The sequence below is a fragment of the Trachypithecus francoisi genome, unplaced genomic scaffold, assembly GCF_009764315.1.
Source record: "Trachypithecus francoisi isolate TF-2019V2 unplaced genomic scaffold, Tfra_2.0 Lachesis_group6, whole genome shotgun sequence".
Lineage (NCBI taxonomy): Eukaryota > Metazoa > Chordata > Mammalia > Primates > Cercopithecidae > Trachypithecus > Trachypithecus francoisi.
In genome coordinates, this window is record NW_022681471.1 from 305591 (window position 1) to 581497 (window position 275907).

Genomic DNA, 275907 nt, shown 5'->3' on the forward strand with positions numbered 1-275907 from the left:
CTGTAGGACGTGGGGCACGTCAGTGAACGCCTGGAACAATGGCATCCTCCTCAGTCGAAAAATAGGGGTAACAGAATGCCACCTAGCTCATAAGGTCCTAGTGAGGGTTCAATGCGGCAATGTCCGAGGAAGGACTTCACAAAGTACTTCAAATACGCATCGTTATGAAAGATACACTTAGTCATTTAGAGTCCTATTCTGATTTTTCTTTAAGCTCTGTTGGACGTGATCTATTCTGATTGTCAAAAAATTGTCAATTTTAGTTTACTGCTATAACTATTCAGCATTCTTAGAATGTACATATGTAAACAACATAATTTCCAACTGGCAATATTGTTTGAAGAATTTTAAAAATTCTTACCTAACGAGATGTCAACTATGGCTTATTTAACCAGTATCTTCACATCCCTTACTATCAACTGCTGTGTTCCCTATTCAGAGCCTGAAGTTTTGCATGTTCACTTTTGCAAAAGCCATCCTCCTAGACAGTTGTAACTCTTAAAATCTGCATTGTTAATGCACTTAAATGTCCAATCTTGCTGAAATTTTGGGAGAGCCCTGCAAGGTTGCCAGTGAGATAAAAAGTACATGAAGTAGACCCAGGAAAAGAAATCAGATGGCCACCATGCACATTTCCAACACATACACACTTACAGCTCTGAAAATAGTATTAGGTTTCAGTTAATACATTTATTACAGCAGGTCTTTAGTCATTATTGCCATTAAAAAGTTTTCATGAAATTTCACAAAATCTTTCAGGCTATTAGTATTAGCTTTCTTTTTATGGAGTGACACTTTGTTAATTTATGAAATATTTACAGCATTTACAAAAAGTAAGAGAATGTCTAATAAAATTTCTTATACTTACAAAATTCATACATTATACTACCGTATTTGAGATGTCTTACTTGGTAGACCAATTAAACTATGACATAAAATAATTTACAAAGATATATTTAATCTTTAATTCACTGAAAACAAAACCATATTAGTTATAAATAGTCCTTTACAAATCATTGTAAAACACTTAATTGTTTTAACTTGAGCCTCAGCTTTTACAATATACTTAATAAATGAATTAGTTCAGAGAGCAAATAGAACTGTGCATTTAAAATTTCACTTAATACTATAAAACAAAACAACCTGAAAAAGCAAACTGCCTGGTACTTCAAGTAAAAATTTGTAGAACCAGTTTTTATGCACGCGTAGGGTGGGGAGGGGAAGCCAACACCATTGAAATTGAAATGCATAAACACAATACTTTCAAGAATACGCTCAACACATGTACATCTGGGGCACTGATTTCTAAGGATGATGCTCTAGCAATAGCTCATGCATCCAAGACGGTAGCCCTACATTTTGGCAGATGAGCTGGATTGACTAGAGCAACATTTGTGAAAACATTCCCCTAAGCAGCAGGATGCTCCCAACATCCTTGGACAGTGCTCTCTTTGGGGTCTGCCACAACCCGAAAACCATTCCGAATTTTAGGCAAGCTCATGAAAGGATTTAGAAAATAAAACCGGCAAATTAAAAAAAAAGCAAATCATATTTAACTGGGCCCTGTCAGTTTTTTAAAAATATAAAAATAGGTTTCTCTGGAAAATTAGGGGAAAACATTTTCTATCCCTCAATTTCCAAATAATGAAAAACTCATCTATACAGCTATTTCTCCTTAAGTCACCACTTATGATGGTATAAAAGTTGGCAATTACTGAAACACCTTGCTTTTGGGTAATGCCTAAGAAGCTGAGCTCAATTTGGTTTTGGCAGTAACATGCATCTTTCACATTTGGATTCGTATTAAATAATCCAAAGCAACTGTTAAGCAGCTTCAGGAAAATGCATTTCATGAACATACTTCCCTTTGATTTTAAAATAATGTTGTTTCAATTAAGCCCACAAAATATATATTGTATATATAGTATTTCTCAAGAGGTAAATTAAATCTCAATTTTGTCTTTCAAAAACTGCTTTTTAAAGGTGTCAGCGTTTTCCAAAACCTCATCTCAGCTCCTTTCTTCTGATTGCCGTGTGGACCCTGTAGTTTTCTTGTAATATGTATTCTAGAAGGCACATATTCAAGAGTTTATTTAACGTTATGTTAGTTCAAGTTCTACATGGAGGCAAATACTTTAATCTACTTTTTACAAATGCCCCAAATGCAAGTCGGCTATTGCCTTTATTTCGAGCTCTAATGCAGTGCCAGGGTCCCCCTCAGAAGTGAGTTTGCACATGGGGCATCATTTGCGAAGGACTGGAAGGTGAAGTTGGGGGATCAGAAAGCTTGGCAGAGTTGGCGAGCTGCAGTTCCTCAAGCCGCTTTATGTATTCATCGCGCAAGGCTAAGAGTTCCATGTAACGCTGCTCCACTGGATTCGGCTGCTGGAGAGAACCAGAGACTTGAGTTACACTTTACGCCAGGCATGTCACGAGAACTCACCTGTTCCACCCATCTGCTGCGACTGCTGCTTTGTAAATAAGTATGTATTATGTAAACTCAAAGTTTAACATAATACATACTTTCCTTAACTACTGCCTCATTGACACATACAGGAAAGTACAACACACAGTACTAAACCCCCAAATACTAAGTATTTGTTCACCAAGAAATATCTAATGTACACATTTCCTCACACGTGTCACCATCTTTTAAAATTTCTCAGCCCAAACACAGCTCCAGTCTCGCGCGTTGCCCGTCCCAGGCCCACTGTTCTCTTTCACTCTGAGGGACAACTCTTCTCAAGTTGCCATGTGACCTTCCTTTTTGTGCAGATTTGTGACACTTTCCCTGTGAGTATCCAGCAACAAAAGACAGTATTACTTTGTATTTTATCAGAGTTTACATCACTGGTACCATCTGGCATTTATTAATTGACATTTTGACCCAACATGTTTTCTGAATTTCATCCTTGTTAAGTTGCATTGAAGGAATAAACCAGTTTCTCCACCCCTTCCCAGGCTGACGGGTAATCAGTGATTTCCAGGGTTCCTCGGTAGTGTGTGCGATGCTGTACTGAGTATCCTTGTACACATCTCCTCAAGCACATATGCGAGTGTTTCTCTAAGGAATTTTCCTAGGGGTGGAACTGCTGAGAAGTAGAATATGGTCTTTTCAACCTCACCGGATGCTGCCACATTGTCTGCAGAGAGGCCCCTGCTGGTAACACCTGGCAGTTCTCATTGTTCTGCATTCTCACCAGAACTTGGGGGTATACGATTATTATTAGTTTTTCCAATTTGAGGGCTGTAACATGGTATGTCACGGTAGTTTTTGTTTGTATTGCTCTTCTGGAACATCTTTTCATGTGAGTGTTGCCCATCTTAATACACGGCTGACAGCCAGAGCAGCTCTGCTATGCTCCGCCTTGGGTGTGAATGCTGGGTTTGCCCCTCACCTTCTGTGTGCCTCCATTTCCCTATCTGTAAAATGGGAATCAAAACAGCATAGCCCTCACATGGCATTGTTATGTGAGTGAAGTGAGTTAATAGCATCTTTTGCTACAATGGTGACTACTTTGATGAGTAAACAAGGGATTGATGTTGATACAAAGGCAGAAGTCAGGCTGGAGCATAACGCGATTCTCCCAGCATGTTAGGTTTTAAAAGTTTTGTACTGAGATATAAACCATGCACAGTGCAAAATCTTCAGATGTTCAGCTCAGTGAATCTTGACATACATACACACTTAAGTTATCACACCCAGGTCAAGATATACAACAGAACAGTACCCCAGAAAGTTAATGTTTTGAAGGGATCAGGGGCAAGCACTTTCTAGAAAGCTTAAGCAATATATGAAGACCTTAATGTAAAACCCTAAACCATGGAAACCCTAGAAGAAAACCTAGGCAATACCATTCAGGACATAGGCATGGGGAAAGACTTCACGACAAAAACATCAAATGCAATTGCAACAAAAGCCAAAACGGACAAATGGGATCTAATTAAACTGAAGAGCTTCTGCACAGCAAAAGAAACTAGCATCAAAGTGAACAGGCAATCTATAGAATAAGAGAAAATTTTTGCAATCTACCCATCTGACAAAGGTCTAATATCCAGAATTTACAAGGAACTTAAACAAATTTACAAAAAAAAAAAAAAGATAAACAACCCCATCAGAAAGTAGGCAAAGGATATGAAGACACTTCTCAAAAGAAGACATACATGCGGCCAACAAAGATATGAAAAAAAGCTCATCACTGATCATCAGAGAAACGCAAATCAAAACCACAACGAGATACCATCTCATACCAGTCAGAATGGCAATTATTAAAAAGTCAGGAAATGACAGATGCTGGCAAGGCTGTGGAGAAATAGAACACTTTTACACTGTTGGTGGGAGTGTAAATTAGTTCAACCATTGTGGAAGACAGTGTGGTGATTCCTCAAGGATCTAGAACCAGAAATACCATTAGACCCAGCAATCCCATTATACCCAAAGGAATATAAATCATTCTACTATAAAGACACATGCACACATGTTTATTGCAGCACTATTTACAATAGCAAAGACATAGAACCAACCCAAATGTCTGTCAGTGATAGACTGGATAAAGAAAATGTGGTTCATATACACCATGGAATACTATGCAGCCATAAAAAGGAATGAGATCATGTCCTTTGCAGGGACATGGATGAACTGGAAGCCATCATTCTCAGCAAACTAACACAGCAACAGAAAACCAAGCTCTGCATGTTCTCCCCCGTAAGTGGGAGCTGAACAATGAGAACACATGGACACAGAGGGGAACACACATACCACGGCCTGTTGGGGAGTGGGGGGTGAGGGGAGGGAACTCAGGATGGATCAACAGGTGCAGCAAACCACCATGGCACACGTATATCTATGTAACAAACCTGCACGTTCTGCACACGTATCCACCACCCCCTTTTTTTTTAAAGGAAAAAAAGGAAAAAAAAAAAAGAAAAAAGCCGAACATCTAACAAAAGTACCATCCACATGTAGTGGTTTCCAGAACCATCCTGCTTTCTACTATGTTGAACTATTTGCTGAAGCTGTGAGCACCAACAAGGAAGCTGTGAAGACAATACACTGATGAAGAATGCTGCAGTTGATTTTTTTTTTTTTTTAAGAGACAGGGTCTCACTTTGTTGCCAGGCTGGAGTGCAGTGCAATCAGCTCAGCAAAACCTTGAACACTGTGACCTTGAACTCCTGGGCTCAGGCGATCCTCCTGCCTCAGCCGGCCAAGTAGCTAGGACTACAAGCATGCACTGCCACGCCCAGCTACTTAAAACATTTTTTTTTTTGTAGAGATGGGGCAGGGGGTCTCACTATGTTGCTTAGGCTGGTGTTGAATTTCTGGGCTCAGGTGATCCTCCTGCCTTAGCCTCCCAAAGTACAGAGATTACAGATGTGAGCCACTATATCTGGTCTGGATCCAATTTTTAATGTTCAGGAGAATGGTCTCTATAGAAGCAGACACTTTCTAGAACCTGTATCCCAGAGAAGGGAGCATGAGCCATGAGGTTGCCCTAAAAAATTAACACAAAGTTGGGTGGCTTTTAAAACAACAGAAATTTATTCTCTGATGGTTCTGCAGGGCAGATGCCCCAAATTAGGACGTCGTCGGCAGGGCCATGCACCCTCTGGAAGCTTTAGGGGAGAATTCTTGCTCACCTCTTCCAGCTTCTAGTGGCTCCAGGTGTTCCTTGGCTTATGGCAGCATCGCTGCAATCTCTGCCTGTTTTCACATGGCCTTCTCTCCTCTATGTCTGGGTCTCAAATCTTCCCCTCCTTTCTCTTTTGAGGACATCTGTCATTGGATTTAGGGCTCACCCACCCTAAATCTAGGATGATCTCATCTTGAGATCCTAAACTTAATTACAACTGCAAAGATCTTTTTCCCAAATATGGTCACATTCACAGGTTCTGGGTCGCTGTCTTTTGGGGGACACACCATTCTACCCACTACAGGCAGCCAAGGTATGAATCAGCTCAGCCAGGTACAAATGCAGCAGAGCTGGAACCGTGCCCACATTGCTACTGGGACTGCTGCTTCCATGAGTGTTCCAGTTACAAAGCCCCACAGGATTGCAGAAGTCTCCTAATCCCCTTCTCCCTATGATCACTGTGACTTTTAGGGTGTGACCTGGCAGTGGGAAGTTTTTGAAAAATGCTTGCCAGAATGCCTAACACCCAGGAAGTGCTGTGGGATGCTTGCTAATATCCTTTGTCCATTTTTCTCTTAAAATGCAACTGAGGGCCAGACACTGTTCTAGGTGCTCAGGATCCGCCAGTGAACAAAGGAGGCCCAAATGACTGTTTTTATGGCCTTTATCTTCTAGCAGAGGGAGACGGACAAACAACGAACATAACCATCCTGGGAGTTTCACAGAATGTTTGAAGGTGATCAATTCTACAGAAGACTAGAGCAGGGTAAGAGGATTCCACTCTAAACTGGATGGTTGGAGTGAGCTGCATTGAAGAGGTAACTTTTGGGGAAAGACTTAAGGGAGATGAAGGAGGGCAACAAGTGGATACCTGAGTGTCTGAGGAAGAGCAGAGGCCAGTCTGGATGAAGCTGAGCATGTGAGAAAGAGTTGTTGGTGAGGATGCCAGGAGGTCACAGAGGTAAGGGGTGGGGTGGAGGTCACACGAGGCTTAAGAGGCCATTGTAAGGACTTGTGCCTGGACTCTGGGTGAGGTGAGCAGCTACCTGGCCAGTTTCCAGCAGGCGAGTGGCATGGTCTGCTTTGGCTGCCATGTTGAGAAGAGTAGAAAGAAGTAAAGGTAGCATCAGGAGCCCAGCTGGAAGGCTGTTGCTGCCACACACGGGAGAGGGCAGGCAACACACACCAGCGTGGTGGTGGGGGCTCGGTGAGAAGTGCTCGGACTCTACATGTGTTTTGAAGGCAGAGCCCAACAAGCTCTCCTGACAGATTGGACATGGGGTGTGGGAGAGAAAGGTGTCAAGGATGACTCTAAGGTTCCTGGCCAGGGCAACTAGGCTGAAGCTACCACGAACTGAAATGGGGAAGATGGCAGGAGGAAGAGGTTTTGGGGGAAACGGTAGCAGTTCTGTTTTCACATGTTAACTTTTATTTCCAGTCCAGCACCATTTACTGAACATTCCACTCATAGGGATGTGTTACATCACCACCTTCTTACTATTCCAAGTCTCCACATCGATGCAGGTCTGTTTCTGGGCTCTACTCTGTTCCAAATAAGTCTTGCTATACAGCAGGGCAGGTTCTTCCTTGATATTCTCCCCCAAAATTGTGGCTATTTTTAAAACCTCCCTTTGAAATATGAGTATTAGAATTTAGAATCACCTTGAATATTACAATGAGCATGTGCAATTAGATAAGAAAAAGAAATCAGGTAAGAGTAATTTTTGCAGATGGCATGACTGTATCATTAGAAAACTGAAGAGAGTACACAGAAAAACTGTTAGAAATAAAAAGATAATTCCGTCAAGTAATGGGTATAAAATATATAGAAGTTATTGGGCTACAGACAAACACACACCACTTAGAGGAGATAAAAGAAGAGTCCATTTGTGATAGAATACAAAGACAAACAACAAGAAATGAAAACTTCAAGCCAAGTGACAAAATATTACACCTCAACTTCTCACTTGGGAAATGAATTATAAAGTATGTCCCAGCTTGGCATGGCGTGGAAAAGAAGACAGGCAATCAGCTCATTATGGAAGTATTTTAGGCTTCAAACAATTTTCATATTCAGATCCCTTTTAATTTTTCTATCAAAAATGACTGAAACAAATGCCACACAGGTCAGCCTGCTAATATTTGTCCTGAATCTCATCAGTGACCACTAAACAAAATTTCAGTACATCCAGTGTAACCCTGATTAACAGCTGCACGTAATGCAGTGGTTCCTAGAGTACCCTATGATGCTCACTGGCAGCTGAAATTCCTACTCACGTTTGTAATGTGACTATGCTTTTGACATGAGTAATTTCCTCGTATTAAATAAAAGTACCAGATCTGCTTATTGATAGCTTTTCAAATGTAAGCATGGTCTTTCCATAAACTCTGCTGAGTTTTTATGTCACAGCAAGGGTTGGTGGCTTTTGCTTTTAAAAGCACACTAATCCTGCCTTCCTTGTGGCTAACAGCTCATTATGAGGCTATATATTCTTTTGTATCTTTCAACATTGATAGTATACCACCATAGTGCTGTGAATACTACAGGTGGCCAGTAATTGTTTGTATACCTTCTGGCTCACGCAACTGAATAACAATTTAACTTTTAAGTGGTTAAGTACATTCTTTTAGGTTTATATTATGTACTTTTAAAAGTCCTATGCGATTTGATTTAATCTATTTCTGTATGAAATAATGTTCTACATAAGCAGATCTTTAAGAAAACCTAATGTACTTAATTCATACTTTTATTCTTACACTTATCCCTGTGCATTATAATCATTGGCTTATGTTTCTGACCGCCCCTACCAGCTTGGGAGCTACTCACGGGCAGACACCGCCTCTTCTGAATCTTGGCATCCCCCTAGTGCCTGCATGAGAACATTCAAGATTTGGTAGATGAAAACACAAAGTGCCTAGGGAGATAAAGACGTGTATAGGATCCTTCACATTCAGAAAATCCACATAGAAAGGATAAGTTATTTCTTTTCTGAATTCATGCCAGTAGATCACAATATAGGTCAATTCCTGTCTCAAAGTAAAAACCCCTACCAGAGAATGAGCACTCCTCTCCAGGCCAGTTCCATTTGGCCAAGATCTATGAGAACAAGAGGGATAAATATATTCTAATAAGTTCTTCTAATGATATACCCTCAAACTTGACCTGTCACACAATTATCATTGTTACCTTTATGAATTCAGAATGAACTGCTCCAAATTCCTTGAATTTCAAGAATTTCTCCAAGTACATATGGGTGAGAAGAGATTACAGGACTTCTACAAAAACTACCCATACTTTCTTATTGCCAATATTTTAAAAACAAGCCATGACAAATATGGAGAAGGTTTATTTTATAGGACAAACACAGTGCCCATCTATAAAATATTTTTTAATAAGGAACACATCTCTTGTAAAAGCAGTTAGAATTCTGTAAGGATTATTATTTATTCTTTACTTGATATTCCAAAATGCTAGAACTACTGTTAAATAAACTCCCCCCATTTGCTTCTCAAATTCCAAACTAAAACAAGTGAATGTTCTCAAGCCCTGGAATCTGTCACTTTCCAAAAGAATACACATTTCAACCATTACCAAATTGCAAAAGCCTTTCACACGAGTAGCACAGACCTTGAAATGAGGGTGCCAGCTTGAAATGGGCACTTCTCCAATGAGGAGGCAGGGCACAGACTGGCATGTAGCCAACTGCCTGAGAGGAATGAACAATCTGAGAGAGAGGCCACAGCTATGGGACCCTGCTGTGGACAGCCTATTTCTGGCATTAAAGCTGGTGCTTATGCAAGACTGAACTGTGAGAACAGGTAGTCGACCACCCACACTGCAGGAAAATGTGCAAACCTTTACAAAGAACCATCACAAATACTGAATATTTATAATGCTTAGAAGAAATCAGCAAACTGAAGCACTGCTGAGCCTTTACAAACAGGCTGTTTTTCCTTCTGATTTTGGATGGAGTGGAGGTGGGAGAATGGAAAGCCCAAGTGTGTCTTTAACAAAATGTAGAGTCTTTCACTTCAAAACTCATTGTTTCCACTTTTGTTTGATAAATGGCCAACTGAATTTACTACCATTGACAGAGTAATTATCTTTATTTTAGAAGTAAATACACTCAGTGAAAAGCAATCTGATGTTAGCTGACCTAGTGCATACACCTGAATGAGAGTAGCAAACATTTTCTTAACAGGATCATCTAAGTCTAGTCAATGTAAAGAATGTTCTAACAATGTCTATATAATGAACAACTACTTCAAGTGATAAAAGGAAATCTCTGGCTATGAAAACTCAAATTTTCTAGAGCTTTAAATCAGCTTGCATTATAGTAAACAATTATATCACATTGGCAGAAGAATTGTAGCTTAACATCAAAACACATGGTTTAGTAATTAAAAAAAATTAAATTAAGGTTGAGTTTAACAATAACTGTGTTTTTAGAGTCTGATCTTTTTCTTCATGCTGTTAAAAAAAATCCATACCAAATAACATTATCTAAGGCAAGCAGTTGACATTGCTATCTTTTAACAGTGCTACTTCACTTACTTGTTGCTTGATCCTGGGGTTCCATCTAATGTAGTAATTCACCCAGAGTTCCAAGTGACGCATACTGGCAACTGGATATAAAACTCGATTGATTTCTTTAGTATAGAAGGGGTTTTTGAATTTTTCTTTATTGCTGTTTATCAGTGACCATAAAGAAACAGTTCTTTCTGTAACTTTCTACAGAGAGAGAGAGAAAGTGGAAAGCCTAAGTAAAAACACACATAAATCCACAAACCATTTTGCAGCCTGTAGCAATACAGTGCAGCATCAAATTGAATCATACATTTACATTATCCTCATAATAGCTCAAAAAGCCTCATGGGCCAGTGAGTGCTTGGCAGCCACTTATCGATATTTGCATAGGTAATGGCCTAGCTTGAGAGCCACTATTTCTGCCTGAAGACAGGGGTGCAGGATACTGTACCATTAAATGCAATTCACTGACCTAAGAAGAGTATTCCCGGCTAGGTAAAACATTTATGAACAGATAGGTAGTATACTCTTCTTAATTCAGTGAAAAGGAAAATTATCATAAGATCCCAATGACTTTTAAAACTTTTCTATTTGTTGGAAGTATGAAATCTTAATCTGTGTCTACTTGACAGTAGGCATCTGGACATAGTTATTTTAATCAACCATCCAGATGTTTAATCTACATCATGTCAACATCCATATCTTTGAAAACATCTGGATAACTGACTACACGAAGTCTTCACTTTTTAGCCTAGTGTTGCCATCTCATAAAGATATTCACATTTGCCTTGCTTTCTATTGCAGGCATTTACAAAATTCTGACCATAAACTAGAGAGAGAAAAACAAAACAAAACAAAACACCAGAGCTAGGGAAATAAAAATACAAGAATTAAAATTACCAAAGGTAGAATCTGAAATTCTTCCTAGAAATGACTTTAATAAGAAAAGAGCAATAAGCTAAAACTGGAAGCCTGAAAGAACATCCCAAAATAAGTGACTAAAGAAATTTCTTGGCCAGGCGCAGTGGCTCACACCTGTAATCCCAGCACTTTGGGAGGCTGAGGCAGGCAGATCACCTGAGGTCAGGAGTTTGAGATCAGCCTGGTCAACATGGTGAAGCCCCGTCTCTACCAAATATACAAAGATTAGCTGGGAGTGGTGGGGAGGCTGAGGCAAGAGAATCGCTTGAACCCGGGGGACAGAGGTTGCAGTGAGCCGTGATCATGCCACTGTACTCCAGCCTGGGTGACAAGAGTGAAACTCAATCTCAAAAGACAGGAAAAAAAAAAAAAGAAAAGAAATTTATTAAATATATGTATTTCATTTCATGAATGACAGCATAATTTTGCCTTTCTTTGAATCCACCTAAAACCTCAGTTGTACCTTTTTGATGCCAAAATCTATATACCACATTGTATTTATTTGCATGTTACTATTTTTATTTTTATATATGCACATAGTTTAAAAAACCAAATAGTTTGACAAGGTTATGAAAAAAAGTGCTCTCTCTCATCTCTTTTCCCGGAAACAATTGTGTTTTTCCCCCCAGTATTATTTACAACTGACAAATAAAAATTGTATATATTTAAGGTATACAATGTGATGTTTTGATATATGTATACATTATGAAATAATCACCGCAATCAAGCTAATTAACATGTCACCTCATCTAGTTACCAATTTTTTTTTTGTAGTGAGACTACTTGAGATCTATTAGTTTAGCAAATTTCAAATATACATTATTCTTAACTATAATTACCATACTGCACATTAGGTATTTAGTACTTATACTGAAGGTTTGTATCTTTTGACCACTATGTCCCCCTTTCCCTTACCCCTTCCCCAGCCCCTGGTAACTACCCTTCTACTCTCTGTTACTGTAGGTTCAAGTTTTCTTAGATTCCACACATAAGGGAAATCATGTGGTATTTGTCTTTCTGTGCCTGGTTTATTTCGCTTAGCATAATGTCCTCCAGATTTACTTATGTTGTTGCGAATGGTAGGATTTCCTTTTTTATGGCTGAGTAGTAGTCCACTGTATATAGGTACTATGTTTTCTTTATTCATCTGTTGATGGACACAGGTTGAGTCCATATCTTGGCTACTGTGAATAGTGCTGCAATATACATGATATTGCAGATAACCTCTTTGACATGATTATTTCATTTCCTTTAGATATGTACCCAATAGTGGAGTGCTGGATCATATGGTAGCTATATTTTTACTTTTGGGGGAAACCTCTGTCATAGTTTGAATATTTGTTCTCTCCAACCTCATGTTGAAATCTGATCACCAGGCTGGGCGCGGTGGCTCACACCTGTAATCCCAGCACTTTGGGAGGCTGAGGCGGGTGGATCACTTGAGCTCAGGAGTTCGAGACCAGTCCGGGTAACATGGCAAAACCCCATCTCTACTAAAAATACAAAAATTAGCCGGCTGTGGTGGCGTGCACCTGTGGTCCCAGCTACTCAGGAGGCTGAGGTGGGAGAATCTTGCTTGAGCCCGGGAGGCGGAGGTTACAGCGAGCCAAGATTGTGCCACTGTACTCCAGCCTGGGCAACAGTGAAACCCTGTCTCAAACAACAACAACAAAAACAAACAAACAAACAAAAAGAAAAAGAAATCTGATCCCCAGTTTTGGAGGTGGGGCCTAGTGGGAGGTGTTTGGGTCATGAGGACAGGGCCCTCATGAACGGATTGATGCTCTCTCTTAGGTGTTTGTTGTTACTCTATATTAGTTACCAAGAGAGCTGGGTTGTTACAAAGAGCCTGGCACCCTCTCCCCTCTCTCTTGCTTCCTCTTTCACCATGTGATCTCTACACACTGGCTCCCCTTTACCTTCTGCCATGAGTGGAAGCAGCCTGAGGCTCTCACCAGAAACTAAGCAGATGCCGGCACTATGCTTCTTGTACAGCCTGCAGAACTGTGAGCCAATTAAACCTCTTTTCTTTATAAGTTACCCAGCTCAGGTTTTCCTTTATAGAGCACAAAATGCATACATTTAATGTAATTCCTACTCTTTGAGGTCAAAGACAGTGTCTTACAAGCTAATCATATTTTTTATATTTCATGGCAGACTACATACATTTTGGCAAGCCTAATATATAACAACAACAAAAAATTAGCATTTTAACTCACCTGTCTTTCTCGAGCAGATTCACAGTTGAATAAGAAAGTACCAAATCGGCAACTATACAGATGATCCAAAATTGTAATCAAAAATTGTTCATTGAATTCAAAAGCTGTAGGGAACTAAACAAAAGCAAGCAAACAAAGCATGAAAAACTGGGACTGAAACTTTATAAAAGTAGAAAGATACACCATAGAAGTAAACAAATGCTGCCACATTGTAGGGCTCTAGGAAGGACAGCAGAGGCTGTAATCTGCACACATACTACAGTTGTTCTTTTTTGGCAGTTATAGGACTGAGCACTTTAAGTGTTAAATAAAGCAATAAAGAGGAAAAGGAGATAAACAGGCTGATTTTCTGGGTTCTCCTGCAGGTACAGTGTGGTTTAGTTATTTAAGGTATTATGAGATAGCAGACACAGCTATACAGAAGTGTCAGTGTAAAATATATATAAACGACAACTTGGTACTGTCAATTCCATTGATCTTCCACTAGTAAACAGTTAAATATTTAATTTTTTAAACTTTTTAAGGGAAAATCCCAGATATATCAACAGTAGCAGGAATAAAAAGGTAAACACTCATGTACCTGGCTTCTGCAATTACTCACACATGACCAGTCGTGCTTCATCTCTAGATCTACCCTGTATTATTTTGGGGTCAAATCCCAACCATTATATTAAAATGTTTAATTTAAACATTAAGTCGAATGTATTTTCATCCCACATATTCCTTACCTGTTTTGACATTTGCCACACACAATCAATAAACTGGAGAAAAATAGGAGAACGGTCAGCATCGGTGTGGTTTTTATCACCATGACCTATTCGCTGAAATAAATTGATGAAGATAATTTGTTTTAATTAATGGGTACAAAACTGAGAAAGCATATAACACAAAATGTGACAATACAATTCAGCAATCTGCCTTCTAAATGCCAAGTTTCTCAGAGACGAAATAATATATAGGCAATGTAAAGTTTCAAAATAATGGAAATTAAGTATATAAACGTCTGTAAAATACCAATAAAAATTGCCAAAGAATCATCATCCTAGGTGATTGTTACAATTATTTCATATGATTGGAATTTTGTATGAGTCCTAAACAGCTATAGATAGAATGGACATGATTATCCTACATAGTATGTTAGCAATACACTCAACCTAGTTCTTTCAGTTGCAAAGAGAACAATCCTAAAGTTTCAAGACTTAAAATCATGTCCAAAAGGTATGATTACTAGAATTAAATGTTCTTTCTCTCTTAAAAACAAGATAAAACCAAAAAATCTCACAATGTATTCATTTACTAAACAATGATTCTTTCTATGGCTGGGTGTGGTGGCTCACGCCTGTAATCCCAGCACTTTGGGAGGCTGAGGTGGGCGCATCACGAGGTCAAGAGTTTGAGACCAGCCTGGCTAACATGGTGAAACCCCATTTCTACTAAAAATACAAAAAATTAGCTGGGCATGGTGGTGCATGCCTGTAATCCCAGCTACTCGGGAGGCTGAGGCAGGAGAATCGCTTGAACTCAGGAGGTGGAGGTTGCAGTGAGCCTAGATCACGCCATTGCACTCCAGCTTGGGCAACAAGGGTGAAACTCTATCTCAAACAAACAAAACAAAACAAAAACACAATGATTCTTTCTACTTGAAAATGTATTCACACTATGAAACCTGGGTGAAGGCTAAAAGGATATAGCAGTGTTTCTGAAAGGGTAGCCTACGGATCTCCTTCATGAGAATCACCGGGGAGCTGGGTCAAAATGTGTATTCAAAGGGCATCTGGAAATAAGACCTAGGAATATGAATTATAATAGGTTCTTTTGATTATTTCATTTAAAAAAATTCTTGGGGGGTTATTTTTTAAAACTTATTTTTGAGAGAGAAATTTATATACATTGACTGTGTACAATATGTTTTGAAGTATATATACATTGTAGAATGACTGAATATACCAATTAGCATACACATTACCTCACAATTACCATTTTTGTGGTAAGAAAACTTTACATCCATTCTTTTAACATTGTTCAAGAATATATTAACTATAGTCACCATGTTATACAATAGTGCTTTTGAACTTACTCATCTCTTGATGATTTAAAAAATGCATATCAGGCCGGGCGTGGTGGCTCAAGCCTGTAATCCCAGCACTTTGGGAGGCCGAGACGGGCGGATCACGAGGTCAGGAGATCGAGACCATCCTGGCTAACACAGTGAAACCCCGTCTCTACTAAAAATACAAAAACTAGCTGGGCGAGGTGGCGGGCGCCTGTAGTCCCAGCTACTCGGGAGGCTGAGGCAGGAGAATGGCGTAAACCCGGGAGGCGGAGCTTGCAGTGAGCTGAGATCTGGCCACTGCACTCCAGTCCGGGTGACAGAGCGAGACTCCGCCTCAAAAAAAAAAAAAAAAAAAAAATGCATATCAGAAATAAAAGCCTCAACTAAAAGTCTATAAAATATATTTGACTCTAATAGCTATATTATTTGAGAAAGAATTGTATATCTTCCTTCTCTTAACGAAATTTCAACGTAAACATTTCCATGAAGATTTTTTGTATTACTTTCAAGTGAAACTGCGAACAGTGCAGATGGATAAACATGTCACTTTTTTTTTTTTTTTTTTTTTTTGAGACGGAGTCTCGCTCTGTCGTCCAGGCTGGAGTGCAGTGGCCGGATCTCAGCTCACTGCAAGCTCCGCCTCCCGGGTTTACGCCATTCTCCTGCCTCAGCTTCCCGAGTAGCTGGGACTACAGGCGCCCGCCACCTCGCCCGGCTAGTTGTTTTTTTTTTGTATTTTTTTTAGTAGAGACGGGGTTTCACCGTGTTAGCCAGGATGGTCTCGATCTCCTGACCTTGTGATCCACCCGTCTCGGCCTCCCAAAGTGCTGGGATTACAGGCTTGAGCCACCGTGCCCGGCCAACATGTCACTTTTTAAAAAGACTTTCACTACCCTAGGCATCATGCATTTTCAAACTCGTAAAGTTTTTATTACACTCCTCAGATTTTCATTGTAATATTGAATATGTAATTTAACAATTAGTTTTAAAATCACGAATGGTAGTGATCTACTTTTAGAAATTAGCTTTGCTTACTTACAGATGCAAATTTATGTCCAAAACTTATCCATTCTTTTTGCACCAATATTTCAAACCCTTCAATGCTCCTGTAGAAGCTATCCAACATCAGCATGGCCAAGGATGTCAGCTGAGCAGTCCTGTCCCATCCGTCACTGCAATGCACAAGCACCGAACTCTTCCCTGAAGAAACTTTGTCTGCTACTTGAATGGCTCCTGTCAAAACGAGCTGACAAAGAAAAATATGTGAGTCAGTAGGGAGCTATAAGATACTGCTTAAATTTGATAGTTTTTAAACTTAGAAAAAGCCATGCTTTAAAATATTAATGTCCAGAACAAAGATTTATCAAAATGAAACACTAAGAGCTGCAGGATCTGTTGATTATCCTCTACAGACACTGCATTTGAATGTGCGTAGGTATTAAAAAACAAACCCAAACAAACCAAAAGCCAAACTGCATCCCAAACTTATTTTCATGGATGCGACTGTGATAGTGTGCTAGGGCTGTCATAAAGTACCACAAACTATGAGGCTTAAACAACAAAAATATATTGTTTCACAGTTCTGGAGGTTAGAAGTTTGAGACCAAGGTGCTGGCAGTGCCACGCTAATCACTAAAGATCTTTTCCAGGTCACTCTTCTAGCTTCTGGTTGTTCCTTGGCTTGTGGCAGCATAACTTCAATCTTCACATGGCAGTCTCACTGTGTGTGTGTCTGTGTCCAGATTTCTTTTTATAAGGACACTAGTCATAACAAAGTAAGGGCCCACACTACTCCAGTAGAGTTTCATTTCAACTAAACATGTCTGCAAAGACCTCATTTTCAAATAGGGTCACACTCTGAGGTACGAGGGGTCAGGACTTCAACATATAAATTTTTGAGGGACAAAAATTCAACCCATAACAGTGATCAGATTTAAAAAATCACTGACCCAACAGGTCGCGTCTAGACTGTAAAAGTCTGATACAGTGAAATCCACCTTTTGACCTTTAAATTGGCAATATATCAACTCTTATTTGGCTCATACACAGTAGGGTACTTAAAGCATTCTAGTAAAAATTTGAGACTTAGAAGTATCAATAAATTTATGTATATAATGAGTTATTGCTATGATGTCATTTTTTGATGATTCATGCATTTACAGAAATATACTTTATAAACCATGGAATATACCCATCCTGAGTGTGAGTGCAATAAGATTTAGCAAATTTATACAGTTGTGCAATTATCACCATAATGTAGTTGTAGAACACCGACATGACCCAAAAAGTTTACCTATGCCCTCTAAGGTCAGTCCTTCTCCCACCTGGAGCCCCAGGCAACCATTGATTTGCTTCCTGTCTCTACAGTTTGCCTTTACTAGAAATTTTACATAAATAGAATAATGCAATAGGTGGCCTTTTGTGACTGGCTTCTTTCACTTAGCATCGTGTTTTCAAGGTTGATAATGTGTTGTAGCATGAATCAGTACTTCATTCCTTCTCATGGTCACATACCCTTCCATTGTATGTAGATAGACCACATGTTATTTATCCATTCATCAACTGACAGACATTTGGTTGTTTCTAGCATTTGGTTACTATGAATAGTGCTGGAGTGAACTTTTGCATACACATTTTTTGAAGGGACACAGTGTTTTTATTTCTCTTGGGTAAAATATCTTGGAGTGAAATGGTTGGATCATATGGTGAATGTATGTTTAATTCTTTAAAGAAACTGCCAAACTATTTTCAAAAGTGGTTGTACTATTTCACATTCCCACAAACAATGTATGAGAGTTCCATCTTTTCACATGTGTATCAACAATTTGTATATATTATGTTATTTTGGGTTGGTTTTTAAAAGACTTCTTCCATGGAGCTTCCAAAATTCTAGCAGCTATGCAACAGACATATATTACCAGTCATTTTACCCAATTCAAGGAAATGGAAATGGAAATTCGTTTATTTTAACTAATTCACGGAGAAGGTAGACCAAGTGAAAGATCTGATGTATGAAGGTTGAAAAATTACCTACTGGATACAATACTCACTACTCGGGTGATAGGTAAACTAGAAGCCCAAACCTCACTATGCAATATATCCATATGACAAACCTGTACATTTACCCCCGAATCTATAAAAATAAAGAAATGTAACTTCATTCGTTTTACATATACAATGTAACTAAAGATAAGTGGATAAAGTAATGCCAAGAAGGTAAGGTTAAGGGACCTGAGGATGCCCGGCACATCAATTAGCGGTACAAAATCCATTACTCCTAAAATAACTAGAGCAGTTTATTTCTTCAAGCATTTTAAGTATTCTCCTTGAAATCCTGTTTACAATTTTCATTTGAAGTACTTCTGAAGAAACGGCTGTTGAGAAGCAATGGTAATATACTAGATCACTTGAGTCCAATTTAATGAAGTTGGGGTTCTAATGCATTTTTACAGAGGGCAACTCTCACTCGAGATACTTCCCTCACTTATAATAAAAAAAGGATTCAATCTCAGCCAATTATTTTGAAAAATTAGTTGTGTTCCAATTAAGTATTAATTCCCACAATCACTTCTGACAGAAACAGCTATAATTATCTAATAAAACTAAACCAGAGTTTTAAAAACACATGACCAAAAACTTAAATAAACTGATGGACTTGTGACTGATGAAAGAAATGACAGCCATCAAGCAGTATACAATCACAGTAGTTAAGAGCACTGGCTCTATGGCTGAAGACCTGGGCCTGAAACCTCATTCCACTTTTGATATCTCGTGCTTTGGGCCAATTGAGTAACCATGGTTTCTTTCTCTCTACTGTGAAGAAATGAGCAATATCCCCACTAGCTTGTCTTGGACTAAACGATGCTCCCCATAAAGTGCTGACATTGAGCATAGGCTCAATGATGGCTAGCTGCCATCCAAGAAGGCCAAAATAATATGATACTTTAAAAGAAGAAGGACTATAGGGGAAGAGCACTGTATTGAAAAGGACAAAGAGAAAATACAAGCTCCAGACACTACAGAGTCCTCCTTCCACCCTGCTGGGGCTGTCAGTGAACTGGAATGATGATTTGAGAGGCATGCTAAGGATGGTGATTTCCTCATTGCAAAAGGCTTGCCTTGGTTTCATACACTGAGTGGTGACACCATTTCACCAGATTACAGGTGAGTGATGGCCACTCCACCTGTCAGCAGACCTAGGGCTATAAAATAGTATAGGAGGCTGAATAATGGTCATCAAAGATGTCCAGGTCCTAATCCCTGGAACCTGTGTATACTACCTCACATGGTAATAGGGACATTGTGGATGTGATCAAGTTAGTGATTTTGAGATGACAGGTAATTCCGGATTATCCAGGCGGGCCCTAAATTACATCACACAAATCCTGATATGAGAGAGGCAGAGGGAGATTTCATACAGACAGAAGAGGGGAAGGCAATGTGACCACAGAGGCAGAGGATGGAATGATGTGCTCACAAGAAGCTGGAAGAGGCAGGGAATGGATTTTCCCCTTGTTCCATCCAGTATTCTAGGTCCAACTCAAGGCTATCCGCAACTCTGCTCCACTGTTTGAATTGCTATGATGTGACTGATGCCTGAGAAGCCCCGAGTCAGATATCATTACAGGTTTCCACCTGGACTCCAGTCTCCTGGTACCTCCTTTGGCTTCCGTACAGAACAATGACAGTTTCTTTCATTTCTTTCGTATCCCCTTTGCTATAGACAAAACTATAAAACCTTAGAGAGGCCTCTTAAAACATTTCCCACATTGCTTAAGTGCTAGCGTCCATGCTTCATCTTTCGCAGATGGTCTTACCTCCTAACTTCCTCAGACATCTGAGCCATTGAACAAGACCTACTTTCACCCATCTCTCTTCCTTCTATCTAGCTCAGAGTAGCAGCTGAGCCACCTTGCCAATAACTCCTGTACCTGTGCTCTCTCTTTTTTAAAAAAATCTTTTCCTCTTATTTACAAAAGTAATATATTCCCTGGGAAAAAATGGAGAAAACATAGGCCTATTACTCAGAAATAATAATTATTCACATATTGGTGGATACTTTTCTAAACTCTGTATATGTGTGTGTTTAAAACTTTTCTTGTACATTTAGGTTGTTTCCAATGCTTATCCACTTTTTGTTTTTTTAAAGAGATGGGGACTTCTTCTGTCACCCAGGCTGGAATGCAGTGGTACAATCATATTAATAGGTCACTGCAGCCTGAAAATTCCTGGGCTCAAACAATCTTCCTGCCTCTGCCTCCTGAGTAGTTGGGACTACAGTTGTGCACCACCACAATTATTTTTTGTTTGTTTGTTTGTGTGAGTTTTGTAAGAAGCAGGGTCACACTATGTTGCCCAGGCTGGTCTCAAACTCCTGGGCTCAAGCGATCCTCCCGCTTTGACCTCCCAAAGCACTGGGACTACAGGCATGAGCCACCATGCTGGCTCTGTTTTTCCACTATCATAAGCATTCTAGTATATTCATATTTTCAGATCTGTGTGATTATTTCCCTTAAAAAAATTCCTGAAGTAAATCTTTTCTCTTTGTCTACAAAATAGGCTAAAGCTTCCCATGACTTGAAAAGCCCTTCTCATAGTCATATGATCCTCAACACTTCCCCCTTCCTTAACTCCCTCTCTTTTTAAAAGAACAGTCGATATTCATTACCTCTATTTTCTCACTCACGCCCACCACATCACTAGACAACCCCAAGGTCATAAAGGACCTCATTAATAAACCTCCTTCAAGTACCACTGACCCTTTCTTCTTAAGACCCTTTCTTTACCTTCCAATATCCTCCTTTGATGTCCATTTCTCTCATATGCCTCCTTCACTGAGCTCCACTTCTTACCTTCTGCCCTGAATACAAACAGGCCCAAAGCTCCACTCAAAGTCCTTTGATCTTTTCCCCACACATCCTCTCTCAGAAACTACATTAAAGGGCTTTGCTTGCATTTGTTGCCCAATAGCTGACTGCCCAACCGATATCTCAGTGTTAAGTCTCTATTTTGGGTTCTACTTTGCAGAAAGCCTGCCTGTTAGACACCAGCAGGTGGATGACCCACCACTACCCCAAATGCAAGGTGTTTCTCTTGACCAAGGTCCCAATCAAATCTTATTTTGATTTTGCCTGATTTTCATTTTTTAATGAATTTGTCATCCTCACTAATGAATTGTAAAAAAAAAAAAAAAACTAATTGTGACAACTAAATATGTGATACCTGGATGGGAGGGATCCTTGAACAGAAAAAGGACATTAGGCGAAAGCTGAGGAAATCCAAATAAAGTATGAACTGCATTAATAATGAGTTAATAATGTATAAATATTGGTTCATTAGTTGTGACAAATGTACCGTACAATGTGACATGCCATAGTTGTGAGCAGTGTAAGATGTCAATACAGAGAAAAACTGGGTTGGGTACATGCAAACTTTCTATAGTACTTTTACAATTTTTCTGTAAATTGAAAACTATTGTAAAATAAACAGTTTTATTTTGTTTTTTATGTTAGACCTTGTGAATGGGAAAATGGTGTAAGACTTTAAGGAGGTTCACATATGACTGAAGAGATGATAGGTATGTGTAAAAAGAGACAAAATGTATAGCAAAGTCAGTGGAAGGAACATTCCCTTTGAGATTCGGTGGGATTTGATCTGGTCCTTGAAGAAAATGGAAGGATGGGGGAATCCATTCTAGAGAAAGAGGACAACCTAGACAAAGGCCTAGAAACAGGCGTAAGTGAGACGGAATTAGGAAGAGGAAGGATTTCCGTAGTTGCAGGTTAATCTACAAACCTGCAGAAGCCAGATGAACGGGTGTGACTATCAGGTTAGGCTGTTGGTAGCCCCCAGAGGTTTTGGAATAGCAGGATATTTTAGGAAAATGTTCTGTCAGCTGCTTATAGGATAGGAGAGGGAAGGAAGAGAAAACAGAACCATTTTAAGAGTGCAAAGATAGGGGTAGTAATGGCCTAGTTTGAATAATGCCAGAGTGAGGGTAAGGGGACTATGAGAGTGACATAAATGTTTCCAAGGAAGGGCCTGTGGTACTTTATGATTAGCTAGGTGCAGGAGCTAAAGAAATGTAGGATGATACCAAGAGGTGAGCCTGGCTAGCTGAGAAAAGCATGCCACCATTTGCAGATGAAGGCTAAGTTGGAAAACAAAATTTGACTAGAGAATGTATCTTAATAATTCACCTATACATTAAAGCTGACTTTTTGTTTGTTTACAGAACTAAAGGGTTTCTAAAAGTGTTAGTTCCCTCAGATCGCTTCAAGTACTTTTTAAAAAGTGGAGGATTATTGATGCCTTTATCAGGATTGAAAATAATAAAACACAAAATCAATTCTTTAAAATAAGTCATGTGAGATTAGTTTCAAAAAAAAAAAGAAAAAAAAAAAAACTGACCACCTCTATCTAGGTCCAAAGACGTTATACCCAGTAATGGTTAGATAATAAATTGGCTATTCGTAAATAAACCTGCATGAAAGACTGAACGACTTAATACTGAAAGATGGAAAGAGATGTCTTTGCACACCCTAAATATATTCTGGAGTGATGATGTGAAATCTTTAATTTAGGTAAGCAAATTATAAAGCAACATAAAACTGTCAAATGTGGTCCTATACTACAAAGTTTCTCTCTCGATGTCCATTGTTTTTAAGGAATTTAAAAATATCTCCATTCCACCAAACAATTACATTCTTGTTTATATATGCAAATATTTTAACAAAATATACTTGCCTTGATATGTTCTAACCAATGAGTAGACTCCAAACTGGACAACCAATGAGATTCTTCTACATTAGGATAAACAATGTCCTTCACTTTTTTTAAAGATTCCCGCATAACATGAATATTATGAATGTCTAAGAAGAAAAGTTCGGCGTTATGATATGCATCATCACTTTCATATCCTCCTCCTGTTGCCTAAGAAACAACATGAAATACAAACAATCAGTTGAGTTTTCTATTTCATTAGAAACTTAACACAAATATTTCTAAAGTTATTTGTCCTCCAAATAACCCCAAATCCTCCAATTTAAATGAATAATTGATGTGACTTGACTTCCTAGCCAACAGTAAGTCTCAAAAACATTAGTCATACTTTGAGCTGAAAAAAAGACAGAAGGCTGGCAATTTCCTGGGGAATCTGTATTCCTAAGGAAAAATATCATCCTCAAAATGCTCTATAATTAATAGCTCTTCTTCCGGATCTGGAAAGGCAAAAGCAGGTTGTGAAAGGTCCTCGTTCTCCATTAGTTTTGTATCTCTAATAGTACTCTTCAGGGGGAATGGGGGAGGCAGCCAGACTGAGGCAGCAGCAGGCACCTCTGGCTCTGTAACAGCACTCACGTAGGACGTGATGCATTAGAGGAAAACAACAGGCCTTGGAGTCAGACCCAGGCTGATAGCTCAGCTTCAGCTTCTCCTTGCCATGTGATCTGAGACAAGGCACTTAACATTTCTGAGCCTCAACATCCTCTCCTGTAAAATAGGGGATAATATTACCTAGGTCTCATACTATTAAAGGAACCACACTCTATTATAATAGCTAATGCCAGCCACTATTTAATGAACTCCTATGACATCCCAGGTACTGTGACTCTTGCTTTACATAATTTTATCTCTTCAGCAGTGCTGCAAGATAGGTATTACTATCCCCATTTTGCCAATGAGAAAACAGAAACCCAGAGATGCTAGTTAACTATCCCCTAAGTCACATAGGTAGTAAGTGGCATTTAAATCTATGTCTGGCTTCAAAGCTCACACTTTTTCTACTAAACGATGACTATTTCTCTGCTATGCAAACACCAACGACAGAGCGCTGCACATAGTGAGCTCTGAAAGAATAAAAGATTTCAAGAGGAGACAAGATGGCTATCGCCTACTGCAGCACCTACAAGTATTAACTTGCCAGAGCAGGCTTTGGTTCATCTTCACAGCATGGTGAAGAGTGCCCATTTTCCACACTGACAAAGAGATGCTATGGTTTCATTCAGGAATCTGGCTGCATTCTGCTTAAATGTTTTGAAATGGCATAGAACACGTGGCCTTTGGCCCTTTAAGAAAAAGTTCAACAGTTCTGAGACTTGCAAAGAAAGCAATATTGTACTAACTCCAGAATGCCTGTAGGAACAGAACAGGGAAACATCTGCCTGGGGCTGAAGAGGAAAGGAGAAGTCACCAGACAAATGTGCCATAGCTACAATATGCCTATTTTCTCTTTATTAATAACAATGGAAGGAATATAAGCTTGTAGCCATGGATAGAAGGGCCAAAGAAACTTAGGTTTAGTTTTGTTTTGTTTTTCCCTGGAGTTAGTCACAGAGAAAGGTTTTCTGCAGAAGTAAGGCTACCATCCATTTAGGTTTCAAACCTAGAGACCTATGTTAAAAGCCAGAAATCTTGGTCTCCAAAGACTCTAGGCAAGAAAATATACCTAGGCAGAAATATTTCTTTAGAGTTTGCTCTGAATAGTATCACTAGTAAGTAGACAGTAAACATTCACAGTGTTGTTTTAAAAAAGTTATTAACTAATAAATAAGCAATTTATTATTTAAGTGGGCCACTTTCTCCTCTTCCTGCTTCTCTACACATGGGGTTTTTAAATAGTTGTGGTGATTTTCAAAGAGATTCTTGAAACTGGAGTTCTCTTCATAAATAACCGAAAATAAGTGAAAAAATAAAAGGAAAAATATACTTTATTACTCATCGCTAATGTTTCTGGTAAAAGCAGACATTAGCACAGTTCCACATTAATTCATCACGATGTACTGCCACAAAAATAGAAGCGGCTTGCTGCTAGATCTCACCGATCCTTGGATTTTGTTTAATTTAAAATGACGTGCTGTTGCTTGTTGCATCTGGGGATGTAAATTTCTAAATATCCGTAAGGGAGGAACAATTAGGTCCAAGGAGAACAGAAGGTCAGAAAGGGCAACAATCAATTAGTCAAGCACACACTGAGTTCCTGAAAGTTCAAATTCTACATCTCTGGTTACTTTTGAAGTATTCCTTCTGGTTTTCCTTTCTTCAACAAAAAAGAACAATGTAGATTACCTAGAACGATGATGTAAAGGTCTACGGGCCTGTTGCTATGGATACAGACGACTAGTGGAGAGACACAGCAGAGGGAGGAGGACACAAGTGAGCTTTTTAAAAGAATGACAGAGATCTGTAAAGCTTAGGCTTTTTCCCTGATATTTTCCTACCCTTGACTCCTAAGAGGACTAGAAATTGAGGCTTGTTTCCTGAGTGTTAAAAAGGCCTTCAGGAATTCTCTTTCTAGAATGAGCTTTAGAGTTAATTAGTGTATCCATTTCATGCATTTTAATATTCTAAAATATTCTTTGTAAATACTTCATTGTAGTGCTATATCATATCTATTTCAGGCTAAATATGTACATGAAAATATTGCATTAGATACATATGTATTCACTCTGAATTATATATGAAAGATAATAGTAACAGAGATATATAAAATTAAGGACAATCCAAGAAGACATTTAGATTTGGATTTTATTTCCTGAGTGTTTCACTTACGATTCCTAATTTACTTGTCAATTTAGCTTACTGATTGCTTCACATATAATTTCAAAATCATCTCTGGACCAAACAAAACCATAGTAACAAACAGCTGGTTCAAAAGCATGCATGGAGATGCGGAGGTGGCCCAGGATTAAACATGCAGGACAGAAGATCTGTGCGCAAATAATGAAGAGTTGAGCTGTGCATGCATGCAGTCTGATACATCCTAGTGCAGACAGACATCACAGATTCTATTGGGAAGCTGCTGCACCCATCTGAGCTGCTCAAGAACTTGTTTTGCTTTCTGGTTCTTATGTTCTGAATAATTGAAGATGCCAGACAAATAACCTCAAGATAAGCAATGTATTAAATATGATGAAATTTAAGCCTACAGCAGATGAGAAACAATAAATCTGAAAGCTGGAATAGGAGTGAGCAATTTAGGGCAGGCCCCTTGTGAGCATTTCAAAGTGACAGCAATGATGGGAGGAGAAGGAAAAGAAAAACAACAAAAAGGAGAAATAGAACATAAAATGCACACCAACCTGGGGCCATTTAGCATAGGAGCAAACAGCCATACACCTTGCAGCAGCTTCTGAAGGCAACACTGTGCAGTCACTGATGTTCATGATGACCCTAATCAATTTTAAGTGCATTCAGCATATTCTGTTTACAGCAAAAAGTCAATTGAGACAGACTTCTTTGAAAATGGTCAACTTTGTGTATATGTTTGTGCTCGGAAAACTCACATACGTGGATTTACTCATTTCTTGAATTATCTTATGTAAATGAGAATACACATATGTGAGTATATACGGGTATGGGGGAGGGAGTCTTTGGGTAAGCATACAAATTTAGTATTTTAATAATTACAGCTTCCCATAGCTCCTTACAGATGCCTCAATAGTGTACACAATGAGTGATCATCCACAGCTGAAAGGGCTTTAAAGAGAATCTAACTTTTTCCTGCCAAGGTCCTGGCCAAAACCCAACTTCATAGTCTAGACATGCCTATTTACCTAAAGTTTATTTGCATTTGATTTTGATGTATTCAATTTTGTTTAAGTTTTGTGATTACAACTACTTCATATCTAAGAGAACTGGTTTTCTTAACTATTAATTTAAACCATGTGTTTCTATACCATGGCAAAAACATTCACAGAAAACACTGCATTCCATATGTAAGCTAAGTGTCCAGCACATCACTAAGTCCACTCACCTTGTTGGCCACTGCATTTACGCTGGGTCTTGCATCATAGATGGTGAGTTTGGAAATCTGTTTATTAGTCTCCCTGATAACATCGAGATATTTCTCATCATCTTTATTTCGTTTCCCACTCATACCGACAAGAGGCTGACTGCAACGCACAATGACCGTCTTATTTTCTGGATGAATCCATGACAGCACCTATGGTTAGGTCAGAAAGTTTAAGCTCTCAAGAAAGCCAATCTCCAAGCAAACAATTAAAACTGCAAAACAGTAAAGCACTGATAGTTATCAAGAAGTGAATCTGATTGTGCTAAAATAGAATACTTGTTCACTTGCAATCTCACTGTGTGCGTGTGCCCAGAGACATGCATTTAATAATATAACTCAGAAACAAGTACAACTACCAGTCTTTTCTTAATTAGCACCACATCCAATAGAAATTAATTGTTTACCTAAAAATAGTAATATCACTTAAAGGAAATTGAAAGCTTGATCCCATTTTAATTATGTAGCTTGCACTGGATTTGTTATCATATAGAAGCAGCTTTGGCAAAAAGTGAGAGGTAAAGGAAATGGTCTGTGGTACAATATGTTTCTCATAATACCAACTCATGTCTACAGATCATTTTCCCGACAGTCTCAATTCTAGAATCTAACACAGGAAGGAAGAAAACCCAAGGGGAGCAAAACGAATCTCAGGACAGCCCAAAGAGCGAAGGTCTGCTTGTCTCCACAGTGCAATGTGGACATCCACTGCCTAGGAGAGCTCATCAAACCCTGATTCAGAACCTGCCTTCTCTAATTTTATACACAAGTCTAGTACATTTGCTCCCTGGTTTCCAAGCTCATAACATGTGAAAAGTAATACACATAAAAGGTAGCTAATAATGTAATATACCAAAAATGACAGAATTGTACACTTGAGATGGGAAATTGTTTGGTATGCGAAGTAGATCTCAATAAAGCTGTTAAAAATGGGGAGCTGGAGAACTGCAGCACAGTGAGTGACAATGTAGACTTTGGGGTCTAGTGCCATCTCTGCCACGGCTCTAACCTCAGGCATTTCACTCGCAGCTTCTCTGGCTTTCCTTTCCTCTTCATAAAATGGGGAGAATAATATAATCTCATAGGGTTGCTGGGTGGCCTGAAGAAGAATGCCTAGAAAGTCTGCAATAAACACTGGCTCGTGTTAGCTTATAGAGGCAGGCCCAGCAGCCAGGAAAGTCAGTTAACAAAAACTACAAAATGCAGACACAAAGAACTAAAGAAGCATAACCACGTGGGCTTACTCAACATAACACCACATTCCCTGATGTCTCTGAAGTTACCTACCTCACGATGGCAAATGACAAACATTGACGTTTATAAAAATGACTGTTTATCATGGCAACAGGTTATGGAGAAAAGATTATACGATAATATTTATTCATTCTCAGAACAAACATGGTCCTTGCACCATAACAGAGATCCATTAAAAACACCATTGTAACCCCTGCCTAAGAGTCTAAAGGCTCAGAACTGGGAGCCTTGGAGAAGGTACTAGTGGGACCTAAACCTCCACCTTCCAATCTATAATGCACAGCACATATGAGATCTGCCTTCCCTTCCCTCTATGGCCCTGGTATCAAGAGAGACAAGAGACATGAGATCACTTTAAAGAGTTATTTGCTACACATTTAAAAGATTTGTTATTTGAGAAAGACCCTCATCAAGTTGTAAATTTCAGTCAGACGTAGGCAATGGCTTCCCTCCTCCACCCCTCTTCTCTTTGTGGTGCCATGTTAGGAAATGCTATTCCTCTGAGTTGTTTCACCTCTTAATTTCTTTGCAGGAGGGGGATTCTTACTACTTTTTGAAAAGGATGCTTATTTCAGAGCTAAATAGGTACAAATAATGTTCATTTCACAGCTTCAACTACCATGAGTGCCTTTACAGTATATGGCACTGTATTATTCTTATTAAAATTAATATCTAGAAGCCATAATTAAGGAAGTACACAAATATCTAACCACTGAAAGATGTTTATTACAGCATTATTTATAATAGCAAAAGATTAAGCAGAAGCTGAATGTCTCACAATGGAAAACTGATTAAATAAATCTTGGTACACCTACACACCGGCATATGAGCGGATCATATTTAGCAACATGGGAAGCTGTTTACAAGATACTGCTAGATAGAAAAAGACACAAATTATAGAATAATTTCTATAGACAGAGACACAAATTATAGAATAATTTCATTTTTTTCAAATATATATATATTTAGAAGGAACATATATATATGTTTAGAAGGAAGTCTGAAAGGATATATACCAACAATGTTAACACTGGTTCTCACTAGGTGGCAGACTCCTTTTTGCTTATCAGTATTTTTTATAATGCTTAAAATGAACGTGCATTACTTGTACACTAAAGACTCATAAAATTAAGACAAATCTGTTTGAGAATAAGAGAATACATTAATGGAAACATTTAAAGCACATTGATTATTTCTCTACCCAGCGATATTTTATTATAGTTTGTATCTTTTTTTTTTTTTTTTTTTTTTTGAGACGGAGTCTCGCTCTGTCGCCCGGGCTGGAGTGCAGTGGCCGGATCTCAGCTCACTGCAAGCTCCGCCTCCCGGTTTACACCATTCTCCTGCCTCAGCCTCCCGAGTAGCTGGGACTACAGGCGCCCGCCACCTCGCCCGGCTAGTTTTTGTACTTTTTAGTAGAGACGGGGTTTCACCGTGTTAGCCAGGATGGTCTCGATCTCCTGACCTCGTGATCTGCCCGCCTCGGCCTCCCAAAGTGCTGGGATTACAGGCTTGAGCCACCGCGCCCGGCGTTGTATCTTATTAAATGCGAAATAAGATCTCTTTCCCATCACTTCCTTTTGTATATTTACAGGAGCTTTTATAAAAAGAACCGACTATCAGATATTAATGATTTCACATTAAAGGCACATATGTTTTCTGAGTGTAAGCAAAGCTCTGAGACTTAGCCAACAGCCGGGTGGTTAAAAAGTATACTGAAAAGAACATACTACCATGCTTAATAATACCTAATAGTAGATCTATAAATATGTAGAGGTGATGGGGAACTTAGTCTTTCCTATAAAATCTATTTTAGGAAAAATAAATATAAATTGGTGGCCACAATAAAGTAAGAAGGATCAATAACATGACTAAATAAAAAGTTAAGAAATTCCATCTGCTCTACAGCGGACACTCATTCATTCAGAATAATGGGGACTACTGGATCAAGATGGTAACCAAGCATGGTGGAAAGGGCACAGTTGTTTAATTTTCTCTGTTTCAAATCCCATGGAATACACCCACATACACAAATGACACAGTAGGTGCTCAATAAATATGAACTGAATGAATACATGAACAAAACTGAGCCAGGCGACCCTAGCCCAGTTGTCCTTGTGAGCAAGGCATGTATTATTAGCCAGACAGCCAGCCAGGGTAGGGGTGTAGTCTGTGGCTATGGTACAGAAGAGCATGTCCAAACAGAGCACAGGAAGACTGAACTTGTAACCCTAGCTTCATTAGTACCATGTTCTAACAACATGAGCTAAAGAACATATTTTCAAGTACAATTTATATCGTGAAGATATGGACACTAGTAACTAGAGAAGTAAATTTTAAAGAAATCATTAATAAGGCATTTATTAATTTTAATGGGTAAAATAATAGTGCTACAGTGGAAAAACATGACAGACACTGCCTTAGCAGAATAATCACAGTTAACATCACTAATAGGAGCAAGATGGCCGAATAGGAACAGCTCCAGTCTCCAACTCCCAGCGCGAGCGACACAGAAGACCGGTGATTTCTGCATTTTCAACTGAGGTACTGGGGTCATCTCACTAGGGAGTGCCGGACAATCGGTGCTGGTCAGCTGCTGCAGCCTGACCAGCGAGAGCTGAAGCAGGGCGAGGCATCGCCTCACCTGGAAGCGCAAGGGGGAAGGAAATCCCTTTTCCTAGCCAGGGGAACTGAGACACACAACACCTGGAAAATCGGGTAACTCCCACCCCAATACTGCGCTTTAAGGAAACAGGCACACCAGGAGAATATATCCCACACCTGGCGGGAGGGTCCCACGCCCACGGAGCCTCCCTCACTGCTAACACAGCAGTCTGCGGCGATCTATCCGCAAGGCAGCAGCGAGGCTGGGGGAGGGGCGCCCGCCATTGCTGAGGCTTAAGTAGGTAAACAAAGCCGCTGGGAAGCTCGAACTGGGTGGAGCTCACAGCAGCTCAAGGAAGCCTGCCTGTCTCTGTAGACGCCATCTCTGGGGACAGCACACAGCGGAAGTCCAACAGGGGAAGCAGCGGGGGCCGGTGCAGACGCGAACCACTCTGTCTGACAGCTTTGGGGAGAGCGGTGGATCTCCCAACGCGGAGGTTGAGATCTGAGAACGGACAGACTGCCTGCTCAGGTGGGTCCCTGACCCCTGAGTAGCCTAGCTGGGAGACATCCCCCACTAGGGGCAGTCTGACACCCCACACCTCACAGGGTGGAGTCACCCCTGAGAGGAAACTTCCAAAGGAAGAATCAGACAGGTACACTCGCTGTTCAGCAATATTCTATCTTCGGCAACCTCTGCTGCTGATACCCAGGCAAACAGGGTCTGGAGTGGACCTCAAGCAATCTCCAACAGACCAACAGACAGTCCTTCTGACTGTCAGACGGAAAACTAGCAAACAGGAAGGACACCTATACCAAAACCCCATCAGTACGTCACCATCATCAAAGACCAGAGACAGATAAAACCACAAAGATGGGGAAGAAGCAGGGCAGAAAAGCTGGAAATTCAAAAAATAAGAGCGCATCTCCCCCTGCAAAGGAGCGCAGCCCATCTCCAGCAACGGATCAAAGCTGGTCAGAGAATGACTTTGACGAGATGAGAGAAGAAGGCTTCAGTCCATCAAACTTCTCAGAGCTAAAGGAGGAATTACGTACCCAGCGCAAAGAAACTAAAAATCTTGAAAAAAAAGTGGAAGAATTGACAGCTAGACTAATTAATGCAGAGAAGATCATAAACGAAATGACAGAGATGAAAACCATGACACGAGAAATACGTGACAAATGCACAAGCTTCAGTAACCGACTCGATCAACTGGAAGAAAGAGTATCAGCGATTGAGGATCAAATGAATGAAATGAAGCGAGATGAGAAACCAAAAGAAAAAAGAAGAAAAAGAAATGAACAAAGCCTGCAAGAAGTATGGATTATGTAAAAAGACCAAATCTACGTCTGATTGGGGTGCCTGAAAGTGAGGGGGAAAATGGAACCAAGTTGGAAAACACTCTTCAGGATATCATCCAGGAGAACTTCCCCAACCTAGTAGGGCAGGCCAACATTCAAATTCAGGAAATACAGAGAATGCCACAAAGATACTCCTCCAGAAGAGCAACTCCAAGACACATAATTGCCAGATTCACCAAAGTTGAAATGAAGGAAAAAATCTTAAGGGCAGCCAGAGAGAAAGGTCGAGTTACCCACAAAGGGAAGCCCATCAGACTAACAGCAGATCTCTCGGCAGAAACTCTACAAGCCAGAAGAGAGTGGGGGCCAATATTCAACATTCTTAAAGAAAAGAATTTTCAACCCAGAATTTCATATCCAGCCAAACTAAGTTTCATCAGTGAAGGAGAAATAAAATCCTTTACAGATAAGCAAATGCTTAGAGATTTTGTCACCACCAGGCCTGCCTTACAAGAGACCCTGAAGGAAGCCCTAAACATGGAAAGGAACAACCGGTACCAGCCATTGCAAAAACATGCCAAAATGTAAAGACCATCGAGGCTAGGAAGAAACTGCATCAACTAACGAGCAAAATAACCAGTTAATATCATAATGACAGGATCAAGTTCACACATAACAATATTAACCTTAAATGTAAATGGACTAAATGCTCCAATGAAAAGACACAGACTGACAAACTGGATAAAGAGTCAAGACCCATCAGTCTGCTGTATTCAGGAGACCCATCTCACATGCAGAGACATACATAGGCTCAAAATAAAGGGATGGAGGAAGATCTACCAAGCAAATGGAGAACAAAAAAAAGCAGGGGTTGCAATCCTAGTCTCTGATAAAACAGACTTTAAACCATCAAAGATCAAAAGAGACAAAGAAGGCCATTACATAATGGTAAAGGGATCAATTCAACAGGAAGAGCTAACTCTCCTAAATATATGCACCCAATACAGGAGCACCCAGATTCATAAAGCAAGTCCTTAGAGACTTACAAAGAGACTTAGACTCCCATACAATAATAATGGGAGACTTCAACACTCCACTGTCAACATTAGACAGATCAACGAGACAGAAAGTTAACAAGGATATCCAGGAATTGAACTCATCTCTGCACCAAGCGGACCTAATAGACATCTATAGAACTCTCCACCCCAAATCAACAGAATATACATTCTTCTCAGCACCACATCGCACTTATTCCAAAATTGACCACATAATTGGAAGTAAAGCACTCCTCAGCAAATGTACAAGAACAGAAATTATAACAAACTGTCTCTCTGACCACAGTGCAATCAAACTAGAACTCAGGACTAAGAAACTCAATCAAAACGCTCAACTACATGGAAACTGAACAACCTGCTCCTGAATGACTACTGGGTACATAACGAAATGAAAGCAGAAATCAAGATGTCTTTGAAACCAATGAGAACAAAGATACAACATACCAGAATCTCTGGGACACATTTAAAGCAGTGTGTAGAGGGAAATTTATAGCACTAAATGCCCACAAGAGAAAGCAGGAGAGATCTAAAATTGACACTCTAACATCACAGTTAAAAGAACTAGAGAGGCAAGAGCAAACACATTCAAAAGCTAGCAGAAGGCAAGAAGTAACTAAGATCAGAGCAGAACTGAAGGAGATAGAGACACAAAAAACCCTCCAAAAAATCAATGAATCCAGGAGTTGGTTTTTTGAAAAGATCAACAAAATTGACAGACCGCTAGCGAGACTAATAAAGAAGAAAAGAGAGAGGAATCAAATAGATGCAATAAAAAGTGATAAAGGGGATATCACCACCGACCCCACAGAAATACAACCAACCATCAGAGAATACTATAAACGCCTCTACACAAATCAACTAGAAAATCTAGAAGAAATGGATAATTTCCTGGACACTTACACTCTTCCAAGACTAAACCAGGAAGAAGTTGAATCCCTGAATAGACCAATAGCAGGCTCTGAAATTGAGGCAATAATTAATAGCCTACCAACCAAAAAAAGTCCAGGACCAGATGGATTCACAGCTGAATTCTACCAGAGGTACAAGGAAGCGCTGGTACCATTCCTTTTGAAATTATTCCAATCAATAGAAAAAGAGGAGCTATTTCAGACGTAGAGAAAAGGATAATCCATATATAATATCTGATTTTTTTTTTTTTTTTTTTTTTTTTTTTTTGAGATGGAGTCTCGCTCTGTCGCCCAGGCTGGAGTGCAGTGGCGGACCTCAGCTCACTGAAAGCTCCGCCTCCCAGGTTTACGCCATTCTCCTGCCTCAGCCTCCGAGTAGCTGGGACTACAGGTGCCCGCCACCTCGCCCGGCTAGTTTTTGTATTTTTAGTAGAGACGGGGTTTCACCGTGTTAGCCAGGATGGTCTCGATCTCCTGACCTCGTGATCTGCCCGTCTCGGCCTCCCAAAGTGCTGGGATTACAGGCTTGAGCCACCGCGCCCGGCCTACAGTGTGTTCTTTCCAGCATGATTTATCTGACATTTATCAAGAGCCTATCATATAGTATCACGTATTGTGCCACAAAGACGAAAGTCATAAGGAGCCTGTCCTTCCTTGCTTCCTTCCACACAGCACTTGGTTCCTATTACGTGCAGCCCCTCTCTCGTAGAGAGGTCTTTACTTGCGTTCATTCTCGATCCTTAGTTGCAAGCTCCTAGAAGGCAGGTGACGGCAGACTTCTTCTCCAATCTGGTATGGTGCTTTGCACTCAGAAAGCACTGGTAAGTATTTTTAGGGATAGAATTCCAAAAGGAACGTTCTCTAAGTTATACGACTACCATTCTTATGGACTAAAAGGTGCTCTTCGAGAGAAATATTAATTGCAGTACTCACGGAATTCGATTTCGGGACCTGAAAGTTGCAACTCTCCGGAGGTCATCATCTGAGGCACGATACGGAACCACCAAAAGAGCAGGGTAAGTGTCACAGAGCTCATAGCACTTATTAATAAAAGTGATTCTCCAATGGTGATTGGGCAAGCCCTGTGAGGAAGAAAAGGAAATTCAAGTCAGTATTGCTTGACGTCATCTCTGGATTTGGCCTTGGGCCTCTTTTCTTCCTTCTAGCAATATGTGCACATGCCTCTTTGACCACAGGGTGATGGCGGTCTACCTATTTATAATAAGGTGCCAAATCAATAATCCAGACAACGTAAGAACACAAGACAAAACATTGGTGGTTTTTACAGTTCTAAACTATACTTTGTAAATACAGATTCTCTGGAATTCAAAGGAACTCATCTTCCTTTATTTTGTGTCCACATATTCTTTACTACCTGTACCACACAGATAAACCCAAGTTCATCCCCCGCCCATGCACCCCTCCCATCCCCTAAAAAATTACCCTGCTTCATCTTAATCTGGGTCTAACTGAGGGTAGAAAAGAGATCAGGCAACTTCCTCTCCCTGCTCAAAACAGAGTGAATGCTTCAGTCTGCTCCACAGTGGAAAGAGGCTGAGCTCATGAAGAAAATCACAGAGGGGAAGTAAAGGAAAACCCCTCTGGGGAGGCTCATTTCGCCACCTCCGATGAGTTTTTTTCAATCAAGTTGTTCGGAATCGAAGATCGCCCTATAGGTTGTGTTAGAAATATAGTCATTTGCATTTTAAGCAGACTGTTAATGTGACAGGGAGACACAGAAGACACCTCCCACCCTATCATCTCCCCACAAAATTGTATTTAGTATGGAAAAGATTCAGAGGTGGTGGAATATTCTCTCCCCATTCTCACAAATGCACAGATACACACATGAAAGTGAGCTATGTGGGTGTTTGCTTTGGGGACAGACATTGTACCTTTTCTTTAGGTCTGGCCCTAGAGACCACGGACCAAACAGATGTTGAGTCTGATGCTGAGTCCAATTAGACAGTTATAAGTCCCATCAGAAAGTTATAAGAAAAAAAGATTGAATATAATGGCAGTCTAGAACAAAATACCTTCAACAGTTCATATACGCATGCAATCTTAAAAACAGGAACTGTTTTATTTCAAGCTAGAAGCTTTGAACTAAAAAAAAAAAGTCTTAATGTTATCAATAACACTTCAAAAATAAGGTAAAAATATTTTAATACATCATTTACAGAGGCCTCCAAAACATGCAAAATGTTTTCATGGTTCTTCTGCCTCAATAGCTAGTCCAGAACAGAAGCCATTAAAATGGGAGGAGTGCAAAGCCTTAGAAAACTCAACAGTCTAAACGCGACTTATGGAAGCAACAGGATATACTATCTCACATGTGTTCTACAGCTAAACTCCTGCACCCAAATTCCAGAGTGTCAAATCTGTTCATGAATATGCAAACCGTTGATTAAGACTAAAAAAGGAAATCAATCCAGGTTTTTCATGGTGAAGGTGGTGACTAGATGGTTCTTCTCAAGTCTAGGGTTCTACGATTTTACTTTATATTCACTAACTTTTCATATAAAGCAAATGGGCTTGATCTGATTCTCAAATCTCATCCAACAAAACTTTTCAATTATCTAAGAGCTTTGTAGAACAAGAATTGTGAATAATCCCATTGTACAACTCTAGCTGTCTATAGATTTGGTTATACCAGAGGTCAAACTGTGGCTCTTGTTACATATTATGCACAGAATTCCCTTCACAAAAATACTGCAGGAGACTTTTGTTCCTGAACAGCAACATGAGACCAAGCCTCCTGCCTTTATTATAGCAAATAAACATGCAATTAGGTGACATTCATGTAAGAGAGCAGTAAAGGCAATTATAATGTACACTTATCAAAGCTTTCTTGAAAAAGACATCACTACAGGGAAACAGTTCTAATTCATTTGAATCTGCAAACTGAAATGAATATAATTTAAATCTAGCTGCAAGTAATAGTTAAGCTCCCAAACATGCATATACATAGCAACATCAAGTCCTAAAGTGTAACTTCTAAAATGTTTGACTTTTCTAAATCCTAAGTATTTAATTCATTTCATAAACAACACAAAATTGATGCTCTTCATATAGGGAAGGAAATAGAATTTAGTGATCCAGCCTTCAATGCAGCTTGCATATGGCAATGGAATGAGCTTATAAGTTATACAGTAACAGACAGAATGAGATATATTGTACAAAATGTGGATAATATCACCACCATGGAAAAGATATTTAGCAAGGATGTTGCTGATCTTCAGAAAGCATGGCTGATGACATACTGTCATAATGCATGTTTCAGGTTCATCACATAACAGACAATAGCATCTAACAACTTACCTGCCTCCTGTATTCTTCCACTGGACTGTAGACTGTCCATCCATCCACGTTAAACTTTTCTTCATTTAAAAATGCAAATAATGGCTAGAAAAGGCAAAAAATAAAGTTCAGTGTGAAAGAACAGTCTACTATTATAGTACATCCTTTGATTTCTCGCAAAATAAATTTTGCCAGATTTGCCGACCATGAAATTACAACCCAAACCAAGACTTATAACAAAACAACAACAACAAAAACAGTGGAAAACTCAGATCAGACTTACGCTAACTTCTATCTTGAGTAATAGAAAGAAGCCTCAATTTTCTATGGCTATAAATCTCCCAATTGTTCTTTTAACGATGTTCCACAAAAAAAGCAGATTACCAGACCAAAAAGTGCCTATCAATTTTAAACAGTATTAGCAATTGATCAGGTACAAGCCACTAAAAAGAAAGAAGGAAAGGAAGAAAAATAAAATTCAGGAATTATTGTTAAAACGGTGCAACTGTCTCAAAAGGGAACAATGACGTGTTTGTTTTTAAAAAGACAGGATATTAAGAAAACTCTGAGTTAACTGTTCTCTGTGAATTCTGAATCAATGCCCTGGTTTCTGTGAAATGGTAGGACTCAGACCTCTCACCTCTTCTCTATCTATACTCACCCTCAATGTGCTGTTGATACATTTGATAGCCCCAAATACCATCCATATTCTAGTGACTAGTAAGGACCTATCATTCTCCAGCATCCCCTCTGAATTCCAGACTTGGCTATCCAAGTGTCCACTCTACCACCCCACCAGACTGCCTAAGAGGCATCTGGAGAACTCTCAACACATCCAAAGCCAAACACCCTTGGCTTCCCCTACCCAGTCCTGCTCTTCCCACAGTCTCCCCATTTCAGTACATGACAGCGCCATCCTTCCAGCTGATTGAGCTGAAAACCTTGGATTCATCTTTGTCACCACATGGCTACTACCCTGGTCCAAGCCTCCATGATCTCTTACTTGGTTGATTACAAAAACCTAACTGCTCCCCTGCTTTCATCTTTGTACTTCTCAAATCAGGGTGACAGTGTCATAGGTCAGATCAAGTCCTTTCCTTGCCCCAAATCCTCCTGTAGCTTTCTACTTTGTGAGGAGTAAAGGTGGAAGTCCTTCCAATGGCTTATGCAGCTGTCTGCCATCTGCCCATCTCCCCTACCACATCTCTGCTCTCAGACTCACTCGCTCCACGGGAGTCAGACCTGCCTCCTGTGCCACTCCCTAAAGGCACCAAGCACATGCCATTCTCAGGGCCTTTGCGGCTACTATTCCATCTGCCTGGAATTCTTTTACCTCATAGCTTCTTGTCTTACTTCTCTCACATCTCTGATCCAATAATCTTAATCAGTAAGACCTCTGACACCCTACAGAAAAACATGTTACCCTCAAACAGCATTCCCTATTCCCATCTGATTTTCCCTATCGCTTATGATCAGTTGACATATTACATATGTACTTGTTCACTGTACATATATACTATCCCCTCCCCCAGAACATGGGCTCCATGAAAGTACACACGTGCTTCATTCCCATCCTTTATCCCCAGTAACTACAATGGCGCCTGGTCAGAGGGAGGCAGAACACAGGCTCGCTGACCGAATGAAGACATGAAGGCCCACACAGCCCCTGTACAACCACCTTCTCTGGAGGCGCTGCGTCTGGGCACTTTTCCTCTATGTAGCTCCCTCCCCATCCATTTTCCTCTGTCATCAGACTAATCACTTTGAACACCAGTGTTCCCTCCCCTACAACACAGTGTATTTCTGGAAAAGCATCTTTCAGCAGCAACAGTTTTCTGCATGTGAATGGCAGGAAGTTTAAGGTGAAAAATGCCCAAGAACATGCTCTCCAGAATGTCTTCTCAAACTTTTCCAAGCACGCAGCACGCTCTGCAGGTCTCAACTCTGGCAGCCCTAGGCCCGAGTGCTGTTTATTCTGGATGGCTGGCATGATAAGCACGCACTGATAATTACGCTGACCTAGCTAAGCATGCACTGAGGCTTTAACCTGACACTGAATCCACAGCAATGCTTAATTATTCAGTACCACTGGGGAAAATAAGTGATTTCTGTTAAGTGTAACTTAAAGACAGAGGGACTTTGGGTGAAAATAGCACTAAAATGTTTGATGCACTCCTTTATCCATAAACAGAATATATGGGACATGCCTAAGCATTCTCTTGGCAATATATCATTACTGTGAACATCTGATACTGCACTGGTCAGTACTTGGCACAGGTAACATTCAGGATTGTTGAACGATTTGAATGATGTGCTGTTAACATGGTTGTAGACGGTTTGAGACCTAAGGCTCTACTATCACTTTAGAACAAAACCTAGAACTTGCTTCTTGAAATAAGTTCCTGACCTCAACATGATTTTTGTTCATTTGTTTGTTTTTAGTTATTTGCATCTCTCCCATGAAGCTCAAGTGAATATGGCAGCTTTTAAAAACCAAAGAGAAAAATTCCTAAATTGAAGGCCCAGACAAAGCTTTCCTTCCAGAAAAAAATCATCATGTGTAGTAACGCTATCAGTATTAACTTTCAAGCAGCATTTTCAACCTAAGTTACTATTTTTTCAATCACTAATGTTAAGCACCTTCTTATTTCTGCTTCCAGTATTCCTATATCTTACATGAAAATTTCTTTTTTTTTTTTTTTGAGACAGAGTCTCGCTCTGTCGCCCAGCCTGGAGTGCAGTGGCCGGATCTCAGCTCACTGCAAGCTCTGCCTTCCAGATTTACGCCATTCTCCTGCCTCAGCCTCCGGAGTAGCTGGGACTACAGGCGCCCGCCACCACGCCTGGCTAGTTTTTTGTATTTTTTTAGTAGAGACGGGGTTTCACCGTGTTAGCCAGGATGGTCTCGATCTCCTGACCTCGTGATTCACCCGTCTCGGCCTCCCAAAGTGCTGGGATTACAGGCTTGAGCCACCGCACCCGGCCATGAAAATTTCTAAGTTTACAAAATTGTTATCAGAAGATCAAAGTTATATGGCCTAAACAAAAATTATCTACATAACTTCCTTAATATGTTTTATAAGAGAACCTGAACAGAAGCAACATCAAATTTTTTTTGTCATTAGTATGAGACTGAGACAATGTCCCCATGGTAACCACACATCAGGTGGCCTCTCTCGTGAGATCACTTCTACAATGACACTTCACATTCTGACTAATATCCAGAATGAGTCAACTAACTGGTATCCTTTAACCCGAAACATGCCTATTAGAATTGGTGACAAAAACAACTCCCAGTTTACTCTTGATGCTAAGAGCCAGGCTTGGACCCCAAATATTTCAGGAAGAATTATGAATCGCACAACAGCCAAATATTTCTCCTCATGAAGTACATAGCAACATATCTAATATTGCACTGGAGCTTAGGGTAGAAGAGACTGGGTGCTTAAACCAATATTTTCACCATTCAAATAAATTAGCTCACAAACACAAAAAAAACATTTTTCAAAAAGCATTACTAGGTAGTGTTTATGTGGTGTTTTTCTTTAAAAACTAAGTTTTCCATAAGCTACTTGGTTCAATTGAAGCGAGCAGTCTGAAAGAGCCAATGCCACCATTTTCTAAACTTGAAAGTACGAGGACTTACTTTTCAGACATATTTTCTTTTTGTCTTAAAGATTAAGAGAATATAGGCTCTCAGAGTAATATAAAGTTGGATTATTACAAAAACAAAAATAAGTAACAAAACACATTCATCTGTACCTCATTATCAAAAAGTATAAAATTCCCTACAAGTGGCAACTTGTTACAAACCTAATTAAAACTCCTATTTGAAAATTGTTAAAGCCTAAAGTGAATAGGTTATATGTCTTGAGGTTTTTAGCTGTCATTTACTTTCTCTTCCAGACAATGTATTCTTGAACACTTTATTAATGTGTTGACACTTTCAACTATTATTCTTAAATATAACCTTGGGTCAAATTTTGACCCTTAATTTGGGAACTCTAAATCACATGGAGAGAGCTGGCTCTAGAGTATTTTCCATTATAACCATCAAGCAGGGCGTCTTATTTGCTAAATGGGTAATGATAAAGCTTACTCAACGAACACGTCCAAGTACTGATTTCATCGCCTATGGAAAATTCAAGAACGATTCAGTCCCAGTTGAGCAAAGTCTTAGGCAGAGAAGATGTTTTGCTGAGCATCACCTTTCAGTTGATGATTCAGCAAGTCCTACATGGCTTTCTTCTAGGGCGCAGTCCTTATCTAGGGCTCTGCCTCAGAATCGGGGGTGAAGTGGGCTGCTTTTTCCAGATACTAAACCATGCCCTGTGCCCTGCCTCACCCCTACTGAACCAGAATCTCTAGGGGGTGACTTTCTACCTCCTTGGTCCTAGAAGGGCCATGTGGGATGTACCAGAACTCTCAGGAATGTAGCCTAAGGATTCTGTGTGGTCAAGCTCTTAGGGAGCTCTTTAGTTTGTTTCAGATTATTTTGAAATAATTATAGATTCACAAGAAGTAAATCTTCAGCCAGCCTCTCCAGGTGTTAACATCATGTATAACTTTTAGCACAATATCAAAATCAGGAAACTGACAGAAAATACTCTCAAATGGCCACCCTCACCTTCCTCAAGTGAGCAAGTCATATTTTCCTCAATTTTGCTCTGTATTAGTATTTGGGCATTTCATCAATTCACAATTCACTAGATCCCTACTAGTCAAGAGATACTGTACATGGAGACTTTTTTTTTTTTTTTAAGCAATCATGTGTATTGTTTCTGGATTAAAAATAGCACAATGTAACATTTGAAAAATGTTAAAGGACAAACTTGAGATGAAATTCTCTGATTTCACACCAGGAATAAAAAACAGCTCTGACATAGGGAATATAACTTGTCATTTTAATTTAGCTACATTTATCATTGTAACTTCTGGGGGTAAAGACTCTGAAATGACAATAGATTTTAGCTTTCACTTAATTAGCCATTATTTTTAAATGGCACCTATATAAAGATGCACTGATTTCCTTAAAACATCTAGATTGGATTTTTGTTTATTTAGCAGAATCTATAAATATTAAGCAACTCTTGAGTTTCCTTTGAGGATGGACAGCTGTCTGTCACTGTTATAAGCTCTCTCCAGCTCATAATCAGGGGAATAAATTGATAAACTATGAACATTTAAAAGTGTTTTCAAATGATGTTAACAGCACGCAATGGCACAATTGAGGAACATGATTTTTCAGGAAGATGACTCTTAATGACCTATGTCTCCAAATACCTAAACTTAAAACTTTAGGGAACCACTTACTAACTGCTTCTGTTTTGTTTGTTTGTTTGTTTGTTTTTGTTTTTGGAGACAGAGTCCTGGCTCTATCGCCCAGGCTGGAATGCAGTGGTGCCATCTTGGCTCACTGCAACCTCCGCCTCCTGGGTTCAAGCAATTCTCGTGCCTCAGCCTCCAGAGTAGCTGGGACTACAGGCACGCATCACCATGCCCGGCTAATTTTTTTTGTATTTTAGTACAGACAGGGTTTCACTACATTGCCCAGGCTGGCCTTGAACTCCTGAGCTCAGGCAATCTACTACCCTTGGCCTTTCAAAGTGCTTGGACTACAGGTGTGAGCCACCACATCTGGTCTAACTGCTTCTTTCTGGATTAAATTTTGCAATGTTTGAACAGGAATTGAAGCTAGCTTTTTTTTTTTTTTTTTTTCCAATTTGATTTCTGAAATGAAAGACACTCATCTTTTAAAAAGCTTCCATCTACCATTTAAGGATACAGTAATGTAAAATTACCTCATTTTCATCTTTTAAACTTTAGAAACAAGACTTGTTCATGTAAGAAAAAAATGCTTTCATTAAAATTGGAGGGAAAAGTCTAAAATTTTAAAGAACCATAGGACGTATTGATATTTGGTAAAGCTTATAATTCTAACGCCCTAATGCTAGATAATGCTTTCTGTGTATTTCACACGACTTGACACAGTAAGTTCATTTATATCAGTTTTGACGCAGTTATTCCAAAAACCTGACAAAAGTTTGACAAAACAGGTCAAAAGCAGCTAGCACATAAATTACCATTTATACTTCTGTTTGCATAAACAATTCTCCTCATCCTATTTCTACTACTGACTAAATCAGTACTCTGGGGGAAATGGCTTGATATTCCTGTGTCATCATTGTCTTCATATATAAACATACATGTTTATTTATTCAGGAAAGGACCACAAATGTACATTTGAAATGTCATTTGAAGCTATTTTGGAAAAAAGAATATTCTTTACAACTTGTCCACTATCGTAATCATTTAAGGTTGAGATTTCTGAGGGTTCATAAATTGTCCCTCTTCTCACTATAGTTCTCTCTCCTGGCAATTTTGGCCACATCTATGCAAATGCTAATGAGGTGATGTGGATGTGATCCAGGCCTACCAAGTAAAGCTCTCCCCAAGCCAGAGCTCTGGATCTATGTAGTCATCTGTCTCCCAGGTATCTCTGCCTGGCTGTCTCACAGACACTCTCAACTCAACATATCCAAAATGGAACTTGCCACCTCTTCCTCACTCCCTTCCTATAGTCCCCATCATAACCACTGGCCCCACCATCGGTCTGGTTATTCAGGGTGGATTCTTCCCTCTCTATCATCCCATCCTCCCTCATAACTACATTCAGTCAACCACCAAATTCTGATCTTACCATCTGAATCTTTCTCAAAAGCATCATCTGGAATCCCTGTCCATTGCCCCATTTCAAGCCCTCATCATCAAGGACTGAGGTGACGAACAAAAATCCCCAGAAATGGTCTTCCTCTCTCCTCCACTCCCGTCCCCTCTACCTACTCTGCACACACTGCAGCCCAGCAATCTTTTTGAAATGGAAATTTAATCATGCCACGTTACTGCTTGAAACCATTAAATGGCACCCTTCACCTTCAGATAAAAAGCAGATGTTCTGAGTGGGGAATGTTAGGCTCTGCAACCTTTGGCCCAGCCTCCTCTGCCCCCAGTACTATCTCCTGTTGGTACCCCCACATGCACGCTGTACTTCCGGACACCAAACTGCATGTGGGTTCAGCCTGCATCTGTGCGGCCTCTTTGCATGCCCACAGACTGTTCCTTCAGTATGGCATGTCAATTTCTGCCTGACAAATCCTCCTACTCATCTTTAAGAATCTGACTCCTCTAGGAAGCCCTCCTTTGTGTTCCTGTGACATCCTGTGCACCACTCACTGTATCATATGCATCTGTTTGTTTGCATTACCCAGGAAAACAGCACTCCTTGGGAACAGGAAGTGGGTATCAGTTCTAGATCCCTGAGCACAGCCACAATGTAGCATTCTGTAATTGCTTAAGCAACAGTAGAAAGGAAAAGAAAAAGAAGAGGAACAAGGGGAGGCTCGGTTTCTACCATACACTGCAGCATCTTATAAAGCTTCAATAGTTCAAAGAGCACACCTGGTACATGAATAGAATAATTAATGCAAGACAAGAACCTCTTAGAAATAAAATCAAACACACAGAGGAATTTAGTATGAGATAAGGACAGTACTTCAAATCAGCAAACTAGTCAACAAATGATATTGCAACAGGAGGGGAAGAAAAAGTTGGATTCATATCTTATACTTCAACTGCAAATAAATTCCAAATAGATGAAATACTTAAATCTTAAGGAAGAAACCAAATTACTAGAGGAATATGAGATAATTTATTTTATTTATTTTGTTATTTTTTTTGGAGATGGAGTCTCACTCATTCTGTCGCCCCAGCTTGGAGTGCAGTGAAGCAATCTCGGCTCACTACAAACTCTGCTTCCCAGGTTCAAGCGATTCTCCTGCCTCAGCCTCGCAAGTAGCTGGAATTACAGGCATGCACCACCACACCCAGCTAAGTTTTGTATTTTTAGTAGAGACAGGGTTTCGCCATGTTGGCCAGGTTGGTCTTGAATCCCTGACCTCAGGTGATCTGCCTGCCTCAACTTCCCAAAGTGCTGGGATTGCAAGGCATGACTCACCATACCTGGCTGAGATAATTCCTTTTAAGTCTGAGTAGGGAAGATCTTCCTCATTGGGATATAAAGCCGAGAAGCTATAAAAGAAAAGTGTGCAGAAGAATTAACATGGCAGGCCTGAGGCTGCTCTCCTTAGACAGGCCCGCTTACATGGCTGGCCCTTGCCAGACACTTGGTAATTTGGATTTCAGCAGAGTTCTCACCATTCCCTCACTGGTAAGGTTGGTTCACTGTGCCTAAACTGTTTGTATAAAAAATGTGGTTTACACTGAACTCCTGCTTTTCTTCTGGAAGCCTGGAATTTTGTTTTGTGCTAGGCAGTGGGTGTTTACATGGTCAGCCCTAATAAACACTGTGGATACAAAGTCTCTAATGAGCTTCCCAGGTGGGCAACATCTCATATGTGCTGCACAACTCATTGCTGGAGGAATTAAGTGCATCCTGTTTGATTCCACTGGACAAGAACTCTGGAAGCCTGTGCCGGGTTTCCTCCGAATTTCAACCCATGTGCCTTTTCTCTTTGCTGGTTTTGTTTTGCATCCTTGTGCTGTAATAAGCCATACCTGTGAGTACAATCATATGCTGAGTCCAGTGAGTCCTCTTATTGAGTCACCACACGTGGGGGTGGTTTTAGAGCCCCTCAACACACAGACTCTCAAATGCTACCAAATGAATAGAAAACAATTCTCCATAGCAAAATCCATCATAAAGTCAAAAAACATACAGGAAAAATATTAGTCACTCATATCAAACATCACTACAGCTATTACATATAAAGTACCTACAACTAACAAGAAAAAGACCAAACATCCAAACAAAAAATAGGTAGAAGATACAGAGAATGGAGAAATGCAAATACAGATAGCTCAAACCTAAAGATATTCAATTTTACTCAAACAAGATAAATACAAAATAAAACTTAAAACTACATTTTCACCTATTAGATTGAAAAAGATTAAAAGATCAGAAAACATACTGGGTTGCTATGGTAAGCAGAATAAAGATCTCCCAGTCGGGGCTGGGGCTCACACCTGTAATCCCAGCATGTTGGGAGGCCAAGGAGGGCAGATCACTTGAGGTCAGGGGTTCAAGACCAGCCTGGCCAACATGGCAAAACCCCACCTCTACTAAAAATACAAAAATTAGCCAGGTGTGGTGGCCCACGCCTGTAATCTCAGCTACTCGGGAGGCTGAGGCACGAAAATCGCTTGAACCTGTGAGGTGGAGGTTGCAGTGAGCTGAGATTGCGCCACTGCACTCCAGCCTGGGCAACAGAGCAAGACTCTATTTAAAAAAAATAAGAAGAAGAAGAAGAATGTCTTCCCAAAGATGTCTATGTCCTAATAATCCCTCAAACCTGTGTTACGTTACCATACATGGCAATGAGGATTTAAGGTAGCACATGGAATGAAGATCGTAGGGTGGAGAAGCACATTCACTGGGCAATGTCTATTGGTGGATGGAAATAGGTACATGACAGTGTATATAGCTCTCTACCATTAGTGTTAAGGGGGAGGGAATGTGAATCAGTTAAGTGTATAGGCCTAAACTATCACTGGGTGGAGATGCAATAAACTGAAACCTTGGTTGTCTATGAGGAGGGAAATGAGGTGGCTGAAGTGTGCTGGGAGGGAGATAATTTTTCTGTATACCCTTTTACAGTTCCTGAATTGACAATCATGAAATATATTATTTACAACTTAAATTAAAAAGTAAATACTTATTGAATAAATGCTCTTTCTAAAAAGCAGAATATTCTCATTGATGTCTTGGTTGCTACTGATTCCGATTAATTCGCTCTATTTACATTAGTATATCCACTCGATAAACATTTACTGAGGCTCTACTATGAACAAGGTATGAAGTGGAGAAAAAGGCAAGGAAGACACAGCTTCTGTCCTTAAGGAGTTAGAAGTTATCCAAAGGAGAGAGATGAGGAGGGCACACAGAGACGAAAGCAGCAAGTGCCACAGGTGGGAGAGAGAAAATACTATGAGGCCCAGAGAATGCCCACATTACTTCTTGACAGATGGGGCTTGAAGGGACATTGTTGGTATGTGAACTACCCTGTAGGATAAGACAACTCCGGACAGGACAACAACAAAAAGGCACAAACGGCAGCCAAACTCAGAGAATACATGGCCACTGGCGAACACCTCCGTCTGCACTCACTCCACTGAGTGAAGACGGTAACAAAAAATGGAGAGAGGTGGGCACACTGTGAAAGAGACAGAGGTCTGCCTGCACACCGACAGAGAGGGAGGAACCAGCTGAAGTTTGGGGGCAAGGGATAGGAGACAGAATAGAAGTAGAAAGACCTCCAAACAATGTTCCAACAGTTTAGAAGAGAGGAGATGAAGATATAAACTAAGTCAGGCTGGGGAGGCAGAATCCCCTGGATTTAGTACATGCTACGAAACAGGGGCCAGGTATGGTGGCTCATGCCTGTAGTCCCAGCACTTTAGGGGGCAGAGGCAGTAGGACTTCTTGAAGCCAAGAGTTTGAGACCAGCCTGGGCAACACAGTGAGACACCATCTAAAAGAAAAGAAAAATAAATTAGCCAGGTGTAGAGTCATGGACCTGTGGTCCCAGCTACTGAGGAAGCTGAGGTAGGAGGATTGCTCGAGTCCAAGAGGTCAAGGCTGCGGTGAGCTGTGATTGCACCACTGCACTCCATCCTGGGTGACAGAGCAAGACCCTGTCTCAAAAAAAAAAAAAAAAAAGAAAAGAAAAGAAAAGAAAAACAAGAAAAGGAAGAAATGAAAACCTCTGATGGCCTTGATTTCGAATGTTCAAATGTGAATGAACAAGAGGATGATGATATCATTAAGAATAACTGGGAACACAGAGGAGTGGGTTTCTGGGGCATATGAGAGTCATTTGAAACAGACCTTTGGTGTTGCTTGAAGTTCTATAACAGCTACAGGGAAACATAAAGCTATAGATTTGGAAGCCATGCTTAGAAAGGCAATGTTCGTGGACATGAGTTTGCCCAGGGCATAATTCAGAGCAAGGACAGACTTTTGTAGAAAACCCATGTCTAGATGGTAGAAGGATGCAGAGGAGCCAGAAAAGAAGTGAGAGGCAGAGAACTTAGATCTCAGAAGCTATGGGGAAAGTTAGGTTTCAAAAAAAAGAGGGAGAGAGATCTGCAAATGTGATGGTCTATATGCCATAATGGGACTTCTGATGAAAACACCTAAAAATGCTGGATATAACTGAGACTTTTTTTACTCAGAAGCCAAAAACAAACTGCAAACAGGAATGCAGACAGCAAGAGGAACACACCGGCTTTCACTTTTAGGCCACTTCCAGAACTGGTTTTCCTGGCCTCTTGGGGCACAGGAGATAGGGCCTGAAGACCTGGCCCACCCAAAATGAGGAGTCAAATTAGAAACCTCCTAAGTGCTATACTCAGGGAAGGATGAATGGGAAAGGACCACCTGGGGACTTCAGGCGAACCTTCCTGTCTAGATTATTGGTGCTGAGCAAGGGAGGAAACAAATCCCTACCACCATCCTCCACTAGAAATTTGTCGTCACAAGTCAGCCCTTAAGTAGTATGTGGACCAAACTCACAAAACTTGGATGGTTCCAAAAACATCCAACCTGAGAATTTAATTCATAAGCGTCCCAAACCAGTTGTGCTTCAAGATGCCTGGCAGAAAGAAACACAAATCCTCTCTTGGTAAAACTGCCTTCAGTCATAGCGCCTCAGAGTCTTCTCACAGATAAAGTTCCAAGGAATAGGAATCTGCAGGCAATAATCACAAGACACACCCACATCAGACACGAAGTGCCATGAGCCAGCAAACACACACACCTGTGGTAGAAAAAGGCCACACAGACTCCAGGTATTGTAATCATCAGATGCATATTATAAATTATATTTAATGTGCTTTCAGAAGTCAAAAAGAGGATGAGAAATCTGAGCACAGAAGAAGAGATTATAAATAATGGCCAATAAATCTGAAAAACAGTCAAATAGAACTTTTATAATTAAAAAAACATAACAATGGAAATTTTAGCAAACAAAAACTCAGATCAGGCACAGCCGAAATAGAAGATAAAACTGAAGAAATTACCCAGCTTACATTTCAGGAGAGACAAAGGAAAGTTCCATCCATCAGTATTCTTTAGATTTTATACATATTTTATAAATATCCTCTTGTATCTACTCAATATTTTAAAAGCACCACTTTGAAAGGAAGGGGTGGAGAGTTGAGAGTCAAACGATAGTGCAGTTGAAAAGCATATGGTCTAACAGACTACCAGGTTTTCTAACTTGTAGGGCCTTGGGCCATTTTCAGAAGAATCATTCCACTCCAGTGAGCGGGCTAGAAATCTGGTTGCAATGAGCTATGGAGTGAGTGGATGCGGGCGGGGAACTCTATGCTTCTGACCATAGACAGCAATGCTACAGGAGACCAGGTGAAATGTCAGTTCCAGAGGACAGGCAATACGGAGAAGAACCAAGCACATTTCAAGGCTGAGAGGGAGAAGGTGGTGGAGACAGAGAGATCAATGAGAATAGAGGACCAAGTCTTAGAGGAGGCAGGAAGGAAGGAGACTTAAAAGCGTAACTAGTATGTCAATTTGCCAAGTTAACTGTTGATTCAAGAAAAAAAAAGTCCTGCCCAAAAAGGAAACAAAACTAAGAAATAACTTTTAGTCATCAGGCCACATTTAGGCTAAAAGCATGTGTATATGCACTTCATTTCAGTGTCCCTGCGAAAATGAGCTGTTTCTCTTTATGTAGTAATTCCATAATCAGCCCAGAAAGTAAGGGTCCACTAAATTTAAGCCTCGTTTAAAATTGCAAAGCAATTTATAAAAATTTCCACATTTCTGAGGCACAAAATAAAACATCCTATGTGGGCTGGGCACGGTGGCTCACGCCTGTAATCCCAGCACTTTGGGAGCCCGAGGCGGGTGGATCACGAGGTCAAGAGATTGAGACCATCTTAACATGGTGAAACCCAGTCTCTACTAAAACTACAAAAATTAGCCGGGCCTGGTGGTATGCGCCTGTAGTTCCAGCTCCTCGGGAGACTGAGGCAGGAGAAGCACTTGAATCGGGGAGGTAGAGCTTGCAGTGAGCCGAGATCGTGCCTCATGCCACTGCACTCCAGCCTGGTGACAGAGCAAGACTCTGTCTAAAACAAACAAACAAAAAACCATCCTATGTCCTATGTTAATTCTCCATTCACAGGATCATTTATAGGATCATTTATACCTGTCGTTCAAATGATCATAAAAGATATATACCTCCATAATGTACTCTACTAACTTTTATGACAATTTTTTTATAAGTAAGCACAATTGGAGTAGAGCAAAAGAGGACACAGGGTAGATATGATAGTATTTAAGCCATATGGCAGGGCTTGATGTGGTTCACCAAAGTTAGGCAAAAATAAATAAGCAGCAAAGACTATGAAAACCAAAGGCAGCTGTAATAAACACCTGCAAATGCTGATGAGCCCTGCTCACAAAGGTGCTGCTGCTGTTTGGAAGACCTTGCTTCCATCCTTTGCATGCAATCTAATGCACTATGCCAGCAGTCCTCAGAAGCTGCTGGTCTCCACAGCAAGGTCGTGCAACCCAGCTGCTTCTCTCCTGAAATTAGAGCTAGCAAGAGCAAGTTCCCTCACCTGTGAATTTTCTGACTGACATAAGAAGGTCAAATATCTCCCACCACACACACGAAAACAAAAATTTCACAACTATATGACTGCTAATCAGTTCATAGAATAACAGAAATACTGTGATGCTAAAGAGCTTAATGCAGAATGTCAAAGAAGAGTGGCAAGTGCAGAAACATAAACTTGAATGAGCCATGTTTCCCTAAAAGTAGTAAGCCTGAGCAGGGTCAAAAGATGGAAAGAAAAACATGGAAAACCATTTCTGAAGAATTCTTTTCATACATATCACTGCCCCCCATATCTCACCCTTCTAGGTCAGCTGCTTTCTGGATTTAATGCTCTGACTTTCAAAGAGTCCTTTCTCAAGGTACAACCAATGGTTTGTTAATAAGAATACTAATCTATATACAGCATCTTTCTTTTAAAGAGCTTAAAGTGCCCCACATGTTATCATGTTCACTTTATTAATAGTCTTGGGCAAAAGTGTGCTGGGTAATCATCCTTATTCTCTACACCTGCTGGGAAAACAGCACACTAAGAACAGAACTGACATTTATTGGGTACTTATTGCATGCCAGGCAGCGTCGTAAGTACTTTACATTTAATCCTCACAAAACCCCAACGGGATAGAGACTGTTATTATCTCCATTACAGATGAGAACACAGAAGCGCATAAACATTATGTGACTTCCAAGGTCACCAAGCAGGTAAGTGACTGAGCTGGATTCAGACACAGACCACTGGACTCCAATGGCACATGCTTGTTACCACACCAGAAGGGCTCTGTAAACATGTGCCTTCACGGGGTCTCCCCAACAGTGGCTGCTATAAGCCTGGCACCTGGGTCTCAGGCTTCATTTCTTCTAGCCCTAGACTTCCTTTATGTGAGTCTATATCCCATGAGTTTATTCATAAACTCTAAACCTTCACTTAAAATTCAAGAAAATCTATGTGCGCCTATCGCTGTCAAGGTAGATTTAAGTGACTATATTAACACCTACAACAACTTAAAGTGCATGTTATTCTACATATTCTACCATTACCTAAAATGGTGTTTTTCAAACTTTTTGGACCATGATTAACGGAAAGCAGTGCACTTCAACACCATGCGCCAGTACACACATACACTGGAGAGAAATGTTTCACGAAGCCACACTCATCCATATTATGTGTTATGTTCTTAATATATTCTATTCTATTTTAAAATGCTGGCTGCAACCTAATGAATTGATTTTATGACTCACTGATAGGTCAGGACTGACAGTTTAAAAAACTCTCATCTAATATGTGTATTATCTCTGATTATCCCATCTGAGTAAAAAATGAGCAAACAAAGAAAATCAATAAAAGAACAACTTTGCCATTGAACATATCACCCCAACAACCAACTCTTTATCTTTCTGTAGCCCTATCAGGCTCTGTTCAGTTATACATGATTTTAATTTCTGCCTTAAAAAAAATCACCATACTATCAAAAACACTGACATTTCTTATTAAAATACATCATTTACCTATCTATTACTTATCTATTTTTGGCCAAAATAGAAATGTTACTTAAAAAAAAAAGTGTGCATCTTACCAGATTGACATAACACAGAAACAATGAAGTTAATGGTTTGGGGTGAACTCTGTGTGGCTGAACAGCTCAAGTTCAATTCAAAGTGTAAGCCATGACTTGAAAACATGGAGTGGTGAAAATACTAATGGGACAGAGGCCAGAGAGAGCCAAAGGGGTGGTCTGAAATGAAAAAGCCCACTCATGGTGTGTTCATGACCTGGCCAGAGTCAGGACCCAGCTTGCTTGGCCTCCAGACACCATTTCATAGATGCAACAGCAAGTTCACTTCTGACTTCAAATGCCAATAAAAATCACTAAGATAATCTGCAGCTGGCTGAACAGTTCCACTAATATTAACAAAGTAATCTTTTTCGAGCAGGGGTCCTTTGTATTGCTCAAGACAATCGGGCTTATGCTACCTCTAGGAAAGCCCTTTTTGGCACACTCCCACATTCCCCACTGTGACAGTTAGGAAACTTTTCTTCCCCTCCTGTCTCAGAGAAGTAACGGTCCCTTCTCCTTTCCCAAACTGCCCCACAAACTGGGCTGGGTCCCATCCCCCTCTGCCTTCTTCAGGATCCTGCTCAAGTAAAGATCCCTTCTCTCTTGTGCCTTAAAAAGAGACAAGATTGGCCGGGCGCGGTGGCCCAAGCCTGTAATCCCAGCACTCTGGGAGGCCGAGACGGGCGGATCACGAGGTCAGGAGATGGAGACCATACTAAAAAAAAAAAAAAAAAAAAACCAAAAACTAGCCGGGCGAGGTGGCAGGCGCCTGTAGTCCCAGCTACTCGGGAGGCTGAGGCAGGAGAATGGCGTAAACCCGGGAGGCGGAGCTTGCAGTGAGCTGAGATCCGGCCACTGCGCTCCAGCCTGGGCGACAGAGCCAGACTCCGTTTCAAAAAAAAAAAAGAGACAAGATTTCTTTCCACAAATATATTCATTTTCCTTTTTCAAATTCTAAGGTAAAAACATTCTTCCCTCAACATGCCTGCTACTCTTTTTTAAACCAAGTATGCTTCCTTTAACACCTGCAAACTGGTGTTTGTTCCCTTCACCCTGAGATCATTTTCTGAGATTCATAAAAGTTAAAAAAAAAAAAAAAGCCAGGCACTGGACCGGGCACTAGAGTTGCAAAGATAATAAAAGGAGGTCCCGACTTTTTAAGCAGGTCACAGTTAGGAGGTCAGCTCCCCCAGGGAGCTTGTGATCCATCTCCCTGGCTCTCCCAGCACTGACACCCATGACATCCTGTTAATCCTTTCCAGGCTCTTCCCTTGCCTCTGTAACCATTCAGTTTGCTGGCTCCTTTCCTATCTTCACTCCCTAAAAGGTGGCCTCTCCCAAGATTCTGGTTCGGGACTTCTCTATTACATACCAGGATTACTTTACCAGGGCCCCACAAAGGGGCTTCAGAGGGGCCCAAAGTCCTCTAAAATTTTAGGTAAGGTTTTGTATATGACTGCATTATTTGAGGGGAAGAGAAGCTATAATTTACTTCGTATTCTCAAAGGAGCCCATAACTTCAAATGACTTAAGAACCTATTCCAAATCTACATCTCTAGACTCTTTTCTGAGGGGCAGGCCTTCAGTGGCTTGCTGTCAATTCTGTCAAAATACATGAAATGCTGTGTGTCCAAAACAGAATTCATTGCTCCTTCCCCTTCCCCTTTCTTCCACCTGTTTCTGCAAATAAAATCTTTTTCTGACTTTCCTACTCTGTGCATAGTGCCCTACCCTCATCACTCAAGTTCCAGACCTCAGAAGTCCTTCACTGGAAATTGAATCCATCCTTCAAGGCCCTACACTAACAACTATCAATTCCATGCAGGCTTTTCCAATTTTGGTTACATGTGGTCTCTTCTTCCTGTGAGTCCCCAGTGGATTTCCTTTGCGTTTCTCTTGCACAACTGAATGTATACTATCATATTGGGGCTAACCATATTTGTCACATCACTACTGTTTGACTGCCACATCCCTCAATGGGACTAGGTACCACTCATCCTACACACTACTTATCCTTGAATGCCCCCACTGCATCGTGACACCATCCAACACAAGACATGAAATGAACCTGACTGATGAAACAGTTACACATGTGGACTTGAGTATCAGGGACTGCTATTCCAAAAGCAGGTTCAAGGGCTGATCTGTTTCAATCTGTATCTTGTATTGATGACTGGCAAACTGTTTTAAGGATGACTTTCAGTGATCAAAACCTAAGATAATGTCATTTTCCAAAACTTCAGATGAGCAACTCAGTTGACCTTTTTTTTTTTTTTTTTTTTTTTGGCAGTTTGTTACTTTATTGACTTCCTAAAACAAGAAGCAGGGATTCTCAGCACAGGTATGAAAAATATGGCCAAGTACCACAGACTTCAGAAATCAAGCACTCTGCGGATGACTCCAATAACAGCAACAGAGATTTCTAGGTTTTGGTGTTAGATTTGCAATATTCAGAAACATCCATCTCATTTGTTTCCATATAGTGATTTTTCCTTCCTTCTACTAAACCCGAGTTCAAGAAAAAAGCCATCATTGCAAAACTCCCATGCAGATGCCACTGTGCTGACAGTAGAGAGAGAAATAAAGGCTGATCCCTGCCTTGATAAGCTCATAATTTATCAGGCAGTGGTAGGGGGAGGTAGGAGGCAGTTATGACAAAATTATTCCATAAGGCACACTGAGATAAGTGCTCTGATAGAGGAACTTGCAAAGACTAACAATTGAGAGGTAAGATGAACTCTCACGGGGGGCACACACATATGGCCTGGAAAAGGACAGAGGACAGATTAAGATGTTGAAGGCTGAGTGTGTGGAAGATGGGTATGCAAGAGACGAGGGGATTGCAGGTAAAGGGGATAGCAAAATCTGAACCAAGAAGGTACTGTGTGTGCTAGGAGAGCATAGGGCAGCCTGGTGCAGCTGCAGTGTAGGGCACAAGCTATGAAAAGTAACTGGGGGTTTGTTTTTTGGGGAGTAGAGGGTGATACAGTAACATGATCATAATTAAAACAAAACAACAACTGACAGCATTGTGTAGGATTAGCTGGAAGGGGAAGAAACTGAAAGAAGGGAAGCCAGTTTGGAAGTATGGATTAAGGTAGGAAGCATAAGTGGAAATGACAGGAAATAGCTGGGTATTGCTACTAAGTAGAACTTACAGGATTCAGAATTGATGTGCCTATGGGAGGAATAGCAGGGGAGGAATTGAAAAGCTGACTTCAAGTTATCAAACCTAAACAACTGGGGATCCTCAAACTTGCGGGACGTATAGGATGAAAGGTGGGTCTAATGAACTGCAAAGAGGTTATGGCAACGACGAGTTTGTGATTCTATCTTTTTTTTTTTGAGATGGAGCTTTGCTTTTGTCACTCAGGCTGGAGTACAATGGCACGATCTCAGCTCACTGCAACCTCTGCCTCCGGGTTCAAGCGATTGTCCTGCCTCAGACTCCTGAGTTGCTGGGATTACAGGTGTCCAGCACCACACCCAGCTAATTTTTTAAAAATATTTTCAGTAGAACAGGGTTTCACCATGTTGGCCAGGATGGTCTCGAACTCCTTACCTCAAGTGATCCACCCACCTTGGCCTCCCAAAGTGCTGGGATTACAGGCGTGAGCCACCGTGCCGGCTGAGCTTGTGATTCTCAGACTCCCAGACGAAGGAATTTGAGGGTTAGACTCATTGGACTCACTCAAGGACAGTATCAGGGTTACATCTGAAGTCATCTACATAGCAGTGACGACTTTAAACTAAACGAAACCATCAAGGCAAAGTTAATAAGGCGAGAAGAGGGATAAGAGTGAAGAGATATTTACATTTAAGGAAAAGACAGAGGTAATGGAGACTGGAAAGGAACAATCAAGATGGTGCAGGAATACAGAAACCAAGACTTTCAAGAAGACAGTGGTCAAAATGGTTGAATACCAGAGAAGAGATCAAACAGAATGAGATGGAAATGAGCCACTAGATTTGGCCAGTAATGAGCTCCATACTGGAATGGGTTGGAGGAATGAATGCACTGGAGACGAGGATAGGCTAGAATATTCTTTCCAGAAGTTTGGCAATGAAGTGAAAGATGGGACAGTAGTATAAGGGGAAAGCCGGTCCAGCACTTGACTTTTTTAGGGGAGTATACCCTAGAAGAAACAGAAGATACCAGAGAAGGGGGATGGTCGATGAAGCAAGATCTTGCAGGAGACAGACTGGGGCTTCAGCTCCTTCAAACCTGCCATTCTGTCAATTTCTGATAATTTAGGGCCAGATATGCATAAATCAAGACAGAACACATTCCTAATTGAACTTTCATCAATTAGACTCACAGTCTCACTTTCATAATAATTAAGAAGATGTGTTCCCATCAGACTCTCTTTTTATCCTAATAGAATTAAAAACTCTAATATAGACATATTTTTAAAAATCACATATTTAATCAGAAACTTAGAAAAGGCTGAAAATAGATTCAATTATGAGATGAGCACATTTGTTCCCAAGCATGACAGTTTCATCTGTGTTCAACACATGCCTCTTTTACTTCAGGGTCCCTTCCATCACCTTGGGTTTAGTCTGCAGTATGATCATCCTATACTTAAGATAAAGGCATTTATACAGTATATGTTGTAAATAATTATTTCCTCACTCTCCCCTTAGCAGGTATTTGCATCTAAGTTCAAGTCAAACTGACGAGGAAGATAGGGGTTAGAAGATTCGAGCAAGGCACGGCAGTAAAAAAGGAGGTAAGGCTGAGGCAGGATATAAAGAAATATCATTCTAAGAGCAAAACTCATAGAAAGGCTTATTTCAGTCACGCAGTAGAGTAAGGTTACTCCAGTAGTTTGGTGAAGAGGAAGGAAAAATTTTAGGTACACATACTGAATCACCTTTGGACTAAGTCATAGATTACAACTAATTAAATGCACAATAAATTGGTCCTGCCAATTACATACTAAATGCGATCAAATGACATTTGAAAGGTTATTCTTTTCAAAAGTAAACCTGCCCCTATTCAGCTATTGGTGCAGTACCTACACCACACATCTATATTTGCTCAAATGGCATTTAGACTCAGAGTTTGTTCCCATTTACAACTGGAGCCACAAAAGCCTGACACTCATTGCTTATTAGCTCCAAAGGTGAAAGCAATGAACTCTGGGATATGACCTCACAGTGTCGCACTCAGCCACCGAGTCCGCCTCACTACCGCCTACATTTTCAGGCGGGATGCCCAAGACTGAGGGCACACTCGGGGTTGGAAGAGCACAAGGTGCCTTGGTGAAGCTCCAGGCTCATGCAGGGCTCTTGCTAGCCTCCAGGGCTTTCTGTTTCAGTCCCCTGGGGCAATCCATCCCACGCAGACTGACAGGGGAGAGACCTATTCCCTCTGGAAATGATGAAATTATTTAATAAACACCCCCACAGACACATCACACTGGGAAACACAACATAGACAGTAAAAGAAAGAGGATCCCAGCTCGCGGGCAGTTTTCACAGAGGAGGCACTGAGAACCTTCCCACGCTGAGGAGCACGCTGGAATTTACCAGACTGTGAGCCAGGGGAAACGCGTATCTCGTGAGGATCTCAAACATATCTCTTCTGCTGTGGCCTTCCTGTTTCAAAGCGAACCTCAGGTTTCTCATGTCCTGGGGGCAAAGGAGAAGTATGACAGTTCAGTCTTCAAAGAAAGTCATGTTAATTAGCAAGAAATCTTCCATTCAATTAAGGGAGAAATTCACTTAACCTAAAAGGGCAATTAATCTAAATTACAAAAATTGCTTTGTTTTATATGGTAATTTGATATATCTGGCTTAAGAACACCTGAAAATATTTCCATCATAGCCATGAATGTCAAGACAAGATAAAGCAACTAGCACTAAGGAGAAGATAGAGCTAAAATTCATTTTATAAAAGGAAAAAAAAACCAAACCTTGCCTTGCACAAGATCTATTATGATCCATTTACTTTCACTGGGTCTGAGTTATTTAACAGCTATTATGGTCCATCTACTTTCACTGGTTTCTGAGGTATTTTTTAATTTTTTAAAATTTATTTTATTTTATTTTACTTATTTTTTGAGACGTAGTCTCTTGTGGCCCAGGCTGGAGTGCAGTGGCATGATCTTGGCTCACTGCAACCTCCGCCTCCTGGGTTCAAGGGATTCTCGTGCCTCAGCCTCCTGAGTAGCTGGGACTACAGGCACACACCACCACGCCCAGCTAATATTTTGTATTTTTAGTAGAGATTGGGTTTCTCCATGTTGGCCAGGCTGGTCTGAAACTCCTGACCTCAGGTGATCTGCCTGCCTCGGCCTCCCAAAGTGCCAGGATTACAGGTGTCAGCCACCACACCCAGCCCTGATATTTTTTTAATTATAAAACTATTTTATTCAAACAGCCCTTCTAAAGAGTACCTGCTATCAAATATAATCTCAACATTGTCAAACATGTCATTAAAATAAAGAAGCTGTCTTCCTAAATGACATTTTAAGCTCTCCTGCAAGTAATATATTTTTATTCTACAATTTTACCTTCACAGAGTTCCATATAAGCCACATTAAAGTAGCCCATATTAGTAGTAACTATACTTCTGGGAACTAAAAATAAACAGTCAAAACCAGATTTTAAAGGTAGCTTCCAATACACATCTGTTCAATAAGCAGGAAAACTTTCTTTTAAACCAAATCCAGAACAAATAAGCTCCTTTAAATGTCAATTTGTATTATATATACAGATATAACATTCTATCTTATTTTCAAGACTGGAGTTTTTTTTAAGGTTGTCTCTTTAAAAAAAATCACTTACAGTGCTGTGACTGAGTGATAGCTCTGCATTGGAACCCTACACTCTGCAGTGCACTTTCAACTTTCATTGCAGACAAAGGAGTGCTATGCTGGACCACGGAGCCACTTCAGGAGCGGTACAGACCTAGTTGTTGCCCTCTTGGATATCACAATCTTCATTTTTTTTCTAGGTGCTTTTCCCTTCCTTATCTCAAGAGTACTCTTAACGCTTCCCAAGTCTTCAGTCTGAAGGACCAGCACAGGCTATGGCCTTCACAAGACATCTCCAAACACAAATAGCAGCAATAAAGTAGGAAGAACTAAAGTCTGAGACCACTCATAAAGAACTTGAGATTGAGCACTCTGTACACAGACGACATCTACTAGGCCTTGCCAGCTCCAAGATTCTGTGCTTTTTTAAAAAGCATGTCACAGAATAAAGTCCAACAATCCATTCATATCACCTCCCAAGAAAATTGGGATACTAGTTATTGGTTCATGATGCAATGAATAGTTAAATAAGGGGAATAATCATTTCAATGGGATGATATGCATTAAAAGGGTTTACGACCAGCCACAAGTGCAATACTAGAGAGTTGAGTACTCTCAGGGCTCAGGCCCTGTGAGGAACTTTCTTCTAACAGCCGCAAGTGGGATGGTAACTCTGTAACATCATTCTCTTCACTGCTTGGCAGAAATTAGACCATCTCTACATGAATATTTCTTCTGATCTATCAGTGATTCAAACAGCTACTTTTAATGTGCCAAAGCACAAGTGATTCAAGTAACTTCTTTTTGCCATCTGATTAAGATGCAATTAAAGACAGAATATTATTCTTGCCAACAAAACTGAAGTAGAAAAGGCAAATGACTCACAGGTGGCAGATCACCAAATCTGTAACAGAAATAGGAGCACAGACTAACTGTAAGTTCCACCTGGTCTCCTCAGAGTTTGAATCATCAGGGAAAGATCCACATGGGCTAAGAGTCTCCCAGTCAGACCCTCAGCCGTTTTAACAGCCGGGTCATATGGTGATGTTCCAAGCCTCACTATAGTAAGAGTTGAAGAATACATGCCCCTGCTGCAACGACTCTGAAGAATTGATTTATTGAGGCGTCATTCTTTTTTTTTTTTTTTTTATTATACTTAAGTTCTAGGGGTACATGTGCATGACGTTTATATCATGTATAACTCCCCAATGCAATCCCTCCCTCCTCCCCCCTCCCCATGATAGGCCCCAGTGTGATGTTCCCCTTCCCGAGTCCAAGTGATCTCATTGTTCAGTTCCCACCTATGAGTGAGAACATGCGGTGTTTGGTTTTCTCTTCTTGTGATAGTTTGCTAAGAATGATGGTTTCCAGCTGCTAAAGAAACAACACCATCACTGCTCACTTCAAAATGCCACACTATGTCTTTAAGGCGAGTACATGGGAGTGAGGTGGGGAAAGAAAGAGAAGGCTTGGTGGTGGTATGGTTTTACTTTACTTTTTTTGTTTGTTTGTTTGAAAGACTCCACACAGGCACCAGGGGCTAGTATGGGGCCTGCAGGGTAAGATTTGCATATTCAGAACTACCTTTCTCCTGTGCTGGACAACATCCTCTGGGACTTGTATCTACTGTGGGAAAGTTGCTACTGGCAAGCAGAAATCTCTATGTGCATTGCTGGCATAAACAAATCTACAGGAGTTGTAACTACTTGTTTCAGGAGAGAAATGCAGTTGTATCATGGTTATTGCATGCAGGCGAAAGTTGACCTATAAGAGACAGGACAGTGAGTCTTTTATCTCACTGCAGCAGATTTCTCTATATCAATGTCAGGTTTGTTACTGAGAAAATGGAATATGATTCTGTGACGTCAGTGTTTCTGGGGAGATCATTTAGTTAAAAGGTTGTGCTACAACATTGTTCTAAGCCATCACCTTTGGGCTCATGCTAACTCCAAATATATACATATGTAACATTTCAGAATTATGCTTGGTGAGTTGTTCCTACGCCTTTTGTTCTTAAATAGTCAAGGGTGAAAATGTGCTTTGTCTCATTCATTTTGGGGGGATTGATATTTAAGTACTAGTTTTTCCTATTATAAGGCAGAAAATAGGGTTTTTTCAACACTGTAAGAATGAAAGTCACCTCAAAACTGTCAATATAGCAACCCCATTTTCCCTTGAGTACTCTAATATTAAACACTCTACTCCCATAAATTCTTTTATGCAAAATACAAAAGCCTTCCTTCAAAGTAAATTCCCATGTTTCCAGGCCCCAAAGGGTAGACAGTAGTTGGGATAATGGATAAAGCATTAAGGTAGCTTGAATTAAAACACCACCAAAAAAAGCTGAGGTGGATGGTAGTGGTGAATTTCAGTTAAGATTTAATAATGGCATCATCCTTTAGTTTCTGATAGAAAAAACGAGTCTTGATCTTTTATAAACTGGAAAGAAAAACACCATATTGTAGCATAATCCAAATATAAGCACACAATGTTGGTTTTGAGAAATCGCAGTGTATGAGATTAGGAAAAGGAGACTTAGTGTTTGGTTCTGGCTCTTGCGCTGGCTCCCTAGGCAACCCAAGACAAGTAATCTCAGAGAGCAAAGGCCTCACTTCTCTATCAATAGAATGAACGACTTGGATTGGCTAAAGGCCAGCAAAATTCAGCCCAGGTCTTCAAATTAAGACTGTTGTTTTTTGTTGTTGTTGTTTTTGTTTTTAACACTTCAAAAGGGTTGAAAAAACAACACACAAAGAAGAATACACAACAGAAATCCGATGTGGCCCACAAAACCTAAAATATTTGCTACTGAGCCCTTCACAGAAAACGTCTGCAAAGCCCTGCACTGGACTGCTGGTTCACAGTCACCCACGACACCTGAACACATCCCCACCTTCTGGGTCCCAGCCTTCAGAAATGATCTTAGCAAAGTTACCCAACTCTTTGGAGCCTCAGGCTCCCCATCTACAATACGCCCATCTCAGAGGGCTGCACTTGAGGATCAAATGCAAAGCACCTAGCATGTGTTTGGATGGACACAAATCCTCAATACATGGTTACTATCATAGCAAAATGTTACCTAAGCAAAAGTTAGGTAGGTTATTAGAGGTAAGGACACATCCTGTTAACAGAGGGCAAAATCTCTTCTATTCCTTCTTCCTTCATGGTAACACATGACATGAAGGGGCACCAGGAGCAAGCTGGAGCAAAAACTAAAGTGGTTTAAGAAATTTTATCTATAAAGTTCTCCTCCCACTCAGTCAAGCTAACAAACTGACTAGTTCCTCGAGTCCTTGTATTTGGTGATTGCAGTGGGTCCTTCACATGGGCACTATTTCCCAGGCACTTTTGAAAAGCTTGTTCTTAAGGGAAGAACCACTTTCAGGGCCTTAGATGAACATGAGATCTTGATTTTTTTTTTTCAAATCCACATTAATTTTCTACTATCATTCAACATTAACGTGCCTTGTTCTTTGCATAAGAAAGTATCGAATCTCTTACTTTACAAGTAATATCTAGACCATAGGAATTTTCTCCTCTACTTGTTGCGCCTCCCATTTTTTCAATTCTTGAGATCACACCCAGAGGAACATCAAGTATTAGAGCAGAATCCTGTAATGGACAAAAATACAATAGTCAGTATTTCTGTCAGTATAATTAAAACATCAAAAAACATATAAAAACAACCATATGCTTTCAGGGTGATTTTACCTTGGCCCTTTTAGCACTTTATGAACAAAAATATGATACAGATCACACATGACAGAGCAAGCATTAAAACAGTCAATTATGCAATCAAAATGCATCCCCAAACATTTGCCATTGTGCACTGCCTCCGGAGTCAAGAGTAAACTCCTAGGTACACATTCCCAGGATATCTGTGATGTCACTTCTAGCCTGTTTCCGTAGGATTCTCTCCCACAATATTCTACACTCCAACTAAGTAAACTTCTTCAGTCTTCAGATGCTTCATCCACGATCAGGCCATGTGCTTTGCTCAGGGTGTTCCCTTTGCCTAGAATGATCTATCTTTCCCAACTACCAAAATTCTCCCCATGACTTTTGCCTTGGCTCAGCAAGCATCACCTCTAATGAGGCCTCGCTTCCCAATTAGATCAGGCAGAGTTCATCACTTTTTCCTCGGAAGTTCCACAGCACTTGATTCAGACTGCTGTTAATCACTTGCTTCACTCTGCCTTGTTACCACCCCCACTAGAAACCAAGCATCTGGAAATGGTGCTTGTCTCTGGCATGGGTGCACTTCCCAAAGCAGAAGCACAGCAAGGCTTCTCCATCATTTGCTATCCAACGCTGGGTGCAAGTGGTCTAGAAGACTGCTGGCATAATGGAATCATGTTAGTCAAGTAATAGCACAATCATCACCAGGAGATCATCACAGCAGCTGCCATGTAGGAAATACCTCTCTTCTGTGCCAGGTACTACAATAGGGGCTTTGCACGCATCATCTCATTTTATCCTCACAACCATTCCAGGACATAGGTGAAGTATCCCTGTTTCCTGAGTTTTTCAAAGCTTCAATAACTTATTTAGTAAGTATATGGCAGGGTGGACATTCAAGCAATGCTTGAAAACACACATTAAAAGCGCCATAAAAATCGTCCTACTCTTTGATCCAATAATTTTGCTACTAAGAACTTATGGCTATCGCTTAACAAAAGGAAGATGTTCAATGGAGCTAGAGGTAGATAACAGGGTAGAAAAAACTATAGTCAACTTGATGGAACAAGTATACACACAGCTATTAAAATAATTATGGTACATGGAAAAATAAGTTTAAGTGGGAAAAAGCAGCATACAACATACATGGTGACTACAATAACATGAAATATCTATCTACAGGGACAAAGACATGAAGGGCTATACCATTTTTAATCCAAAATTCTCTTTCATGCTGTGACAGATGAGTTCGAAAAATAAAGAAAAAAATTTTTAAGGGGTATTTGATTTTTTGTTCTTTAAAACCTTTTGGGGCTACAAATAAAGTTTTTCTTTTCTTTTCTTTTTTTTTTTTAAGAGATAGGTTCTTGCTCTGTTGCTCAAGCTGGAGTACAGTGGCTCACTGCAGCCTCGACGTCCCAGTCTCAAGGGATCCTCCCACCTCAGCCTCCCAAGTACCTGCGACCATAGGCACACACCACCAGCCACAGCGATTTTTTTTTTTTTTTTTTAAGATGGGGTCTCACTCTGTCACCCAGGCTGGAGTGCAGTGGCACGATCTCAGCTCACTGCAACCTCCACCTCCTGGTTCAAGCAATTCTCCTGCCTCAGCCTCCTGAGTAGCTGGGATTACAGGCATGTGCCACCATGCTGGCTAATTTTTGTATTTTTAGTAGAGACAGCATTTTGCCATGTTGGCCAGCTGGTCTCAAACCCTGACCTCAGGTGATCCACCTCAGCCTCCCAAAGTTCTAGGATTATAGGCATGAGCCACCATGCCCAGCCAAAATTTTTAAAAGTTTTTTGTAGAGACAAGGTCTTACTATGTTGTCCAGGCTGGTCTCAAACTCTTGGGCTCAAGTGATCCTCCCACATCAGCCTCCCGAGTAGCTGGGAGTAGCTGAGACCACAGATGCATGCCACCACGCCCAGCTAATTATTTTGTATTTTTTGTAGAGATGGGGGCCTCAGTATGTTGTCCAGGCTGGTCTCAAACTCCTGGGCTCAAGCAATCCTCCTGCCTTGGCCTCCCAAAGTATTGGGATTACATGTGTGAGCCACTGCTTCCAGCCTTTTATATTAAAATACAATACAGAAATAAGCAGGTATTCATAAAATATAATACAGCTCATGGTTTATCTAGAAATTCAAAAAGTGTAAAGCTATGAGCATGTACCATGAAACCACTCAGCAAGAAAATGAATGAACTATGGATACATGGAACCTGGAAGAATCTTAAGGCATCATGTGGATGAAAATCGCAATCTTTTTTTTTTTTTTGAGACAGGACCTCACTGTGTCACCCAGGCTGAAGTGCAGTGGTGTGATCTCAATGCAGCCTCAACCTCCCTGGGCTCAGGTATACCTCTCACCTCAGCCTCCCAAGTAGCTGGGACTACAAGTACGTGCCACCACGCCTGGCTAATTTTTGTACTTTTGTAGAGATGGGGTTTCACCATGTGGCCCAGGCTGGTCTCAAACTTCTGAAGCTCAAGCTATCCACTTGCCTCAGCCTCCCAGAGTGCTGGGATTACAGGCGTGGGCCACCACACTTGGCCGAGAAACGCCAATCTTAAAAGGTCAAGTGTTATGTAATTCCTTTTATATAATGTGCTTGAAATGACAAAATTATAGAGAGGGAGCCCAGAGAAGTGGTTGCAGAGGTTGAGGGGAGGCATAGCGTGAGCCTCCCCTCAACCTCTGCAACCTGAGCATGAGCGAGTTCTTTTGTGGTGACAGAACAGTTCCATGTCTTGATTACTGATGGTGATTACCTGGGATCAAATGCTACAGAACTGTGCGTAAAAGCACCCAAAAAATGAGTGCATGAAAAATACTGCTGAAATTCAAGTATGGTCAGTCTAGTTGTGCCAGTCCACTTCCTGGTTTTGATAAAGGGCTATAGTTATTGCAGGGAACTCAGTAATAATTGTAAAGGACCTCTTCTATTTTTGCAAGTTCTATGAGCTCATAATAATTCCAAAATAAAAAAGCAAAAAGTGTATGAGTATAATTATCATAATGTAGAGAAAATAGTACAAGTTCTTAGGTGGACAAAACTGGCTCAATCTGAATCCTGACATTCACTAGCTGGTAACAGTGGCGAGTACTATTGCTCAGTCACATTTATCTGAAAGTAGGGGTGATTACAGAAAATGAGTTTAAAGTACCTCGCGTCATGCTGATGACAGTAGCTAGAAAACGATGGAAGTTATTATTATTATGGCAAAGAATATCTTAGTACTTGGAAGATGTAATTGTGCTCTTTAAATATAGTGGATCAGTATGCTCTAGCAAGCATCTAACAGATCTTACTGTTTGTACCTATAAGAGAATGTCACGGGGTAAGACACCTCATGACATGACTGAAACCTAAATGACCAAAGAGAAAAATACCTACTCAGTAACAGTATATGTATATAAGCAGTATATTATCATGTATTTACTTATCAATACAGTGCAGTTATTTAAACATAGTATCAGTCTGTTATTATGCTTAGATATACTATATTGAGATTTGAGTGTCTGTGAGCTGTGTTCTTAAATGTCAAATTTATACCTAAAATACACAGAATAGATACTAAATAAGTCTGATACTCTAGTATCAACATGGAAGCAAGGATGTTTTAAAAAAGCAGAAGAATTAAAAGTGAGCTAACGCCTCGCTACTCTGTCTCTGTACAGAGGAAATTTTACAGCTCAAAGGGCCCTGGCCCTACACAGAAAAAAGAAAACAGGACACTGAGAGAACCAGCCAGCTTCTGACCAAGGCACCCAACGTCTAATGACGCTACTTGCCACATTCTCCCTGTATGACACATTCAAGATCAATAACCCAGCAGGCCAAACTGGAAGGTCCAGGAATAGGCAAATTAGTTGAACTCTCTGGATACCTGAGTCATCAGTATCTAAATATCATTAAATATTTAAGGATTTTCAAAGGCCCATTCTAACTCAAAAGTCTGTGCCTTGTACTTCTATCTACCTAAAATAACTGAGATGTAAATATGTTAAACAAGCTAAAATAATGCATATTCTCTCTCTTTCTCTCCTGTCTCTCTCATACTAAGTAACAGAAACTCTACTGAGCCCTAGGCTAGGGTTCATGAAGTTAAGATGCAGAGTTGCCCGCATGGAGTTCAGGGCCTAGCTCTATCTGGGAGATAAGACACATGGACTCAAGTAACTACAATGCCAGGTTGCTAGTGCCAAGAGCCATAGGAAAAGTCCACACAAAGTGGAATGGGAGGTCAGAGGAGGGCAAGTCATATCTGATGATTAAATAGCATGAAGGTTCTGTGGCAATGGCTACATTAAAAATGATCCTTAAAGGATGGATCAAAAGCAACTGGAGACTGGTATTTGAGAAACAAGTAAGAGTCACATCAGCTGCACATGTGGAAAAAGCATGGGGAGTTTATTTAAAAAAAAAAAATGTAGGCCAGGTTTCAGTGACGGTGATGGGAATTTCCTGGGGAGTACTACAGGGCTAGGATCAGGGAGACTGAGATCTAAAGGATGCTTCTGGAGAACAGGAATGCCACGATCAAATGGTGTTTTATGAAGATTCATCTAGCAGCAATGAGAACTCTGGACTAGCAGAAGTGAGCTACACCCACTCCTCAAAACCATGAAGCTGATACTTGAGTACAAGTGAGAGGCTATGAGGATCTGGAAGTGGAGAGGGACTGAGGTAGAAAGCAAAAGAGACTAGCCACTGGGGAAGACTCAAAGATGAATCAGCTTTAGGCCAAGATCTCTGGGATAAACAGTGGTGGTTCCACCAAAAGATGTGAAGAACACAGGAGGGGGTTTTAGAGAAAGATGAACATGGCCAATTTAAGAAACTCTGGGTTTGAGATTATGATAAATGAACCAAGTACAGATATCCAGGAGATGGCTGGATATAAAGAACTGACGAGATCCTAAGGGCACCTCGAACTCAAAATGTCCAGAACTAAATACAGTTCTCTCTCTAAACTACATTATTCTCCAAAGCTCCCTATCTTAGTGGCTGGTTACAAAAGCTAGAAACCTAGGAGTCACCCCTGGTATCCCCCTCTCTACTATCCTTAAGCCAGTCTCCCATGTCTGCCTCTTAAATCAGTCTCAACTCTGCTAACCACTCCAATTCTACCAGCAACTTCTCCAGGCCACTGCCGTAGGTGCAGTGGTCTCTATATCTACTATCGCTCCCCCTACAGTACCCAGGGTGATCTTTAGAAGAGCACATCTGATGCTATCATTCCTTGGCTCACACCACTTCAAAAGTCGTGTGAAAAGCTTCAAAAGCTTCTCATTGCCGAACTCTAAAAACCCAAATCCTGGCGGACACAGTGGCTCACACCCGTAATCCCAGCACTTTGGGAGGCCGAGGCGGGCAGATCACCTGAGGTCAGGACTTCGAGACCAGCCTGGCCAACATGGTGAAACCCCGTCTCTACTAAAAATACATAAATCAGCTGGGTGTGGTGGCAGGTGCCTATAATCCCAGCTACTTGGGAGGCTGAGGCAGGAGAATCACTTGAACCCGGGAGGCGGAGGTTGCAGTGAGCCAAGATTGTGCCACTGCACTCCAGCCTGGGGGACAAGAGCAAGACTTCGTCTCAAAACAAAATAAAATAAAATAAAATAAAAATAAAAATAATCCTGGGGAAGGTGATGGGGAGATGTTGGTCAAAGGATACACAATTTCAGTTAATAGAAGGAGTAAGTTCCGGAGATCTAGTGTACAATATAGTGACTACAACTAATTAATAACTATTGTGTACTGGAAAATTGCTGAGAATAAATTCTAAATGTTCTGACCACACAAAATACGTATATGAGGCCAGGCTTATGTTAAGTAGCTTGATTGACTCATTCTACAATGTGTATGTATTTCAAAACATGTTGCACACGATATATACAATTTTTGTCAATTAAAAAATAAATTAAAGGGCTGGGCATGGTGGCTTATGCCTGCAATCCGAGCACTTTGGGAGGCGGAGGCAGGCAGATCGCTTGAGCCCAGGAGTTTGAGACCAGCCTGGGCAACACAGCAAGACCCTGTCTCTACAAAAAATACAAAAATTAGCTGGCCATGGTAGTGCACAGCTATAGTCCTAGCTACTCAGGAAGTTGAGGTGGGAGGACTGCTTGAGCTCAGGAGGTCATGGCTGCAGTGAGCTATGACTGCACCACTGCACTCCAGCCTGGGCAACAGCGAGACCCTGTCTCAAATCAACCAATCAATCAAATGAATAAATGAAAAAATAAAAACTCCAAATCCTGAACAGGGTGGGCAAGGCCTGGGACATCCGGCCACCATCTACCTCTCTTACCTCATCCCTTGCCATTTTCCCCCAACTCAGCCATACTGTCATCTTTCATGCTTCCTTTGGTCTCAGGTCCTCTCATATGCTGTTCTCTCAGCTTCTTCTCACCTCCCCAGCCCCTGCCTCACATCTAGGGAACTCATATGTATTCTTCAGACCCCAGGTCAAGCATCATTTTCTCAGGACAATTTCCCAGGCTCCTCAAACTATTGTGCCCCTGTACTACTCCCATGCAACACTGATCACAGCTTGTTATTATATATTGACGTGATTATCAGAAGAATGTTTATCAATCCCATTAGAACTATAAGCTTTGTGAGGGAGAAACCGTGTCTGCTGTGCTCACCATCACATCCTAGCACCTGGCATAGCGCTTAACACATACTGGACTCTCAGATATTCAATGAATACAGAATGAAAGATTGGAACTGGAGCTAGAGAATTGGAAAGCAACTGACAATAGAGAAAAAAAGAGGGTGAGGACAGAACTCTGGGGAAAATAGTACTTAGGAGGCAGGAAAGAAAAAAATGAGCCACATAGAAGGCAAAAGGCAGAAATGAGAGAAGAGCCAAGAATGCATGGGGAAAAGGATAAAGGAAGGAGCAGTCAACAGAATCAATCCCTGCACAGAAATTTAAAAGTCAAGAACTCAACCGAGGCCATTGGAATGGAGCAATAAAGGAGTAGTTTCAATAGGGAACAGAAGCCAGACCACAAGAAGTAAGGAGTCAATAGTATGGGAGTGGAAGCAGCATGTGTGGACTAATTTTTAAAGAAGTTTGTCCAAGAAGGGGAAGAAAGAGGATGATAGTATCAGTGGTAGCAGGAATACGAGAAGGTGTTTTCAAATAGACACTTGGGCAAGGCTGGGCGCAGTGACTTGCGCCTGTAATCCCAGCACTTTGAGAGGCTGAGGTGGGAAGATTACTTGAGGTTAGGAGTCCAAGACGAGCCTGGCCAACGTAATGAAACTCTGTCTCTACTAAAAACACAAAAATTAACTGGGCGTGGTGGTGCATTTCTGTAATCCCAGCTATTTGGGAAGCTGAGGCGGAAGAATCTCTTGAACCCAAGAGGTGGAGGTTGCAGTGAGCCGAGATCATGCCACTGCACTCCAACCTGGGCAACAGAGCTGTCTCAAAATGGAGGGAAGGAGGGAGGGAGGGGAAGGGAAGGGAGGGAGGGAGGAAGGGGAAGGGAAGAGAAGGGGGAGAGAAGGGGAAGGGAAAGGAAGGGGAGGGAAGGGGAAGGGAAGGGAAGGGGGAGAGAAAGGAAGGAAAGGAAGGGGAGGGAAGGGGAAGGGAAGGGAGAGGGAAGGGAAGGGAAAGGAAGGGAAGGGAAGGGGAAGGAAGGGGAAGGGAAGGGAAGGGAAGGGAAGGGGAAGGGAAAAAGGGAAGGAAGGGAAGGGGAAGGAAGGGAAGGGGAAGAACGGGAGGGAAGGGAAGGGAGGGGGGGGAAGGGGAAGGAGGGAAGGGGAAGGGAAGGGGGGGGGAAGGAAGGAAAGGAAGGGGAAGGAAGGGAAGGGGAAGAGGGAAGGGAAGGGGAAGGGAAGGGAAGGGAAGGGGAAGTGAAGGGAAAGGGAAGGGAATGGGAAAAGGGAAAGGGGAAGGGAAGGGGAAGGAAGGGAAGGGAAGGGGAAGGGAAGGGGAAGGGAAGGGGAAGGAAAAGGGGGGAAGGGAACGGAAGGGGATAGGAAGGAACCGGAAAGGGGGAGGGAAGGGGAAGGGGAGGGAAGGAAGAAGAGAAGGGGAAGCAAGGGAAGGGGAAGGGAAAAACAGAAGGAAAGGGGAAGGAAGGGAAGGGAAGGGACGAAGAAGGGGAGGGGGGAAGGGAAGGGAGGGGAAGGAAGGGAAGAGAGGAAGGGGGAAGGAAGGGGAAGGAGGAAAGGGGAATTTGAGCAGATTCACAGAACAGGGGGAAGGAGAACCAAAAATGATGAAAACCAAAAATGTAAGACACAGAATAACCAATGGGGAACTAAGACTCCACAGGAGAAAGGTTTAAAGAATTGGATTCACTTTGGAAAATAAGATGTCTGATCCTTCCTCTCAGATGCGAGGGAAGGAGGAAAAGATGGGTGAAGGTAGACCTCCTTACGTGGTGACAAGGGACTTTTCAACAGAATAAGAGACGAGGTCAGCTAAAGAGCATGAAAGGTTTGTCACTGCAGTGGTAGAGGGTGTAATGAGAAGTCAATGTGAGACTGAAAGAATTGCCAAAGCGCGATGAGACCCTTCTGAAAGCCTGAACTTGTAGTGGAACGAATTAATTAAGCCTGTTATGTGACTTTCAACATCAGGGTTTAGTAGCCCACAGACCCTAAAGTTTAGGGATTAGCACGGGAACAAGGGACAAAGGAACCAAGGGTATTGGCAGGACTTCGTTTTTGTTGTTGTTGTTTGTTTTTTTAATGTGAGAAAAGCATTCATTTTGCAGCAGCAATATAAGAAGATGATTTAAGACTGGAAGTTTAAAATAATACCTATAGCATGGATCCTATGTTCCCACTGATGTTCTGATTTATGGACAGACTAGGGTGTTTTATTAGTCTATTTAGCTTATTTCACCCTACTATAAAATGAAAAAGGTGCCAAATCCACTAGAGAGAAGGACCTGAAAAGGACAGTCTTGAAAAGTTTCCAATGCATTTTTTTTCAAGGAAAATACTACAAGAATCCTTTTTGGTCGAGCTTGTAATTCAGTGAACTGGCCTTCCCTCTGAAAAAGAATGTAGATCTGGCTTAGAAATGCTCACACTGGAAGGTAAATTCTGCCTCCCTTCCTTGTAATATCCGAGGCTTACAGTTCCAATGACAGCCACCAATAGAGATTAGGAAACCTGAGTACTGCTGCACTTGTTCCATGCCCAGCTCTTAGATGGCATGACAGCCGCACCCATCTGAAAGTCATTCACAACCAGGTATTTGAGACAGAGTTTGATAGACATGTAAACTGCCCACTGTCTTGATTCTCCAAATATTACCTTTGCACTGGCAACTTATCAGAAAACAAAGTAGACCACATCATATTGTTCTTCACGGAAGTACCTTTACCAAACTAAAAGTTAACATTGTATGCTCCATCTTATACTCAACACAAAGAACCATCAAATTGAAAAGGATTCAAGAATTTTTGGGGCCGGGCGCGGTGGCTCAAGCCTGTAATCCCAGCACTGGGGAGGCCGAGACGGGCGGATCACGAGGTCAGGAGATCGAGACCATCCTGGCTAACACGGTGAAACCCCGTCTCTACTAAAAAAAATACAAAACACTAGCCGGGCGATGGGTGGCGGGAGGCCTGTAGTCCAGCTACTAGGGAGGCTGAGGCAGGAGAATGGCGTAAACCCGGGAGGCGGAGATTGCAGTGAGCTGAGATCTGGCCACTGCACTCAAGCTGGGCGGCAGAGCGAGACTCGTCTCAAAAAGAATTTTTGGGTAATACACTGCCTGAAGAACTGAATCACTGTGTCACTATCTTTTAGAGAAAAGCCAAACAAATTTGTCCTTGATTTATCCAGGAAAAATGTGCTGTTTCTGACTTGTCATCAGAAAATGAAAACTCTATATCCAACATGTTTCTCATCTTAGCAGTCCTGAATCTAGAGCCAAATTATACTACCCAAGAGTTATGATCTGCTCAACTGGAAGCCTTAAAAGCCCCCATTCCTTTAGCTTCCTCCACATTCCAATATTCCATTCTATTTTAAAAAGGGATGTGTGAAATGACCAGGAGTGAGAAATACCAACTTTGGATGGTGACCACCTCTGCTGTGAAGAGGGAGGAAAGGATGGGATTACTTCAGCTGGGCGGTAGACCCACAGACATTTACATTACTTTTCACAAGCTTTCTATAGTAAATACTTTCGATTTTTAAGAGGAGTGGGGGGCAGATGGCAGAGACGGGGTGGGGATGAATGCATGTCTAGGTGGACAAAATGGCTGCATGAGAAGTCCACAGATGAGGAGGCAGAGGGCTTGTTTAGGAAGACCAAGTTGCTTATGGGAGCCAAAGCATGGGGTGTACACACAAGGGAGGGGGGAAAGAGCAATGCTGGGAAGATAAGATGGCAGCAGAGTGGTGAGGACCATGAACACCTGGCTAGGGAATGTGCGGTAAGGTGGGAAAGAAGAGTTTCTGAGTAAGGAAATAAGAAGATTACGGGTATGTCTTAAGGAGCAGATAGAATAGAAGGGAGAGACGCTGAAGTCAGGGAGGCCTAGCTGAAGGAGACTGCCAGGGCCTAGGAGACAGACACCGGGGATGAGGGTAGAGCAACATGACTAGAAAGGATGAGGCAAATGTGATGAAGTCTACAGAGAAGTGGGGATGGGTAGACAGAGGAGACTCCAGGGTGATGAGAAGAAAACGGCACCATAAGATATACAAGAACACCAAAAGAAGGAACTGGGGGCAGGGAGAAAATTGAGTTGAACAATTTCAGCTTGACAATGAGTCTGGGATGCCAGGTGAAATCAAGGGCTCAGCAGGCAATAAGAAAGAGAAACTGGGGCTCAAAAGAGGTAGCACTATGGGAAAAAAAACATGGCCAGGTAGCACCTGCTTTGCCTATCTGTCAGCTGTTGTCATGCTCAGATGAAAGAGTCAATGGAAAAGGCTGAGTAAACTCTAAGGAGCTTTGTTACTATACAATCATGTGCATGGAGGTGACTAAAGCAAAGGGGGTGGCTTAAAGCCACGGGGAGAATAAACAGAGCAGCTTGCTGAGGTCTGGAAGCTGCAGAATCTTTACAGAAAGAGCAAGGTGGTAGAGGGCTGCGAGAAAGACCCAAGGACTCACATCTCCACGGAATCTGTTCTCACGGGGCTCCTGTGAGCCTCCTCCTCCTGGTCACACACTCCATGGCCTCTTTTCATTCTTTATCTTACTGAAACTTGCAACATTTCACACCATGGTCTGCTCCCTTCCTTCTTGAGATTCTTCTCTCCTACTGACTTCCATCACAGCCCTTTATCCAGAGATTTTCTACTGCTCTGCCTGCTGCCACTTGGTGGTCTCCACTGGCTCTTCTCGCTCTCCCCACCATGGAAAAGTGTCCATGTCCCCCAGGGTCCTCTCCTTAGCCCATATCTTTTTAATGTTACATACTCTTCCCAGCTCATGAATGTCTGTGGTCTTCAGTGCTACCAATATGCTAATGACTTCAGAAGCTCAGAGTCAGGTTTCCAATGCTTCTGAGCCATTTCCACGTGGTAGTTGTAGAGTTGTAAGTCCATGCCTTCAGACTAATTTCCCCATTGGGCTTATCTACAACATATTCCTTCTCCTATAATATAATGTCTAGTCAGATGAATGGGAGCAGCTCCTATCATTCAAGTGAAAGTTTGTTCAACTCCTCCCTCCAAATGGCCACTCAAGCCCTCCAAATCTATCATGGCTAATCCCTCTTTTCTATCTCCACTATGACTATATTAAGGCCCTTATCACTTACCTGGAAAACTAAAATAACTTCCTAGTTGGGCTTCCTGACTTCAGTCTCTCCCTCCCCTAACCCATCACACACGCTGCAGCCAGAGTTCTCTTCCTGAAATTACACTGGATATGTCATTGTCTGGGTGACTTGCATACTGCTTAACTGTGACTTATGAGACTCTTAAGGCTGCTGATTCTTCTTCCAGCCTCATCCCCTTCTGTTCCCCACTCCTCCCTCAACCCCCAATGTTCCAGCTCCAACAATCATTCAACCATCTTCATAACAAAGGTGCTTTTCCATATCGTTATACATGCGATACAGAAAAGCACCATATAGATATGGAAACTCTCTACCTGATAGGCTCCTTTTTCCTTCCTGTCCAGAAACTGTTACCATTCAAGAGTTGGTTCAAGTATCATCTCCTCTATAAAGCATTCTGTGACTTGCCACACTGGCATAATCGTCTTCTCCCTTGTACGTCTTCTCCCTTCTCACAGCACCATGCATACCACTGTAGGCTTTGTCATATTATACCACAATTACTCAACTCTATATCCTATGAGGCTGTGCAGGCCTCAAGGTATAGTATTATGCACCTTGCACAGTATTACATTCACCATGGTGCTCAGTGAATGTTTCTGGAATGAAGACATGAATGCCTGAATGAACGACGGTTAAGGTGTGTTTCTCATGCACCAAAGCACCTAAACACAAAGTGCTCCTGGAAGGAATCCTGAAAGCAGTCTCACTCATGGTAGTCTACCAGATTACAAGGTATCACCTGCCTACAGCAGGGCCTACTATAGTCACAACATTAACCCAAAGCCAAATTCCTTAGTACTCTCAAGGCCAAAAGGTGGCTATGGGATTTCTCAAATCCAGAAGCAATGTTAGTATTCAAGATGCCACAATGTAGTAGGAGCCACACTGTTGTCAAACCACAGTGACTAGGCCTTTGCCCTCTGAGCAGCACTAACAACATAGGAGCCCATTTCCTCCAAAGTTCACTCAATATACTTTTACTGTGTATTACTGTCTACCAGGACACTGTACTAGCTAGGCATGAAGGACCAAAAGGACTTAGCATTTGCTAAGACCACAGACACAGCAGCCAATCAATATGACAGAATCCATTCATTCAACACACACTGACTTAGCATCTTCAATGTGCCAGACTCCTTCCCAAGAACTGAAAGAACATCAGTGAATAGACAGACAAGCATCCTTGTTCTTAGACCACAAACAAGATGAATAAGTGAAATATATAACATAGGAGATACTGACAAGCACTCAAGAGAAAAATTAAACACAGAAAAGAGGTATTAAAAGTTTAGCTAAAGGGCCAGGGAAGGTTTCATAGCAATGTGTTAACACAGAGGCATGGAGAAAAGGCTGCAGGGACATCAAGAAGGAATGATTCCTTCAAGAGAAGCTGGGGAAGACTCGAGAGAGGGCGTGGCTCTTGAGGTGCGCTCTGAAGGATGAATAGCAGCTTCTGGAGGGGTGGAGAAAGGGCATCCAGGTTCCGTGAGAATGGCACATGCATCATGGGAGAAGGAAAGGCTCTGTGTAGTTTGAGAACAGTGCACTTGGGGAGAAGTGATGTAAGTCAAGGTTGGAAGAGACAGAAGGACTTTTATACCACACAAAGAGAATGGGTTTTACTCTGTGGGCAACAGGGAACTGATGACAGTTGAGGAACTGAGAAGCAAGCTGGGTGGCCTCACTCTAAGGATGAACACAATGGAGACAGGGTGCGGCCAGAATGCGGGGGCAGACCATGCAAGGAGGGCTAGGTAGAAGCAGGCCACTGTGGCAATCTCAGGACATGGCCACTGTTCCTCTACTTCCCTGGGCAACAGGAGGCAGGGAATCTGCCCTTGACTCCTCACAAAATAGCAGAACTGACTCCAGAATCAGACCACACACATTTGGACTCATCACTCCCACTGCAGTGTTTACATACCTGAAACAAACAGGTGTCCACTTCAAAATGCCAGTGAGATGACAGCTCTTTGTCAAACATGCAACAAAATTTTTTCAGTTGGCAGCAGAATCCACAACTAATGTTCTTGTTAGGACTTTAATTGAAGAAACACTATGATGACTCTGTTTTTAGACTCCTGTATAACCATTTAAATGGCATTCTTTATATGATGCTTTCTGCTGTCAGCTGCTTGCTTTTATACTTGAACTAAATGTTGTGGCCAATTGCTTAAAATGTTTATGTAAAACTTAGTAGAAGAAGAAATAAGTTAGTAGTCAGTGTCAGACGGGGCATTTTATTCACCCACTCAGCACTAACTCCATCCTCTAGGGCATCATATACAAACAAAAATAAAACTTGCTGAGAATTCTCCCAATTGTAAAAGCAACACATGTTCATTCTGGGTTTTTGAAAATATTGACAAGTGAAAGGAAGAAGACAAGACATGCATAATCCCTCTCTTCAGATAACCCGAATACTGAAAGCTTTGGTGTATTTCTTTCCAGCCTCTCTTCTACAGACAATTTTTGTTTTTTGTTTGTCATATCATCGGTTTGAATAACTTCCCCAGTTCACTATCAGTGACAGCACAAGGTGGAACTGGGTACACAGTCAAGTGTGGGCAAGTCAAAAAGCCAAGAGTACAAACAGCAAAAGGGACCATAATGTTTAATTGCAACGTTTGGTAATTCTCACATATATTAGCATAAAATCTTTCAATCTATCCTAATTTGACCGTTGGGAGCTATACAGAATAAATCGAATCCCTGCTCCACAGAAAGGCACTTCAAATATTCAAAGATGGGTCCATCATGTCCCTTTTGAGTCATCTTTTCTTCAGGTAAGATCAGCATTTATTTTGATCACTGCTCAAACTGCAGTCCCTTCACTAACCTGGTTATCTGTGTCTGAACTCTCTTCAGTTTGCTAATGTCCCTCTTAAAACTTGGTATCCGGCTTTGAACACAACACTTCAGATGGGGCTATTGTTACATTTTGTCTGGCAATTATGTTATACTTCTGTTAACTCAGCCTAGGTGAATATTAACTTTTTAATCAGTCATATCCAATTACTGGTTCAAATAAGCTTGGATCCGTTAAGACAGACCTCCTATCCTTTACTGCTAACAACTGATAACAACCGAGTAATTATTATCTGTATTCAATTTTATATTATTAGTTTTGCTCCAATATCCTACCCAGTGAAGATCATTTCAAACCCTGATCCCGTCACCTAGCACACATTGGCTAGTATGGGGTTTTTCTTATATTGGGAATGCATGTGTTCTATGTGCTCCTCTGCAGTGCATCACAAATGCTGGAAAGGAAGGGCCCCACACAGCAAGATGTGAGCGACCACCCTTCCTAGCATTAAGCCTGAAATCCATAGGCTATAACTCCACCTAAGTGTACTGCCACCATTCGGCCCAGGTATCTCTACCAGGGCCTGTCACATGGCCTTGGTTCCATCAAGACAATGTGTCAATAACACTCCCAATGGTTGGTTTCTTTTCTAAGTACTTAAAAATCATCTGTTTAAAATTATTATTTGTAGAATTTTTGCCAATTGTTGCCAACAGTGAACATCCAGCTTGTTAATTTTCAGAATCTTCTTTCCCATTCTGGAAAGCTAGAACATTCACTCATCTCTACTCTTACTTAGAAGTTTGAATAGAGTCACATAAATAAAATGCCCTGTGGCCTGATCCATGTACCTGTCCCTACAAGCACTGTGCTAGAGGAGATTCCGGAAGTTGGGGCAGCTATAAAAGTGGGCTCCCACAGCTAAGGCAGTAGGGATAATAAACAGCATTTTTTCAGAATTCAGACATAATAATGAACACCATAAAAGAAAAAAAGATTAGAAGATATGAACTAATCTAGGTTAGAACTGTCCTAAAAAATGCTGGGGTAAAAGCAATAAAACAAAAGCTACATTTCCCCGACAGCCTCAAGGTCACCTGCGTAGAGCTGCTGATGGGCTACTCTCTGTGAACCCTGGACCTCTTCCCCATTCACATCTCATCAAAATATACCTCCCCTTCAGGCTGACCTGGGCAATGACAACCCACCACATCTACTGGAAGTCCTTCAGTGACAGCCACAGCAGCTACTCACTCTCTCTTCCCTTTCTGGGGCATCTCTTTTCCATGTTATTTTCCTAGTGATGGAACATTCCTTGAAATGCTGTGACACACCTTTCATGGTCAGGGATTGAAAAGGTAGAGTGGCAGTAAGCCATACCATAGTCATCCTAGTTCTATACTGCTATCTGGTGCTTTAAAACTGAACACTCGGAAAAGTTCTAGAACAGTGGGCTTTACCCAGAAATTCACATCAGTATCTTCCTCTGTGATACTTTAGAAAATATAACTGTGCCTGGACCACAGGCCTGGATATTCTGATGCAGTCTCTCTAGGACATCTGTATTTTTTTATTTTTAACTTTTATGGATACTGTGTTGTTAAGGTCCACAAGTGGGTTTCATACGTGCTTCCGGCAAAGAACCTCTGTTCTATACCTAACTTCTCCAAACTAGCAAATAGTTACAATTACTAACCCCTCCCCCACCATTATGAAAGACAAGACTTTTTTTTAATTTACCCTGTTCCTTACATATACAAATACAAGTGTTAGTGTTAAATGAGTTTTGCAGAAGCAAAAAATTAAGAGTTGAGAAGCAAATATACCCCATGTTAATTTGACCCACAGTCAATCTTGCAAAGTAGAAGAGAAACAATTTAGCATTATCTTTAACAGTTAGGGTCATCTTTACGGTCTTATATTCTACTTACCGTTTCCAAACTTCTTAAATAAAGACGATAATTTGTGATGTAAACTCTTCCCTTAATGGGGCCATTGAAAGGACATATGTAAATAACTTCTTTGTCTATTAAGATAAAAAAAGTACCCTAAAATAATGGAAATAGATACCAAGATACACAACAAATGGCACTAATTAATATAAACTATTCAGCTAAGAATAACTACAATTTTAAAATTACTGAAAAAGCTGAAAGCAAGCACTGGCAATGTTTCTACATTACCACGCTGGGTTGAGTTGGGGTAGCGGGGGAGCTAGTGGGGCCACATCACCTCCAGGCACTAACAGTGCTTCCCTGAGCTTTCCCACAATGCTGTCACTACCTGGGGCAAGATGAAACAGCTCAACAGCAGAAGTGAATGAGAATACTGCTGCTGCTACCCTAAGGTGGTTGTAAAGGTAACTATTTGAGCTACTTCAGCCAGAGGAAGGCAACTCACCTGGGACAGTCTCATGGACTGACCACTAGACTGAAAGATGAGGTTACCAATCTCTAACCACAGAAACATAATCATGTTTTTAAGAAATAAATGTCAGTATTAGAAATCTTTCCAGTTTATTCTTTTTTTTTTTTTTTTTGAGATAGGGTCTTGCTCTATTGCCCAAGCTGGAGTTCAGTGGCGCAATCATGGCTCACTGCAGCCTCAACCTCTCAGGCTCAAGCAATTCTCCCACCTCAGCCTCCTGAGTAGCTGGGACTATGGGTGTGTGCCACTGCACCAGCTCTTTTTAATTTTTAGTAAAGATGATGTTTTGCTATGTTGCCCAGGCTGGTCTTCAATTCCTGGCCTCAAGTGATCCTCCTACTTTAGCCTCTCAAAGTGCTAGGATTACAGGTGTGAGCCACCACACCAAACCTCTTTCTCTTTTTAATAGTCTAGAATAGAGTTTGGCTAGGTTCATTTCAAACACTGAAGTGATATAAAACAGGTGGCCAAACAAATAGTACATCTTTGGTAGAATAAACATAAGGAGAAGCTAAATCAGAAAAATTAATTATAATAGAAATATGTCTCTCTTATCTTTCAAGGATGTCCTTGAATGTGTTAATGACTTGTAAAGATTTTAAAATCCCTTTCTCCTCAAGTGCTAAATAAAAAATAGTAAGGCTACTTCATGCTAGTTCCATTAGTACTACCTAGGTTAAGGTTCAGGCACTGATACCTACCACCAAAACTTTATATGAAGATGATCAAAGGTAAAATATCTTCTTTGCTCTTATCCAGAAATTGGGATGAACACATCCCGCTGATCTCCATTTCAAGACTAGAATGTGTGCAAGACTGTGGACTCAGAAGAGAATTTCTCCTGGTGTATGGCTAATTCCCAAAGGTACCTCGCTTTTAGGCTCACCATCTAATTAGCACCAGGTTTTAGCCATTTAAGCTAAACAACTCAGATCTTAATTAATCAAAAGGTTCCCTGGAAGAATGGTAATCACATCCACTTCAAATACATTGAAGTCTGAAAGGAGGGTGTTAATCCAAATATAAAATTTGCCCAGAACATTAGCACTTGGCTTAGAAGCTGTCAGATGCTTCTATATTCTTAAGCCAGAGTGATCTAGCCCTTCCAAAGTTGATCCCTTCCTTTTAGTATACGTTTATCATGAAAAATAACATCAAAATATTACCTAAATACTAACTTCCATTTTCTGACAAATGAAAGATATTTTAAAGCAATATATTCTCCTATATTTCAAAGAGGAGAATGCTTAAGCCTTCAAGCCTTTAAGTTTATCATTTTAAAGCATGCATCATTGACTGGAAATCATTTTGCTCTTAAAACCTTAAACCATGAGAGCTTATGGCTCCAATGAGAGACTTTCAAGAGATAATCCACATTTTTTCCCCCTAAATCATTCTCAGTCTTTGGTACAGACACAAGAATATCACTACCCTTGTGAGCATGCAGCTCTTGAAAGAACTCTTTAATCAAGAAACGGAGGCAGAGAATTCTGTGTTAACGCTTCTAAACAAAGCTGGCCTATTTGTTTAAGTCTGACCGCTAAAGAATAAGTGGGATTGAAGCCACCTGATCCTGCCAGACTTCTCCTCAAGTTATGCAAATCTTAATGTCAGCAGGTCCTTACCAGTGATTAGTGTTCTCCTGGAAGTCGAGGAACAGCCTCAGTGAGATCCTGATTGACTCCATCTCGAGACGACTAGAAACAAAACAGACGCATCAGAAGTAATGACGTTACATTTACGCATTGTTTTTAAATATGCTTTTTAAAGAAAAAGCATTAGAGATTTAGTATTTGGGAAACCTGGCACAAATATTAATTTTTAAACTACATTTCCAAGCACTTTAAAGTTAACAGCTTTCAGGAAAGTGATAAAAAGTACATATCAAGTGTATTCTATAGATACACATACACTGTAGCAGCTTTCTTTTTTCATATTCAGCCATCTTTTGGGAAGACTAGGAAGGAAAACTTCAATTCCATAGAGGCTTAACTGAATAACAGTACAGCCATTAGCCAGAATCCTATTACAAGGCCCGAAAATCATTGTGATTACCTATTGAGTTTCCTATTTCACTAAGACCCTTCCTCATTTTTTACTTCCTCACATTTACTAAGATTTTTATCTTAGATAAGAGGAAAGAGTGGTCTGTCAGAGAACTTTTGAGCTGGCAAAAGTCTTAGGAACCATTTGTACAAATTCTTCACGTCACTTTACTATTTCTCTAGGCTTCCTGGCTTTAGAGGTATTCCCAAGCATGTGACTCATTCAATCACTTCCACAGCTCTGCTGGGTGGGCACAGTATTATTAACCATTACAACCTGCAGGTGAGTTCTCAGAGTCTCATTTGCCATTGATACCCATGTCTTTCAGGTTATTCAGCCGCCCTAGTGGATTAATACAAAGATGTGTTGCAGGTGCTAGTCTGATGACATTTGAGGCACATCGGTAACATCCGTTTGGGCAAAAGGTTTTTTCTCAGCAATATTTCATTTTTTTTTTTCTATTTGTTGTCCAAAATCACACTGCAATCATTTCATAAGTTACTCATGCTTCCGTCAGAGCAGTTTTGTGAGTATTAAGTGAAAATATATATATATATATATATGTGCACACTTTTATTTTTTGAGACACTCTTGCTCTGTTGCCAGGCAACAGTGGTGCAATCTTGGCTTACTGCGACGTCTGCCTCCCAGCTCCCAGGTTCAAATGATTCTCATGCCTCAGTCTCCTGAGTAGCTGGGACTACAGGTGTGTGCCACCACGCCCAGCTAATTTTTGCATTTTGAGTAGAGATGGGGTTTCACCATGTTGGCCAGGCTGGTCTTGAACTCTGGCCTCAAGTGATCTGCCTGCCTTGGCCTTCCACAGTGCTGGAATTACAGGTGTGAGCCACTGTGCACACTTCTGTGAATTATCAGAGGCTATGCAAATGGAGAGAATTACTATGAAACAAGAGAAATGTGAATTGTATATTTAGGTGAGATATAAGCTGTCAAAGAGGAGTGTTATGCTAAATTTTTTATGTTTTTTCATTCAGAGGCAGAATGAAAATTCCCAGCCAATTAAAAAAATTTTCTAGTACTTGTAAGCTAAGCATTTTAACCACTTGGGCAAGACAAACTGTTCTCAGCCAGGAATGCCTTCCTCAATGAGAAGCAAAACCATACACCTTATATAAATTGTAAGAGAGGAAAGAAATTATCATCCTTTAACACTACCTCTCACTAACTAAAAACAGGTATAACGAGCAAATGCAATACTCAGTATACCTTTTAAATACAACAGTTCTGGGTCAACCACAAATAAGGGAAGCGAATGTCTGATTAAAACAGGATAACATGGGATTAACACAGGATATACATTATATCAGAGCAGCACTACACAAGGATTTATAGTTACATTCTTGAAATGACTCCTGTGTTTAGATCTGATTCTTGTACCATAAAAATACTTAAATACAATAAAAACATATAATCTTGGAGATGAGGATGGCCCTTGTAGGCACCCAAAACAGAAAATATAAAGATTGATATATGTGATTACATAAAAACTTTAAACTTCAGTATTTCAAAATCAAAACAAGATACCATAAATACAATTAAAAAGCCAACAATAAACCAGGAAGAAGACTTGTAATATAGTATAGAGCTGATTATCAAAATAGAAGGAACAAGCCAGGTGTGTGTGGTCCACGCCTGTAATCCCAGCACTTGAGAGGCTAAGGTGGGTGGACAGCTTGAGGCCAGGAGTTCAAGACTAGCCTGGCCAACAAGGTGAAACCCCAACTCTACTAAAACTACAAAAATTAGCTGGGTGTGATGGTGCACACCTGTAATCCCAGCTACTCAGGAGGCTGAGGCACGAGAATCACTTGAACCCAGGAGGCAGAGGCTGCAGTGAGCCAGGACTGCACCACTGTGCTCCAGCCTGAGGGACAGCGTTAGACTCTGTCTCGAAAAAAATTTATGTACACACACACAGACACACACGGAACACATAATCAATAAGAATTCTGCTCAAAACCCCCAAAAGCCAAATAAAGGACATGAACAATCACTTCACAAAAGAAATACAAACTAATAACAAACACGCTTCTATTTATTTATTTATTTTGAGACAGGATCTCACTCTGTCGCCCAGGCTGGAGTGCAGTGGTGAGATCTCGGCTCACTGCAACCTCTGCCTCCCAGGCTCAAACAATCTCCCACCTCAGCCTCCTGAGTAGCTGGAACTATGAGCGCACGCCACCACACCCAGCTAATTTTTTGTATTTCTGGTAGAGACAGGGTTTCACTATGTTGCCCAGGCCAGTCTCGAACTCCTGAGCTAAGTGATCCTCCCACCTTAGCCTCCTAAAGTGCCAGGATTACAAGCGTGAGCCACCTCACCCCACCATAAACACACTTTTTAAAAAAAGGCTAACCTCATTAGTAATCATGTAATACAAATGAAAAGACAACCTTTTGCTCCCTTCTGATTGCTTAGGCATCCCTATCCACCTGGTGGAAGTATAAATTAGCCTTTTCTGGTGGATAATCTTAGGGCCTTAAAGGGTCATGAATAAAGCTTATTTTAAATTAATCCCTTCCTTTTAATACATATTCCAAAATCTCCCTCTAATTACACAATCTCCCCCTGGATACTTGAACCATTTTCTGTTAAAGTTGTATTTGTTTTGGTTATGCAACAATTTTATCATAACTAGAAAACAATGCCAATATTTAGGAAGGTACAGCAGCCTGCTCAGCAGGCCTTAGCCCTCCAGTATGTCCTTCAGCAACCTTTCCGGTTGGAGGATTGCCTAGTACCTTAAACATAAGGTCTAGCAGTAATTTCACGAGACAGAGGTTTTCAAAAATGAAGTTATGTGAAAGGATTTACAAATGTAAAACTCACTTAACACATATAAGGCATCCTAGCTAAAAGCTTTTCTGGGCCGGGAGCGGTGGCTCACACCTGTAAATCCCAGCACTTTGGGAGGCCGAGGCAGGTGGATCACCTGAGGTCAAGAGTTCAAGACCAGCCTGGCCAACATGGTGAAATCCCATCTCTACTAAAAAATACAAAAATTAGCCGGGCGTGGTAGCACACGCCTGTAATCCCAGCTACTCGGGAGGCTGAGGCAGAGGTTGAAGTGAGCTGAGATTGCACCTCTGCACTCCAACCTGGGCTACAGAGCGAGACTCTGTCTCAAAAAAAAAAAAAAAAAAAAAGGCTTCATTCAATAGGCCAGCCCAAAATGACCTAATATTCAAATATGAAAATGCAGGGAAAGAGATAGAAAAATCTGAAAATTCAACTTACCCTCTTAATAGACTCATTCTCCAAGGAGTGTGAATTATATTTAGAAGTTGATGCAGAAGCCATCCTGGAAACTCTACCAAGAAAGACAACATTCAATATCAACTGAATTTGTATGCAATTTCAAACATATGTGACATCTGAGATTTAAATATGGCAACTGAGAGCAAACGGTACTACTTTACAGGTTCCACTTCCATACTAGGCCCCAGTGGTAATGAGACATACAAACAATGAACCACAGCACAAGCAGTATGTGAGAGCTCTAATAAAGGTGCAGAGGACTGGGGAGAACAGACAAGAGACGCTAAATGCACAAGGGAGCTCAGCAGAAGATGTCACACACATTCCAGGAATTTTTATTCCTAGTGCTCTAATTGCCATCTAAAAAAACTTAATGTTTATTAATTGTGCAACAGGCCTCAAATTTCCATACTCCTTAATTTTTAAAGATAATTTAGAGGCAGCCAAGCAGAATGAAAAAAGAATGGACAATTTAACTCGCACTATTTTCTCTTTTAAGAATTTTATTTTCTCCAAATGATGGCAGTTTAGAGTGGCATGGATTTGATTGAAATCAAATTAGTAAGATGTGATTTAATCAGTATTTTCTAGGGAAAGTATATACTTCATTTAAATAATGCATATTCATCACAATTCGGGCATAAATGAAAGCATTATATTCAGAACACACACAAATACCATTTTAATGCAAGGATTTATTTAGACTTATGAAGATTACAGCAACAACAGAAAACTAAGTAATGCTTTGGTTACTTTATCAAAGTTTAGGACACAGATAGACACACATGAAGTCAGTGGGAGGTAAACCACATCCAATTCAACAAGGTGACTGTGGATATTTATAAAGATCTTTTTGCCAAGCTGTATTAAGAGCAACCAGGCACACTAACAACATCCAGCAATGGAGAACATTAACCCATTTATGCCGGAGGTTGCAAATAATTTTTGTGAAAAATCAGACCTTGGTGATGACCTTGAGGAGTAGGATGTAAATAACTCCCACAAGCTTAGCATTCCAATAGTGGAACACTAGGATAAATGGGTTAACACAACTCGGCAAAAAACCTAGTGGGATTTAATAGCTTCACAGTACTGGCCACTGTCCTTAAGAAATAGTCAAGAGAGGTGACGAAGTCACAGACAAAGACAGCCAGCAGGATAAAGAGGTGGAGAGATGACCAGATACGGGCCATCTTACAAGGCTGGGACTGTCAGGATTCCCCCATGAGAGTTCAACACTACAAAGCCAAGGCTTGTGTCTGTCTGGTTCATGGCTGTATCCTGGCGCACACTGGAACTCACAACTATCTGGCAAATGAATGATTACATGGTAAATATACAATACTGTGAAATGTCATGGTGGGGCAAACATGTATACTAGTTCACCAAATCCCAGAACACTGGAACTAGGCAAGTACCACTGAGGCTTGAAAATCAACAATTACAGCAAAATGCATCTTTATAGAAAGAGATGCTCAAAAGAGCTGAAACTACCTACAGGTAGCACAATGCAAAATTAAAAGTAACTTTTAAAAAAGATTAATGAATAACACGAAAATGAATTAAATTCAGACAAAATAGTACAATATGCTTTGAAAAACCCTTCTAACCTTAAGTTCGTGTCTAAGCAAAATAACCCATTATTCTCAGAGATAGCAGAATGGATGAGACGAACTATGGAGCAAGTCAGATGTATCTGCTATGAAATTTTTCTACTCACTAAACAAGACGATATATTAGGGGCAGACTTTCTTCAGTAACTGATATAAAATTACCTTTTAGTATAGATACTTTAAAATGCTTCACTAATATAAGTCAACATTTTAAAACAAAAAGTTACATTCTTACTATCAAGTCAGTAGAAAAAATCTAAAATCCTGGTTGTACAGTCAACTCAATCAACATCACCACCCTGTTTATTCATGGGTCATAAAAGAACGATGAGTCTTCCTGCTGTTTCTGATTTTCATGAAAAAATTTCAATTTAAAATGGATATAGAAAAAAAAAAAATGGATATAGGCCGGGCGCGGTGGCTCAAGCCTGTAATCCTAGCACTTTGGGAGGCCGAGACGGGCGGATCGCGAGGTCAGGAGATCGAGACCATCCTGGCTAACACGGTGAAACCCCTTCTCTACTAAAAACTACAAAAAACTAGCCGGGCGAGGTGGCGGCGCCTGTAGTCCCAGCTACCTGGGAGGCTGAGGCAGGAGAATGGCGTGAATCCGGGAGGCGGAGCTTGCAGTGAGCTGAGATCCGGCCACTGCACTCCAGCCTGGGTGACAGAGTGAGACTCCGTCTCAAAGAAAAAAATAAATAAATAAAATAAAATGGATATAAAGGAAGAAAGCCCTCATTTTCCCTTCATTTAACTGTTTCACTACAACTCACATACCATACAGTTCACCCTTTTCAAATGTACAATTTAAAGGTTTTTAGTATATCCAAAGTTGTGCCACCCATCACCACAATCAGTTTTAGAACATTTTTATTATCCCAAAGAGAAACCTCATACCCATTAGCAGTCACCCACCACTCCCAATCCTCCAGCAACCACGGATCTGCTCTCTCTACAGATTTGCCCACTTTGGGCATTTCATATCAATGAAACCCAACAATCTGCAGTCTTTATGTCCAAAGCTCTAATTTTTAGAGTAACACCAGACACTGCTACTACTGTTGATAGTTGGATCAAGTACACATCCGAGAAATCCAAGGGTCCAGATAACATGTGCCAGTTCCACAATGAGGCTTACTTTAAAATCTCATCAGTGAGCCTCTCTTTGTTGAATAGTTTTGATTGATCCCTGAAGTTTACTGAAGCTGGAACAGCATCATGCTGGTGTGCACAAATGTTGCAGCTGACTGCATTCAAATTCCAACTCTGCAACTCATCATTTGACCTTGAGTGTGTTATTTAACTTCTCTGGGCTTTGGTTGCTATTACCCCCATTTTACATCAACATTATTGGGTGAAACAAATTAATACATTCATGAAGGGCTTGGAACCACACAGTGTATCTGTTAACAAATTACTAGCATTTTTAAAATTTCTAATTTTTATGAGCACAAAAGGATAACTATTGAATGCCAATGTCTTAGCCAATTCTATAAATTAGTCCTGACCTTGGAAATACTAGGAGAAAAGTTAACTACTACAGGGATAGTGCACGGCTAGCAGCCACTCAGTTATAAAGTGCTTTTTGCTTAAAAAAAAAAAAGTACATGACAATAATGGCTCTAATAGGAAAATGGGAAGCAGTGTAGCACTTTGGCAAATGTGCTAGACAGGTGTGCACAAGCCCTGGGCTGTCTCTAACTTACCAAGCAAAGAAAGTTCATCCATATATTCGTGTATAAAATGACTATGTTAGCGTAAAGGCAGTTGGATGATAATTAGAAGCTATAGTGAAAAGTCTACAAAAATCAGCGACCCTTTTGGTTACAGAGTATTTCATCCCAAAGCCCTAAGAATCAAGTTTTTATCCTTTTTATTTAAAAAAGCAAACCAAAAAAATGTTGATTTTTGGCTACCTTGGCTTTAAAGCAAAAAGTAAAAGTTGATTCCGTATATATATGTTAACTACGGCACTCTAACCAGAGGTAGACTTCTATCATTTTTGATCCCCCAAAATAACCTTTGAGATTATTTAAGCCCAACCCTCTACTGCTACAGAGGAGATGGGGGGGCCTAGAGGGTGTGTGACAAGGTCTTGGAGTGACTTACTAGCAGGGCCAACTCTAGCCTAGGTCTCCTTGCACTGCAGAGTCCCTTCCACCTACAGAAAAGTGCTTGTAAGTGGTCTCTGGAAGGAAACCGGGTTGCACGTGACTGGTCCCAATCTCAGTAGAAGAGCTTGAGACTAAGAAACATAGTTAAGAGAACTCAACTCACCCAGCCAACCAACCTTTGGGGCCTCTAAGTTCCAAGAATTTTATCTGTTTTATTTATTTACAGCACCTGTAACAGTGCCTGGCACCCAAAAGATACTTCACAGGTATTTTTTAAATGAGTGAATGAACTGGGCAATTAAGGATTGGCCAAGGAACGTAACAGTTGTTAGTAGTGTGGTATTTTGCTTAAGCCAGAGGTTCACACAAACTTATGTTTGAAATGGCATGACAAGGCCTTGACGAATCAGGATGGTCCAGGCAGGGTGGTTCTGGGCAGCAGATTTAAATGTATATACCCTTATACAGTCAACTGCAGGGTTAACTTATACCCCTTTGAAACAATTTGCACTGAAAATAATTTCAGTAATGCTATCTTCCCTTATAGACTTTTCCATGAAGCAGACGTTTCAAATTAAGGTACAGTCGTCCCAGTACAGGGGGCTGGGGATTGGTCAGTTGAATCTGTGGAAGCGGATATGAAACCTCTTTCACTGCATCCTTTTTCCAGACTAAGGAACTGTTTTCCCTTTTCTGTTGAATATGAAAAACAACAATACACAAACCTGAAGCACACATAAAAACATTTAAAAATGCATGCCATTTTAACCCTTATGTTAAAAATCTAAAAGCAGCAGAACTAGAAAATAATTTTGACCTCTGCCTCATAGAGCCTTTGCAAGCAAAATGTAACCACCACAGGGAGCTCTATTTCCCACCGTCACCTGATTTGAGATCAATGGCCCTGAGCGGTTTTTCTGAACTTTTCTGTATACAAACAAAATAGTGACAAAGGTATGCAGCCTTTGTCTTTTGATGAGCCTTAATGTGCTTTATGACTCTGTGTTGGCATTTACTTTAAGTTCAATCATGCTCTTTCTCTGGAAAGATGCTCCTTATGGAAACATACCGAGACTTAAAACTTGACTTCTCAAGTTTGTCAGAGAACAAGCAGCCTCTCCGTTCAGAATTCCAGGTCTTTCTAAGGTAGTTGTCCTTACTTAGAAGTCTGTTTTGAAAAAGATGCCAAATCTCTTTGGTAGCGGTGCTCAATACTATCAGACTCGAAACTCCCTTTTTATAAAACAAATTTCTGTAAAGTCTCCTTTGCTAGGCTGAAATGAAAACCATGGATATCATCAATGTAAACATGATTAAAAAATCAGTATACTGTATTAACTCCAATATAAAGGAGAAATAAAAGGACAGTGATTTATAAAAAAATAATGTATTTTTGAATGAATTACACCATAACCAAAACATCCCCCCATTTCCAATTTGGCCTCTAGGGGGAGTGTCACCCCCAATGAGAACCATTCACAGAGTTCTGTACCTGGAGTGCTAGTAAACACAGTATTTACTATAAACTTATTCTGATTTTTTGCATTAAAGTAGCTCAGATTGTAGGCCACCTAGGAGGCAAAAAAATGAAACATACCTTGAGATGTCCTCAACCTAATCACTGTGAACAAAGATAAATGTTTATATTCCAGCCATTTTGAGACCAGGTATACCATCAATTTAACACATATATTTGCTTACTTGGGGGGAAGAGGTACTCAACTCACATGAAAATAAACTATGATCTGCAAAAGCAGAAGTTTGGTTCTTTTTTTTTTTTTTGAGACGGAGTCTCACTCTGTCGCCCAGGCTGGAGTGCAGTGGCCCGATCTCAGCTCACTGCAAGCTCCGCCTCCCGGGTTCACGCCATTCTCCTGCCTCAGCCTCCTGAGTAGCTGGGACTACAGGCGCCCACTACCGCGCCCGGCTAATTTTTTTGTATTTTTAGTAGAGACGGGGTTTCACCGTGGTCTCGATCTCCTGACCTTGTGATCCGCCCACCTCGGCCTCCCAAAGTGCTGGGATTAGAGGCGTGAGCCACCGTGCCCAGCTGTTTGGTTCATTTTTATATATTTTCCTTCGAACAAGGGATTGACAAACTTTTCGTGTAAAGGGCCAGATACCCAGACATTTCTGTTGCAACTACTCAGTACTGTGTTGTAGCACTGAAGCAGCAATATGGAAATAAACGATGGGCTATATTCCAATAAATTTTTATTTACAAAAACAGGCTGTCACGCCCTGCATTAAACTATTAAAATCATTCCCATGTGAACTGTCTTTAGCCAAAGTACATAATAATCATATTCTCTTAAACTAAAAAACAAGCTATTAACCCCACCATCGAGAGCTTGTCAAAATGCCACGATGCGCACCTACAAAACAGTGTGATACATTTGAAAAAAAGGAAGGGATTCTGTATTCACACCAATTTGTGTTTCAGATCCCAATTCTGTCACTTAATTACTGCAGTTCCCAGTCTATAAAATGGGCATGATACCAGCCCTCACAGTGCTGTCATGAGGAACAGGTAAAATTATAGCACAGTAGATGGCACAACAAAGATGCTCAAATACCAGTTCCCTTCCTCCTACCAGAGATGCTTTACGCTTTTTTTTTTTTTTGAGACAGAGTCTCACTCTGTCGCCCAGGCTGGAGTGCAGTGGTACCACCTCAGTTCACTGTAACCTCTGCCTCCTGGGTTTGAGTGATTCTCCTGCCTCAGTCTCTCGAGAAGCTGGGATTACAGGTGTGCGCCACCATGCCCAGCTAATTTTTGTATTTTTAGTAGCAACAGGACTTCACCAAGTTGACCAGGCTGGTCTCGAACTCCTGACCTCAAGTGATCCGCCCACATCGGCCTCCTCCCGAAGTGCTAGGATTACAGGCATGAGCCACCACACCCAGCCCAATGAACTCTTAAGTCACTAGAAAAACTGGTGCTAATATGCTAGGCTGGTTGTCCACAAAATATACCATATCCTTGATCGCCTAACCATTCTGCACACAGGTTTTCTAAGATGATCAATCTAATCTTGCCAAGACGCCAATCAGTCTTACAGCAGTTTACCTTCAAATACGCCTCCTTCCATTAGAAAAAGAAAACACTTGACTCCTAGCCCAGGGAAACTTTCTGTGAAATCCTTAACATACAGATCTCATCTCAATACTTTCTATTCAGGCTCAGGTATCTAAAAATAGGCTAGAAATCTAACTATGTTTACTCCAAAAAAGGATCCCCCAAGTAAGTGGCCTACTGTCCACACAGACACATGTAACAGATGCATTAGAGCTTCTCGATTTGTCTTGGTCACTTCAAATCTTAGGGCTACAGGGTATTTAGTTTGATGATTCCTCTTTGAAAATTATAAGATGCTATATAGTATTTCATTTAAAATCTCACTCTTCGCATAATTTTGATATTTACAATTTATTTTAAACATAATGATATATGTACCCCTATTTCTTTAAATGCTGCAAAGACCTTTGACTAAAAATAATATAATTCAGACCCAGTGGAGAATGCATTTTGAATCATTTTTTCCAGTGGCTAGTGATGGATGTGGGCTGATCTCTTCACCCTATTTCTTGGTCCCCTCACGACAAATGGCACATCTTCAAGACAGCTGATTGGCTTTAGCGGCATGAGCTGTGGCCATGAAACAGGGTAACTTTAGAAATTCTTCTTAAATTGAAAGTGATATGGTAAGTAAACTGTGAGAAAAGTCAGCTACTATCAGGTTATTTGTTTTTAATGTACAAAGGCTACCTAGCAATACTGCACACATTTAAACAGATCACTAAACTCACCAATGGCTTTTTCAACAGTCAAATACCTGCCAGTAAACAAAGTTTTAAAATAGGAACAAGATCAAGTTCCCGTGCATCTGCCAATTCCAAAACTCATGAACCCAGCTGATCTGCTCAATGAAAAAAACTGTATTTTATTGAACTATTTTCCCCTGTGAGAACTATTCACAAAAAGTACATTTTAAATTTATGAGTAAACAGTAACTTCTTTAGCAAAAGTTAAAACAGTAATTGTTGAAGAATAGAAACATGTAAAAAAAAAAATAGTTATAACTATGATAGTAACAAAGGTGCCAGATCAAAACATCTCCTTACTTTCCAAGAACCTTCTCAGGTCTGAGCTAAAGGACCCCAAAGAAAAGCCCAGGCATTAGGCATTACTAATGAAGATTCTTCCAACCAGAATCAGCAGTGGAGGAGGAGGGAAAAAAAAGGAACTCTAGAGCGGATGTGCATAGTATCTAAAAAACTGAAGAGAGGAGAAAAGGCTGGAGATAACCTGCCATTTGAAACAGTTCCTCTAGGTACTCTCACTTGAAGGCAGAAGTAGGGGCTTTGTTGGCATTTACCTGCTTCAAAACATGGAAAGCTTTTTCTGCCCTCTCCCCCGCCCCACACGCACACACCCCCTCGCACTCTCTCTCTACTTCTCTGTACACCATACATATTCCTAATATAGTCAGTCCTCCACATCCAGGAGTTCCACATCTAGTGATTCAACCAATTGCGGATCAAAAATATTTGGGAAGAAACACAAAAATAACAGTACAACAAAAAAATAATACAAATACAAATAATACAAATAGAAAAAATACAAATAGAAAAATAATTCAAATACTAATTTTTATTTGTATTTACATAGCATTTCCATTGTATTAGTTATTATAAGTAATCCATAGAGGACTGAAAGTACACAGGAGGATATGCAAGGTTATATGCAAATACTATGCCATTTTATATCAAGGACTTGGGCATCCAAGGATTTTGGTATCCTCGGGGATCCTGGAACCAGTTTCCCACAAATACCAAGGGACGACTGTATTTCATTTCTCACCCTGTACTTATGCCTTGACATTTTGTGTCCCGTCTCTTAGATTTCTAGAACTTCCTAAGGTCAGGGGCCATGTTTTCCATTCTCGTACCAGCACAAAGCACAGTTTGGGTACTCAGTATTCAGTGAAGAAACAAATATAGCATCACCCCCATAAACTTTCATGACTTTGGAGAAGTGAGTCATCAGCCATGAAAGGTACTCCAACCTACCTCCCTAGGGCTGATTTTTATGTTTATAATTCCCTTGCATATCTTTAAAATTTTCCACATATGTATATATTCCTGAATAATGTGATTTTCCATGTTTCTGAAGTTTTATGGAAATGGAATCATTATACATTCTTCTGCCACTTGCTTTTCTCACATAGTGTTATTGAGAGAAGTCATAAATGTTGATGCATATAGTTGTGTTCCACTCATTTTCACAGCTGCATAGCAGTCCACTGCTTTGCACTTGGTTTTTCCATTCTCCTCCCAGTGAGCATTTGAGCTGTTTCCAGGTTTCACTATTATAAACAGTGCTGTTATAAGCATCCTTGGAAATGTCTCCCATTCCCAGCATGCCTGTAAAAACTGTATTTTTGTGCCAGATTTTCATATATATATATATATATTTGCTGCCAGATCAGGTACGGCAAATATATATTTAATATATAAATTATACATTATATATTTAAATATATAAATATGTATATTTAAATCAAAGTATCTGGAGAAGGTGGATAATGGATGAAAACATAGGCAAATCCACCATTTGAAATGAAATCCCAAGCTTGTCAACACTCTAATTCAAGCAGATAGGCCGTGTATCGGTGTCCCGGGGCTACTGTAAAGAAGTCCCACAAACTGGATGGCCTAAAAGACAGAAATAAATTCTCTCACAGTTCTGGAGTCCTGAAGTCCAAGATCAAGGTGTTGGCTTGGCCATGCGCCATCTGGAGCCTCTAGCCATCTGGAGGATGCTTCCTTGCCTCTCCCTAGCTTCTGGTGGTGGCTGCAATCCTTGGCATTCCTTGACTTGCAGCTTCACCACTCCAACCTCTGCCTGTTGGCACATGGCTTTCTCCCTGTGTGTCTGTGTTTTCACATGGTGCTCTCTTCTAAGGACACCAGTCGTGTTGGATGAGGGGCCCACCCTACTCCAGTGCTGCATGACCTCATCTTAACTAACTACATCTGCAATAACACTATTTCCAAACAAGGCCACAGTCTGAGGAAATAGGGGCTGATGCTTCAGTATATCTTTTTAGGGGACACAATTCAACCCATAATAGGCAGGAGGTTGGCTACAGAAATTAACAGTCTACAAAATGGTCATGTCGACATATGGTTACACTCAGAACAATTTCATTTGTCAATCTAGAAGCATTCAGTGAACACCTATTAAATTAATCAGTACTCGCCGGGCGCGGTGGCTCAAGCCTGTAATCGCAGCACTTTGGGAGGCCGAGACGGGTGGATCACGAGGTCAGGAGATCGAGACCATCCTGGCTAACACGGTGAAACCCCGTCTCTACTAAAAAATACAAAAAAAAAAACTAGCCGGGCGAGGTGGCGGGCACCTGTAGTCCCAGCTACCCGGGAGGCTGAGGCAGGAGAATGGCGTGAACCCGGGAGGCGGAGCTTGCAGTGAGCTGAGATCGGGCCACTGCACTCCAGCCTGGGCGATAGAGCGAGACTCCGTCTCAAAAAAAAAAAAAAAATTAACCAGTACTCAAATAGTAATATGGTTTTTTAGAAGAAATAATGAAATGACAACAAGCCAATCATTCTGAGATACTCCTTACTCAGCATATAGAACTATTTAATCTTCTTTCCAAAGAGTTCACAATCAGTAACTATATAGTGGGCAACTAGGCTGGACTATAATGGAGATTTCCCCCTCCCCACAACCAAAAAAAAAAAAAACTGAGATAGGTCTTCAAGGAGCTAAAAACTGAGATGGGGAGAAGATGAACAAATGTTTAGATAACAATAAAGGTAATGAATATGTATTTAAAAGGTTAAATAGTAATAAAGACAATAACAGAGGTGATACAATGAAAGCAAAACAGATTATCTGCTTATGCTAATTGGTCATTGCTTTCATTTACTGATCATCTACTACCTGTCAGACATTGTTCTAATCACAGATTAAGTCATTTAATCCCCACCAAAACCTTAAAAGGCAACTAGGTATTACTATCATCATATGACAACTGACAAATACAAGGAACAGGAAGGTTAAACAATTTGTCTGCTAATAATTGTCAAAGGTGGAATTGAAATTCAGGCAATCTGACCAGCCCTCTTATCTACTAACAGATAGGTATCTGTCTTTCTCATTCTGTCATAGATGATCATATTAAAATGAGGACATTATGCCTCCTGCTTGCACAGTTGGATAACGAATCTTTTCAGAATTTCACCCATGTGATAAAATCTGATGGTCACAAAGAAGAACCCTAGACTTCACTTTAAAGATGATCAACAAATATACTTTTTCCCCTGAAATCCAAGTCTGTGAGTCACTGAAACAGTACAATCCTTGTTTGTCTACTGAAACATTTCTTTGTATCCACTTAGTCTTTATTAAAATTATCTTTTAAAAGGAGAAAGTTTTATTACTACTGCACAAAATACCCCATGAGGTGCAACTATGATGTGATGAGGCATTTGTTAAAAAGCCTGTCAGATCATATATAGCTGAGTTATTCTTCAAAGTAGTCCCTTTTGATGGTGTACACAAATTCCAGCAATGTGGCCACTGTTCAAAGTATTCTTTGAATTATTCTTTTGAAACTGCTTTTGGAATTTAAGGCTACATAAGGTACCATCTCATGAACTTTAACCATATCTCAATTTTTAAAGCAAACCCAACACTCCACACAGCACCGGTGCCCATTCTGTATATTAATAGAGGTGACACAAAATGATTTTGGCCTAGAGGCTTTGAGGATTTTTTTTTAAAGGTACCATAGTCTCTGAAGTCAATTCCAAAGAAGAGTTCCAAAATGCACTGAATAATTTGGATTTGGAACTTCCTGACCTTCCTCTACATGGGGCTTTTGGAACGCTGCCTAGGGTCTTTTGATTGTTGAAAATGTTGGGCTTGATACATCTTAATTAGTCCTAATTTGCAAGAGCAGGTTGACCTTGAAGGTTAGCAGAGATAAGCAGTAGGAGTAGTAGTTTGCCCAACAGGCAGTTTGCCATAGTAGAAAAGGAGTATGCACGGGGAATCCCCAAAGACGGCTTAATTAGGATCCCAGGAGAATCAGAAGGAGAAAGAAAGCCTTGCCATGATCTAGAGAGTATGGACAATAGTTATCTTCCTACTTGGAGCAGTTACTTCTTATTCCAGCCACAAACACAAACAACCAACTATCCTTGTTACAGAAGAAGGTGAAAGGACTGAATGTACATATTTTTATAACTTGGCACTATTGGCAGAGAAGGTTTCACAGATGGGGAAGAAATAACCCAAAGAAAGAAATGAAAAAGGCAAGGAGATGAAGAAGAACCAAAACCAGTGTTAAAAGAATGGCAAGGAAAGAGAAGATGAAGAAATTCCAGTTCTAAAATAATGATACATGTGAATCTCGCAGAGAATTTCCATGTCTTTTGAAGGAGCAGTATATGCTGCTCCACAGAAGAATAAAAAGAATTCCCAAGCTCCAGATGGAAATTCTGTTATCGACACTAGGAGGAAAAGCTGGGTAGTGGTGGTTAAGAATGGGTATAAATGTGGTGATATGTATAGTCAGTAAGACTATTCATGAGGTGTGCTATCTTCCCGAAGACTGTATCTGAGACGTGGCTTCTATTAACGTAATTCAACATCTATCCATGATTTAAAAAAAAAAACCCGGCCGGGCGCGGTGGCTCAAGCCTGTAATCCCAGCACTTTGGGAGGCCGAGACGGGCGGATCACGAGGTCAGGAGATCGAGACCATCCTGGCGAACACGGTGAAACCCCGTCTCTACTAAAAAATACAAAAAACGAGCCGGGCAAGATGGCGGGTGCCTGTAGTCCCAGCTACTCCGGAGGCTGAGGCAGGAGAATGGCGTAAACCCAGGAGGCGGAGCTTGCAGTGAGCTGAGATCCGGCCACTGCACTCCAGCCTGGGCGACAGAGCGAGACTCCGTCTCAAAAAAAAAAAAAAAAAAACCCTCAGGAAATCAGGAATTGTCAAGGGCACCTATGAAAAACCTTCAGCTGACATCACAAGTGAGAAAGTATTTCTTCTTTCACCAATAAGAGTGGGAACAAGGCAAGGATGGTCACTCTTATCACTCGTATTTAACATCTTTTAGAGCTTCTAGCAAGTTCAAAACATACAACATATTGGAAAGAAGAAGTAAAACTGTATTTACAGACAACATAATCATGTATGCAAAGAAAAAAATCCTAAGAATACTACAAAAAAACTATTAGAATAAGTAAATTTAGTAAGGCTGCATAAAACACAAAGCCAGTATAAAAATTAATTATATTTGTACTGTTAGCAATGAACATATGAACACTGAAATATAAAAATACTGGCCCAGTGCTGTGGTTTATGCCTGTAATCTCAGTACTTTGGGAGGCTGAGGCAGGAGAACCACTTGAGCCCAGGAATTTGAGACTAGCCTAGGCAATACAGCAAGACCCTATCTCTACAAAACATTAAAAAAAAAAAATTAGCTGGGCATGGGGGCATGCACCTGTAGTTTTCAGCTACTCCAGAGGCTGAGGAGGGAGGATCACTTTAGCCCAGGAGGTTGAGGCTACAGTGAGCCACCATCATGCCACTGCACTCCAGCTTAGGTGACAGAATAAGACCCTGTCTCAAAAAACTTTTTTATTTTAAAAATATCATTTGTAATACCAAAAAAATGAAATATTTAGGGAAACACTGAACAAAATACGTACAAGAATCATACACTGAAAACTACAAAACACTGCTGAGATAAATTAAAGACCTAAATACATGGAGAAATATTGCATGCTCGGGCTGGGCGCGGTGGCTCACGCCTGTAATCCCAGCACTTTGGGAGGCCGAGGCAGGCAGATCACCGGAGGTGGGGAGTTCAAGACCAGCCCGACCAACATGGAGAAATCCCGTCTCTACTAAAAATACAAAATTAGCTGGGCATGGTGGCAGGCGTCTGTAATCCCAGATACTCGGGAGGCTGAGGCAGGAGAATCGCTTGAACCAGGGAGGTGGAGGTTGCAGTGAGCTGAGATCGCACCACTGCACTCCAGCCTGGGCACCAAAAGCAAAACTCCATCTCAAAAAAAAAAAAAAAAAAAATATATATATATATATAAAATAAATATGATAGCATACATCATGTAAATATATATATCATATATATATCTCACATGCTCAAGGATCAAGGACTCATTATTGTCATGATGTCAATATTGATCTACAAAGTCAATGAAATCCTTATCAAAATCCCAACAGGCTTTGACAAGATGATTCCAAAATTTGTATAAAAAGGCAAGCAACCAAGAATACTCAAAACAATCTCGAAAAGAAAAAAAAAAAAAAGTTGCAGTACTTCCACTACCTGATCCCCAGACTTATTACAATGCCTCCGTAATCAAGATAGTGCAGTACTGGTATAAGGATAGACATACAGATCAATGGAACAGAACAGAGACTACAATTAGGCCCTTCTTTTTGAGGTCCTAGCAATGGTCAATTGATTTTCAACAAAATTACCAAAATATGTGGGCCTTTTCCCACAATGATGCTGGAACAGTTTGATGTCCATATGGAAAAATAATGAATCTTGACTCTTACTTAACAAAATATACAAAATTAACATGAAATGGAACATAGACATACTAGTTTTATGTTGCTGAATAACAAACTGAGCAGCCATAAACAGCACACATTTATCATCTCACAGTTTCTGTGGGTCAGGTGTCCAGGCACAGCTTAGCTGGGTCCTCTGCTCGGGGTCTCACAAAGTTGCAATCAAGGTATTGGCCAGTCTGCATTCTCATCTGGAGGCTCAACTGGGGAAAATCTGCTTCCAAGTTCATTCAGAGTGTTGGCAGAACTCATTTCCTTGAGGCTGCATGGTTGAGGGCCCTGGCTTTTTGCCAAGCAGCTTTTAGGTCCTAGAGACCACCTACAGTTCCTTTCTATGTGGCCTTCCTCAATGTGGCTGCTCACATCAACAAGTCAGCAAGGAGAATCTCACCTCAGGGAGGACCCAGACCTTCTTTTAAGGGTTTTGGGCTGATTAATTCAGGCCTACCCAGGATAATTTCTCTTCTGATTAACTCAAAATCTACTGGTTGTGACCTTAATTATATCGGTAGAATTCCTACACTTTTTCCATATTCTAGTCTATATTCTAGAAGCAAGTCACAGGCCCTGCTCACACTCAAGGGAAGGGGATTACACAGGTATAAACACCAGGGGTGGGAAAGATCTGTCTGCCAAAACAGATCTAAACATAAGAGCAGGACTAAAAAAGTTCTGGAAGGAACACAGTGGAAAATTTTTGTGAATGTAGGTTAAGATTTCTTAAAACACAAAAGCTCAAACCATAAGAGGGGAAAAAATAAATAGGACTTCATCAAAATTAAAAATCCTTGCTCTTGCACAGAGGCACAGTTAAGAAAATGAAAGGCAAACCACAGTTTGAGAGAAGATGCTTGCAAATCACATATCTGATGAAGTACTTGTATCCAGAACATACAAAGAACCCTCACAACTTCAGACAGACAATCCAATTTAATAAGAAATGGGCAAAAGATTTCAGCAAATACTTCACCAAAGAAGATAAACTTAATGGCCAAAGAAGCACATGAAGACATGCTCACTATTACTAGTCACTAGGAATTTGTAAGTTAAAAATACAATGAGATACCATTATACACCCAAATGGCTAACATTTTAAAGGCAGACAATTAAAGCCAGTAGGAATGTAAAGTGGCACAACGGCATGGCCACTTTGGAAAACAGTTTGACATTTCCTTGTAAAGTTACACATACACTAAACATATGGCCCAGCAATGCCACACCTAAGTATTTACACAAAGCAAATAAAAACATGAGTCCACATAAAGACCTGTATGTGAATGTTCATGGCAGCTTTTTTTCAAAATGGCCAAAAACTGAATTAACTCAAATGATCAACTACTGAATGAATAAATTACATTATAACCATACTATGGAATACTACTCAGCAACAGAAAGTCAGGAACTGCTGATACATGCAACAACACAAAAATGAATATAGAAAGCAGTATGCTAAGTGAAAGAAGCCAGCCACAAAAATACCACATAAGCCCATCCTTGACAAATTTCAAAGAACTACGAGTGTTCACATCACATTCTTTCACCATACTGCAGTTAAGTTGTAAATCAGTTTTGAAAATACCTAGAAAATATATTTGTAAGTAAAAATGTACTTCTAAACAGCTCACGCGTGAATGAAATAAAAATAGAAATTAGAATATATTACAACTAAATAATCATGAAAATACTATGTTTTGAAACATCCACACAGCAGAATAAATCTAAAGAAAGGAGGGGAAAATGAAGAATGATTCCTGGTATATACTTTAAGTGAAAAGGGCGAGAGGCTGAATAATGAAATATGTTTTTGTGCAAGAAAAGGGGGGCCGGGCGCGGTGGCTCAAGCCTGTAATCCCAGCACTTTGGGAGGCCGAGACGGGCGGATCACGAGGTCAGGAGATCGAGACCATCCTGGCTAACATGGTGAAACCCCGTCTCTACTAAAAATACAAAAAACTAGCCGGGCGAGGTGGCGGGCGCCTGTAGTCCCAGCTACTCGGGAGGCTGAGGCAGGAGAATGGTGTGAACCCGGGAGGCGGAGCTTGCAGTGAGCCGAGATTGCGCCACTGCACTCCAGTCTGGGCGACAGAGCGAGACTCTGCCTCAAAAAAAAAAAAAAAAAAAAAGAAAAGGGGAAAATACATGTATGTGCTTGTTCAAATTTGCAAAAGATACTTAGAACAAACTAATAAAACCGATCATCTACGGGGGGAAAGGAAACAGAATAGCCGGTCAGAGATGGGGTGAAAGCCTTCTGAATGTACCTTGATATAAACTGGACTTTAAAATCATACAAAGTTTTTACTCATTAAAAATAATCAAAAAAGCAGGGGGAAAGCCCTAAAATGGAAACAAATGAACATAATTATATTATCAAGTTGGTGCCATAACTACAACTGACAAACCTCTGGTTAGACTAATAAAAAAGGAGGGCACAAACAAACAATAGTAGGATGCAGGAATGAACAGACAGACACAGCTATAGATTTGGCAGACATTAGCTGGTAGTTTAAAATCTTCCAGGCCCAGGCAACTCCATGTGCAAGTTCTAGCAACATTCAAGGAACCAGTAACTCCAATCTTATACAAACTTCCAGAGAACAGAAAAAGGGAATACCTCAACTCACTTTACAAGGCTAGCATAATCATGATACTAAACCAGACCAAGACAGCACAGGAAAACTAATACCAAATCTTATGTGTATAAGATTTTAAAATCCTAAAGAAAATATTAGCAATCAAACCCAGCAGTAAGAAAGAACATGACCCTGTTGAGTTGATCCCAGCAATACAAACTTAGTTAATGCTACAAAGTTGTATCAGAAAATCCCTTAAAATAGCCCACCACATTAACAAGTTCAAGGACAGAAAACACATGTTCTCCCTCACCCCTGTAATCCTAAGCACTTTGGGAGGCTGAGGCGGGAGAATTGCTTGAGGCTAGAGTTTGAGACCAGCATGGGTAACAAAGTAAGAAGCTCTCTCTACAAAAAGACAAACCAAAAACCTATCTCCATAAAGGAAGAAAAGGGGTTTGATAAAATTCAACATCCACTTATGACCGAAAAAAGTGTACACTAGAAGTGCACCCATACAAAACCTAAAGTAAGTATAATACTTGATGGTGAAACATTGAAAGCACGAGCCTTCTCGCGTGAAGATCTTGGGCCCTACCCCAGAACTACTGAATCAGAAACTCCAGGCAGGACGCCAGGAATCTGTCGTTTTGCAAAAACCCCTCAGGTGATGATGATGCGGCTTGGTGCTCTGAGTGGGAGCCACAGAGCAGCACTGTTGGCATCACCTGGGAGCTTGATGGAAATGAGAAGAAAAAGCTCTCCGGGCCCATCCTGGAACCACTGAGTCAGACTCTGTGTTTCAACTCGAAGTCCAGGTGATTCATAAGGCAACGAAGTTGGAGAAGCGCTCCTAGTGCTGCTGCACGCTGGGACCACTTTTTAAAAATACAGATGTCAGAGTCTCAGCCCAGATCAATTAAGTTCGAGTATCTGTGGGCAATGCCCAGGGAAGCAAGTATTTAAAACTCCCCAAGTGATTCCAATGAGCAGCAGGAAAGGCAGTCCCCTGGTCCGTGGTATTCCCTCTAGGAGGAAACTTCTGTTTAGGGACTCTGCACCCTCTCTGAAAAGCCAGAGAAGAAAGAGGCATTCTTCAAGTTCTTTGAAGTTCCCCCCAAGAAAGAAGGCTGCATTTCATACATATACCAATGGTGCCTTTTTAATATGGCTTACAAAACTGAAAACTGAAACTGAGAAAAAATCCTGTAGTCATGAGAGCTGCAGGAAGTTGCAGCAGAGGCTGCAAACCCAGAAGTCAGACTTACCTGGGTTCAAATCCTGATATTGCTGCTTCCTAAACGCTTCAGCTTAGACCTAACCTCTCTGAAACTCAGTGGGGATCTTACCTCAAAGCGATGCTGTGAGGATTCATATCAGACATGATGTAAAAGCACTGGGCTAAGGACTTGGCAAAGATTACACCTAATGTTAAGGTTCAGTTATGACTGAGGCGGCTATTTAAGCATTGACAGTGAATCTGATGAAATCCTCAGCAAATTAAGACCAAGTGTATCTCTCCACAGCTGTAGCTCCTGAACACTTGAAATGTGGCTCATCTAAACTGAGATGGGCTACAATGTTAAAATATACACTTGATTGACAATTTAGTACCAAAAAAGGAAAAACATGTCATTATTATGTCGATGACATGTTGAAATATTTTGCACATGCTGTGTTAAATATATTAAAATTGATTTCACCTGTTTCTTTACTTGTTCAAAGTGGCTACTAGAAAATTTTAAATTGCACATTCTCTATTGGCTAGTGCTATCTTAAAGGACTGGGAAGCCAGGATATGAGCTGGTACTATTAGACTATTTCCGAACTTTAATTTACTGCCAAATCACCTGGGAGTCTCATTAAAATTCACATTCAACCTGAGGAATCAGTGGCCGGTCTCAGTGGGTGAGGATGGGGCTTGAAATTCTGCCTGTCTCACCAGCTCCCAGGGAGCAAGGGCAATCTCCATCAATCAGAAAAACCTGTTTCATGCCATAGGCGTAATGGGAATCTCTGGGGAGATTATTAGAGTTGATATCGTGAATGAAGGACATGTCCAGCAGGGAGTTAGACTCAGCTTCAACTCTGAAAAAATCAGTTCTCTCTCCAAGCAAGGGATTCAAAGAGGTGGGGGCCAGCGCCAACGGTCAGTCCTCCCTTTGTGAGGGCAACAGGGACCTGTGCTTTCTCTCCCAGATCCAGAACCACTGACATGGGCAAGGAACACCTCAGAACCAGGAAACTCAAAATGGAATACTGGCTGGGGTTTCTCATATCCTGCTAGTCACATAACCTGTGTTAACCGCAGCGCCCTCCTGGGGTCTCACTGACACCAAGTGCAAACTTTCCTTCTTACTGTTATCCACAAACAGTACTGACACGCAGGTATATTTCATGTCATGGCCAAGTGTCACTGCTGCGCAGGCAGGTACATTTCTTATTTCAGTAAAACAGCTTGGGCCAATTCCAGGCCTGCTGGAATCCAGCATAGTACCTATTCTCCTAAATCCCCACCTAAGTCATCTCAGGGCCACGAAGCAATTTAGAAGTCATAGAAGGGAATTTAAAGCACCACCACCTGATGCTAAGAATCTCCCTTACAACCCACCTCTGCCTCTACAGCTCCCAAGAAGGGGAAAGGATAACTGATGTAGCAATCCATTACATTCCAAGCAAGAGGCTCCGGGAAATAAACAATGCTTCCTTCTCACAAAAAAGTTCAAGGACATGCTATCAAAATATAACAATTATCACATGCTAAAGAAAGGGCATCGCTGTGTGCTGTCAGGGTTTGGAGGCAAGGGGATAAGAGCTGAATGAGTTACAACTTTTATTTTTACTTTCAATTATTCCCCCTTCAACTTCCCACCCCAAACATACTAGCAAGCAAAGCACAAACTAATCTGTACTCAAACTGCCCATGCCAAGAGTTCAAAAATCAAGAAGCTGAGAAGAAAAGAGTGGCAAGACAATGACTGATTCACAGAACTTTCTCATTTGCTATTTGATCACGGCAAGAAAGGTTAAGCATGAGCTCCATTTCATCTGGCAGACAGGGAGCATGATCTCTAGACATGGAACAGAATTGGTTAAAATGATCATGTGTGAACAGTTCTAAGCTGGCCTCCTTTGTCTAGTTCAAGTTAATAATGTTTACTAAATGTCTACTCTGTGTATAGGACCATCTTAGGTTTCAGACAATCAGAAAAATATCTCCAACCTCAGCCCTTTTTATTACAAGCATAGAAAACGAAAAACATACTGAAATATGTAGGAGTTACCTATTAAGACAGTCAAGGAACAGCAATACTAAACTAATACAAGTACATGAAATTGCAAAGTGCAACTTACAGAGACATTTCAAGATGCTGAGACACAACTTTAACGAGAAAGGGCCACTCAGGTGCCCACCCTGTTCCAGCAAGGATGATGGTACAGACCTGGAGAGCTATCAATGATCTCTTCCCCAGAGCCTGGATCGCTTTTTATTGTCACCCCAGAAGCACAAGCATCCAGTCTAGTAAGGACTGAGGAGCTGCGGTCAGGTCTTGACTGGAAAAGAGAAAGCCTTCCATTCTGAGACACTTGTGAGAGAGGTAGGCAACACTCCCTGAGGCTGAGCTTGCTTTGCTGTCGCCCTGTGATTGTTGTTATACACTACTACCATTTTAGGAATACACAAAATGAAAACTTGTTATGGTATACCAGTGACATCAGGCCCATATGAAAGAGGCAATATAAATACCTGCATATTTTAATGATGACAAAAGAGGGAGATTGAGGCAGAGAGGCCACACCTACAGCCACAGGGAAGATACTCCAAGAACAGGAAGGACAACTGCCCTCTTATACCAGTTCTCCAAATAGCAACTGCTTATACAACACATTCATGCAATAATAATAATAATGCTGCAAACTTTACAAAGGTCTCTGATGCATATTTGATTCTCTGAAGAACTCTGGAAACTTGGCAGGACAGGTTTTACTAGCTCTATCTTACAGATGGAAGAGCCACCAGCAGCAAGGTTAAATGACTTGTCCAGTGACACAGGGTTAAGGAAGAGAACTGGGACCTGAACTCAGCTTCTGTAATCCAAATAGAGAAAGCTTTCTATCACCTCACACAAACAAGAGGCTCATTTACCATAGTTCCTCTGGTAGAAATAGAAAGCACTAGTAGTACCCAATGCCAATTATCTAAAGAGATGCCTCCACATTCTTAAAAAGAAAAAGATGAGATTGTCGTGGTACTCACTGTGGAAAAATGCACTGCAAAGATTTCCAATGCAAAACCTTCCCCCAACTACGGGATGACAACTGAACCTAACTCAGTAACTCCTGCTGGGTCTCCAGGTACAGTCTCACTTTCAAGGCAGACAAACTAGAAGAAGACCTCTCTTGCTCTATTACTGCTTGGAGCAACAAAATGTGGCCTCAAGAAATTTCTAAATCCAAATGGTAAAGGGAATATAGCACTGCAAGAACTGAGGACACTGCTGCCAGGGTCGCCTGGAACCAAAAGCTCGTGCCAACATGGAAATGCAGAGAAATGTCGAGAAAAGCAAGCTACTGGATTCCAAAAGTTTATTAAGACATAGCTAGGATATGTTTTCTCTTAAAAACAGAAGAGTTCCATATCGTTCAAGTCAATAACAGCTTTTCTTGAGTGTCTACTAGATGCAAGACACTTTTCTAAGCACTTAACATAAATTAGTCACTCAGTCCTTCCAGCAACCCTTTGAGAAAGGTACTATTATTATTTTCATTTGACAGATAAGGAAACTAAGGCACAGAAGTAAGTAACTTGCCTAAAGTCACACAGATAAAATTAGGGCCAGGATTCAAATTGGGTCAGGCTGCCCAATCCAGAGTCAAAATCTTGTAAGCAAGTGACAGTCCCTGTCCCCCTCCATCTGCCAAAAAGGAAATAAAGAACTAGAAAACTAGAAAATAATGAAAGCAGAACTTCAAAGAGGTCGAAAACAGGAAAGGAAAATTACTAAAGAATAATGAAAACAATCTATTATTGTTATAAAATCGAATAAACTTTAGAAATAATGAGAAACTCCAGACTTTGAAATGCTCTGGTTACCCCTTTAAAATGTCACCTATTCATTGTTGAAGAGTCTCCACTTTTCTCTTTATTTTGGAGCCCTCAATAAGAGCAAGAACCATGTGTTTTCAGTGGTTCCTAAGTAACTACACTTTGTTAATCTGCCTCTCATTTTGGAACAAAAAATATTAAAGTATTTTTTGTAACTTTAATTATTTTTCAGACCTGTAAAAGATTAAAAATTTGCTTTGAAGCCATTGAACATACAGAATATGAGAGAACTTAGAAGGTATTAAATCAATGAACTTTACAGTCAACTCTCATTAATGCCATTTTATTAGTGAGCACTCTTGTTCCTAAGAAGTTGAGTGCTTCTTTTCTCTTGAGCTATTTCAAAATGAACTAGTTTCTTTACAAACCACACAACTCAAGGACTGATGATCATTTCAGATACGAGGTTCACAGTACAAACCATTGCACAGGAAGAGAAACCCTTGTGCAAGGTAGCCTGAGAGTCCAGCAGACACTGGCATGAAATCAACATCCAATACTGACCTCAGCAGAGCTTTCTGTAGCTACAGTGAGCTATCTAACTATGAAAACAGCAAAAGATTTGAAAAATACCTCTCTAGGTGTTTGAAATCACTCACTGTTTGTATGTAAGAGGGAGGGAAGTATGAGTAAAAATGAGGCTGGGATGAGCTTACCATCTAAAAGACACTCATTGGAGAAATGATGACTCCAAAAAATCTCTTTGATTCAGAGATTTACTTTTGGATTTATTTCCTCTAATGGAGCAGCAGCTGGCAATCTAAAACTAGAAATTCAAAGTAATGCCCAAGTCATTCTCAATCACGCCAGCCTGTTTACTGTCATTGTAAGGTTTCAGAGCTCTATTTTTTCTCATAGCGCTCATCTCTGCCAGAAAATATATCATTGTTTATTTTTTTATTGTGTGCCTCCCCACATATAAACTCTATAAGGCAGGGACCTCAGCAGTGGGGCTCTTTGCTGTCTTCCCAGTGCTCACCGTTGGCACTCTTGTGTTTGATGAATGAATGAAACCATCGACAACTTAATAAATGTAGTTAGAACTTTAAGTTAAAGAGACCAATCACTTACTAACCACACTAGAATCTACAAGCATCCGTGAATGTTATCCACCCTCAAGCACCCTGGGAGGCTACTATACACTGGTGCTGCAGGCAGCACCACTGGTTCAAATCTCCCCCATGCTGTGGAATCTCTTTAGATTTGATTTTGTGAAACAGCCAAAAGCCATTCAGAATCAAATCTGGTGAATACATGACAGTGCCCAATAGATATGTTGGATGAAAGCAAACGTCTGCAAAGTAACAGGCCTGATTGTCTTATTTGGTTGGTAAACCGATTTTGAAGGAAATTCAAAATGGTCTGCAGTCTAGCAAAATTGCTGGCTCAGTCTCAAGACTAAGTTGGTTATTTCACAAGGAATAAAACTGAGCTGTGGTAAAAAGAATCGAGAGTAGACAGACACCAAGACACCCCCAGAGAGCTGGCTTGTGATATTAGCTTTGCCATTAAGTTGCCCTGAAGCCCGGGACATTAGTTACCCTCTCTGGGCCTCAGTTCCCCCATCCAGGGAACAAATGAACAAGTAAACTTTAGGGTGCCAGTCAATTCTAAAATGCTGTAATTTTATTCTTGGGAAGATCTGGTGTATCTGTTTCAAAATCAGTCGCAAACCACTTCGCCTCAAACGATGCGTGCGTATAAAGCTCTAATATAATTTTTGCAGCAGATTCACTTCTTACTTGCTTGGGCAAATACTAAAATTAGTTTTCACTTCCTGAGCGCAGCAAAAGACAGTTAAGGGAGGCAACCCGGCCAAAGGCGCTTGCTCGTGCCCGTGCATACTTCCGACTGCGTATCAGGGAACTAACCGTTCCCTCTAAGATCTTCCCTCAACTGTTGCAAAAGCAGATAAACCTCTCGTGTGTGACACAGAAACACTGGCCAAGAGCAACCATCGAGGCTTCGCGGCCAGTGTCGGGCTGCGGCCGCTCCGCAGGGCCCACTGGGGATGCGGCGGACGCCCGCTCCGCGCAGAGGGCCAAAGCGAGGACCAGCCGCGGAGCGTCGCCGGGGAGGCAGGGCGGACGCCCGGCCCACTCACCGCCCCGGGACGGGGAAGCAAAGTCCGGGCAGTGGCTGAGACGTCCGCCCCCAGCTCCACGGCCAGCCAACCCCTACCCCCGTCCCGACCTTCGCCCGCTGCCGGCCGGCCACCTTGGGCGGGGAGAACGGGGGAAAGCCGGAGGTACCTGCCTGCTGCTCCCTGGCCTCAGCCCTGCCCCGCAGGGACAGCGACGGCGCTTGGGCGAAACCCCCACCCAACCCTGCCGGTGCGGCGAGGCCCCGCGCGACCCGCTGGCCCAAGGAGTCCCAACTTCCTCCTCCCGATCCCCTCACCACGGGTCCCCGCAGTGCCCGGCTCCGAGCCAGGCCAGCCGTGAGCGCGCACCCACCTCGGGCTCCGGGCGCCACCGCCGTTGCCAGGCTGCTCGGCTCCCGGGCCCTGCTCCGCCCCCTCTGGGGTCCGCCCCCTACGGCCTGCCCGCCCCCGGCCACCGCCCGCTGCCCTCCTCCCAGTGCCGGTTGGCGAGACTGCATCACGTGACGGGGCAGGGGGCAGGAAGAGTGCGCCGGGTCGACCCGGGGAGCAGCTCCGAGGGGCGGGGCTCTTCGCCCGCGAGGCTGCTGGGAAGCCCATTTTGAAGGGTGCGACGCATGGAGGCAGCTGGGAATTGTAGTTCGCAACATGGTGCTGGGGATGGGCGGGGCCAAGATGCTAGGGGCCATCCCTGTAAGGGAAGTTGGACTGGGCGCCGGGCGGAGGCGGCTGGGAAGCGTAGTCCCGGGACCCTTGTCTGGGTCTCCCTCTTTTTCTTCAGTAAAGGGGAAATCCAGAGGGAAAACTTCTCTACATAAGACTTTAGCGGATGCCACTAAATTGAGCTATTATTGGGTACACAGGGTTGGCTGCGTAAAGTTGAGATAGTATAAGGGAAAAAGAAATTTCACTGACTCTGATCAGTGACTCTGGAGTAGGATCTGCAATTCACAAACTCAACTAACAGCTGGGATGTCCCTCAGCTGTGCCAGCACCTTTCCAAGAACGCAATTGAGACTTAGTGAACGGAAACATTTCAGTCCAAAATTCCTTCTACTTTTTGAGGTTTGGGTCAGACAACTATTGATACAGTAAAAAGAAAGGGACAGGAAAAAGAGAAGGAAGGCAAACGTCAAGAAGATAATTCATTGTGTAATCAAATAAAACAATCTGGGATTACCTCTGTAATCCCAGCACTTTGGGAGGCTGAGGCAGACGGATCATCTGAGGTCAGGAGTTCGAGACCAGCCTGGACAACATGGCGAAACCTCATCTCTACTAAAAATACAAAAATTAGCCAGGCGTGGTGGCAGGTGTCTGTAATTCCAGCTGCTCGGGAAACTGAGGCAAGAGCATCGCTTGAACCCGAGAGGGAGAGTTGCTGTGAGCTGAGATGGCACCACTGCACTCCAGCCTGTGTGACAAAGCGAGACTCCGTCTCAAAAAAAAAAGAAAAAAGACAATCTGGCACATAGAAAAATGAGCATAATATTCTTTGTACTGCATAATACTTATACGTGAGCAGTTCGAGTAAATAGGATGACTTTATCATGGCCTGTTTTTTTCTCTTGTATGTGTTAGTTCTCCAGCATCTAAAAACAGCATTTTACCTGATACCAGTGTATATGTGTACATGTGTTTTCCATAGTCACACACATATACATATATTCATATATCATTATTTATATATACATATATATGCTGTATTGAAGAGTCTAGACTTCTTAGATGAGTAACAAAGCCATCCAGAATCCAACCCAACCCACTCTTTAGCCACTTCTCCCAGTGTGCCTCTTTTTGCTCTTCACCCCAAGCTCCCAGGGAACTTGATGCACCAGGTTTTTTCTTTCCTCCAGCCCTTTGCACTTGGTCCTCTCTCCTGGATTTGCCAAACACCTGGAAAGACAGCAGAATAGCAGCTGCTCCTGGGCCCCCGCACAATTAGAAGTCTCCCCCACCCTTCTTGTTGTACTGACGTCATCATTTGCTTACACATCTACTCTGCCAACTCCCCTCCCCAGACTATGAACTCCTTTGAATCTCATTCACTTTTGTGCTGGATTTCAAAGCATACTCAGTAAATTTGCATGCTAGAGAGGCTCCCTGGTGGGCTGCTGAATTACTCTAGATTCCTAGTATCTGTGAATCTTAGGGCAGAGGGATAGAGGAAAATGGGGATGGGTGGAGGGAGGGCAGCAGCTGCCTGGGATACCTTGCATATAATAGGCCTGGTTAAGTGTCCCAAGATGAGGCCAAAGCTTTTTGCTGGAGCTGGGAGGAGCTGGGGGTTGGGAGGTGGGAAAGGTGCAGAGCAGGGATGGTTTCATCCTAAGAAGCTAATTCCTGAAGAAGATTTCTTCAGGGTCCAGCCCCAGCCCAGCCCCACCTCTAGAAAGATGCAATTCAACCAGAAAGGGCCAGTAGAGAAGACTAGCCTTTGGCCTGTGAAATGGAGAGAGTAACCCCTGCCATGCCTGTCTCACGGTGTAGGTGAAGAGATCAAATGAGGCAACAGATGAGGAAGCACTTTGAAAACTGTAAAGGTTGTACACTATGGGCTGGGCACAGTGGCTCAGGCCTGTAATCCCAGCACTTTGGGAGGCTGAGGCGGGCGGATCACTTGAGGTCAGGAGTTCGAAACCAGCCTGGCCAACATGGTGAAACCCCGTCTCTACTAAAAATACAAAAAAATTAGCCAGGCATGGTGGTGGGCACTTGTAATCCAAGCTACTCGGAGGCTGAGGCAGGAGAATTACTTGAACCCGGGTGGTGAAGGTTGCAATGAGCTGAGATTGCACCACTACACTTCAGCCTGGGTGACAGAGTGAGATTCCATCTCAAAAAAAAAAAAAAAAAAAAAAGGTTATACACTATTGAGGGGTTACCACCTTGCCGTTGGTGACATCGCTGTATTCTTGACTGAGTCTGCCCTCTTCCAGGCTGGGGCTGCACTCACATTTCTGTGTGTGTGTGTGTGTGTGTGTGTGTAGGAATCTTCAGGCTTCCCTGCATTTTGCACACATACACACACACCCCACATGCAGGAGGCCTGTGAGAAGATGGCTGGCCTCCTTTTCCAGGGCTCCAGGACAGTAAAGAGGAGAGGGCAATAGATGTGACCTGAGGCTGCTTCTTCCACAACCCTTCTGAGTAGCACATTATACACCTATTCCCGCCCCTTTCCCCCAAAGTCCTTCCGCTTTTGCTAAGGCACAGGCTGGAGGGCTAGGGGCACCTCCTACCCTCAGAGGCTTCATCCTGTTCTCTGCAGTTGGGGGAGGTGGGCTAGGCAGCACCAGGAGGAGCCTGCACTCCGGATCTGACTGGCTTCATCGCTTACCTCCACCTCTGGCCTCTCACCTCTTAGATAAGAAGCAGGCCTGAGTGAGGAAATGGCCTGTTTCCTGCTACTTCTCCCTTGGCCTCTATGCTCTTATCTCCCCAGTCCCCACTCCTGCCTCAACTTAATCCTACCAGGTTCAGTGTATTAGGCCTGAGGCAGGGGAAGGTGGAGGAAAGGGAGGGGCATTCTTACTGAGGAAGGAGAAGGCTGAAGAAAAAGAAAATTAGGAATGAAAAAGTTTAAATGTAGCTGTGGGGTACCATGGTCTAGCAGAAAGCACTTGGAACTAGGAAACCTGATTCAGGTACCAGAAATTCTATAGGCAAGCTGTTGGCCTTGGGAAAGTCACTTCACCTCTCTGATCAATAACTGCTTCCTCTGAAGAAGAGGGATTGAATGCCACCTCCCAGGGTCATTGTGTCCCCTTGAGGATAGATGTAAATGTGATGTATACAGTGTCAAGGCAGCAGAATTCCCAAGTTGCCAGGATGGTCACTGGGGAGAGAGATGGGAGAGGGTAGGGGGTAAACCCCTGGGCACTGACACAAAGATCCCAGGGTTTAAATCCTAGCTCTTCCATTTGTTGGGTGTGTGATTTTGCGCAATTACATCTCTCCAAACCTCGACTTCCTCATCCATGAAATGGGTTTTTTTCATTATCTCCTTCATAAGCTTGTTGTGAAGCACATGAATGCCTAGGTCTAACTTCTGATTCTAGGAGAACTGCAAAGCAGCTCTGCCTACCTCCTCCTCCCCAGCCCCAGCCTGTATTTATTTATTCATTTTTATTTTTATTTATTTATATTTTTTTTGAGACGGAGTCTCGCTCTGTCGCCTAGGCTGGAGTGCAGTGACCCGATCTCGGCTCACTGCAAGCTCCGCCTCCCGGGTCCACGCCATTCTCCTGCCTCAGCCTCCCGAGTAGCTGGGACTACAGGCGCCTGCCACCGCCTCCGGCTAATTTTTTTTGTGTGTTTTTAGTAGAGACGGGGTTTCACGGTGTTCGCCAGGATGGTCTCAATCTCTTGACCTCGTGATCCGCCCACCTCGGCCTCCCAAAGTGCTGGGATTACAGGCGTGAGCCACTACACCCGGCCCCAGCCTGTATTTAAAAAGCAGCCTCAGCAGGATAGTGCAGCCACTTTGGAAAATGGTTTGGCAGTGAATTATAAAGGTAAATGTACATATGGCCAAGCAATACTATTCCTAGATATTTATCCAAGACATATGTAAACATATGTTCACAAAAAGACTTGTATTCAAATATTCACAGCAGCCTTTCAAAAATAATAGTCAAAAGCTGGGCACACCTGTTATCCCAACACTTTGGGAGGCTGAGGTGGGCGGATCACGAGGTCAAGAGATCGAGACCATCCTGACCAACATGGTGAAACCCCGTCTCTACTAAAATACAAAAATTAACCAGTCTTGGTGGCGTGCACCTATAATCCCAGCTAATCCCAGCTACTCGGGAAGCTGAGGCAGGAGAATCGCTTGAACCCGGGAGGCGGAGGTTGCAGTGAGCCAAGATCATACCACTGCACTCCAGCCTGGCGACAGAGCGAGACTCCTGTCAAAATAATAATAATATAATAATAATAATAAAAAGGTAAGCATCACAAATCCCCATTGACTAAACCCATAGCTAAGCCAATGGTGATATATGCACCCAATGGAATATTACTCAGCAATAAAAAGGAAGAACTATTGATATATGCTACAACTTGAATGAATCTCAAAAAATATCATGCTAAGTGAAATAAACTGTACACAAAATATTATATACTGCATGATTCCATTTATATTATATTTTGGAAAAGGCAAAACAATAATGATAGAAAGCAGATTCATGGTTGACTGGGGCCAGCAGTCAACCTAGAGGTGGGCGGGGGATTGACTCCAAAGAGGCAAGAGGAAAGTTTGGCAAGAGGAAAGTTTTGGGGGTGATTGATGGAAATGGTCTATATCTTGATTGTGACATGATCATGAAAACGTATACAATTGCCCCAAATAATTATACTATAAACATGAGATGAGTGAATTTCATTGCAGATAATTACACTTCAATAAAGCTGAGTTTGTTTTTTTGTTTGTTTGGTTTTTGTTTTTATTTTGTTTTTTCCTGAAGTGCTGGGATTACAGACTTGAGCCATCGTGCCCAGCCCAATAAAGCTGAGATTTAATCCCAGCACTTTGTGAAGCCAAGGCGGGCAGATCATGAGGTCAGGAGTTCAAGACCAGCCTGACCAACATGGTGAAACACTGTCTCTACTAAAATACAAAAATTAGCCGGGTGTGGAGGTGCGCATCTGTAATCCCAGTTACTCAGGATGCAGTGAGCTAAGAGTTGCTCCACTGCACTCCAGCCTGGGTGACAAAGCAAGACTCTGTCTCAAAAAAAAAAAAAAAGCTGATATTTAAGCATGGGAAGAAGACAAGAAGACATAGCCTCAGTTAAGATTCCTAAGGCTGCCCAGAATTGTCTATCTCCTTTTTGTTGGTTGGTTGATTGTTGGTTGGTTGTTTTCTAAGAGGCTTGGGGCCTTCAAGGGGAGAGAGTGGTGATGTTTGCCCTGAAAATAACAAGGATGTGCTACCCAGTCTGTTCACCATCACAATCAAGATACAGAACATTTCTATCACTCCTGAAGCAGGAGAAGACAGAGCTCAGACCCATGGGGGCAGGACAGAGAGAGCTTACCTGGATGCGGGAGGCCTGGGATCTACGACCCAGACAGAGAGAGCATTACCCTTGTGGGCCCCAGGGATCAGAAGCTTCCCCCAGCTTCTCTCCGGGAGCTGCCACTGATCTGCAGGCACATGTGCAGTGGGGCTCCAGGAGACCTTAAGAGCCGACCTGTACTCTCTGCTCCTGGGCAGATGAGACTGCTATTGCTTCTCACTGGTATTTTCCTTCCACTTTCTCACAGAACTCAATGTTAAGTTGGAACCTCTTTGAGGAGGCCCTGCTGGTCAGCAGGTTCTATTTTGCCAGGTGCTAGATGGAAGTTTGAGCCAAGTAATGGGACATGAAAACACATACAGAGAGAAACCCAGGTTCTTTGTCTCAGGGCTTCTTGGACACAGAGGCCAGCACAAAGGGCTTATGGTTATGACATCACAATGTTTCCAAGTGCCAGTCCTGTTTGTTTCCTTCATCGCTAGGCACATACAGGGTATTCACTGAGGACTTTGAGTTCTAGTCCACAGGCAACACCATGACAAAATCGCCCCAGGCCCCAGTCAGATCACAAATAAAACTAAACCCAACTCACAAGATCCTCTCCTTCTACCCCCAATTACAAGGACTTAAATAAAATAAAAATAAAAGAAACCTCAGTTCTTACACTAAATAACTTTTAAGAAAGTAAGCCCTATGAGGAAATGTTTCAGAATACAGTCAAGCGTTTTTTACTCAAAACAGGCTTTTTAAAAAGAGCTTTATCTTTTATTTGAGGGGCCTGATTCATGTTGAGGTATGTAGTATGCTACTTCTCAAACACAGATTTGGAGACCCTAGATTAAAACCAAGAGAGAATATATGAGAAGGGAAAAAATAAAAGATAAAAAAAACCTGAGGCCGGGTATGGTGGCTCATGCCTGTAATCCCAACACTTCAGGAGGCCAAGGCGGTTGGATCACTTGAAGTCCCACTTGAGGTTTGAGACCAGCCTGGCCAATATGGTGAAACCCTGTCTCTATTAAAAATACAAAAATTAGCCAGGTGTGGTGGCAGGTGCCTGTAATTCCAGCTACTTGGGAGGCTGAGGCAGAGAATCGCTTGAACCCAGGAGGTGGAGGTTACTGTGAGCCGAGATCACACCACCACACTCCAGCCTGGGTGACAGGGTGAGACTGCCTCAAAAAACAAAAACAAAAACAAAAACAAAACTGAATGTGTCAGCAAATATTTGCTGAACCTGAAAGAAATTGTGTTATTTAAGATTAATTAATCAAAATGAATAAAATAGGAATAAACTTAACCAAGGAGGCAAAAGACTGTTGCAATGAAAACTGCAAAATATTACTAAAATAAATTAGACACAAATAAATGGAAAGACAGCTGTGTTCAGGGATTAGAAGACTCAATATTGTTAACATGTAAATACATTCCAAAGTGATCCACAAATTCAATGTAATCGCTATCAAAATCTCAATGGCAGAGATATTTTATTTTTAGACTAGAAAAATACATCATAAAATTCATGTGAAAATCAAGGGGCCCCAAATAGCCAAAATGATCTTGAAAAGAAGAATGAACTTGGAGATCTCACGTTTCCTGATTTCAAAACATTACAAACCTATAGTAATCAAAATAATGTGATACTGGCATAAAGACAGACATTTATACCAGTGGGATAGAATAAAGAGACCAGACAGAAACCTTAAAATATATGGTCAAATGATTTTTAGACAAAGGTGCCAAGATTATTCAATGGGGAGAGGACATCATTTCAACAAATGGTGTTGGGAAAACCAGATATCCACATGCAAAAGAATGAAGTTAGACCCTTACCATACACCATATACAAAAATTAACTGGAAATGGATGAAAGATCCAAATGTAAGCGCTAAAAGTATAAAACTTTTAGCAGAAAACACAGGGGAAAGCTTCTTGCCAGGATGTGGCAATGACTCTTTAGCTATGACACCAAAAGCACAGCAACAAATGTAAAGTAGATAAATGAAGTACATCAAAATTAAAAACTTCTGTGCATCAAAAGAAACAAAAGAGTGAAAATGCAACCTAAAGAATGTAAGAAAATATTTGCAAATCACATATCTGATGAACGATTAATATCCAGAATATATAAAGAACCCCTACAAGTCAACAACAAAAAACTCCATTAAAAATGGGCAAAGAACTTAAATAGACATTAGGGAAATGCAAATCAAAACCACAATGAGATATCAGCTCACTCCCATTAGGATAGCTACTATTAAACACACACACACACACACACAAACACACACAAGCCAGGTGCAGTGGCTCATACCTGTAAACCCAGCATTTTTGGATGCCAAGCCGGGAGGATTGCTTGGGCCCAGGAGTTCAAGACCAGCCCGGGCAACATAATGAGACCCCTGTCTCTACAAAATATTTGAAAAATTAGCCAGGTGTGGTGGTACATGCCTGTAGTCCCAGCTATTCAGGAGGTTGAGGCTAGAGGACTGTTTGAACCTGAGAGGTCAAGGCTGCAGTGAGCCATGATGGCACCACTGCACTCCAGCCTAGACAACAAAGCATGACTTTGTCAAAAAAGACAAAAAAAACAAAAAACAAAAACCCCAAAACAATAAAACAAATGAACAAACAAAAACCCCACAGAAAATAACAAATTGTTATGAGCATGTGGATAAATTGGAACCCTCATGCATTGCTGGTGGTAATGTAAAGTGGTGCATCTGCTGTGGAAAACAGTATGATGGTTCCTCAAAATATTAAATACATAATTACCATAGGATCCAGCAATTCCCCTTTTGGGTATATACCCAACAGAATAGAAAGCAGGGTCATAAAGAGATGTTGTACACCCGTGTTCATAGCAACATCATTCACAATAGCCAAAAGCTGGAGGCGATGCAAGTGTTCATTGATGATCAAAGGAGAGAGATGGATAAACAAAATTTGGCATATACATACAATGGGATATTAGTCTTAAAAAGGAGGAAAATTCTGATACACGCTACAACATAGATAAACCTTGGGGACATCATGTTAAATGAAATAAGCCAGTCAAAAAAGGCAAATACAGCCTGGGCACAGTGGCTCAACGCCTGTAATCCCAGCACTTTGGGAGGCTGAGGAGGGTGGATCACCTGAGGTCAAGAGACCAGCCTGACCAATGTGATGAAACCCCATCTCTACTAAAATAACAACAACAACAACAAAATTAGCTGGGCATGGTGGCGCACCCCTGTAATCCCAGCTACTCAGGAGGCCGAGGCGGGAGAATTGCTTGAACCCGGGAGGTGGAGGTTGCAGTGCACCAAGATCGCGCCACTGCACTCCAGCCTGGGCGACAGAGCGAGACGCCATCTCAAAATTAAAAAAAAAAAAAGGGCAAATAATGTAAGATATGAGGTCCCTAGAGTAGTCAAATTCATAGAGGCAGACATTAGAATGATGAGGGCCAGGGGCTGGGGGAAGGGGGAAAAAGGGAGTTATTGTTTAATGGGTATAGTGTTTCAGTTTTGCAGGATGAAAAGAGTTCTGGAGATTGGTTTCACAACAATGTGAATGTACCTAACACTATTACACCGTATGCTCAAAATGATTAAGATTGTAATTTTATCATGTTATCATAATTTTATCATAAAATTTTATGTCATGTTTATTTTACCACCATTGAAAAAAATTAATTAAGCCCTCAAAAGTAGCTTGAGCTTAGGGGACCAAAAACCCAGTCTCGTTGATAACGTTCTCTGTGGTTCATCTCAGACGTGATTGTACCTTTCAAGGTCAGCTTCCACCCAGGACAGGAGGTCTCGTGTCCTGCCTCAGAAACAAAGCCTCCCACAGGGAGCCAGAAGTAACTAAGAGCCCAAGTCCCAGGTGACTAGAAGGATGAGGAAGCCAGAACACATGTCCTTTCCAAAATAAATACTACTCCTCTTTGTTTCACTGCCAAAAACTCATGAGAGTCGTGAAGGCGGTGGGAGGAGGATCTTCTCCCAGAATATCTTCCAGACCCCTCCTCTCCACTGGGGAGAACAAACACCAGAGAGAAGCCTGGAGGGGCTGTGTAGGGGAGCAGGATGCAAAGGATCCCACTCGTCAGGAGGTAGGGAGCTGAGGCACAGTTCTTTGAGAGAATGCCTCAGATAGAGTCTAACAAAGGCACGCCCTTTCCAGTTAGAGTCTCCAGAGATCACTTCAAAAAGGTCATTGACCAATGGGTGGGGGAAGTGCACTCCCCCACTCCCCAGGAAGCCTGTTAACCCTATTAATCATCAGGTGAGGGCCTCCTGGGGTAGCTTTTTGTGAACAGAATGGAGTCTCAGCCACCTCCCCAATCCTACCCCTTACCCCTACCCCTGTCAGGCCCCTAGGAAGTAAAAACGTAGCACTTTCGCAGAAGTATTTCTAGTGACAGCTGGAGACCACCCGCCTGCCCTTCCTCACACCATGAGAGCTGATGGGAACAAAGCTGAAGCACTAGGGAGTGAGAGCATTGGCAGTTTCCCAGACTACTAAGAACCTGAGCTCTCAGTGCCGCACGTGGAACCCTACCTGTTTAGGCTAAGCATCCCTCAAACCGCCAAGCCCTAACCCCCCAACACATGCCCCCCAACATAGAACATTGTGCATGTTCTCATTTAATAGCTTTACTAAGATATGATTTACTCACTATAAAATTCACCCACATAAAGTATACAATTAAACGGTTTTTAGTATATTCAGAGCTAGCTCTACAACCATCACTGCTATCTATGTCCAGAATATTGCATCATCCCCAAGGAAAACCAAAAACCATTAGCAGTCATTCGCCATTTCTCCTTCTCCACTATCCCTTGGCAATCATTTTCTCTATGAATTTGCATATTCTGGACATTTCATATAAATGAAATCATAGAATATGTGGCCTTTTATGTCTGGCTTCTTTCACTTAGCATCATGTTTTTGAGGTTCATCCATTTTGTAACATGAATCACCGCTTCATTCCTTTTTATGGCTGAATAATATTTCTTTTTTATGTTTACCAGTTTATTATAAAGGATATTACAAAGGATACAGATGAAGAGACACATAGGGTGAGGTATGGGGGAAGGGGCATGGAGCTTCTATGCCCTCCCTGGGCACACCACCTTTCAGGAACCTCCACATGTTCAGCTATCTGGAATTTCCCCGAACCCAGTCCTTTTGGTTTTTATGGAAGCTTCATGATGTCAGCATTCCTTCCCCCAGGATCCTGTCTGGAGAGGATCTTAAGACACACAATCAGAAAGGCTAGGGAGTAGCCGGGCGCGGTGGCTCAAGCCTGTAATCCCAGCACTTTGGGAGGCCGAGACGGGCGGATCACGAGGTCAGGAGATCAAGACCATCCTGGCTAACACGGTGAAACCCCGTCTCTACTAAAAAATACAAAAAACTAGCCGGGCGACGTGGTGGCGCCTGTAGTCACAGCTACCCGGGAGGCTGAGACAGGAGAATGGCATGAACCCGGGAGGCGGAGCTTGCAGTGAGCTGAGATCAGGCCACAGCACTCCAGCCTGGGTGACAGAGCGAGACTCCGTCTCAAAAAAAAAAAAAAAAAAAAGAAAGGCTAGGGAATATTAGAGTCTTGCCTTGGAGCAGGTGAAAGGGGGGCAGGAGAAGGTCCCAGAGATTCTGTTTCCTGAGGTCTGCTCCTGAGGCCTAACAAATCCAACATTTTAATCAATAACCATGACAAGGGCTATGGGAGTCATGAGCCAGGAATCCTGGATGAAAACCAATAGATATCATAACACTACAGGCCATCCCCTGGTTTTTGACCACGGATCCCTTACAGCAAAATGAATATGCACAATTATTAATAAGTACTCCAGTCCATCATATTGTATGACTGTCTCCCAGGGTGAGGGCACTCAGGTTAGTAGAGTTTCTTTCAGTCTTGTCAGGTTCCAAAACCGGTCTTAGCAAACATACAGCCTTACCCTTTCAGGCACCTGGAATAATTGAGCTAAGAGATGATGTCATCTCTTGCTCTGATACTCCTTTGAGTTGTTAGTGCAATACAGGATTTCCCACAATTTATAACCCACTTACTCGTTTATTTACCCTCAGCTATTATTCCTTCTTTTCTCCATTTGTCTTTTATTTTTACCCAAACTTTTCCACCTTTGGAAGGGACACTAAGTTTGCCACTGTGCCGGTCCAGATTGCTGGTAGCAATACTAGTCTAGTAGGTGGTTCCTCCTCCATCCATTTCCATACACATAGGGTAGGGTTACATAGGTTCCAAACTAGCAAGTATGGTGGAATAATATTTCATTGGAATATTTCCTACCGTCTTTTGTTTATTCATTCATCTGTTGATGGCCATTTGGGTTGTTTCCACCTTTTGGTTCTTACGAATAATGCAGCTATGAACATTTGTGTATAACTTTTTGTGTAGACATAGGTTTTCATTTCCCTTGGGTGCATCACAAGGAGTGGAATTACTAAGTCATAGCGTAGCTTCATGTTTAACATTTGGAGGAACTGCCAGACTGTTTTCCAAAGAGGCTGCACAATTTTACATTTCCACCAGCAACGTATGAAGGTTCCACTGTCTACATCTCCTCACCAACACTTGTTATTTTTTATTTTTTTATTTTTTTATTTTTTTATTTTTTTTATTATACTTTAAGTTCTAGGGTACATGTGCATAACGTTTATATCATGTATAACTCCCCAATGCAATCCCTCCCTCCTCCCCCCTCCCCCTGATAGGCCCCAGTGTGTGATGTTCCCCTTCCTGAGTCCAAGTGATCTCATTGTTCAGTTCCCACCTATGAGTGAGAACATGCGGTGTTTGGTTTTCTCTTCTTGTGATAGTTTGCTAAGAATGATGGTTTCCAGCTGCATCCATGTCCCTACAAAGGACGCAAACTCATCCTTTTTGATGGCTGCATAGTATTCCATGGTGTATATGTGCCACATTTTCTTAATCCAGTCTGTCACAGATGGACATTTGGGTTGATTCCAAGTCTTTGCTATTGTGAATAGTGCCGCAATAAACATACTTGTGCATGTGTCTTTGTAGTAGAGTAATTTATAATCCTTTGGGTATATACCCAGTAGTGGGATGGCTGGGTCATATGGTACCTCTAGTTCTAGATCCTTGAGGAATCGCCATACTGTTTTCCATAAGGTTGAACTAGTTTACAATCCCACCAACAGTGTAAAAGTGTTCCTATTTCTCCACATCCTCTCCAACATCTATTGTTTCCTGACTTCTTAATGATTGCCATTCTAACTGGTGTGAGATGGTATCTCATTGTGGTTTTGATTTGCATTTCTCTGATGGCGAGTGGAACGTACCTCAAAATAATAAGAGCTATTTACGACAAACCCACAGCTAATATCATACTGAATGGGCAAAAACTGGAAAAATTCCCTTTGAAAACTGGCACAAGACAGGATGCCCTCTCTCACCACTCCTATTCAACATAGTGTTGGAAGTTCTGGCTAGGGCAATCAGGCAAGAGAAAGAAATCAAGGGTATCCAGTTAGGAAAAGAAGAAGTCAAATTGTCCCTGTTTGCAGATGACATGATTGTATATTTAGAAAACCCCATCGTCTCAGCCCAAAATCTCCTTAAGCTGATAAGCAACTTCAGCAAAGTCTCAGGATACAAAATTAATGTGCAAAAATCACAAGCATTCTTATACACCAGTAACAGACAAGCAGAGAGCCAAATCAGGAATGAACTTCCATTCACAATTGCTTCAAAGAGAATAAAATACCTAGGAATCCAACTTACAAGGGATGTAAAGGACCTCTTCAAGGAGAACTACAAACCACTGCTCAGTGAAATCAAAGAGGACACAAACAAATGGAAGAACATACCATGCTCATGGATAGGAAGAATCAATATCGTGAAAATGGCCATACTGCCCAAGGTTATTTATAGATTCAATGCCATCCCCATCAAGCTACCAATGAGTTTCTTCACAGAATTGGAAAAAACTGCTTTAAAGTTCATATGGAACCAAAAAAGAGCCCGCATTGCCAAGACAATCCTAGGTCAAAAGGACAAAGCTGGAGGCGTCACGCTACCTGACTTCAAACTATACTACAAGGCTACAGTAACCAAAACAGCATGGTACTGGTACCACAACAGAGAAATAGACCAATGGAACAGAACAGAGTCCTCAGAAATAATACCACACATCTACAGCCATCTGATCTTTGACAAACCTGACAAAAACAAGAAATGGGGAAAGGATTCCCTGTTTAATAAATGGTGCTGGGAAAATTGGCTAGCCATAAGTAGAAAGCTGAAACTGGATCCTTTCCTTACCCCTTATACGAAAATTAATTCAAGATGGATTAGAGACTGAAATGTTAGACCTAATACCATAAAAACCCTAGAAGAAAATCTAGGTAGTACCATTCAGGACATAGGCATGGGCAAGGACTTCATGTCTCAAACACCAAAAGCAACGGCAGCAAAAGCCAAAATTGACAAATGGGATCTCATTAAACTAAAGAGCTTCTGCACAGCAAAAGAAACTACCATCAGAGTGAACAGGCAACCTACAGAATGGGAGAAAATTTTTGCAACCTACTCATCTGACAAAGGGCTAATATCCAGAATCTACAAAGAACTCAAACAAATATACAAGAAAAAAACAAACAACCCCATCAAAAAGTGGGGAAAGGATATGAACAGACATTTCTCAAAAGAAGACATGCATACAGCCAACAGACACATGAAAAAATGCTCGTCATCACTCGCCATCAGAGAAACACTTGTTATTATCCATCATTTGTATTACAGTATGACATGGTACTTCATTGTGGTTTTAATTTGCATGTCTCAATAAGTAATAAACTTGAACATTTTTATTTGCTTACTGGTCATGTATTTGTATATCGTCTTTGAAGAAATGTCTACTCAACTATTTTGCCTGTTTTTTTTAAACTGGGTAATTTGTTTTTCTATTATTAAGTTGTAAGAATTCTTTATATATTTTGGATACCCATTATCAACTATATACAATTTGCAAAAATTTTCCCCCTTTCTGTGCATTCTATTTTCACTTTCTAGATAGGGTCTGTTGACACATAAAAGTTTCTCATTTTGAAAAAGTCCAATTTATCTGTTTCCTCTTTTTTTGAGATGGAGTCTTGCTCTGTCACCCAAGCTGAAGTGCAGTGGCGTGATCTCAGCTCACTGAAAGCTCCGCCTCCTGGGTTCACGCCATTATTCTGCTTCAACCTCCCAAGTAGCTGGGACTACAGGCGTCCACCACCACGCCCAGCTAATTTTTTTGTATTTTTAGTAGAGATGGGGGTTTCACCGTGTTAGCCAGGATGGTCTCAATCTCCTGACCTGTTGGTCTGCCCACCTCAGCCTCCCAAAGTGCTGGGATTACAGGTGTGAGCCATCGCGCCCGGCCAATTTATCTGTTTTCTTATTTCATCGCTTGTGCTTTTGGTGCCATATCTAAGAAACCATCATTAAATTCAAGGTCATAAAGATTTACCACTATGTTTTCTTCCGGGAGTTTTACAGTTTTAGTTAGCTCTTACATGTAGGTCTATAATCCACTTTGAATTAATGTTTTAACATGATGTGAGGTGGGGGTCCAACTTCATAATTTTGTATGTGGATACCCAATTGTTTCAGCACTAGTTTTTGAAAAAACTGTTTTCTCTCCCATTGAATTGTCTTGGCATCTTTGTCAAAATTTGACCATAAATTGTGAGGGTTTATTTCCAGACCCTCAATTCTATTCCATTGATCTGTCTATCCTAATGCCAGTACCACACTTCTCTCTCTCTCTCTTCTCTCCAGGTTCATTGGGAAGGCCACCTTGGGTGACTCCTAATATATCCAGTGCTTTCAAGGTCTTCAAGCACTCTAAATTCCTCTTCTTATCTGGCCCACAAAACAGCCTTAGAAGACAAATAAATAGGTGACCATCCCTTTTTTACAGATGAGGAAACTGAGTCTCAGGGAGGCTGTGAGTATCTCAAGGTAATTGTGCTGATAGGTGGTGGAACTGGGACCAGAATCCCAGCTTTCACCTGTAAAACTGAGCTCCTTCCTGGACAGCACACTTTGCTCTTTAAAAGGTACGACTACATCCATACACAATGGGATACTATTCAGCATTAAAAAGGAAGGAAATTCTGTCATTTGCAACAACATGCATGAACCTGCAGAACATCATGTTAAGTGAAATAAACCAGGCACAGAAAGTCATATACAGCATGATCTCACTCGTATGTAGAATCTAAAAAACTTGAACTCATAGAAGCAGAGAGTAGAATGGTGGTTACCAGGGACTGGGTGTAGAGGGCTGGGGAGATGTTAGTCAAAAAAGTCAACAAACCAAAAGTTTTTTAAAAGGTATGACTTTGAAGACATGCTATTTGACTTTTTAAATAAAAATAGCTCCCAGGGCTTTTTTCCCCTACCCTAGGTAGTTCATAAAGGTATTCTGAGACTTAATGTAGCCCACATAAGCGTAAATCTTTTATCGACTGTCAAGGGTTAAATACACGTGAGGAGTTATTAGTTGTGCATTTCTGAAACAACTCTTACTTGAAATCTCAGGATCAGAGGTGAAAGTGGGCCATTTCCTATACCTCCACTCATACTGCAGCTATCATTGGACAGCAAAGGACAGTGACTATATCACTTTGCTGTCCAGGTGGAACAGTCACTATGAGACCCACTATTGTCCCAGTTATGTTTATTGTTCAGGAAGCCCTCAATATCACATGATATCCCTTCAGGGAGGGAGGTAAATATAGTATCTTTTTTTGACTCATAGTATTGTTCAGCTAGTGTGTTACATGCTTACATTAAATTAAACTTAACATTGCCTCAATAAACCGGGATTGAGTACCTCTGATGTTCTAGACACAGGATTATGCACTAGAGAGGACACATAGAGGATTAAGACACAGCCAAGATAGGCAGGCAATGACAGTTTTACAGGGAAGATGTTTCTTCATTCAAATTTGGCAAGTTTTTATTGTGTGCCAGGACACAAACATGGTCCTACCACTAGTTAGGAGCAATTAATGGATTACCATAATGGATACCAACTCCCACAAATAGCTAATCACAGCCTGGGCTACAGACCATGAAGGGTGTTATGAGAGCAGTGACCAGGGGACATCCCTGAAGAAGGTACATTGGAGTTCACATGGCATATAGTGATACACGCTATAGGCTGGAGATGTGCAAATTGCCATGGTAGTTCAGGGGCTGAACTGATGAAATCTTGGGTGAGGTAGGGTATGTTTCATAGCAACAGTGATGTTTGGAATGGGCTTTGACCAATGACCACGTAGAATAGGAAAGGAGCATCACTCTGAGCTAGAGTTAGCACAGACAGAAGCTAGGGCGACCACAGAACACATGGCCCAAACCAGGAGACCTTTGAAAGGTGGCACTGTTCACTATGATGCAGGAACAACAGGCATAAGCTGGGGCTGTCCCTGTAAACCTGGACATGTGATCTCCCTAGCAAAAGCACACGATGGTGAGTGTAATGACACCCAAGCATTTGGGCTTCAGAGCAGCTAGAATGTAGAATTGGGAGTGGGAAGGACTGGGAGGGAAGATGAGTACATTGGTTTGCTAGAGCTGCCATAACAAGAACCACCAATGGAGTGGCTTAAGCCACAGAAATTAGTCCTCTTTCTGGAGACTAGAAGTTGGAAATCACGATGTTGGCAAGGCCACGCTCCCTTTGAAGGTACTAGGCTAAGGTGTGTTCCCAGCCTCTCTCCTAGTTTCTGGTAGTTCCCTGGCTTGTGGCAGTATAACTCCTATCCTAAGGTGGTGGTCTCCTTATGTGGGTGTCTATCTCTGGGTTTGAATTTCCTCTTTTTATGAGAAAAGCAGTCATATTGGATTACGGTTCACCCCAATGACTTCATCTGAACTTAATCATCTGAAAAGACCCTATTTCCAAATAAGGTCACATTCACAAACACTGGGATTAGGACTTCAACATCTTTTGGGAGAACACAATTCAACCCTTAATAGTGAGGCAGAAGATGATTATAGCTGTGAAAGAATGCCACGCTAGTCTCATCTATCCTGAAAATCATGGGGAACTATGACCAGTTGGTGAGCTGGAGTACAGTTTAGTCTGTGTCAAAACAGTAACCCTGGCAGCCCAGTCCTTTAATCTGGTGCAATTGGAGATAGACAATGCTTTTTTGGCTTTTAAAATTCTCCCCCCAGTTATAAAAATACCTTTTTTGGTATTGCACTTCCTTGTGGGAATCAAAGAAGGCAAAATATGAATCCTGAAAATAATGGGATCCTTTTAATCGAAAGGTTATTTTCTCACTCTCAAATCATTTTTAGTACCCCAGCTTGCAAGATAACAAGTGCTTTCTCTATTAGAATACACAGTGTAGGATGACTTTCAGTACATGCTGTGGGGTGGAATACAAAGTTGTTTAATCTTATGGGTTAACTTTAGGTATGGTTGTCAATGCTTTGCTGCTGTGTGTGATGTATCATCAGCATGCAAAAATCTCATTTGCCTTTGATTCCTGACTTCCAACAGGGGTTTCCACATGGCTCCATGGAACTCTAGGGTCCAATGGTGCTTCCAGAAGTGCCCTAGAACTGCCTGGAGGGTGGAGACGGCAAACCAGAGAAGCTCAGCTTGGGCTGCTTTTACACTTGTCAGATTTGTCTGAAAACTGCCTTGCACTCTTTTTGTAAAAAGTTGGGAAAATCTGGGACTTTGTGCCCACAGCCAGCTTCTCTCAGCCTAAGGCAAACCCATTTGGCCATTAAATGGAGTCCACGGTATTCCTTCATCTAGCAACTATTTATTGAGCACCTACTACATACCTGACACTGTTCAAGAGAGATGGCAGTGTACAGGCATGTGTTTCTGTGGTTAGCTCTTTGGAGGGGAATTTGGTGGCAGTGGAAGCCATTACGGAGCACATTTTTCTCAATCAACGGTATCCTAATAGGATCTAAGAAAGGCCATTTCTGAAATGCCTGCATAGGCACAGAATTTAGTTAGGAGTGTGTGGTGGGTTGAATAACGCCCACCTCCACCTCCCCCTGACCCAAATTAACGCCCACGGAGAACCTCAGGATGTGGCCTTATTTGGAAGTAGGGTCTTTGCCGATGAAATGAGTTAAGGATCTCGAGGTGAAAACATCCTGGATTTAGGGTGGGCCCTGCATCCAAAGACTTGTATTTGTGTATGTTTGTGTATGTGTGTGTGTTTTGTTTTTGAGACAGAGTCTCGCTCTGTTACCCAGGCTAGAGTGCAGTGGCGTGCTCTTAGCACACTGCAACCTCTGCCTCGCGGGTTCAAGCGATTCTCCTGCCACAGCCTTCCAAGTAGCTGGGACTACAGACACGTGCCACCGCGCCCGGCTAATTTTTTTGCATTTTTAGTAGAACCGGGGTTTCACCGTGTTAGCCAGGATGGTATCGATCTTCTGACCTCGTGATCCACCCGCCTTGGCTTCCCAAAGTGCTGGGATTACAGGCGTGAGCCACCACACCCTGCCTGGTGTGTTCTTATAAGAAGGGGAGAGGACATAGAGGCACAAAGAGAGCAGAGGGCCATGTGAAGATGGAGGCAGAGGTTGAAGTGATGTGGCCACAGACTAAGGAACACCTGGGGCTACCAGAAGCTGGAAGCAGAAAGGAAGGATCCTCCCCTAGGGCACTCAGAGAGCACAGCCCTGCCATGACCATGATTTCGGACTTCCAAGCCTCTAGACTTATGAGACAAAACATTCTGACGTTTTAAGCGATGGAGTTTGTGGTACAATACTTTGTTCTGGCAGAAGGAGAGGGACAGACCACATCCATTTCCACACGCGTCCTCACAGTCCTGCTGGAGCTGGGACACTTGCTGCTTTCCTGCTTCCTCGTCCTCGTCCTCTTTCTCACCAGCTCAGCAAGGGCTGGCTGTGAGCTCCAGAACGCTATTGGGAGAAGTCTAGACAAGGGAGGGCCAAGTCTGGACCACTTCTGCTTCCCTCACCTCTTATCTCAAGGTCAACATGTCCCACGCACAGTGATTGCAGTAGCAGCCCTGGTCCTTCTGCATGGCCCAGCCTAACCAGCGCAGACTGGCCAGCACAACTTCTGCGGACAACATTAACCCAAACAAGCCCTACTCCCCTCCCCGACATGCCATCCATCCTGTACCCTCTATCTTATGGCCTCCCACAGGCTGATAGAAAGTGGGGCACAGTTAAGCCCATGCTGGCTGGGTCTTGGTTGTTTCAACTCTGGGAGCTATTATCAGGAAACTCCTCTTGAGAAATCCGCCTCAGTGAAGGGTGAAGAGTGGCAATTGTGTGAACAAAACACCCCAAGCTTGACTCCCACACCTGGCTGTCTCAGGGCCATCTACCTACTCCCATCCTATCAAGAGTGCCTGTTTCTCGAGCATGGAACTTATCTTATCTTCCCATGTCATGATGAATCCTCACAACTCCCTTTGAGGGAAGGATGATTACTGTGCCCACTTCAGAGAGGAGGACACAGAAGTTCACAGATGTTCAGGGATCTTCCCTAAGTCACATGTCTCTTAAGTGACCCAGAGATTTCGACCCAAGGTTGCTGGACTCCAGCCCCTCTGTGTTTGCTCCTTGCTCTGCTGCACCCCTTGTTTGCAGAGGGTGAGCTTCAGCCACAGCCACATCACCCCCAACCACATTCAGCAGCTGCCTCTTTTTTGTTTGTTTGTTTTATTCATTGCAGGACCTGCCCATGGGCTGCCTCCTAAGCCTCTTCTTCCTATAGTCAGTTTATGGAGCTAAAAAGAAGGCACAGGGTCAACCATCCTTGGGGTGCCTGTTTCAGGAGAGATGTCGATCTTTTAAATAATTTCCCCAAATACCTCTAACTAGTAAAAAAGCAAACAAAAGCATTGCTAGTTTGAAATTTACTTCCTATTTACAGTGGTTAGCATATTTATTTTAGGCCAAATTAAGGTCTGATCTTACATATAACACGCATCCACCATATATCATCTAACGGTGAGCCCCGATGACCCCTTCTCTCCATTTTTGGTGATTCTGGGAGTTTAGATAGCTGTTGGGCCTGGCATACCCTCAGTTGAGAAGTATGGGAAAAGCACAGGTAACTGTCTTTCAGATTTGGCTTCCCAGTTTGCACTGCAATCCCACAAGGGCAGAGCTTGTAGGGAAAGCCTGCTAGGTTTCCTCAGGTATCCTCAGACAGAAAGGAATGTGTAATGAGGCACAAACCCCAAGAGTGCTACCCAGAGGGAAATTGGCCTCCTCTGACAGTAGTTCCTGGGGCCACAAGTACTCCCAGGGAGCCCCCAAGTTGCTCTCAGGACTGTACCAGTTCAGGCTCCCCTCCCCTACTTGACCTCAAACCAGGCTTGAACTCCCCCCTTCCTGGCTCTCTCCCTTTGCACTCAAGGACTTCACTGCTCACCCCCATGGGGAAGCAGACAGGCGGGCACCACCTTCCCAAGCCAGGGGAGAATGACAAACTCCACAACCTCCCTGAGCTCTCAGGGAATTGTCCCTGGTGGGTAGGTCCTGAGCCCCTTTTAGAAGTCAACTTCAGGAAGCCTCTGGGCCTCCCACCTTTATTCCTTAGGTAGGACACAGCCTACTTCCTCTCTTCCTCCCCTCCCCTGCTGTAGGCTCCCCTCCTCTATCATGCAGGCCCACCCCTGCAACTGGGTCAGCGAGCAATAGCCTGGACCCCAGTTCAAGGATGCAGGGCTCCAGGACACCTTTTCATTTGAGGGGAGCACCGGACTGGGCACTCTAGTCAATGGGGTCCCTGCTCTTCCTAGACAAGTTCACCTCGGCCCATTCCCACATCTCACCTTCAAAAGTTGCCAGAATTGGAAAGTAAAAATACAGGTCACTCACTTACATTTGAGTGCCATGTAAACAATGAATTTTGTTGTATGTCCCATGTAATATTTGAAATATATTAAAAATGATGTGTGCGTGGTGAGTGTGTGTGTCTGAAATTCAAACGTAACTGGCAATCCTTCTGCCACCCGCCTAGACTAATGAGTCACAACCCCACTGGTGTTTTCACAGGACAGCAAGTCAAGCCACCAGTCTAGGCTGGAGACAAATGATACCAACCGTGGTGTCAGAAAACAAGTTTGAGCTTTCCCACCCTTCTCAGTAAGTGGCTCCGCTCTTGTTCTCTGCAGAACACCCAGCCATGCTCAGACTACATTGTCCTCTGTGTCCAGAGTCATACCTTAGGCACAGCCCTTACTAGCTTCCAGTAAAATCATAGGGTTTCACATCTACTGGGCTTTGAGCTTCTTGAGGGCTAGGACTGGTGCTGATGGATCTCCTCTCTCCCCTCCTTACAGTGCCCAGCAGAATTCAGGACGCAGAGTGGGGAGAGCTCAGAAATGACTTGGTGAGTGAACACTTGCATGAATGAATGAATGCACGCCCCTGATTGCATCTAAGGGGCGGTCTTGTGAAAGGCCACACCTGGGATGTCTGGCTTTATTCTCTAGAATGGTGGGTCTCTAAGGGCAGGGGTCTTACCTGTTTTGTTCCCTGCTCTGTTTCTAGCACCTAACACCTTGCTGATACCCAGTAGGTGCTCAGTAAACACATATTGCACGAATCAGCAGCTGTGTTTACAGTTGACTGGGCCGATCGATCTTATCAACCTGTTTCCTAGCTTGGATCTCTTTCCCCACCTCCATTAACAATTCAGAGATGGCTGCTCCTCCTCTCCCACAGAGGCAGTGGGCTGAGTGGACAGTGACTAAGGGCAGGGAGGGCAGCAGGTCTCACTCTCTCTGTCGAAGGAGACTTCAAGGCTGGCTGAGGGAAAGGAAAAAGAAGGCTCACTTAGAAGGGAAGCGTGCAGTGAGCAAGGCCAGGTCGTGCCAGGCAGGAAAGGGGCAATTGGAAGGGCAGACACGGGTGCTGGGGAAGTGGCCGAAGCCCGGGCCGGCTTTTCTGAGTCCGAGTCGTAAAGCGGAGAAGACTCGCACCAGAGCAGGCGGCTGGACGACGGGGATTTGCAAGAACCCGGCACAGAAGCGGCTCTGTAGCCGGCTGGGACTGGCGGCCGAGCACGTGACCGGCCGGGCCAATGGAGAGGCAGTGAGGTCCGCAGTCAAGGGCACAGAGTGGCGCGGAGCCTCGCGCGCGGTCGGAACAGGCCAAGGGCTTAGGGGACCTGTGCCAACCCTCGGGTGCGGAGGAAGGGGCGTGGGGCCTGCCAAGCGAAGCACCCGGGCCCTGCCCCGCTACCGGAGCCTGTCTGGCACAAACTCCAGCCTGGGAGGGCCAGAGCTTTCCGTTGGACGCTGCGTGGGTGGGACCCGGGAGGGTGGTGACTGCCAGGAACTCGGCTGGGGCTCCCCATCGAGCCAAGTCCGGAGGGAACAGGACACTCCCTCAGAAGCTGGCCTGCCTAGGGGAATTCTGGGATGGGAACCTGCTACCCTCAGGTTGCCACCAGCCAAGGCCCTGCATGCGCTCTTTTTTTGTTGACCAGCCATAAGCTCCAAAGCCCACCCTCGCGTTGTGCCGGGGGGCAGCTCTGAGTACCCCTTCTACCCTGTCCCGCATCCCTGGAGCCCAAAAGAGTGGCGGGAGGGGTAGGGATGGTTAGTGAGGGGGTCCCAATACTGTTCACCATCAACACAGGGTCATTTCATCAACTCCACACTCACCCCAAGCCCAGCATAGGATCTGGCAGCTAGCAGGTGCTTAGGCAGTGCTTGTTGCTGAAGAAACAAATAGATGAATGAATGAAATCTGTCAGTTGTGGCTGGGGGTGAAGACTTGCTTCTTGGATGACACTTCCTAACTGTGATGTCTCCATCTGAGGAGCTGTGACAATTCTCCAGGGTAGGGCCATGCGAGAGGAAGCTGTTGTCTTCCGCTGCCAAGGCTAGCTGGGGCTCAAGCCAAATAACGACAGTGCCCACTTTGGGAGGATGTCATAAGTTTGAACAATGTAGTAAAACAAACCTCCTTTTTGTCTCAAAGTCCACTCCTTCACACCTCACTACCTTAGAGGACCTCCAGCTCTGCAGAGTCAGCTGTACATGCCTCCGCCTTTAAGAAGCCTCCCGCCCCCTTCCACCAAAGGCAAGGGACCGCTCCTTCCCCAGGGTTATCCCCAGCACATTCATTGTGTTATGGTTCCACCCTCTGAGCACTTCCTGTCTCCTTGAGTCTGAGAAACCTCAGTTGAAATCTACCTCCCTTTTCCTAGCTTGTTTCTGAGCCTCTTTATCTGCATTTATAAAACAGGATGATCGTAATAGCACTAGATTATGAGGCCTGAACACAAGGACTCCTATAAAGTGTCTGGCGCAGAAGCGGTCCTTGGTAAATAGCAGTTTTGGAGCTCCTGGAGGATAGGGGCAGTGCCTTCTTCGCTTACCACTGTCTCTCTCTCTCTCTGTCTGTCTGTCTCTCTCGCCAAGCAGACAGGCTGGTGTGCAGTAGGTGCTCCAGAAAAATGTGTTGAGTGCAGACCGCTTGAAGCCATGAGTTTGAGACCAGCCTGGCCAACATGGCAAAACCCCATCTCTACCAAAAATAAAAAAATTAGTGGGGCACAGTGGCTCCCGCCTGTAATCCCAGCTACTCAGGATGCTGAGGCAGGAGAATCAGTTGAACCTGGGAGGCAGAAGTTGCAGTGATCTGAGATCACGCCCCTGCACTCCAGCCTGTATGACAGAGCAAGACTCTGTCTCAAAAAAAAAAAAAAAGGTGTTGGGTGAGCTATTGCTGCCCTGCCTTGCTTGGCCAGGAGTGGTTCCCAAACTGGGCACAACTGAGCTTGCAGGCTGCTGCTGGGGCTGGGGGAGAGAAGCAGAGGCTGACAGTCTGGGGTAGTGGTTTAAAAAGTACTCACCCCCGAGACCAGATGCTTTTAGATTTGGGTGTGCAGAGGGATCAACTCCCTTCACCTGCCTCCATAGCCCAGCACAGGTAGGATTCAGTGTACTTGGCTGCCTCCCAATTTCTGTGCCATCCACAAGATGGCTGCCTCTGGAGGCGTGGGCAGAGCCGGGGTTGGAGCTCAGGCAGGCTTTATGCCCCCTGCAATTTGCCTAGTAACCCAGATTTGTGGCCAGGCGCTGGTCTAACTCCTGCAGGGTTTGGCTGGATCTAGGGTTTCCAGTTTTAGTCAATAAGATACAGGATGCCCAGTTAAATTTGAATGTCAGATAAACAACAAATCTTTTGTAGTAGAAGTATGTTCCATGCAATCTTTGGAACATACTTATACTATGAAATTATTCGTTGTTTGTCTGAAAAACAAATGTAACTGGGCTCCCTGCATTTTCTCTGGCAAGCGTAGCTGGAACTTGTCCAGCCGCTGTGGATTGTAAGGGAATCAACCTTGGAGGGTGGAGTGGGAGGGAACTGCTCCCACCAAAAGTACTTTGAATTGATATCAGAACAATGGCATGGGCTGTTTTGTTTTTCTTTGCTTAGAAAAAGAGCATTCCATGTCACTCAAAAGAAAACAGAACGGTGAATTTCAGCTCTCTGCCTTGCTCCACTGATGTTGACCCAGAACATGCCTTGATTCTGAAAGGGATATTGATTGTTAGACAAGTGGCTCTTTCATTTTCTCAGCAACTCTCCTTCTAGTGGTTGGTGCCCACTACCCTGTGTCCCATTTGGAATACACTTGGGATAGGATGCGGGGTGGCCATTTGCCTCTCCAGAGGGTGCTGTTCTGCTGGGCTATTCAGATGCTCCAAGTACAAAGTGGCCTTAGCTGTGAACTAGGGAACAGATATATATAAATAAAGAAGAAGAGTTCTATTTCTCTATTTCATTTTCCATGCTATACAACCTTTATTCTCACAACGATTCTGACAAGTCATATTATTATTCTTATTTTACAGATGGGAAAACTGAGGCCCAGGCAGGGAAAAGCTTTGTACAAGGTCATACAGCAAGTGAGTGGAGAGGCCATGGTTCAAACTCCATTCTCTCTCTTCCCTGAATTTAGTGCCTAGAAGTTGGCCTCAAATCCAGTTTGAAAGCACATAGGAAATAATCCATACACTAATTAATGTAACCTTCAATCACATCTCCTGATGCCAGAGAGATGTTTCTAAAGCGCAGATCTGAACATGTCCTGCCCCTGCTTAAAACTCTCCTGGGCCTCCCCATTGCCTTCTGGATGAAATTCAAGCTCCCTAGCTTGCATTTGAGAACATTTGCAGATCCCATGTCTCTTCCACTGTCTCTAGCCTCCTCTCCCACCACTTGCCTAACACTCGTCCACCCTCCACACCTCTCTTCCATCACCTCATCAGCCAGGGCCTGTATTCTGGAGTGGAGAAAGGAGTGGGCCTGGTGAGCCAGGCCCTGGAGTCCAGAGGGGCCAGGGAGACGTGAGCCTGCTGGGAGACACTATCAGTCACTCTGCGACATGGCCCAAGTCCCAGGACAACAGACCAAGTTCCTGAAGCCAGAGCAGCTGTGCTCCAGGTCTGCCCTGAGCTGCTCTCGATGGGCTGCTCCTGGTTTTGGCTTTACAACATCTCAAAGTCGCCACCTAGGCCCTGTAACATGTCTGACAATTCAGTCCCGTGGAGCGTCTCTTGGCCCATTGCCTCAGCTTGCAATGCACTTATGCCTGCTTTCAAAATTTTAAACAATTAGGAAAGTTATTAGCTCATGAGACAGGAAGTCCAAAGATAGGCCTGGCCCAACTCTATCTCCAAGGACCCAGATTCTTTCTGCCTCTCTTTGTTGCCATCCATGGCGTTCACCTGAAGGCTGATTCCCCTTGTGTCCCTAACATGACTGACTATAGCGATTCTGGCTGTACAACTCCTTGTTGGAATTCACCGGGTGGGAGAGTCAGTAAAGGTCTTGATGGGTCTGCTTAGTTCACCTGCTCACCCCTGGATCAGTGACTGTCATGGAAGGAAACACCACATGCTGTTTGACTTAAACCTAGGTTCCCAAGTTTCATCCAGAACTGTGTGTCGCCAGGCTCCATCCCTGCCCACACCTCCAGGCCGAGTCAGGTACTTCCTTCTCAAGGCTCCCTCAGCCTCTGTACTTCACTCTGTCACAACACTGTGTGGCCACTGTGTGGTCCTTGAGGTTTTTACTGTCAGTTCTGAGAGGACAGGGGCTGTCTTGGGTCTTCTGTAGCCCCAGGGACTGTCCTAGAAGGGCTGCTTTGTGGTATTTGTTAAATGAAGGAGAGTGGAGGAGTGGTTGGTCAGCACAATGTTTGAATGGTGTAGGCATGGGGATGAGAATGACATGGGGTGCGGATGAGGAAGGTCATCGATACGCATGGGCTCCCATGAGCAGGGGCCCGTGGAAGTGGGTGTGCCTGTGTGTGAGCATTGAAGTAGCACAAAGCCTGAGCTGTCTCCCCGCAGGGGAAAGCCCTGGCCAGCAGCCACAGGGAGCCTGGGCTGACCAGAGGCGGGCCTTTGTGGCTCCTTTAAGTAGCTGGGCCCGCTCAGGTGTGACCAATCCTCCCTCCCTCACGCTGGCCTTTCTTAGCCACTGACTTCACTCCTCCTTTGCCTGCCTGTCCTTATCTCACCTTCTGGGTTTGACACACACCGGTGCCCTCTGTCTGGTTATTAATAATACCTGTGGGTCATCCTAATAGAACCTGTTTCCAGAGCACTTTCTCAGCACCAAGCCTGGGCTAGGGCTGTACCAGGCACTGGATCTCCTCTCAACCACACAGTGACATAGGGATCACCCCAGGTCCCAGAGGGGCACTGGTTGGGGGTTCAAACAGAGAGGTCTTGCCTGAGGAGTTATGACTCCCTTGTTGTGCCGGGAGAGGCAGGATCTTAGTTATGGCCCAAGTTAGGGTGCCTTGTAGTGCAGAAGCAGCAGATCTGTCTTTCAGGGGAAATTTTTGGTGAAGTCCTGTAGAAAAATGGATCACAATGAACTTGCTCTGGTTAGGTGTTAGGGACGGGAGCCCTGCCTCGTCACTTCCCCATCTGCTCAGGAGGCTCTGAGGCTCAGCCGAGGTTTGAATTCCAGCTCTGCTACTTAGTAGCTTGGGGCCCGGACAAGTTACCTTAGCTTTCTAAGCCTCGGTTATCTCATCTATAGTGGTGGCTGGTGAGGAGTGAGAGTCCTCACCTCAAAGGATTCTACTGAGCATTTCGTGAGATGCTGAGGGGTAGATGGGCCCATGCATATGAAGTGCTTGGCAGTTGCCTGGCACCAGTTATCATTCACTGGGCTGCCCAGGTACAGCTTCCTACCTCCCAAGGACCCCTCCAGAATGCAAGCCCACTCTTTCTATAAGTCTTCCTGTCATCTCCCAACCTGCCCTTTACCACCAGATTTCCTCCCCATCCATCCGTCCACCCATCCGTCCGTCATCCATCCACCCATCCACCCATCCATCCATCCATCCATCCATCCATCCATCCACATATTCATTTATTTGTGTGACAAATATCTGTTGGGCACCTACTATGTGCCAGGCACTAAGCTGGGTACTGGAGACAAAGGCCAAGGTCTCTGCCCTCGGTGCAGCTATAATCATTCAGTGTCAAGAGAGCTGAACTAGGGAAACGTATCTCCCCACCACCCCCACAACCCTTACCTCCAGTAGTACAGGATAAATCCATTCACGTGTCCCCAGTGGCCTATTAAACAAAGGACTGGAACTCAGCTCCCATGGTCCCTGCATTTCTGCAGGGGAGGACCTGGGGGTTTCTTGGTGCGGCTTGGAGAAGGCAAATGATATGATACCAGCATCTGGCTCCCAGCCTTTGCCAAATTTTCCCCAGGGTTCTGCTGGAACCCTCAGCCATTCAGTCATGAAATGGGCCATGTGTCAGACAGTCCGGAGCCCGGGAGGCCCTCTTGGGGCCACTGTGGGTAAACTCTTTGGGGCTTGACTGAGCCAGCTGGAGAACACTTCTCTCTACCATAAACCTAAAATTCCTCTGAAATCACAATCACTGTGGCCAAGGGGAAGAGAACATTTGCTTTACAGGATCCCATGTATACACAAGCTACTTTCTAGGGACATAGTCTGTGGCCTCAAGTGATTTTCTGGGCACTCTGTGATTTGCCGCCCTCCTCTGCCATGGGCGTGTGCATGTGCATGGAGGTGAGGAGAATGCCTCACCAATGAGACAACCATGGATCACTCAGCCTGGGCTAATGGGGCCCAGCCTTGACAGGCAGGGCGGATGTGCTCATGAGTGCTAACCCTAGGATACTAGGCCTGCCAGCCTTGTGTGGGATCCTTAGCTAAAAAGGGTAGTGGCTTCTTGGATTGTTGAAAGGTCAGCACATGGTAGGATTGTGTGCTGCCACAGGCTTAGGTTGGAATGCTCTTCCTTCCCAAGACTCATGGGGTCTTCCAGGCTTATCATAGATATCACTTCCTCCAGGAGTGACACCTCCTCTGGCTAGGCTTGGCTTCCTTCCTTGTGGTCATAGCCCCCTGAGTTTGCCTGGGCCACAGCACTTACCATCCTGTACTGTAACATCTTTTCCTCCCACGACCCTGTGACCACTTCTTGTTGTCACTTACAAGCATCTGACATACAGTAAATGCTCTTGAGAATGAGCAAGTTAGTGATCCTCTATCAAGAGATAAGGCCAGGAGAGATAAGTCATGCCAATCCCACCAAGTGCCTCTGGTCCCCAGGCATAGCTCTGGCATCCCAAGTGGTGGTAGGCAGGTCGGCAGGGCTCATTGCCAGACATTGGAGACATGTGGTGGGGCTGGACCACTGCCTGCAGAGGTATGCAAGGCCCTGAGCCCTCACAGAGGTAGGAGCACACACAGGGCCTGGAAGTGTGGCGTAGGCCTGCTGGATAAACAGGTGCCAGATGTAGGACTGGAGGAGGGGGGCAAGTGAGCAGTGATGCTCTTGGCTTGAGTCCTAAGGGCAGTATGCTGGAGGCACTTCCTGCTCCCTTCGAATAGGGAAGTGACAGGACTTGTCAATGTTCAATGGCAGCATGATAGAATGCCAGGGGTCTCCAGTTGGGAGCCTTACAGCCTATGACCCATTCCCCTGGAGGGTCAAGTTTGTTCTAAAATGTGGCAGGGCAGGGAGGGTTACTTTAACTGGTAAGTAACATAAATATTACTTTCTTATATTTAAACAAACATGGATGTATTATGTTTTAGAATGCAAACTTCATTGAATCTTGGAGCTATAGCATAAGGTGTCAAAGTGGCAACTTTGGGCTGTGCCCCAAGACTGCCCCCAGGGCCTGCATTTCATTCTCTTCAGTCGTTAGGGAGACCCAGCATGTTGGGGTGGGAAAAGGTGGCCTTTATCATCAGATGGACTTGGATTCCCATCCCACCTCCCCCTGCAACTTGACTTCACCATTGATGAGATCCCTGGCTCTTGAATGGGTGATTCTAATTCTTAATTCTTGGCAAAAAGGATTGTGTGAGTCTGTTCTTGCATTGCTATAAAGAAATACCTGAAAAAAAAAAACGAAGCTGGGGGCGGAGCAAGATGGCCGAATAGGAACAGCTCCAGTCTCCAGCTCCCAGCGCCAGTGACACAGAAGACGGGTGATTTCTGCATTTTCAACTAAGGTACCAGATTCATCTCACTAGGGAGTGCCGGACAATCGGTGCTGGTCACCTGCTGCAGCCCGACGAGCAAGAGCTGAAGCAGGGCGAGGCATCGCCTCACCTGGGAAGCGCAAGGGGGAAGGGAATCCCTTTTCCTAGCCAGGGGAACTGAGACACACAACACCTGGAAAATCGGGTAACTCCCACCACACTACTGCGCTTTACCAAGGGTCTTAGCAAATGGCACACCAGGAGATTATATCCCACACCTGGCCGGGAGGGTCCCACGCCCACGGAGCCTCCCTCATTGCTAGCACAGCAGTCTGTGATCTAAGGGCAAGGCAGCAGTGAGGCTGGGGGAGGGGCGCCTGCCATTGCTGAGGCTTAAGTAGGTAAACAAAGCCTTTGGGAAGTTCGAACTGGGTGGAACCCACGGCAGCTCAAGGAGGCCTGCCTGTCTCTGTAGACTCCACCTCTGGGGACAGGGCACAGCTAAACAAAAACAAAAAAAGCAGCAGAAACCTCTGCAGATGCAAACGACCCTGTCTGACAGCTTTGAAGAGAGCAGTGGATCTCCCAACACGGAGGTTGGGATCTGAGAACAGACAGACTGCCTGCTCAAGTGGATCCCTGATCCCTGAGTAACCTAACTGGGAGACATCCCCCACTATGGGCAGACCAACACCCCACACCTCACACGGCGGGGTATACCCTTGAGACAAAGCTTCCAAAGCAAGAATCAGACAGGTACACTCGCTGTTCAGCAATATTCTATCTTCTGCCCCCTCTGCTGCTGATACCCAGGCAAACAGGGTCTGGAGTGGACCTCAAGCAGTCTCTAACAGACCTATAGCTGAGGGTCCTGACTGTTAGAAGGAAAACTAACAAACAGGAAGGACACCCACACCAAAACCCCATCAGTATGTCACCATCATCCAAGACCAAAGGTAGATAAAACCACAAAGATGGGGAAAAAGCAGGGCAGAAAAGCTGGAAATTCAAAACATAGAGCGTATCTCCTCCTCCAAGGAACGCAGCTCATCGCCAGCAACGGATCAAAGCTGGACGGAGAATGACTTTGACGAGTTCAGAGAAGAAGGCTTCAATCCTTCAAACTTCTCAGAGCTAAAGGAGGAATTACATACCCAGTGCAAAGAAACTAAAAATCTTGAAAAAAGAATGGAAGAATGGATAACTAGAATAATCAATGCAGAGAAGGCCATAAACGAACTGACAGAGATAAAAACCATGACATAAGAAATACGTGACAAATGCACAAGCTTCAGTAACCAACTCGAGCAACTGGAAGAAAGAGTATCAGCGATTGAGGATCAAATGAATGAAATGAAGCGAGAAGAGAAGTCTAGAGAAAAAAGAGGAAAAAGAAATGAACAAAGCCTTCAAAAGTATGGGATTATGTAAAAAGTCCAAATCTACATCTGATTGGGGTGCCTGAGAGTGAGGGGGAAAATGGAATCAAGTTGGAAAACACTTCAGGATATCATCCAGAGAACTTCCCCAACCTAGTAAGGCAGCCAACATTCAAATTCAGGAAATACAGAGAACGCCACAAAGATACTCCTCGAGAAGAGCAACTCCAAGACACATAATTGCCAGATTCACCAAAGTTGAAATGAAGAAAAACTGTTAAGGGCAGCCAGAGACAAGGTCGGTTACCCACAAAGGGAAGCCCATCAGACTAACATCAGATCTCTCGGCAGAAACTCTCCAAGCCAGAAGAGAGTGGGGGCCAATATTCAACATTCTTAAAGAAAAGAATTTTCAACCAAATTTCATATCCAGCCAAACTAAGTTTCATAAGTGAAGGAGAAATAAAATCCTTTACAGATAAGCATATGCTTAGAGATTTTGTCACTACCAGGCCTGCCTTACAAGAGACCTGAAGGAAGCCCTAAACATGGAAAGGAACAATCGGTACCAGCGATTGCAAAAACATGCCAAAATGTAAAGACCATCGATGCTAGGAAGAAACTGCATCAACTAATGAGCAAAATAACCAGTTAATATCATAATGACAGTATCAAGTTCACACATAACAATATTAACCTTAAATGTCAATGGACTAAATGCTCCAATTAAAAGACACAGACTGGCAAACTGGATAGAGTCAAGACCCATCAGTCTGCTGTATTCAGGAGACCCATCTCACATGCAGAGACACACATAGGCTCAAATAAAGGGATGGAGGAAGATCTACCAAGCAAATGGAGAACAAAAAAAGCAGGGGTTGCAATCTTAGTCTCTGATAAAACAGACTTTAAACCATCAAAGATCAAAAGAGACAAAGAAGGCCATTACATAATGGTAAAGGGATCAATCAACAGGAAGAGCTAACTCTCCTAAATATATATGCACCCAATACAGGAGCACCCAGATTCATAAAGTAAGTCCTTAGAGACTTACAAAGAGACTTAGACTCCCATACAATAATAATGGGAGACTTCAACACTCCACTGTCAACATTAGACAGATCAACGAGACAGAAAGTTAACAAGGATATCCAGGAATTGAACTCAGCTCTGCACCAAGCGGACCTAATAGACATCTACAGAACTCTCCACCCCAATCAACAGAATATACATTCTTCTCAGCACCACGTCACACTTATTCCAAAATTGACCACATAATTGGAAGTAAAGCACTCCTCAGCAAATGTACAAGAACAGAAATTAACAAACTGTCTCTCTGACCACAGTGCAGTCAGAGTAGAACTCAGGACTAAGAACTCAATCAAAACCACTCAACTACTTGGAAACTAAACAACCTGCTCCTGAATGACTACTGGGTACATAACGAAATGAAGGCAGAAATAAAGATGTTCTTTGAAACCAGTGAGAACAACGATACAACATACCAGAATCTCTGGGACACATTTAAAGCAGTGTGTAGAGGGAAATTTATAGCACTAAATGCCCACAAGAGAAAGCAGGAAAGATCTAAAATTGACACTCTACATCACACAGTTAAAAGAACTAGAGAAGCAAGAGCAAACATTCAAAAGCTAGCAGAAGGCAAGAAATAACTAAGATCAGAGCAGAACTGAAGGAGATAGAGACACAAAACCCTCCAAAAAATCAATGAATCCAGGAGTTGGTTTTTTGAAAAGATCAACAAAATTGATAGACTGCTAGCAAACTAATAAAGAAGAAAAGAGAGAAGAATCAGATAGATGCAATAAAAAATGATAAAGAGGATATCACCACCAATCCCACAGAATACAAACTACCATCAGAGAATACTATAAACACCTCTACGCAAATCAACTAGAAAATCTAGAAGAAATGATAAATTCCTGGACACTTACACTCTCGCAAGACTAAACCAACCAGGAAGAATGAATCCCTGAATAGACCAATAGCAGGCTCTGAAATTGAGGCAATAATTAATAGTCTACCACCAAAAAAAGTCCAGGACCAGATGGATTCACAGCGGAATTCTATCAGAGGTACAAGGAGGAGCTGGTACCATTCCTTCTGAAACTACTCCAATCGATAGAAAAAGAGGGAATCCTCCCTAACTCATTTTATGAGGTCAACATCATCCTGATACCAATGCCTGGCAGAGACACAACAAAAAAAGAGAATTTTAGACCAATATCCCTGATGAACATCGATGCAAAAATCCTCAATAAAATACTGGCAAACCAAATCCAGCAGCACATCAAAAAGCTTATCCACCATGATCAAGTGGGCTTCATCCCTGGGATGCAAGGCTGGTCCAACATACGCAAATCAGTAAACATAATCCAGCATATAAACAGAACCAAAGACAAAAACCACATGATTATCTCAATAGATGCAGAAATGGCCTTTGACAAAATTCAACAGCCCTTCATGCTAAAAACTCTCAATTGAGGGAACGTATCTCAAATAAGAGCTATTTATGACAAACCCACAGCCAATCTCATACTGAATGGCAAAAACTGGAAGCATTCCCTTTGAAAACTGGCACAAGACAGGGATGCCCTCTCTCACCACTCCTATTCAACATAGTGTTGGAAGTTCTGGCTACGGCAATCAGGCAAGAGAAAGAAGTAAGAATAAGGGTATTCAGTTAGGAAAAGAAGTTAAATTGTCCCTGTTTGCAGATGACATGATTGTATATTTAGAAAACCCCATTATCTCAGCCCAAAATCTCCTTAAGCTGATAAACAACTTTAGCAAAGTCTCAGGATACAAAATTAATGTGCAAAAATCACAAGCATTCTTATACACCAGTAACAGACAAACAGAGAGCCAAATCATGAATGAACTATTCACAATTGCTTCAAAGAGAATAAAATACCTAGGAATCCAACTTACAAGGGATGTAAAGGACCTCTTCAAGGAGAACTACAAACCACTGCTCAGTGAAATAAAAGAGGACACAAACAAATGGAAGAACATACCATGCTCATGGATAGGAAGAATCAATATCATGAAAATGGCCATACTGCCCAAGGTAATTTATAGATTCAATACCATCCCCATCAAGCTACCAATGAGTTTCTTCACAGAATTGGAAAAAACTGCTTTAAGTTCATATGGAACCAAAAAAGAGCCCGCATTGCCAAGACAATCCTAAGTCAAAAGAACAAAGCTGGAGGCATCATGCTACCTGACTTCAAACTATACTACAAGGCTATAGTAACCAAAACAGCATGGTACTGGTACCAAAACAGAGATATAGACCAATGGAACAGAACAGAGTCCTCAGAAATAATACCACACATCTACAGCCATCTGATCTTTGACAAACCTGACAAAAACAAGAAATGGGGAAAGGATTCCCTATTTAATAAATGGTGCTGGGAAATTGGCTAGCCATAAGTAGAAAGCTGAAACTGGATCCTTTCCTTACTCCTTATACAAAAATTAATTCAAGATGGATTAGAGACTGAAATGTTAGACCTAATACCATAAAAACCCTAGAAGAAAACCTAGGTAATACCATTCAGGACATAGCCATGGGCAAGGACTTCATGTCTAAAACACCAAAAGCAATGGCAACAAAAGACAAAATTGACAAATGGGATCTAATTAAACTAAAGAGCTTCTGCACAGCAAAAAAGAAACTACCATCAGAGTGAACAGGCAACCTACAGAATGGGAGAAAAGTTTTGCAATCTACTCATCTGACAAAGGGCTAATATCCAGAACCTACAAAGAACTCAAACATATTTACAAAAAAAAAAAAAACAAACAACCCCATCAAAAAGTGGGCAAGGGATATGAACAGACATTTCTCAAAAGAAGACATGCATACAGCCAACAGCACATGAAAAAATGCTCGTCATCACTGGCCATCAGAGAAATGCAAATCAAAACCACAATGAGATACCATCTCACACCAGTTAGAATGGCAATCATTAAAAAATCAGGAAACAACAGGTGTTGGAGAGGATGTGGAGAAATAGGAACACTTTTACACTGTTGGTGGGATTGTAAACTAGTTCAACCGTTATGGAAAACAGTATGGCGATTCCTCAAGGATCTAGAACTAGAATACCATTTGACCCAGCCATCCCATTACTGGGTATATACCCAAAGGATTATAAGTCATGTTGCTATAAAGACACATGCACACATATGTTCACTGCGGCACTATTCACAATAGCAAAGACTTGGAATCAACCCAAATGTCCATCAGTGACAGACTGGGTTAAGAAAATGTGGCACATATACACCATGGAATACTATGCAGCCATAAAAAAGGATGAGTTTGTGTCCTTTGTAGGGACATGGATGAAGCTGGAAACCATCATTCTCAGCAAACTATCGCAAGAACAGAAAACCAAACACCGCATGTTCTCACTCATAGGTGGGAACTGAACAATGAGATCACTTGGACTCGGGAAGGGGAACATCACACACCGGGGCCTAGCATGGGGAGGGGGGAGGGGGGAGGGATTGCATTGGGAGTTATACCTGATGTAAAGGATGAGTTGATTGGTGCTGACGAGTTGATGGGTGCAGCACACCAACATGGCACAAGTATACATATGTAACAAACCTGCACGTTGTGCACATGTACCCTAGAACTTAAAGTATAATAATAAAAAATTAAAACAAAAATGAAAAAAAATTTCTGAGACATAATAAAAATCACTAATATTTATTGAGCACTAAAAAAAAAAAAAAAAAGAAAGAAAAAGCAATGCCTGAGGTTGGGTAATTTATAAAGAAAAGAGGTTTAATTGGCTAGAGGTTCTGCAGGCTTACAGGAAGCACAGCACCAGCAACTGCTTCTGGTGAAGACCTCAGGAAGCTTACCATCATGGCAGAAGGCAAAAAGGGAGCAGGCACATCATATGATGACAGCAGGAGCAACAGAGAGAGCAGGGAGGTGCCACATACACTTAAACAACCAGATCTCCCCTGAACTCATTCATCACCAAGGGAATGGCGCTAGCTGTTCATGAGGAATCCACCTCCATGATCCAAACACCTTCCACTAGGTCCCACCTTCAACACTGGGGATTGATTACATTTCAACATGAGATCTGGAGGAGAAAAACATCAAAACTATATCAGGCATGATGACGCCTGCCTTAGAGATAGGCATGAGGACTAATGAAGGAAAGTAGGCCCTGTGCAGACCCCTGCCTGGAGTTACAAACCTGACAACCTCGCCAAATGGAGACGGGGAGTTGGTGTGACCCCACCCCTGACATGGGTGTGGAGTGGAAGTGCCTGCTGTTCTGGACCTGCCACCTTGAGTGCCTTGCCCTGGCTTCTTCCTCTGTAGGCTAGTGTAGGGGGGTGGGCATTCCCAAGCCTTGTGGGCCCCTAAGTGGAATCATTAGCCTTTCCCACCACTCAGGAAAGGGAGAACAACTCCTACACTCTGTCTGCTCAGCCAGGCACTGGGCTGAGCACTTTACCACCATAATTTCCTTTCATTTTCCTTCCCAGAGAAGTCTGGGGGCCTCTGGGGTATTGGGGAGGAGAAAAGGCAAGGAGTTGAGAACCTAGGAAGGCTCTAGTTTAGTCACTGAGTGCTGATTTGCTGTTCCCACCCTTGGAGAAGCACCTTCCTCCTCTCCTCCATGGCCAACTCAGCTTCTAGATCAGCCTTCCTTGGTCTGGCCTCTCCATGACCTCAAGAGATAGAGTGGCTCAGCCTCTCTACCCATTCTGTGCAGTTGGCCAAGCTATGGAGGGAGGGTGTCTTAGTTTGCTCCAGCTGCCTAACAAAGTACCACAAAGAGAGGGACTCAAACAACAGAAATGGACTGTTTCACACACAGTTCTGGAGGCTGGAAGTCTGAGATTAAGGTGTCAGCAGGGTGGGTGCCTTCTGAGTGAGGCAGAATCTGTTGCAGGCCCCTCACTTAGTTTCTGGGAGTTTGCTAACAATCTGTGGCGTTGTTCCTTGGCTTATAGGAGCATCACCCTAATCTCTGCCTTCATCTTCACACGGTGTTCTCCCTGTGTCTCCGTCTCTGTGTCCAAATGTCCCCTTCTTTTTTTTCTTTCTTTGGAATGCAGTGGCATGATCTTGGCTTACTATAACCTCTGCCTCCTGGGTTCAAGCGATTCTCCTGCCTCAGCCTCCTGAGTAGCTGGGACTACAGATGCCCACCACCACACCCGGCTAATTTTTGTATTTTTAGTAGAGACAGGGTTTCACCATGTAGGCCAGGCTGGTCTCGAACTTCTGACCTCAGGTGATCTTCCCGCCTTGGCCTCCCAAAGTGCTGGGATTACAGGTGTGAGCCACCATGCCCGGCCCCAATGTCCCCTTTTTGTTAGGACCCCGGTCAGAATGGAGTAGGACCCACCCCACTCTAGTATGACCTTATTCTAACAGAACCCATTCCATCTGCAACAACTCCATGTCCAAATAAGGTCACACTCTGAGGTACTGACAATGAGGACTTCAGCATATGAACTTTGGGGGAACGTAATTCAACCCATAACAGAGGTAGAATGGAAATTCAAGTTCATCTGATGCCAAAGGCCACTTTTTATTCCAACATGCTGGTGCTTCTCAAATTTTGCCAAAGCCTGCCCAATAACAGAAGAGAACGAGATACAGTCTCCTAATTGCATCCACTAGAGGTGATGGGGAGAGGGATTTTGAGTGACTGCCTCCAGTACCACTCTCCCAGGACATGTTTGCTCAAAGCCACCTACAGCTGTTTCACGTGCCTTGGTCCCCTGTTTCCTGTAAGCTTCCTGCCCCTATCCTCTGGCCAAGTCCAAGGTAGCTTCGAACTTCCAGATTTGTCCTAGAGTCCTGATCTTGTTATTCCGGACTTTCTTGCAGCAGGAGTCCTTGGAGCCCTCATGCAGAAAGGACCTTCATTTGTCTGCTACCAGGAACCCCAGAGTGCCTTTAGTGGCACCCGAGTTCCCTTTTCATGGGCATCCTTACTGCACTTCATTGTCCCACCCATTTGTGGTTTTCCCTAGACTGAAGAAGATCTCCTTCTGGATTTGTTGGCAGCCTCCAGATCGTGTCTCGAAGAGTGATTGCTTTGGGGCCATGTGGAGCCTCATTTGCAGCGGCCACATCAGTCAGAGCCTGGGGTTTCTTTTATTGCCATTTCTGCGTGCTAACCACGTGCTTATTTTAGACTCCTCTCTGGAAAGTCTGCTTGCATTTAATTCTTTTCAGCCACACTTTCACACTGTTCTAACCTATTTATATGTAACAGTTTGAGCACTGAAGTGCCTTGATTAGAATAATCAATTCTATATCAAAAACAGCCTCCCCAGGAATGCAGAATCCAGCCAAGTGCCCAGATGCTAAGGAAACAGCCCTCTCTTTCCATCTACACCCTCCTAGAACTCAGGAGAGCTGGGTGTGGTGGGTTCTCCAATCCCCAGGTCCTGCCATCATGAAAATGAAATCAATCTTGATTGGATTGCTTGCAAATGATTTATGGAAAGGGGGATGCCCCTCCTTTACAACAGCTTCAGGATTTAAGTTTGGCAGCACTTGTAGTGATCTGTAGGCATTAGGTGCACTTCAGGACCAAGAAAGATGGTGTGCTAATAAGATGCTAATACCTAACATTCATTGAGAACTGACCACATGGCAGGCACTAGGCCAGCTGCTTTGCCTATAGTGGAGTATTTCACCTGTTCCTTGCAGCCACCCTCTGGGGCAGATCTTATTATTACACCCAGTTTACCAATGAGTAGATTGGGGTTCAGTGGAAGTAAATCGCTTTGAGATCACGTAGTTGGTAAGTGGTAGCAGAAGGATTTGAATCCATAGAGTCTGGCTCCAGAACTCCAAAACAGAACCATTCTCTCAAACTAAGTGTTGCCACTAAGAACTTGAGAGTTTAATCAAATATCTTCCTGTCTAAGTGGGGAAACTGATGCATGGGTGTGTGGAGGAGGAAGGAACCTACTCATGTTCATAAAGCAAGCTGGACATACAGGCCAGCACAATTTCACAAGTTCCCATGGCCAGGGCTTAGGGATGGGAGCAGTGAAGGGTCTTTGTGGCTAGTATGGTCAGGGACTCTACCTCTTTGGTGGAGGTCCATCCTACCAATTGGCTTCTCAGGCCTGTGGCAGTGAGAGATGCCCTTGCTACTGCCCCTTCAAAGATACCCGCAGTGACACCACAGTCAGATATGGTGGCAACGGAGTGGAGGGGGGACAGCAAGAACATGGCCTGTGGCAGAAGTCAGCTTCTGGCCAGCCTTGGCTAACTGTGCCTTCTCCTCACCACCAGCAGGGGACCATCTGTCTCCTTCCTGCCATGGGCAAATCATCGTCTTTCTCAAGTCCTCCCAGGTCTCATTTCCAACTGAAGCCTGATTTCCTTATGGTCACAGCAGGAGTTCTCAACACCCTGGGGCTCTAACTCAATGACAAGACACTGGGCCTTCTCTTCATACCCTGGGAAGCCTGGACTGGGACAAGGGAAGATGAGGGAGCCTCCTGAAGTTCTCATACCAGGAACCATCAGAGAAGATACATGTGGTGAGCCTCTGCTCTTGCAGAAAACAGGCTTTGAAAAAGACTTCACAGAGGATTCATGCTGTCCCTGCCCCTAGGAAGCCCCTCTTCAGCTCCTCTGCCAAGAGGCCATCTCTCCTTAATCTCTGTTTTATTGTGGTAAAGTATACATAACCAAAATCTGCCATCATAACCATTTTAAATGTACAATTCAGTGACATTTAGGACATTCACAACATTGTGCAACCATCACCATTATCTAGTGCCAGAACACTTTTATTACCAAAAAGAAGACCCCATACCCATTAGCAGTCACTTCCTATATCTTAGCCCCTAATCCCCTGGCACCTGTCTCTATGGCTTTGTCTGTTCTGGATATTTCTTATAAATGAAATCAAATAAATGTGGCCTTTTGTGACTGGCTTCCTTCACTTAGCAAAATGTTTCCATGGTTCATCCACATTGTAGCACATACTAGTATTTCATTCCCTTTTATGGCTAAATACTATTTGCTTGTGTGGATATAGCACATTTTGTTCATTCATTCATCTATTGAACATTTGGGTTGTTTCTACCTTTCGGCAGTTGTGAATAATGCTGCTATGAACATTCATATACAAGTTTTTGTTGATATACTTGTTTGTGATTCTATTGGGTATATACCTAAGAGTAGAATTATTGGGTCATAAGTAATTCTGCTTAACTTACTGAGGGATCACCAAACTGTTTCCTTACAATGGCTGCACCATTTTGCATTCCTGCCAGCAATGTACAAGCATTCTAATTCATGTACATACTTGCCAACACTTGCTTTTCTTTTTCTTTTTTTTTTTTTAATAAGTCATCCAAATGGGTGTGAAATGGTATCTCATTGTGGTTTTGATTTGCATTTCCCTAATGACTAGTAGTATTGTACATCTTTTCGTGTGCTTATTGGCCATTTGTATATCCTCTCTGGAGCAATGTTTAATCAAATCCTTTGTCCATTTGCTAAGTGGGCTGGTTGTTTGTTTTTCGTTGTGGTGCTCTCTCTTCTCTTTTGAACCTTGTCTGGGAGCAGAAGTAGGGATTGCCATTTTCAGGAATCTCTTACCATTAGGAAGTCCTCCTGGAAAAATTTTCTCCACTCGTCCTACTTCTGCATGTTAGAGTCAAACAAAGTCTGTACTTTGTGCCCCGTGAAAGCCCCTCAGAGAGTTAAAGGAGAGTCGGTTTGCTTTCATAGTCATCTCTAAGCATTCGTAAGTCTTTTAAATCATTTCTTGAATGTTTTGGTTTCTTTGTAAGGGAAGAACCCCAGAAAGTTAATCATGTGCTTACTCAGGAATGGAGGTCATGCCCAATCTTTACACCTGTGCACTGGGTCACCCCTAACATTATGTTTGTGAATCTAATGTGTGCCAGGAACTGTTGTACATGCTGGGGAAGTATCAGGGATCAAGACAGACATAAAGCATCACCCTCATGGAGTTTAGATGCTAGTGGGGAGACAACCATGAACTAGGGGAAAAAGTCCCAAATGAAGATGATCACGGTGCCATGTGGTGGAGAATATGTAGACTGGGGAGTCAGGAAAGGCCTCAACGAGGTACCATGCAAACTGTCTTAATGCCAAGAATTCAACAATGTGAGAATATAGAAAAGCATTCCAGGCAGAGAGATCAACAGGCTCAAAGATCCTGTGTGGAATCATCTCCAATCTAGTACTCAAATAGCTCATATTACATTTGTGTCACAAAGTCCAATGGACATTTGCAGTCCTCATCTTACTTAACCTCTGGAGAGCATTTGAATCCAATGTCCCCTTCCCTTTGTTTCTGTAATATAGCACTCTCCTTATTTCCTCCTTCCCTCTCCAGCCACGTTTCTCCCTCTCCTCTGCTGGGTTCTTCTCTAGTGGGCCATTAGATGTTGGAAGTTCAAGGCTCCTTCCTAGACTCCATTTTCTTCTCACTTCCTCTCTAGGTAATCTCATCATCACTGGGATTTAACTACCACCTATATGCTGATGACTCCCAAATTCTCATCTCCAGTCTGAACCATGCTTCTAGGAACAAGGCCCATGAATCAAACTTCTTCTCTGATAACTCATCTGTGATTTTTCACAGGCACCTCAAATGCAATATGACTGAAACCAAACTCATGATCTTCTCCCTCAAACCTGATTCTATCTGGGTGAATGGGCACAAACACCTACCCACTTTTCAGATGGAGCCATTATACATTTTCTTCCTCATCCACTTGCACAACTCTTGACTACATTGTTCATTTCACTCATCAATTTCTGTTAAATCTACCCACTTCTCTTCATCTCCACCCTTCAAATCCAAGACACCAGTGTCTTTATCTAGGACTATGCCAGAGCTCTTTAACCGAACTCTTCTTCAACTTTGGCCCCCTCCCTCTATTTTTTTCATACTATAGAGATAATACTGGTTTTCATATGCAAATCTGATTATATAATACCTTCTTGCTTAAAATCCTTCAGAGGCTTCCAGTTGCTCTTACGATAAAACCCAAACAATTTCCTACCATGGTCTGCAAGGCCATGCATGCCCTAATCCTGCCTCATATTGCACTATATTTAACTTCACTTTATCTGCTCCAGCCGCACTGCTCCTCTTTCACTCTCCTACACTTTCCATGGTCCTTCCCACCACAGGGCCTTTGCACATGCTGTTCCAGAAAGAGTTATGAAACACTTGTCCCTCCCATCTCCTAGATTATTCCTCCTTATCCTTTAGATTATATGTACATGCTGGGGAAGTAACAGGGATCAAGACAGACATGAAGTATCCCCCTCATGGAGTTTAGATGCTAGCGGGGAGACAACCATGAGCTGGGGGGAAAAGTCCCAAATGATGGCCATCTCCCCAGGAAAATCTTCTCGGACCTCCCCCTGCCTACTGGCCAGGTACCTCTGTTGTATGCCATCAGAGTACCCTCATTTCAAATTTGCAGCACTGTTCAAACTTGTACTGTCAAACTCATTCTGGGAAGTGTTTTGTTTAATGCCTATCTCCCCAGCAGACTATCACCTCCATGAGGGCTGAGGCTGTGTTTGCTTGCCTACAATGTTACTCCCACACCTACTACATTTTGGTATTGACCTGGTCCAAAATAGGCACTCACTATTTATTAAGTGTGGTTCTATACAAAGTCCTGGAATTTTTTTTTTTTTTTTTTTTTTTTTTTTTTTGAGACGGAGTCTCGCTCTGTCGCCCAGGCTGGAGTGCTGTGGCCGGATCTCGGCTCACTGCAAGCTCCGCCTCCCGGGTTCACGCCATTCTCCTGCCTCAGCCTCCCGAGCAGCTGGGACTACAGGCGCCCACCACCTCGCCCGGCTAGTTTTTTGTATTTTTAGTAGAGACGGGGTTTCACCGTGTTAGCCAGGATGGTCTCGATCTCCTGACCTCGTGATCCACCCGACTCGGCCTCCCAAAGTGCTGGGATTACAGGCTTGAGCCACCGCGCCCGGCCAAGTCCTGGAATTTTGCATGTACACATAATCACACAGACTCAAGTACAGACACAGATGTGTATGTGCACACACACTACCTAATACATATACACACACACACACCACATATATATATATTTTGAAATGGAGTCTCGCCCTGTCGCCCAGGCTGGAGTGCAATGGCGCGATCTCGGCTCACTGCAACCTCTGCCTCCTGGGTTCAAATGATTCTCCTGCCTCAGCCTCCCGAGTAGCTGGGATTACAGGCACCTGCTACCACACCCAGCTAACTTTTGTGTATCTCTGTGTGTGTGTGTGTGTATTTTTAGTAGAGACAGGGTTTCACCATGTTGGCCAGGCTGGTCTCGAACTCCTGACCTCAGGTGATCTGCCCTCCTCGGCCTCCCAAAGTGCTGGGATTACAGGCGTGAACCACCACGCCTGGCCCCCTAATACCTATATTTTAAACATCTGAGTCAATTACCATCAAATTGAAAGAAAAGAAAGATAAAGAAGAGCATCTTAGACAACTCAGCCTAAAGATATGGGCTATACTCTACCCTTGAGAAGATTCTACCTGTTTTTCCTCCATTTCTCTTGTTACTTTTGACCTGGGTCAGCTCTCTGGGTTGCTCCCCTCTCTGTTAGAACTGTTAACTCTGGACAATGAGTCCAGGAAAGTCTGATTATCCTGCTCTCCATGCAAAGCCTGGTTCACAGAGCATTTCAGACAAGTCCTACCCCTGGGGCCCCACCCTAGCACCACAGACTTCATCTTTTGAGTGGCTTAATGGTAGATTTATGAGGGATATTGGGTGTATAATTTCCAAGGGGTTTGGAGATGGCCTTGCTGTCACTGCTATTAGCTTATTCTTAAGGACTTGAAATCAGGAAGATAACAGTGCCCCAATATCACCAGCTTCTCTCTAGGCCTCTGCGTTGCTCCCATAGAGAAAGGTCTGGCCAGCAATTTCTTGTCTTATGGAAATCTCTGAACCCCATCTCCCTGTTTCTGCCAAGGTATTGGTTGGATCACCTTATCTCTCCTTTCCTTTTCTGTCTTGAGACCTCCAGAGGCCTGTTCTCTGCTCCTGGAACAGAGTAGGCACTCACACTTTTTTGATTCCATAATCTCATTTTTCTGATGAAAGAATGAATTAACAAATGAACAAATGTTTGCTGAAACCTACAACGTGTATCTTTACCTCCTCTATCATTATCGCCTTATAGGCTCTGGAGCCAGATAGATCCAGTTTTGAGTCCAGGCTCTGCTCCTTCTCAGCTGTGTGACCTTGCCAGGTCGCCTAATGTCTCTGTGCTCCAGTGTCTCCTCTGTAAAATGAGATCTGTTGAGGGATTAAATGAGATAATACTGGCCAGGTGAGGAGCCGAGACCTGGGCATGTAGTGTAAGAAGTGGTTCCTTCTCCACAGTTGGATACTGGACATTCACAGCAGCCTGGTATCACTGCTTGGCAATGTAGGATCGTGGTTAAGAGCACTGGTTTCAAACATTTCCTTGTTGGATTGGTCCTTCCTAGTTGGAAAGCGTTGATCGAGTCACTTAAGTTGCCCAGGATCACTTAGCCAGAAAGGGACTGAACTGTGATTGAAACCCAGAGTCTCTCACCTTTCTACTGGACCACAGGACCTCTGTTCACCAGAGAAGATGTAAAATATCAAGAAATAGCCAAAACACTTCTGCCTGGAAGATGCTGTTTTGGAAAATGTGACTTAGGGGCCCTGCAGTTGGCTGCATGCTTGTTTCTGGTTATTCCAGAGAGATTACGGAATGCTCCCTGGGCTGCCCCTGCTGGGTTCCCAGGCTCTGCTTCTGTCCCTCCCCAAGCCTTGAGTGGCTTGTCCCTGGCACCTATGAGCCTCTCTCTTGGGACCTGGAGCCCAGCCTAGCCTAGCTCAGCTTTGTGCATCAGGAGTTTTGAAGACAGGCAACCTTTGTCAGACTCTGTGGGATTCTCCCCTCGCTTTCCCAGAACTAAGAAAGGCCAAGCCTGGGACTCCTCGATGATCAAAAAACTGCTCTGAGGATCTTCAAGAGGCTGGCAGAGGGGCAAGGCATTCTAAGTTCCCCCTCCCCCTTACCAGGCACTCATTAAAAATGCGTGGCCCAGTGCCTGGTGTGCACACAGAAAACAGCAAGCACTAGGGCTGGTATCAAGAGAAAATTCAGGGGAAAACATACTTTAGTCTAAAGACAGAATCACCCAGAATTTCCAGGTGATATTTTACATATTTTTCTGATGAAAGAATGAATTAACAAATGAACAAATGTTTGCTGAAACCTACAACGTGTATCTTTACCTCCTCTATCGTTATCGCCTTATAGGCTCTGGAGCCAGATAGATCCAGTTTTGAGTCCAGGCTCTGCTCCTTCTCAGCTGTGTGACCTTGCCAGGTCGCCTAATGTCTCTGTGCTCCAGTGTCTCCTTAAAATGTTGGCAATGATTACAATGAAACATCCAACATCAAGTGTTTGAGGCCTTTGTCCTCATCATAGCTTCATCCCAGCGGAACATGAATCTCTTTGGTGGTTTGGAGCCTGTGGCCACCATACCTTCCAGACATTCAGGAATGGGACCTGGAAGAATCGCAGAGGGGTCCAGTCCACTTTATGGGTGAATCAGACATCTGCTTCTTAAAGAAGCATTTTTGGAGACTTTCTGGAGTGTTTCTGATGTTCTAGTGCTGCCTACCATTTGGGTTTGCAGCAGACCCTTTTGATCTCAACAGAATTCTGCCCTGCTGTCATTTACAAGCACGTTCCCCACACTGCACTGTGATTGTGTGGGTGTGTGCCAGGCACCATCGGAATTGCCTGTTTAGGTTAGAACAGGAGTCAAAGAGCCATCAACACTAGTCATGCATACGAGCTTAGTTTCTGTCCAACTGGGACGTCCTTGAGCAAGGGCATTTAACAGCAACGAGCCAGTAGACCTGCTGGGGCTTGGTAGAGTCCCTGCTGCACTTTATCGTGTGTTCCACTTGTGGAGCATCCTACAGGAGTGCAGACAACTGGGCCTGTCCCAATGATAGGTCGAAGTCACTGAGGGCCTCCTGCATAGCCCTCTTCCAATTGAGCTGGTGGCCCCACCCCAATGATCCCAGCAATGCTGTCCTTACAGTAGGCCTGGCAGGCTGTGGTGGGATCTGCGCTGGCCTCTGAAGGTCCAGGCCTGGCGATCCTGCTCATTCATCTCAGGATAGGGCAAGGCAGAGACTGACTTGGCCAAGGGCTGGCAGCAGCACAGTGTGCTTGGTGGACAACTTGGCTGTGCTTCTGCCCACTCCCCATCTAGCACATCCTGGCAGAGAAGGTGCTCTCCCTTGTGGGGGCAGTCTCTGCCTGCCATGGATCATGTAAAGGTCCTCTTGCTGAGGCCCTGCATCTTCATTTTGCAGTTTCTTTATTGTTAAATGAGGGAATGGTTGTCACCATTGTCGCTGTATCTCTTCTGCCTCTTGAGCAGCACCCGGAGGTAGACGTCCTGAGTGGGAGTGCCTATGCCTGGGGGAGCAGAGGATCTCGGTGTCGTCTTTGGCTATTCCACAGCTAAACTGCTCAGCGGTTAAGAGTTGGGGGATGGGAGCCTACTCCACCTTTATCAGTGATATGACCTTGGGCAAGCCAATCTGCATCTCTGTGTGAAAAAACACCATAGTACTGCCCCTTGAGTGTTAGCAAGAGAAGAAGACCATACCCTCATGAGGCTCTGAGTTTGGTAGCTGTGATATATCAAGTATCTAAGTGAGATTGTAAATTTCCACCCATGAATACTATGCAGCCATGAAAAAGAATGAGATTGTGTCCTCTGAAGGGACATGGATGGAGATGGAGGCCATTATCCTCAGCGAACTAACACAGGAACAGAAAACCAAATACCGCACGTTCTCGCTTATAAGTGGGAGCTAAATGATGAGAAAACATGGACACGCAGAGGGGAACCACAGACACTGAAGCCTTTCAGAGGGTGGTGGGTATGAGGAAGGAGAGGATCAGGAAAAATAACTAATGGGCATTAGGCTTAATACCTGGGTGATGAAATTATTTGTACAACAAACCCCCATGACACAAATTTACCTATGTTACAAACTTGCACATGTACCCCTGAACTTAAAATAAAAGTTAAAAAAATGAAAATCAATAAAATATTTTTTGAAAAGTCATACCTGGATGTCAGTGTGCCTCTTCCCTGCACTGCTTCCCCAGGGGGCTTCTCCCTGCACACCTAGTTCTGCAGCCCCTCCTCAGCCATTGCTGGGTGATTTGGTTTGGCTCTGTGTCCCCATCCAAATCTCATGTTGAAATGTAATACCCAATGTTGGAGGTGGGGCCTGGTGGCAGGTGATTGGATCAGGGGGGTGGAGTTCTCGTGAATGTTTTGGCACCTCCCCACACCTTGGTACTGTATAGTGAGTGAGTTCTCACGAGACCTGGTTGTTTAAACGCATGTGGCACCTCCCCACCTCTCTCTTGCTACTGCTCCAGTCATGTAAGAAGTGCTTGCTTCCCCTTCCCCTTCCATCATGATTGTAAGTTTCCCAAGGTCTCCTCAGAAGCAGGAGCTGCTTCTGCTTCCTGTACAGCCTGCAGAAATGTGAGCCAATTAGACTTGTTTTCTTTATAAATTACCCAGTCTCAGGTATTTATTTGTAGCAATGTGAGAACAGACTAATACTCTGGGCCTTAACATCCCCACAGCCCTGCACATGGCACCGAGCCAAAAGCAGGACTCTTCCTAGGTTTCCAAATGGAAGAAACCACCTTCCTAATGTGCACCTCATGCACATATAGCCCTCAGGGGACTTCTCCCTTTTGCTACTATTCCTTTGACCTGAAGTGGCATGGGAGGGATGGGGAGAAAGGGAGTGCTTTCCACCTCTTTTTCATCATATTCTGAGTTTCTGCTCCCCTAATATATAAATAAGTAGGCCTGGTTCTTGATGTGATAATGGGAAATGTACCAGTCAGGATTCTACCAGAGAAAAGCACACACACACACACACACATACAGACATATATATATACATATGCACACATATTACACACACATATACACACATGTGTATGTGTCTACATATATATGTGTTAAATATATATAAAAACAAGAAATAGCTTATCTGATTTTGGGTGATGTGGCTTATGTGACTGTGGCTTATGTGATTGCTGGCTAGGCAAGTTCAATATTTGCAGGCAGGCAGGCTGGAAACTCAGCCTCAAGACTGAAGCATTAAATCCTATCTCATCAGTCAGGGTTCCCCAGAGAAAAGAATAGAATCAACTGGAGATTAGATAGATAGATATTAATATATAGATGGGGGTAGATAGACAGATTTTAAGACACTGGTTTATGTGACTGTGGGGCTGGCAAGTCTGAAATCTGCAGGGCAGGTGAGCAGGCCTAAGACTCAGGCAGGAGCTGACCCTGCAGTCTTGGGGTAGAATTACCTCTTCCCTGGGAAACCTCAGTCTTTGCTCTAGGCCTCTCAGTTGATTGTGTGAGGCCCACCCACATCATCAAGGATGAGTCTCTACTTTACTTCAAGTCCACAGCTACAAAATGCCTCCACGGCAACACCTAGACCAGTGTTTGATGGAATCACCAGGGACTAGAGCCTGGCCCAGGTGACACATAAACTTGACTGTTGCAGGAACCAATGGAATGTAGAAGAAAAATCTTTTTTCTTGTATCTGTAGATAAAGCCTAGCTTTCAAGACTCTTTTCTGGTTGTGGACACAAATCCTATTTTAGGTATCAAAAGCTGATTCTATCTTTGTTGTTATGTTCTTCCTGCAACTGTTATTAGTCTTCTAGTTATTTCTGGAAGATTTCAGGGAATATTGTCTCTGGAATGTTGTAGATAGAATATCACCCACAAGGAAATGTAAATGAGAAAAACACACTAATAAATTTTTAGAGGAACATCTTGCCCAAGGAAGGACATTTTGTCTTTACAATTACAAATTATTCCAGTGAAGGAGAAAAAGAAGAGGCAGCTAATGAAAACAGTGAACTCATATTTGAAAACAGCATGAGGGTGGCGGGGCTTGTCCCTGGGCGTGGTGGGGACAGACTATTGGAAAGGTGCCAGGAAGGCCATGTCTGGAAGGCAAAAGCTGAGAAAGAGACAAAGGGAGTGGAAGATGAAGAGCAAAGGCCATGCTGTCAGCCCTGCTTGGCACTTTGTGACCCCAGAAGGAATGGACTTGTTGCTTAAGGAGGCAGTTTCATATGACTGGCAGCCAGAGTTGGGAGGAACTACTCAATTCCTATTTTGCTTCTTATCCAAGAGACAATCTCACACTGCAAAGGGTCCAGCTTGTATCACCAGGTGGACATGGTCACTGGGAAACAAAATGGTGGGGCAGAGAGGGGTTGGCATTGGCCTCCAGCTTCCCTTGGGGAGTTCTGCTTCCAGGGTCAGACAAACCTTGGTGTGGTCCTGGAAAGCTGGAGAAGGAAGCAAGAGGAAAAGAGGTCAATGTAGTCATCTGTGCACAGAAAACTTGGTTTTAATGCTAGCCAACGTGGAGCAGGTTTTCTAAATCAGGTGCTCAGGTGAACCTCCCTTGACCCACATTGCCCCCCACTTCTTTTGTGGGCCTCTGCCCCCTCAAACCAGGGGCTCCCTCTGAGCCAAGATTCCCATCTGATACCTTGTTCCTTGCAGCCCAGTCAGTGCCAGGCCATGCCCAGAGCTGGGGAAGCAGGTGTCTGGGCTCTGCATTCACATCCTCTCATGGGTGAACTTGCAGAACATGCCCCACACATAATGGCGAGTGTTACAGGAGAAGAGAACAGCTAGTGTTATTGAGCACTGTTCTTCTGGCTTTACACGTACTGATTCCTCTTTTTAAAATGTAATTCGATGGGAAAGGACGTTTATTTTATTTTTTTGATGATCATCTTATTTAAAGCAACATAACATTTTCAGTTTTTTAGAAATAGTTTTGTTGAGATAGAAGTCACATAACATACAATTCACCCATCTGAAGTGTACAATTCAATGGTCTTTAGTATATTCACAGAGTTGTGCAACCACCGCTACAATCTTAGAACATTTTCGTAATCTTTAAAAGAAACCCTGTACAGTTTAGTTATCACTTCCTGTACCTCCAGCCACTGGTAACTGCTCATCTACTTTCTTTCTCTATGAATTGCCTATTCTGGACTTTAAAATGAGTTGAATTGAATATGTGTGGACTTTCATGTCTGGCTTCTTTCACTTAACATAATGTTTTCAAGGTTCATCAAAGTTGCAGCATGTGTCAAATTTTCCTTCCTTTTAATGGCTGAATAATATTCCATTATATGCATAGACCACATTTTGTTCATGTAGCCACCTGTCGATGGTCATTTGGATGGTTTCCACCTTTTGGCTCTTACGAACATTCTGCTGTGAACATTCCTGTACATGTTTCTGTGCAGACATTATTTTCATTTCTCTTGACTATATACTAAGGAACCTCCTGTGGTAACTCTGTGCTTAATCCTTTGAAGAATGTATGTATTCTTTTACTCATCACAAGAGCCCTATGAGATAATACTATTTTTATTTCCATTTGGCAGATGGAGAAACCAAGGCACAGAGAGGCTAAGTGGTTTGCTGACCTGCCCAAGGTCCCACAGCTAACAAGTGGTGGCTCCATAATGGGAACCCCGGGGGCTCTGGTGCCAGAGCTCCAGTGCTTAACAGCTGCCCTGTGCTGTCCCTTGACTCACAGACTGCATCCAAGTCCCATGAGGCCCTGGGGTAGCTGGGTCTCTGCTGAGTCTTCCCATTGCTGTCTGCAGGCCAGAGTGGCCAACGTGCCAAGTCTGTTCTCTTTGTCCCCAAAGGAGCTTTGCAGCCACAGCCACTCAGAAGGAGGCAGGGTTCTGGGCAGGCAGCATGCAGGGCAGGCCAGGGCTCTGCATGACGCTTTGAAAGGGCCACACATTTCCTTATTTGTTGCTGACCGTGGGCCACATTGTTGAGTGTGGTGCTGCATTTCCACAGAAGGCTCTGTGCCACGTGCCTCACATCTTCAGTGGCCAGAAGATTGCAATTTACAGAAAACCAGCAGATGCTTCGGCAGTAATGGCAAGGCTCCCAGATCTTCTAATGGGAAAGCCTCCACCTGTGGCCCTACAGAGGCAGAGAGGTGGAGAGAGGAGAAAAATCCACTTTAGAAGGAAAGAAACGGAATGACCTGTGCTTGTGGAGGTGGCCTGTGGGCTGGAGCTGAAGCCGGGCATATGGGGTCAGGGTGTGTAAAAGCCTCCTGCAGTCTGGGATTGGGAAGCCTTGTGCCTAAATCAATAGCCACATGAAGGCCCAGCCTGAGCTCCTTTCAGATGTGGGCCAGGTCAGGTAACTCTGGGACAAATGAAACCTTCTGGGTGCAGGGCTGGGGTGGGGAAGGGCAGAGTGCCCAATTTCAGGAACACACGACAGTAAATGAGGACCCCACTTCACCCCACCCAGGGACAACCTCCAACAGGCTTGGGTACCCTCTTCCTGATGGGCAGACTGTGTTACCACAGGTGGCAAGAACTCTTATAAAGGTATCATTCTCTCTCTCTCTCGTGTGTGTGTTTGTGTGTGTGTGTGTGTGTGTGTGTGTCTTGCCACATTATCTTCACCTCCAATTTCATCCACCCAGGAGCCTACCCTGGCTTCTTCAGACACCCTTGCCTCAGGAAAGATTTAGAGAACAAGCAATAGTGCCACTTTCCTTCTTATCAGTGGAAAAGCACATTGAAGCAATGATGATGAGTGCTGGGATGGGCAAGGCAGGGACCCTGAGCAGAGAGAAGCAATAAGGAGGAGGGGCTTGCACTTTGGTGGGTCTCAGATATGTGTATGGGGCTCCCGCCACTTTCTTTTTTAGCAAAACTGAACTTTAATGACACGTTCCTTTAAACACATGCATTTGGTACTGAAAATGAAAAGATAACTGGTATGGAGCAGAAGATTTTTACCTTATTGCAATTGGGTGTCACCTAACGATACAATTTAAAATCACTAACATCCATTTCCACATCCCTTTGCCCCAATAATCTTCTGCTTCATATTCATAATACTGGGTCTCATCTCATTATTGAGTTTACAATCTAAATATACACATGTGATGTGCCAAAGCATGGTCAGTCCATGAAATGGAAAAAAGCACATTAAAATCCAAGAGGCCTCCGAGCTCTGTAGATAACTTTAAATTGTAGATAACATGAAGGGAGAAAGACAGATCTGAGGAGAGAAAAAGCTTCAATTTCAGAAACCTAGCAGCTTTCCCTATAGTGATCCTAAGATTGCTAGTGGAAAGTTTTGGTACTGGCATTGATGTTGACTCAAATCTGCTGCAGTAAGATTCCTTGGCATAATTCTGCATCTTATTGCTCCTTGCTGATTCTTCATCATTTTCAGTTCCTGGGAAGTTATTTTTGCCGTGCGATATGGTCACCCATACCTGTATCCAGTCTGATCTCCATCTTATGAGCAAGACAAATCTTTAACTCCAAATCTCAGGCCCCCTGAGAGTTTCTCTTTTGGGGAGAAACAGCAAGTCCCATTTCTGCTGCTTTTTCATTGGATCTTTTCTAAGTCCTGCTGTTGAAATAGCTCTTCTAGTATAGGGAAACTATAGTTAGTTAGCAGTAAGGCCGATGGTCAAGTTACTGAAGCCCTTAACTGGCGTTCCTGAGGAGGAAGTAGGAGAGGGTGGTTTCCTCACTCTAAGGTTCAAAGAACAATTCATAAAATGATGATATTCAAAATTAAATATCACTTTATTCTGATAATATACATGCTGAGTAGGATTCAAAGTAACAATGTTTCATCTAATGGCCTCTTTTGTTGGATTTCATCTTCACTGTCCTGCTCTGGGGATAGACTTTCTGTTGGAGGGTCAAGTTACTGAGGCCTCTCTCAGCATTTCTGAGGAGGATGAATGAGGATGTGCGGTGTTTTCCTGAGAGTTTTCTTTTGAGGGTATCTGGGAAGGTTCAGGAGCCAAGATTGGGTTAAGCTTCCGTGGTGAATCAGTGGAGGTCCAGTCACAGCCTGAGACTCCTCTTGGATCTTTAGATGTGAACAGGAAGGTTGATAGGGTTTGGCTCTGTGTCCCACCCAAATCTCATGTCGAATTGTAATTCTTGATGTTGTAGAGGGACCTGGTGGGAGGTGATTGGAATATGAGGGCAGATTTCCCCCTTGCTATTCTCAAGATAGTGAGTTCTCACGAGATCTGGTTGTTTGAAAGTGTGTAGCTTTTCCCCTTCTACTCTCTCTCTCTTGCTCCACCATCATAAGATGTGCTTGCTTCCCCTTCACCTTCCACCATGATCATAAGTTTTCTGAGGCCTCCCAGCCATGCTTTCTGTATAGCCTGTGGAATACTGTAAGTCAATTAAACCTCTTTTCTTCAAAAATTACCCAGTCTCAGGTAGTTCTTTATAGCAATGTGAGAACAGACTAATACAAAGGTGATGCTTGAGGCTCTCAAATTGGTACAGGTTGGCCTGAAAAGAATTCCAGCCTAGTTTGGGGAGTGGAAACCAGACTTCCAACACATGGTAAGTCCTGCATGCTTTTTAACAGCTGCATAATACTCCATTGAATGGCATTAACCAGTCCCTGTTTTGGACATGGGAATTGTCTAATTTTTGGCCAGGTCAAACAATACTGTAATCCACAACTTTGTGCACACATCTTTGAACGTCCATGCAAGTTTTCTCTATAATAGATTCTTATCATGTCAAAAGCCAAACCAGTTTACCTCAACCTGGAGCTTAAAATTATAATGCAATTATACAGGCAGTAGGAAAAAATAGATTCTCTTCGAGGTTAGGACCCAGGGAAGGTGTATTATGAAAAGCTCTACAGGTGATTCTGAGGCACAACCACCAAAGCTGTAGCTGTCCCAAGAATTACCAGACTGCCCCTACAACAGTTACATGCATTTGCCCTCCAATCAACAGTGAAGAAGAGAGAGGGCCTGTGTTCTCATGCTTCATCTACATTGGCTATTATCAGTTGTTACTTTGGGGACTAATCTGATAGAAATGACATGACAGGGCATCATTGGTCTTACTGGCATTCTTTTCATTATGAGGGAGGTTTAAGGTCCTCTACGTGTTCTTTGGCAATTTGTATTTCTCCTATTAAGTGACAGTTCATGTCCTTTGTTCATTTCCTTCTTATTGGGTGATTCATCTTTTTCTTATTGTTTTGAAAGAGCTCTGCCTCCGTTTCTTATGTAGTACATACATATGAGTAAATGTTTATCAAGGTAATTAAGGTAATGTTTATCAAGGTAAATTGAGAAGATAAAAATGGAAACAACTTTAAACATAACAATTTTGAAAATATGAAAAATACAGGATTAATTCAGGTGAGCAAAACAGCTGAACAACCGGTTGAGTCAGTTTCCGCAAAATGTTGTCAGAATAGGTGAACTATTCTGTTTGGTCGTTTTATTTCATCTATTTATCTACCAATCCCTCTATCCATTCACAAGTAGCTGTTGAATTCTTTCCCTGGTTTCGTGCTAAGTTATACTGGCTTCAGAAAAGTGGTTGTAGGAAAATTAAACGCCACCCCTCTTTCTTCTCCCAATACAAACTTGGTCTCTGGCTGTTTTCCTCCACCTCAAATTGCTGGATTTGTACTTGAAAAGTACTTCTGTATTTAAAAATTATCTTCCCCCAATATTTTATTATGAAAATCTCCAAATATTTAGAAAAGTGTGAAGAAATGTACAGTGGATCCCCATAGACCCTGCTCCTAGAGTCTACAATTAAGACTTGCTTTATCACCTATTTCTCTACCTATCCCTCTATCCATTCATCAACCATCTTTGTTTATTTAATGAAAGTAAGTTGCAGGCATCAGTACCCTTCATCCCTAAGCACTCCAGCAGATCATTAACTAGAGTTCAATATTTGTTTCAGATTTTCTATTGTAGGTAAAATTTACTTACAAGCAGATGCCCAGATCTTAAAGAAACCATTCTCTGAGTTTTGGCAAACACATACATGCACTTGTGTAGCCCATATCCCTGTCAAGATATAGACCCTACTATTACCCCAGAAACTTCCCTTTAGCCCCTTTCCCGTCAACCCCATTGTCACCAGAGGGTTCCTTTGTTGATTTTTTCCACATATTATTTTTGACTGTTTTGGCACTTTATATAAATGGAATCATATAGTATATATATTTTTGTGTCTGGCTTCTTGCTCTCAGCATAAAGCATTTGAAATCCATCCATGTTGTAGCTGGTATCAGTAGTTAGTTTCTTTTCACTGGTGAGAAGTATCACTTTTTATTGATGAGCAGTTTTACATGGTATGACTATACCCGAGTTTGTTTATCCATTCTGCTAATAGACACCTGGGCTGTTTGCAGTTTTTGGCTCTTACAAATAAAATTGCTATGATATATATTTTTTCCAACTTTTATTTTAGGTTCAGCGGATACATGTGCAAGTTTTACGTCAGTAAATTGCATGTCACAGGGGTTTGGTGTACAGATGATTTCATCACCCAGGTAATAAGCATAGTACCCGATAGGTAGTTTTTTGATTCTCACCATTCTCCCTCAAGTAGGCCCCAGTGTCTATTGCTCCATTCTTTTTTTTTTTTTTTGAGACGGAGTCTCGCTCTGTCGCCCAGGCTGGAGTGCAGTGGCCGGATCTCAGCTCACTGCAAGCTCCGCCTCCCGGGTTTACGCCATTCTCCTGCCTCAGCCTCCCGAGTAGCTGGGACTATAGGCGCCCGCCACCTCGCCCGGTAGTTTTTGTATTTTTTTTTTAGTAGAGACGGGGTTTCACCGTGTTAGCCAGGATGGTCTCAATCTCCTGACCTCATGATCTGCCCGTCTCGGCCTCCCAAAGTGCTCGGATTACAGGCTTGAGCCACCGCGCCCGGCTTTTTTTTTTTTTTTTTTTTTGAGACAGAGTCTCGCTCTGTTGCCCAGGCTGGAGGGCAGTGGTGCGATGTCTGCTCACTGCAAGCTCCACCTCCTGGGTTCAAGCGATTCTCCTGCCTCAGCCTCCCAAGTAGCTAGGACTACAGGCCCCCGCCACCACGCCCGGCTAATTTTTGTATTTTTAGTAGAGACGGGGTTTCACCACGTTGGCCAGGATGGTCTCGAACTCCTCGCCTCAGGTGATCCACCCGCTTTGGCCTCCCAAAGTACTGGGATTACAGGGGTGAGCCACCGTGCTGGGCCTATTGTTCCATTCTTTGTGTCCATGTGTATTCAGTGTTTAGCTTCCACTTATAAGTGAACACATGCAGTATTTGGTTTTCTGAAATTCTTGTATTCATCTTTTTGTAGACAATCCACTACTTTTATTTTTAAATATTAGGAACAATAGCCTCTGTGTGTCATGCACTGCAATTTTTTTCTCTGATTTTGCAGTTCATCTTGTAACTTGTATGGTGTTTTTCCGTGTGTAAGCTTTTTACTTTACGTGGGCAATTTTATCACTCTTTTCTTTTCTTTTCTTTTACGGTTTCCGGGTTTCATGTCAAGATTGGAGAAGCTTGCTCTACACTGATACTATAAAATATCCACCTTGGCTTTTCTTTTTTTAGACGGAGTTTCACTCTTGTTGCCCAGGCTGGAGTGCAACGGCGCAATCTCAGCTCACGGCAACCTCCTCCTCCCAGGTTCAAGTGATTCTCCTGCCTCAGCTTCCTGAGTAGCTGGGATTACAGGCATGCGCCACCACGCCCAGCTAATTTTTCATTTTCAGTAGAGACAGGATTTCGCCATGTTGGTCAGGCTGGTCTTGAGCTCCCCACCTCAGGTGATCTGCCCGCCTTGGCCTCCCAAAGTGCTGGGATTACAGGCATGACCCACCACACCCGTCCCACTTGTTTTCTGATAGTGCTTTCATGTGTTATTTTTTCTGTCTTACTCTTTGAATCATCTAAATGTATCTTAATGTCAGAAGAGAGGTAGAGGACCCAGTTGTTTGTTAACTAGCCAGTTTGTTTTGTAAACTAGCCAGTTTTCCCAACACCAGGTATTGAACATCCCTCACTGATGTGAGATGCTGCCTTTCTCACAGTCTCAATCCCCATGTGCACTTCTATTTATTTTCCTTCCACTTTATTCACATCTTTTTCAGTGTCCACAACCATATTATTTTAAATAGCTTCATGATATGTTTTAATATTTGGTAGCACTAGAACCCTTTCTTGGTTCTTCTTTTTTTCCTCTTCTTCTTCTCTTCCTCCTTTTCCTCCTGCTTCTTTCTTCTCCTCCTCCTTCTTTCTTTTTAGAAATTTCCTGGCTATTCTTGTTCTGTAGTCTTCCAGATAAATAATTTTGAACCACTTTGTCATGTTCCAGAAAATAATACTGCCAGAATTTCCGTTGTGATCACAGAAGTTTTACAGATTCATTTGGGGGGGAAAACCCATCTTCCCAGAGTACAGAAGGGGTGAGGGAAAGACAAACGTCAAGGATAAGTCCCAGGTCCTGGACTTGGAGACCAAGAGGATTTTGGGCATCCGGGAGCAGGGCAGGGAAGTGTGATGGCTGCCTTTCACTGAGTAGGAGGATGCCTGGACTTGGGGGAACTATGGAAAGCTTGGTTCAGACTTTCTGAGTTGGAGATGTCCATGAGCAGCCCACAGGGAGAAGCCCTGGAGGTAGAGGCCCTCCTTACTGCCTCCCTCATTCATTCTGAGGTCCATTCTCCACATGGACACTGAAGTGACCCAAGACTTCCTTTTTGGATCAGGATACTCTCCAGGGCCCTGCATGGTCTGGGCCTGCCCACCTCCCCACCCCCTCTCCTGCCTGCCCTCCTCTTGCTCACTGGACCCTGCCCACCAGCCTCCTTCTATTCCCCCTAACATTTGCACTTGCTCTTCCCTCTCTGCTTGGAACATCCTAGCTCTTGCATGGCTTGCTTCTTTCCATCTTTTAATCTAAGCTCAAATATCACTCCTTCAGATACGTCTTTCCCCAATATCCTAGCTAAAGAGAACTGCTCCCCACGTCCCACAAGCCCTACCAAACTGGGACTCTCCTTCTTGCTTTCTTTCTCTCTGCCCCTTCTGTGTTTTCTCCACAGACCTTAACACAACTTGTTACTGTTTTATTTGTTGATGTGTTTACATCATTTGTCTCCCTATGATGGTTAGTTTTATGTGTCAACTTAGCTAGGCTATAGTGGCTGTTCGTCAATCAAACACTGATCTATGTGTAGCTGTGAGGGGATTTTGTAACTGTGATGAATCAGTTGACTTTAAGTAAGGAAGATTATCCTGGAGAATGTGGGGGAAGGGGCAGACCTCAGCCTATCAATTGAAAGGCCTTAGGAACAAAGCTGAGATTCCCCGAGGAAGAAGAAATTCTGCCTGTAGACTGCAGCATCAGCTCCTGCTTGAGAGGTTCCAGGCTGCCCTTCCTGACAGCCTGTCCTGTGGATTTTGGACTTGCCTTGCCAGGTTTTTCCTCTTCCTTGACCCTGCAAAACCATATATATCTCCTGCTGGTTTGTTTCCCTGGTGTAATCCTGAGGGATGAACAATCCTCCCTTCCAGTTCACTCCAGGAGAGGTTGGGGATCATGTCTGTCTATTTCCCCATGCCTGGCACATGCATATTTATTGAATCATTGAACAACCACACATTAGGAAGCCAGTCATATGTGCTTCTTCAGAACTCATGTCCATTACCAGACCTCCTGGCTTTTGTGGCTGGAGGACAAGTGAGAGATAGTAGGTTACCCACAGACCTTGGCCCTGGGGGCCCCAGCTGTAAGGGAGGAGGGACCCCCTGAGCTCTCACACACCTCCCCGGAGATCTGGCACTTTCCCCTGGGGTTGGCCTCAGAACTGGGCGGGCGTGCAGATTAGGGAGTGGGTTGTAGAGGAGCACCCCCCCTAGCAATCATGGTTTTTTCTGTGCCTCTCATAGGGAGGCCTTCAGGCCTCCACCTTCAGCTCTTCAGGAGCCTCAGGCATCTGAGTGCTTCTGCACCAGTCTTCTCAGGGACAAACTTGCAGTAAGAAAGAGAAGGCTGTTGTTGAAGCAGGATGAGAGTGAACTCTTCGTGGGGGATACCCAGCAGTCTCCAAGCTCTTTTATCCTGTCTTTAAGTGGTCTAGAGAGCTTCAGCCCAACATGAGACCCAGTCCAGCAGCATTTCCCTGCGAAGTGAAAGTTAGGACCCTGACTAGATATACCACGCTGACCTCAGCCAGAATGTCAAGATGCTGAGGTGCTGAGACGCTGGGATGCTAAGGTGCTGGGGTGCTGGGGTGCTGGGGTGCTAGGATGCTGGGGTTTTGTGATACTGGGTCACCGAGATGCTGGGATACTGGGGTGCTGAAGTGCTGGGGTACTGGGGTGTTGCCATGCTGAAATGCTGAGGTGTTGGGATGCTGAGGTGCTGGGTTGCTGGGATGCTGGGATACTCGGGTGTTGTGATCCTTGGATGCTATGGTGCTGAGATGCAGGGCTGCTGGAGTGTTAGGATGCTAGAGTGCTGCAGTGCTGCAGTGCTGAGATGCTGGGGTGCTGGGGTGCTGGTGTACTATGGTACTGGCGTGCTGGAGTGTTGAGATGCTAGGGCACAGGGATGCTAAGGTGCTGAGATTCTGCAGTGCTGGAGTGTTGGGATGCTGAGGTGTTAGGATGCTTAAGTGCTGGGGTGTTGGGATGCTGGGGTGCTGGAACACTGTGGTGCTGGGGTGCTGGAGTGCTGGAGTGCTGGAGTGTTGAGATATGGTAGTAGTGGGATGCTTAAGTGCTGGGGTACTGGGTGTTGGGATGCCTAGGTTCTGGGGTGCTGAGATGCTGGAGTACTAGTGTGCTGAGATGCTGAAGTGCTGGGGTACTGAGATGCTACAATGCTAGGGTGCTGAGATGCTGGGCTGCTGGGGTGCTGGGCCACTGGGCTGCTGGAGTGCTGAGATGCTGGGACTCTGGAGTGCTGAGATGCTGGGACAATGGGGTGCTGGAATACTATGGTGCTGGGGTGCTGGGGTATTGAGATGCTAGGGTACTGGGATGCTGAGGTGCTGAGATCCTGGAGTGCCAGGCTGCTGGGGCATAGGCTCTTGAATCCATTTGTCTGCCCAGGGGAAGAAACCAGAAGATAAAGAGCTAATGAAGGAGCCTTGGTTGAGTGGGAGGAAGTAATGGAAAAAGCAACATCTTGTAGAATAGCAGGAGAGAATGGACCTCAGGTTGGGAGAGAGGGCAAAGCTACAGGCCAGAGAGGCAGAAGCGTTGCAGCTGAGTGTGGGCTCCAGGAGCCAAGGGGAAACAGGTTTCTGGGAGGAGAGAGTCCAGTACTGCTAAAGGGGCAAGTCTGCTGAGGACCGGGAAGCTTCATTTGGCTTTATGACCAGGAGGAATTTGGAACTGTGACTAGAGCACTTAGGGGGAAGTAGGCAAGACTGGAACCGGATTGCTCTGGGTTGAGGGGTGAGTGGGAGGCGAAGCAGGGCACTGCTACTCCTTTGAAGGGTGGCAGAGCGCTGGAGTTGGTGCTGGATGGGCTGTGGGGTGACAGGGTCATGTGGAAAGCCCTGGGGGGTACCTGGAAAATGAGAGGCTGACAGTACAGTGAGAGGACAGCTAAGGGAGAGCAGACTGGCAGAACACGCACTGCCAGGAGGAGCGAGGATAGGGTCAGGACTGCCAGGGCAGTGAGGCCAGCCTGGGGTCAGGTGGCAGACAGGACGTGTCCAGGAAGCTGGTCTGTACTGCAGCCCACACTGGCTCAGCCTTGAGGTTCCCTGTGTGGTTGGGGTAGGAAGTTGAACCCTCTGGGAATGGAAGATGGAACCAGCTCTGTGAGTCAAGCTCAGCTTTTATCTGTGGGTCTCTGAGGGCTGGCATAGCTGAGTGGGGAAAGGTGTGATCCATGAGGCTCTCAGGTTGAGGTGGCCCCTCTGGGAGGGCTTCATTTTCCCAGCAGGTAGGTTCTAAGCAGCAGTCGCTGGGCAGGTGGGTCCAACACAGAGCCAGAGAAGGGTGAATGGGCCTCCTGGCACCCCACCCCCGCTGCAGCTGAGCTCAGTGACAGAGGGGGACAGCACAGCTGAGCCCAAGTGCTTTGGTGTGGCCCTGAGGGAAAGCTGCAGCCTGCCTGGGGCCTGGCATGGTTGGGACACTTGAGACAGAGGGACAGTAGTGGGAGCTGCAGTGAGGCTGGCTCCTGGAGAGGTTTCCTGAGGAGTGCTGCCTGAGACGGGCAGGGAGAACAGAGACAAAGTTGGTGACAGGGAATGAAGGCTGACTGAAGGACTTGACTCAGACCTATGAGGATATCTCTCTCACCTGGAAGCAGGAAGGGACTGTGTGAGGACTGGCCAAGAGCTGGAGTGTTGGGATAATGACTCTTTCTACGACCCCTCTGTCCCACGTCTGGTCCCTGGACTGGGGAGGTCTGCTTCCAACCCCATTGGTCGATCATTGTCCCTTGTCATAGCCATTGAGAATTTTGGCAGGGGGCATGTTCTTAGAGCATTTTTAGGCTCTGCAGGACATAACAGCTCTGCCTCAGAGCATATGCCTTTCTCAGCTCCTGAAAGCCACTGATTAAATTGGAACATTTTGTACCTTAGGAATGAGGATTCACTCTTCCAGCCAGTTAGAGGGATAATGTGATGATGCATTCACTTGTGACTACATCTGATCCCAACTGTTGCTTCAGCTGCACTCCTACAGCACATGGTGGGAGGCGTGCATCCCAATAGCTACCTCTCCACTTTTGGGGAGATGTGGTTCCATCCATGAAACCTGGATACCCGCCTACCAGATTCTGGTCTATCAGGTGGCAGGTCTGGTCAAAGAAGGCATGCGTGGTCTTCGGCAAGGGAGACAGGACGGTGGTGCAGAGTCTAGACCCTCAGGGCAAGTCCCCGCCACCCCTGCTCCCAGGGCAGTTGTCTTTGTGGCCTCCCATCCTCTCTGTTTCATCCTCTATAAAATGAGGGGCTGAGCCCCAAATAACAGGCTTCTTTGCTGTGATGCAAAACTGCCGAATCAATTTCTTTCTGACACACAAGGCATCGAGCAGCCTCTGAAATAAGCAAAACCACTAGCAGGCTTCCTGACTTGGCTTTGTAGGTACTGAATACTCCCTTGAAAAATGAAAACACAGAGGCACTTTTCTCCGGCTGTTTATACAGAACGAAGAAAAACACACTGGCTTGAAACAGACGCCAGATTTCAAATGCAGAGGCGAAATACGAGTGGCAATTAAAATGTGATTACACAAAGTCTGGACACTGAGGAAAGGTTACAGGACAGTGGGGGTGGGTTTTCTATAACAGACACTTAAATATACATGACAATAATTGCAGATAGAAACCATCAAAGACAAACGCCAAATCAACTATTAATGTTTACAGATGTTCCCCCTCAAACCACAGAGCCTTACATCAAAACAAATACTGAAAGGCTTTAAACCAGGAACAGCTCGCCCTCACCCCACGAGGGTGCACACAAGCTGGGCTTTTTCTCTCGGTCTGAATGGTAAAGGGAGGAGCATACTCTAGCTCCTCAAGGTGGATTGCTGAGACAGTGCTCGGCTCACATGTTCTCTCTGCGCCTCTCCCAGGTCTGGAGAACTCTCTCAGTCTCCTGGTAAAGTGTCTTTGTGGGGCACTTAACGATAAAACGGCTTCTGCTGTAAATGCTCATTAGGAAAGAGCTAGCGGAGACTGAAAGGTTTGCAAAAGAGATGAAGAATCACACAAGGCAATAGGATTTTTAGTGAACACAGAAATAAATGGCCAGGTGGTTTTCTATTTGGCATTTGTCAACTTGCACAACAACTCTGGTCACATCCCATTGCTCATTGCATCAAAACCATAAGCGACTCAGCCACCTAGCTTAACAAGGTATCACTGGAGAAACAAACAGTCTGCATATTTGTAACAATGTATAATAAACACAAAACAATGCATAGTAAACACAACCCTACTGAAACAAAAGCCGTCGCTTTATTTACAAAGTCACAAAATGAAGTATAAATACTTCTGTCATTAATGTTTAGGAAAACCATTTACAAAATTTCAAATATGTACACATAGCTTGAAAAATCACCAGCTTCCATTTTGTCACAGGTAGAGGAGGGATAAGCATGGGCTGACACCACCACTCAAATTGTAACGGGAGACACCTGCGGGTGTGGAGTGACACCCCTCCCTAGAGCGATGTCAGCGTGGGCGTTTCTATGGGCATCCTGCTCAGATTTAAAGCGCCCCAGCATCCTGGGTGACTTGTCCAGCATTCTGGGCTGTGGCATTTTGAGCAGCAGCATGCTGTTCCAAAATGTCATCGATCAGCCTCAAGTTGCACACCCAGTCTTCATCTGGGCTCACACAGGAGCCTTTCAGAGAGCTTCAATGAAATCTACCTCATTGCAGTCAGGTGACGAAATCAGATCATTTGGTGGGGGTTGGGGGTGGCACAAAAAGTCGGCAGGTGGCAGCTCAGGGGGAATACCCGTTCTGTTGAACGGACGTGGGAACTGGCTGGCGGCAACGGCAGAAGCAGCAGCAGCGGTGGCAGCAGCAGCCATATAGCTTGGTGGCTCGATGCCCTGTATGGGGCTCAGGGGACTAAAGCTGGCCATACCCTGCTGGAGGAACTTGGTGGTGTTTGCTACAGGCACCGGGCCCCGCACCGGGCTCTGCCTGAGGCTCTGGCTGCCCAGCAGGCTGAAGCTGGGGTTGTTGGCCAGAACAGCACTCACCTTCTGGCCAGGCCTGCCTTCAGAGGCCATCTGATTGGGGTCGCAACTGTCTGCTGCGATGGGAACACTGGGGCCATCAGGGGCACTCTTACAGGTGCCTTGGCAAAGATGGAGTTGCTATGAAAATGCTGCTGAACGCTATTATCCACTTGGTTCAGGGTGGTTTCCCCGAAACTGCTGTGGTCACAGCTGCTGCCGCTGTGCCCCATGCAGCATTGTTAAACACAGTGGGAATTCTTGGCACACTAGGCCGTCTGAGCTGGTGGGGACTCAAGGACTGGGTGCCCAGGGAGCTGGGACAGAACCCAGGCAGGGGCACTTCTGGTGGGGTGGCCTTGGGACACTGCGTATGCTGGCAGACAGGGCCAAGACTGCCCAGGGGAGTCTGGCCTGAGTGTGAGGGGATGGGAAACTGGGAGCTGGAGGTGAAAATTCCTTGCCGCTTCCCCAGAGTTGGTGAGATCACTTCCATGCCCTCGCAGCTCTGGTGCCTGCTGAGTGGGATCATTCCTGGACTCAGATTGTTCTGAAGGAGCCCAGTCCTGGGTGGCATCAAGTGCTTGCTAGATGGGGGACTTGCCTTGATCCGGCTACACTTGGAGGTGACTTGTTCTTGGACGGCTACATACAGAGAGAATTGGGGATCAGTTCCAAAGGCATCCTCGACTTGGGCTGTGGCCACCGGAGTGGGGCTCCTGGCCCAGCACGGACTTCTCACCTCCCGCCCTTGGCTCTCTACTGAGCCCCCCGACCCTGCTCCCCAATTCCTCACAATTCCCCTCATTTCTCTGCCCTCAGCCTGGACTTCCGTTCTTCTGGGAAGCTGCCCCAACTTCCTAGGTCCGTGCTCACCAAAAGCAGATCACACTGGACTGAAATGCCAGCTGATTTGTCTCTTCAAGAAAATTGAAAGCTCCCGGAGGCCAGGGTCCATGTCTGCTTTTACACTCAGTACTCTGTATGCAGGGCCTGGCACTGCCCACCCTTTGACAGGTGGTGCCTATTTTGTAGAAGGAAGGAAGGGGCCAGGTGGGGTGGGCTGGTGGCGGGAGCTAGCTCAGTCTCTTCAATTCTCTACCCAATGGATGTGACCTGGGACAGCAAGTGAGTGTGGTGAGTAAGTGCGGGTGGTGCTTTGTTCCCCTCTGTTCTCCTCATAGCCAAGATGGTCTCTGAGTCCAGATCTGGGGCTCAGACAACATTTGTACAACTGAGCTGTAATGGGGTTCCTTTCTGAAGGCTAAAATCTAGGAGCTGACATTCTGGACTCCCTGAGTTCTGAAGAGCCTGGGGATGGAGAGACATGGAGCAGAAGATGGAAGGTAGAGTCTCAGGTGCCTAAGATGGAAATGCATCTCCCCTCATTGTCATGAGAGTCCATTCTAGCTGATATCTACAGTGGCCAATATCTACAGGTACTTTTTTGGAGTGGACACTGAGTCATGTAGCAGTCATATGGTTTACCCAAAGTCAGGTAGGGGAGACAGTGCAATCAGGGCACAAGCCCAGTGTGTCTGACCCACCGAAGAGTCCATGCTTGTATCTACAAAAATGATTTTTTTCTCTTGTCATGGTGCCTAGGTTCTTTTATTATCATGGCATGTGTATGTTTTTCAACTAGGTTACAACCTAGCCTTATAAGGTTAACCTCCTGGAGGCCACCAGCCTTCCTGAAACTTGTCTGTGCTGTCCCTGCAACTGGAGTGTGCCCAATGTGGCACTCCAGCCTGGACAAGTGGGACACAGACTCTGCTGGTATCAGGCCGAAAGAGGTCTTCCATAAGACTGGAAGAGCAATGGTGTAGAGGTGTCACGGGCTACAATAAAGATGCTGACCACCTGTCTGAGGGCAAGCAGCCTCTCCTGACCCTCAGACAAATGCTGAGTGTTCCCAAGACTACCCTTGGCCTAGTGCAATCTCATCCCACTGGTGCATAAGGGTTGCTGAACTCATGACTCCTTGGCTAGCCTGCAAGCTCCATGAAGTGGGAACTACATCAGGCTTTTTGCTAACTGCTGTATCCTAGGCCAATAAATGTTGATCACATTTATAGTGGGGACCCCTGCTATCTATCTGTGGAGGCTCTGGGAGCCCATGACACAAACTTTCTGAAGCAGAGCCTCCCCAACCCCTTTTCCATTTCTTATACCTGACAGATGTACCAGAAACCCATTAGAAATGGAAGGTCACTGCAGCAGTGTGTGAATATGTGTGTGGGAGAAGGGCAGGATCAGAGCCCTGCGGGTGTGGCAGCCCCCAAGTGATTCTAATCCAGATCCTAGCGGGTGTATCCCTGTCCCATTGAAATAGCTGCTTTAAGGGGCTGACTCAGGGAAATCAGTCTCTTGAATTAAATGGTGATTTTGGAGTCATTTAGACCAGGCCTTCAACTGGGATCCTGCTCTTAGAGTTGGATGAATTATTTAACTGTTTTTCAGATCTCCTCTCTCTCAATGCTTTCAGAAACACAGACAGTAACTGCTTACTCTGAAATGAATTCTCACCCCACTTCCACATATGCACCCCTTGCCCACCGCCTTGGGAACACTGGCCTTAACTCCTTACCTTGAAATGGACTCATCTGTTGGGAGATATATGCATTCTGCCATTCAGGGGTCATTGCCATATGACCTGATCTCTGTTCCTCTTGCTAAACAGAACATGAAAAAGACAAATTAGATTACAGCTACCAATAAATAATTAGCCTGAGGATCACTGCGTGGGGATCTAGGACTTGGCTTTGGTGTAGCAGAAAGCATGAATGAACACACCAACACACATTTGCATGCATGCCCCACCCTCTCGAGCAAAATTCCACAGGTATAAATAAGATTCTGCACCTGGGTTAAAAACACCAACTGCAACAGCATAGAATGGGGCAGGAGAGACAGAACTTAACAGCAAGAGCACACAGAAAAAAAGATTTAGGCATTTTGGATGTCCATCTGCTCAGGATGGGTCAGCAGTGAGATGTGGTCACCAAAAGAACAAATGTAACTTTAGGTTGCATTAATAGAAGCAGAGTATGTAGAAGGAGGGAGGTGACAGTCCTGTGCTAACTCTGCCTTGGCCAGACTATACCCACAGGAGTCTGGGCATGCCAGTCTCAGAGAGACCCAGACAGACTGGCTACATTCAGAGGATGGTAAGTAATGAGAGTGGGGATTGGACTTCAAATTACCCAGACAAAGAATGGCTGAGCAAGCCGAGGATGCTGTGGCTGGGGCAGAGCAGACTGTGGGCTATGTAGTGGTGGATGCCTAGCCTCTGCAGGGCTGTCATAGGGAAAGGACATTGGGAAGAGGACCGAGGCTTGCTCCTGGTGGTCCTGGCATGAACGGCCGGATGATCACATGGTCAGGTGGACACAGTCTCCAACACTGGGAGTAGCCAAACACTTATTGCCAACCTCCCGCCCTTCTCCTGACTAGTTGCAGCACAGGCAATTCAGAGGAGCTTCCTGTCGCCATCTGAAAGCTGGCGGGGTGGGCAGGGGGAGGAGTGAGCCAAGTTTTAAGGCCGCAGTTTCAGCACTCAGTGTGGGATTGGCTCAAGGAGCAAAGGGGAAGGACATAGCCAGGAGGGAATAACATGAAAGCCCCCAGACCCAGAGAAGGCATGACTTGCTCTGAGACCGTCAGCCAATTGGTGTCAGGTTGTGAGTTGGATCCAGGTCTGACTCCCAGTCCAGTGCTTAAAGCCTCCTCACCCCACATAGTGAGGGGAGCCCGGCCATACCTGCTCAACTGCTGCCATCTCTCTCCCCTTCTCAACCACCAAGGCAGCTCTGTCTGGGAGCACATGATCCAAGTCCACTTTCTGGTCTGTGTCCCCCCAGATGCCAGAGGACTTGACTCTACAACACGGTCTGCCCGTGCAGTGCCTGCTTTTCCAGCAAAGGGCTTCTGGGAACCCTTCTCTGCACTCGGTGGGGCTGGCGGGAGTGGGGCGGGGTAGAGACCCAGTGCTTGGGACTGTGCCCGGCTCTCAGGCCTGGCAGCAGTTCCTGGCCTTGGTTCCTGCCAAGGCAGAGAGGACAACACATGGCACCGGGAAGACTACCCAGAAGCGATTCCACCAGACTGGGGTTTGCTTTTCTATCCCGCCCTTAGCCTGCTTCCTGTCCTGGTCCCTGCCTCCCCCTCCACTGGAACTGCTGTGTGGGCAGTGAGGGGCTGTTTCTCAGCTGCCCTATGGAGCTGCCTCTCCCTGCTGAAGCACTGGCAAGGCGGCAAGGGGTGGGGGTGGGGTGGGATCTGCCTTCTCAAGCTCTCATTATACTGAGCATGTCTCACCCATTATTTTATGTCATCTAGCAACACCCCATGTGGACACTGAGGGGCATGGGGATCACATGACCACTTCCCAAGGCCACAGCATCTGGATCTGCCTGAGATGGTCAGGGGTGGCGGCCATTTCTGAAGGCAGTCCTTTCGCTTTGGCTCTTCTCCTTGTACCAGCCTCAGGACATCAGGGCAGAAGATCTACAGTCCCCAGCTTACTGATGTGACAGCAGAGGCTCAGAGAGGTTAAATGACTTGCCCAAGGTGACACGGCTAAGAAGTACAGTATCTCCTAACTGCAAATCAGGTGCTTCCGCTGCTTCTGGGGACAGATTCCTGGGTGGCTGGCTAAGGCTAAACGGTCCTTAACTCCATCCCCACCGGTTGCTGCATTAGTTTCATCAAATAACACAGTTGTACAGAGGTAGGGGTTGGGGGGAAGGGGCAGATGGAGGCTAGAGAGTGTGACTAAGGAAACAGCAGGGGAAGTGTGGTCAAGTCCAAAGGGAGGGACGGAAAGAGAAAGCCAAGCCCAGGGGCGTGCCAGACAAAAGGAAAGGCCGCGCCCGGGCAGGGCAGGCTTCAGCGGGTGCTGGGGCGTCTTCATCCTAGGAAGCACACATTCCAGAGGACCCCGGAGTCTAATGGAAAAGCTGGCCAGCCTATCACTATGGAAACGGCCAAGGCCACACAATGCTGCTGACACCCAGCCTGGGTGCTGGCGGCCAGCTCTGCAGGACCTTCAAGTCTAGGGTGCCACCAGCAAGCGAGGGCCCTCCATGGACTCTTCACCTTACGGCACTGTCCAGAGGCACCGCCAGTCCTCTGCTCCTATGCTGGTCCTGCTGTCTCTGGCAAAAGGAGCCAGAGCATTCTCTCCAGGCCTCCCAACGAGGCTGCTTCCTTTGTTTTGCAGATGGAGGCTCCCATCCTTTGTTCTGAATTAATGTGCTCCAAAGATAAGCCCCAAGAAAACAGTTGTTGCCTTTTGACACTGACAATTAGAATCGTTGGAAAATGGAGAAAACAGGAAATGACAAATGGTTTCAGTGACCAGGAGGAAACCGTGACTGAAAGTTGCTGCTTTGTGACTGGGACACTTGCTTTCTGTTCTCTTCTGAAGGACGGCCTAGGCCGTGTGGCCTTTTATAAACAAAGCTATGAAGGGGTCGTCAAATTTTCTAGGGTTGCAGCTGTGGCACTAGGTCCTATTGTGCCAGGTGACACTGACAAGCAGCACTGAGTTCTGTGCGAGCCCAGGTGTGCTTCTCTCATGGTGACCCCCAGAGAACTAAGGCCCGGCTCTTCCTCTCACACCCCCTCCCAGCTCCCACCCTCAGACAAGGGACCACATTCACAGACAGTCTCAGCCAAGATGACAACCTTGGAAGTCCTTGGGATGCCTTTCTAGAAGCTTCAGGCTGATGCCAGGAAGCTGTAAAGCTCTCACCTGTCTCTGGGGGTTGTGTGCTGGGCAGGAGAGAGGGGAAAAAGCCTAAACTCCACCACTGCCTGCTGGCACAACTGAGCCCACGCCAGGCACTGCACCAACTTCACTCACCAGCCAACACATGCTAATGTCTCCTGTTTACCCAGGTGCAATCACCTGAGTGCTGCCTTCTCACCACTACACTGGAAGAATGATCTCGTTATCAATTCAACCACTTAAGCAGGCAAGAGGACTCCAACTGGGGAAAGGCAGAGTACAAACGACCAGGGGGACTGAGACAGATGCCCACAAAACGTTCCTGGATTTCAGACGGATTCGGGCTGAAGTTCCTTGCACCATGATCTCCTGGAGGAGAGCATCCTGACTCGGACAAGAATTCAAATGACATAGCTTCTGGGGGATGGCAGTGAATGGATCCAAAGCCTTGTTTTATAAAGAATGTGGAGGAAGGGAGGAAGGAAAGGAGGGAGGGGAAGAAGAAGAGAGGAGAGAGAAGAAAGAAGAGGAAGAGAAGGAAGAGGAGGAGGAGGAAGGGGAGGAGGGAGGAGGAGGGAGAAGGGAAAGGGAGGACAGAAGAGGGGAGGGAGGGGGGAGATTATCTACCCCTCCAGCTAGGGAACTCCTGTCTCCTTTCCCAGCAGACACTGCTCCATGAGTGCCCCCACAGAAAGCCAGCCTGCCACACAGCAGAAGGGCTCAGCTACCTGTCCCAAAGGTTGAGCACTAGTGTACTCCACAAGAAAAAGCACCTTCTTTGTGTACTTTTTGGAAGCCAGAATTAGAAACAACTCATTCACACTTCTGACTTTTCCTTTGGAACGACAGGAAGATAGTATACTGCATGGGACCACCACACATTCAAGATCTGAGTGGTGGGGACCCCCACCCCCACATGGGTGGAGCCCCCTGAGACCCATGGGCTCTGACTGGCCATGGCCCATAGATAGTGACAACGTAGACAGTGCTGTCTGAAGTCTAGCTGGAGGATGGATGGATGCTCTTAGGAAAAATTCCCTTCAGTCGTCCTTCAGAAACTATAGCGGCTTCCTAAAATGAATGGCAGGCAAGTTTTGATTGTTTCCTAAGTTCCTCCTAACTCTCAGAGCCTGTGACTCAGCTTCTCCAGAATGCCTGCAGGGAGGCAGGACCATTGGGAGTAATGAGCACGAATTGGGTCACTTCTCCCAGTGGACTGTTAACACCAAGATCTGGGGTGGAACCCACTGAACACCTGCCCTTTTGCGTTGCCTTGGCTCAGTGCCTTTCCTTGCCCAGAATGCAGCCAGAGGGATACGGGCCACAGTAACTCTGGGGCCCCTGAACTTACCTTCCCGAGACCCTGATGGGAAGGTATTGCTTACGTGACAGTCCAGTCAGCCCCTCTGTCACTCAGTTGACGAACATTGATCATGGGTCTACTGTGGGCCAGGCTTTGTTCCAGGCATGGGGATAACACCGTTTGTCTCTACTCTTATGGACACAAGTAAATCAATCAAAGCAGATAATGCTCTAATGACCACCCAGTAGGGTGAAGGAATGGAGAGTGGGCAGGTGCTGGCAGAAACCTAAGACCAAGTCATGGGACCCCAACGGGGAACTGGAAACTGCCACACCATTTTCTATGTTAGGGATCTTTCCTTGCTCTTCTGGAGACCTCACCCATGGTAACGGTGCTGCCCACAGGTTTGAACTGGTCTGAACCTGTCACTGGGGCTTCACAAAAGGAATGCCATTGAAAGCAAATGGCAGAGGTCTGTATATGAAATTCTTTTTACCCTTTGTTTTCTGTCTTCCCACATGACCTATGACTGCTGCAAACTCTATTCTGACTCCTCAGTCTTGGCGGGTCTGGGAAGAACTTGGTTTAGATGCTGGGAATGATCCTGGGCAAAGGAAACAAATATATTTCCAGCTTGCCTTTCTTCTTCCCCTGTGGTGCCTGCATCCTCTGTCTCGCACTGACTCACAGGCTGGACTGACAAGGCAGCTGTGTTGAGAGGGAGGATTTAGTGAATGCCAGGCCTGACCCTCAAAGGCCTCCAGGTGGGGCCAATTTCCAAGGTTCTTAGAGAAGATTTGGGGCCACAAATCTGCTCTGCCCCTTCACTGCTGAGTGAAAGCTGTTGGCTTGAGAAGAGAGAGAATAGGTGAGGGACAAGAATTCTCAAGGCAAGCTAGCTGAGATCCTTTCATTTGTGGCTTCCAAAGAGGGAAAGGCAAGGCAGACAAGGGTGGAAACAGCGACATCCTGAGGGGACGATGTCCGTTTTGCTAATTCCGTTTCCCTGGCAGCTTTGTGCTGGACAAGATTTCTCTGGTTTCAGCTGAAGAGTGAACAGCTGAGGAGCTCTGTGACTCTGAGAGAGAGAGAGCGAGAAATCAATAGCCCTTGAAAGGAAAGCACTGCTTGTTCTTCCAGGCCAGGGCAGGCAGGATAGAGAGAACAAGGCTGTACATACCAAAGCAGAATTTCCATTAAAGGCCAGAATCCTGGGAGGCCCTTTCAGCTTAATGACCATCTTCTGATCACTATCACTTAGAAAATGTTCATGTCTCCAGTTTTCTCTGCAGATAGGGCAGACATCCTGTGCACATTGATATTTTATGCACCAGATGCAATTCTCTGCAAAGGCCCCCTCTGGCTGGTATCCATCCGCTTGCTCTCATGACCACTAATGTGACTCTGGGGGCAGGACAAGCCATTCCTTCTAGACTCTAGAATCTAGAGGATGATCCCAACTCACAGCCCTCTTGGACAAACTTGGTTTGGATTCCTTCTGCCTGTACTACCTACCGGACTACCAGTCCTCCAGTAGGGCAATCCAACTTCCTGCCTCTAGGGTGTGGGAGTCCTGGGCGGGGTTTGGAATTCACAGCAGATGGCTGGCAGGAGAGGCAGTTCCGAGCACCCACTAGGTACCAAGCAGCAGGTATCAGGTGCAGGGCTTCAGAGGTGCAGAAGAACAGCCCCTGTCCCCCTCAGTTCCCAGTCTGGCCTCAGGGACAGAAAGGCAGGGATGGAAATGGGGTACTGGAAGGCGCACAGCTGAGGGAGAGAGCAACTGCACCCTGGACAATCCCCCACTCATTTCCCTGGAGGTGGGGCTGAGGCACCTGGAGCCCTCCGCTTGCTTGGGTTTTGCCTTTGCCAAAGAATGCCGGGCAGAAAGAAGAGAACAAGCAGGCCCAGGAAGCACTAGAAGTCACTCATGGGTGGACAGAGCTTTACCTTCGGAGCTGTCACCTCCTGTGTTCCTCCCAGCAACCCTGTGAGGCAGGCGGGCAGGCTGAGCAGGGGACTGTGCCCCATTGACAGATGAGGAAAGCGAGGCTCAGGGGGAAGTGACTTACCTGCGGCATCGCAGCTAGGCAGTAGTGGAGCGGGCACCTGCCTCCAGGCCTTCGGATCCCAGCTGCCCCAGGGCGCTGCCTCTGAGGTGCTGTACGAGGAGGTGACTCGGGCCAGCTCATGAGCAAAGGAGCTGCTGGGCAGGAAGGACTCACTCCCCAGGGCCTGGCAGGATGGGGGCTGTCGCCCGAGGCTGACCTGGGGGGGCCTGGCTTCCCCAAGCTTGCAGGCTTTGTCTACATGAGTCTACAACAACCGATTGAACAGTCCATCAGCTGCTTGGCCACAGAATGGTTCTGACTGATCTTGTTACTGCCCTGAGTGCCTAGCTGGGTCGTTTGGGTGTTGTGGTTATACCCACCAACTGGCTTGGTGGAACGAAACCAAACAGCTTTGTGAGCTTAGCTTGTCTTGGGTCGCAGACTTCTTTGAGAAGCAGTTATAAGCTATGGTTTCTCTCCACAGAAAAAGCACTTACGGTGTCTCTCCCTTTCCAGCCCACCAACATTTTACATCTAATTTTGGGGGGTTTTCTGGGCCACTTAATACCCATCCGTGGATCTCATGTGAAGACTCCCCTGGCTTGAAAAATCACTGTCTTGTTGAAAATGGGAACAAAGCTAAGTCAGATAGCTGGTTCATCTGCAATGACTTTGACCAAGCCTGAACCCACCCTACCCCACCCCACCCCACTGACCACTCCCACAACGGAGCACACAACTCTAAACTGGTTGTAGGTATGTGTGTGTAAACACGCTGAGGAATCTGCAAAACCAAATGGTGAGTGCATAACCAAACAGTCATGAGTAAATCTCACAATAACCACGTCCTGAGCTGCAGCCCTTGTTGAACTATACCCTACTAGGGCCCCAAGATTTTAGGACTTCTGTGGGTGGGACCTCCCCTTTCTATCATGCTTTAGAAGACAGGGATTTCACCAGAATTGAATGTATTGAACATATGACCCATTTTTTTCAGCCAAAGGCAGTTAAAATAACTTCATACTTGATATCTATGTCAGCAAAGCTGCAAAACGCAAATGGGTGGCTGCTAAGAGCCCTGACACCCTGACGAGCACACCAAGTGCTTAGCAACAGTGGTGTCCAAAGGACCAGGTGGAAGCCTGCCTTGATGAGAAGTTGCTCTTCTTTCTACACGAAGCAGCACCTCTACTCTCCTGCTTTTAATACCTGAGCTGTGAGTGATCATCTATGTCCATTAGCAAACATCCCAGTGGAGAAGGAAACACTCATACCCGAAATCTAAGCTACATAGTTGGAATCACTTCAATTTATTGCAATAAACACATACTAAGCGCCTATTGTGGGCAAGTCTTTGCAATGGATAATAGTTCAGTACATATTTTGATGTAATATTTGAAATAACAATAAAAATTGCCACCACTGAATTTATTGAGCATTTGCTGTGCTTTAGGCACTAACCCAGGTTCTTTAAATATTTAGTCTTATTTGATCTGTATAAACAGCCACCTATGAGAAAGGGACTATTATTGTCCTTATTTTACAAATGAGGCCACTGAGGCCCAGAGAGGTTAACTAAGTTGCCCAAAATCATACAGCCATTAGTAGCAGAGCAGGATGCAAACCCAGGCTTGCCTCATTCCCAAGCCCACATGTCGTTTGCATTGGTATGGATGTGTGCATGTGTTTAGTCATTAGCATGTTATATGACAAGCAAGTTTTGAAACATAGAAACTTAAAATGTGCCATTAAGAAAAGTGCAGGCAAGGTTTTCCAAGGGTAGGTGTGGACCTCCGGACAAAATTTTAAGAACAAATTATAAATACTTAAAAATGGGAATAAGAAGACAACCTAACTACCTGAAGAGTTTTAGAGATGACTCATGCCCACCCTCTAAAACCCAAACAAAAACAACAAAGTCAAGAAAACCCATGAAATCTTAGCAAGCAATTTCTATGTACTTGTGAAAAGGATTTCTTTACCATTCTAATGGGATTTATGCCAACCATAGAGGTCTCAGTGCCCCTCCCGTGGGGTGGTTCGTGAGTACAGAGCTGAGCTCACTGGCCATCTGCAGCTTCATGAAATCAAGCTCCAGTTTGTCCTTGGAGCAAGGTTATCTGGGACATGAGCAGAGACATTGCTTTCTACAATGGACAATTCTTTCTGCCTGCATACCTAGCTCATTGATAACTTTAAACACCATTTTATAGCCACACTGGAGTTTTGAAGACCTCAATATGCAAATATTACTCTGGCTCTGATTACTTGTCTGCTCCATGACAACACACTCTAAAAGCAATGAATGGGGCTTATTTGTAGAGAACTGAAGCGTTTTAAGCTTTTGCTCAGGAATCCCTGGTAGCTTCGTGTGACTTGCAAGATATTAGTGATGGGTCAAGAAACAGGGCCTCCCATCAGCATTAACATACGTTTGCAGTGCCTCAGTAGTCCATCAGGCAGAAAAAACTGCAGATGGCACATGGAAATGACCAGCGGCGGGAGATACCCCGACAGCGTGGGCAGTTCTATTTCAGCAGCAATCAAGAGGGGGCCTGGAGTCACTCAATCAAGTGGAGCAGGGTGGGAGCAAGCACTGTGCAGACCAATGCAATCCCCAGTTAAAACACAAAATAAATAAAACAGATGAGATTCAGTCTCTTGACTCTGACTGACTGGGAGCTTTATAGCTGATGCTTGTGTCTTTTCTCCATTTTACTTAATTAGGAAAAGAAACTGCTTATCACACACTCTAAGTGTGAGGTACAACCTCCACAGAAAAGGTTGTTAGGAACATTTCAATTTCTAGAAGTTTCTAAACATAAGGTAAATCCAGCTCTGTCCTTGGGATCACTGCGCATCTCAGAAAGGCAAATCAGTCAGTAATTGGTAGGCATAATTACTAGCTCATGGACTGACAAGTTCTACACTATTTCAAATCTCACAGAAGTAAGCCATGGGACAGATAGAGTCTGATAGTGGTGCCCCGTTTCCTGGAGGTCACACCTGCTCATCCCCCTGGACCCTGGGCTTCTCATGATTGTCAGAGTGCTTGCTGGAACCAGGTCAACCCAGTTTCCCTTCCCCTGAAAAATCCTCCAATGGCTCGCACCAGACTAGAGATGCAAGTGCAAGCACATCCACCCTCTCAGCAGCCAGGTTTTGCGCTCCATAATGTCACGTACCCCCAGTTATACCAATCTCCTTGGAGCTCTCCAGACAGGCTGCCATGTGTGCTCGGCCCTCTGTGCTTGTGCTCCTTGGTTTGCCAAGCCTGGAATGCCCTTTCTCCATGATTGTACTCTGGGAATTCTGTGTGTCTTTTGAGATGAAGCTCCTCCACCCTGGAAATTCTGCCTCTCTTTCCAGGTCCAGCTTCTGTGGCTGAATACCCTTGGCTGACTGAACATTCTTGCTGGGCCAAGTCTTAATCATCTCTAAATCCCTCTGGTGTCCCGACAGTATCTAGCTCAGGCAAAGGGCTCAGCAAATACTTGCAAAATTCAATAAACTTTACTATGTTACTAGCTTGGCATGGTGTTCTAGGCACTTGGGAGATTATAATCTGGTGAACATTGTGCTAGCCTTTTTTTGGGATAAACATCAATGATAAACTAAGCCTTTACTCTCATTTTAGCATATCTACTCATCTCTTTTCAATGCTGGTTGGTTTATAAAACCCATCAGTAGAACAGAGAGTGATCATAATCATATGGTGAAAATAACATCAGCTGACACATTTACTGAACATGCTTTAGTGTGCTGGGCACTGAAATCTGTGCACACATGAATTTGAGATAGATTGTTCCTAGCTAATAAGACGAGGAAGTGGAGATGGGCTTACTCAGGTCACACAATAGCAAGGTGGGGTACAGACAGAAACCAAGCTAGAAACCAAGAAATCCCCAGGTTTGGAAATGCATGGGCTCCTTCTCTGCACATGGCGAAGAGCAGTCAGGTGCTCCTCCTTCTTTCATACTGAAATAACTCTGCATTGTTGGCTGTTCTGTAACACTCTGTGCTATTCTGTAGCTCAAATGGCTCTGGTGCAAGAAGCTCAGATTATGACTAACCCCCATAGATATTCAGCTGCTTTGCAAGAAGTGGATGACTGCTGTGAGTTTATAAATTATTGACTAGATTGGATATTGGCCCAATCTTCACTCTGGTGATTCAGAAGGAGACGTATGCACATTTGCAAGGTTATAGTAGTGCACTCTAATTACACTGGCTTCTGAGAGCTTGTAGGTTTCTTGACTTAATCATTCTGGAATTAAGGTAATGGATCCTTAACACCTTTTCTTTCTCTGACCTTTACTAACCATGTAACATAAATGAGCAGAGAAAACCCAAGAAAGCGAACTGGAGACTTGATGAGTGTGCCAAAGGCACTCGGAGTCCAAGGTCCTCTGTGGCTCCCTGACTTCAGAAGCCAGCCTCAGTTGTTCAAGTCACTCGTGAGGTTACTATGCTAGAGCACTAAGTATTATCCAGATAGCCCAAAGAGGTGAAGGCAGACATGTGGAAGAACCTGGATTTTTGGGCAAGTTGGTGAATGCCTCCTGCCCCATGTCAAAGAGAGGTGATAGGAGACAACTTGTGAATTTGAAATAATGCACTGGGGAAACAGGAAAATGTCATGTGAGTCACTCTTCTTGGCTTTTTTCTTGCCATTACCCTACTTGGCCAAGTGAAAATGGGATTTCAATATATCATAAGTATGCATCTATTGATAACAATGCAAGAAAGCTGTACAATTCAAGTCTGAGATTTTGTAAGAAACAGAATCTCAGAATCTCTGTAAGCAGCACCGTCCAACAGAACTTCCCGAGTTGATGCTGAATCATCCCAGAAAGAATAGAATGCTCTAGAGCTGTGCTGTTCATATGGTAGCCACTGGCCACATGAAGTGTGTAGCACTTGAAATGTGGCTAGTACAAATGAAGAACTGAATTTTTTTAAAATTTTTATTAATTTAAATAGTTACGTGTGACTGCTGGCTACAGCATTGGACAACACAGCTCTTTGGCATACAGGCTAAGAGTCCAGGCTCTGAAAAAGAGTGTCTGGACTTGAATATGGGTTTGCCACTTCCATGCTTTGTAATTGTGGGAGAGTTACTTAACGTTTCTGTGCCTTAATTTTCTCGTGTGCCTTAATTTTCTCATCTGCAAAAGGATTAATAGTTGTATATTATTCATAGAGTGGTAAAGGTTAGGAGGACTAATATGATTAACACATATGCAGTGCCTGGCATGTTGTATGCACTCCAGAAAGTTAGCAGCAGTATAATTAACAATAATACTTCCACCCTGTATTGAGCCCCTTTCAACGGTCCAGGCACTGATCTATGACTTTTACACAGATTAGCCTAAAACTGGACATGCTGTTCTAGGTGTGGTCTGGCCAACATGACTCAGCAGGACCTGTGTTTTGGTAAAGTAAATTAATAATAATTGATGATGGTAATGATATTATAAATATTTATTGAGAACTTACTCAATGTAAGGCACTGGCCCTTTCCAGGGTCATTTCAATGAATGAATCCTCAGAACAATCCTATGAAGAAGGTACTATTATGATCCCATTGTAAAGATAAGGAAACTGAGGCACAAAAAGGTTAAGCAACCTGCCCATGATCACCCATTGGTAAATGCCAGAGCCTAGACTAGAACCTAGGTATTGTCTGAGTTCAAAGCCTGTGCCAAGCTTTGTGTGATCAAAGTGCCCAAGTGAAAGTTTTGTTATTGTAGTAAGTAGATGAGCAGCAAGAATATTCTGGAAGGCCACTGGGATTCTACAGCTGTGCAATGGCTGCAGGGCTGGCTGCTATGAGACCCAGGTGTCTTCTTTTTATAATAACTGTACCTTGAAATGAGAAGAACTCCAAGTTGGGGAATCTCTGTTATGATATGTATGGTATGGTGGGTGGAGGGGGTAGATAAGTTTCACTAAAGAAATTCTGGCTGGGCACAGTGGCTCATGCCTGTAATCCCAGCATTTTGGGAGGCTGAGGTGGATGGATCACCTGAAGTCAGGAGTTCAAGACCAGCCTGGCCAACATGGTGAAACCCCATCTCTACTAAAAATATAAAAAGTTAGCCGGGCATGGTGGTGCATGCCTGTAGTCCCAGCTACTTGGGATGCTGAGGCACAAGAATCACTTAAACCTGGGAAGTGGGGCTTGCAATGAGCCAAGATCACGCCACTGCACTCCAGCCTGGGTAACAAAGTGAGACTCCATCTAAAAAAAAAAAAAAAAAAAAAAAAAAAAGAGAGAAGAAATTCTACAGAAAACTCTATGGTAGCGCCAATCCCATTCATTTGGTGGATCTGTTCTGTAAATTTGCATTTTGTAGAAGTTTCTTGGAGCAGGGTACCCCCTAAGCAAGACCTGGAAGAGTTTAGGCCTTCCTGGAGTTTTTCAATCACAAATGTATATAATTTAACTTTAACATTTCAAAATGTGTTTATGGCTGACTGAAATTGACTGGGTCCAAATCAAATTCACTTAATCACGTAAGTTCTCAGATTTGAAATTTAATTACAGAATTAAGTTCAACTGATAAATTGCTACTTTGACAAGGGGAAAAAGAGCCCAATAACAGAAAAAGGTAGAACCCATATAAAGAAATGAAGGAGGCCGGGCGCAGTGGCGCAAGCCTGTAATCCCAGCACTTTGGGAGGCCGAGACGGGCGGATCACGAGGTCAGGAGATCGAGACCATCCTGGCTAACACGGTGAAACCCCGTCTCTACTAAAAAATACAAAAGACTAGCTGGGCGAGGTGGTGGGCGCCTGTAGTCCCAGCTACTTGGGAGGCTGAGGCAGGAGAATGGCGTAAACCCAGGAGGCGGAGCTTGCAGTGAGCTGAGATCTGGCCACTGCACTCCAGCCTAGGCGACAGAGCGATACTCCGTCTCAAATAAAAAATAAATTAATTAATTAAAAAAATAATAAACTAAAATAAAGAAATGAAGGAATTACTATCCCCTGGGCAGTTACTCACTGTGGCACATCCTGTGGATATCCCACAGTACCTGGCATAGAGTAAATCTGCAGTACACTTCCCACTTCTGAGGTTGAGGCTGTGGGGCATTTTCACAGTGACCAAGGCTGTGCCTATTGTCAGCAATGCTGGGTAATGAGGTTGGTGGGCCTCTGGGCATCATGCTACTTGGGGAGCATCAGGGACTGGGTAAAAGGGAAAGGGTATCAGGCTCTCCAGAGTCTAGAGTTTCAGTAGCCAAAGAGGCCTGTGGCAATCGTTGCCCTGACAGTTTCTGGAAAGTTTCTGTTTTCATGATGATGATGATAGCGATGATGACAATAGCTACCATGTATTGAACACATACAATGTGCCAGGTGCTGAGTGAAACACTATAAATGTTTGCTAAGTGAAACATTCAATACCCATGGCAAGCCTGAAAGATGGGTACCACTATGATCCCCACTTAATAGGTGGGGAAAATAAGGTTCAGAAAAGCAAAGTAACTTGCTCAAAGTCACACCATATGTAACTGGCAGAGCTGGAAGCTGAACCTGGGGTTGACTTACATGAAAATACAGGCTCTTAACCGCAAATACTACAAATACTTCAATATGAAGCAATATTCAAAACATAACCCTCACCCCAACCCCCACCTCTCTTCCCACCCTCAAATTCCCTCAGTATCTCCTTGATGGGTACAGTGAGTGCTGCTGATAGGCCTTGGACTTCCAGGGAGCCATCCAACTAACCGTCACGTTTGGGCAACCGAGGAAGGGAGTGGCAGGATTCCTTTGGAGACTTCCGGAATTAGACAGCAGATTTAATGCATGTATCTAAATTCTCTCTCTCCCAGAGCCTCATTGAAACTACAGTAAGAGTTTATGTTTTGTTTTGTTTTTAAAGACAAAATCCCACCTGGTAGAGAACAGGAGAGGAGATAACAGCATTATAATTTATGAAGCTAAAACGTAGATAGACCAGGATTAACTGACTACACAGCACCAAGGAAGCTGAATCACAAGACAGTAGAGGAGAAAACTGGAAAGGAATGTGGTCTATACGGCAGAATCTTCCCCAGGCTCAGGAAGAGGAGCTCTAGATTATCTCAGAACTGGGAGGTAAAGTGGAATGGGGGCATATGGCCAGTGTAATGGGGTTGGGCTGAAAGCTGGTTAAGGAGCAGGCAGGTCTCTAAATCCCTCTCTAAGTCTATGTCCCCAGGCATCTCCCTGTCCCCCAAACTGGAAGAGGTCTGGTTTGACCCTTGTCTGGCGAATTTCCTGGTCCTGCTGGCCGGATCAGCGGAGGCCACTCTTCACCCCACAGGGACGTTCTGTGTTACCCTACACCTGGGAACTGGAGGTACTGGAGGCAGGCTGCGGTGAGTTTGAAAGCAAAACACAGAGGGCAGTCCAATCTCTTTGGCCATATTTCTTCTGTATATCCAATACCATGTCCACAACTCTGCCAGTGTCCTGATGGTTGTGGGCTCTACACATTCCCAGGAAGCCGAAGGCAGATAATGACCAGGGACAGGTCAGCCGCTCTTCTTCTGAAAGCCTTCATCTACTAATGGCCTGGGACTCTTTCCTTAAATGCCTAGATTGTGCTTGCCAGTAAGGTTTTTTGTTTGTTTGTTTGTTTGTTTTGAGACGGAATCTCACTCTGTCGCCCAGGCTGGAGTACAGTGGCACGATCTAGGCTCACCACAACCTTCGCCTCCTGGGTTGAAGGGATTCTCCTGCCTCAACCTCCTGAGTAGCTAGGATTACAGGCACATGCCACCACACCCGGCTAATTTTTGTATTTTTAGTAGAGATGGGATTTTGCCATGTTGGCCAGGCTGGTCTCGAACTCCTGACCTCAGGTGATCCACCCACCACGGCCTCCCAAAGTGCTGGGATTACAGGTGTGAGCCACTGCACCCGGCCAAGGTTTTTGTTTGTTTGTTTTGTTTTGAGACAGGGTCTCACTCTGGTCACACAAGCTGGAGTGCAGTCGCACAATCACGGTTCACTGAAACCTCCAACTCCCTGGCGGGCTCAGGTGATCCTCCTACCTCAGCTTCCCAGGTAGCTGGGGCTACAGGCATATACCACCACACCCAGCTAATTTTTTGTATTTTTAGTAGAGACGGGGTTTCCCCATGTTGCCCAGGTTGGTCTCAAACTCCGGGCTCAAGCGATCTGCCTGCCTCAGCCTCCCAAAGTGCTGGGATTACAGGTGTGAGCCACCGTACCCGGCGCCACCACTAAGGTTTAGAAAATGAAGCAATTACAAGTTGCAGTCTATTAATAAGTGATGAAGCTATGTAGAAAAGCAGGGGAATACTTATCTTTGATCAGGAAGGTCCATGGGGATCTGCTTGGGGGTTGTCAGCATTCTACTTCTTGACCTGATCAGTGTTGACAGCAGGTTTTCATTTTTTACCTCTTTATTAAACTGTACATATAGGCCTTGCACACTTTTCTACATCAATGTTACATTTCACAATAAAGGGAAAAGCTATATACAAACTTGATACCAGTAATGTGAAATATATAGAAAAAAAAGACTGAAATACTGCACTCCAATATGTTCACACAGTAGTTGTTTTTAGATTATTTATACATTAAATGTTTATGTATTGTATTATGCCATGAGGTTTGTGTTTTCTCTCTACTTTTCTGCATTTTCCAAGTTTACTACAAAAAGTACATATTACTTTACAATCAGAAAGTCATAAAAATATTTAAAGAGACAAAATTGAAACTAATAAGGATCAACACAAAATAGATGAGCCATCTGTGGAAATCTGCGCAGAAGAATACTACCTAAAGAGATTGGTGACGTGCATGAGCTCACTAGGATGAGCTCAAAGCTTGCAAGAGCCCAGGGTCTATTTCTAGGGTTGGCTCTTGGAAGCCAGGATAGTTGTTATCTCTGGGAAGAGGGAGGGGCACACAAGGGGCTTTTAAAATATTCTGAATGTTCTATTTCTGAACCTGGTTGGTGGGTACATGACTGTTGGTTTTATTATTATATGTTTTATATACTCTTCCGTATGTATGGTGTGGATTCCAAAAAAGATTTCCTTTAGAGAAAACCAGGATCATGTAAGTAGAAAATATGGTGCTATGTTGAAGGAACAACTCAAGTTTATATAAAATCATCATCATTTATAGGTTTAAAAAGTTGCTTTGGAATTTTGGTCTAACTGACTTGTCTTTTCTGCAGCAAATCATGCTCCTTCTGGACCTGCTCCAGGCAGAGGGGATTAGGGTGGGTTCAAGGCTGCAAGTACCTAGCTCAGCACACTCTCCTCATGAGATTTAGGGTTTGTCTGGTGTTGGCTCTCTGAGCGCTTGTCAGGAATGCCAGCCCTTCCAAGGTTCAAAATTTGAAGGCTGCCTTCCTACCCCAGATTTTGTGCACACAGATACTCAAGTATGTGTTTCAACTATAAACGACCCCGTGCTTTCCTACTACTCCTCTCTTTCATGGTAACCTATCTGGTGTCCTTCCTTCCCTGCATTTATGGGAGGGGGATCTCATTCTCTGTTCTCCTGTCACCGAAGCCTCCACCTTCTGTCTTCTCCTGACCCATCTGGTTTTCCTGGAGCCACCTCCTCTCCTTACCACCCTCACACTTTTGTAACTGAGGAGAAATGAGAGATCACCTAGTCAGGTCATCGTTCCCGTAGATGAAGAGGCCCAATGGTTTTGCTCAAGAATTGCCAAGTGAGTTAAAGACAGAGAGTATGAGAGTCAGCAAGACCTACAGAAAGCATCTATCCTCACTGTTTTGCAGGGACTTAGTCTTTGTGTGTGGACCCCTGGAATGCCACCCACTAAGAAATGTTGGCTGACACCAACTCCCCATGGTAGGTGGGGACACTGAGACTCATGGTAGGAAAGGGCCTTGCCCTAAGCCAGGGCTGAGTGGAACTCATCACTCTCAATTTTCAGTCCAGGGCACCTTGTTGCGACTATCCCAAAGGCAGCCACTTTCCCTGGTCTGAAAGACAGGAAGAGAGAAGAGAAGAGAAGGGGGAAGGCAGAGTATGCAGCTTTGATGCATAGCTGGTGAAAAAAGATCTATATGAGAAGCAAATTTCACGAAAGGGAAGAGAAGAAAGTGTGCCATACATTGCTGGCCCGTTTCAACCTTGCTTGATTCTTGCTGAAAAGGGTACCCTGTATTTCTGAGTTCAACATGCAAGCCAGTGTTGGGGAAGCCACTGCAACTCTACTTTAGCCTCCAGGGCTGTGCGCCTGCAAATGACCTGCAGCCTTGGTGCCTCGCTCTCCAGACTGCATTTTGGAAGATGGGACCAGAGGCTTACGGAAGTCCACGTTAGAACAGGGGAGCAGAATGGGTGAGATGGGGGATCCTTGATAGTGAACCAGATGAAGGAATGGTAGCCAAATGCCAGTCCTCCTTTGTGGCTTCAATCCAAAGGCTCTGGAGCCCTTCCAGGGCAGAACATCAGGCATGTTTATCCCCACTGTCCTCAACAGTGACAGAGGTGCAGTCTTGGGCAGCTGGCCATTTTGAATGCAACCTCCTTAATCTCAAATGGGAAGGCTCCCCAGCAGGACCCCTGTGATGCACACCTGGAGGAAGCTAGACTAACCAAAACCTCAGTACAGTTCCGTCTGGGATGCCCAGGTCTGAGACTAAAAAGGTAACTCTCTTTTCTGAGTCCTGGCCCAGTTATGTCTCTCTCCGCCTCATTCTCTGAGATGCCTGTCTCCCCTTTTTTGTCCCATCAGGAGGTAAGAGCTATCACTAGGCCAGACTCTGCCAGAAGCCAAGCCAGCTTGTTATCCAGCTTCTCAGGGAGCAAAGAACAGCCTTGTTCCTATCTTATCCCCACTGTCCCCTGCCCCCGCTCCACCTCCCAGCCATTCAGCTTCTGGCTTTCCCAGAGCTGCCTGCTTCTTTGTGGTTCCCCATTCCTTGAAAAATATAAATGGCCACTTAGCCCAGATTACAGTGAGGTCAACAGCTGGGGCTCTGAGAGTTGTCACACACTGGCACAGGAGAGGAGGTTATTCCCCCAGAGAATTTGGAGGGCACTCCCATCCGCTTACAACAAAAAGCCCATCCACTGTGCTTGGCAGTAGGTGATCTGAGAACTAATGGAACCAAGTTAATCCTGTTGCACTGTTCAGTGAGGAGAGCAGTGATGGGCACTGGAAAATACCAGAGACAAGGCAGGAGACCTGAAATCTAGGCTTAGCTCCTCATATACTTGCAACTGTGTGACCTCAGACAACCAGGGTTACCTCTCTAAGCCTCAGTTTCCTCATGCAAAAGGAGGGGGAATAACAACAGAGCCCACTGCTTGGGGGTGTCGTGAGGACAGGATGAAAAAACAGAGAAATCCCTCAGTACAGGACTCAGTGCAGTGGATGCTTTTGCAAGGGCTGGTTCAGCCTCCTACCCCTACCCTCACCGGTATAAACAACTCTGGCCTAGAAGTCAGGTGACCTGAGTTTTAATCTCAGCTTTGCTATTAGCTGTGTGAACTTGAGAAAGTCCCTTTCCTTTTTACATCTATTGAGATGATCATGTATTTTTTTGTCTTTTATTCTGTTAATATGGTGTATTACGTTGATCGATTTTCATAGATTGAACCAGCCTTCTATTTCTGGGATAAATCTCACTTGGTCATGGTGTATAATCCTTTATATACATGTTGCTGGATTGAGTTTGCTAGTGTTTTGTTGAGGATTTTTACATCTTGATTCATAGGGGATATTGGCGTACCTTCCCCTTTTAGGGCCACAGTTTCCCTACGATGATGTAGTTGAACTAGACAGCCTCCAGGGTCTTTCAGTACTCATGTCCTCTGATTCTGTGAAACTAAGAAAATTTAAGAAATCGTGATTCATAGGCATCGGGCAGGCAAAACTTAGACTCCTTGTAGCATAATTAGGAGGCCAAATATTCAGTTTGCTTATTTCTCAAATAACTTTAGTTTCTTCAGTCTGCCCCAACTCCGAGGCGTGATAATCTTTAGATGCTTATGATGGCAACTAAAGCCTACAAGCTAATTCATTTAAAGTTCTTCCAAATGCATAGGGTTTTATTTTTTCTAGACCTGGGTTCAGAGGGGGAATTTGACAAACAATGGAAAGGGGGAAAAAACAACAATCTAAACACTGAGTGACAAAGTAACAAAGAAAGAGTCTAGCTATCAGCCAGTCAAGCCAGCCTTGGCTTTGTTATCCAAAGTAGTCAGTCTAATTCTACCACCAGTTTCTGTTCCTGTAACTGTCTACTGCCTGCCAGGGACTCTGCCTTCCTAGCCACAACTACCAAGGGAAGGTTGTGGTGACCATACCAGTGGCTGCTGACATCTCCTGCCATGGGAAGCATAATTGCCTCCAGCAGCCACCCCCTTGGAACCAAGTGCAGCCCAGCCCTGCACTTGGCCTGGGCTGTACTCCCCGCCAATGACTGAACATGGTGAGCATAGTAATGCAGGCCCACTTCCGTGAGGAGCAGGACTCCTCCAGTAGGTGACTTTGGCTCAAGGACTCTCTATTGGCCTGGTTGAGCTTTTCCTGAACTGTGCTACTCTCTGAGACTCTTCTTACCCAATCCTCCTTCTGGCTCCAGTTGTCACAGGCCACCTGCATTGTGGTTTGAGTCTCTCCCCACCTTCTCTTGCTCTTCCCTGTTTATCTTTCACAGGCATTTCCCCCAATACATTCCTTGAATGTCTAACCCAATACTGGTGCCTGACTTTTGGCAGACCTAAGCAGACACAAAGGAGCACTTGGTTACCTAGCAATTCTTCCTGCCACAAACATCAAGGGAACCCTTTTTCCCTCACCCCTCTGCCACATCCCACACTGCCCCAGTGAACAACCTCAGAGAGTGCTGTTGTGTAATATTAGACTGGTGCAAACGTAATTTGCCATTAAAAGTAATGACAAAAACCGCAATTGCTTTCGCACCTACCTAGTATTTGTGTTCCCCCAAATTCATATGTTGAAATCTAATCCACAATATGATGTTATTAGGAGGCAAGGCTTGAGGAGGTGATTAGATGATGGGGTGGAGCTCTCCTGAATGAGATTAGTGCCCTTGTAAGAAAAAGCCCAAGGAAGCTACCTTGACTCTTCCATCATATGAGAATGCAGCAAGAAGGCACCATCTACTAATCAGGAAGAGAGCTCTCACCAGACACTAAATCTGCCAATGTCTTGATCTTAAAGTTCCCAGCCTCCAGAACTGTGCACAATGCATTTCCATTGTCTCTAAGCCACCCAGTCTATGGTATTTTGTCATAGCAGCCCGAACTGACTAAGACAGTGAGCCACATGAGAATTACCCCATCCCCTCCCTTAAGCACTTGGCTCACAGATCAGTGAGTTCATTTCTGCCTGAGTTTTATTGTTATTCTGTAGATTTCTTGGGCTAGATATATTTTTCTGTTATTTTCCTTCTTCACCTCAGTCATGAATTGGTTGTTTTAAAAAAGACAATGTAAGTCATGGGGAAACTCTGGACAACTCTACTCTCCTAGGGTTCCTGATAAGAGGGGATTCAGTTGAGTCCTCTGATGGTCTCTACCTGCCAAAGTCCAGCAGCCCTTAGCAAACATGCTGCTCGTGCCCTGTAGAGAAGGTTCTGGTGTCCCACCATACTTCTCTCTCCCTCAGGAAGGGCTTGCAACCCAGCAAATGGATGGCTTATATGGGTCTGTTTCAAAGGAAGAAGAGCCAGCTCTGGGAAGCACAACGATGAGCATAAGCATAACCTACTACTGTGCCTGGGAAAGCAGACAACTTTTTTGATGTATGACTATCTAATGAGAATGGAATCCATCAATTACCTTAAACTTAGGCACAGCCTTCAAATTCAACATATGTGGACATACTTTTAGTCAGTTTGTATACTTTATTTGTAATAAATAATCTGGCTTCTCTAAAGAAATTATTTTAAGTGTTTGGTTGGTTTGATTTAAAGGTAAAACTATATTAGTGGCAGAGAATTACAGCAATGGTGATAAACTATAGAATGTAATAAATTCATATCCTATTCCTACATTTGAAGCTGCCTGTAGATGTGTTCAAGATGCAGCCAGAAGTCAGGAGACTCAGGCTATTATTTGGGGCCCATCATTTTACAGCCTTGCTGGACTCCCACTTTCTCAGGGGAAAAACGTGGTGTTCATCCAGATTAGCTCTCCAGGCCCTGTTGAATTGGGCACTCTGTAAGCTGGAGGGTCTTCTATTGTCTTCACCTAACTATCTATCAACAACCCGAATGGGCATGGGGGAAGAGGGAGCTGGGCATTGACTCAAGGGGCTGTTGTCTGAAGAAGAGAGGCCCAGGGTGTCTGGTAGAGAGATACCTTGGGCCCTGGAAGGCACCAGATTCCCAGAGAGAAGGGGGAGGGCCATGAAAAAATTGGCTGTAGATGCCAGGGACACTGGGACTCTCCAGTTGTGTGTTTGTGTCTTCTGAAGAATTGTGTTTCATTCCTTTGGAGCATGCACAATCATACATTGTGGGATGTGTTATATAGATTGCTCAATAGTTCACCACTGTAATAAAATACTATGACTGGAATCTGCCCCCAGTCTGCCTTTGATAGCACTTGTGCAACACACATTTACTGAGCATTTACAGTGATCCAGGACCTGTGTCGTGAAAACATTGATGGACAAGGCAGATATGGTCCTTGCCCTTTTAGAGCTGGCACATTCACGTAATGGTGGAGCATGTCAGTGAGGATTTTTAATAAAGGCTGGTAAGTGCTATGAAGGAACATTGCAGGGCACTAGAGAACAATAACAGGAGAACCTGACCTAGGCTGGGGTGGGGCGTTGGTTAGAGGAGGCTTCTCAGAGGAAATTGGGTTTAAGCTGTGACCTGAGGATGTGACCTGAGGATGTTGGCCAGGTGAGGGGGCCCTGGGGAAGAAAATTGGCAAAGTTCCCAAACCAACTTGATCTATGTCACAGCTTCACCCAGTGCCACTCCTATTCTAAGACCCGGTGAATACCCAGGTCACATAGGGAGAATGCTTGCAAAATGTAGCCTAAGGATCCAGGATTTCCTTGGGAAAAGAGCTGTTTTCTGCAGTCAAGTGGAATCATTCCACACAGACTGCTGTGCTGTAGTAGATGGGGTTGGGGAGGATGGAAAAGCCTTTATCTTTCTGTTTCTAATTTCTTCGACTCCAGAAAATTCACTTTTCTGAAGCTCTAAGGTGTTCTTCACTTTCAGCCTCAATTGTTGAAAATTAGATTACAAACTAAAGCAGGAACTCCATGATATTTAAGTTGTTCATACAGTAGAGTTGGGTGTGTCCCATTTATAAAACAATCCATCATAAGTCAGTATAGAGCAGAAGAGATAGCTAAGAAAAATCCCTGAGTCCTAAATGTCAGAATCAGAAGGGCCTGTAAGGATAATCTACATTAGAGGTTCTCAAAGTGGAGGGGCGGGGGTGTCCTTGTACTAGCAGCAGCAGCAGCAGCAGCTCCTGGAAATCTATTACAAATGCAAATTCCAGGGCCCCACCCATATCTTTGAAGTCAGAAACTCGGGATGGAACCCAGTAATCTGCATTTTAACAAGCTCTCCAGGCCACATTCCAATGTGAGAATCACTAGTTTAATCCCATCCTCTCATTATACAGAATAGCGAACTGAATCTCAGAGATGCATGGACCACCTGACCCCTGGTCAAGCCTTGCTACCGCTGTCCAGCAGGATGTGATACGGATGATGGATTAGTGACCCCCGTGTGCTGCTTTCCAACTTCCTCTTTCCCAGTCGAAGTATTTTTTTTCTTTTTATTGCACTCTTACTTTCTATGCCAAGGTCAGCATGGTGGCCAGCAGTCCCTGAGACATGAAGAGCTATATACTGACCAAGTTCAGATGATGACACATCACCTAGGGTTTCTGGATTGGAGTTGGATCCCTTTGGGAAAGGGGTAAATAGGTTTTTCCCTAAGAGTGGGCATTTTGGGAGGTGTATGCATGGGAAGGAAGGTGTGTATGAATAAGGATGGCCAAGAGGTTGATTGCAACAAATACTGTTGGTTGCCCGCACTAAGTCTTCCTTCTCTTGACACCTTCCCCCATTTTCATTTAGGCAGCTTCATTTGGTCCATACCACCTCCATGCTTAGGGGAAACTTGGCTCCACACAAGGTTCTGGAGCGGGGACACTCAGCTGACATGAAGCAGCATAGTAGGCTAGTAGGCACCTGATCCATTCAGACTAAAAAGCATGAAATTCGAGAGGCTTCTGGGAAAGAAGCTTCCTGGCTCTTCTGACAGAGATTCTAGAAGCCATTCTCCTGCTCTCTGAATGGGGCAGGAGGAAATCTGTAGCCTCTGTAGTTGCTGGCGCTATCGTGTGTCCACAAGAGGGAGCCAGACTTAGGAAGAGGCTCATGCCACGAAAGGCAGAGTAGACAGCCAGAAAGAAACAGCATCTTTGATGACACTGAGAAACCGTTGATTCAAACCACCCTGAAGTCTGCCCAACCGCTGGACTTTAACTTTCAGGAATCAGTAAGTCCCCTTTATTGTTTAAGCCAGTGTGAACTGCGCTGTCTGCTAATTGGGACTGAATACATCCCAACTGATAATCTGGCCTGGCCTCTCAGACCCCTGAGTTCATGAGGTCTGCTTCATACCGCCAGTCTCATATTAGAAAACACCCAATTTTTAATGATGAAGCTTAGGGCCTGTCGAACCCTGCTCGGCCTTGAGTCATGTTCTTTTATCTACAGACCAGTTCATTTACAGAGAGAAATCTAACACACCTGAACCATCTGTACAATGCACTCTAGCAAATACATTCAGTATGGATCAAATATCACAACCCTGGGCTCTTCATTCACATCTGAAGTGTGGTACTCAAGCTCTTCAATATGCATTAGTTGAATGTGATACACATTTTAGATACAATAGACTAGCTTAACAACATTAAGAATTTCTGGATCATATTCAATTCTGATGTAAACTAGAATATCTACTTTGTGATTTCTGTGACGAAAATAATTGATGATTTAAAATGGGATTCATCTATAGAAATAGGCAATGCTAGCTCCTAAAAGCAATTATTGGCATCCAACTCCTGAATTTTTAAATCCCTTAAAAAGTCCAAGAACATACCAGAAAGTCAAGATTTGGTTTCAAAGGTAATAACTCTAAACAAAAAAAATTAAAAGCCTGTAAAAGGTATTGCTGGGTAGGATGGTGATGGCTCTAGAAACAATTGTGAGAGCTCATTCTCTTTCTCTATTCCTAGTCTAATATTGTTTTAAAAACTTTACATAACAAGAGAGTGAGAAATAGACCCAAATCAAGTTCAGGGTTACAGAGCAATGCCTACCCTTCAGGAACCTCTTCTCTGGGGGAATTTCTGAGTTGGAGTTGGCTTGGACAATGAGCTCGGGCAGGACAGATGGGGGATGTGGCTGCTACCCTTGCAAGTGGGATGTAGGGGAGCAGGAATAAAGTAGATTGTTTGGAAAAGAGGAGTGGATATCTAGCTTTCCTCTCTATTGAGACAAATGTACCTGGAGCATTTGATCAGTTTAGCAGAGCCTTACTTACCCAGAGACCCTCACTCCAATGCTCTGTGATGAGTTCAGAGGCCAGCAGCCAATATAGGGGCAAAGAATTGGGGGAAGGAGGGAGAGTTAGGGGGAACGTCACAGTTGTGTTCAAATCTCTAAAGGGCTCTTAAACCTTGGGGGGTCATATTGTAATAGAATGTTGATGAACCTCAAGATTTGTAATCTGTCTCAAAAGTGGGTCATGGAGAAGGATTCTAAACTCTAAACTGGATGTCAATCTAACTCTGACAAATCACAATGCAGACTTTTTGTTCGCAGCAGGGACTTGGTGAAGTCTTTTAAGTTCCTGAGACCACGTCACCATTCAGAAAGCCAACTTACACAATTTTATTAATGAATGAGTCCTCGGTTGTAATCTTGCCTCTTGCAGTGCAGAATAACTACAGGGCTTGGAAGAGTGGTTCTGCCCACTAGCTGCTGTGGAACAAGCTGGGCAGAATAGATCTATATGATTCCAGATCTATATAAATGCACAGGGAATTGACATGGTCAAGGCCACTGCCAGAGGCTGCTCTTTCAACCCCATTCTGCTTCTTTGATCTGTATTAATCTTGAACTAGGGCAATTCATAGAGCATACGGGAGTCAGGAGACCTTTCTGGGTAGGTGGGTGGGGGAAAGGGCCTCCTTGTGATGTAATTATTCTTCCAAAGCAGACATTTCCAAATTAAAAGTCAACAAAGCAAACAAAAGAATAAAGGAAATGAATAATATGGCTGTCAAAATGATAAGAACAAATAAAAACAAAAACCTGAAAAGATAATTCTCACAAAGAATGTAGAATCTGTGATCATGAGCTAGTAAAATAAACCTCTTTTTTTTTGGTTTTAAACCAGTAGTGGGAGCTTATTCATATACTATCAAGTTTTCTTATAAGTTACATTTAAGCCTACCAGGAGAACATATGCTTAACAGCCTTCCAAAAACGTTCACTTTGTACTGTGCTAGTCATAAAGAAATTGCATAGTTACAAACACACTGTGTGTAAGTGAAGACCACTCACTGCTCTCAGAACTGACCAAAACTGATTGGCTTATGTTAGGAATATTACCACCACCCCAAAGTGGTATGAATGAATCTTAACCGGGGAAAAGTAATAAAATGAGTGGCCTGAATTTCTAAATTAGCTGGTTTTGGCTTTTTTTTTTTTTTTTTTACCATGTGCTGCTGTCACTGTGGTATGTGAAATGGCAGCCAGAAGTTTTGTTTTGTCCTTGTAATTTGCATTAAATGATGACAAAAACAACAGCAGAAACAACAGAACAACCAGTGCAAATTACCACTGGCGGTATAAAACTGTGCATTTGTTGGAAGTTGAAGAAATCACATGTTTTCAGACATTGCACAAGTGCTATAGAAGGACAAGAAGCTTAACTGGACCAGAGAAATGCATCATGGTCACTGGGCAAATGAGCCCTACATGCAGGTGTAAAGTTCTCCCTTCTGCCCAGAGCAAGAATATCAGGCCTCCAAGCCTTGAAGACAGAGAGTGTCTATCAATAATTCCTCTAAAATGCTCAAAGCAGTTTCTGAAACTTAGCATTCTGCAAAGGCTAGCAGATACAGCTCATTCACTGGTTCATTCCCCGCTATGTTCTACTCATTCCTTTCAAGGATCATTCAGCTCACATCTACAGAGCCAAAGAAGACATCTTCCTATGCCTGAGGAGTTTACTACCAAGTAGAGAAGCAGACAGCTCTGAGTCACAAAGAACTCTGATGAAGAAGTGGACATCACCACACCCTGAAAGGCAGAAACCAGAGATCTTGTGAGCTGGAGCACGAGCAGGGACACAATGACCAGGTGTGAACTTTCTAAAAGTCATTTTGGCATTGGTCAGAGGCTTCCTGCTTTGTGTACCAGTGTCAAGGCCTTAGGAGCTGGTTCTCCCTGTAGTTGAGATATGTAACCTTTTTCGGAACTCTATTCCAAGGCCTAACACTTGCCCTAGAGGGACAGTTGGCCCAGAAAGCCAGTCAGAGATGGCGAGTCACTAGCATCATTCTGTTGGCTCCTGTATTACTCAGCAAACTGTGAGTCATCCCGGTGTTTCCAGACTTGCAGATATACCAGAGAGCTAATGAAGCAAGTGGGTTTCTTATCCCATTCAGAAGCAGAGATAATGTCCGTTCTTGTTTACAGTCACTTCTTTGTTTCCCCCACCTACATATTATCATTTCTCCAAAATGTCAAAAGAGGCACAGCCATTATGCTCAATTTCCAGGAAAGTTATTTCTGGTTATGCCTGTGCATTTAACAAACATGCATCTCAGTAAGACATACAAAAAACCCAGATGGCCCATACAACATGATGAGTGGACGTGCAGTAAATACTGCTCTTACCAGGGATGGAAAATTAACAGTTCAGCTTGCTGCTTCCTTTAGATTGTACACTAATATTATTGCAAAATAAAAGACTGCTTTTGATTAGGAGAGGACTAGCAAGTGTTTTAAAACTTCAGCCTTTACTTTTTCATTGTGGTAAAAATATGTATAGCATAAAATGTACCATTTTAACAATTTTTAAGTGTGCAATTCAGTGGCATTAAGTACACTCACAGTGTTGTGCAACTATCACCACCATCCATCTCCAGAACTTTTTCATTTTCCTATACTGAAACTCTGTCCCCATTAAACACGCACTCCTAATTTCCTCCCTCCCCTAGCCCCTGTCACTCACACTTCTATTGTCTTTCTCCATGAATTGGACTACTCTAGGGACCTCACATGAGTGGAATGACACAATATTTGTCCTTTGGTGGCTGGCTTATCTCACTTAACCTAATGCCTTCAAGGATCATCCATGTTATAACACATGTCAGAATTTCCTTCCTTTTTAAGGCTGAATAATATTCTATTGTATGGGCATGCTGCATTTTATTTATTTATTCACCAGCTGATGGACATTTGGGTTGCTTCTCTCTTTTGACTATTGTGAACAAAACTGCTATGAACAGACAATTGGTTGAGCCCCTGCTTTCAATTCTTTCAATTCTTTCTTTCTTTCTATTATTTTTTTACTTTTTGAGATGGGGTTTCACTATGTCACCCAGGCTGGAGTGCAGGGCAGTGATCACAGCTCACTGCAGCTTCGACCTCCTGGTCTCAAGTAATCCTCCCACCTCAGCCTCCAGAGTAGCTGAAACTGCAGGCATGCGCCACCATGCTTGGTTAATTTTTGTAATTTTTTGTAGAAGTGAGATCTCACTATGTTGCCCAGGCTGGCATTGAACTCCCGACCTCGAGTGATCCTCCAACCTCGATTTCTCAAAGTGCTGCGATTACAGGTGTGAGCCACTGTGTCCAGCCTTGCTTTCACTTCTTTTAGGCATATACCCAGAAGTGGAATCACTGGATCATATGGTATTTCTATGTGTATTTTTTGAGGAACTGTCATGCTTTTTTCTACAGTGGCTGCACTATTTCACATTCCCACCAACAATGCACAAGGGTTCTAATTTCTCCACATCCTCCCCATCACTTGTTATTTTCTCTCTGTGTGTGTATGTGTTTATAATAACCATCCCAATGGGTGTCAAAATTTTGGTGTTTGAAGATGTGAAACTAGAAAGCTGTAGTGGAGTGCATTGTCTGTTCACATTTTCCAGAGCTCATCTTTGAAAGGACTGCCAGATAAAGGGAAAGGGTCATGGACTCATTCCCAGTTATTCCCACTCAGGGATGGGTGAGGGCCTCCCACATCGTTCAAAGCTTTGTCACATGGAAATAATGATCATTAATCACAATTGCAAATGAGGAGTCCACCTTCATCTGTTGGTCTGCTGAGCCAGCTGGCCTTGACAAATTCTCTTCATGGGCCACCCCGACATGGGCCTGCAGAATAATATGCGTCTCCACAGCTACGCTCACCTCCTCTGCTCAAAACTGGAGGATGGCTGGATTTGGTAGCATGCTACAGGGAAAAAAGCTGGCCAGAACCTGAGCCTTTAGCTGCAAATTGAAAGCTCCCAAAAGCAAAGCAAGAGTTGAGATAATTCCTGGCGAAGTAGAGCTATGCATCTTTCAGGCCCTGAAGGCCACCTTTAGCCCAGGACTATATATATAATGTCCTGGAGTACCCACTTTTATTTTTCCTGTGCACCTAGCTCCAATAACCCAACCAAGGCCTGTGGCTCTGTGCTTTTCATCTGAGTCCTAGCTGCACATTACTAACAAACTTGGTTCACATGGGGTAAAGGAGAAAACATCAAAGAAATGGATGAATGCTGACCCTTTATTCCACTCTCTATCTTAGAAGCTGTTGCTGAGATGAGAGTTAAGAGTCAGCTGTCTGAAGACACCTGCAGAGGTGAGCCTGTGAGTGAGGTGGGGTGATTTCTTTGGGCCTTTCTGCTGCTTTTGGCTTTCAACAACCTTACTGCTTTGGATGGGTGCAACCGACATGATAAACACTCATCTAGCAAAAAACACAACACGATAAAACAAAAACAGTGTTTGTCATTGTAGGCAAAATAACAAAATCAGATAAAATCCCAGACTGTTTCAACTCCTTAGGAAAAAGCAGAAACTCTTTCTTCTGGGTCTGGGAGCAGGGTGCTTTAAATGTAACCAGCATTCTACCCTCTGCTGTCCCCTTCAAGCTAAAAAGCAGCCAGGTCAGGGCCCACATAGTTGTTTTACAGGGCAGGCCCAGATGGTGGGATTTGTCAATCCCTAAGGGACAGAACAGGCTAAAGTACAAATAGACTCAGGAAAGGATTCCATAAATCCACGATATGAGACCATGAGTGGATCTGAGAGACGGAAGCTGGGGAAGGCACAGGACGGGGAGGGGAGGGTGCAGTTGAGCCCTCTGAGTACTCATCGTTTGCTCACCTGGATGGAAGGGTCACATCTTTGATATCCTTTGTCGCTCTGCACCATCTACTCCTGCACTCAGTGACAGTGCTGGCTGTAGGTGTTAGGGCCACAGCTGAATGGAGCAAGTCTACTGTGAGTTTCTTCTGCTCTAGATCTTGTTTACATTTTGGGAACTTTTCACCTGGGGACATAGTAGTAGTAGAATGGCAGCACTTCTCTTTCATGTTTGTTGTGTGCACAAAACTGGACTGCTTGCTCCATATGGCGTTCTGTGTTTTGGGTTTGTAGGTAATCATAAGGAGATACAGCTTAAAGCAGCATGACACAATGATTTATTTCTGTCCTCTTACGTTCTTTGAAAAGCGCAATGAGATTCCTTGCTTTGCTTTACAGTGACAAATAAGTAGATTGTCTTAATTAACTTAGCATAAAATAGTTTGTACACTTCATTTTCAAACGGGCTCATTTTGGGTATCCCAACTTCAGCATGTTTCCTTGTTTCTCTTCAGGTATGTTAAGACAAAACAAAACAAAAACAAAACAAAAACTTGACAGGAGGTTTCTGAAATGATGGCCTCTTTGGCGTTCATAAGCCAGTTACTAAGCAATGAAAAAATTATATCTATTGATCTCTATTACTGAAGCATCTTAAGTGGGCGGCTTTGTGCATCCCCATAAGTTTTGGGGTTGACCACACAACTGATGGCTCATTCCTCTAGGGGCACAATGTAAAGTCGCCTTCATTTGAAAGTGTCATCTCACTTATTCTTCAGCTTTTAATAGAAAAAAAGTTGACATTTAAAAGGTTAGCATTTGACAAGCAGCACATTTTAAATTTCCGCTTTTTGAAAAAGAAAAATAGCTTTGAGGTGGAGGATCACTAATGGCTCTTAGAAATCGAAAAAGAAACCGAAAAAAAATTTTTTTTTTTGATTCTTGGTAAGATTAATACCAAGTTCTAAGCCTGTGTTTCCCAAATTCAGCAGCCCATGTGGTTTCATTTCCTGGCAATTTAGAGTGGTTAAAACAAAACATTTTCAACACTGAGATATCAGTCCCCGAATTTTCAAAATGCATGTTACACGGTGTCTAATCATAGTTCCACACAAAGCAGCTAAGAAAAAGTTCCCCGAAACCAAACAGCTCTTTGCAGCTTAATTTAGAAAGAATGGTAAAACTAAGCTTGTACGTACCGTCAAGTTTAAATACAAAATAAGAATGCTCATTCAGGAAAACATTTCCGTGTCTGCCAGAGAATATGTACAGGGCGGGCCCCGGCTCTGACCCACGGGCTCTTTGAAATCTGACTGTCTGGTTTCCAATCCTTTATCTGGCAATTGGAGGCCCTTCCTTAGTTATCATTTGACTGGTGAACAACACAGAGCTTCCTCTAGAGGCTTCTGTTCTTGCATTTTAGCAGGACTAACATTTGAAATAAAATCTGTGATGTTTCTTGCCAGAATTACTAAAAGACAAATTTTCTCTGAGAACACGGCCAGCAGTATTGCTCTCCCCCAAGCCTTACTCTCAAAACGAGAAAGGAATGCAGGGAAGTGAGGGAGGGAGAAGACCTTTAAGTCCAAGGTGACAGGCCTTTCCTCGAAAATATGTGGCGGATCTGATTTTGGGGTGGAGGTCATGTATTTTAGTAATATAACAATTACTTTTTAAAAAATGTTATCAGTGACTCTGAGACTAGGAAAAGGTTCATTGGCCGTCTCTGCCTCTCCTGACTCTAGTTGTAAATGGAGCAGATGTAACTTTGATCAGAATAGGAAATTCTCTTGGCCTCACTAACCTGGTTTGTTCATTTTGTTTTCAATGAAAAGTCATGGTTCAAACATGAAGAATTTAATTTGCAGAGCTGATTGAGACAGCAGTAATTAAAGGTGTAATTTTTTAATTTAGCCCACTGAGGGGGCTAGGGTAGCCTTGGAAGTTCAAACCAATAGGAATCTTGGGTTTCTGCAAAGATTCTTTCTGGAGGCTTTGGGAGTGAGAATGAGGGTGGAGAAGGACGGAAAGGAGAGGAGAGAGGGGAGGTATCCCCTCAGGATACCTGTGCACCATGACTAAGCAGGACCAGCGTTCCTTCCTGGCCACTCATGTACACGCTCTCTGCCCTGTTCATTGTCGCTGTGTATTGACAGTAAGCCACCTGCCTGAGTCTTGAAATGTCAGGCACCCCGGAGCCTGTTGCAAGCAGCTGGGGTCAGATCCACGCTGGCTGCCAGTGGAACTTAGCTCCTCCTTCCCCCTCCTCTCTGCCCACCTAAAGTCGACCTGTGGCGGCATTTGCTATTCAGCATCCACGTAACTCCTAGAAGTTCAGCTGGCTGTGCTTAGAGGGAAGAGAAGACAACATTCTCCCCTACCCACAGTCAGGGGCACTCAGGAAACCACAGCCTGACTTGGCGGCTCTACTTCCTTCTGGAGTCACCAACCTGTGTCTGCTGCCTTGGCTGCTCCTCAGCCACCTGGCAAATGTCTTCCTTAATGCCCCTACTCTGGAGCTGTCTGTGAGCACGCAGCCCCAGAGGGACTGAACTCCCCCTGCCCTTTCTCTCCAAGTCACTGTCCACCTCTGGAGATCAGACAGGAGCCTGGATGCTGGAGCCGAGGCTGACTAAACTCATTCCATTGGGTTACTGGTGTTCTGAGTTTCAGGAACTTTCCTGAGAGTGACAGCTAATATCAATGGAGCATAATTGTGTACCAGGCCCCATACCAAACGCTGTTACCTCATCTCATTTAATCCTCACAGCAGCCCCATGAGATAGATACACCAGTATTTCCATTTTACAGACCGAAGCCAGGAGAGGATAAATCGCTTGCCCCATGGAAAAGGTGGCAGAACTGGGGTTTGGACCCAAGTGATCCAAAGTCTGAGCTTTCTTAAACTTGGCCTTGAGCCAAGCCCCAGGGCCTGTCCCCCGCCAAGGCCCCAGGGTAAGGCCCCCGTGTCCCCCGCCCTGTGCCGTCTATCTTCAGGCCCTGGTGCTGGAAGTACTGCACTTCGGAGGGCTCAGTCTACCAGGGGTGAGAGAGGCCACAGGTGGGGATAGTGGGGGGCTTCCCAAAGGCCCCACTTTAGATGGAGCTGCCCAGATCCTCTTCATAGGCCCAACCCCTCAGAAAGGGAAGATGGCGAGTTTACTGCCTCTGCAATTGCCCGGTATTCACGACTGCCTAAGTTAAAGCTTATCCTTAAGCTAGAAAGCATATCAGACCCAGTGGGGGCTGGTAATCCAGCCTTCTCTAAGACAGGTTTGATTCCCCCTTCTCTACCCTCTCCATATTTGTCAAAACAACATCATGTGCCTCCTTGGTCTATTTCTCCGCAGCTGCCCTCTTCCCCCTGTGCTGCACAGCCTGCCTCAAGGATCAGATTCCAGGCTTTTTTTTGTTCTTATTCCAACTGGCCTCCATCCACATCCCTCCTCCCCATGAAACCGCACTCCCAGCTCTGCAGATCTGAGTGGGGCTCAAATGCATGTGCACTGAGGGCACTCCGGCCAGAGGCTACTCTTGCTATCCCCACTCTTCCACAGTTCAACTCCCATCTCCTTGACAGACTGTCTTTGTCTTTGAGTAAATGTAAGATCTGTTCTGCAGTCGTGAATAGTGAAACCGAAGTAAGTCCTAACCCTGATTTTTGCAATACACCAAGGTATCTCCAGTAATCTTCAGGGAGAAGGGACATCAGATGATGCAAACAAAATTCATTTTGCCTCAGTCTGATTAAACATCAAGATCTATCACCTAGCCTGGAGGGAGGGTGGGGAATTCAGTGATGCAATTTGGGGTCATTAAAATCTCACAAACCAGCGCTGGGTGTTGCAACTCCATAAAGAGTTAAAGATCCCTCCCTTAATAATTCCAGGTCCACATCCCGTATCTGGTAATTTCAAGTCCAAGAAGCTCTGAAAGCCAGTTTTACTTTTGTAAATTTGATGCCAAATTTATGTGGGGGCACATAAAAGTTGGGTGGGGCACATAAAAGTTGGGGGCAAAAGTTGACTCTGGACTTCCTTAAATATTCATATTTCTTTGCAAAAGTAATGAAATGCTGCTTCAGACTACACTGGAGGGTTGTGTGACATTTGGTATTTGTACCACATTACCTTCCCAAAGTCCCAAATGTCCTGAATTTGGAAATTCATCAGGCCCCAGAGGTTTCAGGTCCAAGCCCACAAGGCTGCACTAGCCCTGGCTGAGCCTGTAGTGTGTGCTGGGCACCATTCTAAGCAGTTTCAAGTTAGTATCTCCTTTGCCTTCCTAATGCCCTATGTGAAGGGGACTATTCCTTTCCCCATTTTCAGCTGAGGCTCAGGGGTTGAGTAACATTGCTCATGGGACCTGAATCAGTCAACATCTGTAGCCAGACTTGAACTTCAGTTCTGTCTGCCTCCAGTGCCCTTGCTTGCTCAAGCTCCCATGCTAAACAGCTGCCCCAAAGTCATGTGGCATTGCCTTTTACCTTACGTGGACGTGAATGGTGCATTGAAATTGAATAGTTCACTCAACTGATAAAGCAAAATCCCCCAAGTAGAGAGATGCTGGTCTGTACATAAAAATGAGCTCCTATACAGAAGGCTGGATTTGGCTTTTCAGCTTACTCAAGCGTTTGTGTCTCATCTCACATTTAGAAATAACTCCTTTAGAAAAATAAGATCTAGGCCAGGTGCGGTGGTTCATGCTTGTAATCCCAGTGCTTTGGGAGGCTGAGGTGGGGGGATCACTTGAGCCCAGGAGTCTGAGACCAGACTGGGCAATAGAGTGAGACCCTGCCTCTAAAGAAACAAACAAACAGACAAAAACCAAAAAAGCCCCCACTCCCCGCACAAAACCTCAAAGATCCAGATTCAAATGAATGTCGTTTTTCCATGGTAACCATTATCATCCATGCCAAATGCAACAGGTTAGTAAATGCCATATAATAGGTAATTAGTGTTCCTGAGGCTCAGCTTGAGCATCAGTAAAACTTGGGAAGTTTGCGTAGCCTGCTGGAAGTGAGAAACATGTTCTTCCCCACCACTGGGGCCACCATCTGTCCTGCAGCGGTCCCAGCTCTTGCCTCAAACACTTGCTTTTTTCTTTATTTTTTTTTCCTCCCCTGGAAGAATGACCAGGCCTGAGTTCTTAGGTCTTAGAGTTAATGGGGAGAGGCCATAAGAAGAAACAGAAGGACTGTTGAGACCCCCAGCTTGGAGGCCTGGAAGAATACCAGGTAGAGAACAGAGTGCTAGGGAAAGGAGTGGAGTGAGAGTGCCGGAGAGTTCAAGAAAGAGCAAAGTGAGATCCCCAGTCTGCAAGGCAGGGATGGCCCTTGGCCCTTTCCCCTTTCCTATCAGGCTGGGAGTTGTCCAGGAGGGTCAGGGCCTAGAGCAAAAGGAGCCCACAAGGCTCAGAGGCTGCACAACTCCTATCAATCTCATGGTGGGCACAGGGTCTGGAGAGAGCGTGGCTTATGTCTGTCCTGCCACAGCTACTGGTTTTTAGAACCACATCTTAGTCCCATGAAACAGATCTGGGAGCACAGGATCAGGAGGTAGAGTCATCATGACAGCAAACCCCTTGTCAGCGCATACTTTATGCCAGGCCCTGTTCAAAGTGCTTTAGATGTATTAACACACTTAATCCTCAGACAGCCTATCATCACCTTCATTTGTAGAGGAGGAAGCAGTTAAGAGGTGACAGTGGAAACACAAGTCTCCAGAGGCAGTGCCCCATGCATGGGAGTATGAGTGTGGGCTCTGTAGCCAGATTGCCTGCTCTGGCCCCAACTTGCTGTGTGACTGTGGGCAACTTTGGTCACTTCTCTGTGCCTTTTCCCCCAACTCCCAAGAGAATGGTAACAGCCCCTGCCTCTGAGGATTAAAATGAGAGGAGGCAGGTGAAGCACCAGGTCCCATGCCTGGCCCCTGGGCACAAGCCAGCACAGGCTGGAAAGGCAGCTCTTGGTGGCAATAGCATTTCCCACTTGGGGACCCAGCTTCTTGTCTCTGCTGGCCAAGGTTGCTTGCCCCCTTTATTGTGCTCCTAGCCCCAGAGAGCTTGACTGCTTGGTCTTTCTCCTGAACACTTTCTCCAACCCCACCTAGGTAATTGGTTGAGTATGATTTGCATGACCCCAATCATTAAGAATTCTCCCTCTGAGCCAGCTGATCCAGCTCTGGGACAACACAATCAGTCTACAAAAAATGCACCCAATTGAAGACAAAACAAAACAGAAAGGCTCACAATGTTAGATGGTGACACGTCTCCAGGCTGAGGATCTTGCCTGCTAGTGAAAGAGTTCCCGTGTTGATGATGGGGCTTCACCGAGCTAGCTGCAGAAGTCCATGCAAACAGATGGCAACAGCCCTATAATAAAATCAAACCAAAGTGCTCCTGAACTGCAGACCAGGGCCCGAGCCCCAGGTAGCCTGCTGTGTCCTATGTGCTTTGCCTGTCTCCACACCGCTTCCCTGGCCACCCCCATGGGAGCTCTACTTGCCGTATGGTCTATCAAATGACCAACTCTCTGGTGTCAAGCACTCTGCATGGTTATGCTCCAGGAAACCTGGTTGGAAAAGACACAACCTCTGTACTCTAGGGGTTGCCACGGAGCTCTTGAATAAGAGGTCAGCCCCTGACAGGTGCTTCCCTTGGGCCAGGTCTCTGGCCAAGCACTTTATGATATCTCCTCCTTGACCACTCTCCAGAAGAGGGAGGCACAGTGGGAAATGGAAGTACTGAGGACAGTCACAGAAAAGCTTCCTGGAGGGGAAGGTGCCTGAGCCCTAAGGAGCTGCAGGTGTTGGACAGGAGAGAAAATGTGGGAAGGGATGACCAGGCCCAGGGAACGGCCCTGGAGTAAAGGCTGAGACCAGATAGCGTGGACCAAGTGCTGCAGGCACTTCTGGGTAATAGAAACAAAGTGCAAGGCAGGGCCTGATGGATGCTGAAGGGCCCAGGAGGCTGGTGGGGCCAGCTTACGGGCCTCTGGGGACATCTGAGCAAGTGTAAAACATGATCAGGTCACTGTTTTAGCAAGACGACTCATAGAGCAATGGATGGTTTATTGGGAGAGACTGGTTAAGGGTCAACTGTATGAATTCAGATAAAGAATCAAGAGGACCTGAACTTGGGCAAGGATGAGAGGAATGGGAAGGAGGGATGGTAGATGGCGACTGAGTATTCTGTGTAGGCACACATGTGACCTGGCCCCACTGAGCCCTGCCTCCTGGTATTTACACCCTCATGCAATCTCCTCTGGCTTACATCTAATGAATAGAATACAGCAAAAGTGGTGGGATGTTACTTTCCAGACTAGATCATAGAGACTGTGACTCCTGACGTGCTGGCACTATCCCTCCTGCCTCTCCCCCCATTACCCTGCTTCACTGGCACACTCTCTCATGCTCACTCAGATGAAGCCAGCTGCCATGTTGTGAGATGCTCTGTGAAGAGGCCATGTGGCAAGGAACCGAGGGAGGCCTCTGGCCAATAGCTCATGAGAAACCGAGGCCTCAGTCCAACAACCTGCAAGGAACTGCTTCCTGCCGGCAACCACGTGAGTGGGCTTGGAAGCAGATCTTTCCCCATTGAGCCTTGAGATGACTGCAGCCTTAGGAGATACTCAGTCAGAAGACTCAGTTAAACCATGCCAGGATTCCTAACACCCAGAAATCAGGATGTGGGGTAACGTATGCATATGGTTTGAAGCTGGTGCTTGGGGTAATTTGTTATGCAGCCACAGATAACTAATACAGGCAGGGGTCACAGCAATGAAAACTGGGAACTGTGATAGACACAACCCAGGTGGAGTCAGCTGCATTTCATGATTGAAAAGCCTGGAGGAGATGATGGAGGGTCAGAAGTCAAAAGTAATTTCAAGAAGAGCACAGGCTCTGGAGTGAGACCACCTGGCTTCAAGTTCCTGCTCTGTCCCTTGCGAACTATGTGACTCTGGGCAAGTCTTTCAACTCTCTGAGCCTCGGTTTCTTCATCTGTAAAATGGAGATGATGAGAGTGACTACCTTACAAATACCTGTCTTTTTCCTTTCACGACCTGCCTGAGTATCCAGCACAGTGACAAACGGCATGCGGAGGTTGCTCAGCAAAAGTTTGCTGTGGCATTTCTAGAAGGCTTAGTGTTCATCATTCTGCCAGCAGGCATAAGATTTAAATGCTTCAGTGCAATTTCCTTACATCTTAAGAAGGATTCACTAGTCTTTCTACATGGCCCAGTGCAGGGAAGGCATTCTGTATTCGGACTTGTCCCACCTGGCTCCTTCCACCGGGAGCACATTGTGGGTGCAGCTTTCCTTCCAGGGAAGTTAGGTGACCTGAACAGGCACTGAAACCATAACCTTGGCCTTATTAACACTGTGCTTTTAACCACACAGGATTAGCTGACTTCAGTAGACTTTTTCAGAATCATTTCCACTCTCAGAGAGAACTATAGCCTGGATTTACCCACCAGAGCCAGATATTGGCAGCATGAAGCACAGTTGTTATTTCCAAAACCAAAGAACACAGCCAGATATGAGATTGTTTTACCTGTCTGGGCAGAGCAGGCATGGAATCTGAGGCCACTGATCGCTGAAAACGCTGGGGTTGCTGCATCATCTGCTGCAGAAGGAATGATGAATGGTCAGGTTGCTGCTGCTGTTGCTGCTGTTGCTGCTGCTGCTGCTGCTGCTGCAGCTGCAAGGTGGCAGTGGCTGTGGAGGAGGCAGTGGCTGAAGAGGCCTGTGTTGGTGTCGGCTGCTGCAGGTAGTGGAGCAGGGAAGGCTGCCTAGAGGTGGCAGGCATGGAGGGCATCTTCTGGGGACCCGGCTCAGAAACAAAATGGGACAGGGGCTTGGTGTTGCCAAAAGTAAATGGCTCTGTGGCTCCTGGGCTGGAGCTTGCCATCCCCTGCTGCATGATCATGCTCAGGGTTTTGGATGAGTTGCTGTTCATGGGCTTAAAGATCGCATTTGCTTGCTGCTGCTGCTGCTGCTGCTGCTGCTGCTGCTGCTGCTGTTGCTGCTGCTGCTGTTGCTGTTGCTGCTGCTGCTGCTGCTGGCTTAGAAGATTACTGGTGGGAGTGAGGCTTCGGATCAGGGAGCACTGTGGGGTGAAGGACTGCTGTGGCAAGCCTGGGCTGGAGAGCTTCTCCGGGCGATAGGGTGGGGACGGCCCAGGGTTGCTGGCGGGCAGAGCAGACATCAGGTGTCCTTGAGGGGTTTTGACGGTAGAGGACACGAGGTTGGCAAGGAGGGAGCTCTGAGGGCCAAACTGCGGCTGTTGAGTGAGAGCAGGGCTGGGGAGCTTCTCAGGAGCATAGGGCATGGCGGGCCCCAGGGCAGCATCGCTGCTGGACGTCATGCTTGACAGGAAGGCATTGGGAGAGCCTCGGAGAGTGCTGCCGACAAAGTCTTGGACGACATGCAGGACACCATGAGGCTCTGGGGGCTGAATGGTGGGGGTGGTGGCGGCAGTGGTGGTGGTGGTGGGTGTGGCGATGGCACCGGGCGGTAAGGTGGAGAGAGTCCTGGAGGAGGCAGACCAGACCAACTGGGGGCGGGCCCTTGCTGCTTCGTAGCAGACCCCTGCTTGCTGGCTGCCAGTGCCTTCAGCTGGTGGGCGTGATGCCACTGAGGCACTGGTAAGGGGGGCAGAGCAACAGGGAGCATGGCCTGGACCTGGCTCTTGGACTGTGCCCTTGAAGAACTCGGTGACACTATCTGCTTACTGGTGGAAGGAATCGAATAGCTGATCCCTGTGGAGGACGGGATCTGAAGTGACATGCCAGTAACTTGGCTGCAACTAGAAGCAAACTCCTTGCTGGAAGCCAGGCTCTCCAAGTGTGACATCTGAACCGAAGGCTTGGGAGTTGTGCTTAGGGTTGCCTGGGGATGATCTAAAACCAGTGGCTCTTCTGGCTTGTCCCCAGTATCTTCTCAAGATCTAGCTCATTCGGAGAAGGGTCTTGAATTTTGGTGAGCTCCTCTAGCAGCTCTTGAAGCTCCTGGTCTACAGCCGGCACGCTGTTGATTTTCTCATAGTAAGGAACAGCAGGCCCTTTCAGTCCCACTTCTGTAGTCTGTGGTACCACAAATGGTGAGCCCATGATGTTGCCATTCATAGGGTTGTTCTCCAGCAGTAACGACTGGCCAGCCACTCCCATAGCCGCAGGGCTAGGATTCATTGTCAGTGGAGGGACCTGCAGCTCTGCACAGGCAGTACCAGGATGGGCGCCTGGGCCCATTGCAAGGGTGACATCTTCAAGGCAAGGCCTCTTAATTTTATTAGGGTAGCCCCCATCAGCCATGTCTGGAAACTGGAAGTGGTCTTCTTCTTGTCTCCTCTTAACAGTTCCCTGTGAATGGAAGAGAAGAGAAGAGGAGAGGAGAAGGGAAGAGAGGTGAGACACACACACACACACACACACACACACACACACACACACACACAGAGAGAGAGACAGAGACAGAGAGAGAGAGAGGGATTTTTATAAAGGCTTGGCATATTAAAGCTAATGAACAAGAAACGTGCATGATAAAACAGACCTCTCAGTTTAAAGACTTATAGTTGTGAAAACTATAAAATACAGCCTGTCTTTGGAACCATAGTGCTTATTTCTTCATTACTATGTTTCATTTAAACTGTCTAATTACATTTCAAATAAGGCATTATGTTGTCTGTATACTAAAACGGGATAGAACATTATGCAAAGGGTGATCTGCCCACTTCAAGGAGAATTCAATAAAACTATGCAGAAGTTACTAAATGAATTGTGGCCAAAGGCAGGCATTGGAGAGAAAACTAGAAGTAGCTAAATAGTTTTAATTCTTACCTGTCTACAGACACATACATTTTAACAAAGGAATACCATAATATAGACTTGAACTTTTAGGTTGCCTTCTTGTCTTGGTTAAATGCATCAGGCTGCAGTGGTAAAATAGAATACAACAGAGCCCTTACAGGAAAGAAGTAGATCTGGATGTGTTTTCTTGGGGAGCTGTTTAAAATACTGTTTTGGGGAAAGCACAAGTTTCAGAACAGTCATTGTAGGCACCGTATTTGTTGTTCCATTTATTTTTACACACACACACACACACACACACACTGCTATGTGTACACAAAAATAATTTGGAAGAACCTATACCCAACAATTTGGAGTGGTCATTTATTTGGGATGACTAGCAATTCCCTTTCTATTCTCTTCACTTCTGCTTGTTTGTCTTTAACGAGAAGGACTCGTAATCCAAAAATTTAATAAGGTATAAAGTTATCTAAATAAGAAATTCTCCTCTGAAGATGCATCCTCAGGTTGGGGAGATATCAAACAATGAGAAAAGGTCCCAATCTGGGATCTGAACCTCAGGGGAGCTGCCCACCCTTTATAGAAGCACAGCCTTTGGGAACAAAGCAAACTCACTAGCAATGTGAGACTTCCTACTCTTCATGGCTTCATACAGTTATCCATCGCGTTGTGTTAATGACCATGACCTGTATGTTAGCAGGTAACCGGGAAAGGAAGTGGGGGCAAAGGAGTATGTGCAGGAATGATCAAAATAAGGAAAGGAAGAGAGGGATCTGGAAACCACCTGAATGCCGATAAGTGAACAGGTGGAATTCTTTTAAAGCTTTTTTCCCCCCCACAAAATAACTCCTTTTCAGCTTTGGAAGTTTCACTAGGACATACAGTACTCATCCTCTGATGTCACCTTAAGTTTGGCTCTTCTGGTTTGATGAGCTTGTAGCCCACGAGGAGCTCAAGGCCTGCATGGGGTCACTTGCCAGCACGATAGGGGGCATGACTGTCATGGTCAAGTGAACATCAAAGTAGATCCCCAGGGCTGTATGTCTCAGGCCTTGCTGCACATCAGAATCACTTAGAAACATCCACATTCCTGGGCCCTCCCACCACAAACTGACAACTTCATCCAGGGTGTGGCCCAGGCATCGGGAGTTTTTCCAACAGCTCCATGACTGATTCTCAACAGAAAACCACTGGCCCAGAGCAAGGTTGGAGGCAGCGTGGCATAGGACTCTGATCTTGGCCTTGCCACTGAACCTCTCAGAGCCCAGTTTCTTTATGTGTAAAATGAGTGTAATTGCATTTCTTTTCTCATGAAGGTGCTCTGACTATTAAGTGAAACAGGGCACATTATATGACACCTAATAGCTCCTCACTAACTGGTACCTGGCATTTTAAAGGGCAGGTATGGAAGGGTTCTGGGAGTCCAATTCCCTTCTTAAAGACAGGGAGGTCTCTGAGACCTAGAGAAGGGCAGGCCTTCCCAGAGTTGCTCAGCCAGAGGGCAACGAAGCCCAGGTCAGATGCTGGGCCCCTCCACCACCACTCAACTGCCTCCAGACCCACTGCCTTCGCCATGTTGGTGGTAGGACACTGCATCGTCCCCACAGAAGGGGCTTGCCAACTTGAGTGAGAGGACTTGCACACTTCTTTGACTTTTCTTTTGAGATGCCCACAACCTGAACAAGGGCACTTCAAGGGACAGCTCTGTCACCAAACTCATCTGAGGTCTGAATACCATGGGTCAGGAAGGAATGGGTTGGAGAGGGGTAGAGCAGGCACAATAAGAGGTCTGAGGCCCATGCAGTCATTCAGTGCCCACTTTCCCAGGAGCCTGACTGGGCACAGCACCCATAGTGTCCCTGAGCTGGCCCATGGAGCAGCTCACTAACTGTTTGGCCCACAGCAGGTGCTCAGTAAATGGCAGTTGAACGAATCAATGGACAATGGAACATAAATGACCCAACACACAGGGAACTCAGCCATTTACTCAATCCACTATGGAGCAACCTACAAACAAGCCACTGTGTCCCAAACTGAAATTGTGTTTCTTCTACATTCCCCCAAAGAATCCAAAGAGATCCAATAGGTTAAAAATAGAAATGTACGAAATAGATCAATCAGGGATGATTGCGTGTGGGTTTGACATAAGGATCCCCCGCAGGGAGTCTGAGCTGGCAACAGTCAGTCCCAATGTGCTGTTCATGATGTCTCGAACTGCAAGACAGTTGTAACAATGGTGAAGCAATGCAAGCCAGGCAGGCCAAGGAGGGGTTGGGGGTTGGGGAAAGGAGGGGAGGGCAGGGGCTGTGAGGGGCAATGGTCTGGCATCCCTGCCAGGTGAGCCTCTGAAATTTGCTGGCAGCTTCTATGGGCTCTCAGAGCTTTCACTTAATTGTTGGTCACCCTTAACCTCTGGGAGTAAGGTGCAGGGATGGAGGAGGCAGGGCATGACCACCAGACACTAAAGGTACCAGCTGGGGCCACTGGCAAAGGAAAGGAGGCTGCACCTTTCCTACATGAGAGCCTGTGTACACACACCTTTTCCAGCACCCATCAACTGTATCCCAAGCAAATGGTCCCTGATCAATTCCAATTCTAGAAACCAACTGACTACTCAATAACAAAGTAGATCCCAGCAGGCCGCCACTGCTGGAGCGGATGTCACTTTTGCTATGCCAAGTCTGTGGCTGGACAGCTGCTAGCATGTACACTCACTGAATGTTTCGTGAGGATGCCTAATAAAGGGGGCAGGCTCACCTGGCTTTTCTCAGGGGTGGGGTTGAGGTTGCCGACTGAGGCTGCTGTTTTGGCAGAGTGGCAGGCTGCAAGCCTTTTCTGAGCTTTCATTTTTCAATGGACTTCAATGAGACTCCACTTTGTCAGAGGCCATGCAGCTCCATGTTTTGGATTTCATGGAATGAGCTTTCAACGGTGAGCCTGAAGTACCCTGGCTGAACAGCAAGAACACCAGCCAACCCTAAACAAGGCCGAGGACAGGCGGCTGTGTTTACACGGAAGTGCTCAGCCTTGCTGTAATAGCATCTGCTTTCACCAGACATCAGTGAGGCGTGGAATCTATTATCCAGTTAATTTTGCCCCTAGATAAAGGCTTGCTTTCGTGTCTCCTCTTTCGCAGTCCCATGATCTGTTACTCATCTCAACTGCGAGAAGTTGGCTGGACTTTCCCCTGTGCCTAGTGCCACACTCGTGCCTTCACTGGGTCACCTGTGCCTGTGGCTGACGCCGCTGAGGTTTTGCCTGCCCGGACTGGGTGTTTCTGACTAAATCCCACAGCCACCATTTTAGATCAAGGGCAGGAGATAGCTCACTGCTCCGGAATGACCTCCCCTCCCAGCATCCAGATTGGGGGCGGATGGTCCCCAACCAAGCTTCCAGCCCTTTCTAAATGAATCTCCCTGCTTCACCTATGTGCTTTTTTCAGTCTCTGTGGTCTTGATGACCGCAGGGTATTAGTCCTAGCTATGCCACAGCTCCTACTTCCTTCAGGCCTCTCCCTGTGACAATCAGTAGACACTGGCAGGATTTCTACAGAGCATATCTCAAGCTTCTTTTCTTATAGAAAACAGTATGGGATGTGATTTGTTTTCAGACAATTAGTTAAGGGATAAGGACACTGGACCCCAGATGTCCCCACTCCCAGCTAGAGCCCTCATAGGCCCTATCTTTGGTGGCAAGGAAGGGGGAGTGAGTGACAGTGCCCTGGCATCTTTTAGAAACGAATTCCTTTCTCTCCATACATAAATGCCTGCAGAGTCCCATTTCAGAATCCGGCAGACAAAGCCACCAATGTGATCCCCATGACCTTATAAACATTCATTAAAATGCATTTCAAGGCATGTGATGGCCTCCCCACCCCCTAAATAATGAGAAAACAAAGGTTTCCCTTCTGATAGAGACAAGTTCAGCTCTGAAGTCAACATTATTTCTGGTTCTGTCTGAACAATGACATACGGCAACTCTTCCCTTTCTATATTTCTAGTCCAGAATGACAAAAAAAGGGGAAAAATTTCTTAGAGAAGGTAGAGATGATAAGAATACAGTCCATGTTCATAAAATGAGCATAAACAGAGTAAAGAATATAACTTATCCAAAGAAGTCTGGTAGGCTGTTATAAATGCTTAATTTTGAACAATGTAGCTGGAGGTTTAACATGGACACCAATAAAAAGGCCAGCAAAGGGTATGCACTCTTCCTATTGGGCAGGAAGATAAGAGGTCAAAGGTAGCCAGGAAAGAGAAACTCAGGGAGCCTCATTTTCCCTCCAGAGGGCACTGGGCATGTAGGCCCTGGGCAAAATTGTCAAAAAGGTGAAAATCGCCTGTGGCTTATTTAGTCTGCTCTTTCTTCACTAGTACCTCACCAGTTCAGCTCAGGCCAATTTGCTAGTCGGTTTTCCTAGTCTCTCTCTTACATCCATACTCCATGAACAACTTTATTCAATATTGTTACATTTTCCCCCTGTGAATTTTGAGGCACCTGATGTTGGCCAACTAATTAGACTTCAAGCCCTCTGAGGACAAGGATGGTCCCCAGTAGACTATCTCAGAAGAAAGTAATGAAGATGTTGTGGGGCATGATGGAGGTAGCTGTAGAATAGATAAGAAAATAATATATCAGGAATGGGTTTGAAGAGACAAAGAGATGGGAGGTGGGGAGAAAGAGAGAGAGTGAGAGCAAGGGAGAGAGAAAGAGAGAATGAATATGTTTGCATTTGCACATGGGATCAGATGAATATCCATGTGTATAGTATCAATGCCTGTATTTGGGGATGTGTTATTTACATGTTTATTTTTAGCAGAATATTCCAGCAAACGGAAACTGACCTTTCTGTAGAACAAACAGGATTTTGAGCATTTCCAAAATTGCAAGACATCAGGCTCTGGAGAATAGCAGGGTGGTTGGGAACGGCAGGGAACCCTGAATGCTAATGCTGATTGGCTTCAAGAGGAGTCAGTTACATCTCAGGAGCAAATCTCTGATAATGGGTGGTTTGGAGCAAGAACCTCAACCTACAAATCGGGGATTTATTGGTGTCCTTGATTCGCCCTGAGCCAGCACTCGATGCAGGCAGATACAGGCTGGGGTGGAGGAAGGGGCCCTGGAATGTGCATCGGAAGACTGGTGGTTAAGTCCTAGCTTCTCCGTTTGTTGTGTGGCTGAGGGCAAGCCACTCCTCTCCCTGAGGCTCAATTTCTTCTTCTGTAAAATAGGTACTTGGCCTACCATGTGTGCCTCACAGCATCAGTGAAAGGTTCCATTGTACTCACTGAGGAGAGCACTTGGGGAGCAGTAATCACTACTGATGTCATTCTCAAGGCCCTGTGTCCTCGCATTGGGCTTCTGTTGCTTTCTTACAAATAAGGATGCATTCACTAGGATTGGGGGATGGGGTGGAAGTAGGGGGAGGCAAGCAGCTTAGTCCTGACAGCACTGAACTGACAGCCAGCGATGCTGTCTTTGTGGCTGAGCCTGGAAACTCCTGTCTCCTGCTGCTTGCCACCACCTGCCACTCTGAAGGCTGCCACAGTCGTCAGCCTTCAGCCACCCTGACCTGAGGGCTGGGGCTTCAACAGGCTTCTACCAGAACTATCTGAGCAGCAGCCCGGCATGGCTGGAAGAGCGCTGACAAAGGCAGAGATGAGCAGACCTGGGTGGGCAGTGTTCTAGAACTACTTTCGCCTTTTCTGTAGTGTAAGCATGCTAGTTGGAAGAACTGACAGCTCTAAGGATGATCCTCAACCTATAGATATATATGAATTTAATGAGCTCAGAATTTGTATTGTACCATCTCCTGAGAAGAATCAAAGTATCCTGCCATTGAACAAGCATTTGTTGAGAGCTAGCCTCTAACTCCTAGACTGTCAGAACTGCTGGGCCCTTCAAGACAGGCTGCTCCCACTCACTCATGTTAAGCCTGGTGAGGCCTGTAGTCTGTTTTCACAGGAAGAAACCCTCACCCAGTCTTCTCCAAACCCATTCCCAGGTTCTGTCATTAGTGGGATAGAGATGATTACCGTGGGGAGAAGAGAAACATCTGGATGGATTTGGTGAGGCTGACCTATAGAGGAAGCAGGTGCTGCCTGAGGGAGCTGTAATAGAAGCTGAAGGTCAAAGGAGAGGGCCGTGTCCCAATCCAGATGACCCCGTTTCTGCTGGACCCAGGTTCACAAGCTTAATCTGTATTTTGCCTGAATTTGGCTAACAAGCCCAAAATCACACAGGCAAAGGGAGAAGTGGAGGCAGAACCGAGGTTGGAGGCCAATAGGGCCACAGGGCAGAGGTCATTTAAGCCCAACCTTCTCACTTCTCCCTGGACTTTGCCTCTAAAGGACCTTGTGGTGTGACCTCTTGCAGGTCCCTTTCACACTTGGGTCCTCAGTTTCCCCACTGTAAAGTGAATGGGTCCCAGCTTTGGTAAGCTTATGCTTACCTGGTGCTTTCTTCCTGGGCTGCTCTTGTAGAGAAAAGATAAATCTTCTTCCTCCATCCACGAGGGCTTCTTTCCCTGGGGGTGAGAGTAGGCTGAGGAGAGCTACTTGCACACACTCTTAAAGAAAGTATTACCTGCACCAGCTCAGTGAGAGGCACAGATCAGACTGTTACTTGAATCAAATTATGAGCCTCCCCAAATACATCCATGACATTTAAATAGGGAATTACTTGAACATAGACTGTGGGGTCCGGGGTGGGGTGCGGGAGACTAGCAATGTGAATCCTGAGAGTAGCAGGTCTGTACTTGTTGGATCAAGAAAGGTGGCCTACAATTCTGGTCAAATGAGCTGTGCTTATTGACATATTCTATTAGAGAGTACTACCAAGTCACCAGTCACCAGAAAGGCTGCCAGCTCTCCAACCACCTCGAGGCAACTATCCTGAATGGGGCCTTAACAAGCCTAAGAGAGGGTTGACTTGGTTCCCAAGCCAGTATTTGTTCTGCTGTATGTCAGTCATACGGGACCCAAACCAACCCTCTCCTAGGTGCCTCACCAGTCGCTGCAGGGATCCCAATTTCAAGTTTGGTTTTTTATGGTCAAAGTCCAGCATAGACTAAAGGAAGGGGTGGTGATGATTGTGTTAAAAGAAACTCCAAACCAGTTTAACTCTTGGACACACATCCTATCTCACCATGGTGCTTCCAACCTTCTAGAGATCATGGACTCCTATTTTCCGATGACAAAGCCCCCCACAGCAGTGCTGCCTGGCCATCAGGGAGTGCCTCTGTAACTGAGGCTGAGATCCCACTTTCAGTCCTCTAGCTGTGGCCCAACCCTGCCCCAACCACCAGGTCTGGCCTGTCCTAGGCTCTTAGGTACGGCTGCATTGTGAAATGATGTTCATCTAGTGCACTACCTCATAGTTAAAATAAAACTGTTTAAGCCACTGAGGGTGGTTCCTAGTGCCAACTCCAAGAATAGGAAGCTTCCCTTTCTTGGGAGGAGGGGCAGATGGTAAGGTGGATGGTCCAGGTCAATGGGAGCAGGGCAACCACAGTAAGTACTGGACCACAAAACAAAGACTCCATGTGTGGCTTCCATTGAGTCCCTCTCCAATTGGTTTGGCCTTCTCTCTCCCATGCAGCACTTCAGCAAGGGGGCTGTCTGAAGGCTATGAATTGTGTGGAGCCTCCTCATTGCAGTCTCCAACCATCTGATGCTGGGAAAATGTCACCAGGATGCAGCCATGCCATGTGGCCAATGAACCGAGAAAATACTCCTTTTCTACAATGCTCTAAAGAGCAGAATAATTCAGAGGTGAGAAAGGAAATACTTCACCAGGGACCCGGGCAGTTCCTACAAAAGCCAGACTTTCCTTCACCTAGGGAGTGACAAGACCAGTGGAAAACACTCTCAAGCAGTAACCCCCAAATGCTCTGCAAGCCGGTGGGGTCCAGATACCGCACAGGCAAGTGGGCTGTCAAATCCCATCATCAAGATGTGAATATCTCTAGGCTGCCCTGGACTGTGCCTGACCCTGTTCTCAGCTTTCCACACCTCCACCTAGAGCCCATGCACAGAAGGACCACCCAGGAATGCTACAAGTGTAGACTCACCTCCAGGGCCACCCAGGGAGAAGGAGGGCAGCCACGCTGGTGGCTCCAGGCCCATCCCATTTGGGTGTGGTACCTTCACACCACAAAGCCCAAACTGAGGCCCCAGATTTGGCTGATGAGGGCATATTGGACAGGGGGCACTTATGCTCTTCCCCATTGCCACCTGGTCTCTGGCTACCTGAACATGGCTACCTGTAGATCCTCTCACAGGTGCCACCATCTTGGCTGAGTCTCCTGATGCCAGGTCCCTGAGGCAGTGGTGGGCTTCTTGCTAATGCTGATGGGATTAGGAATGGGATAGGTGGGGAGGGCCCTGGACTGGGCCCTGATGAGCCAAGTGGGTTTTTAGAGGGGCTACTGGTGCATTTTAGGGACAGGACACCTGGCAGAGCCAAGTTTGGGCAATAAGGAGCCACTGCTAATCTGAGAGCTAGAAATAATCAGGTTCTGGGTCATTACTAATTAGGGTAGTTTGGGCTGTGTGGAAATCACGTACTATATGGGGTAGCCACAGCTCTCCCTCCAGATAATATCTAAGACTTCTGATTGGGACTGTGTGAATGCAGTAGCAATATCTCTTCTTACAGCCAGGCCCTGCTAGTCCTGCCTCCATGCCCTTGCTGGCTCCCCTTATGGTCTGACCCATGCCAGGCTGCCATAGTATGTTCCTTCTGCACTAGCGCTCCTTGGGACCTGCCTCTCCACCGTCCCTCAGACCTTAAAGAACTATACAAACCCAAGGGGCTCTTCCAAAGAGAATGATGTGACTTGAGGTAATTCCACTTCTGGAAGCAGTCACTCCATTTTCTGCCTCACTCTTTCAGTACTTCACAGAGCAGGATGACCCAGGTGCCCTTATGGTGAGGATCTTTGCTCAGGGGAGTGTGACTCTCATCAGGGTGGCCCAGATAAACCCAGTGGTTTTGTGTTTTGGAGTGGGAGTGCCTTCCCAAGAGAAGGACATGGGATTGCACATGGAAGCTTGTTTCTGGGCTCCAAGCCTGTTGGATTGGCCCCATCAGATGAGTGGCAACCTTGCCTGTGGGCACTCTGACCAGGGCACACAATCCTCTGCCCAAAACTACTGGAATCACAAGACACAAATGAATATTGTGGTACTAAGCACTTTGTATGCATTCACATAGTTATCTTTACAACTCTATGAGAAAGATATTCCCATTATCATCCTCATCTTAGAAATGAAGAACAGAGTTGTCTGTAGTTTAGAGGTTTTCAGGGAATCATTTCCAAATTGGTAGGGGCTGGAACTTGAGTGTGAGTGACTAGAGAGAACAAGGAGCAAAGATTAGAGTCTTGCCTGCCTGTCTTCCTTCCTTCCTTCCTCCCTCCCTCTCTTCCTTCCTTATTCCCGTCTTCTCCTTTCTTCCCTTTCTCCATTTCCTTTTGTCTTAGTAAGGGAGATCTGATTTATAAGTAGACTTCAAGAATGACTTTGGAATACTTACTAAGTGACAGGCACAGTGCCAAACACATTTTAGGCTTTACCTTAATGCTCCCAGTGACTCAAGGAAGTTAGTACTAATATGATCACCCCCACCCTCATTGTACAGATGAGGGTGCCCAGTTGAAGAGAGGGAGTGTCACTTGCTTAAGGGCATGTGGCTGGCTAAAAAGTGGTAGAACCAGGGAGTGAACTTGGGTTTGTCAGCCTCTAGAGCCCTGTCCTCAAGCAGAAGTGGGGCTTGGAGGAAATGGGCCAAGATGGCATTCAGATGATAGGGAAATGGTTGAAGGAGGGCTAGAGCTAGAGAAAGAGAGAGAGAGACTATACCAACTTCCTCTACAAGCAGGGGAAATAACAAGAACAACCAGTTACCAAGCCCCTGCTTCAGCCCTTTTAACTACATCAATTCCTTTCATCTTCAGCGTAACCTTATGAGGTTAGAAATCGGGGTACTGAGATGAAAAGGCCTTTGGTCCAGGGCCTCCTGGGGAACACACAGTGACACACTGCCAGGAAGGGGCAGTCAGGAGACACACCTGCTGGACCCACGCAGCCTCCCCTTCCTTTCCTGGCATGATAAAAACCGACCCCATTTGGATTGCAGTGGCAAGGTCAGGAAACAAGGTGACAGTCCTCGTCATTGCCAGGACACCAACTAGAGTAGTTTAAATGGGGCAAATAGAAAAATAGTCGCTACGAGAACATTTAAGATCTGCCCTTATGGTAAATTTCAAATATGCAGTACAGTATTATTAAATATAGCCACAGTGCTATACATTAGATTGTCCAATTTATGCATCCTATAACTGAGAATTTGTACCCACTGACTGACATCTCCCCATTTCACACCCCACCCCTGCAACTCTCAGTAACCACCCTTCTACTGTTTCTATGATTTTAAAAAAGTTCTATGAGTTCAGAAACAAACAGAACTAGATGAAGTTATGGATAGATGCATTGAGTAACTTGATTGTGGTAATCATTCACAATATATATGTATATCAAATCATCACATTGTCCACCTTAAATATTACACATTTTTAATCTGTCAGTTATACCTCAGTAGAGCTGGAAAGAATAAAGAGGAAAAAAAAAAGGTTGCTGGTTAATCAGAGCTTCTTCCCTGTAGTAAGGTGTTTGGGTCTCTAGTTTTGGGACTGAAGCTTATATAATCTGGAGTCCTCTTATGAAACAGAATGTAAAATTAAAACAAAATTAGGTACTGGGCCTTAGAAGGCTTGAGGGATGAACTTTGAAGCTTAGGCCAGAGGTGACCTTACCTCTCTCTGTGCTCCAACAGTAGGCTAAATAAAATGGCAAGAAGCTTCAGACCATGCAGAAAATTTCCCTGCTTGAGAAATTCAACTGCTGTGTAGGTGGGAGAAGATTCCAGAGACACCTGATAAGTTCAGAACATTCTAGAGGGGCATCCTGTCTATGATCTCTTCCTGCTAGGACATACCAAAGAGAGATGCTGCTATCAATGGCCACATTTAAAACAATTTATGTCCAGAACATGCCTCCGTAGCTCAGCAGAGGGGTCACATGCTTACTGAATAAGCACACTTTAGCTCCTGAGTGCCAACTTTTAGCCTGCAGAGATATCGACCCCACTTCGTAGATTTAGAGCCAGGCTGGTGAGCTCTGATGCCACGAGAATCTTGGCATCAGAGCAGCTGAGGCTTGGAGGGAATGTGGGATAAGGAGTCAGTTTAAAGACTCTTCCCATAGTCTAGGTCCTCTCTTTTTAAATTGAGGTAAAATTGACATAGCATGAAATTAACTTTTTAAAAGTGTACAATTCAGTAGCATTTAGGACATTCACAATGTTGTGCAACTATCACCACTATCTAGTTCCACAACTTTTTCATCATCCCAAATGGAACCCCCCTCCCCCAGCTCCTGGCAACACATTTATCTACCTTCTGTTTCTATGAATGGGCTTATTATGAATATTTCATATAAATGGGATCATACAATATGTGGCTTTTTGTGCCTGGCTTATTTCACCCAGCATCATGTTTTCTGGGCTCATCCATGTTGTGGCATGCCTCAGCACTCCATTCCTTTTGTGATTCATGAAATTAACTTTCATGTGATTCATGAAATTAACCAAATAATATTCCATTGTGTGGATGTGCCACACTTTGTCAGTCCATTCACCTGATGGACATTTGGGTTGTTTCTGTCTGTCTTTTGGCTATTGTGAATAGTGTTGCTGTGAACATTAGCATACAAGTTTTTGTTGAACACTTGTTTTTGGTTCTTTTGGGTGTATACCAAGGAGTAGAATTGCTAGGTCATGGAGTAATTTTATGTTGAACTAACTTTTTGAGGAACCGTCACACTGTTTTTCACAGCCTGGCTCTTCTTGGAAACTTGCATCATTGGAGGCATATGGAAGAGCAGCAGGGAGAGCTGGGACCCAAAGCTGATCTCCAGACTGGCAGAGAAATCTCTGCAGCTTCCTTAGAGAAGCACCTTTCTGTTCCTGCTGCTGGTCCACACCACACTGTACCATGACCTTTGCTAGTACCAGAGGTAGATGTAGGCAACACTTTTCCTATCTCCAGGACAAATGATGGCATCCAGAGGCTGAGGGCCAAGGGAAAAAGCATGAACAAATGCAGTGACCAGGGAGTTGGCTTCTGTACCTTCTCAAGGCCAAGTGCCCTTTCCCGTCAAAAACTGCAACCTGAACAGTGCTTGGTAAAGCCCTAATATCCTATGACAGAGTTTGGGGAGACCCACTGGTCACTGCCATTTGAGTAGGAGAGGACGTTGCACTCTCTTCCTGGCTGGGAATGTGCCTTCTAGCATGGACTGCATTTGCCTCGGGCAAGAAACTTTTCTGAAGGCTTTGTCTTCCATAAGCCTACTCTGCTGCACCCACTCTTCTGCCTCCCAGCCCCTCGGGTTCAGCTCTATATCTGGAACCTGAAAAGGTGAGCTCATCGTATGCTCCCCATCTATTCAGCCATGCGGGAAATCCCTCTAGATCTATCTTTGGGAACAATATGGCCAGCATCAGCAAGAGACGTATCTGCACAACACTCAGCAGAGACTGCCTGTGCAAGGGGTGTGTACCTGGGAGGTTGGTTCTGCATTTTTATACACATACAGGATGCAGCTTCTAGTAGCAAAGACTTTTTAGGGCTGTATGGGGGGTATATCATGTTCATGCACTCACAGTAGGCTAAAGGGATCCACATAGACTCTCAGGATGTTGCACTTTTCTAGACCTTCAGATCCAAGTCTTGGTGTTACCAACTACAGGCCTTTATAAAATCCCAGGCCCTTTCAGTGGACAGTGTACTTTCTCATTCATCATCCTTTGATTCTAACAATAATCCTAGGAGGTAGGCAGGGCTTTGCTCAGGGTCCTTGTTACACATGGGTAAACTGAGGCGAATGAGTTGCAGGTGGCTTACTAAAAGTCATATAGATAGTGGCAGAGCAGAGTTTGGCACTCAGGGGTCCAGAGTTCAGCCCAGGTAGCAGAACCCCAAGAACCCCAGGCATGTATAGTGGTGGATGTGTGGACACCTCAGCAGTAAGCCAGCCTTCCCTGAATGAACCCAGAGGTAATTCTGGGTTGCTAAAGGAAAGGCAGATCATTTCAGCTCTTCACACTTAGACTGAGGATAAAAAATCACTTTTAGTTTCAACCACAACATTTTGACTTGCCTGTAGGGACCGTTGTATTTGACCCAAGGTTTTCCAAACTATACATCACAGGATAGTGCCAGGTAGCAGTGACCTCAGAGAAGAAATCTCCTATTGTAGTTTTATGATATACATTAGGGTAGCTTGGCTGCTGAGAATTAGCTGATCCTACTGGGCCCTTAATGAGCTCTCAAGTGCCAGGGTACACTGACTGGACCACTACACACTCCTTGCACATTATAGGCTTTGTAGACAAATGGATAATTTGATCATACAGAAAGAAGAAGAAGAAAGAGAAGAAGAAGAGAAGAAGAAGAAGAAGAAGAAGAAGAAGGAGAGGAGGAGGAGGAGGAGGAGGAAGAGGAAGAGGAAGAAGAAGAAAGAAGAAGAAGAAGAAGAAGAGGAGGAGGAGGAGGAGGAGGAGGAAGAAGAAGAAGACCTTCTGCATGACAAATTCTGATAGAAGAACTTAGCAGTGTAGGGTGATTAGAAGGCTTGAGGTAGGCCCTGAGCCCTCATGGTCTGTTTAAACCTTGTCTCTAATTGATAGTCACCTTGGGTAAGTCATTTTTCCCTCCATGAGCCTGTTTTCTTACCTACAAATGGGGAAAGTAAAGCCCTCGTAAATTTCTTGTAAGGATTACATGAGCTTAGAAATGTAATTAGCATAGCGAGTGGCATAGTGTAGATACCAAATAAATATGATCTCTCTTTCTACTCTTGAAAATGCAAACACATTCTTTGTGGTCCTAAAATAGCCTGTAACATGGTTTACTCAGCAGCATTTGCTATTCAAGGCAGATCTGCCTTTAGTCATTGGCTGCGCTCCTGAACAGCTGTGTGAAAGGCTAACTTTTGTAAACCAAATCATAATAAAATGCAGCAAAAATTTGTCACTGAAAGGAAATCCTCAGTATATCCTTTTATGAAGTGAAAGGTCCCTCATGCAAACTTATCTTTTATAAAAGTGTGCATTTGGAGATATAGCCCTTTCTTATGAATCCTAATTCAATTTTGGCCGTAAACACATGTTGATGTTCCACAGTCCCAAAGCACATAGCAACAAGAGTAGGTTCTATATTGAAAATACTGACAATTTAAAAACATGTACTTATTTTACTGCATGTGGACAGTGTCTATGATTGCATCATGAAAAGTGTCATATAACCATGTGCATGTACATGAGAGAGATAGAGACAGAGAAGTGGTAGGGTGGTGGTAATAGAAGGAATGGTGATAGTAATCATGGTAATGGTAGAGGTGATGGAGGTAGTAATGACGGAGGTAATGGTGGTAGTGACGATGGTGGTGGTGGTAATGGTGGTGGATGTGGTGGTGGCAACTAGGATGGTGGGATGGTGGTAGCAATGGTGATGGTGGTAATGGTGTTGATTTAAAGGGTGGTGGTGGTAGTGAAGGTGAGGGTAGTGGTGGTGGAGGTCGTGGTGCTGTAAGTGAGGGTGGTGGTGGTGGTGCTGGTAGCAATAGTGATGGTGGTGATGGTGTTGATGAGGGTGTTGGGACCAGGGTGAGTTCCCACAGTATATTTCATTCTGGTTGTACCACTCTGTCATCAGCACACCACTGACTGGGACAGAGGAAGAAGGTTCACTCTGAATGTGTTATTCACGGAAACCTCAAAACAGTCTGTCTCCTCAAGTCATTCATAATTATCTTTTTCTTACCTGGAAAACTGAAACTGAATTACCGGGAAAAAACAGGAGATTTTTGTTTGTTAATATGCTGCCAATAAAGTGATTTTATGTCAAATTTAACTACAGGAAAGGGCAAGGCATTTCTAAGTTCCTTAGATGTCATGTGGATAAAAAAAAACAAAAGGATGGACAGCAGCTAGATACTGTACACTTAGCTGTTTGAAGCCATATATTCAGAAAGCAGATGTTGGGAGTTGGTGTTTGAGGACTGACTTCCTGGAGGTATTTTATGTAGGCCAAGTTCATTGTTTTAAACTCTAAGGGCTTGACTTGAGGGAGGAAAAGAGGCAAGAAAATGTTTAGCTTTGCTGACAGCATCACATGGGCAGCCCTAATGCTAGACAACTTTAGGGCCTGAAGCTTATTATAGGAAAAGAAGCACCTACAGAGTGGCACTGGGCTCCCCTACCCTACAGAGATGAAGGCATCTGACAGCAAAGGGCAGGCAGGGCTGCCTAGGGGGCCCAGAACAGACACCTCCATGAGAATGAGCACAGGCCAGGGAGAGAAGTGGGGAACCAGAGAGAAGGAGCTGGAATTCTAGTGGGACAGACGATAAGTGAACAACAAGAACAAGATAAGAGTATGTGTAGTATTCTTTCAAAGACTGAAAAATTAGTGATGTGATATAAAAAACAGTGATGTGATAGAATGGCTGGTGGCTCCGAGCAGGCCAGGAGAAGGACTGGGGGCAGAGCACTCCAGGCAGGAGGGCAGCAAGTGGGAAGGTTCTAGGGTGCGGCTTTTGGACTGTTCCAGTGACGGGCAGGCAGCCAGTGTGCCTGTCACACAATGCGTCAGGGAAGTAGTCGTGAGTTTGCAGAGGGTCTTGCAGGCTATGGGAAGTGGGTTGGATTGTATTTTGTTTATAGGGAAGCCATCGGGGGGGCTTAAGCAGAGGAAGGATTGGCTTCATCTCTTTGAAAAAGATCTCTCTGGATGCTGATGGAAGGAGAAATGGAAGGAAAAGGGACAGTTTTAGGGGCAAAAACTTTTGAGAAGGGTGGAACTGGGAGTGTGGAGTTGGGGCCAGCTTTGGCACAGGAGGGGAAGCTAAACACGTGGCCGCATGAGGGCCTGTAATTCTCCCTGAAATGGGTACCATTTATTAGGGTAAACAAATGAACAAATGCCCAGTGATACAGACCAAGTGTTGGCAAACTTCTTCTGTGATAGCCCAGGCAGTAAATATCTTAGGCTTTGCAGGCCATGTGGTCTCTGTTGAAGCCCTGTGTAGTAGACAATATGTTAATGACTGGGTGTAACTGTGTGCTAATAAAAGTTTATTTACAAAACAGCCTGTGGGCTGGATTTAGCTCACAGGCTGTAGTTTGCCGACCTCTGACCTAGAGCATGAACTGAGCATCTTCTTGGAAGGAAATAAGTTCTTTCCAAGTTGCCCTCCTCACACTGCAGGGGGCCATGTAGGCCCATTGTTCATAGGAGAGTGGGTGGGCAACCTTTCTGGAGCAGAAAAACATAAAGATTTCTTCCATAGTGCAAGTAAGATGACCATTTCTAAACCGTGCAAGTGATCCAGCAGTTCCAAAAGTTGTTTAACTTCTCATTGTGCACCTGTTCTCAGGTGCTTCGAAGCTTCCAACGAGAGGAGAGAAACATCATCCCCTCCAGAATTCCCTTGGGTCTTGCCGTTATAGTCTTGTACATTGTTGAACAATTTGTATGGGCTACTGGATTAAAGCACACCCTCCACCCTCAGGCCCTCAAGGATCTCTATGATAATAGTCTCACCTTCTACCCCTTCCATCCCCATCCTAGGTGCTATGGCCAACCTTGAGGCTGCCATGTTAGGTCTATGCATTTCCCACCTCCATCACGTAACTCTCTGAAGGCCAGGTAGTTTCCTATTCATCTTGGTAACCCCAAAGCCTCGTGACAGGGCTCAGCTGGCATCTGCAGATGTGAATGAACCACTGGAGAAAATGGTACTCTGCAAATAACTCTGTTCTCTTCCCATTTCCTATATAAGGCCTAGAGACAACGACTTTTAGATGCACCCCTTCCCCTCTGTATGACACTGGCCTTCTCTTGTGTCCAGCAATGTGGGTGGCCTACATGATTTCTAAGGGACTTTTGGCCAAGATGAACAGCAGCTGCATCTTATTGAGCATTTACTATATGCCATCTACTGAGCCACAGCTCCAGGGACGTAGAAGCAGGAGCTCTCAGGGTCAGGGCAGTGATTGAGCAAGCGAGTACCTATGCCAGCCCTGCCTCTGGATGGGGACTCAAGAGGGTGATGGAAACCTACAGCACTGGAGGGAGGCAGACAAAGACAGGCCTGTGCTGAGGAGGCCCGGAGCAAGAGAGAGGGAGGCAATGACAACAGAGACATGCCTGGGCCTTGAGTTTGAGTGCCCAGTGGTCAAATCCACTTCCCTGTGGCTGATGCTTGCCTTTCTAACTTTGGAATTTAACGGTTGGAGATCTGGTGAGAAGGGAGGAGGGAGACGAGGAGGAGAAGGGAAAGGCAGGAAGGAAGGGGAGGGAAAGGAAAAGCAAAAGGGGAGGAGGAAGGTTTCCAACAAATTATTCTATATCAACTGCGGAAATCAAAATTTGTTGCCCAAATCTTAGAAGCTCATGTCCCTCCTCCCCAGAAGTCTGGAATGCAGCACCCCAGGGGTAGCTTATAACCCAAATATCTATCTGTAAAAAAAGAAACACTGGGCTTTCCAGCTGTGGATTCTCAGTAAAAGCAAGAGGCCTCAGCCTACACAGGCCAGCCCAGAGTTTGAGGAACCCCAGGCCCACACCCATAGGGCTGGCCCCTGGATCTGCATACTCTCTAGAAATGTGCACACTTTTGAGCCTCAACTCTGTCCTGGAGTTCAACAGCATCCTTCTCCTTCCTGGGGCAGTTCCACCTACAGAAACCTGTTACTTGGGCCTTATGTCAAGGAAACTGTGGGAAAGAGCTAGGCAGGAATGCAGTTGAGGCCAGCATGGGCTCCTAAAAGTTCAGAAATAGGCAGTGTCATGCTCCCAGGTGCCTACATAAGCCAGCTGAAAAACGGAGCTCCCCTCACCAACACCCTCCCTTCAAAGACACTGTGATTTGCAGGACACTGGTTTGCCAAGCAGGCTACCTAGGCAGGATCCAGATGCCAAGCCCAGTGGTGTCCTGCAAGCTGAGCAGTGCTCAGTTCTTGCCAAAAAGGTCTGTATGAAGGCAAGGCCTCTGCCTGGCTTCTCGCCCCAGTTGGGTGTCTGGAACAGGAAAGAGCCCTTACTGCAGGAGAAGGAGGAGGGAGCAAAGGGAGCGAACAGCTACGTGCTCCACGGGGAGGATCCCCAAAGTAGAAAGGCACATACACAGTGCAGCCCTTGACCCAGAATGCTCACAGCTACATTACAGATTCAGGTCTCCTCAGTGCAGTGGAGCTGCTGATGAGACTGTGGGATCCTCAGGGGTCAGGACATACATTTCCCATTACCCTTCTGACGGCAAAAATCCTCTGAGCCAATGCCAACCTCTGATCATTAAAAAAAAAGTGCTCACGGCAGTGTGTGGTTTAGAACCATGCCCTGTGTGGTTTGGAACACGTGCACAACCATACCTTGTTCATCACCATCCCAGAAACTCTGATGCAGGCAAACAGCAGAGTTATTAACCCTACTTTACTGATGTGGAGACTGAGGCCCAGAGGCTCATGCAAGTTCTCAGTAAGTGGCAGGGACAGTTGCCTCTAGATTAACTGGCCCCTGGGATCACCTGGGTCTTGGAAGGGGGCCCATACACACGAGCTCCCCTCTCTTGGGGCCAGATTTGCACCTGTGCCGTGCCTTCAGCCTGCATGAAGTAGGGGATGCTGGCAAAGACTCAAACCTCTGAATCTGGGTTTTCTCTTGAGGCTTCTAAGGGAGCTGTTTCGACAACTCACTCTGCTCCCAGCTGACTGCCCCTGCATGGGGTTTTAAAGCAGCCTAGCTTTCTGCCAGGCTTGGCAGTGGACAACGCTGGTCAGTCAGAAGGTCCCAGAGAGCTACCAGAATGAAGTAAATATGCTTCCACTCTTTACCTTTTTATGGGCTGTCTCTGCCACTGGAATGAAAGGCAATGAGAACAGTGCCTGGCCTGCAGAAGACCCTGGAGATACCTGAGCTTCTAATCTGGGAGTGGAAAGCATCAGTGTAGGAAGAGCTTTGGCGGCAGGGCACCTGAGTTTGAGATCTGAATTTACAACTTCCTGCCTGTGTGACATTGGGAAAGTCTCCATCCTTTCTGAGTCTCAGTCTCCACCCTGGGGAAGTGGAAATATCAATCTCTGTGACACAGAAGCAAATAAGCTAATGTGCACAAAGTACCTTGCACAAGAAAGACGCTCAACCACTTGCCTCCAGCTTTCACCAAGAACTACAGAGTAAGATAGATTTGTTCCCAGTGGAGGAAGCCTGGGAATAATTTGCCCCTAGACTATGAATTCCTGGGGCTCAAGATCTAGCACAGGGCTGGGCACAGAGAAGGGACCCTGGAAACGTAGCAGGAGGCCAGAGATAGACAAGCCCTTAGAGCTCATACCCATGCCCTTTGACCTCAAGAAGAAAGAAACCTGCTCAAAGTCTCACAAAGAGCTTGCTCCAACCTTGGATCAAGTCTGAGGTCTCCTTCCTGAGTCCAGCACTTTTTTTTTGCAAGAAGTATATGCCTCCAAAGCTGATGGGCACAAATCTTGAACCCCATCACATACACACCAAGGGAGGAGGTGACTAGAGCTCCTCCTACTGGGCACGCCTAAGGTCACCGGTCTAAAGAAAAATGACCGATAGAAGGGGGCCAGTACTTTTGTAGCCATCCAAATGTCCACATATCCTGTTACACTGAGGGCTCCTCGCTCCCCTTTCTTCAGCCCCACTTGCATTTAGAGGTGAGAAAGATGTGGGCTGAGGGGTTGTTTTTCGTCATATTGTAGACTGAAAGCACACTGCACTTGGGGCCATCCAAATGAGGACCCTTGATGTAGCGCCCCACCTTCTGGATGGCCATCCTTCTGAAAGTCACTAAATTTCTCAGACTTTATTCTCTTTGTCCATAAAGAAGGAGAATAATAATAATCCCCCAACCCTGCCCAACCATTGACTGGTTGGGAAGCTCAGAAGAAATACTGGGCACGGCATCCCATTGTAATCTGTAGAGTGAATCGCTTCTTAACATTAAATGGCTGAACACAGAAGATGTGCAAAGAGCACTGTGTCTCCTTCCTCCTCCAACTGAACATTTCATGTCCTTCACACCCCCGTTTTGTCTAGGAGCTGCCTTATGAAGGGAATAGGTGCCTGCTCCGAGCTGGAGGAAGCTTTGCCACTTACGGTGAGGTGTAGACTGAGACAGAGATGGCATGTGACAAGCACACTGAGTCTCAAATGTTCAAAAAGTCAAACTCTTCTGTTCCCCAGATCGCCAGAGTCATTAAGCAGTCACACTATTAAATGAATGAATAGATGCTGAAAAGGTACTTGCATTACTGAGATTTCTTATGGTGATGGCCCCGCCTGATATGTATTCAGCGTTTTGTAGTTTTCAATATGCTTTAGAGTATAGTGGTGATGACACTGGTCTCTGAGTTTGTCACTTTCTTATATCTGTGACTTTGGTCAAATTGCTTAACCTCTCTGAGTCTCAGTTTCCTGGAGATAATAATAGCTTCTTCTTCCCAGCGTTATCATGAGGATTACAGGAGATAATGCCCCACGAATGCTTAGTAAAGTGCCTAGCACCTAGTCAATGCCGAATTAAAGGTGGTTATTCTTACTTTTGGTTCATTTGAACTGTGTTCTCAGGGAGGGCAAAGGATGGACAAAGCCCCATAGCTAGTGAGGAGTAGCTGCAAGACTAAAACCCCGGTGTTCTGAGCCCTAGTCTTAGGCCAAAAACAACTGCTACGGCCGGGCGCGGTGGCTCAAGCCTGTAATCCCAGCACTTTGGGAGGCCGAGATGGGCGGATCACGAGGTCAGGAGATCAAGACCATCCTGCCTAACACGGTGAAACCCCGTCTCTACTAAAAATACAAAAAAACTAGCCGGGCGAGGTGGCGGGCGCCTGCAGTCCCAGCTACTCGGGAGGCTGAGGCAGGAGAATGGCGTAAAACCCGGGAGGCGGAGCTTGCAGTGAGCTGAGATCCGGCCACTGCACTCCAGCCTGGGCGGCAGAGCGAGACTCTGCCTCAAAAAAAAAAAAAAAAAAAAAAAAAAAAACACTGCTACGTGAGATGCGCGTTTTCCTTCAAGGGAGCTCACAATTATTTCCATGTAAATTCAAGGACTGCTTAAAGAGAACTCTCCTCTGGGACTGGTATCAGTTTATTTTAAGATTAATTTGAAACACGTTTTTTGTTTGTTTGTTTGTTTGTTTTCTGGGAAAGAACAAGAGACCAGTCAAGCTGAATGCCTGAAGCAAATCTCTCTTAGCGATGCTTTCAGGATGAGGGAGAGTGGTGCAAGAAATATGCTTCCAGATGCACAGGGTTTCTTGGGACTAGGGTTCAGGGTGTCATCCCTGGCTGTTACGAAGTGTCAGAAGGAGAGCAAACAAGGGAAACATCTGAGATCCAGCTAAGGCTACACCCTGGAAATGCAAGCCCAGCTCTTGCAAAGGACCTACTTCGGCCACTCACCTTCCAGGCCTTATAGTAACTTGTTTGGACAGCAGGTTTCTTGGCGGACTCTCAAGCCATACTGCTTTTATTTGGTTAACCTCAGTCCACAAGCACCCAGATGCTGAGATTCTCAGTGTGTGCAACAGTTTCATATTAGCACTGGGTACCTTTCTGAGACTACAAGGATACCGTACAGCAGCACCTGTCATGTCCAGCCAAAGGAGTGGGCTCTCTCAGTGTCATCCAATGCTGTTTCAACTGTGAAGAAGACCATCTGAGAGAGTTGCTTTTGGAGCCTGAGACAAATTTTTAAAATTCTTTGATCTCCTCAACTGGGATGAATTCTTGGTCTAGGACAGCTTGAAGTTTTAGAAAGAGTCAAGCCACTCAGAACCCAACAGAGAACTCTTTCAGAGAATGAGGTGTGGCATAGAGGAGGCAGAGGGCTGATCTTGATCAAGTCCAAAGTGTGACTCTAGAGCAATGAATGTGAATTTTTGGCAAAGCTTACAAAGGGCTCTAAAGACCATCTGCAAAGAGAAGCCAAGCCCGGAAATGAGGTAAGCAATGACAACTTCTCCAGAGTAAATGCACAGATGGCCACTCCAAGGACCTATTCTAAGGACAGCCCCCACAGGAATCTGTGCATTCAACTGCGCACTGATCAAAACCAAAGCAGTTACTTACTGGTCACACTTTTTGAGAGTGTTGGCGGAGTTGGGGAGAAGGGGAAGAGGACCCCTGCATCCATAGTGCATCAACCCTTTCTCCTACAGTTTGGCCCAAGTGAATGGAAACAAGTGGGAAACAAAAGAGAAATTTAAAGTCATGCTAAAACTGATCATGGACTCTGGGAGCATTATTAGGTTTTCCTTTACTGACTCAATTGTTGATCATAAAAGAGAAGCATGAAATATAAAGGGTAATTACAATGGAGGTTAGAGATTTCTTTCTAGAAGAGGCCTAAGGCCTGGAAATTTGGACAGGCTACTGGTCAAGTAATGTCTCTATCTCTGCCATCCCACCTGATTGCAATCTCTGTGAGAACTGGGGACTGCAGTAAACAGTTTTGTAAATGTCTACATGCTCAACTTGATAGCACATTCTCAATACACTGTTGGTGGTTGACAATGAGGAAACAAAGAGAAAACAAGATTTCAATCGCCTCCTTCCACATCTGTGCACATATCACAATTCTAAAATAAATGGAAAGCTGACTTGCTGAAAGTGGATTGCCCTGGGAATTGGAGAAGACAGGCCCTCTAGTTATGTGAAATGGCATTACCTCAGAGCCCAGGGCTTCCAGTTCTATGAAAAGGAAGGAAGCCGACCCACGGCTCTATAAGAGCCATTTCCTCTCTGCTCTATTAATTTCAGAGATTAAGCAAGCCACTCCTCTGTGGCCCTAATACCCTGAGATAATAGCTATTGTGTTTGCTGCAATTCCTGCTAACAGAGCTAATCTTGGTAGATTGGTGGCGTTGCCGCCTTTTATTGTCAAATTAAACTAGTCAATGGCTCTCATAGTCCCTTCTATCATCTTCCTGCTCCTAGAACTACCACTGGAATCCCTAATCCTGAGTTTCAGAACACTTGGATGATGTCTGAGTTCCCAGAGAGGAAAGTAGAAGTGTGTCAGATTAATTTTTAAAAGGGCAACAGGGCCAGAAAGTTGAACGGGAAGTCCTCTCTGTGCCCTACTCACTAGCTTTTTGTTCTCAGTCATACTCGGAAGCTCTTGCAATATATCTAGTGCTTGCCATTCTGACTGGCTTCTATTAAGAGAAAAAGTAAGCTCGTCTTCCCTCTCCTCAGCCTTCCTCATTTTTCTTATTGAAAGAGTGCAATGCAGTGATCACTACTAGACTGGGAGTCCATATGGAGCCTTAGATTGTATTTCCAGCTCTTCTAGAAACCCACAAGGGGTGGGATCAGCTCATTTCCTAGATCTCTTCTAGATCACATTTGAGTTCTTTATATTTTGAGTTGGATCCCTGCCACCAAGTTTGCACAGAAAATTTCAATAACACATCTTACATTCAAGTTTAAGATTAGAAGCATTCAACACCCCCCTCCCCCCATGGCCCATTGTCTGACCGATTCCTGGAGCTTTCTGGGCTCCTGACGATTTCCCACCATGGCGAAATGGGGAAGCATGCTCTTGATTACAAGCCGACTTTTCCAGTCATCCATTGTTTGACCTGCAATTTTATTCTTGACTCTCCAAGGCGTTTCCCAAACGACCTAGACACAGGGCTTAGGGAGACAAAAAGTACACTGTCTTTCAGATATGAAGATGAGACCATTGACCCCGTGAATCACAGACTTTCACTCTGAAGACAGGTTTGTGTGGAGTCAGCCACATTCCTTTTCCCTTCGTCCCACCCACCACCCTCATTGAGCACCCCAACCCCCAAGGATGAGAGGCATTTCTGTGAGACAGTTGGCTGGGATAAAATGACAGTCCTTGACCAGAGGAAAGAACAAAGTTCACTGGAAGGCAGAGGAGTGGATGGAAGAGCAGCTTCATGTGACTAAAACAACACTGGGCCTACAGGCATGGTATCTGGGTCCTAGGTCTGGATTTTGCTTTTCTGTGGTATGCAGTGAGATCCAGGGAAAGCTTCCTCTGTTCTATGAAATGCAATTTCTTTATATGAAAACTTTGTGGCTAAATTAAGTGATGGCTTAGGGCCTCTTCAGTTCCACTAGAGTAAGTCTTACGGTTCATAGAAGAAGCAGCGACCAACTGTGGCACTGTTAGGATACAGCCAAGTGAGCTAACAGTTCAAAGCCTGACAGACACAGGAAGGGAACAATGGATATTGAAAGGGGCTCATGAAACCCTGGTGCACTGATTTACAGGAAACTGACTGAGCAGGCTATGATCATGGCTGCTTCTCCATGACAGATAAGCAGACATATGCAAACCCAGGTAAAGTTTCATTTCTTTTTGTTTTTCATGATGTAAACATGAAATAAGAGCTCCGCTAAGACACTAATATATAAGGACAGTTCTACTTCCCATAAACCTTCCCATAAACTGCCATATTGGCAGTACAGCATCAGGCTCTAAAATCTCAATGTCCAAACCTCTGCCTCTGGAAAGATGGAGAAGTACTTTTCCCCATTCTCTCACTGAGTATCACTAAAACCTCTGGACATTATATATAAAACAAACAAAATAAGACATTAAAAGGTGGAAAGAAAAAGTATACTGGTTAGGGACCTTGGGACCTGAGCAATGATGCAGTGATGAGTTCTCTGGATTTTGCTTTTGCCTCATATATACCAGACTTGGAGCTGAAGAAGCCGGAAACCCAGAATGCCAATGGGCACTAACAAAGAGGCCCCAACAAAAGCCTGCTCTTTCTAGCCAAAAGACCAGGAAAGAGGTAGCCTAGCAAGACAGAAAACTCTTAGACAATGACTGCTCTACTCCAGCCAAACACCATAGAAGAAAATGCAGTCCCATTATATTCCATCAACAAAAGCCAAATGAGGAGCCTAGACTCCACCCCCACATAGCAGTAATGAGGTGCCCTTCCCCATCCCCACTAGAGTAGTATCAGAAAAAGCCTAGTGGGGAGTTGGAATCCTCACCACTGCCAGGAGTAATGAGTAGCTCTGCCCTCCCTGATGTCAATGAAGAATAAGATGGTGCCCCCCTTCCCTGCCAGAGCAGTGTCAGGGGAAGTCAGCTAAAACAGAAAATTTAAATAAGATCCAGTCTTATAATACAATATTCAAACTGCCCAAGTTTCAGTAGCAAAGCACTTGTCATACCAAGAACCAGTAAGATATCAAACAGAATGGAAAATATTATCGTCAGATGCCAACAGTAAGATGACACAGACGTCAGAATTCCCTGACAAGGATTTTAAAGCAGTAATCATTAAAGTGCTTCAACCACCAATTACAACCATGCTTGGAAGCAAATGAAAAAAATACAGAAAGTCTCAGCAAAGTAATCAGAATTCTCAGCAGAGAAATAGAACATATAAAAAAGAACCAAATGGAAATTTTAGAAATGAAAAATACAATAATGGAAATAAATTCAGTGAATCAAATTAAGAAGAGAATGGTAAGAACAGAGGAAGGAATTAAGATAGAACAATAGAAATAACCAATCTGAAAAACAGAGAGAAGATATCCTGGAAAAAAAATAAACATAGACTCAAGGACATGTAGGATTACAAACAAAAGATCCAACTTTCATGTCACTGGAGTTCCAGAAGGAGATGAGAAAGAGAATGAGACCAAAAAAAAAAAAAAAAAACTATTCAAAGAAATAATTGCTGAAAACTCCCCAAATTTGACAAAACACATAAATCTGGAAATTAAAGAAGCTGAGTGAACCTCAAACAGTATAAATATAAAGAAATCCACTCCAAGACCTGTAATAACGAAATTTCTGAAATATGAAGAGAAAAGCCTTGAATGCAGTGAAAGAGAAATGATACCTTACCTATAGAAGAAAAATAATTTGAATGAGAGTGAAATTTTGGTCATAAACCATGGATTCCAGAAGGAACTAGTATAATATTTTTCAAGTGCTGAATAAAGGGAACTGTCAACCCAGAACCCTATACTCAGTGAAAATACACTTCAGACGTGAAAGGGAGATCAAGACATTCTCAGATCAAGAGACACTAACAAAATTAGTCTACAACATGCCTCTACTAAGAGAATATCTAAAGAAAATTCTCTAAGCAGAAAAGGAATGATAAAAGAAAGAATATTAAACATTAGAAAGGAATAAAGACCAATGGAAAGAGAAAAAATTATGGGTAAATATAATGGACTTTCCTTCTCCTCTTGAGTTTTCCAAATTATGTTTGAAGGTTAAAGCATGAATTATAACATTGTCTGATGTGTCTGTAAGAGTATGTGGAAGGAATATTTAACACAATTACATTATAAATAGAGGAGAGTAAAGGGGTGAAAGGAGAGGTAGGGTTTCTACACTGAAACTGGCAAAATGTTGACACCAGTAGATTATTATAAGTTAGGTATATATATAATGTAATACCTAGAGCGATCCCTTAAAATACTATACAAAAAGATAGATTCAAAAATGCTATATACGAAACAAACGGAATTCTAAACATTGTTCGAGTAACCCATAGGACATCAGAAAAAAGAAAATAGAAAAACAAAAAGCCAGAGAACAAACAGAAAACAAAAATAAATTGGCAGAACTAAGCACTAATTTATCAATAAATACAATAAATGAAAATGGTCTTAACATACCAATTAAAAGAAATTGGCAAAGAAGATAACATGATCCAATGATATGTTGTTGCAAGATGCTCGCCTCAGATATAATGATTTAGAAAGGCTGAAAGTGGCCGGCGCGGTGGCTCAAGCCTGTAATCCCAGCACTTTGGGAGGCCGAGACGGGCGGATCACGAGGTCAGGAGATCGAGACCATCCTGGCTAACACGGTGAAACCCCGTCTCTACTAAAAATACAGAAAACTAGCCGGGCGAGGTGGCGGGCGCCTGTAGTCCCAGCTACTGGGGAGTCTGAGGCAGGAGAATGGCGTGAACCCGGGAGGCGGAGCTTGCAGTGAGCTGAGATCCGGCCACTGCACTCCAGTCCGGGCGACAGAGCGAGACTCCGCCTCAAAAAAAAAAAAAAAAAAGAAAGGCTGAAAGTAAAATGATGGAAAAAAACACACCATGCAAATACTAATTTTAAAAAGTAACAGAGGTGGCTCTAGTGATATCAGATAAAGTAGACTTCAGAGCAAAAAAATAATAATAAAATAAAATACCAGGGACAGATAGGGACATTACATAATGCTGAGAGTGTCAATCCACCATAAGACATAGTACTCCTAAATGTGTATGCTTTAAAAAGAAGACCTGCAAATACAGGAAGCAAACGTTTTTAGAACTGAATGGAGAAATAGCAAAATTCACATTTATAGATGGGGACTTCAACACCCTCTCTCAACAACTGATAGAACAACTACAGAGAAAATCAGCAAGATGTAGAAGAGCCCAATGACAGGTTTCAATAAGGCCTAAATAAAACGTATAGATTGTTCCACCTGAAAAGAATATAATTTACATTACTTCAAACACCCAAGAAATATATACCAATATAGACATATTTTCAGTCATAAAACAATCTGCAAAATATTAAAAGAATTCAAGTAATAAATGATGTTTTCTTATGATGGAATCAAATTGGAAAACAATAACAGAGAGACAACATGAAAATCTACAAACACTTAGAAATTAAAAAGCATGCTTTAAAACAAATTCATGGGTTAATGAGGTCTTAAAAGAAATAAAAACTACACTGAACTGAATGAAAGTGAAAACACAATGTACCAAAATTTGTGGGACACAGGTAAAGCTGTGCTGAGATGATAACGTATAAAACTAAATTTTTGTGTTAGAAATGAGGGAAAATCTAAAATTAATAATCTAAGCTTCCACTTAAGGAACCTACAAGAATAAGAATAAAATAAACCCAAAGCAAGCAGAAGGAAGAAAATAATAATCAAAATCAATAATACTGAAAGCAGTTTGATAGCAGAGTTAATAATCAAAATCAATAATACTGAAAGCAGTTTGATAGCAGAGTATATGGTGACTATAGCTAACAACAATGTATTGCATATTTCAAAATAGCTAGAAGAGAGGACTTGCAATGTTCCCAACACATAGAAATGATAAATATTAGCGACAATGGACACCCCAAGTACCCTAACTTGATACTTTCACAGTCTATGCATTTAACACAATATCATATGTACTGCATAAAGATGTACAAATATTTGTATCAATAAACGTAATAATATTAAAGAGAGAAAAACAATAGAGAAACCCAATACAAATCTAGTTCCTTAATAAAATTAATAAAATGTACAAATCTCTAGCAAGACTGACAAAGGAAAAAGGGAAGATGCAAATTATCAATACTCTGAATGAAAGGGAGATACTACTATAGACTGCAGACATGAAAAGGATAATAAGGGACTACTACTATGTATACACATACAAATCTGAAAACTTAGATGAAACGGACCAATCATTATAAAAGCGCAAACTGCCAAAATTTACCCAATATGAAATAATCTGAATGGCTATATAATTATGAAAGAAATCAAATTCATAATTTAAAAATCTGAAATGAAAACTTTAAGCCCAGATGACCTCACTAAAGAATTATATTAGTTGTTTAAAGAAGAATTAGCACCAATTCTACATAATATCCTACAGAAAAGAGAAGAAGGAACACCTCCCAACTGATTGTATTACCTTGACAGCAAAGACAAACACTGTACAAGCAAGAAAACAAAAAAACCCTGCAGACCAATATTTCCCATGAATATAGAAACAAAAATACTTAAGGAAGTTTCAGCAATTTATAAAAAAAGATTTATATACCATGATCAAGTTGAGTTTATTCTTGGTGTGCAAGGGTAGTTCAATATGCAAAAGTCAATCCATGTTAATCATACATACCACCATATTGCCATAATATGCTATGTTAACAGGCAAAGACTGAAAATCATTTGATCACCTCAAAACAATATTGAAAAATGAGAAGACTCACATCCTGATTTTAAGACTTACCATGAAGTAATAGTAATCAAAACAATTTAGCACTGGTATAAGTATAGACATATAGACCAATGGAATAGACTTGAGAATTCAGAAATAAATTCATATTTTTTTTTTTTTTAGACGGAGTCTTGCTCTGTCGCCCAGGCTGGAGCTAAGTGGTGCGATCTCAGTTCACTGCAACCTCTACCTCCCAGGTCAAGCGATTCTCCTGCCTCAGCTTCCTGGGTAGCTGGGATTACAGGTGCCCAGGTAGCCGAGATTACACCACGCCCAGCTAATTTTTGTATTTTTGGTAGAGATGGGGTTTTGCCACATTGGCTAGGTTGGTCTGGAACTCCTGACCTCAAGTGATTCGCTCGCCTCAGCCTCCCAAAGTGCTGGGATTACAGGCGTGAGCCACCGTGCCCGGCCCATAAACCCATAAATCTATGGCCAATTGATTTTCAACAAGGGTGCCAACACCACTCAATGGGGCAAAGAATAGTCTTCAACAAATGGCAGTGTGACAACTGGATATCCACATAGAAAAGAATGAAGTTGGACTCCTACCTCATATCATATACAAAATTCAGCTCAAAATTGATCAACAACCTAAACATAGGAGTTAAAACTGTAAAACTCTTAGAAGAAAACGTAGAAGTCAATCTTCATGACCTTGAATTCGCAATGGAACTTTAACTATGACACTAAGAACATGAACAACAACAACAAGATAGATAATTGGACTTCATAAAAACTTTTGGACATCAAAGGATGTTATCAAGAAATGAAAAGGCCTACAGAATGGGAGAAAACATTTGCAAATCATATGGCTAATTAAAACCTAGTATCTAGAATATACACATAACACCTATCATGCAACAATAAAAAAGACAACACAATAAAAAAACAGGGAAAGGACTTGAATAGATACATTCCCAAAGAAGATATATAAATGGCCAACAAGCATATGGAATGATGTTCAACATTATTAGTCATCAGAAAAATGACAACCAAAACCACAGCATATCACTTTCCACCCACTAGAATGTCTATAATTTTAAAAAAGGAAAATAACAAGTGTTGGTGAGAAGGTGAAGAAATTGGAGCCCTCATACTTTGCTGGTGGGAATTTAAAATGTTGTGCCTGTTATCAAAAACAGTTTGGCGGTTTCTCGAAAAGTTAAACATAGAACTACCATTTGACCCCACAATTCCACTCGCAGGTATATACCCAAAGGAATTGAAAATAAGGATTCAAACAAATACCTTTGTTCAAATGTTCTTAGCAGCATCAAAAGTGGAAACATACCAAATGTACATCAATTGATAAATGGATAAACAAAATTTGGTATGTCCACATGGTGGAATATTATTCAGCCATAAAGGGAACAAAGTACTGATAACATGCTGAAACATGAATCAACCTTGAAAACATTAAGCTAGCTGAAAGAAGCCAATCACAATAGGTTACATATTGTATGATTCCATTTATATAAAATGTCTGGAATAGGTAAATCCATAGAGACAGAAAGCAGATTGGTGGTTGCCATGGACTGAGGGGAGGGGAAGAATGAGGACTAACTGCTTAATGAATATGAGGTTTTATTTTAGGGTGATGCAAATGTTTAGAAGTTAGATAGAGCTGATGGTTGCATAACATTGTGAATGTACTAAATACCACTAGACTGTTATGTGAATTTCATCTTTGTAAAAATATAGTGACAACACCAAATGCTGGTAAGAACGTGGAGAAACTGAATCACTCATAACATTGCTGGTGGGAATGTAAAATGGTACGGCCACATTGGAAAACAGTTTGGCAGTTTCCTTAAAAGCTAAATATCCAGCAACTATATGACCCAGTAATTGCACCCCTGGGCATTTATCCCAGAGGAATAAAGACTTGTGTTGACACAAAACTTGCACATAAGTGTTTGTGATAGCATTATTCATAATAGTAAAAAACTGGAAACAACTTAGTAATGCTTCAATGATGGTACATGTATACTATACAAGACTACTCAGCGATACAAAGAAATACACAGTTGATACAAGCAACTGAATGAATCTACACAGAATGATTGTAAGTGAAAAAAAAAAGACCATCCCAAAGGTTCCATACTATATTATTCTATTATATAACGTTCTTAAAATAATAAAACTATAGAAATGTAGAAATGATTAGTGGTTTCCAGGGATTAAGGAGAGAGTGGGCATGGAAGGGAAGTAGATATGTCTATATATGAGCAAAATGAGAGATACCCATGGTGATTGAAAAGTTCTGTATTTCAACTATCAATGTCAGTATCCCATTTGTGATATTGTATTATCATTTCACGACATGTTATCATTAGAGGAATACAGCTGAAGAGTACATAGCATCTATCTGTATTACTTCTTACAACTTCATGTGAATCTACATCATCTCAAAAAGTAATTAAAATCATAGGATCCTATCATGTGATGCAGCAAAAGTCTTCAACAAAATTCAACACTCATTCATGATAAAAACCAGGAATAGAGGAGAATGTCCTTAACTTGATAAAGAGTATCTACAATAAATCTACAGTTAACATCACACTTAATGGTTAAAGACGGACTGCTTTCCCTCTAAGAGTGGCAACAAGGCAAGGCTATCTGCTCTTGACACTGATATTCAACATAATACTGGAAGCTCTAGCTAGTCCAACAAAGCAAGAAAATGAAATAAACTGCACACATTTTTAAAAAGAAGAAGTAGCTGCCCCCATGCCACACTGCCATCGCTGACACTGAACATCTGCATGGAGGCTGGCAACCCCTGCGCCTGTCAGCACCCACTCCAACCAAAGAATGTGCACCCTGTCATTCTGCTACTGCTGTTGGCACATGTGAATGAGCATGGATCCTGCTGCTACTGCCTGATGGAGTACTTTGGCTGGCACCATCCATTGGAGTATCGTGACTAGCAGTCCAGGAACACCTCAGCCCCATCAGTACAGCAGGTTTCTAACCTTGAAGGGCCAGAGAACAAAACTGAGGACTTGATACCAGCTCCCCAGAGTTAGAACACACAGCCCAGACGTCCTGAGCTGAGCTTTGCCCCACTAAAATCTCCCAGAAACAAAACCAGCCAACTGAACCCACCTTATATCACAATCTTTGATGTCCCCCAAGGACATCAAAAAAGAAAAAAAAAAAAAAAAAACGCAAAGGAATGCAACTTCAAAGACTGAAAGAATTTCAGCCCACAAAGATAAGAACTAGGCCAAGAACTCTGGCAACTCAAAAAGCCAGAATGTCTTGTTACCTTCAAATGACCACACTACTTCCCCATAATGGTTCTTTACCAGGCTGAAATGGCTGAAAGGACAGAAATAGAATTCAGAATATGGATAGAAATAATGATCATCAAGATTCAGGAGAAAGTCAAAACCCAATCCAAGGATTCTCAGGAATACAATAAAACAATACAGGAAATGAAAGACGAAATGGCCATCTTAAGAAAGAGCCAAACTGATCTGAGAGAGCTGAAAAACTCACTTCACAAATTTCAGGATACAACTGAATGTATTAACAGCGGGATTGACCAAGCTCAAGAAAGAATCTCAGAGCTTGAAGATTTACTCTTCAAAATAACTCAGATAAAAATAAAGAAAAAGCAATAAAGAAAAATGACAATACCTCTGAGAAATATAGGATTATGCAAAGAGATCACATCTATGACTCACTGGCATCCCTGAAAGAGAAGGAGAGAAAGCAAACAACTTCAAAAACGTATTTCAGGATATTGTCCACAAGAATTTCCCCAATCTACCTAGACAGGCCAGCATTCAAATTCAGGAAATACAGAGAACCCCTGAAAATACTACACAAGAAGACCATCCCCAAGATGCACAGTCATCACATTCTCCAAGATCGAAATGAAAAAAAAAACAAAAAACAAAAAACAAAAAACATGTTAAAGGCAGATAGAGAGAAGGGGCAGGTCACCTACAAAGGGAACCCCATCAGGCTAACAGCAGACCATTCAGCAGAAACCCTACAATGCTAGAAAAGATTGGGGGCCTATATTCAGCATTCTTAAAGAAAATAATTTACAACCAATGATTTTATTTATAGCCAAATTAAACTTCATAAGTGAAGGAGAAATAAGGTCCTCTTCAGACTAGCAAATGTGAAGGGAATCCTTTCCAGACTAGCAAATGTGAAGAGAATTCATTAACAGCAGACTTGCCTTACAAGAGATCCTGAAGGGAGTGCTAAATATGGAAAGGAATGGCTGTTACCACCCATTGCAAAAGCACACTTAAGTACATAGACCAGTGACACTATAAAGCAACCACACAAACCAACCTGCATAATAACCAGTAAACAACATGATGACAGGATCAAATGCACACATATCAATACTAGCCTTGAATGTAAGTAGGCTACATGCCCCAATTGAAAGGCACAGAGTGCCAAGTTGGGTAAAGAAGTGAGACCCAATGGTATGCTGTCTTCATGAGACCATTATCACATGCAATGGCACCCATAGGCTCAAAGTAAAGTGATGGAGAAAAATCTACCAAGCAAACAAAAAACATGAAAAAGCAGGGGTTGCCATTCTTTTATTTTTTTGAGACGAGGTCTCACTCTGTTGCCCAGGCTGGAGTGAAGTGGCACAACCTCAGCTCACTGCAACCTCCACCTCCCAGATTCAAGCAATTCTTTGCCTCAACCTCCCAAGTAGCTGGGATTACAAGTGTCTGCCACCATACCCAGCTAATTTTTTGTATTTTTAGTAGCGATTCACCATCTTGGCCAGGCTGGTCTTGAACTCGTGACCTCATGATCCACCCACCTTGGCCTTCCAAAGTGCTGGGATTACAGGTGTGAGCCACTGTGCCCAGCCAGGGGTTGCTATTCTTATTTCAGACAAAACAGACTTTAAACCAACAAAGATAAGAAAAGACAAGAAAAGCATTACATAATGGTAAAGTGCTCAATTCAACAAGAAGACCTAACTATCCTAAATACATATGCACCCAACACAGGAGCATCGGATTCATAAAGCAAATTCTTAGGGACCTCCAAAGGGACTTAGATAACCACACAATAATAGTGGGAGACTTCAACTCTCCACAGACAGTACTAGACAGATCATCGAGGCAGAAAACTAACAAAGATATTTAGGACCTGAACTCAGAAATTGACCAAATGGACCTAACAGATATCTACAGAACTCTCCACCCCAAAACAACAGAATATACATTCCTCTCATCTGCAAATGGCACATACTCTAAAATCCACCACACAATCAGACATAAAACAATCCTCAGCACATTCAAAAAAACTGAAATCATACCAACCATATTCTTGGATCACAGTGCAATAAAAATAGAAATCAATGTTAAAAATTTCTCAAAACCATACAATTACATGGAAATAAAACAACGTCCTCCTGAATGACTTGGGAGTAAATAATGAAATTAAGGGAGCAATCAAGAATTATTTGAAACTAAGGAGAACAAAGATGCAACATACCAGAATCTCTGGGACACAGCTAAAGCCATGTTAAGAGGGAATTTCATAGCACTAAGTGTCCACATCAAAAAGTTAGAAAGGACCGGGCGCGGTGGCTCAAGCCTGTAATCCCAGCACTTTGGGAGGCCAAGAAGGGCGGATCATGAGGTCAGGAGATCGAGACCATCCTGGCTAACATGGTGAAACCCTGTCTCTACTAAAAAATACAAAAAAAAAAAAAACTAGCTGGGCAAGGTGGCGGGCGCCTGTAGTCCCAGCTACTCGGGAGGCTGAGGCAGGAGAATGGCGTAAACCCGGGAGGCGGAGCTTGCAGTGAGCTGAGATCCGGCCACTGCACTCCAGCCTGGGCGACAGAGCGAGACTCCGTCTCAAAAAAAAAAAAAAAAAAGTTAGAAAGATCTTAAATTAACAAGCTAACGTCACAATGACAGGAGATGTAGAGTAACCAGAAAAACAAGAGCAAATGAGCCCCAAAACTAACAGAAGACAAGAAATAACCAAATCAAAGCTGAACTGAAGGAAAAGATGTGAAAAAACATACAAAAGATTGAGAAATCCAGAAGTTGGTTATTTCAAAGAATTAATAAGATAGACCACTAGCTAGACTAATAAAGAAAAACAGAGAGAGGATCCAAATAAATATAATCAAAAGTGACAAAAGGCGCTGACCCAACAGAAATACAAAAAATCCTCTGAGACTACACCAACACCTCTATGCACAAAAGCTAGTAAACCTAGAAGAAATGGATAAATTGCTGATAACATACAACCTCCCAAGATTGAACCAGGAAGAAATTGAATCGCTGAACAGACCAATAGTGAGTTCTGAAATACAATCAGTAATAAAAATCCTACCAACCAGAAAAAAGCCCAGGACCAGATGGATTCACAGTCAAATTCCACCAGACGTGTAATTCCTGGTACCATTCCTTCTGAATCATTCCAAAATTCTGTGGAGGAAAGATTCCTCTATAACTCATTCTGTGAGGCCAGCATCATCCTGATACCAAAACCTGGCAGAGACACAACAAAAAAGAAAAACTTATGGCCAATATTCTTGATGAATATAGACACAAAAATCTTCCACAAAATACTAGCAAACCAAATCCAGCAGCACATCAAAAAGCTAATTCATCATGATCAAGTAGGCTTTATCCTTGTGATGCAAGGTCGGTTCAACATATGCAAATCAATAAATGTGATTCATCCTATAAACAGAACTAAAAACAAAACCCACATGATCATCTCAATAGATATAAAAAGGCTTTCAATAAACTTCAATATTCCTTCATGGTAAAAACCCTCAACAAACCAGGCATTGAAGGGACATACTTCAAAATAATAAGAGCCATCTATGATAAGCCTACAGCCAACATCATACTAAATGGGCAGAAGCTGGAAGTAGTCCCCTTGAAAACCGGGACAAGACAAGGATGCTGTCTCTCACCACTCCTATTCAACATAGTATTGGAAGTCCTATCCAGAGCAATCAGGCAAGAGAAGTACATAAAGGGCAGCCAAATAGGAAAAGAGAAAGTGAAACTATCCATTTGCAGATGATATTATTCTATTCCTAGAAAGTGCCATATTCTTGCCTAAAAGTTACCTGATCTGATAAACAACTTCAGCAAAGTTTTGGAATACAAAATCAATGTTCAAAAATCAGTAGCATTCCTATACACCAACAACATCCAAGCTGAGAGCCAATTAAGGATGTAATCTCATTCACAATAACTACAAAAAGAGTAAAATTCTTGGGAATATGGCTAACCAAGGAGGTGAAAGATCTCTACAAGAAAAGTTAAAAAATAAACTGCTCAAATAAGTCAGAAATGACACAAACAAATGGAAAAACATTCCATGCTCATGGATAGAATCAATATTGTTAAAATGGCCATACTGCCTGAAACAATGTACAGATTCAACGCCATGCCTATCAAACTAACAATGACATTCTTCACAGAATTAAAAAAAAAATTAAAATTCACATGGAACCTAAAAGTAGCTGAAATAGTCAAGGTAATCCTAAGGAAAAAGAACAAAGCTGGAGGCATCACGTTATACAGCTTCAAACTATATTACAATGCTACAGTACCCAAAACAGCATGGTGCTGGTACAATAACAGGCACATAGACCAGTGGAACAGAATAGAGAGCCCAGAAATAATGCTGCACACTTACAATCTGATCTTCAACAAAGTTGACAATAAGTAATGAAGAAAGAACTCCATATTCAGTAAATGGTGGTGGGATAACTGGCTAGCCATATGCAGAAGATTGAAACTTGATCCCTTCCTTACACCATATAGAAAAATCAACTCCAGGAGGTTTAAAGACTTAAATGTAATACTTCAAACTATAAAAATCCTGGAAGATAACTTAGGAAATATCATTCTGGATATAGGCTCTGGCAAAGATTTTATGACAAAGATGCCAAAAGCAATTGCAATAAAACCCAAACATTGACAAATGACACCTATTTAAACTAAGGAACTTCTGCACAGCAAAAGAAACTATCAACAGTGTGAACAAATAACCTACAAAATGGGAGAAAATATTCTCAAACTATGCATCCAACAAAGGTCTAATATCTAGAATCTATAAGGAACTGAAATCAACAAGCAAAAAATAACCCCATTAAAAAGTGGCAAAACACATGAACAGATACTTTCTAAAAGAAGTCATACATGTGGCAAACAAGCATATGACAAAATGCTCAACATCACTAATCATTAGAGAAATACAAATCAAAATCACAATGAGATACCATCTCACCCCAGACATTTAATGGCTATTACTAAAACATCAAAAAATAACAGAGGTTGTGGAGAAAGGGGATAGTTATACACTACTAGTGGGAATATATATAACTAACTGAACTACTAGACATCTACAGAACAAAAGCAGTTTAGTGATTTCTCAAAGAACTCAAAGCAGAATTAACATTTGATCCAGCCATCCCATTATTGGGTATATACCCTAGGAAGTATAAATCATTCTACCACAAAGACACATGCATGCATGTGTTCATCACAGCACTATTCACAATGGCATATACATGGAATCAACCTAAATGCCCATCAACAGTAGATGGATAAAGAAAATGTTGTATATATACACCGTTAAATACCGTGCAACTATAAAAAAAAAAAAAAAAAAAAGAGGAGATCATGTCCTTTGCATAAACATGGATGGAACTGGTGGGCATTATCCTAAGTGAAAAGAACAAAAGTCCAAAAACTGCATGTTCTCACTTACAAGTCAGAGGTAAGCATCGAGTACATATGGACGTAAAGAGGGGAACAACAGACACTGGGGCCTACTTGAGGGTGGAGGGAGGGAAGAGGGTGAGGATCAAAAAACTACCTATCAGGTACTATGCTTATTACGTGGGTGGCAAAATAACCAGTACACCAGACCCTTGTGACATGCAATTACCTACATATCAAACCCACACATGTACCACTGGACCTAAATTTTTTTAAAAAAGTTAATGAAGAAGAAGAAGAAGAGGAGGAGGAGGACGAGGAAGAAGAGGAGGAGGAGGAGGAGAAGAAGAGAAGAAGAAGAAGGAGGAGGAGGAGGAGGAGGAGGATTGCAGTTGACATGATTGTCTATCTGAAAAATCTCAAAGTATCTACAGAGAAACTCCTAGAACTCATACATGAGTTCAGCAAATTCTCAGGATACAAGATCAACATATAAAAATTAATTGCATTTCTATATACTAGCAATGAACACACAGACATCAGAATGAAAACACAATACCATTTACTATTGCTCAAAAAACACGTGTAAATCAAGGAAGACATGTACAGGACATATAAACTGAAAATTACATAACACTGATGAGAGACATCAAAGAACTAAAGAAATGGAGTAATATACCATGTTCATAGATTGGAAAACTCAACATAGTAAACACGTTGATTTCTACCAAATAGATATACAGGTTTAACCAATTCTTATCAAGATTCCAGCAAGATTTTTTGTAGATATAAACAATATTTTTCCAAAATTTATACGGAAAGGAAGTAGAGGAGCTGAAACAATTTTGAAAAAGAAGAATCACCAGCAAATAATCAGTGTACCTGATTTAGAGACTTATTATATGGTTACATTAATCAAGACTGTGCAGTAATGGCAGAGGGACAGACAGATAATTGGAACTGGACAGAGAACCTAGAAATAGACTCACATAGATACGCCCAACTGATTTTTGACAAAAGTGCAAAAGCAATTCAGTGGAGGAATAATAGCCTTTTCAACGCATGGTTCTGGAACATCTATATGCAAAACATGAACTTCAATCTATACCTCATACCTCACACAAAAATTCACTCAAAGTGATCATTGAGCTAAATTTGAAACATAGAACAATAAAAGTTTTAGGAAAAGTAGGAGAAAATCTTCTGGATTTAGAACTAGGCAAAGAGTTCTTTCTTAGATGTGACACCAAAAGCATAACCCATAAAAGGAAAAATTCATAAACTAGACTTCATCAAAAATAAAATCTTTCACTCTGTGAAAGACCCTGTGAAAGATCCTGTGAAAGACCCTGTGAATCGGATGAAAAGACAAGCTATAAACTGGGAGAAAATATTTGCAAACCTTATGTTTAATAAAGGACTTGTATCTAGAATGTAGAAAGAATATCAAAACTTAACAGTAAGAAGACAAACCATCCAATTAGAAAAGGGGCAGAGGCAATTTTGGGGGCCGGGCGAATGGATCACCTGAGGTCAGGAGTTCTAGACCAACCTGGCCAACAAGGCAAAACCCCATGTCTATTAAAAATACAAAAATTAGCTGGGTGTGTGCCTGTAATTCCAGCTACTCAGGAGGCTGAGGCAGGAGAATCGCTTGAACCCATGAGGTGGAGGTTGCAGTGAGCCAAGATTACACCACTGCACTCCAGCCTGGGCAAAGGAGTGAGACTGTCTAAAAAAAAAAAAAAAAAAGAAAACTGGCAAAAGACATGAGGAGGCATTTCACTTAATTTCACTGAAGAGGATATACAGATGGCAAGTAAACACATGCAAAGACGTTCAACATCATTAGCTATTAGGGAAATGCAATTTAAAACCACAATGAGATACCACTACCTACTTAACAGAATGGCTAAGCTAAAAAAACAATGACAACATCAAATGCTGGTGAGGAAGTGGAGAAACTGGATCACTCATTTCCGGCTAGTGGAAATCAGTTTGACGGTGTCTTACACAACTAAACATGCAACTTCCATATGACCCAGCAATTGTACTCCTGGGCATTTATCCCAGAGACATGGAAGTTTATATCAAAAATTTATACACAAAAATTTATATTTTAGAATAGAAAATGTTTCATATAAATTTAAAAAATTTTTGTACAGAAACCTGTACCAATATCAATTTCCAGGTTTTGATATTGTGCTATTGTTATATGAGTTGTAACCATTGGGGAAAACTAGAAGTAAGTACAGGGGTGGCCTCTTTACTGTGTTTGCAATTTCCTGTGAATCTAATTTTTCCCAAATAAGAAATTAACTGCTATTCCAAAAAGATTTCAGGGTCCAGATGCAGGGGGACATCAATTCTTCTTAGTGCTTTTGGGACCTTTCCTACATAGCACTATTTTTTTCAATCAACTTTTGATGTTTGTACAGACTTGCTTATTTTTTAAAAAAACAATTCCCACCCAAATATTTCTTGGGTGCTTCAGGGACCAAGCCTGCGGCCTCAGGAGTGACCTCATACAAATGCGAGGGTCTAGAGACATCCCAGTAAAGACAAAATGGCACAATATACAGTGCACCCAAATGAAGAAGAAAAAAAAGAGGCCTCTGATACTGCTAAGGCCATCACTAACTCCCTCATCCAGATGGGCCCAGCATCTCCAGCTTCTCTGGAGGATGGAAACTCAGATCTCATTACAGGACTGGCAACACAAAACCTATCAACTTCAAACAAGCTGCCCATTCAGCCATAAAGGAAAAAAGTTTAAAATGCTGCTTTGGCTTTTAAAGACTCCACTCTGTTGATTTTATGCCTTCCCCCTTTGTGACACCCGGAGCCAATTTAAAGGGGACTGGTGAGGTAGTGGCCAAAACTTCCTACACAAAGGCCCGATTCTGTGGTGTGCAGTAGCTGCCTACTCCCTCACCACCACAATCTTCATCAGGTACTGGCTGGACCCAGGAAGCAGGGCCAATGGAGAGGACACCAGAAAGGGATCACTGCCTGTAAATTGACTTTGGTCCAAGTCAAAAGGTATCTCACAATCTCAGCACATTAGCCTGTGGACACAGCTTTGTTTCTTCTTTCCCTCTCGATGAATCCAGGCCTATGAAATAGCCCTTGAGCAGACCTTTCTGTCCAAAACAGGAGCAAGCCACCTTCTGCATCCAAATGCCTGGCTGTGTACCATCTTCCCAGGGCAATGTTCATGAACAGCTACCCAGGAAGCCTATGTCTCTGATAGAAAGAAACCAAATCCTCAGCAATGTTTCTCACTCATGCACAATCCAGGGATAAAGAGGAACTCCAAAGCCATCTGCCACATGCAATTGGAGTTTAGTCAAATAAATCTGTGGGTCTTCAACTTTCGATTTTATATTATATCCATGTTTGCTTTAATATAGGAAAAAATGTCTGCGTCCTCAAGTAAAAGGTTGTTCCAGGGAGATGTGTTGCTCTGTGACTTTGTTACTTGTGGACCCAGGAAGTGGAGTGGAGTGAGTAGTGTACTCACACCTTAGTCACAGAAACAGAGGCCTGTGGGCAGTCTCTTTTCCCACCTCAGGCTCTGAGTACACACCTGGGAGCCCTTAGAAGGGCCCATACCCAGAAGAAGATATGAAAGAGAGCAAAGACTCTCTGTGCTGGGCTCTGAAGGCACCCCAGTAACCCGAGTTATCACTGGTTTACCCCTCCCTACATTTTCTATGACCTCTTGCTTATCTGGGACCTTTAGCTCCCAGACCATGGACCCTGCTGGATCCCTAATGCCCATCTCAAAGTGCCAGTTGGAGCTAGATCTACCTTGCTGCCACCTGGCTCTAGGCATGACAGGAAGGAAATGAGGAACCAAATCAAAGGCACCTGGCAAGAAGGAAGGGGAGTATGTGGATATTGATGGAGCAACCCCAAAAGGCTGAAATCTTCTTTAGAAGCTCAAAGGTGCCTGAGTCCCAGAACCCTCACCAAATCAGAGGAAAAATGAACTAAGGGGCAGAAACAACTTTGGGTTTCGGTCTGGAACGTCCAAAGGTGAGCTGCATTGTGAAGCCAAGCTCTGTGCCTGCTTCTGAGCTATACCCTTAGTGACTCCAGGTAAGTTGCTGGACATGCCTGAGTCTGTCCCTCATCCTAATAGCTTCTTCCTCTTCCTCTCTTCTCTGGATGGGGTGAGGATGAGGAGACAGGTGTGGTTCAGGCATTCCCAAGAAAAGTTCTGAGGTGAGGCCATCATGTCCTACCTGGAGTCTCCAGACTATTGGGCAGATTTGGGGTTAGGGCAGAAGACATTCAGTATTACAGCCATCATTTTTCAAGGGTGAAATTTGGCCCTCAAAGTAAATGAAAGCCAAAAGGAAAGTTCATTTGGCTCCTGCTTTCAAATGAGCTTGCAGAAGAACGGAACACATCTACTTGGGTGAAGATAATGTTGACGGCAGAGTAATTCAAGTCTATCTTCAAACATGCATGTTGATGTTATGGATTGAATTATATCCCCCAAATTAATATGTTGACATCCTAACCCCCAGTACTTCATAATGTGATCTTATTTGGAAATAGGACCATTGCAGATGTAATGAGCTAAGATGAAGTCTTACTGGTGTAGGGTGGGCCCTTGATCCAATATGATTGGTGTCCTTATAAAAAGGGGAAATTTGGACACAGAAACGTGCACACAGAGAGAGCACTATGTAAAGACTGGAGCTCTGCTGCCTCAAACCAAGGAGCTACCAGAAGCTAGGAAAGAGGCCTGGAACAGGTCTTTCCCTAGAGCTGTTAGAGGAAGTGTGACCCTGCTGACACACCTTGATTTTGGACTTCCAGCCTCCAGAACTGTGAGACAATCAATTCTGTTGCTTAAGTCATCTAGTTTTTCATATTTTGTTATGGCAGCCCTAGCAAACTAATACATGGGGGATAAAAATGTTTCTGCAGGCAAGGTGAAGATGCCAGTGGAGACTGGTCCATCTCCACAGCAGACCATACTTACTGGTTACTTTGAGCTTCTGGGCCTGCTTAGTCTTCCGTGGTGAGGGACTGACCATCTCGTCTAGAACATCCTGAGCCCAAGGCAGTCCTTGGCTCTTGGCACTTAGAGAACACCTAGCTTTGGATTCTTATTATTCTCCTATCCCTATGACCCTGAAAGCAGGGATCATTTATCTCAGGTGGCTCTCAACCAGAAAACCCAACAAAATACTTTGCCCATGGCAAATGCTTATAAACTTTTGTAGACAAAACTGTGGTACAGGGGCCATATGGGAATGGAGAAGAAGCAATTGGAAGGCAACATCTTCACGGAAATTTTGCACGGCTTGATGGCCAGCTGAATACAGACCAGGAGGCTAAGGCCATTCCTGCTTTCCAGACTTCTGGCCTGGATGGTGGGAAGAAACGTGGGGCTGCTGATAGGCAGAGAATGCTGCACCAGCAATAGACTCCTCAAGCCACTGTCATCAGTCATGACCACTTCTGGCTGCAATTAAAACAGATCACCCTGCTGTACTAGGGACTAGCGAACTGTTACTAGTTACTATATGCCATTAACAATCTTAGTGTTATGCTAGGGTGTGAATAAAGTAGGATGCCTTGATCCAGGAAACCAGACCTGGGAGAAGCAGAAGAGCCCAGACTGGAGACAGGCAGGGCAAAGGTTAATAAGGCCGGCCTTCTAGATGTCAGTATAGCCAAGGCTTTGGAGCCCAACAAGCAGGACCTGAAACAGAATGGTTGGCTTCTCAGTCATGAGTTATGGGGCTCTGGGAAAGTTGTTTAAACTTTAGGACTCAGTTTCCTCATATGTAAAATGCAAAGTTGTACACAGGAATATAACAGTTACCTTTGGGTGCCTGCTATAAGCCAGGCACTGGGCTTGACAATTTACACAGAGCATTTCACTGGCTCACTCCAACAACCCCACAAGGTACATAGGAAGAGCCTTCTGTACAGGTGCTCCCTCTGTGTTCCCCAGGTCCTTGGCAGGAAGTGTTTGTCTAGCATTTGATTCCTCCTCTAGACTGTAAATTCTTGCGAGAGAAGGAAACATGTCTTATATGTGGCTGTAGTCCCAGAGTGTTTAGAGAATAGTAGGGTCTTGGGAATGATCTCCTGAATGGATCTGCAGGGTGGATTCAAGCTTGGGTGGAGGGCTGGACTAGAACTCTCTGAAGGCATCACCCAACCTAGAGCCTGGATGACTTGGTATACTGTAGCACAAGTGAGCTTAGCAATGCATAACACATCGCTTAATATTTTTGTGAATTTTAAAGGACTGTTTTGACACTATGCAAGAGCTGTGAGGTATATAATTATAGCCTTGTGCTAATAGATATATCAATATTCTAAAACATCACTTTTAGTTTTGAAAAGTTGACTTTAAAAAGCTCAAAGTGATGTGGAGAAATTGGAGCCCTCATACATTGTTGGTGGGAATGTAAAACAGTGAAGCTGTTATGAAAAACTAACGTAGAGTAGCTATATGATCCTACAATTCCACTCCTAGATATATGCCCAAGAGGACTGAAAACACAGATTCATACAGAATCTTGAACAGGAATGTTCATAGAAACACTACTCATAGTAGTAGACCAAAGTAGAAACAGCCCAAATATCTATCAACAGATAAGTGTATAAATAAAATGTGGTCTAGCCATACAGTATAATATTATTATCCATAAAAAAGAATGAAATACTGATCCATGTTATAACATGGATGAACCATTTAAACATCATGCTAAGTGAAAGAAGCCAGATACAGAAAACCACATATTGTATGATTCAATTTATATGAAATGTCCAGAATAGGCAAGTCCATAGAGGCTGAAAGTAGCTTAGAGGTTGCCTATGGCTAGGGGAAGGAAGGGAGAATGTGGACTGACTACTAATGGGTGCAGGGTTTCTTTTGAGGGTGATGAAAATGTTCTTGAATTAATTGTGGTGATGGTTGCACATCTCTGTGAAAACACTAAAACACATTGAATTGTATACTTTCAATGGATGAATTGAAAGGTATGTGAATTATATTGTAATGAGGCTGTTTTTTGTAAGTCCAAGTTGTTATCACTCTTTGCTCTAATTTGAGATTTTAGAAAGATGTTTCTTTTAGAGAAAAGATAAAGCAAAATCTTTTAAGTTTTGAAGGAGAAAAATATTTATATCCTCTACCATTAGCAAGACTGGTTCCCTTTGTAATGGGCCATCAACACACCTTTTTCCCTCTTTATATGCTGACCCAGCAGTGCTGGAAACCTTCTTCCAGCAACCCACATATCAATGAACAACTTGCAAAGTTGGCGTAGGAATATTCTAAGCTCTGGTTGATCCTACTTTTGACTTTACTGCTGCTGCTGCCCCAGGAACTCCCAATCTCTGTCCTTTTGATTTCAGGAAATTTTCATGCCATTGAGGTTAAAAATGCCCCCTCTCAAGCCCCCCCCCCCTTTCTGGGTGTCATGTGCTACCCAGTGATGAATCAGCTTGAGGCCAGGACGTCCTGGCAAGTGCAAGTATCCCATAATCCCATAGAGTGGGCTCAGATGGCAGAACCCTGCTTGAAGGAGCCAAGAATTGTACAAAACAATAAGCTAATTGAGAGCAAACTGTTTCTCAAGCTGACCATGTGCTGAAAACTTATTTGACTCTAAAATCAAACAGCACACAGTGACCTCCCATTATGGCAGAGAACAGAGTTTTCTGGAACGGGGGACATCAAGAAATGAGGGGAGACCCAGACTATCTTGCAACAACAATAGCAATGCTCATCTTGTCACATGATTGACTGCAGAACTAGCCTTCAAGGTAATGTGAGTCCAAGTTTTTTTCAAGTCCTTAATTCTTGAAAAAGAAAAGTTGAACTTGTTTAGCATCATCTTTTCCTATGCTATAAACATCATACACTTTGAGAATTCAAAGATACCTTGGATTTGAAGTGGCAGTCCACACTGAAAATCCAAGTGATCTATGTGCTAGTTTTTCATGAGCTAAATGCCTGCAGGCTTAATTCCCTAAGCTTTTCCATAGTTGACCATCAAAGTTGGTGTGTGTTGGAGGGGTGCTGTTCCGGTGTCATTAGTTGGTATTATCTCTCTCTCTCTCTCTCTCTCTCTTCTCTCTCTCTCTCTCTCCCTCTCTCTCTCTCTCTCCCTCTCTTCCAGAAAGCACTAAAGCACTAAACGCCCTGAGGAAAAGGGCCCCCTCTTTAAGCTTGGGTTATTCCCATCAGAACTGGTAGGCATAGGTTCCTCTATCTTCCTCTCAAATTGCTGCTCCGGTGGTTCTACAGCTGACTAGCAAAGGAAACAGGGGCAACAGTTGGTCTTTTCCTTTTCTGCCCTTATGGACTGCTCAATCGTAGCCCCAAAGGTGCAAACACACACACACACACACACACACACACACACACGGTATAATTTTTTCCCCTGGAATGATTTTAAAAACAATGTGTCCCTAGACTTACCCTACAGGAACAACTGGACATGCTGCACTAGGCAGGAGGAAAATGTTGGAATTGTTCGGTTTTATAGTAATTTCAGCTGGCAGTTGCCTCAGAGTGTAGAGAAACAGTTTGCAAACATGTTATACTTGGGCCCAGGTGCAGTCATACCAGCAGGCCCAACAAAGGTTGCAAAGCATTTTTAGTTGGTGGTTTACGAGAAATAATGAAATGAACATGGGGTTGAGGACCAGGAGACCTGAGTTCCACTTCCATCTGTAGGTCATTTGACCTCTTTGAGTCTCAGGTTCCTGATCTACAAAATGGGGCTCATCCTCTTTACTCTCCTCCTCTCCCAGGGTGCACATAAGGATCAAATGAGACCTTGAACCAGAAAGCCCCTTGGACAGGGTGGTGCTGTGTGTACTAAAGGCACAAGGGAAGGGCAGCCCTTTTTTTCAATGCAGGCAATGGAGCCAGCAACTGGGCTGAAGGACAGCAATTCCTCTTTGTTCTCCTCCTCTTTTACAGTAAAGCTTGGTTAGAATCCTAGAATGTTAGTATCAGGAGGGAAAACTAGAGATTATAAAGTCCAGACTAGGCACTGTGGCTCACGTCTGTAATTCCAGCTCTTTGTGAGGCCGAGGTGGGCGGATCACTTGAGGTCAGGAGTTTGAGACCAGCCTGGCCAACATGGTGAAATCCTATCTCTACTAAAAATACAGACACACACAAAATTAACTGGGCATGGTGGTGCTCACCTCTAATCCCAGCTATTCGAGAGGCTGAGGCAGGAGAATTGCTTGAACCCAGGAGGTGGAGGTTGCAGTGAGCGCAGATCACATTATTGCACTCCAGCTTGGGAGACACAGCGAGACTGTTACAAAAAAAGGGTCCAATCCCCTTCTTGTACAGATAGGAAAACTGAGGCAGAGACTCACCCAGGAACATATGCTAGCAAAGGATGGAGAGAGATGACTCTAGAAGTCAGTTTCCCTGAATCCCAAGCCAGGGCACGAGCCCAGCAGACTGGACTTAAAGACACTCTATGTAATATTTCCTTGGGTCCACATTCTGAAAGATCCTGGACAGAAGAAGCCTCATAAATCTGCAAAGCAGCCTCCCAGGCTGTCCAGTGACTGCCTCTCCTAAAGAAGTGCCGACAGCATTGAGGTTTCAACCTCTCCCTGGCAAGCTGACAGACGAGTTGCTTCACCTCTCTGAGTTGCACTTTCTTTCAATGTACTAAAGAGCTTGGCCAGGAGGACTCTATGAGGCTTGCCAGCTGGCATCGTCCCTATGTTGGTGACTAGCTTTCCTCTATGGTCATCTACTGATTACAATTCCCCAGCCAGAGAGGGTACAAACAGACTTCCCTTCAGTGGCTGCTGGAAAGATCCTAGACCACCTCCAGATTCCCAGCGGGGTGGGTGGAACCTGGGGTCCCTTTTTTCCACATTAAACCAAAGACTAGTGAGAAACCCTCTTCCCCCAGATTTCAAGCAAAGAAATCTGGGGAATTGAAGCGCTGAATCATTAATTGGGACAATGCTCAAGAATTATTCAGCAACTTCAGAGCCCAACTCATTCTAAAAAGAAAGTGGCAGGAAACAAATCCACTGCTAAGAAAGAGATGTGGGCAGTTGTCACTCGGCATTTTGAGGGGATGTCCCTATAGGTTTGCACACATGTCTAGCCTCTGTCTCCAATTATACTGGTGGTAAGTCAACAGAGAAAACTACCTAAGAAGGTGGGTAGGGAGAAGAAGACTGCTTAACAAGTGGCCAAAAGTAGCAGTGAGTTAAGAGAAGAACCAGAATGGCCATGAAGGAAGGAAAGAAAGAAAGAAAGAAAGAAAGAAAGAAAGAAGAAAGAAAGAAAGAAAAAAGACTATTGTGAGGCAAGAAAAGATTTGTGAAGAGTTCACATTTAAGTTGTCTTCCTTAATACATTCCACTCTTTAGATGGATTTAGAATAATAGGAAAAAAACCCCTAGTGTTGCACTTAGAGACTTCATGTGAAATCCCATCTGATGTGAAGAAAATGTGCTTTCAGTACTTATAATGATGAAATAAATTATCTCCATTCTTGGAACCACTTCTTTGCAAATATTTTAGATATTATTTCACAAATGAAAGAAAACAGTGAAGACTGCTACCATCAGTTTTGGAGGAAACAATCTAATTTTCAAGATATTTATCTATTGTGAGTTGGCAACAATGGCTCTGGTTTCCAAAGAAAGTGGGAAAATTGCTGTGCATTTCAGAAATGGTTCCCAGACACTTCCCTTCGAAAACATAATCAACCAAACGCATACAAGCAGGCATTAAAGACAAATGCGATTTTATAGGCAGCCATTCTGCTGCATGGCATGATAAATAGACAAGACGAGTGTTTTGCAGCCAGCCAGCTTTTGGCTTCTAAGAGAGCTGGAAGGCAAAACTGACATGAATACTTTCAACAGGCTACCCTGGTTGAAATCAGGAAGAGTTTATTTCCACAGTTAAAACAGTATAAGTCTATTTCTATTGCCTGCGTTACGTTGAGTTCCCCTATTTATCAAACACAAAGTTCCATTGTTGTGATCTATGGTGAGCAAAGGAGAACCTGCCGAGTCCCAAGCAGATCTTAGATGTAAATCATTTGATCCATGAGTCGAAACTATTCCATCCCATAAACCCAAAGCTCATATCAGGGTGAACAAGACATTTGAAAAAAACCGAAACTCTCCTCCTGGAGTCAACAGGAAAACATGCCCCTGGCTGAAGCTTATAACTGTGAAGGCCACATGTGCAATGTGCTAGTTAACTAGGAGGAGGAAGTTCCAGGAAAACGACCAACATCTGGTTTCAGGCTTATTCCATTCTTCTTAGGGGCCCCCAGTCATATGTGCTCACCTGAAGAGACATCTTGAGCCAGCCAGAGAGTAAGTAGCTCTAGTTTCTCCTGAGCTTGACTTTGTCCATTGTATTTATTTCTTCTGAACTGATTTCTTCAAAATCGAAATCCGTAGCACCTCCACAACTTTGATAGCCTTTTTTTTGCTCCAATTCCTTCAAGGATAAATATTTAACTCCATTTTGGGTCAAATACAAACTTATATTCTGGGGTTTAAGGATTCACACAGCTAGAGCTTGAAAGGCATGTTACTTCAACATGTTTCAGACCCACACAGCAACAGGCTGTCCAATGGAGTGTCATCCACTACCATTCCTCGACTGTAAGCATAGTTGATTATCAATTCAGAAACACTCTGAATAAACACTTGTGTGCCAAGACTTTGCAGTTCATTCATCCAATAGTCATTTGTTATTCATCTAATCAAGCTGCCTATGTCATACTGATTCCAGTAGTCATCCTTCCTCTTTTGCTCTTACAAAGCAAGTATGAGAGAGTTGTAGAAAAGGTGTAAGAAAAGAGACAAACTTTTCATTCTGTATTGTATTCTGTATTCAAAGTTAAGGTACAGTAAAGTCCTGTTAACTATGTAACCTTAATGCATCTGAAAGGTATTGTTTTAATGACGCTTACCTTTTAAATGATTAAGACGCCTCTGGTGGTTTATGGAATTCACTTTATATTTGTTTAAGAAATTGCTTTTTATGAGAGAGTATTTCTGCTGAGTTTCTCTTGGGCATTGGAAGTTAGAGGGGGTAGCCCACACATCTACAACGGTCAATAGGGTCTTTGCTTTCCATTAAAATGTTTTCCAATTCTCAAAGCATTTGTCAGTATACCCAGAAGAATCGGAATAAAATGAATCCATGGCTTGGTATTCAGTATGCAGCAGACATGCTGCCTACAGAGTCTTGCACAGGTGTTCTCTAAGAAGCTCTGAAGTTGAAACCGGGAGCCCTGGGTTCAAGTTTCAGGTCAGGGAAATCAGTCACTGGCTGCATGCATGCATGTAGTTAATGAGCCTCCTCATCACCCTGGTATCTCAAGAGCCTGGATGCCTCTACTGTCTCTATGACTGATACGAACTGAGCTCCATGCTTAAGGGTTTTCAAAAAGCAGCACCTTCACCCTGATGCCTACAGGTCATGGTTTATAGAGCAACCTGAGATGATGGTACTGGATTGCTGGCAGGCCCAGCTCACTGCTGAATCACACCAAGATGACTACGATTAACAGTCCTTAGTTTTTTTTTTTTTCTCAAGCCATATTTCCTCCACACTATACTTTGGCAGATGACCCAAATGTAGAACTTGCCATTTATCCCTGTTAAATTTCCCATGACCATCTTGAGCTTGTCAAGATCTTTTTGGGTCTCAATTTCATGCTACAGAGAAATCATCACCTTCTGGCACTATCTCAGGGGCAAATCTGGTAAGAGTGAATTCTCAATCCTCCTCCAGATCATTGAGAAAAAGTGAAGCAAGCCAGGAGGCAGCCTGGTACTTGCCTCCAGGTCCCTCTCTGTAAGGGAGGGTGTTAATCCATTATCCATGGCCTTTGGATTCAGTCTTTTAATTGGTTACGCAATCACATAACTGGGCTGTAAATGAAGATTTTACAACAGATGCTGCCTTGTACTTTGCTGAGGTTCAAAAACACTTGCGTGCTTTTCTCTGATCCACCTGCCTGGTGAGCTCTTCCAACAAAAAAAGGAAGCTATTCTAACACAGCAAGCTACTCCTAATGAGCTCCTTTTTGCTTTTGTCTTAAACACACTTGCACTGGCTTCCTTTCTAAGCACTCACTCACTATTCTTTTAATAGTATGTTCTAGAACTTTTCCAGGGGGGCCACATCAAGCAAACCATAGCTACATAAGATATTCAGTTAAAGGAATTTCCTTCGGAAATTTGGAAGCACATGCCCATCTAGTAGTTTATGGCTCTTTTTTTTAATTTTTTTTTTTGCAGTTTTCTGTGGTTCCTTAATGCTCCATGATAAAAGCTCACAGCCTTGTTAGCAAGTGCTCTCTCTCTCTCTCTCTCTCTCTCTCTCTCTCTCTCTCCCTCAGCACCTAGCCTGTCATTTGCCCTGGCCCTCAATGACCAGGCAGTTCTCTCAAAATCACTTCATCCATCACAGACTTCAAGTCCAACTGAGCAGTTCTATCCTTTGTACATTAAAGATCATTCTCTTATTCTATGAAGAAGCCTGAAACTTTTCTCCAAAGACTCTGGTTTCTCCTTCTGCGGGGTGTGACAGTCTCTTTGCTATTCAGGGACTCCAGGGGTGTGGTGTTCTTTATCTTCTTTTCTCTTTCACGAGTACATTCTTGTAGCTCCCCCACCCCTTCCCCCTTTCCCCCCGACTCTGGTTGTGATGCATATAGATAGGTTGCATTCATCAGGTGCTGCTGCCTCTCCCGAAGAAGCTGCTACCTCTCCCCTTTTCTCCTCTTGGTGTGATGAGCCTTCAACTGTTTGTTTCTTATTAGTGGAATAGGGTTTCTTCTCATCTTCCTGCCTCATGCTTCTCTTTGCATTCCTGATTCAGTCTTTTGTTCTCAAACAATGTTCTTGGGTAGCGTGGAAAGGGAGAAGCTGCACCTCTATAGCAAACTCATCAGTGTCCAGGCTTATGAATTGCCCCGGGCCCACACACTTCCAGTGATGGCTGAGCTCCATCATGCATTTCAAAACAGCGACCGTATGACACTTTCACAGAAGGGAAGGATTCAAGAAATACTGTGAAAGAGAAGTCAAGTAAGGGCAACTGAGTGGTCTGTAAGCAAAAAGACATCTCAGATGATCTCTCAAGATCCATGAATAAGTAGGAGCGGTGATCTGATCATCCCAATAACAAGAAATATAGATACCAGCAAGTGAACACCTCAAAAATGTCAAAGTCAGGTTTGCAATGCCTCAGGTAGCTAAAGGAGAGTTGTGATAGGAATAAAATTAATAGTATTTACCTTAACTTAAAAACAGGCCAGGCACAGTGGCCCATGCATGTAATCCCAGCCCTTTAGGAGGCTGAGGCAGGCAGATCACTTGAGCCCAGGAGTTCCAAGACCAGCCTGGGCAACATAGGGAAATCCCACCTCTACAAAAAATACACACAGAAAAATATTAGCTGGGTATTGTGGCGGGTGCCTCCAGTCCCAGCTATGTGGGATGCTGAGGTGGGAGGATCACCTGAGCCCAGGAGGTCAAGTCTGCACTGAGCTGTGAGTGTGCCACCGCACTCCAGCCTGAGTGACAGAATGAGATCCGTTTTATAAAAAAATGAACAAACAAATAAAAAAACAAAAAACCAACTCATAAGGCTATTTATGGGTGGGTGGGGAAGAGGGGGAGGAGAGAGAAGATAAAAGGTGACTGTGAAGTCAAATTTGTGGGGATGTTGCCACAACTCTGTAAGGGCTTGAGGCAAAGTCCATCAGTCCACATGGAGTCTACTGGGCTGAGCTTAAGACACCAGTGAGAAGTATGGCTGGACCAGTGGAAAAACTGGCAAGAAGCACCTCAAAGGCTTCAGCTGGTGGAAAGCTGCTAAGATGTAGAGTCCATCTTGAGGGATGCAAGAAGGGAAAGAGCTGATGATGGAGCTGAAGAGGTAGATTAGCAGGGAGTGTAGGTGGTTTCTCTGTCTGTGTCAGTGGTTGAAGCTTAGGGGAAACCTGGAGGGGTGGGGGTACAATGCAAGGAAGATTGGGGAGAGCTTCACGTGTTGTTCCCAATTAGTTAGGTATGAAATTTCAGGGATAACTGAAATCTTTCCCTCTCACACTCCTAATTGTTTTGATGTGTTTGGATGTCAGGTCACGAGTCTCAGAACCTCCACATTGCTGTTTGCAGCCCAAAGTACAAAATAGAATCCCAGTATTGTCAACATGCTGACACATGGACTTCTCTCTTCCTAATGAGTGTTTGATTATGTTTCCTTCTATGAAAATCTGTATCCCCACACAAACACCATTTTAGTTTTAGAACATTTTGTGGGAGCACTTTAAAATCCTTGACTTTTAAAAATATGGTTCTAGATCATATGGTTTTAATTATTAAATTTTTATTCCCTAAATTTGACTAAAAATCATGTGGTTGCAGAGCAAACGGGCCAGTTAAAATGAGTGAATTCCACTCACTGGCAGCATGCTGCTGTTCCTGTCAAGAAGTAAGTTCAGTTTCTGCTTCTGGGGCTCACAACTCCTGACAGCTGGCTTGCTGGGACCGGGGAAGCAAGGAAATCAGCCAGAGAAAGTGTCCTTGGCAGCAAAGGGTCTCACTGGGCAGGTTTTTAGGGAAATCTTGAGACTGGGGCAATGTGGGATGTGGTGGCAGCATCTCAGACATGACAGACAGCCTCTGAGCAACCTCTGTCCTACTTGTACGTATCTCTCTGCTCATTAAAGTGACCTCGGCTAGAGCTTCTCCAGCTGGTTTGGAGGCCAAGAGGCATTGTGCATGCCCAAGGCTGAACTGGACTTGCTGCTGGCAAGACTGCTCCAAAGCACAGGGAGCAGTGGCAAAGAACTCATCCAGCAAGGCAACAACCTATCATTCTCTGCTAAACCTGATGTCCCAGCTTGGAATCCAGAGTTGGGATGGGGGGCCATCAGTGCTAACAAACTTGTGGGAGACAGGGGCTGGTGTAATCTGAGCCAGCTCCCTGGAGCCTCACAACCATCCTGTGAAGCAAATGGGGCTGTGGTTCCTTTCCCAGAGGAAGGCACTTTGGCTGAGGAAGGGGAACGGAGCACTGGTCAGGCCTGGCGATGCCTAGCTAGTACATGGCTGCCTCTGACTTCCTTCCAGAGTGAAGGTGCTTACCCTTAGTAGGGGGACCCTGGCCTGGCTGGTATGCCTCCTTGGACTTAGAGGGGTTTGGGACTGCAGGAGAGGCTTTAGACTCTAAGCCAGGGGTGTCCAATTTTTTACTTCCCTGGGCCACAGTGGAAGAAGAATTGTCTTGGACCATACATAAAATACACTAACACTAACAATAACTGATGAGCTAAAAAATCACAAAAAAACTTCATAATGTTTTAACAAAGTTTACAAATTTGTGTTGGGCCGCATCCAAAGTCATCCTGGGCTCAACGCAGCCACACAGGCCATGGGTTGGACAAACTTATTCTAAGCCATCCTGACAGGCAGTGTAGTCAGGTGATTAAAGCATGAACTCTGGCACCCAGTGGTCTGTGTTTGATCTTAGCTCTGCCACTGATTAGCTGTGTGGCCTTGCAGGAAGATATTAACCTCTCTGCGTTTATCTATTTCCTCATCTGTAAAAGAGAGATGATAATAATAGCATCTGCCTTGTAAGGATGTGGTGAGGATCAAAGGCACATCTGTAATATGCTTAGAACAGTAGTTGACATGTGGTAAGCCCTACCAATGTTAGCTAGTGGCACTGTCTTCCTCCAAGCCTCCATTGCAGTCCTAGCAAAGGGAAATCGGGCCACTGTGATGATAGCTGCTGAATGGAGTGAAACATTGTCATGGTGCAGAAGAAAACATGTTGATTGTTTTTCTGTCTGTCTCTCCCCTCCAAAATAGGAGACTCATGCTGAATGTCCAGTCCCTAGAAGATAGCCTGGCATGTGGCAAGTGCACAGTGATAAATTGAGTGAGTGCAGGAATTCCCCCTTGTGGCAAATGGCTCTGGAAAGAATGCCAACATTAAAAAATTACTAACTTCAATGCAAATGCAGTTGGGTAACAGAGAACAAGGGGATCTATAAAGTACCAGACATTCTACTGGGGTAGACTTAAGAGCTGGCCTAGGAGTCAAGAGGCTGGCTTTTGAGAGGCTTTGCTGCTTCCTTGCTGTGGAGCCTTGAGCCAGCTCCTGACTTCTTCTGAGCTTCAGTGTCCTCTCTGAATGACAATGTAAGGTGGGACCATGGTCTGCACCCTCCAGGGAGTTCTTTTCCTATCAGGGCCCACAACAAACAAGAGATCAAAGAACACACCCAGTTTCTAGGCTTGGGCTCACTACTATCACGTTCAAGGTCTGACTCAATTTCTGACAGCAATATCCACATACCATTTCTATGTCAACTATAGGAGCCAGTTTCTCCAGCTTACTTTATAAAATGTTAATTACTTCCCCCAACTCCCCACAATGTGAAACTGGATTTAAAAAAGACATTTGGAAAACAGGTACTTTTGACAGGAACAATCTGAAGTTGCCACAGACATAAACACATACAAGTGGATACTGGTCGGTTTGCTTTTGAGAGCCCCATTCAGTGGAGAGCTGGCTGAGCCAGTGACTATCTGAATGAAGTGTACTGGCCATGCCATTATCAGAGGAAAGGGTGAGTGTGGACTAGTCAAGTGGCTGGATGCTAATTTTATCACCTTTTCTTTCAGAAACCAGATACCATCCTGGCAGCAATGGTCCACATCCCTGGCTCCTTATTGTCTTTGGGTAATCACAATATTAATGTCAGTGCACCCTTAAGCCCTTTGCATCTTTCCTCAAAACTTTTCAGACATGAAATACTCATCTGGGGTGAGGGGTTGAGCTTCCCATGAGAGACCAGAACTGATCAGATGGGCGGGCCTCAAATAGCGAGCTTGGCTTTGGGCTTGTAGTCCTCACTTTTCTCAAGTCCAGCCATGGCAGCCTGCCAGGCCTGCCTGCCACAGGCAGTCTTACGCAATTGAATGGGGTCTTAACAAGGGGAAAAAGCCAGAGACATGAACTGGTGCTGGAGCACAATGATGCTGACTACCCAGCAAAGGTAAGCTTGAGACACTCTGAAGCACCACATTGACTGTACCCACATTGCATAAAAACCAAAACACATCCAAGAGAAATGGAATCCTGGCAGGGAAAGCATTGGGCCAATAGCTCAAACAGCCACCCAAAGTCTCCATGGAGCAACTCAAGGCCAGAGAAAATTTAGTGGCATGCCTTCCTGTGGAGCACCCGTATAGCAGCCTGCAAAAGAGGTTGTCTAGTCCCTTCCAGGACTCATGGGAGCCCACAACTCTATAGCCATTATTCTCTGCCAGATGCCACAGTCTTTATAGCTTATGATTTTCTTTGCCACTCGCCATCTTATTTCCTTTCTCCATTGTGTGTTAGCATACTTAACAGGTGGAGAAACAGCATATACAAGTGGCTTACAGGACTGTCAAGGTAGCAGAGACACATTCGAAAACAGCTCATGCAAACAAATGCCAATGATGAGCAAACCATCACTCAGGACTGACTTCCCCGCATTGGCCCTGACAATCTAGCTACTCAGTGCTTCCATTTGCAGACATAAACATCCACTTAGGAGTTCTGAAAACACGTTTATAAGCCAACATTTGGATTCAAGTAACATAACAGGGCTGAATAATCAGTGAACTCACTTTTCTGCTCTGTGCCTTTGCAATACTCTCTGGGAAAAATGCAGTAGACTCTTACAGATAAAAGTTGACATGGAGGCAAGTTACTAATATATAGAAATGTTGGATTTTAAAGTAATATATTTCAGTCTGCAGATAAAGGGAACAGAGATTCTTTTTTCCTTATCTCAAAACAGACTCTTTTTGTAGAATGATGAAATGGAAGTAATTGTCAAGAACTGAGAGCATTATCAAGAAAAAGATGAAAAAAAAAAAAAAAAAATGGAGAGCAAATTAAATTAACTTGGACACAGGAATATTTAATTTTTTTGCCCTTGAAATCCATTTGATGTTTTATTTTCCCCAGATACACTACAAGTTGCCTCACCATCATTTTGATAAGAGCAGCGCCCCTAGTCTCCCTCTCCCAGTGATGTGCTGTTAAGTGTTTAACAAGTGGCTTTCCAGGAGGAAAATAAAGCTCTGACTAAAGTGATAGCACTGACTGCTGTGTTGTAAATACTCCTGTTGTGGCTGATTTCTAGCTACCAACATGATGTCACCCACCTTGCAAAATTCCTGAAAACATAACAGTTGGCTTTTGGAGCCCGTTTGAGATAGCTCTAGCAAACCACTGTCCCTTCCTCTGCCTGTGTGTTTCCTATGCTCTCACTCTGGATCATAGAGCCAGGAAAAGAGAGAAATCACATAAGAATAAGACAGTTGTTATAATGATCAACACACACGCTATCTTTTGGTTTTTAAACTCTTTCCATAACATTAATTATTGTGGCTAACCTCTATGTGCTAACAGAGTGCCAGGATGTTTTACAAGCATTTCATTTAATCAATACTAAGAGGTAGGTACTATAGTATCCCCATTTCACAGAGGAGAAAACTGATGTTCAAACAGATTTGGCAACTCATTCAAAGTCACACAGCTTGTAAGTGGGTGAGCTAGGACTAGAACCTAAGCTCCCTGGGTGTGCTTTGGCAGTAAGAAGAAAACACAGTATCAGAAAAAAGTGGTAAGGGAAACAGTTTGGTTTAGCGAGGAAATCAGGAAAAAAAATCCTAACTAATCAAATAGGTTTCAGTGTTTCTTTAGCAGTTGATTTTCCTAGGATTCAAGGATAGATTCAGAGAGTCCGTAAGCTTGAATGAGGAAAAAATTCTATTTCTATTTTCACTAACCTCTAATTGAAATTTAGCCTTTCTTCAATTATGCATGTTGGCAACAACCCACAGTAGTATTTACATAATCTGTGACTTCGTCGCCAAGAGAAATCATAGATATTTTAATTCACATTACAGTCATAGCAGGAATCTTCAAATATCACTACCTGAAATTACAGTCATTGTGAGACCTACTGCTAGATCTTATTTAATGAGTTAAGAAGCAATAAATTAATATATCCCAAATTTGTTTTGTTAATATGTTAATAACTATTTGATCCCATTGTTTTATTTTATGCTTTTAAAACATGTATTTATTATTATTATTTTTTTTTTTCCTGAGACAGAGTCATTAAACTTTCACCAGAAAACAGAGGGCATGCATGAATCTACAGCCTCCCTGCTTCCTCTTCAGGTATAATGAACCTTTCAATGGCCAGTAGAGAGGTTCTCCTGAGGGCTTTATGTTTGATTTCCGGAAAGGCGGACCCATTTGGACAGAGGACATAGCCATTGCTTGTAAT

At 43.6% G+C, this 275907-nt stretch overlaps 2 protein-coding genes and 1 pseudogene across 3 annotated transcripts in view; all 3 read right to left on the reverse strand.

The window, feature by feature from the left end:
* Window positions 1-670: 670 nt before the first annotated feature.
* MTM1 (myotubularin 1) lies at window positions 671-115901 on the reverse strand. Its single transcript, XM_033202074.1, is given in 15 exon segments — window positions 671-2385; window positions 10189-10365; window positions 13302-13415; window positions 14030-14122; window positions 16394-16600; window positions 23101-23286; window positions 27107-27295; window positions 35195-35347; window positions 37587-37670; window positions 58315-58416; window positions 63045-63155; window positions 79755-79871; window positions 81876-81947; window positions 85559-85631; window positions 115787-115901. Coding segments are annotated over 14 exon segments (1836 nt in total). The 5' UTR covers window positions 85622-85631; window positions 115787-115901; the 3' UTR covers window positions 671-2217.
* Window positions 115902-172826: 56925 nt separating this feature from the next.
* Window positions 172827-174486, reverse strand: LOC117077504 (annotated as a pseudogene). Its single transcript, XR_004434786.1, has one exon. The product of XR_004434786.1 is annotated as an uncharacterized LOC117077504 (transcript).
* A 229-nt stretch (window positions 174487-174715) lies between these two features.
* The window catches only part of MAMLD1 (mastermind like domain containing 1), a 142033-nt gene continuing 40841 nt past the window's right edge, over window positions 174716-275907 (reverse strand). The window contains 9 exon segments of the mRNA XM_033201207.1: window positions 174716-175043; window positions 176989-177073; window positions 183508-183751; window positions 213146-213268; window positions 215450-216306; window positions 216309-216824; window positions 216827-217256; window positions 224155-224229; window positions 241336-241494. Of these exon segments, the coding sequence (XP_033057098.1) occupies window positions 177033-177073; window positions 183508-183751; window positions 213146-213268; window positions 215450-216306; window positions 216309-216824; window positions 216827-217256; window positions 224155-224229; window positions 241336-241431 (2382 nt within the window). The 5' untranslated portion in view covers window positions 241432-241494 and the 3' untranslated portion in view covers window positions 174716-175043; window positions 176989-177032.